At 40.6% G+C, this 278140-nt stretch overlaps 6 protein-coding genes and 3 long non-coding RNA genes across 13 annotated transcripts; 7 read left to right on the top strand and 2 right to left on the bottom strand.

Moving 5' to 3' along the window:
• Positions 1–24738: 24738 nt before the first annotated feature.
• Positions 24739–34323, top strand: crip1 (cysteine-rich protein 1). Its single transcript, XM_034159591.1, has 5 exons — positions 24739–24888; positions 30820–30914; positions 33258–33315; positions 34037–34087; positions 34231–34323. The coding sequence occupies exons 1-4, from the start codon at positions 24849–24851 to the stop codon at positions 34072–34074; spliced, it is 231 nt and encodes a 76-aa protein (XP_034015482.1). The 5' UTR covers positions 24739–24848; the 3' UTR covers positions 34075–34087; positions 34231–34323.
• Positions 34324–53206: 18883 nt separating this feature from the next.
• On the top strand, positions 53207–65100 carry LOC117500775. The gene is made up of 3 exons (XR_004557846.1): positions 53207–53382; positions 62875–62931; positions 64518–65100. It is a non-coding gene; the product is annotated as an uncharacterized LOC117500775 (long non-coding RNA).
• Positions 65101–69497: 4397 nt separating this feature from the next.
• Positions 69498–154135, bottom strand: mideasb (mitotic deacetylase associated SANT domain protein b). Its single transcript, XM_034195086.1, has 20 exons — positions 154009–154135; positions 138408–140233; positions 130572–130844; positions 129585–129933; positions 129193–129259; positions 126985–127127; positions 123146–123249; positions 109983–110058; positions 106596–106684; positions 105969–106114; positions 104823–104910; positions 103040–103168; positions 102191–102390; positions 98362–98619; positions 87772–87800; positions 78308–78396; positions 77680–77826; positions 74749–74877; positions 73895–74094; positions 69498–70323 (listed from the first exon to the last, which is right to left on the bottom strand). Exons 2-20 carry the CDS (start codon positions 139914–139916, stop codon positions 70062–70064), a joined length of 4287 nt encoding a protein of 1428 aa, XP_034050977.1. The 5' UTR covers positions 139917–140233; positions 154009–154135; the 3' UTR covers positions 69498–70061.
• Positions 81612–92833, top strand: LOC117501164. The gene is made up of 3 exons (XR_004557950.1): positions 81612–81785; positions 91163–91219; positions 92807–92833. It is a non-coding gene; the product is annotated as an uncharacterized LOC117501164 (long non-coding RNA).
• Positions 153992–176091, top strand: ptgr2 (prostaglandin reductase 2). 3 transcript variants are annotated; one of them, XM_034160001.1, is made up of 8 exons: positions 170024–170279; positions 170401–170519; positions 172749–172940; positions 173177–173347; positions 173810–174019; positions 175382–175591; positions 175668–175707; positions 175792–176091. In XM_034160001.1, exons 1-8 carry the CDS (start codon positions 170243–170245, stop codon positions 175854–175856), a joined length of 1044 nt encoding a protein of 347 aa, XP_034015892.1. In that variant the 5' UTR covers positions 170024–170242; the 3' UTR covers positions 175857–176091. The 3 variants fall into 3 exon arrangements, with proteins under 3 accessions (XP_034015893.1, XP_034015892.1, XP_034015894.1); XM_034160002.1 differs by lacking the exons at positions 170024–170279; positions 170401–170519 and adding an exon at positions 153992–154117; XM_034160003.1 differs by lacking the exon at positions 173177–173347.
• A 1583-nt stretch (positions 176092–177674) lies between these two features.
• Positions 177675–186336, top strand: LOC117501163. The gene is made up of 3 exons (XR_004557949.1): positions 177675–178573; positions 181523–181527; positions 186324–186336. It is a non-coding gene; the product is annotated as an uncharacterized LOC117501163 (long non-coding RNA).
• Positions 181582–196921, bottom strand: tmem62 (transmembrane protein 62). 2 transcript variants are annotated; one of them, XM_034159998.1, is made up of 14 exons: positions 196808–196921; positions 196488–196692; positions 196056–196167; positions 195021–195158; positions 194555–194600; positions 193909–194050; positions 192783–192907; positions 191720–191842; positions 191424–191579; positions 191043–191202; positions 190659–190857; positions 189795–189890; positions 185421–185539; positions 181582–182119 (listed from the first exon to the last, which is right to left on the bottom strand). In XM_034159998.1, the coding sequence occupies exons 1-14, from the start codon at positions 196843–196845 to the stop codon at positions 181805–181807; spliced, it is 1974 nt and encodes a 657-aa protein (XP_034015889.1). In that variant the 5' UTR covers positions 196846–196921; the 3' UTR covers positions 181582–181804. The 2 variants fall into 2 exon arrangements, with proteins under 2 accessions (XP_034015889.1, XP_034015891.1); XM_034160000.1 differs by lacking the exons at positions 181582–182119; positions 185421–185539 and adding an exon at positions 188451–188607.
• Positions 196922–198212: 1291 nt separating this feature from the next.
• Positions 198213–242722, top strand: ttbk2a (tau tubulin kinase 2a). 2 transcript variants are annotated; one of them, XM_034159996.1, is made up of 17 exons: positions 198213–198306; positions 198400–198537; positions 210140–210289; positions 213788–213935; positions 217918–217991; positions 227460–227600; positions 230324–230428; positions 230643–230708; positions 230832–230924; positions 231004–231129; positions 232215–232372; positions 232464–232671; positions 235271–235494; positions 235616–236165; positions 238843–239181; positions 239964–240901; positions 241021–242722. In XM_034159996.1, the coding sequence occupies exons 3-17, from the start codon at positions 210221–210223 to the stop codon at positions 241466–241468; spliced, it is 3687 nt and encodes a 1228-aa protein (XP_034015887.1). In that variant the 5' UTR covers positions 198213–198306; positions 198400–198537; positions 210140–210220; the 3' UTR covers positions 241469–242722. The 2 variants fall into 2 exon arrangements, with proteins under 2 accessions (XP_034015887.1, XP_034015888.1); XM_034159997.1 differs by lacking the exons at positions 198213–198306; positions 238843–239181 and having other exon boundaries at positions 198355–198537.
• A 10440-nt stretch (positions 242723–253162) lies between these two features.
• On the top strand, positions 253163–276525 carry cdan1 (codanin 1). Its single transcript, XM_034159995.1, has 28 exons — positions 253163–253292; positions 253608–254314; positions 254845–255048; positions 255932–256122; positions 256730–256843; positions 256960–257038; positions 257166–257286; positions 257926–258035; positions 259251–259340; positions 259453–259528; positions 259702–259907; positions 262393–262519; positions 262719–262862; positions 266241–266407; positions 266732–266813; positions 266967–267056; positions 267153–267207; positions 269623–269759; positions 269842–269945; positions 271690–271839; positions 272064–272127; positions 272254–272332; positions 273527–273753; positions 274042–274149; positions 275057–275120; positions 275230–275441; positions 275551–275656; positions 275784–276525. Exons 1-28 carry the CDS (start codon positions 253215–253217, stop codon positions 275840–275842), a joined length of 3951 nt encoding a protein of 1316 aa, XP_034015886.1. The 5' UTR covers positions 253163–253214; the 3' UTR covers positions 275843–276525.
• Positions 276526–278140: the final 1615 nt, after the last annotated feature.

A 278140-nucleotide genomic window follows, 5' to 3' on the forward strand; every position in this document is an offset into this window, starting at 1 on the left:
TTGCTGCTGAGAATGATGGGACGATGACTGAACAACAACCCAAAGGATTTGGACGAGAATGTAACAACAGGTTCTGTAATGACAGGAGACATGACAGACATAACTAATAATCAGAACATGTTATCAGCCACAGAACATCACATGTGACTCCGTCAAGGGTTCAAACTGTCTCTAAACTGAGACTGTTGCATGTTGGAAAGTCTGTCAGCTGCAATCCTTTGCCAGGCTCCACCTGTGTCTTATCTTCAAATGAGGTCATAAATTAAAAACAGTGATCTAACACATTGCCTGGGGACACTGTGGTGTTGCGTAGAAACACACGGTAGGGTTCAGCTCTTAATGAGTGGTGTGTGCTAATATGGACAGTAGGTCTTATATTTATAGACTTTTTGCACCACAGACAATGGGGCTATTTGCATCACAGACTTCACCCACTGATGTCACATCACATTTTTTCTTTGCCAAGTATCCCGAAAATGTAAAAGGCTCCTGTGTGTGCGTGTGTATACAATGGATGTACTGTGCACGCTGCCAACAGAAGAAGATGCGCTGAGCTAAAGCGCTGCAAGTGTTTTTGGGTTATTATGAGTGAGGGCTGGAATGTGAAGATGACAGGATGGGTGTGACAAGTAATGAAAAGCTCTCAAGACTGACATTTCTTATTGAACTCACATGTAGTGACACAGAACTGTGAATCCATATTTTAAAAAGGACTTTTTATGTTACAGTGCATCCAGAAAGTATCAAAGTACACTTCACTTTTTCCACATTTTATGTTGCAGCCTTTTTTCAAAATGGATGAAATAAAATTTTTTTCCTGCAAAATTCTACACACAACACCCCATAATGACAATATGAAAAAAGTTTTTTTTTTTTGTTTTTTTTTTAGATTTTTGCAATTTTTTTAAATACAAAAAAAAAAGAAATCACATGTACTTGATTGGACATGATTTGGAAAGACACACACCTGTCTACATATAAGGTCCCACTGTTGACAGTGCATGTCAGAGCACAAACCAAGCATGAAGTCAAAGGAATTGTCTGTAGACCTCTGAGACAGGATTGTCTCGAGGCACAAATCTGGGGAAGGGTACAGAAACATTTCTGCTACTTTGCAGGTCCCATAGGGCACAGTGACCTCCATCATCCGTAAATGGAAGAAGTTCAGATCCACCAGGACTCTTCCTAGACCTGGCTGCCATCTAAACGGAGCGATTGGGGGAGAAGGGCCTTAGTCAGGGAGGTGACTTTCCGGATGCGCTGTATGTCTGCAGTTTTACATTTCCTATCCAATGAAACATAAATCACACTAACATCCAAATGCTGGGACAAAGGAATGGTGCACTGGTGGGATCTTTTTTTGCGCACACTTTTCCTGCCACGACCTCGACCAATATTAAAGTATTTCACAAAATGCTTCAGTGGCTCAGACGTGTTCCCACGTTATGAAAACACACTGTAGGGACCGTCCAGGGCCTATCGCTTGGGAAAACAGCCGCCCTTTCTTTGCCCTGCAAGGAAATCAAATGTTTGTGTTATGGGGAAGCGGTTTCCATGGAGACCAGGGTTTCTCAGACAAGCAGCAGTTATTTGTAACGTCTCTCGCTATTAAAGTGAACAAAAAAAATCTTGTGTTGCTGGGAATCAAACCAACAATGCTTCTGTTAACCTAAGCCAGTTGTTCCCAAATGTTTTTCTTGCATGCATGCACATACACTCATTAAAACTTTTTAAAACAGTTTGTCACTCACAACTGAAACTAAGGTGTGCAGGATTTATTGCTATTCATTAGCAGAAATGGAATATGAGATTATACACGTTGCTTATCACGAGAAAAGGCAAGTGAGTACGAATACCCATCACCAAAGAAGCAAAAACATGAACTAAATCAAAATCATGACTGATGTCATACTGTAGTCCGCATGCTCACCACTAGATGGCGCCAAATCCTACACATAGTAGCTTTATTTTCTTTACAGTTTTTCTAGGTTTATATATATAATTTTTGCTTTAGTTCATCCAAAGGGGAAAAAAGACAGAAAAGACCTTGGACTTGTGCTTGAATCCCAACCTGGGAACCAGAGACCTAAGCAACACATCATCTAACACCATCTATGTGTCCATCTGAAATGTCAAGCTCTATGTGTTTAGAAATAATTGGTCCTGTGGATGTTGCCAGATCTGCAGCTGAAAAAAATCCACCCAGCCACAAATACGTTAATTTGATTTGGACCAAGTAGAAACTCATGAAAGAAAACCACAAAATCTTATGGTCCCCTTCAACAGGAAAGAATGTGGTTTACCCGCTAAGAATAAAAAAGTAAACTGTATCCAGTGGTGAAGAAAAAAAATGTATTTTGTCAATGTGGGTAATCAGTTCCTCATCATAAAATTGTCCTGTTACATACTGTTTTTGTGTGTTTTACAGGTTACTTTGCTGGGTTTAACTGTGAAGCAAAATGGCATTTACCAGCCTCAGTGGCTGTTGCCATGGAAACACATGATGGCAGCAAGTTGCCAGATTGCATTCAAAAGTTGGTTACAAACTCAAGACGTGGGGGTAAAATAAATAATCCATTCTCTCAAAAATATGCCTGGTACTGCACTTTATGTACTCCAGAATAGCAACTCAATAGTAAATACATATTACACTGAACAAAAATATAAATGCAACACTTTTGTTTTTACTCCCATTTTTCATGAGCTGAACTCAAAGATCGAAAACATTTTCTATATACACATAATACCTATTTCTCACAAATATTGTTCATAAATCTGTCTAAATCTGTATTAATGAGCACTTCCATCCCACCTCACAGGTGTGGCACATCAAGATGCTGATTAGACAGCATGATTATTGCACAGGTGTGCCTTAGGCTGGCCACAATAAAAGGCCACTCTAAAATGTGCAGTTTCTCTTTATTGGGGATGTCTGGGGGCTCAGAAATCCAGTCAGTCCCTGGTGTGACCACCATTGTTTTAGATCTTTGAGTTCAACTCATGAAAAATGGAAGCAAAAACAAAAGTGTTGCGTTTATATTTTTGGACAGTGTATATATATTTTTAAATATATGCAAATATATGTAAACAGGTTCCAGCATATACATACAGTAGTGTTCAGAATAATAGTAGTGCTATGTGACTAAAAAGATTAATCCAGGTTTTGAGTATATTTCTTATTGTTACATGGGAAACAAGGTACCAGTAGATTCTCACAAATCCAACAAGACCAAGCATTCATGATATGCACACTCTTAAGGCTACGAAATTGGGCTATTAGTAAAAAAAAAACTAGAAAAGGGGGTGTTCACAATAATAGTAGTGTGGCATTCAGTCAGTGAGCTTGTCAATTTTGTAGAACAAACAGGTGTGAATCAGGTGTCCCCTATGTAAGGATGAAGCCAGCACCTGTTGAACATGCTTTTCTCTTTGAAAGCCTGAGGAAAATGGGACGTTCAAGACATTGTTCAGAAGAACAACGTAGTTTGATTAAAAAGTTGATTGGAGAGGGGGAAACGTATACGCAGGTACAAAACATATAGGCTGTTCATCTACAATGATCTCCAATACTTTAAAATGGACAAAAAAAAAAAAAAAAAAAAACAGACGCGTGGAAGAAAACAGAAAACAACCATCAAAATGGATAGAAGAATAACCACAATGGCAAAGGCTCACCCACTGATCAGCTCCAGGATGATCAAAGACAGTCTGGAGTTACCTGTAAGTGCTGTGACAGTTAGAAGACGCCTGTGTGAAGCTAATTTATTTGCAAGAATCCGCCGCAAAGTCCCTCTGTTAAATAAAAGACGTGCAGAAGAGGTTACAATTTGCCAATGAACACATTGACTGGCCTAAAGAGAAATGGAGGAATATTTTGTGGACTGATGAGAGTAAAATTGTTCTTTTTGGGTCCAAGGGCCGCAGACAGTTTGTGAGACGACCCCCAAACTCTGAATTTAAGCCACAGTTCACATTGAAGACAGTGAAACATGGTGGTGCAAGCATCATGATATGGGCATGTTTCTCCTACTATGGTGTTGGGCCTATATATCGCATACCAGGTATCATGGATCAGTTTGGATATGTCAAAATACTTGAAGAGGTCATGTTGCCTTATGCTGAAGAGGACATGCCCTTGAAATGGGTGTTTCAACAAGACAATGACCCCAAGCACACTAGTAAATGAGCAAAATCTTGGTTCCAAACCAACAAAATTAATGCCTTGCAGATGTGAAGAAATCATGAAAAACTGTGATTATACAACTAAATACTAGTTTAGTGATTCACAGGATTGCTAAAAAAGCAGTTTGAACATAATAGTTTTGAGTTTGTAGCGTCAACAGCAGATGCTACTATCATTGTGAACACCCCCTTTTCTACTTTGTTTTACTAATAGCCCAATTTCATAGCTTTAAGAGTGTGCATATCATGAATGTTTGGTCTTGTTGGATTTGTGAGAATCTACTGAATCTACTGGTATCTTGTTTCCCATGTAACAATAAGAAATATACTCAAAACCTGGATTCATCTTTTTAGTCACATAGCAGTACTATTATTCTGAAAACTACTGTAAATGAAATACACAGAGTCAGCCGCTTCAGGGTGGGGTTGATTTGCATGCAAAGGTTTGTCGGAATATATTTGCATCTGCAGCTACCTCGAACGATGAGCAGCCAGAACGCAAACACATCACATGCTGCAACTACAAAATCTAATGCGCCCACTAGGGTGAACATCTGACCTTCAACCAGACCAAGCTGATAGAAGTACAGTTTGGGGTTTTTGAGGCACTTTGCTGTATATTATCATCTCTAAGCATTCGTGAAGGAAGTGAAGGCATTCTGGGATGCACATGTTTTTATTTTTACGTTGTATTTTGTTACAGGGGGAAAAGAATCTATGAAATTCCCATGTTAAGATTTTTTTAATGGATTTCATTTGATGCATTGACATAAGAGGGGGAGGAGGGAATAACTCCACATCATTAATTAATCTTTCCTCCATGTAAAATAAAGGAAAATCAGACTGAGAGAGCAGATGCACATATACAGGTCTCACTAGCTCCCTGAAGAAAAATATTCTTCAGCAGTGACCAAACGTCAGTGAGTTATTATGTTCTGCTTGCGGAAACCAGACACATGTTGGATGATTTATGGAGCTGTGGCCGCAAATTGACATCAACTGGCCTTCGCACACACACACACGGTTGATTGGTTTTCCGGCAGCACGGCATCATTCAGGAATATATATCATGTGATCTATTTTGGTTCTGCTTTTCTATTCAGTCAGTGAACGCTTCTGTTACACCGCTGCAGCCGTTATTTTCCCAAATACCAACATTCAGTCGGTTTCTTCCCCTACAATTCTAAATATGGCATGTGAGAAAGTAATAATAAGGCGAGTTGTAAAAACAGTCTGAGAGAGCAGGGAGAATTTTGAAAATTCAACATGTGACATTGCATCTTTTACTGCAATGGGATGTTTGTGCATCTATGGGTGTTTGTGGTGAGTCAGACAGATTGATGATCTCATGGTAGTAGAGGACCCTCCCATTGAACCCATGACCATTGTTTCCTGAGCAAGGTTGGAAGGTGGTTTGTAGATGACTGGATGATATTAAAGAACATAAGTCACGTTTAACTCCACCAGAAGGCTACATCCAAGCTGACTGCCATGAAATTGATATTTGGAATATTTTCTTCTATATAAATGTAGGGTTTTTTTGGGGGGGTCAATGAATTCCATCTATTTTCTACACCCGCTTACTCCAGTTAAGCATCATGGGCGGGTCTGCAGCCTATCACAGCAGTCATAGGGTGTGAGGCAGGGTACACCCTGGACAAGACGCCAGTCTGTTGCAGGGCCACATATAGTGTACAGTATCTGGAAAGTATTCACAGTACTTCACTTTTACCACATTTTGTTATGTTAGAGCCACATTAAAAAATGGAGTAAATTAATTTTTCCCCTCAAAATTCTACTCACAACACCCCATAATGACAACATGACAAAAATCACGTGTACATAAGTATTCACACTTTTCACACAATACTTTGTTGATGCACCTTTGGCAGCAATTACAGCTTCAAGTCTTCTTGAATATGATGCCACAATCTTGGCGTACCTATCTTTAGGCAGTTTTGCCCATTCCTCTTTGCATTTTCAGATCTCTCCAGAGATGTTCATTCCTATTGAGGTCTGGGCTCTGGCGGGGCCACTCAAGGACATTCACAGAGTTGTCCTGAAGCCACTCCTTTGATATCTTGGCTGTGTGCTTAGGGTCATTGTCCTGCTGAAAGATGAACTGTTGCCCCAGTCTGAGGTCAAGCGCGCTCTGGAGCAGGTTTTCATCCTGGATGTCTCTGTACATTGCTGCATTCATCTTTCCATAAATCCTGACGAGTCTCCCAGTTCCTGCCACTGAAAAACATCCCCACAGCATGATGCTGACACCATCATGCTTCACTGTAGGGATGGTGCCTGGTTTTCTCCAAACATGATGCTTGGCAGTCATGCCAATTAGTTCATTCTTTGTCTCATCAGACCAGAGAATTTTGTTTCTCATGGTCTAAGAGTCCTTCAGGTGCACTTTGGCAAACTCCAGCTGGGCTGCCATGTGTCTTTTACTAAGGAGTGGCTTCTGTCTGGCCACTCTACCTTACAGGCCTCATGTACAAAGGCTGTGTATGCACAAAAATGTGGAGTACACCCATCTCCACGCTAGCATTCAGATGTATCAAAAATGAAATGACCGTAGAAGTGTGTGGTGCACCACGCAGAAATCATGAATGGCATACGCACGTTTCTGCAGATATTGTTCCACTGTTGACACGTAGAGGTGATGCTGGGAATTTAATAGTGTGAAAACAAGAAGTCTTTATAGTGATGTGGACACCAGAGACACGCTTATGAATTTCAATTTATTTCATTTTATATAACGCCAAATCACAACAAAGTTGCCTCAAGGCACTTCACACAAGTAAGGTCTAACCTTACCAACTACTAGAACAAGCACACAGATGACAGTGATAAGGAAAAACTCCCTCTGATGATACTGAGGAAGAAACCTCCAGCAAACCAGACCCAATCCTTAGGCCATTCTAACAGTTAAAAGGTTTTGACAAAGTTTCACAAAGCTGAAGAAACAGAAAACAGGAAATCAAAGCAACATTTGCTGCATCAGCTTCAGGTATGTCATCTCGCGGTCAGTCTAGCATCCCACTGTTAACAGACACCACTCCCGTGCATTGCCCTCCACACCTCGGACAGAGAGAAAAAGAGCAGAATCAGTCAGCCGGAAAAAACACATCTAAGGTATAATTCATCAGCAGCAATTAATCGACAGGAAAGCAGAGGAAACACTAAGGTGATTGCTGACCACCAGCCCTAAGCTTCACTAACAATCCCAGAATTTAGATAAAGTTGAGGCCGAGCCCTGTTCCATTACTAATAAACTGAAATTAAAAGGATAGGAAGTATAGTTCCATACTATGCCAGTGTGCTAGCCATACGAGAGGGAAAATAAATATGTCTTAAGTCTGGACTTCAAAGTCTCTACAGAGTCTGACTGTTTTATCTCCATAGGGATGTCATTCTACAAAACAGATGCTCGATAAGAGAAAGCTCTGTGGTCCGCAGGATTTTTTATTCACCCTAGGGACACAACGCAGATGTGTCCCTAGGGTGAATAAATATAATAAATAATATGTGTGTGAGATTGCCAGCAGTTATCGGCATGTTTAAAGCAGGGGGCCTAAGACGGACCCCTGTGGAACCCCATATTTTATGTCACCAAGGTTAGAGGTAATGTTGTTGTACAAGACACAATGAGAACAACTGGTTAGGTATGATGTCAACCATGCAAGGACATTCCCAGTAATCCCAAAATGATTCTCCAGCCTATCAAGTAGAATATGGTGATCAGCCATATCAAATGCAGCATTATGAACAATTAACACCCCCACGTGTTTGCAATTATATGGGTGGATATAAAAGTGTGCATAAAGTGATGGGGAAAATTGTATAAACAATGGCTGCATTACCATTGTTAGAGGACCTTGCAAATAGTGCAGTCCAAGATGAGTGTGTATTCAGGGAAGGTGAGGATTTACTTGCAAGTGACAGTAATTGGCACATAAGCTGATTCTGTATACCAAGGCCACTGTTACTGGAGTTGTGTGCAGAACTGCACCCAGCCCAGAGCACAATACCGCAAGGAGCCAGGCAGTTGTCTGGAACAACACAGGTGCTGACCACGCTGGGGTTCCTGGGAACAGGAGCATTCCAGCGGGAACTAGCCGATCGGTCAGGAGTGCCAGTCAACCTTGAGCTGAGCCATGCCAGCTGTGTGGAACACAATCATCCGAATGTCATCCAGGTATATCACATTCAAACAGTAAAGTGCAATTTGCAGTGAGAGCCGGTTTCCCTAATGTAATTGGAGCAATTGACTACACACAAATGCATTGGGTTAAGTTGGGAACAGGCTAAAGGCTGGCACGATACGCGATGGGTGGCTGCATGGTTAAATAGTTTATTTGTGTAATTGTCCCGAACGAAAACCAGTGTGTGCACATTTGGGCATGTGCACATTTAAATATGTTTTTTATTATTATTATTATTATTATTATTATGTTTTCTTTTTCTTGATGGTGAAATTGGAGCTGCAGATTCTTAACAGGCCTCCGATTGTCTCCCTGCGTTCAGTATTTGTCAATAAATGTGTGTGTAAAGTTGCGAATGTCACACACTATCAGCCACAGCGCAACTAATTTCTTTGTTACTTCAGTGTGTGTGCACTGCTCTGAGCTGACTGCATTTACGGACTTACACATGCACACACTCCCACTAACATTTTTCCCGTTTCATGTTTATTCCAGTTGCAAGGGTACCAAATAAACTATCCCTGCATGTCTCCATGTCATTTCCATTCATCTGTAGCTCCCAAATAAACCTACATTTATACAGGCGAAAATATTCTAAATATTGATTTCCCGGTGCCCATCTTGAGGAACCTTGGGGTAATTTTTGATCCTACATTGTCCTTTGACCTCCACATTAGAAATATTACGAGGACTGCTTTCATCCACCTGCGAAATATAGCGAAGATTTGTCCCATCCTCTCTGTGGCTGATGCTGAGACCCTGATCCATGCATTTATCTCTTCTAGATTGGATAACTGCAATGTTCTATTTTCTGGTTTACCGCAGTCCAGCATTAGGGCTCTCCAATTGGTTCAAAATGCTGGAGCCAGACGTTTGACACGAAGAAGAAAGTTTGACCACATTACACCCATTTTGGCATCCCTTCACTGGCTTCCTGTCCCAGTGAGATCAGATTTTAAGGTTCTGCTACTAGTCTATAAAATTGTTCATGGACTGGCACCTCCCTACCCAGCTAACCTGATTAAACCTGGGACAGGGCTTTGCGCTCTAAGGGTGTAGGACTACTTTGTGTCCCTAGCGTGAATAAGAAGTCTGCAGATCATAGAACTTTCTCTTATCGTGCCCCTGTTCTGTGGAATGATCTCCCTACATCAATAAAAGGCAGATTCTGTGGAGACTTTCAAGTCCAGACTTAAGACGCCCTTATTTTCCCTTTCGTATGGCTAGCATACTGGCATAGTATAGTTCTACACCTTTTACTCTTTTAATTCATTTTATTAGGAAACGGAGCATGCTATGGCCTCAACTTTACCTAAATTCTGGGTCTTTTAGTGAAGCTTAGGGCTAGTGGCCGGCGATCACCTTAGTATGCTATTTTTCTTGTTGTTTAATTCTGTAATTAATTTAATTGTGTAATTCTTGTCTTTCTGGTGCCTGATTCTGTTTTTTCTCTCTGTTTAAGGTTCAGCTCCATCCATAGATGGGTGTGGTATTTGTCCCTCCTGTCCTGTGTGCCAACAGCATTTCCTGTGTATTTGTTCTGTAATTTATGTATCATGGCCCAAGCAGAGGGTCACCCCTTTGAGTCTGGTCTGCTTGAGGTTTCTTCCTCAGAGGGAGTTTTTCCTTACCACTGCTGCTCTGGGGGTTAGTAAGGTTAGACCTTACTTGTGTGAAGCGCCTTGAGGCAACTCTGTTGTGATTTGGTGCTATATAAATGAAAATAAATTGAAATTGAAATTGAAAAATTTGAATTTAGCCCTCTGGTGGAGTTTGACCAAACTTTTGAGAAGTATACAGGGCTTATTTCTTTTAATATCATCCAATCATCTAAAAACCACCTTCAAACTTTGCTCAGGAAACACTGGTGACATGCTCAATGGGAGGTTCCTCTACTATGGATTTATCCATTACATATCGAAACCTACCCTTTGAATTTTTGAAACAGATGATGTCTCAAAGTACCACGACTGACAGAGGCCTTGCCACTTTCAAATTAAGACAGCATGCATAAACATGTTTATTTCTGCTCTAAGGTTAAACATTTTAACATGGGCTTCTCTGGCAATCTACTCTCTTTTGGAGCCAACTTGCAACTTTTTCTTCTTCTGGGTGGGCCTCATTTTGGACAGCTGGAGGTTGCTACTTCCAGTGGACTCAACCATGTTTGTCCTTTTTTAGCATTTTATGACAAACATCTGACATAATATAGCTTGCCATACAGTTAGTTGTACTAATGGACCACTGAAGAAATCTTAGCTCCACTATTTCCACTGAGTGGAATTTTATCCTTATTTAATTTGTACATTAACACAATTAGCGCTAATTACCAGGAATCGATATCCTGGTCACATAAGCTCCAATGATAGTCTGTGAGGAAATACGCTGGGCATAGTTTTTAATACCTGCACCCAAGTCACCCGTTATGAAAATCGCCATCCTGTATGTTCTCAGCAGCATGCATGGCGTTTGGCACATTTGTATTCTGTCAGGATTGAGTGACCAGTATTGGGCCATGATCTTAGTTTGGCTAAAAGATCTACAGTCACTGCTTCTCCTTTACATGAGATCACAAACTTTAATTTCCTTCACTTTGTCAGTTGGTCTAGTGATTGATTGAAGCAGTATTTATGTGGCCTGCACAGGATAGAAATGTAACCATTCAAGCATTTTCCACTACTGCTTACTGACGGCGTTCAGGATTTCTGTGCATTTTTTATTTGAGACTGAAATCAACCACACAGCTTTAAAAAGAAATCAAAAGCAAAACCGCTGTGTGATGAAAATTGCCTGTTAGAAGTGCACGAGGTGGCACTCTGCAGCACTCTACAGCATTTGTGCGGGAGTCATTTAGAGCTGCTTTCTGAAGACTCCTCTTCACATTTCAATAACGCACTGATGAGAAATTTCCTCCAAACTCGACTAAAGTGTGGTGAAAAATAAACAAAGTGCTTGCAGCCGGCAGCCGTTCAGACAGACGTCTGATCGTTTTTTGTTTCGGGGGTCTTGAAATCCAGAATCGGAGACCAAACTGACAAGAAAGTGCATCATATCTTGTTTTGCACCAGAAGGATTATGAGTTATGTTTTGTCCAAATGCAAACCGTCGTTGTGGCAATCACTCTGTGACGAGGATGATTGTCTCTTGATTGACCTCTGGACAGAATGGTGGACGCCGAGATGACTGAAGAGGTCAAGTCTTAAAGTGCACTGTTTCTGTCAGATACTGCATATGGTTGCTGCGGGAAGCTTCTGCCGGTCAGGATCTTGCTCTCTCTTTCCTTCCTCTTTCTCCTCTTCTCCTGTGTGTTGTTTGTCAGCATTTTTCCCATGTGGATCTTTGTTCGCCAGCTGGCTTTGTCCCTTGCCTCTTCTTCCCAGACCTTCCAGTTAATGGACCAACTCTTCAGGTTGTGCTTCAGGAGGTCCTTGTAGCATTTTTTCTGCTCGCCACTGGACCAGCTGGGAGTAGACGATCTGCTGTCATCCATCCTAATTACGTGGTCCACCCACTGAAGTTGGTTCTTGATGATGACACGCTCTATGCTCTGGAGCTTGGCTTCAGCCAGGACACTGATGACCGTACGGTGGTCTTCCCACTGGATGTGGAGGATACTCCTCGGGCAGCATTGGTGGGTCTTGAGGGTCTTCAGGTGGCAGCTGGAATTGGTTCAGGTTTCAGATCTGTACATCAGGGTTGGCATGACAATTTTTGTCTCACGTCGAAGGTCTCTCTTGTTGAAAACACAGGTGTGATGCCGGCCAAAGGCAGGTCCGGCACACTTAAGTTGGGGTTGGATCTCGTCATCGATGTCGCCAGATATAGATTTGCAGAGGGGCCTTGCATTGCTCTGAGAGGAGCACTTTTTTAGGCCAGATGTGTAAAGTCGTATTTAATCAGGGTTTTCTTCCCCAGAAAATTTAAAAAATTTGAACTGTTGAATATGCAGTTATAACGTAGTTTGAGAAGCAAAGAGCATTCTTATGTCTGACTCATATGAACAAAGCACAAGGCTGTCGCACAAATGCAGACTAAATGCATGTGAGCACAGTTAAATGCACCTCTAATATTGGGCGACTGAATAGGATTTAAAAACTTCATGCACCTCCTTTATGCACCAAATGCAAGTACTGGCTAAATATTCTCTAGAGACTGTTTATTATTGTTGCCACTAGGACATGCAACTCATACACAACATGAGTTATCCATAACGGTAAAATTCACTGTTTCACTCTTTGCTAGGACGCTCCGTAGTCCTTTATTAAAGAAACGCCGTATATCCATCTTAGTTCAGCATACTGTAGGTTTTTTTCACTTCTCACTCTCTTTCACAGCTACATAGGTCCAGTATAGTCAATACTCTACACATCATTTCCATTTTATGTTTTCGTTTTACCCAGATCATTTCATGAACCAATCAAATCATTCACAATTATTTTAATAAAAATCACATAAATAAGTATATTGGAAATTTGTACAAATTGTAATCATGGTAGCCTGAATTTTTTTTTTTTTTACATGCTCCTCTGTCCAGGGCGGTCCCAACTGACTCCGAGGGCGGGCATGGCACCTTAAGGCCCGCCCATGACACTGGGTATCGATGTTGCCATTTGATGACACATGGCTGCCCAGGTATGGAAAGTAGGACAGGTTTTCCAGGTCGTGTCCATACAGTTTCACAGCAGAAAGCTTTGGATTGATGATGCTGGGTGAAGGCTTATACACGATCTGTGTGTTCTTCAGGTTGATGTGAAGGTCAAGTTTGGTGTAGGGTTCATCGAAGGTTTCAAGGATTTTCTGAAGACCTTCTTCCGCAAAGGACGACACACTGCTGTGATCGGCATACTGGAAGTTCAGGAGCAAAGTGCTCGTGATTTTCTTCTTGGCTCTTAGTCGGCTCAGGTTGAAAATTTTTCATCCACTCTGTACATGTTATCAATTAGTGGTAGCACCTTTCTGACCACCTCAGTTTTTGTTGTCTATCAGGGTTCGTAAGTGTCATATACGAAATTTCATCACGTGCTTTTGTTTTTCTGCTGCAGAGCTGGTGACCCTCTGGATGTGGTAATACAGACAGGTTAAGGTGGGGCAGACTGTTTAGGGTACCTGTTCTAGCCCCCTCCCTATTCAGGGTGAGCAGAGTGCATCCTAAACAGGGCTGCTCAGTTGCAGATACAGCTACCAAAAAACCCTCCTGCTTTTTCCAAGAGTCTGATGACTGAATCACACATCTTCCACTGCTGTAACCATTGAAGGCCCAACAGGAACCTTGAATTACGAATTCAAGGTTCCTGTTGGGCCACTGGGCACACAAAGATTCCCCCACCATACTTCACCCCAACAGGCAATCCCCTACTTGAGCCATTACCCATGTGCCATGTCGTGGACATGGGCTTGGAATTGGATAGCCCCTAGTGCACGCATGATGATGATGATGAAGAATCACCCCACTTCCTGAGTAGATGTTTTACTGGCTGTATATCAGCTTGACTTTGATGTCAAATTACTCCCAAGATACATTCCCAACATCCCAAAACACCCATGAGACATCGTTTTGTTTATGCTCTGCACGAGAATCTACCCAGGAATTCCAGCCAGTCCGCTCTGTGTAAACCTGATCCAGTCAAATCCCAGAGGCTATGCAGAGAGGTTCCTGCTTAGTACTTGAATGGGAGACCTCTTCAGAAGACCAGGGGCTGTGTATGTTTCTCCAGGTAAAACTGGGCATACGGCAAAAAACTTGTGCCAAATCCCCATATGGATCTCTGCTGGATTTGGTTTGGTGACTCCATACAAACAGGAGCAACCACAAGGCAAAAAACAACACGACTCTACCCAGGAAGTTTACACAAATCACATAACAGAAAGTGCATACCATATGTATTATTCAATTTATTTTGGTTGAGCAAAATAAACTGGTCCAAACCAAGACAAGAACTGTCCACCATTTTGAAAAAATGAAGGAGAGTAGCACCACCTAAAGGAGAACAACATCTATCCTCACGGTGTTTGTTGGTTGCTGTATAATTTTTGTCAATTTGCATTCGCGCGCTGTCAAAAATGTTACAATTCTTAATCAACCATCAGTCGAAATATTTGTTGTGTCTTGTACATGTGACTATATAATGTATTTGGCACTTGAAATTCACTTTAAAATGCATATTTTCCCATTTACTACAAATTTTGTCACACAACTGGCTTCCATCACCACCACCTTATAATCATAATCCTAATGTAGCCCCTCCAAAATAACTAAATAACTAAAAACTCTAGAGCTGCCACGTGGTTTCTCAAATGCAAATGCAAAAAAAGAATCATTCAAAGCTGTTATATTGTGTAATTGTTCTTTCTTTGCCAAACTGATCTCTGCTACATTTCTTGAAAATAATACCCACCTTCCCTGCCAGCCCTGTTTTATATCAAGCTATTGTTTGGTTGTGGAAAACCGGAGTTGTGCACTTTAGAACAAAATACATTTTAATTAGATCCTGCTGCTTACTGTTGTTCAACTAATAAACTTCCAGCAAGGCCGTATTGTTCAGAAAATAGCAGAAGGTGATGCTGCTACAGGCCAACAGCATAGTCGCTGGTGTGAGGAGCGGCGGATGTGAGTCATTCTACCATCACAACTTCATCATGTTTAACTCCAGAGTGTGGACAAGCGGCAGGAAGGCAACGAGCTCGGAGAGAAAAGAGAAACCTGAACACTGCTCCAGCACGCGCTGATGACTGAAATATGATGTTTAGTCAGACAGCAAATTATGTGCAGCAGACCACACAACTGAACATGAACACACACACACACAGATGTCCAACAAATCAAAAATGTGGCTCAGGGTTAAAACCAGGAGATTGAATCCAAGTCCAATCCAGATGTTGAAGATTCACTAACGTGCGGGTAAAGTATTGGATCCTTTGCTTCCAGGCAGCAGCTACTTGTTTAACAGAAACACAAATCTAATTTGAATGCTTATTTCATCTACAATACTCTGCAAAACTCTTTAGTATACTGCTGTTTCTGCATGGGGTTTTTTTTTCTGCGTGTTTTTCCATCATTGCCATGTTAAAAAGTGTGTAAATCCTTTAAATTTTTCTTCAAGGACTATTGCTTTTAAACATTTAAATAATTTTCCTGCACATTTAGTGACAAACTGGAGAACCTCCGTCCATCTGAAGTTATTGTACTTGGCCCCACAAATCTTAGAAGCATGGTGTCTAACCAGATCGTTACTCTGGATGGCATTTCCCTGATCTCTAGTAATACTGTGAGAAATCTTGGAGTTATTTTTGATCAGGATATGTCATTCAAAGCGCATATTAAACAAATATGTAGGACTGCCTTTTTGCATTTACGCAATATCTCTAAAATCAGAAAGGTCTTGTCTCAGAGTGATGCTGAAAAACTAATTCATGCATTTATTTCCTCTAGGCTGGACTATTGTAATTCATTATTATCAGGTTGTCCTAAAAGTTCCCTAAAAAGCCTTCAGTTGGTTCAGAATGCTGCAGCTAGAGTACTGACGGGGACTAGCAGGAGAGAGCATATCTCACCCGTGTTGGCCTCCCTTCATTGGCTTCCTGTTAATGCTAGAATAGAATTTAAAATTCTTCTTCTTACTTATAAGGTTTTGAATAATCAGGTCCCATCTTATCTTAGGGACCTCGTAGTACCATATTACCCCATTAGAGCGCTTCGCTCTCAGACTGCAGGCTTACTTGTAGTTCCTAGGGTTTGTAAGAGTAGAATGGGAGGCAGAGCCTTCAGCTTTCAGGCTCCTCTCCTGTGGAACCAGCTCCCAATTCAGATCAGGGAGACAGATACCCTCTCTACTTTTAAGATTAGGCTTAAAACTTTCCTTTTCGCTAAGGCTTATAGTTAGGGCTGGATCAGGTGACCCTGGACCATCCCTTGGTTATGTTGCTTTAGACGTAGACTGTGTTTCATAATTATTGTATGGCCTTGCCTTGCAATGTGGAGCGCCTTGGGGCAACTGTTTGTTGTGATTTGGCGCTATACAAGAAAAAAGTTGATTGATTGATTGATTGATCTTGACTCATCAAAGATTCAACCTTTTGTTGATGCTGCTTTTGTACCAAATCATGATTACAGTCACCTGTTGGTATCACCTGTTTGAAATCATATCAATTGATCCCGCCCCATCCCAACTTTTTTTTAATGTGTTGCAGGCATTAAATACAGGAATGGATTATATTAACATATGAAATGAATTCCAAGTAAATGTAAGAATCATTGCAGGGTTTTATTTTGTTTTTATTTGCATACTGTCCCAACTTTTTCTGATTTGGGTTTATAAACCCATGATGTAGCTTAACAACAGAATAGAAAAAAAAACCTGTGATTTTGGTTGTACTTACAGTATACACACGATTTCAGAGCAAACTTTTCTGTGGTTTTGTCTTGATTAAAGAGGTCATTTTTGGTCACGTCTTGCAGCTGGTTTTCCTGTTTGTTTGTTTGTAGAATCATTGTGAAGGAAGCTCTAATGAGATCTTTTTTGGTTTTACATGTTATTACCAAAGATATCTTGAATGCGTCGAGAGGAAATATTTCTTCATAAGGATATGATCTGATCACGTAAACATGCATTTCCTGTTATTGAGGAACTTACAGTTGCTCTGGCAACACAACTAACTCCCCTGATAAAATTTCCACTTATGCCGTGTTCATTTGTTTGACCTTTCGTTTCCTGATAAAAGGTCGTGCAGAAGGCTGCACAGCGACCAACATGAACTGAGCATTAATGATGAAAGTTTAATGTAACAGATGAGGTTAAAATCTGTTTGGAGTTCATTCACACTGAATTTTATGGGGCGTTTTATTGTTTCGTCACATTACCACAATATTTTCTTTTTGGCGATGAGCCATTAGACTTTCCTCCCCCATGATAACTGCAAACTGACAGCATGCAATCAGGAAAAGAAAGCAGAATGGCTGTGGCGTAGAGCTGAATTTAACGTGGCTACAGGGTTGGAGAAACAGAGTTGGATACTGTGGTTTCCAGCATGATGAAATTAAGTAGGAATGCTCAGAAAATTGCTCCTTATTTACTACAACTGCAGGTCAGGACGGACCAAGAATCTAAGATCTGTTTGCAGATTCTGCTGTCTCCTATTGCAGATTTTTGGCCCCAGTTTCCCTACAGATTTCAAAATTCACAAACTGGGGCCAAATGTTTTAAAAATACCAGGCAAAATTCACATTACCCACTATTATACAGTATATCCACTTACATATGAGTGTAACAGATTATTGGCAAATACACCTGAGTATGTGCAATTCCCATTATATGATTGTTACTTCTGCTACCCCCTCCCCCCAAAAACTTTTCCAAAAAGATAAAAAATGTCTCCATTAACATCTCAAAACTGTCTTCTGTTGAAGAGCAGCACAACATACTTTTTGTGGGTTTCTTGTTGCACAGGAAAATCAAAAGGAGGCTTCTGCTCAGATTACTGTCTTTTGTACGCAAGTGTACCCCCCCCCCAAACTGCACCAATTAAATCTGATTACCTACATTCTGGCTCATGATTCATCACAATGTCAAAAAATTTTAAAATAAGTTTCAAACCTTCCTGACTGCTCACATGGTTCTTCAATGCCACTTTTACCAATGGTTACCAATGATGAGGTGATGGACTAGTGGTTAAGCACTGGGTTTCAGAACAGAGGATCCTCAGTTCCATTCCCAGCCTTACCAGAAAATCACTAAGTGCCCTTGGGCAAGGTCTTTAATCCCCGCGTTGCTACCGGTGTGAAGGGAGCGCCTTGCATGGCAGCACCCTGACATTGGTGTGTCTGTGTGAATGGGTGAATGTGAGGCATAACAGTAAAGTGCTTTTCAGATGGAAAAGTTTCAGGCCCTGATTGGAATCCAAGTTTTTTGTTTGTTTGTTTGCGCCAAAAAAGTAGATAATCTGCCATCAAAATCAATAATGAGAGACCACCCTATCACATCAGAGGTCAAACAACTTGCTAAAAATTAAGTGAAGCCATTTTCCTGCAATTGCTCATGGATCTGCACCAAAATGTAACCCTGTGACCCATTAAAGTTATAAGATATCCATTTTTTTTTTGTAATTTTGTTGTCAAAGAAACAAAACAAGTGACAGCATAACCCATGGGAAAAGTTTTCCATGAATTCCTGGGCTTCCAGATGTGGATCATACCGCAATTATTATCAGACATTTGTTACACAGACTGGTGTAACATCTTTTTTAAAAATGATGGATGACTGTATATTCTAGTGCATTTTCTTCAGTATGTCCTGTAAGAAGTCAAATACCAACATACTAACAGATATGGACAGATATGTAGACATACATGTCTACATATCTGTCTGGTGAAACCAGTAGTATGCTCCACATATGGAATCTGGTAATTCCGGTAAAATATACACTATAAATTAACTACCTGTTTGACATAATTGTTTAATGTTTCAAAACTTTCAAAAAACTGAAGTTCTGTTACCACTTTCATGGATATGCATCCCACAAGGCCAAGATCTACAACCAAATGTGATGTAGTGCACGATTCATCAGAAAAAAAGTTTTCAGAAAATGTTGTTAAATGGTAAATGGATTGCATTTATATAGCGCTTTTCCATCTGCATCAGACGCTCAAAGCACTTTACAATTATGCCTCACATTCACCCCAATGTCAGGGTGCTGCCATACAAGGTGCTCACTACACACCGGGAGCAGTAGGGGATTAAAGGCCTTGCAGTCAGGTGGGGATTTGAACCCATGATCTTCTGGACTCAAGCCCAACACCTTAACCACTAGACCATTACCTCCCCTGTTCTCTGCATAACATCCTAGGCAAAGTTGAAAATGGTCAAAGGACTCATCCCTTAGTTTCTGGGGCGTTAAATAAAAAAAGGCATGACTTCAGTGAAAGGATCCTTTCAGTCGTCACTTCTGTAATGAGCAAATGTCTGATTTTGTGGTGACATCATGTTTGTCGCATTTGGTCATCGTCATGGCGAAGCTGAAGAAAAGATTCCAGAAAAGACTCTCCTTGTCCGACTGAGGATATGCGATATAATCCTGACTGACAACAGTTTCCCACAGACCAGGACCCATCAAGTCTCTGATGTGGGGATAACTAATTGCCCTAGCAACCAAAAAGTACCCAGGCAACCACACAAAAGCACAGGCAGTTTTGAATGTTTCCCAAACTTATGTGGAGCGTGAAGTAATGGGAGAATCAAAGGGTAACAGAGATAAGGACCCTGAAAGAACCTGGACTTTGTCTGAGGGCTCGAAGTGCACAAATCCATTATTCACATGAGAGCATCATAACATGCAACAGTAACTGCAGCTAAAAGTTCTCCATTCAGGTTCTCAGTCTTATAAAAGTAACAAAGTAAAACCCATATAATTGTATTTTACTAAGAAAGATAAGTAGCTCCTTCTGAACTGGTGCTGTGGTGTAGAGGAGCAGCTATTTCGACTTTCACTGACACTGGAATCTTCCCTGATTGAACCCAGAAAACGTATGTCAAGGAGGACGCCCTCTGAGGTCACATAGGAGCAGTCTGAGATAAACGTATGAGCACGTTTGTTCTGTGGTGATTTGGCCAAGTCAAGGTGCAGTGAAGGCCAAAACAAAGACAGCTAACAGATACCGCAACATGGCAGCAGAACCTACAGTATAAACGGAGAGCAGAGTGCATTTTAAGACTCATGACTGGAAATGTATTGCTGTAATTTGCAAAAATTCCAGCTTTGAGCTCCAATGTTAATGATTATAACAATTCCAGTGTCCATTTTTCAGGTTGTTTGCACATTTGGCAGTGACAGAGTGACTTTATCCCTGTGCATTCTGAGGTCCCTCAGGGATGTGTTCTGGTCCCGAGTCTGTTCAGCATTTGTGAAAAGGGGATGTAGTCCAGAGGAGTTACAGAGATGGATTGTGACAATATAAAAACAAAAGCCATAACAGCGGGAGTGAGATCCTACTTTTATCTACAAAATTAGAGCACCTTTGGCTTTTCAAAATTAAGCCTCTAAATACCTCTGTGTGTGTGTTTGCATTGGATGAGGTGAGCCCTCATATGCCATCCATTTTTATGTGTATGTGTATATATTTACAGTCCATGATTAGTGATATAGAACATAAAACATCAACATTAATGTCTTCTAGATGAAAAGAGGAGAGCTTCATCACCGTGAGGAGTAATTACAAGGCAGGACCAGACACATGTCAGTGACTGACCTCACCGACTGGACGGGAGCCCAGAGCAGAAAAACAGACCGCTGAGGCGTGACCCTCAGCTACTACCTGGGAGGGATTAGTCTTCTGATTAATCTGTTGGGTACAGATCTGCTTGGCTGCCATGATTTAATGGAAACTATCATCCCACAGTAGCAAAATTAGAAGGCAATCCAAAAAACACAAGCCGCAGGTAAACCTGCCGCTGTGGATAAAACTGAAGAGCTTCTGAAAATATATAATTACGCTGAGTCTTTATTACTTTAATCACTCATTAGTACATATTATGTTTCCCATGAGGGCTCAACCCAAAATGTTCAGCACTGAACATCACAGACCTGCTTAGAAACAAACTTTTAAGTGGTGTTTTTGCTTGGTTATAGCTGCATATTTTATTAATTTTTTTGTTGTTTTCATTCCAAAGTTAAGAAAATTAATTGCCCGATCAGAAGAATATTTGCATATCTACATACTGCATGGAGTATGTGGGTTGAACCATGTGTGGAATGTAATTAAACCTCTTTATAAAGCACTGTTTTGGACCTTTTCAACCAGTTTTATGGTAATTTTATCCCTTTTAACTTTTACAGTCAGTAGGGCAGGGGTTTGTGGATTAAGCGTTGTTAATGTAATAACCTAAATTACACAGATTTGGTGAGGTGTAAGCATTCTTATTATTCATAAACAGGGCACACAAGGGTTAGAGAAAAATCTAGAGTCTAAAAAATACACTATCAGTATTTGTTCAGATCAGTTTGACAAGAAAGCCAGGCAGAACACAACCACTGAATGTTTGAATAGTGGTATATATACTGAGTCTGATGGGGTGATTGAAGACAGGTATGTGGCCATATGTGCCAGATGGGGGGAGGAGAACATGTGGAAATGACAGTAGCCAGGAAAAGAAACAGAGAGAACAGATCATCACAAAACTGCAACACTCAGTTATAACACTTTCAATAAACCTCTAAATCATCAACAGTCCATCCTCTGTCAAATTGTTTTGGAATAGGATTACACAAAATCAAATGAAGCAGTTTATATTAATCTTGGCGGAGAACTGGGCAATGGGCCAAAGAAGAGACATTGATACAGGGTGAGATCAATGGGGGTACCCTGACTTTGATCCTTGTTGATGATCCTTCAACCTGATTCCTTTGAGCCTCTGATCTAAGATCAAAGGTCAACAATCATAATCAAAGGTCAGGATCAAAGGTTCATCAAATTTCAGCAACCCAAATCAAAGTTCATTATTAGGATCAATGCAAGTAATTAGGTCAGGATAAACCGTAGCAATTAGGATCATAGGTTATCAATCAGGATCATGGTTCAGCAATCAGCATGAAGAGCAGTAATCAAGATCAGGCTTTTGACTGATATGCCAACCACAGATCCTGTGCACTGTTGTTTTGCTCAGGCACTTCCTGTATATATAGCTTTATAGACTGGACAAAGAAGCAGAATTTGATTTGGAGCTTAATTCAAATTTAAGGTGACTGAGGGAACTTGGTGGAGATATTCGCTCTAATGAGTCCACTTCTAATTACATTTATCTATGTTCTTGTTTCCACACATTTGCCAAAGTTGAGCAAGTTGGCAAATATCAGGTCAGGGTTATTGAAGCAGGAATAATGAATATTTTAACTAATAACAAAAATATATACATCAACTAGCAACTGCAAGATGAGGCAATTTCTCAAAGCAATATAAAATGTATCAACTGTTACGTGTCCAAAAAACTAGAATGAAATGTGTCCAGAAGACTCTGAACATGAAGTTGGTGAAAGATAAAATTCGTAACTTTCCAACGTTGCTGGTCAGGTCAGAAGCTGCTTTGCACGTGTGTGTAAACTGCTTGTGTTGCAGTTATTATAATAACAGAATAGTAAAACAATATTTTTAGAACTGCATGAAAATGAACTTCCATTAAGACCTTTCAGGATAAATGCTCATGCCATCATGCTCTGTCACCTCCATCTGTCACCCTGACTTCCATTATTCATGAGGAGGGTTACATTACCATTCAGCAGGGGTCGCATCATGTTTCAAGTTGATGTTGACAAAGTGTGGGGAACTCCCTGCTCTCACGTCACACTCACACCACGATGAAGGCTCCCACCAATGAAAAGAAAGCAATTCAATTTATTTACATTATGCGTTTTTTGTGTTCAAGTCTAATGCTGCAATCAGCTCCTGTTTTTAATATGTGTTATTATACGATTATGCACAATGAAGATGGCAAATGAAATGAAACCTTTGATGGAAGCACAAAAAAAGCGTGGAAAGGAAAAAGATTTTAATAAGTAATTTAGTGTATTCTGCTGTTAATTAGTCTAATCAACTATAAAATGTGTCATATTTCCCTGATTAGGTATCTGTCCAAGGACAAAAAATGATACATTTGTGCAAATACCATTAAATGTTTTCAATATTTCTGGAAATGTTGAAGTTGTTGAAATTGAGCTGTTGTGAAAGAAAAAGACACAATTTCACATTTAAACAACACATTTGCATGCATATATATATATATATATATATTCTTTTTTAATATTTCACCTCTGTATGTTTATATTGACATAGCAGAATAAACTAAATCAATCAAACAATGATTCATAAACAATATTTTATTTATGTTTTAATGGTGTCTGTAGGAGGGCGTGCGTGTGTACATACATGAACTTTTGACAAGAGCGGAAGTTAGCTTAGAGTTAGCAGAAGTTAGCGTACATGAGATGTCTTGTAAATCACTCCAGAGGTGTTATCAGATTACAAAAACAGTGTTTACAGTTTTAGAAGTGTTTATTTGTCAGTAGCTTTTACATAATATATGAGCAAGATGTTATATTTACACACAAACGAAACAGAGTTTGATAATCAGAATCAGAATTGCCTTTATTGTCATTGTAATTTGCATTACAACGAGATTTGAGTGCAACTCCAAAAAGGTGCTTTCCGTGGTGGGAGTAATTTTTAGCCAAATAAAAGGTAGTGAAATTTAACAGTAAATTATTCAGAGTATATGTACAACTAATATAAACATAAGGTAAAATAAAATAAAATAAAATAAAATGAAATGTGGACCAAGCAGAATGTAAAATGAAAATTATATACAACTGTGGAATCATATTGCACAGGAATATTGCACATGGTTTACAGATATTGCACAAGAAAATATTGCAGCTCACTTAGACCAGCCAATGACGTCACCACGCTAACGTCAACAAAATGTCTTGTAAATCCCTTCAGGGGTGTTGTCAGGTTCCAAAAACAGCATTTTCAGTTTTAGATGTGTTTATTTCTAGCTAGCTTTTATGTAATATGTGAGAAACATGTTATTTTACACATAAACAAAGCGGTTTTGGAGCACCAGAGAGAGACCAGGCAGTGATGTCACAGTGCTGCTCTACTCTGATTGGCTGTCACGCCTGCCCCTAAAAAAAATAAAATAAAATAAACAGATTTGCATGATTCAAAGCATAAATATATGAAACAGAATGTGACTTTTTAATCTCTTAAAATAGGTCAAGGTTAGCCATCTTTGAATTTGTCCAAGGTCTGCATCCCAAGAATGTTTCCTGTAAATTTGAAAACTCTGGAAGGAATAGAACTGGGCTTATGCTGAGCACAGACAAACGGACAGGGAGATGGACAGATGGATGGATGGACTCAAAGCCTTCGCAACACCCAATGGCTATATTTTGATGACTTTGGGTAAAAACAGGAGGACAACTGATATTGTGCCCACAGTATATGCGTCACTAGGGGCAGGGCATATCATCTTGTTTTATTTATCCAATAAATAAACAAACTATAAGCGGCACAGTATTTCAAGTATGTTCACAAAATAAGAACTTTAGAAGGTTTTTTGTTTGTTTTTCACTGTCACTTTAATACACCATCAGCTGCATAGGACACCCTTCTCAGAAAAGTCTGGTTACGCCCCTGGTTTCTAACTTTCTATACTGTGAAGTTTAAAAAAAACAGTTTTCGGCTTTCGTTATAGCGTCTTAAACAGTTTGGTAAAGAAAGTTTAAGAACGGCAGTGTGCCAGTCTTCCCACGTACACACACAGTGAAAAGAAGCCTCTCCCACTGCTAAAAAAAAAAAAAAAAGAAAAGTTTCAGCTATAAAGGCAGAAAGTGGCGCAGATTGTGCGCTCAGAGCGACGTTACAGCTGACAGGTGGCTCACATTTTACACACTAAACCATCACTTCTGCCCGCAAACAACATGCCAAAGTGCCCGAAGTGCCAGAAGGAAGTTTACTTCGGTAAGACTGACCTCTTTGTTTGATATTATCTGTTTTTTATTTTTTGTTTGTTTGGTTTTTGCGTCACATTTCCGGTTTGATGCAGAAACTCGCGCCTTTTTCTGCACAAAAGGGAACCAGGAAATCAAAGACGTGTGTGTGTGTGTGTGTGTGTGTGTGTGTGTGTGTGTGTGTGTGTGTGTGTGTGTGTGTGTTTTACAGAAAATATTTTATATTAGTGTTCTATTATTCAAAATGAAAAGGGATTCAGTGTATTTGATTTAAGAAAGAAGTACACAAGTTGCTGTTAAATTCATTCATTCATTTTAGAAACCTGCTTATTCCGGTCAAGGGTCAGGGAGGGGGGCTGGAGCCTATATCCCAGCGGTTGTTGGGCGAGAGGTGGGGTAACATATAAGTACATTCATCGGTTTGGTTTCCAGTTGACCTAATTGGGAAGAAGCCAGAGGGCACACATGCAAAACATGCGGATGAACGTGGAAAGTCCACACAGAAAAGACCAGGTGAGATTGGAACCTGGGACCTTCTCATTGTGAGGTAACAATGCAAACCAATAAGCCAATATCAGATACTAACCTGATTATTTTTTAAGCTTTACACCCCAACATGTGATTCCACAACGACAACCAACAGGATGCTGATGAATAAATTACAAAGTGATGAATATGATGTTCTCGTAAACGTTTCACCTAAAATAATTCCAATTTAAAGGATGTTTATTATGTTTTTTTATGCTTTGCGCTATTTCTTATGAATTGTTTGATATTTGGCTACATTTTCTTTTTAAAAAAGTTAAACATTTTTGTGTTGTGCACAGTGTTAATAAAGTTGTTGTTATTTGTATGTAATTTTGCTCATTAATATGTAGATTCCAGAAGGTCAAAGGACTGTGGAAGTTGGTTGGTTGTTTTTCAAGCCATGAACACCTTTTGCAGGTTAAGCTCTGTGCTACTTTTTGTTGGGCCGTTATGTATCTATATATTAATAGACAAGTGGCGTGCGTGTGTGTGTGTGTGTGTGTGTGTGTGTGTGTGTGTGTGTGTGTGTGTGTGTGTGTGTGTGTGTGTGTGTGTGTGTGTGTGTGTGTGTATGGCTTTGATCATGGAGAAACCGAGGAGAGGTAATATTTGCCGTTTGGTATACTTATGTATTTTGGGTCAAAGATGAACGCCGTGAAAACATAAAGTTGATAGGACTAATATTTTTGGAGAAATTAGGGATATTAGCGAACAACTGTAAACAATGGATGTTAATAATTATATTCTGGACTCACACGCCATTCCAGCAGGGGGTGGTATATTATATATTACAAGCAAAGTGGCCTCTGTGTACGTGTATGCGTGCGTGCATGTACCTTCGAACATGGAGAAACTGAGGAGAGCTGATATTTGCCATTTGGTATGTTTATGTATTTTGGGTCAAAGATGAACGCCGTGAAAGTGGAAATTTGATAGGACTATTATCCTATACCTATAAATGATACGCCAGTATGATTGGATAAAACACTAAAGAATAAATAGCAATACACCCTTTTCGCGGACGGGTAATATTTTTCATACCATACCACCCAAGTAATCAGCCAATCCGGACGGCGGAGCGGCGCCACGACGAAGAGGCGCGGTCAGAGGAACTGTGACATACTGGTGAGTCACTATTAATAATTTCTTATGTGTCCAACCTCGTAGGTTGATCGTTAAAATTAAATCCGTTAGTTCTAAAAACCATCATAATTATTTATAGGAAAACGTTCTTTTTTTTCTACTAAGGTTTGAACTTTGAGTGTTTACACAGGAGAGAAAAGTGAGAAAATGTTAATGCCTGTTTGAGAAAAGTGTATAGTGAGGGGTTTTACAGCCTTAAAACATCTATAATAATTGTAAAAAATAATGCTGACTACTTCGCGGATTTCGCCTATCATGCGTTATTTTTAGAACGTAACTCCCGCGATAAATGAGGGACCACTGTATATGATAAAATCGTTATCAAGTTGTTCACCAATGAATATGGTTTTTTACACCCTTCAGAAAACCATACAACATGTACCATTTCTAGGTTATATGATAAAATCGTTATCAAGTTGTTTTACCAATAAATATCGCTTTTTACACCCTTCAGAAAACCATGCACCCTGAGGCCGAACTGATCATATTTTTGGAGACATTACGGCTATTACATAACAACAGTGAACAATGGACATTGATAATTACATTCTGGACTCACACGCCATTCTGAATCATTATAGAAACATTTGCATAATTTATTGAAAAATGTAAGATACCTATTTTATAAACACTACCCAATCTAGAGCCCATGGATCCTCACAGGCAACACGCTAATAATTGTTTATTTATTTATTTATTTCGTGCCTTCGTAGACAACTACAGCGGGGTTGTAATGAAACAATCAAGATGCACTTGTGGTTTGAAGTTTGAGTTTTAACTGAAGAAGTTAAACAGAAATATTGCATTAAAATTGTAGGAATTACAGCCATTTTTCAATGCAGTACCTACATGTTCAGAGCACATAAGTGATTGAACACATGAAGTAATGAATTACAGTTCATACAAAATTCTAATTTTTACAGCCAGGTGTTGTTTTTTTTGGGGAGGGGGGGGGGTAGGGTTGTTTGTTCTTGTGTTTTTCATTTTGTTTTTTTTTCTCAGACAAGTCAGGTGATACACACAAAAACATTTCCAAGTCACTGACTATGTCTTTGACTTCATTTAGTATGGTACTGTATGGTAAATCTGGAGTAGACAGTTTTGAAAAATTTACTGACTATGCAAGAAGAAGGCTAGTGAGGGAAGCCACCAAGACACCAATAACAATTCTGTTGGAGTCACAGGCTTCTGAGTTATAGGCTCTGTATCTTCTCTCAGTTGCATCGTCAGACCGGATCTAGACTTGAGTCTCCCATGTGTCTTCTGGCAAACTGTAGCTGAAATCTCATGTCTCCATTTTAACAAAATCCTTCTCTCTCCCACTTCACTATGAAGCTGTATGACAGAAGACTAAAGTTGCACTACGCCTGTTACTTATTATAGGCGTGTGTGTAAAAATGGTTCATCAATTTGGTTTGTTTGTTAAACAGTTTGAATTAAAGTGGAAAGTCAGCACTATAAGTGTATCTTGACAGCTTCATTTCAACAGTGTTCAGAGATATGGTTCTGAAATTGTCACTGTCCAAATACTTGGACCTGATTCTGGATGAATTGATATGTGAGACATGTTGATGTCTGAACTGTGAGAATGTGAAGATGAAGAAGAGACAGTAGGTTCCATTATTTCCTGCATCCTGGGATGAAAGAACGGTTCTATTCCACTCATGTCTTAATCCATTTACCACAGTGTCTCCAGAAAATTTTGTCAAAAAGAGACTAATTTTAAAACCGAGCCTTTTCTCTGCCAACTCTTTGGACTGTCAGTCTGATGGATTGGCTGTGCAGCCGGGGATCCATCCTGATTTTTTATGGATAAATGTTCCCCTTCTGGCCACAAAAGGCAAAGTACATGTTTTATTTTGTAAATGTGGATCCACAGTTCGTCAGTTTGCACAGAACTACTAAATTATGCAAAACCAGCTACTTTCCTACATTTTCACAAGTGTGTGCTTAGGCGTAGCTAGGAATCCAATTTCCGGGGGCGCGTGGGGGGGGGGGGGGTGGTTGGTGGTCATGTCATCATCATAGAATTGCTTCATTTAATGTTTTAATACTTTGAAACAAAGTATTTTCTAAAACAATTGGTTAATTCTATTGTTGTCATTGTGAATAAGAAACTGGAAACCTTTCTTATGCAAAAAAAAAAACATCTATGGTTCATTCAAGTCATGTACACATTGACAATTCAGCACAAATGAGTCAGATTTCTTTTTAATTTGCTTGATTTGTTATTGTCAGGGTTTTCTTTTGCCCTACTGATGGTGAGCAGTCAAGTCCCAAGCCATCGCACCAAGGGATGCAGCAATGTGCTGGGTAGCATTGTCATCTTTTAGCACAGTCTACCTTTTATAAGTTGGACCTGTGACAGACTGGCGTCCGGTCCAGGGTGTACCCCGCCTCACACCCTATGACTGCTGGGATAGGCTCCAGCCCCCCACTACCCAATCTTGGATAAGTGGTTGCAGATGAGTGTGTACCTTTTATGCTTCCCAGCACTGATACCGTAATGCTCAGGCAGTTTGGCTAAATGACGTATTTTGTCTTTGTTTAGCCACACGTGGGTCCGTAAATGACACCAACGGCATTCACAGCCAAATTCACAAACCAATGGTTTCCTCAAAGCTATCTGACTAAATAAATACCTCAATAACTGCACCTGGTGTGTAATTTGTATAAAGTACACATGACCAGGAAAAACGTTGTTAGCCATGATGACTGAAAGCAGCCACATGCTTTTAGCCACATGGCATTTCTCTTAGCGTTTGGCTATGTGGCTAATAGGTAGCGCTAGCCCAGCGATGAATTGCAAAGTTTATGTTTTGTGTTGGAGGAATTAATTAAAATGTGTCAAATGGATGCTGAAACCTGTGTCCAACATTAATTTGATGTGAGTATAATTTTTTAAAACTTTTTTTAATTGTTCAATAACTTTTATTTTATTAAACAGTCTGATTGTGAGAAATTACTTATTTAGCTTTTTTCTGAAGGTATTTTCAATTATGTGCTTCAAAATCACAGATGCAAATTATTGTGACCAGGACTGTACATGTGCAAGATTCTGAGTGGGGCATGAACTCGAAACCCACCCCCTAACACCGCCGATGGCTCCACTCCCTCGTGTGATCCTTTCTTCCCTCTGTGTGTTTCATTCTCATTTATCTTAGTATTGTTATTCTCTCACATGGAAGCAATCATTCTACTGCTGTTTGCTCCATGAATGATGGAAGGAGAACCTGGTTTGGTTCCAGAGAGAACGAGTGGAGGAGACAAAAGGACCCTTGACTGTACGGCTCTCACTGGAAACTGCAGACGGTGCCTTTAAAACCACCAGCTGAAAGGAAAAAGTGAGACTCTGAAGGGGATCTGTGCAAACACAGTGCATGGCAGCATGATGGGCAGCACAGTGTTCCAGTTTGAAGGCAGCATTTGGAATGTGAATTTCCACATTGGGAATTCAATGCCAGTCTGGGTATTAATTGTTCTCATCTGTCTCCAAACGTCTGTGTTTTCTCAGTTGATGGCTTTGTTATCTGAAGAAAACGTGAGTGTGGGTTGGACTTGAATTCCAAGTCCAACCACATTCTGCACAAATGGTTTGATGGAGATGGTTCAAGATGGCGACGCTGCCCTGGAGAATTTTCTCGAACCCACTGCCTGTTGTATAATCACATTCCACTTCAGTCTATTTTTAATCTATTTATCTTATGGCTTTCCTGGTTGCTGTGCTGCAGACGTTACTGCTCTTATGAACAGTAATTTTCCTGTGCATGTTCTCAGGTCGTTCACACTTTGGTCCTGTGATTTCTTCAAGGTCACGGAGAAAGACCAGGTGCATAATCCTGCAGGATTGCTCCTCATTTTTATGGTCATCCTGATGGGTGTGCGTGCAGATCAGCTCTCAGATAAAGGCAGACTTTATCAGGCCCTACGAGGTGCACACTTTCCTCAGGGAGTCTCGGTTCACATTTTCCTGAAGCACCACATCCAAAAAATGTTCTCCAGCATGTCTCTAAAGAGAGGAGCTTCCTGGTCTTATTAAATGATAATCTGCAGCTGATTTCAGACACAATTAACAACTCTGAGTACAACATTTTGTCCACACTCTCAGCATTCTGAGATTCACGAGACATCTGTCGTTGACCATTTTTTGACCTTTGGGGCAGGTTGGTCAGAGATGTTGTTCCTCACTCACTCTCACTCATCATCAACCACTTATTTGTCATACTTTGTTGATGTCTTTATTAATTGTGTTTCTTGTGTTGTTCGGCAGCTGAGAAGGTGACATCGCTGGGGAAGGACTGGCACAGACCCTGTCTGAAATGTGAGAAGTGCGGCAAAACACTGTCATCAGGCGGACACGCGGAGGTGAGAAATGTGTGCACCTGATTCTATAAGTTTATAAAATGTACACAAAATGATGTAACACTTTACAATGGGGCAGCACAGTGGCTTAGTGGTTAGCACTGTTGCCTCACAAGAAAAAGGTCATGGTTTCTATTCCCACCTGTGGCCTTTCTGTATGGAGTTTGCATGTTCTCCCCGTGTTTGTGTGGGTTTCCTCCCACATTTAAAGACATGCAGGTTAGGTGAACTGGAAACTTTATAATTGTCCAGCTCTCCATTGCAAAAGAAATCTTGAGCTCAATGGTACAAATCTGGTGAAATAAAAATTAAATAAGGGCACATTAGTTAATGCGGTAAGTATTTGTTAATATTTAAATGTAAATTAATGTTCTTAGTAATCATTTCTTGATGTTCATATTAGTTGATGCTACAATAAGTATTAACTAACAGTGAATTAAAAGTTAATGTGTTTATTAATAATTTATTAATGTGTTCAGGCTAGTAATAAGCATAAACTAATATTGAATGAAGCATTAACCATATTTAATAATGTTATAAATGGTGTTTATGTTAGTTAATGGAGTAAAAAGCATTAACTAAGCATTAATGAAGCATTAAGTGTGTTTAGTAATAGTTATTAATAGTGTTCATGTAAGTTAATGGAGTAATAAGCATAAACTAATAGTTAATGAAGGATTGAATGTATTTAGTGATGTTATTAATGGTATTCATGTTAGTTAATTGAGTAATAAGCATTAACTAAGAGTTAATGAAGCATTAACTGTGTTTAGTAGTCATTATTAATGTGTTCATGTTAGTTAATGCAGTAATAAGTATAAACTAATATTGAATGAATCATTAACTGTGTTTAGTAATAGTTATTAATGGTGTTCATGTGAGTTAATGGAGTAATAAGCATTAACTAAGAATTAATGAAGCATTAACTGTTTAGTAATGGTTATTAATGTGTTCATGTTAGTTGATGGGGTAATAAGCATTAACTAAGTGTTAATGAAGCATTAACTGTGTTTAATAATAGTTATTAATGGTGTTCATGTTAGTTAATGGAGTAATAAGCATTAACTAACAGTGATTTGAATTGTAACTGCATTTAATATTAATTTATTAATGGTGTACACATTAGTTAATGGAATGAGTATTCAAACAAAATTATAACTTACAGTGAATAAAAGCTAACTAATGTGTTTAGTAATAATTTATTAATGTGTTTATGTTAGTTAATGGAGTAATAAACATTAATTAACACTTAATGAAGCATTAACTGTGTTTAGTAAAAGTTATTAATTTATGTTCATGTTAGTTAATGGAGTAGTAAACATTAACGAACGGTGAATTAAAATGTAGCTTAGCATTTAATGCTAATTTATTAATGGTGTTCAGTATTTATTATAAAATGTTAAGTAATGTATGAATTAGTTAACATGAACAGCATTAATAAACAAGCGAATACTCTGCTGAGGTCCCCTGCCTATTATGCTGATATGGCGTGGTGACAAATTAAACAACTAATTGTGGACAGATGCATGGAGTATATTTCAGTGGTCCCCTTATTTCATGGTGGAGGACAGTGAAAAATGAGGCTAGATAATAATAGGAATAAGTAGTTTTTCCATTAGTTTTCATGGCCAAGCTTGACCCTAAGGTATAAGGTCAAATGCAGTTGGCTCAATGGAGCTGGGATGAATGATTTGCTGTTGGTGTTCAATTCAAATTTAGGCTTTAGAAGAGAAATTTGGTGCTGAGAAGGCAAAATATACTCAGAAAGTTCACATTTTTTATCCATTTGCATGTTTGACCCTGAGCCGGAGGTTCAAGGCCAAATGTAGTGTGCTGAAGGGAGTCAGGATACATGATTTGTTATTGGTCTTCAACACAAACGTAAGCTCTAGAACTGATATTTGGAGAGAAAAGGTGGTATTTTGGGGTGAGACGGTGAGTGTCTTTACTGGCTGTTATCTTAAATGACCTTGAAAATCTGGGTCAAGGTCATATGCATAGACATTGCATTTGTGCCTTTTACAATGATACAGGAAAGTAATGTCTCAGAAAGGGGCAACAGGGAAATCTAGGGTTCTCAAAATGTGACACATGCACGGGGTCCATTTCAGTGGTCCCCCTTATCTCATGGGGGACAATGAGTACTTAACAGTTACTCCAGTCAAGGGTCACAGTGGAGACTGGAGCCTATTCCACCAGACACAGCGCATGAGGCGGGGTACATCCTGGACAGGACACAAGTCTGTCAAAGGGCCACATACAGACAAACACATTCAGGAAAGGAGAAAGTAAAAGGACAGATTTCTACCTTTATTATAACCTGATGTTTATTTAACTCTCTCACAGCATGATGGCAAGCCGTACTGTCACAATCCTTGTTACGCTGCGCTCTATGGACCAGGAGGTGAGGACTTTTAAATCCAATGTTCTGCTATCTTAACTCTGTCAACATGAACTGAGCTCACTGTCGGGGAGGATTTAATACATCTCACATAGTCTAATTATTTATTTTGGGCAGATGTATTCATACAAAAATCATTGGGAACACGTTCAGCCGTTTCTCATCATTGTGATCCATTTGTAATTGCTTGAGTCAAAAATTTAACATGAAAATGATTCAAGAATAACAATCCTAGAATGAAGAAACACACAAACATCCTACTGACATCACTGCACACCTGGTCAGTCACTAGACAAAGACCCGCACAGCTGTCAGTGTGTCAGGGAGAGAGATGTAGAATCTTCCCCTGAATGAAGACCTGCTTCTTTTCATTTAAAATAACAGGGACAGAAACATGTTATGTACTTTTTACTGATGCATCACCTGTCTGTCTTTTTGGCTGTTTGTGGCTGAAAACTTTAATATGTTTTTAAGATGCCTGCTGACGAAAATGCATAATATGACCCTTAGGTCATATACATAATCACTTCCGATATAATTTTGCCACCTGTGGCAGAGCAAAGAGAAAAAAATAAAGTAGGTTATCACAAGGCGCACAAGTGTGTGTATGGTGTGTGTGTGTTTTGTCATCAGGAGAGTCAGCTAGTTTCAGTTCCTCCAATTCTTAACCGTAGAAAAACTATGCGAGTCTGAACCGTCCATTCTCTGCCTCTTTGTGTCTCAGGATTTGGACGCGGTGGAACAGAGAGCCACAAATATTAACACACCTGCACAGGTAGGATGTTTGCATGACTGGTTTTCTTAGTGTTCATCTTGTGTATTCTCAAACTGTTTGCCAAAGCCAATTTTGACTCTGTGCTTTCCATTAATTCACCCCATCCCCACCCTGTTTGTTTTTTCTTTCTTTTTCTTTTCCAGCTTCAGGTTCTGTGGTAGAACATTGCCTGGTAAATTGACTGAAGACGCCTGCATGCATAATAAAAAACAGCAAATAAAGTGCTTTTAAATGGAGGTGGAGGTTTGTGTATTTTTTATTGATTTGCTATTGTGTCTTAATTAAGTGTTTGTCTTCCGTTCTCTGTCTCCATAAGATGAACATTATAATTAAGCACATTAACATTTCATGACATTCTGAATTTTCTTCCATTTTTTTTCCCTGCATTTTGCCTGCATTTAAAAAAAATAGAATTATTAATTTATTTCAGTCCATGTTCATTTTATTCAAGTTTATGGAATAAGATCTTGTATGTCGGGACATCCCCGTCATTTTTATTTAGTTATTTGTTGCATTGATCAGATCCAAGCATCCATCCCATCCTTTAAGAAGACATGGAGATAACATATAGTTTTAGGGTTTAATTTGGAGTCTGTTTGCCTCATCTAACTGGGCTGCATGGAACAAAACCAAATGCATTGTGGGTAGCAGGAGCCCATGTTTTGGAGCAGTGGAACATTTGTTTTTTTATTTGTCTAATCAGAACCACCGCCTGCATCGTCTTGTGTTCTTGTGGCCACGTTTCCCTCATAGGCCATGAATCACCACGAGTGCAGGCCTACATACATGCCTCCACGGGTGCAAGTGGGTGGTTGTCATGGAAACAGACGTAAACAAGCTCCAACAGACACCCTGTGCACTTGTGTCTGTCTGTCGACCTTCTCCCTGCAACAAAGACGCTCATAGTCCCTGAAAAATGTGAACCGAGGCAGAAAACAGAGTCAACAGATGATGCAAAAGGACGTCCAGCAATGATGCATGTCAGATTGGACATGAATGAAAATTTTTCTACACATGTAGTTAAAAACACACACACGTATAGACCTCTCTGAAATGAATCCTGGGTGCAGAAGTCTCTTTGTAGTTATGAGCATGTGTTTCGATTCCCTCTGTGAAAATGTGCAATGAAAATAGCTCTTTTATTGCTGGAAATACTTTTTATGTGAAGCCTGCAGGATTTGCGTTGTTCGCAGTTAAAAATCTGCATGAAGTCTGATGACTCCAGAAGTCGCCAGCTGCTGGAGCTGTTGTACTATCGTAGGTGTATTTCACTGCAACATACAGTACAAAGTCTGGCGTTGGCTGTTTCAAACAGCATCAGTCTGCAGAAGTGACTCAGTGAGAATGTCAGCACTCTACTGAGTTCCACTACAGTCTGTTGGGTTAAAGGTACATTCATTTCAATTTATATACCCACTTGTTCCACTTAAGGGTCATGGGGAGCTGGATCCTATCCCAGCGGTCACTGTGCGAGAGGCGCCGTACACCAGGTCACCAGTCTGTCACAGAGCCACATATGGACAAATACATTCACACTCTCACCCTCGGCCAGTTTAATGTTACTTGAAAAATAAGTGCAACAATTTTATTTCAAAATTATTTTGATTCATTTTCTGCTTCTTATCTGGGTCCAGGTCCCAGCGGCAGCAGACAACCAGCTCATCCCACACTTCACTAAACTTGGCCCTGTCCTGTTACTCTTCTTGGGGAATCCCGAGGCATTCTCAAGCCAGCTGGGAAATTTAAACTCCCGTGTGTCCTGGGTCTTCCCTGTGGCCTCTTCCCAATTTGGACGTGCCTAGGAGACCTCCCTAGGTCCAAGGGGCATCTTCACCAATTGCCCAAACCACCTCAATTGGCTCTTTTTGATGCGAAGAAATAGCAGCTCAACTCTGGGTCCCTCCCGGATAGTCAAGCTTCTCACCCTGTCCAGGAGTGTTAGCGATACCTGATGGAGGCATCTTATTTCTTCTGATCTTATTCTTGCGATCATTACCCAAAATTCATGACCATAGGTGAGGATAGCAACATAAATCGACTGGTAAATTGAGACCACAATGGTCTGGTATAGCAGCTGTAAAACATCAGATGTTCCCCCAATCTGTCTATCAATCTCCTGCTCCAACTTACCCCCACTTGTGAAGACCCAGAGATACTTAAACTCCTCCACTTGGGCCAGTAACTCTCCCCCTGAGCCAGAGCCACTGTTTTCTGACAGAACCACTCAACCTCAAACCTGCTGAGTACACGTTGGAGGTCACTTCCTGATGAAGCCAACAGAACCACATCATCTGCAAAAAGCAGAGATGCAACTTTGAGGTCACCAAACTGGATTTCCGCTGGTCCCTGACTGTGAATTGAAATCCTGTCCATGAACATCACGAACAGCACTGGTGACAAGGGGCAGCCCAGGAGGGAGTCAAACATCCACCAGGAGCAGGTCCAATATAATGCCGAGAATGGGGACATAGCGCCTACTTTGGTCATATGGAGACTGGACTGCATGTTGCAACTAAGCCAGTACCCCCCCCCCCCCCCCCCCCCCCCCAAAGGGTACCTTGAGGGACACTGTCATACACCTTTTCCAAGTCCACAAAACATGTAGACTGGTTGGTCATACTTCCAAAACCCTACTAAGATCCTTGTGAGGGTAAAGACATGGTCCACCATTCCACGACAAGACAGAACCCATGTGAGATTCGACTAATGTTGAAGTCTCCTCTCTAGTACCTTGTCAAAGGCTTCCCAGGGAGGCTGAGTGATTCCTCTATAACTGGAACGCACTGTCCTTTTTTAAAGATAGAGACCGCCACCCCAGTTTGCCAATTCAGAGGTACTATCCCCAGCTTCCATGCAATACTGTACTGTATAAGCATATCTACCATGACAACTCAACGTGATCCAGAAATTTCAGCATGTCAGGGCCAATCTCATCTGACCCTGGTGATTTACCACCACCAAAGAGTTTTTTGACTACCCCAGTGACTTCAAAATACTTACATTTTCAAAAAAAAAAAAAAATTGGATTCAGGAAATGGCTCAGAATTTGGAAAATTAAAACACGAAACAGTTGAAACAAAACACTATATGAGCCACAGTGTCAAAATACTTGAAGCACTAAATAAAGCATTGTTTCCAATGCCAAATGGAAACAATTGCCGGTAACTGTTTCAAATGCTGGAACCATGACAGTAGTGACACCATGTGGACACAACACACAACAATTTAACTACATGGGAAAAAAAAAAAAACTTTGGAAAATGATCTGCTTTTTCAAATGATTTCGTAAAGTAAATGGAAAAACGTTACCTAAGTGACTTTTAATAAAATTGGATCACTTTGTTTTTGACTCATCCTCAACCCCAAGCTTTGCCCAAAAACAATACCTCACATGTGCTGCTGCACTCTAAATGATTTCCTGGCGACACACACTGTAACCTCAGTGTTCTGGCTGTTTGTGTTACTCTGTAAATGATTTACTGACATGGCCAAAATGAAAACATCCTGCAGAATACGCACTTTTATAAAGCATTTACGTTGACGTAAACTGCAATAAAGTGCGGTGATAGATTTTTCTTTGTCAGGAAAGAGAAGCCAGAGTAATTATCCTGCTGTGTCAGCATGAATCTCAGTCATGAAGCTTTAAAATTAGACTTGTAAACCTGTTAAGTGGAGGGAAATCGGTGCGCTGTCGTCACTTGTGCTCAGCGGGGATTATTCCTCAAATCAGCCTCAGTCGACCTCCAACACAGTAAACAGTGAAACAGTCCAGTGGACGGGTTTAACATGGAGGTTATTGTCTAAACTGTGTTTAATTTTGTTTAATCCTGTGTGTTTGACATGTGCAAGGGTTCGTACACATCATACAGTTTGACAAACATTTGTATGTGTGTGTCTTTGTCTTTGTTCCCCGACTCCCCCCCCCCCCATGACCTTTGACTGATTTCCCCTAAGATGGATATGTGGTAAAGGTTTGCTTTGGTGAAGGTTAAGGTCATTAGGGTCAAAGGTTAACAGGTTTTTTTCTCACTCTGATGTCTACCAAGCAGGGAACACGTATGGAGGTGAGTTCTGCAGTCGCCCATGCACAATCAAACTTAATCAAGGTCAGTCATTCAAGGTCACTGGAGTCAAAGACCAAAATTTAGATTTTTTTTTTTTTTTTTTTTTTACTCTGATGCCCAGCAAACTTGGAACACATATAGAGGCAGGTTCTGTAATTTTCTAGACAAGCTCAAGCTTACTGAAGGACAATAGTTGGGATAATGGTAATTGTGGTCAAAGATCAAAATTATTTTATTGTTCACTCCGATGTTATGGTGAATGGACTGCATTTATAAAGCACTTCCATCGGCATTAGATGCTCAAAGTGCTTTACAATGATGCCTCACATTCACCCATTCACACAAACACACTCACACACCAATGTCAGGGTGCTGCCATGCAAGGCCCTCACTACACACCAGGAGCAACTTGGGGATTAAGGACCTTGTCCAAGGGCCCTTAGTGATTTTCTGGTCAGGCTGGGGTTTGAACCGAGGATCCTGGTCTCAACCCCAACGCTTAACCACTAGACCATCATCTCCCCGATGTTCACCAAACGTGGCACACATATAGCGACACGTTCTGGAACTGCTGAGGTGGGATCAACTTTACCAAATGTCAGTTACTGAGGACAAGCTTGTTGGGGTCAAAGGTCAAAATTTAGGTGTTTTATTTTTTTAGTCCACTGTTTTCAATTTTCTGATTTCTACCAAACTTGGTGTATCAACGAAAGTTGGTTCCCAAAATGCCCTTAAGAATTCATCTTGGCAACAGTCAAGGGCAAGGAATATTATTCTGAACATGATTTTGACCAAATGTGGCTCACAGTTAATTACAGAAATGCCTTTGCCAATTCAGGCAGACTTCAATTATTTGGGTGAATGTCAAGGTCATTCGGGTCAAATGTCAGATTACCATCATCACCCTTACTGTCTTTATGGCCACAGATATTGCCACAGATGATGAGATTTTAAGCTTAGCAATAGGTGTGTGAAATGCTGTAGTGGAGAAGCAAAAGAAATGAAGCATAGCGTCAGTTCTACTGGAACAGTCACCATCCTGTGCATCTCACATTCAGCTAAATTATCTAGAGTCACGCACATAATCCTAAACAGATGCTATCATTAATTATCACCACAAACCAACAAGACGCAGGCAGGTCCTTTAAAAGCTTCAATGTCACACTCTTTTGCTGTTTTTCAGTTTTCCACTCAATGCTCCCTCCACCGCCCCACCACAAGTTGGTTCCTGTCAGACGCGTGGGATGGGCTCCGCCCCCTGCCTCCTCCATCGGCAGGATTCAAGATCCTCTCGGGTCATCCCCCTGCCACGATGGGGACTGAGGCCAAACCAGATTTACAACTTTGTATTCAGTTCTGTAATAAATTATTATCTTTAACCCATTGAGTCGTCTGGTAGAATTATGAACCTTTTTGAAAAAGGAGCTGCAGCAGTTTGAGACATCAATCAGGAATACGGTCACAGCCAGAATGGCCTGTTTTTGTTTGAGGAATTTTAATTTTCCACTCAGTAAAATACACAGTGAAAAGACGAAACAGGCTTGTAAAATAATGTCCACCTTAAACTGTGTCAGATGTACAAACGTAGTTGGGAAGTCGGGCCCGACAAAAACACACACACGCTTGCTCCGTACACATATTGTAGATCGATTAAGCAATGTTAAAAATATATCTCTTTACAGGTGTCAACAACTTTCCGCTGAGACTGCGGCTGACAAAGAATTTCTCACCAGAGTGTACAAATCCTCTATATACCTACAGGAACCTGTTATGCAATCTGCACGGGTTTATGAAAGTGCGATAACCAATTTACAAATGCTTCTCAGTTTAGATGCTGAGAAGCATTTGATAGGGTTGACTGGTTACATGTGGAAAGTACACTGGGGAAAATGGGATTTCATCCTGATTTTATTAACTGGATTTCTGGCAAATAATAAAGGAGAAAGCGGACAACCCTGCCTAGTTCCTCGTATCAATCAGATAGGTTCAGAACAATGTCCGTTTACTCATACGTTTGATGTGGGTCCTGCAGAGGTGGGGTGAAGTTACCATCTCTTCGACTTGAAGACAAATCGAAGAGGAAGCGAGGAGTGATGGGAGTTCTGGTGCTGGGTTTGATCCTGACTGCAAGAACATAAGTTCATCTGACCATCTTACAGCTGGAGAAAATTAGAAGTAAGTCTAAGCAGATTTCAATTGGAAATACTGAATCACAGAAATGCATGAACTCAGAAACGGCACCACTCTTTTATATTTAAAAACACACTTTTTGGTACCTTTCAAAACATCCACCTGCTGGCAAATCCTTGGACAACATGGCCAAGTTCCTTAAAGCGTAGAACCAGAGTGTTTGTAGGAGTTGACCTCACACTGTTCTTCCTCATCATGTGATATAATGTCTGGGTCTCGTCATCGAATCCACCAGGAGGTGCGATATGAGGACTCAGTGTGCCCAGGACTTCTGACTGCCAAAATCCACCGGATGTTTCCAAACACAGCCCACAAGTTTGAATTCAGATTCAGAAATGCTGCAATGACACAAAGATCCTTCAGACAGAAGACGGAGCTCTGGAGCTAAAAATGAGACTATTGTTATCAAAGCTGCTCGAAATAGTTATTTACAGATTCTTCTGGTGCATCACAACAAGTTTTTCCAACTTGTTTCCCGTTAACTACATCCGCCAAGGACGTAATAAAATCATTGGCATTTATTTATTTGTCTGTCTGTCTGTCTGTCTGTTAGCAGGATTACGTCAAAAAACTACTGCACGGATTTTGATGAAATTTTCACCACAGATAGATATTAGGCCATGGAAGACTCCATTAAATTTTGGAGGTGATCCGGATCTAGCTCCTGGATCAAGATTTCCCTTTATATAGGCTTTGAAGAATTACTTCAAAACAATTTCATGGATTCCTACCACATTTACCCCACAGATAGATAGTGGGCCATGGAAGACTCCACTGAATTTTGGAGGTGATTTGTATCTGGATCCGGATTCTGGATCAAGTTTTCACTTTATATAGCATTTGAAGGATTCCGTCAAAAAAACTACTGCACAGATTTTGACGAAATTTTCACCACAGATAGATATTAGGCCATGGAAGTCTCCACTGAATTTTGAAGGTGATCTGGATCTAGATCCTGGATCAAGATTTCACTTTATATAGGCTTTTAAGTATTACGTCAAAACTACTTCACAGATTCCCAGCAAATTTTCACCACAGATAGATTAGGTCATAGAAGACTCCATTAAATTTTGGAGGTGATCCGGATCTAGATCCTGGATCAAGATTTCCCTTTATATAGGCTTTGAAGGATTACTTCAAAACTATTTCATGGATTCCCACCAAACTTACCCCACAGATAGACAGGCCATGGAAGACTCCACTAAATTTTGGAGGTGATCCGGATCTAGCTCCTGGATCAAGATTTCCCTTTATATAGGCTTTGAAGGATTACTTCAAAACAATTTCATGGATTCCTACCACATTTACCCCACAGATAGATAGTGGGCCATGGAAGACTCTACTGAATTTTGGAGGTGATTTGTATCTGGATCCGGATTCTGGATCAAGTTTTCACTTTATATAGCGTTTGAAGGATTCCGTCAAAAAAAACTACTGCACAGATTTTGATGAACTTTTCACCACAGTTAGATATTAGGCCATGGAAGTCTCCACTGAATTTTGGAGGTGATCTGGATCTAGATCCTGGATCAAGATTTCACTTTATATAGGCTTTTAAGTATTACGTCAAAACTACTTCACAGATTCCCAGCAAATTTTCACCACAGATAGATTAGGTCAAAGAAGACTCCATTAAATTTTGGAGGTGATCCAGATCTAGATCCTGGATCAAGATTTCCCTTTATATAGGCTTTGAAGGATTACTTCAAAACTATTTCATGGATTCCTACCACATTTACCCCACAGATAGATAGTGGGCCATGGAAGCCTCCACTGAATTTTGGAGGTGATTTGTATCTGGATCCGGATTCTGGATCAAGTTTTCACTTTATATAGCGTTTGAAGGATTCCGTCAAAAAAACTACTGCACAGATTTTGACGAAATTTTCACCACAGATAGATATTAGGCCATGGAAGTCTCCACTGAATTTTGGAGGTGATCTGGATCTAGATCCTGGATCAAGATTTCACTTTATATAGGCTTTGAAGGATTACTTCAAAACTATTTCATGGATTCCTACCACATTTACCCCACAGATAGATAGTGGGCCATGGAAGCCTCCACTGAATTTTGGAGGTGATTTGTATCTGGATCCGGATTCTGGATCAAGTTTTCACTTTATATAGCGTTTGAAGGATTCCGTCAAAAAAACTACTGCACAGATTTTGACGAAATTTTCACCACAGATAGATATTAGGCCATGGAAGTCTCCACTGAATTTTGGAGGTGATCTGGATCTAGATCCTGGATCAAGATTTCACTTTATATAGGCTTTTAAGGATTACTTCAAAACTATTTCATGGATTCCCACCAAACTTACCCCACAGATAGACAGGTCATGGAAGACTCCACTAAATTTTGGAGGTGATCCGGATCTAGATCCTGGATCAAGATTTCCCTTTATATAGGCTTTGAAGGATTACTTCAAAACTTTTTCATGGATTCCCACCAAACTTACCCCACAGATAGACAGGCCATGGAAGACTCCACTAAATTTTGGAGGTGATCCGGATCTAGCTCCTGGATCAAGATTTCCCTTTATATAGGCTTTGAAGGATTACTTCAAAACAATTTCATGGATTCCTACCACATTTACCCCACAGATAGATAGTGGGCCATGGAAGACTCCACTGAATTTTGGAGGTGATTTGTATCTGGATCCGGATTCTGGATCAAGTTTTCACTTTATATAGCGTTTGAAGGATTCCGTCAAAAAAACTACTGCACAGATTTTGACGAAATTTTCACCACAGATAGATATTAGGCCATGGAAGTCTCCACTGAATTTTGAAGGTGATCTGGATCTAGATCCTGGATCAAGATTTCACTTTATATAGGCTTTTAAGTATTACGTCAAAACTACTTCACAGATTCCCAGCAAATTTTCACCACAGATAGATTAGGTCATAGAAGACTCCATTAAATTTTGGAGGTGATCCGGATCTAGATCCTGGATCAAGATTTCCCTTTATATAGGCTTTGAAGGATTACTTCAAAACTACTTCACAGATTCCCAGCAAATTTTCACCACAGATAGATTAGGTCATAGAAGACTCCATTAAATTTTGGAGGTGATCCGGATCTAGATCCTAGATCAAGATTTCCCTTTATATAGGCTTTGAAGGATTACTTCAAAACTATTTCATGGATTCCCACCAAACCTACCCCACAGATAGATAGGCCATGGAAGACTCCACTAAATTTTGGAGGTGATTTGTATCTGGATCCGGATTCTGGATCAAGATTTCCCTTTATATAGGGTTTGAAGGATTACGTACAAAAAAAAAAAAAAAAACTACTGCTCAGATTTTGACGAAATTTTCACCAAGATAGATATTAGGCCATGGAAGACTCCATTAAATTCTGGAGGTGATCCAGATCCTGGATCAAGATTTCCCTTTATATAGACTTTGAAGGATTACTTCAAAACTACTTGATGGATTCTCACCAAATTTGCACCACAGATAGATAGTGGGCCATGGGAGACTCCACTGAATTTTGGAGGTGATTCGTATCTGGATCCGTATTCTGGATCAAGATTTCGCTTTATATAGGCGTTGAAGGATTACGTCAAAAAAACTACTGCACAGATTTTGATGAAATTTTCACCACAAATAGATATTAGGCCATGGAAGTCTCCACTGAATTTTGGAGGTGATCCGGATCCAGATCCTGCTCACTCAAAGCTACTGTTACTGTTAAAGTTACTGAATACAGCAGCAAATGCTTGATCCATAGAATATATGAGTTTTAACATTTAAAACATTATTTATGACATATGTATAATATCAAATGGCATGAAACACAACACAAAATAATGAAGTTTGCTTCATATTTAACTTTAACTTAAATTGGCTCAAACTGTGGCTCTTACAACATTACAAATGTTGAATTACTTATTTGATTTTATTCTGCTTTGCATAGGCCCATTCTTGTCTGAGAAGGCCCCATCATATGGAGAAAATGGCCTATTAGTCCACACTTCCTTTTGGAATTTGAAACACTGATTTAGGACTTATTCCCCCTCATATTTCTATTCCAGTGTTGAATATTCTTGAGAATTAAAAGTTCATTGCTCTTAGATAGGATGTACTTACATTTTTTGGGGGGGTACTTTCAGAAGAAGTGTAGTGCATCCAGAAAGTAATCACAGCGTTTCACTTTTTCCACATTTTGTTATATTATAACCTTATTCAATAAAGGATTAAATAATTTTTTCCCCTCAAAATTCTACACACAATACCCCATACTGACAATGTGAAAAAAGGTTTTTGAGATTTTTGTGAATTTATTAACACACACACACACACACACACACACACACACACACACACACACACACACACACACACACACACACACACACGTACATAATGTAAGTATTCACAGCCTTTGCCATGAAGCTCAAAATTGAGCTCAGGTGCCTCCTGTTTCCACTGAGCGAGTGCTGAAATTGCAGAACTGTTTGTCCTGCATGAGCCACAGCCATCTTGAAGCATTCTCTGCAGCTTCTGAGGCCTTGCTGATGGCTTTCCTTTTGAGTGCATCCGTGAGGCCCAGGAAGCTGTAGACCTTACATGGCGTTCTTCCTGCAAAGTCCCTGCTCCCCACTTCAATGGGCAAATACTGTGCATACAACCCCCCAACTGTGGCAATCCTCCGCCAAGTCTGTATATTTCTCTGTCTTCCTTCTACGGGCCTCCTCCTTCCTGTCTTCCCAGGGCACTGTGAGCTCAAGCATGACCACCTATTTGGCTGAATGGTCCATGCGTTTTCCAAAAGAAAAAAATCAATATGGGTGATGGTGAGAAAAATTTTCTTGACTGAAACTTTTTTTGGCATTTGAGGGATTGTGCGGTGACGAGCACCAAAGGTGCAAAGTCCTCTTGGGAGATCCTCATCATCATCTTCAACCTGAGATTCGCCGGGGCAACAGCTCTACCAGGGGACTCCAGACTTCCCTTTCCCGTGCCACATTGACCACCTCTGACTGGGGGATCCCGAAGCATTTCCAGGCCAGTGTGGAGGTATAATCTCTGCACCTAGTCCTAGGTCTTCCCCGAGGTCTCCTCCCAGGTGGACGTGCCTGGAACAACTCTCTAGGAAGGTGCCCAGGAGGCATCCTTACCAGATGCCCGAACCACCTCAGCTGGCTCTTTTCAACACGAAGGAGCAGCAGCTCTACTCCGAGCTCCCCACGGATGACCGAACTTCTCACCCTATCTCTAAGGGAGACACCACCAGCCACACTTCTGAGGAAGCCCATTTCGGCCACTTGTACCCACGATCTAGTTCTTTCGGTCATGGCCCAACTCTTATGACCATAGGTTAGAGCAGGAATGAAGACTGACCAGTAGATCGAAAGCTTTGCCTTTTGACTCAGCTCCTTTTTCATCACAACAGTAAAGTAGAGCAAATGCAATACCGCCCCTGCAGTGCCAATCTCACGCTCCATTGTCCTCTCACTAATGAACAAGACCCTGAGGTACTTGAACTCCTTCACTTGAGGCAAGACCACATTCCCTACCCGGAGTAGGCAGTCCATCAGTTTCCTGCTGAGAACCATGGCCTCAGATTTAGAGGTACTGATCCTCATCCCAGCCGCTTCACACTCGGCTGCAAACCAATCCAGTGAGTGTTGGAGGTCACCCAGGGACATGGCCTCCAAAAAACCCAAATTTGTTTTTTTTAAATGGTGCATTTTGGTGCATTCTGGTAGATTCTTGACAAACAATTCTTACTTAAAAATAATCAGTGTTCTGAATTTTTTTCTGAACAAGGTATAACTCTAGAAAGTAATTTTTTTTTATCTTTGACTTCAGTTAGCATTATTGCAGATGATTCAGTGTGAATTTAACTGAAAAATAAATTAGCAAAATGGATACTACATGAAACTTATGAGATTATCTGACTTCATTTCGCTCTGACATCATATTCGATATCTACTCACAGTTTCCAGAATTTTTCTGTAAAGTCATATTTTAATCAGTAACAGTAAACTGAATCAAATATGTATGTAATTTTTTTCAGATTGTTATTATAACTTTTATTTTAGTTTGTAACTTCTCCTTATGCAGTGACTGGAAGGATTTATAATGTCAAAATTCAATTCAAATGTATGTATTTAGGACTCATTATTTAATCCTTTTTTCCCCAAACAAACTAGAAGCTGTTTTGGTGGCAATTATGTTTTTACATGGGGTTGTGCTGATTTTTCCCCTCTTAGTTTGGGCTTGGGAGACATGCTGTTATGTGTCGGACGCAGCCCGGAGAACCGACCAGCGTTTGAAGGACCCAGTATAAAATAAGCAGAGCACGGTACAAAGGATAACAAAATGTAATTACATAACAGTGATGTGAAAAATACAACAAATGAGTGCGCGGTCTGGCGTGGTGAAATTGCGGTGTGCTCCCAGCAGCACTAACAGTCTGGAGCCAGAAACAGTTCGGACCCAAGGACCCCGCCGACACCCCCAGGTGGCCGCGACAAACCGAGTCTGTGAAAGAAGAAACCATCATGTGAGTCCACACTCCACACGCAGAGAGACCACTCAAAGGTGTACATAAACAGCAAACACTTCCTGGCTTAATTACTAATCAGCTGCCCACCCTGCAGGCATGGAACACCCTGTTCACATACTCAAACTGCAGTGGAAGCTGATTAAACGACTAACATAACAGCTCAATATAATAAGGTGTGAGGGACACCACATTTACTGACTGTAATAATGTTAGTCACAAAACCTAACGTACCTCAGGAAGTGTGCTGACGAGCGTGAGACCTCACCCCCTCCTCTTTCACAGACCATGCATCAAACCTGGACGTTCTCTGCATCCACTGATGATGAGATGGCTCTCGAGACGACGATCTCACCCGTCTGGTCACAAGGTCGAGTCTCTGGCAAATACACACTGTGTACTCCAGACTTAAATGCCACCATGCTCCAATCCGTGTAGATGCACCACAGCTGTGAGTCCTGACGAGCTGCACATGATCAGCCTCAGGTAATCAGGGTGAGGTCCTGAAAACTCAGCCACACAGCCACTCAGTCCTAAACGCGTACCACCTGGAAGGAAAAACAAAAGACAGCACAGAAGACAGAAACAAAAGGCAGCCAGGCCCCCCCAGCCATACAACAGCACCCCACCCTCACGGGAAGCCTCCCGGCGACCACACAAACCTGGTCCAGGAGAAACACCCCCCTCCAGGGACCATGGCTGGAAACCGTATCTGCATTCATCTTCCACAGAATCTTCATCTAACAGAACGGTTGATGTCTTCTCCTCTGGCTGCATCTTTGCCTTTGTTTCTGTCAGTCAATTAGCACAGGTGTGGCCAGGAGTTCTTGAACCTGTGCGGTCAGCCTTTGTCCAACCATGTTTACAGTCTAATTAGTCATAAAACAAAAAAGACAAACACAAACAACCAACCCCCCCCCCCCCCCCCCCCTCCCCAGAGGACCGTTCCATCAAACCCCAGGAAGGGGAGAAAAGAAAAACAACCCAAACTTAAGCTTGCAAATAAAAATGCTAACACCCCCCCCCCCCCCCCCCCCCGACAACATGTAGGGACCAACACCCCCCAGAGGACATCCCGCCAGCTCCGGGAGTAATAACCACAGCCGAGGTCCCTCTGGGATCCAACGTCACCCACGGGGACTCCCAGCGCCTCCCAGAGGACCGTTCCATCAACCCCAGGAGAAGCCTCCCCTCATGACCAACGGACCCAGCCCCGGCCGTCCACGGCTAGATGGACCCACAGCCCTTTCCCCCCCAGAGGACACCACAGTCACACCCTGAGGGCGGAAACTGGGGGGAAAAACAAAAGGAAAGAAAAAAAACATACAAACAAAACAACCCCAACCCCACCCCCTCGGCGCAGTGGAAACTGGAAGCACGTCCAGTGTCATCAACCATGACTATACCCCAGAAGTCAACCGGGAGGAGTGGAACAGCGGTTAAGGCAGACGGCACAAAACGTCGCCACCCCTCCGACTTCCAAACCAGCCACCAGCTGCGGGTATATCCCACTGCCCCAAACCTCAGCCACGCCGATGGCAGACGGCTCAAAGGCGCGCTGAAGCCGGAGGTGGAACAGGGAATCAACAAACAAAAAAAAACAACAACACCCCAAACCCCCCCCCCTCCCAGGTGCAGAGGTTACCTGGGAAACACCCAGCATAACCAAACTGCACCACTCCAGCAACGCCGACACGTACGGCTCACACGGCTGGAGCCAGAGGAGAAGAGAGGGCAAAACAAAAAAAAAAAAAAAAGAAAAAGAAAAAACAACCCAATTACCCCCCCCCCCCCCCCCATCACCCCCCAGGGGACCGTCCCATCAAACCCTGGGAGGTGAAACCAAAAGAAATAAAAAGAAAGACTAACAGACAGTTATTTGGGTCCTTTTTATGCTCCAGATAGACTGCAGGGTCACGACCCCAGAACACTAAATAGTGTTAAAAAATCCCACACAAAAACCAACTCAAAAAACACCCACAAAAAATGAACCAACACAAAACTAATAAGTGATTTATACCGTCAAGCTCAAACAAATGGAACACACCTGTTCCAACTTAAGAGCTTAATGGTAATGTGACTCAGTCACCAACAGAGGGAGCCAGAGTGCTGAAAATAAAAACCCCCTTTGGTAACAGAGAAAATAATTCATGCTGCTTTTCCTGTGAGCAGCTGTGTGTAACACACAACCAAAAATGTGCTTCAACTAAATTACGCCGGAGCTGTCACAACAGACGCAGTAGCTATCTTTACCCGGGGAAACGGGGCTACAACTGTAACAACAGGAAGCACAGCGACCCGTGCCACAGAGCTCCGCCGTGCACGTTCACCCATTACAGACACACTCTTGCAGCTCCCGTTTAAGCCTCTTATCCGGTCGAAGTGTGATGCGAAGCCGTCGCCAGTCACACTCCACCACGACCCACGGATAAGGCACAACACAGGAACACGGCTGCAAGAGAGCTCAAATCAGTATTCGATAATGGGTTCTCAAACACGCACCATCCGGGCGGAGAGCACCCGCAACTGATCCGGATAACTTCTGAACGTCTGTTGCCGCCTTCCCGGCGCGGTACCGTTTCTGCTACCGCTGGGTCCGTGATGTTTGGCCAGAGACTACTGTTATGTGTCGGACGCAGCCCGGAGAACCGACCAGCGTTTGAAGGACCCAGTATAAAATAAGCAGAGCGTGGTACAAAGGATAACAAAATTTAATTACATAACAGTGATGTGAAAAATACAACAAATGAGTGCGCGGTCTGGCGTGGTGAAATTGCGGTGTGCTCCCAGCAGCACTAACGGTCCAGAGCCAGAAACAGTTCGGACCCAAGGACCCCGCCGACACCCCCCAGGTGGCCGCGACAAACCGAGTCTGTGAAAGAAGAAACCATCATGTGAGTCCACACTCCACACACAGAGAGACCACTCAAAGGTGTACATAAACAGCAAACACTTCCTGGCTTAATTACTAATCAGCTTCCCACCCTGCAGGCATGGAACACCCTGTTCACATACTCAAACTGCAGTGGAAGCTGATTAAACGACTAACATAACAGCTCAATATAATAAGGTGTGAGGGACACCACATTTACTGACTGTAATAATGTTAGTCACAAAACCTAACGTACCTCAGGAAGTGTGCTGACAAGCGTGAGACCTCATCCCCTCCTCTTTCACAGACCATGCATCAAACCTGGACGTTCTCTGCATCCACTGATGATGAGATGGCTCTCGAGACGACGATCTCACCCGTCTGGTCACAAGGTCGAGTCTCTGGCAAATACACACTGTGTACTCCAGACTTAAATGCCACCATGCTCCAATCCGTGTAGATGCACCACAGCTGTGAGTCCTGACGAGCTGCACATGATCAGCCTCAGGTAATCAGGGTGAGGTCCTGAAAACTCAGCCACACAGCCACTCAGTCCTAAACGCGTACCACCTGGAAGGAAAAACAAAAGACAGCACAGAAGATAGAAACAAAAGGCAGCCAGGCCCCCCCAGCCATACAACACATGCTTTGCTATTAATTCAGCTGGTATATTTTTGAACTTTTTCAATATTTAACATTTAACTAAAATTGTAACAGTTGTTATCATTTGAATGTGTTTCAGTGACTTTTTGGGCAGGACTGAAAGGCGCTGGTGGCTACGCTACTAGTGATGATTTCTAACGCAAAACTGTCTAAAGGGGGAATAAATATAAGTATAAATCTGATGTATATAATCAGAGCAGTATGATTACGCCGTGTGAACGCCACATTGACCACCCGCCAGCGTTGACTGACTGCAGATCCACATACGTTGTGGAACAGCAGCAGCGAATTCCATGACAATTCCAAAATAATTTTCAACCCTATGATATGAGCCTTAAAGACATGTTGCGAGTAACACACATACACTCATCTTCAACCGCTTACTCCAATTGGGGGTCACAGCGGGCTGAAGCCTATCCCAGCAATCATAGAGGGTAAGGCATGGTACCCCCTGGACAGGACGCCAGTCTGTCGCAGGGCCACATGTCGACCACACCGATTGACAATTTAAAGTTGTTTTTTTTTTTCAGAAATCCAAGTCGATACACACAGACCTCACCACATCATTAAACACACAACACAAACACACACATAACAACCCATGAATTATGTCCACAATGTCTACACATTGAATTTTCTCCGCCAGCGGGTTGGCTTGACGCGCTCCACCGAAATGTGTTCTGCTTCACATGTCGACCACAAAGTTTTTTTTAATGCCTCCATTATAATTTCATTATGAAACAATGTCTTATTCATTATTTGTAGTGTGCTTACCTTTGATTACAATGGAGAAAATAAATTCTCAATTCTGTACTGAAACACACACAGCACACAAAGCTGATGTCTCTCCACGAGCTTCGATTTCTGACCAATCACAGCTCGTGTAACGAGTTTGTCCGCTTCGGATTCATTCAAGGAATGGCATTCATCACTTTGACTTTTTCGGAAAATAGTCATAAAATGGAAGACTAGCACCCATGTATCAAGTCATATCAGTGGAGGTGATGGTCAGTGGTTAAGCGCTGGGCTTGAGACCAGAGGATCCTTGGTTCAAATCCCAGCCTGACTGGAAAATCGCTAAGGGCCCTTGGGCAAGGTCCTTAATCCCCTAGTTGCTCCCGGTGTGTAGTGAGCACCTTGCATAGCAGCAGCCTGACATCAGGGTGAATGTGAGGCATTGATGTGTAAAGCACTTTGAGCTAGAGGTGGGCAATACCGGGAATTTTGGTATTGATCCGATACCAAGTAAATACAGGCCCAGTATCACCGATATCGATACTGATACTTTTTCATATTTAAGCTTCATAGATCCAAAGGATCCAAAAGACCTAGGATAGAATTTCGTCAAACATTGTACGTGACAACAAAATACTTTATTATCACAATCAACATTTTTGTTTAAAAAATATCACTCAACACAGCTTAAAACAAAATCTCCTGAGGTAGAGGGCTGACAAACCACAACACAAGGGTACGCTGCTTCGTGTTGTGTGACACACCGCAGTGCTGCTCGTACAGACAGAGAGCAGACTTCAGTCAGTGCATGCAGGAGAGAAAAAAGCGTGAGTATCAATCTTTTTACACAAGGATCATTCAATATCAACACCAGCGTTGGTATCGATATTATCAATATTAGGATCGATCCGTCCACCTCTACTTTGAGCGTCTGATGCAGATGGAAAAGTGCTATATAATACAGTCAATTTACCAAATCAGTGGTGTGCAAAAGGAAAACTTCTGCTAAGGATAGCTTATACTGAAGTAAGGGCTTTGATTCTCTATCAGACATAGTGATCCTTTACATTACCCCTCCCTCCCCTTATAGTTGATTTTCTGTTGTTTCTCTTTTCTTTTCTTCCTTTGAAGAACAAAAGTGAAAATGGTATCTGCTTTGTTGTTGTAGTCTGTCAGATCCACATGGTTTCTGGGGAATCCCATGACAATAGAATGTAAACAAATCCATGGCTTTCATGTTATAACAATGAGGGGGTCCCATAATGGATGCCAGCGTTCTGAGCAGTTTGGGTTTAAATCTACTAGAAAAAAAGGCTCATCCTGCCAAAATTAGAGGGAATTATTTACTAGAATTTTGGTGAATGATACTGTAAGTATCATTTGGTCTGTTTGAAAACAAATTTGAGGAATTGTCACTCAGAATGGATCAAAATGGCAAAATTCTGTGAGGCTTGAAGTTTCTAACATTTTGTAGTCTAAGTATGTTAACTGGCAATGGGAGCAAATAAGCAGCCTGCATGCAAATTTTGACTTACGCAAAATCCTCATTTACATACGACTGGCTACGTCACGTGACCACCCACTGTCATGCATAGTTAATCTTACTAAGTCACCCGCAAAACGTTCACCAACCAAATGTGCAAAAGTTTGGAAAGCTCACACAGTTCAGCAAAGAAGCCAGACAGGAAGCACGAGCAGGCTTCAAACTCAAGCCAGCTCCTTATCCACTGTGCTACCTGCTCTACACAATGATGAACACAAACCCAGCGAGACGCCTGCTAAACCAGCCTTATCTTTAGAAGTAGTTCTTCAATCGGTGCAATTCAGTTTAGCAGCAAAACGTGTTTCTTTGCGTGACATGTAGGCGGCCGTGGTCCTGTTACGTCAAACACGTTTGGTATGCTGTTAAACAGGGTTACGGTGTGCAGCACAAGACAAAAACTAAAGACTACTTATGAATAAAAATTCATGGAGTGAAAAATAAACATGCATAAGAGCCAATCAGAAGTGCTCAGTGCAAAGAGCCCTCCAACCAGGGAAATGGAGTAAGTGCCACCATAGCGGAGGAGGCAGGAACCAGCCAACAAACCTTGCTAAATAATGTTCCACTGAGCTATAAATGCAGAAACTGGTGCACATTTTGCATTCAGAGCGAGGTGCTTTTTTCACTTTTTTTTTTACACGCAAAACCATCACCTGTGGACAAACAACATGCCATTGTGCCCAAAATGCAACAAGGAAGTTTACTTCGGTAAGACTAATGTCTTTGTTTGATATTTTCTTTGTTAAATTTGTGTTTATATATATATATATAGAGAGAGCGCCTTTTTCTGACTCTGTGTTGTAAAGTTGATCATATTTGTGGTCTTTTCTGCCAAACGTATTTCATCCATGATTGAAATGTAGTTGGTAGGCACACTTCAAAAACTATTAAAATATGACGGGAGAGGAAGGAGTGAAACTGGAAAAGTGGCCAAACACAATTCTTGCGGTCTCCGTCATTAAAGCAGGTGCATGTCAAGCTACAGGGAAGGGTTCGCAGTCACGCAGGGAGCTCTGTTGTTTTTCACCACACCCAGAGACACTATGTGTGAAACTTAACACCATATTACAGTGCAGGCAGCAAGCAGCATTATCTTAATAATCACCAGCCTTGAATAAAGGCCTGCCTCATTTAGGTGCTGGGTCTGAGCACGGTTTGAAAAAACATACGCCTGGGCTTTTAATACGGTGCCCACTTTCCTCAAATCAGTGAGTGTCAGTGCTGAACTTCATTTCGTAAATATGAAAATATCAAGCCAAGAAGCAACAGGTAATGACAGAAGATCAGAAATTACTCCCGAGACATACTCACGGGGGAACCAAATGAAGGAACTGACAACAAACAGAAAAGGTGAGGGCTTAAATACAAATGAACTAATGAGCAACAGGTGGTGAATAAGGGAGGCAAGGTAAAAGTTGATGTGACAACTAAAGGAACACCAAATGACTAAAGGTAAACAGACATCAGAAGGTGAGTGGAAAACTACATATAACAGTAACAAAACATAACGAATGAAGAGAATTCACAAAACTAAAATGCATAAAAATACATTATGCAAAAACAAACATAGAACTCAGAAGTGAACAAAGAGCAACAGTGTAGAAGCTAACATGAAAACTAAGAACAAAATAATGAGGTGATAAAAAACACAAATGACAATCAGAACTAAACAATGACCAAAAACTAAATCCAGAACTGAAGCAAAAAAAGCAAAGTGGAACTCAGATCGTGTAAACAGTGCGCAAAGACACCGAAACACAGACCGGGGACAGAACACAAGGACAGAGACAGATGACAGACACAGGCAGGGGATAATTACAACACACACACACCACACACACACACACACACACACACACACACACACACACACACACACACACACACACACACACACACACACACACACACACAGACAGAAAACCAACAGGGCGTGGCAACACATCACAACACATAACTAAAAACATACAGGGCTAAACGCAAACCATAGCCAAAAGGTACTACCTGGACAAAGACACACACACAAATGGACTTCTGGTTTATACAATAATGGTTTCGGCAGCTTTTACTGTGTGTATATATACAGCGAGGCAAATAACTATTTGAACCACTGTTTGCATGTTTTTCTCAACTTTATATAAATTATTTAAAAATCTAAAAGTCAAGAAGATGGGTTGCATAATTAATCCGCCCCTTTGGTATAATACCTGTAAATACTCAGATTTATCGCCATTTCTCTTCAGACAAGTGAGGGGATGGATACATGAACATTTCCAAGTCACTGAATACATCTTAGACTTTATTTACATCAGTTATGAAGAAATACATACAGTATAACACTCTATGGTAAATCTGTGTGGAGTAGACAGTTCTCAAAAACTGAGTGACTGTGCAACAAGGAGAAAAGTCAGGAAAGCCACCAAAACACCCAGACAACCCAGAAGAAGTTAGAGGCTTCTATGGCTGTGATTGGAGAAATTGTGCATAGTGTATCCACAAGCCTGAGCTTGTGCGGGAGGTTGAGAGATACCGACTAGAGATAGTCGGGCTCACCTCCACGCACAGCTTGGGCTCTGGTACCCAACTCCTGGAGAGGGGCTGGACGCTTCATTTTTCTGGCATCGCCCACGGGGAGAGGCGGAGAGCTGGGGTCGCATTGCTTATTGCTCCCCAGCTCAGTCGCCAAGTGTTGGAGTTCACTCCGGTGAACGAGAGGGTCGCGTCCCTACGCCTTCGGGTTGGGGACAGGTCTCTCACCGTTGTCACGGCCTATGGGCCGAGCAGCAGTGCAGAGTACCCGACCTTCCTGGAGTCCCTGGGAGGGGTACTAGATAGCGCTCCGACTGGGGACTCCATTGTTCTCCTGGGGGATTTCAACACCCACGTGGGCGGCGACAGTGAGACCTGGAGGGGGGTGATCGGGAAGCACGGCCTCCCCGATCTGAACCCGAGTGGTGTTCAGTTGTTGGACTTCTGTGCTAGTCACAGTTTGTCCATCATGAACACCATGTTCGAGCACAAGGGTGTCCATAAGTGCACGTGGCACCAGGACACCCTGAGCCGGAGGTCGATGATCGACTTTGTAGTCGTATCATCTGACCTTCGGCCACGTGTCTCAGACACTCGAGTGAAGAGAGGGGCAGAGCTGTCGACTGATCACCACCTGGTGGTGAGTTGGATCCGCTGGGAGGGTAGGAAGCCGGTAAGACGTGGCAGGCCCAAACGTATCATGAGGGTCTGCTGGGAACGACTGGTGGAACCCTCTGTCAGCGAGGTCTTCAACTCCCACCTCCGGGAGAGCTTCTCCCAGATCCCGGGGGAGGTTGGAGACATGGAGGTCGAGTGGACCATGTTCTCCACCTCCATTGTCGATGCGGCTGCTCGTAGCTGTGGTCGCAAGGTCTCTGGTGACTGTCGCGGCAGCAATCCCCGAACCCGGTGGTGGACACCGGAAGTAAGGGATGCCATCAAGCTGAAGAAGGAGTCCTACTTATCTTTGTTGGTAGGTGGGACCCCAGAGGCAGCTGACAGGTACCGGCAGGCCAAGCGTGCCGCAGCCCGTGCGGTTGCAGAGGCAAAAACTCGGGTCTGGGAGGAGTTCGGGGAGGCTATGGAGGAGGACTTTCGGTCGGACTCGAAGCGATTCTGGCAAACCGTCCGACGCCTCAGGAGGCGGAAGCAGCTCTCCACCAGCACTGTTTATGGTGCGGGTGGGGAGCTGTTGACCCTGACTGGGGATGTTGTCAGGCGGTGGAAGGAGTACTTCGAGGATCTCCTCAATCCCATCGTCACGTCTTCCGAAGAGGAAGCAAAGACTGGGGACTCGGAGGCGGACTCATCCATTACCCAGGCCGAAGTCACCGAGGTGGTTAGAAAGCTCCTCGGTGGCAAGGCTCCTGGGGTGGATGAAATCCGTCCTGAGTACCTTAAGTCTCTGGATGTTGTGGGGCTGTCTTGGCTGACACGCCTCTGCAACATCGCGTGGCGATCGGGGACAGTGCCTCTGGATTGGCAGACCGGGGTGGTGGTCCCTCTGTTTAAGAAGGGGGACCGGAGGGTGTGTTCCAACTATAGGGGGATCACACTCCTCAGCCTCCCCGGTAAGGTCTATTCCAGAGTACTGGAGAGGAGAATTCAACCGATGGTCGAACCTCGGATTCAGGAGGAGCAGTGTGGTTTTCGTCCTGGTCGCGGCACACTGGACCAGCTCTACATGCTCCATCGGGTGCTCGAGGGTTCATGGGAGTTTGCCCAATCAGTCCACATGTGTTTTGTGGATCTGGAGAAGGCATTCGACCGTGTCCCTCTGGGCACCCTGTGGGGAGTGCTCTGGGAGTACGGGGTGCTAAGTTGCTAAGGGCTATCCGGTCCCTGTACGACCGCAGCAGGAGCTTGGTTCGCATTGCCGGTAGTAAGTCAAACCTGTTTTCAGTGCACGTTGGCCTCCACCAGGGTAGAGATATCGAGATTGATAGAGATGGATGGAGATATAGGGATAGATAAATATAGATGGAAAGATCAATCGAGATATATAGAGATAGACAGAGACATGTAGCAATATATAGAGATATATAGGGATAGATAGGGATATACAGAGATAGATTAAGAATAGAGAGATAGAGTTATATAGAGATTGACATAGAGATAGACAGCTATATGGAGATAGCTAGAGATAGAGGTATACAGATAAATACATAGATAAAGATGAGGATAGATAGATACAGATAGAGATAAAGAGATAGAGATAGACAGGGATAGATAGAGATATACAGAGATAGATAGAGGCAAACAGAGATAGAGATTTATAGAGATTAATAGAAATATAGAGATAGATAGAGATATGGAGATAGTTAGAGAATAAGATCTAGAGGTAGAGATAAAGAGATAGATGGAGATATAGATAGAGATATAAATAGAGATTATATAGAGATGGGTAGAGATAGATAGCAATTTATAGAGATGGATAGGGACAAATAGGATAAATAGAGATAGATATATAGGGAGATAGATAGAGATATCGAGATAGATAGAGATATGGAGATATATCGAGATGTAGACATAGATAGATAGATAGATAGATAGATAGATAGATAGATAGATAGATAGATAGATAGATAGATAGATAGATAGATAGATAGATAGATAGATGAAAAAATCACGATAAAAATGCAGGTGATAAAAAAATCAAGATAAGCATATAAATTTATTATATCAATAACATCTTTCAAATTCAGCTTCTCACAGAAACTAAAAACATTTCTGACATCAATTACAGAATCCTAATTATTTCATAAAATATGCACATGATGTCTATTACAATTCCTGTTAAAATTAATAGTATTGGTTAAAATGTCACCAAATTTATGACTTAACATGACATAGTTCGACCCTTTAGCTGACCTTGGGTTTTATAAAGGGCATATCTCACTTCAATCAACATTAGTTTTTATTACCTTTATTTAAAAGTATCACTACCAATATTGGCGATACTGTATTTACTTGGTATCGCACACCACTGAGTGGTAGAGCAATTCTTCTTAAACCCAAGCTTTGAATTTACCAGTCAAACATTTTGCAGAAAATACTCCTGGGTGCTATCGATCTGTCGTTTTCTGACTTACACAATGTTTTCCACTTTTTTTTCTTTTTGGTATAAGGATCTCACTATACCCCATAAACGGGCTGAGGGGATCCATTATGAAAAATCTTGGCATTAAAGCTCATGGATAGCATGACAAAAAGTAAATGAGAACCATTTATACGTAATATGCTCAGAAAACATTCCCTCACTGTCATCTTATTTGCCACTTTTCAGTGTATTCACAGCTGAATAACATACTGCATCTGCATTGGCCCGTCTACTTGTACAATGTACAGTCTTTTAAATCCTCTGCATCTCCACATTATACAGCACACTATTGTATATAGATATTTCTTCACAAAAATATCACATATATCATCACTATGAGTAAAACCATCTACACATACTAGTACAGAATTGTTTGGGCCTGTAATTTTATGAATTTCAAACCACAAATTGCAATGCTTGTTTTAAGAGATTCCAGACTGCAGTTGCCGTATGCTCCACTCTCATTTTATCCCTGACTCTCTTCACATTTTTCACAGCTTTATAGTATCGGGTCCTACTAGGCAATACTACCATTACATGGACACCCACTGTCACACCAACATTTATGCCATGTTTTTGTTTTGAGTTTTTCTTCTGCAGATTACCTGCATTTATATCCATCTATGTTCATATTATTAAAGTTTATAGATAACATCTTGTAACTCAGAATGTTCCAATCAATTTTTTTTTTTTTTTTTACCAATCCCATCCAAGTCAAATAATATTGGGTGCAGTTGTGCAATGCATTAAGAAGACAACCATTTATACATCAACACACTCACGCAATGATCTAGAAATTGTTTTAAATATGGAACTGCACAATGTAGTTGACTGGGTAACATCTAACAAGCTAGTGTTAAATACAGAAAAGACTAATTGTATGATTATTGGCTCCAGTTGTGTTGTTATGAAAAACTCTGTATTAAATATTAAAATTAATAATATGATAATAAATCAAGTACATAAGACTAAGCTGCTGGGTGTAGTGGTAGATTCCAAATTATCATGGAAAAAACATATAAATAACATTTTTGTAAAAATGGGCAGGGGTATATTGATTATGAGAAGACATACAAGGCTTCTAAGTTGTACTACAACAAATTGTGCTATTAAAGCATGACTATTAGTATACCTGGACTATTGCCCAGCAGTTTGGTCAAATGCCTCTGGAGAAATGATAAATAAATTACAGATTATTCAAAATAGGGCTGCTCATATAGCACTTAAGTGCAGTTATAGGACAAATATCATTACAATGCATAAAAAATTAAACTGGCTGTTAGTCAAAGATAGACTTTTATATTCACTGATCATTTTTACTAGAAAGATTATTGTCACTAAGTTACCTTGTATTTTGTTTAGGAATTTTTCTTTTAGTTCAGAAAATCATAGATACATAACTAGACATGCTGTGGTGGGAAACTTTACGCTATCTGTAGCTAGAACTAATGCCATGAAGAACAATGCCATATTTAGGGGTATACAGACAAGTTTTTTTTTCATGTATAAAGACTGACTATGTGTGATGATTAATTTGATTGGAATTTTTTAATATTATATATATATATATATATATATATATATATATATATATATATATATATATATATATATATATATATATACACAAGGTCTGTTAGAAAAGTATCCGACCTTATTATTTTTTTCAAAAACCATATGGATTTGAATCACGTGTGATTGCGTCAGCCAAGCTTGAACCCTCGTGCGCATGCGTGATTTTTTTCATGCCTGTCGGTTGCTTCATTCGCCTGTGAGCAGGCTTTGAGTGAGGTGTGGTCTATCCCTCTCGTCTATTTTTTATTGCGAATAAATGCCTGAACGATTTGGATCTTTGCTGCATCAATTTTTTTCCAGAAACTGTAAGAGACCTCCAGGTGGACACCGTTCGGAAAATTAATATGGCTTTCAGGGAGATTTTATGGGGATTAAACAGATTAAGGAGTGTTACTGCCCCTTTAAGGACGGCCCACAACTGCTGAGAGCGCAGCGTGCTCCCAGCGCCGATGGACAGGCTGAAACCCCGCACACGTGATTCAAATCCATATGGTTTTTGAAAAAAATTATAAGGTCGGATACTTTTCTAACAGACCTCGTATATATATATAGTGTTATGATGAATGCATTTTTGATTTATGTGTATTGTGTTTGTGGACTTGTGTCGACCCCAGGAAAAATAGCTGCAGCTAATGGGGATCCAAATAAACAAATAAACATGGAGATAACATAGTTTTAGGGATTAATTTGGAGCCTGATTGAATCATCTTACATAATTGACAATACATATTGTTTGGCAAACATGCATTCAGCACCTAAATGCTGCTCATGCAGATGCCTCATCTCACTGGGCTGCATGGAGCCAAACTAAATGCATGGTGGGTAGTAGGAGGCCATGTTTTGGAGCAATAGAACCTTTTATTTGAGTTTAATCAGAACCATCACCTGCATCCTCTCATGTTCTTCTGGCCATGTTGCACTCTGAAACGGCCACCCTCATAGGCCACGAGTGCACGCTTACATCCATGCCTCTACTGGTGCAACTGGGTGGTTGTCATGGAAACAGATGCAAACAAGCTCCAACACACACCCTGTGCACTTGTGTCTGTCTGCAGACCTTCTCCCTGCAACAAGGACACTCATAGTCATTGAAAAATGTGAACTGAGGCTAAAAACAGAGTCAACAAATGATGCAAAAGGACGTCCAGCAGTGATGCATGTCAGATTGGAGACACACGCACACACACACACACACACACACACACACACACACACACACACACACACACACACACACACACACACACACACACACATAGACCTCTCTGAAATGAATCCTGGGTGCAGAAGTCTTTTTGTAGTTATGAGCACATATTTCGATTCCCTCTGTGAAAATGTGTAATGAAAATAGCTCTTTTATTGCTGGAAATACTTTTTTATGTGAAGCCTGCAGGATTTGCGTTGTTCACAGTTAAAAAGCTGCATGAAGTCTGATGGCTTCAGATGTCGCCAACTGCTGGAGCTGTTGTACTATTGTAGGTGTATTTCACTGCAACATACAGTACAAAGTCTGGCTCTACTGAATTCCATGAAAGTGACATTTGTTTAAAATTTCCGTACTCACTTATTCCAGTTAAGGGTCATGGGGGAGCTTGGCAGGGTACAACCTGGACATTTCACCAGTCTGTCACAAAGCCACATATGGACAAACACATTCACACTCTCACCTACAGTCAGTTTAAAGTTACTTGAAAAATAAGTGCAACAGTTATATTTCAAAATTATTTACTGTTTCAAAATGCTAGAAAAATTGGCTTCAAAAGACAATTGTTAATTTGAAAACTCATGAACCACTTTAAACAAAACACTAAATGAGCCGCAGTGTCAAAATACTTTAAACTATAAATGAAGCAATTGCATCAGAATGTGATTCACTGTTTTTAAGTGTTTTCAATGCCGGTAATTGTTTCAAAATTCTGGATCCATGACAATGGTGACACCAAGTGGCCACAACACAGAAAAATTAAACTAAATTAAAGAAAAGAAGAAGAAAAATTCTTAAAATTATTTGCATTTAAACTAAAATAAACAGTAAACTAAAATAAAAAATGCCCCCCCCCCAACAAAAAGAACTTGTGGCTAGTTCAGTGGGAAATGTGACCATTAACATCAACTAAGGTGATAATAAAATAGCAGAAATACAAGATGCACTCAGAGTGTAACACCTGCACCATACACGTACATTAATTCAATTATGTCCATAAGTGAACTACTTGCTTTATCCATAACTAGCACCTTAACTGCCGCTTCCTAAGAATTTTTAAACTGTTGAAAAATTTGAACGAATACTGACCATAACCTCAATTTATCCGTATTTCATTTTGCTTTGTTTCTTGGCGGTTTCTTATCGTTTATTTTTCATAATGCTGGTGCTTTATTTGACTTTAATTCCAATTTCGTTCAACCTCCCAATTCCGACATATTGAACGATGGTTGACGATATCTGATCAAATCAATAATTAAAGCTTTGACAAGCTGAACGTAACATCTTTGTAATGAATCGTCCATCTTTGGGAAGAATTAGCAACGTTTTCAATAGCATTAAGAACGTTTTATCAACTACTTTAACTATTTATGCAAATTCCAGCCATTTGTGGCTGACCTGCATGTGCACACGTTGTGAAGACGAACAAAATCTCTCACCTGTTGTCAAGACAAACAAAATCCTGCACCTTAAGTACTGTGGACATGAGAACAAGGCTGGCTGTGCTTGGTTTTATACCTACTTTCAGTCATGTCTTCGTGAATGTTTTTCGTTCTGATTTTGTTTAAAGAATCGAGGTTGACGCTCGCCTTGTTTTTGTTTTGTTCCTTTTTTCGCTCTTGATTCGCAGACTTTTGGGTGATGGGGAAAGTACAGGATCATTTGTCCACCTTTTGTCAATGATTTGTGACTTTTTGATTTCTTATTCTTCGTCCAGCTGTTGTTATGTACTGTGTGACCGGGCCTTTAGCTGCTGACCTTAACTTTTAATTGATTTTTTTTATTTTTGCAGATCCTCAACCAGGTCCCTACATTTTATCCAAATGACATCCATCACATGGACACACAGGTGTGAAATAATACCTCACGTGTACTGTTGCATGAATGTGTAAATGTTATTTCTGTTGTAAAGACACACACTGGCTGTTTGTGTTACTCTGTAAATGATTTACTGATGTGGCGAAACTGAAAACATCCTGCAGAATATGCACTTTTATAAAGCATTTACATTTACAATAAAGTGTGGTAATAGATTTTTCTTTGTCGGGAAAGAGAAGCCAGTAATTATCCTGCTGTGTCAGCGGGAATCTGTCATGAAGCTGTAAAATTAGACTTGTAAACCTCAAATCAGCCTCAGTCGACCTCCAACACAGTAAACAGTGAAACAATCCAATGGACGGATTTAACATGGAGGTTATTGTCTAAACTGTGCTTAATTTGGTTTAATCCTGTGTGTTTGACATGTGCAAACGTTTGTGTGTTTGTCTTTGTTCCCTGACTCCCCCCATGACCTTTGGCTGATTTCCCCTAAGCTGGATATTTGGTAAAGGTTTGCTGTGGTGAAGGTTAAGGTCATTGGGGTTGGGGTTTGAGGGTGCCATACTAGAAGTTGAATAACTTCACCTGGTTTGGGAGGTTAAAATTTAACATACAGTTTGACTATGGTTATAGTTATATTTCAAAAATTTTAATTGGTTTTAGTTCTGTTTAAAAAAATTATTAAGATGAAAACTTAATGTGAACTTTATTTAGCCAAGTATTTTGTATTTAAATGAGCTGTGTCAGTGCATTAGCACTGGAAACAGCCACTTTGTGTGTCATTGTGCCAGTTTATTGGCGACAAACTGACAAAAACATTTGGAATTTAGAAAGAAAACATCAAAAATCCATGTAAAGATATGTGTTCATCACAATCTAATGATGTCCTCTGTGGTCCATTGCATACCACAATGGACGTGTCCATTACAGAAGTCTGTTCAGCACGTGCCCATGAGGAATTTTGTTGTCACCAATCCAACAAAAAAAATTCCTGCCTCAGCATATCCACAGTAATTGTCCTTTGGTGCCTCCTTTGCTTCAAGCTCTATGGAGAAACTTTCCTTCTGAAATCTCTCCTCCTGGTCTTCCAACTCTTGTTGGAAATCCTCCATTGCAGCTTTTTGAAACCAGTCGTCCTTGACTGACAGCTCTTTTTGGATAAAGTCACCTTTAGCCTTCTGCTCTTTCTGGCAGTTCCACTCTTTCATTCATTCATCGTTGGCATCCAGCATTTTTTTGTATTCCACCTTTTTGTCTTCAAGCTCTCAGATGTACTGATTCTTCATGTCTTCTAGTTTGATTCTAAGTTCTTACATCTGCACTTTTTCTCTGCACAGACCATTTTTAAACTGATTTACTACAGGATTTGTTAAATGTGTGAGAATGAAGTCCAAGCTATTCTGCTCACTGCTCTGGATATAATGATTTGAACTGTGCTCATGCTTCTATTGAGGCTGTGTGTCCTTTGAGCTTTAATCTTAGTGATAACAAAGAGGCCTATATGATGTTTGAGTGCCTGTATGAATTTTATGGCTCAAAGCAGCTTCAGTGGAGGGATGCTTTCCTGTTTTTTTAAAAAACAATTTTAGGTTTACTCATGCAGTGATTTTCCTAAAGGTCTATCTGACATCAGAAAGCTGTGGTCCTTCAGTGTGGAGCAGTCTGTGGGTCTTGGATGCCAACTATACAGGCAAACAACCGGTCAATTCCCACATCTCTAAATAACCATCTATCTGCCACAGCCATGTGAAACGTGGGCATCCCCTTGACCTTCTCCAACCACTGGGGTCCTCAACACTCAACCTGCATGGTAGCTCATGCAGAGGAACACCCCGTCCATGCAAACATTGAACAGTGTAGGAACCAGAACAGATCCCTGATGAACACTCATTTCTCCTTGGAGAAAGAAAGAAAAAAAAGTAAGCTGACAATGATTAATAAATGGAATTGTTTTGACTGTGTTGTGCTTAGTCTGCAAAGTAAAGGTCAAATAATGTCAATGTCCATTTATTTTCTAACATAACTACGTAAGCATGACACATGGTGCAAACTATTTTTTTTTAATGTCCTTGTTTCCTGAAATTACCAATTGTTAACTAGCTGCTCCACTACTGCCATTCATTGTATCAATCACTTGGGCTTAACTCCCAAGTGATTGCTGCAATATTTTTGCTCTAAACCCCTTGAAATAAAGTTGAAAGTCTACACTCAAGCATATATTTTCATTTCAGTTGCACTGTGGAAAAATTATGTCCAAATACTTGGACCCGACTAGCATTTTCTGTAGCAAGCTAGCTAGCACAGGCAACACACTTGCTTCCACGCTAGCTTGGCTACTGAGCTTGTTTACCGGCGAATGTGTTGAAAAGTTAAAAACTGCTGATAACCAGCTAGTGACTTTACTCAATTTAAACTCACATTTACAACATTATTCAAGATGGTTTGTTCTACAGAAGATCCTAGTACGTTTCGCAGGAAGACAATAGAAAGTCTTTCAGGGTCCCATCATCTGCTGTGAGCTCGGAGTGGTTTTGGTTCGACTCGCTGATTGCAAACAACAAAAATGGTGTCACGGAAAAGTAACGCAAATGCAAGTTAATGTAATCATTTGTTTTAAAATTAAATTCCTGGACCAATCACACCCAGGTTGCGCGTCATCCATATAGCCATTTCAGAAGGTCCTTAATTTCTCAATAATCAACTACATAAATCTCGGTGCGATGCCATGTTACCACGAACTCCTCCATGAGTGCAAACAACGATGGGACATTGAAACAGATTGTAATATGCCACCAAGCTTGCAATCACATGTATTTAGGCTCTCTCATCTCAAAAAAGTTCATGAGTTACTTTGTACTACAAATTTACTTCTGAAAACTCAGTTGCCTTTAAATGAAATTGGGCAAATGCTGCCATAAATTCAGCGGAGGGGGTAGTGATCAAACTGTTTTCCAGGTAATCCTGTTTTAGGTAGTGAAAGGCATTGTGTTGTCAAGACTACAGTTGGTAGGATTATGGCAGGCAGGTAACAAGAGCCCCTTTATGGTTTTAATCAAGGCAAGCAGATGCTTGTGTTCTTTCAAATTGAAATGACTAAGTAGTGTTTTAAATATGTAACACCTGTATACATCTAATAGAATACAGGTGACACTTGAACACGTGCTGAACTTTAGTTCCAAATTAGCCTCATGAACATAAGGAACAGACACCTTTAAGATACTAGCTGATGAAAAAGCCCAAATTGGAGACAGTCCATTAAACCAAATCTGAGTGAGACCCCACAACATTTTACTGGTGTTATAGCGCCATCCTCTGCTCACTGTGGGTACTACAGAGCCCAAACAGTACCTTTCTTCTTGCAGTGGATGATTTCATGGATCATGCACATATTGACCTCCAACCCAATCTGACAGACATCAAAAATAAATAAAGTCACAAATACTTTAAAACTTTAATATACAGTGCTTCATAAATCATTACTAAAAACCAGAGACTGTATATATAAGCTAAAAACACAAGTGGTAAAAATCAAATTGGAACAAATAAATTACACTGTAGTAAAAAGCACTTGAAATTCCTCAACATTTTCCTTAGTGTGAACCCCATATTAAAATAGCATAGAAAGTATGCAAACATAGAATTTTCATATATTTTTGAAATCTTTAGCTAAATAAAACTTTCCCCATCACAAATTCCCATAATCGACTTGGATGAAACAAGGAAAATTTGCATCCTGGCCTCGATTTCATCTGTAATTCGTCTGAAAACTATTTTGTGGCAACTGCAACACAAGCCAAAATAAACAGCAAATATATAAATTAACATACCAAATGTGAACAGTCTTTTTTTTTTCTCCGTGCTGACTGGCGTACGGTTACACTTTTAAACTCAAAGCACTCTCACACACGCATGCACACTTACACACACACATTCTGTGCATAGACCTGGGTTAACGTGTGATGTAACTGGAGCCGTTTCACTTTGCCACAGACTCCCCGCTGTGGTTTGTCCTTTAAAACAAAATAACCCTTTAATACATTTGTTGCCATAGCAACATAAGCTGGTTGTGGGCTAAAGGTTTGAGAGAGAGCCGCAGAGATAAATGGATGAAAACATGCCGTTTTCCTCAGTCCAAAGTAAACTCAAGCAAAGCTTTTACATAAACACTTTACAATTTGTGTAATAACGGGCTGACAACAGCCAACAACACAACTGACATCATGACTTCCTTCCTGAACGTGGCGATTTACAGGCAGTGCTTCAGGTTTAACTTTCACTTTACAACTTGTATCACAGAGTCAACAGCTTTCCAAATACACGGAAACAAGTGAGCCCCGTCCTGTCACCTTTACGACTCGAACGACGTGGTCAGTTTCACTCGACAAACCAACGCAGCACCGGAGAGGAGACATTGAAAAAATGTTATGCATGGCAACAAAATACTTATTGCATGACCACAAGTTTGCAATGTGTTGGAACATGGTAACTGTTGAAGAAACACTATTACTTGGCACGTGTCTTCAAGACCTTTGCTGTCATGTGACTACAGATCAAGTTTCAACTCGGTTTCTAAGGTGTCACACTGGAGTCATCTGCTGCAATAAACGTTCTCTGGAAATGACCAGATTTTGGACCTTGGGGAGTACCTCAACTTATAAACAGACATTATTACACAAACATGTCACTTCTACCTACGGATTGGTCATAAAAGAAATCATTGACCATAGATAACGTTACCATACGCTGGTATGCCAAAAATTAGTAGGTACCAACTGTTGATTCTGTAAATGGTTGCCATTATTTGTAGGTAGCATTTTCGTACTATAGTCCGTCAAACATAGCACATCAATGTAACAATGTCTGGAACAAATAGTGCTACACTCCAGTAATTTCAGAGTTTATCCACTGTCATTACTCACGGTTCAATTATTTTGTTATTAACATTAATACTGTGTGGCCACCCAATTTTTTTTAACGTCACCTCTCAGGTACCACAAGTTTGTGTACTGCCGATAACACTGGTCTACAAATTTTAAGCAGTTATTTGCTTCAGAAATATAATGTGCTATTTACGATAGATTTGGGCATGCTGAATTCAAATATGACAATAAAAATGACTGGTTGGCTACTGTTTCTAAGATATTTAAGTTTTTACATTTTAAGTCTATATAATTATATTGTGTTGAGTTTTCATGATAAATCGTACACATAGGTCTTTTCATGTTTCTCTGACCATTTAATAATATTTCACCTGTTTTTGTAACACTTTAAAAAAACATCAAAGATAACCCTTTAGTAGCATAGTAGTAACATATTAAAACTAGAGCCTATCAACCAATTCAATCATCACTTTTATTCTCAGTGGGCCAAAATTAGTAAAGTTTGACTGCATTTATTTCAGAAGCATTTCAACTGTAGACCAGCGTAAAGAAAGAAACCGTTCATTTTATTTTTCCAGCATTAAATGTCAATCAAGACATTTAAAGTGTTGGGTAAAGATTACTTTAACTGTAAATGTTACTGTGCAAAAACTTTAAAAGCATGGAAAAATTTGAACTATATATATATATATATATAGCCCAAATTTAGGAGAAAAATCTGGTTGATCACAGTTCAGTTTCACAATTACAAATTATTTGTTCAGTCAGGCACACCCACAAATAAATAGCCAAAATTTTAATTATTTTAAACTCATGTTTGAACATTTTGCTTTTGAAAAAGTGTCACATCTGTCTAGAATATATGGGCTGCCTAAACGTTTTGCACAGTACTTTTAACGTTGTCAAAAATTCTAAATGTACTTGTTAGTTGAACCAGTAAAAAAAAAAAAAATCTGGTTATTTTTCAAATACTTGCGTTTGAAAGCCCGTGACCGACAGAGTAGTAGAGAACAAATACAATTATTTGTGCTGTTTGTCGCATTTTCTGCATTGCCATGTGCATCGCCAGCGGCACGGTGTTTTAACAGTCCAGGATGGTGCCTCCCGTCAGTTACTGGGCTGACAAACAAGGCATCCAGAACAGCTGGCCATGAGGACGACACATGCGGGAGGCGTGGAATTCTGGTAACAGGAGTCAACTTGTTCTATTGCACGTCTGTTTCTGCCTTCATTTCTAGTTTTGAAAAACCTCACAGTTACAACAACCAGGCAACAAGTATTTCTGCTGTTGTTGTTTAAATAAAATAATAATAATAATAATAAAAAGGAAAGCTATTAACAGTACGGCAAAAAGCGCTCAAATTGCAAGCCCAAAACCCAGTTACAACAACAACAATAATAATAATAAATCCTCAACAAGAATATTCACAAAACAACAACTATGTATAGCTACACAGGAGACGACGACATTTACCTGTATATATTATAGATTAAAAAACAAAGTGTAAAACTGATTGTCATTTCAAGGTTTTAAAAAAAACATCAAAAACATCCAAGGCATCAACAGTGAGGAGCAAACTGGGAACTATATATGTAAAAAAAAAAAAATAATGATGATAATAATAATGAGGACCATTGCAGTGGGGATTCACAGAACTAAAACCCAAACAAACGACGCTCAGAGACAGCGGGAACATCACGTGTATGAGAGCGCTTATGGCAGCCGGCAGCGGAGGAACACAGTGAAACAGAGGCAACATTCTGCACATGCCACCCAACTGTCCGTCTGTTGTGTGATCTACCCGTGTGGAGGAGAAACCAAACACCGGGGGGACTTGTTTGCCTCGCCACACTTCCCCAGCTGTCACATTTCAACACCGCGCCGTGTACTTCCATAAAACCTCACCTGACGCTGGACAGTCGGAATGCCGCCGTAGGTCCAAAGCATTCCGAGCCTGCCATTTGAAAAAGTGACATCCAAAACAAACAAACAAAAAAAAAAGTGCTGAGGAAGGCCTGGCACAGACCGTGCACAGGGAAGCGGCATGGCTTTGACATTACCGAGCCCTGTGACCAAGAGAGGTAAGTGGGAAAGCTTTTCAAGCAGAGTAAAGGGGTACTGGTTACTTTTTGGGCAGTGCACGCGCACACACTCCAGCACTTACATGGGAGTGACTTTGCCCCTGAAAAAGTTCCACAAAATATACAGAAAGTTTCGAAGGTTCCCCCCCGCTGAGCCAGGGAGCGCCACCGTGTGGAGACAATTAGCCAGATCTTCATCTTACTCCCAGTCTTCATCATCCTCAATGTCCCCATCTGACGAGTTATCATTGGTGCTGTCCCCTTCAACCTGCCGCATCCCGTTATGCTGCCGTGCAGCCAGGACGGCGGCGGCCTTGGCGGCGGCCTCGGCAGCAGCCTCGGCGGCTGCCTTTGCCGCTGCACGCTCCTCTGCCTCCTTCTGGCGTTGCGCTGCAGCTTTCTTCTCCTGCTCGGCGTGACTCTTCATGTGAGCGCTCCGACTCTTCACCTTGTAGAAAACCCTGTGGGGGTGGGGAAAACACACACACACACACACACACACACACACACACACACACACACACACACACACACACACACACACACACACACACAACACATAAAAGTCAGGCCATATGTGGTGCAGATTACAACAAGTAGCAAAGGTGTGTGGGCGCCAAAATGGACCAGGTCTAAGGATTTACCTGGCAAAGTTTTTGTCATCGCATTGAATTGTTCCCATTTATCGTGCTTGGAGCAGCTGCCATTTCTAAACAACTTCACGGCAAAATGTTCAAGTCTGTTTTTAAAGAAACCATAGTCAATGTTGGCTGAGTTCTGTTCATTTATAAACTATTGCATGCAACAACAATACCACAGTAAGCTGCTCTATGGCTGCTGCCTTTTTGTTGAAATGCTTTATTTTGAAACATTTTCAGCAAAAGGAGCCATCAGCTAAAGACATATTTAGGCTTACACACATGGCGCAACAGCTTACAGTCAACTCTGGTTAAACTGCACTGTTCAGCACTTTTTAAAGGCCTGATGGTCTTGGGGCACCAGGTGTCTACAGTACTTCCTGACTATAAGTAAACTTATTTGGTTGCTGTAATTTATAGGTCAAAAATATACAGAATTATCATCTATAAGATATGTGACCAGTTGCTCCTATATACTCATATGAATGAAGTCCTGTAATCCACACTCAAAAGGTGCAAAAGGTGGCACAATCAAAGCTGGATGCCAGCCCCTAAAAAAAAAAAAAAAGAAGAAGAAGAAAATATCTGTGGAGGGCGTGCTGGGCGTGATAGAATTTAAATCATGCTCTCAAACTGAAAGATCACATTGGTTGGGGAAAAAAGGGGGGGGGGGGATGACCTTCATGCTACTCTGAATGTGATTCGTCTGCACTTTGTGGGACAGCTGGAATGAGGAGGTCAGCTAGGCTAAGGTAAAGCTAACCTCTCAGCATTGATGGTGCCATCACAGATGTGTAAGTTGCCCATGCCATGGGCACTAACACACTCCCATACCATCACAGATGTTGGCTTTGAACTTTGTGCTTGGTAACAATCTGGATGGTCTTTTTCCTCTTTTGTCCGGAGGACACAACGTCCATGATTTCCAAAAACAATTTGAAATGTGGACTCATTAGACCACAGCACACTTTTCCACTTTGTGTCTGTCCATTTCAAATGAGCTCAGGCCCAGAGAAGGCGGCAGCGTTTCTGGATGTTGTTGATGTATGGCTTTTCGCTTTGCATGGTAGAGTTTTAACTTGCACTTGTAGATGTAGCGACGAACTGGTTAACTGACAATGCTTTTCTGAAGTGTCCTGAGCCCACGCGGTAAGATCCTTTAACACAATGATGTCGATTTTTAATGCAGTGCCGCCTGAGGGATCGAAGGTCACGGGCATTCAATGGTGGTTTTCGGCCTTGCCGTTTACGTGTAGAAAGTTCTCCAGATTCTCTGAATCTTCTGATTATATTATGGACTGTAAATGATGGAATCCCTAAATTCCTTTGCAACTGAACGTTGAGAAACATTGTTCTTAAACTGTTGGACTATTTTTTCACACAGTTGTTCACAAAGTGGTGATCCTTGCCCCAGCTTTGCTTGTGAATGGGCTGAGCCTTTTTGAGGATGCTCCTTTTATACCCAATCATGACACTCACCTGGTTCCAAACAGGTTTTCTTTGAGCATTCATCAACTTTCCCAGTCTTTTGTTGCTACGTCCCAACTTTTTTGAAATGTGTTACAGGCATCCATTTCAAAATGAGCAATATTTGCACAAAAACAATAAATTTTATCAGTTTGAACATTAAATATTTTGTCTTTGTGGTGTATTCAACTGAATATAGGTTGAAGAGGATTTGCAAATCATTGTATTCTGTTTTTATTTACATACAATAAGCTTTTTGTTTTAAGTGCTAAAATAAGCTTCACCGAGGATGCACATTTGCAGCGTTAAGAATTAAAAATAAAAAAGCAACTGAGGTTCAGACTACCATTGATAATCTACAAGCCATCAATCATCAAAAATACAAGGTGGTAAACTCCCATTCCATAAGGGCTGTGATGTGATTTAATGTTGCAATTTAAAAGTTGAATACATTCAATTCATGGCGACAGTTTGTTATATATAGTACAAATGTTCAAATGGAGAGGATGGAAAAACAGACACAAACATATGTTTTTCAAATCAAGAATGATTGTACCTTTTACACATTGTGGCATGTTGCATTGGCATCATACGGTGGCCAGTAGGGGCCACAACACCAGCAAAAGCAGAAAACGTACAAACGCTAAAAACATCTGCATCAATTTGACAATATGTAGTTGCTTGCAAAAACATTTTGCAAATTGAAGAAAAAGCAAAAACTAAAAGAAACTTTGCAGTCAGAGAACACAAACAAATGGAACCTGCAACACATACAATTTAATTTGATAACAGGTCTGCTGGAAAAGCACACAAACGCTTTGCAAAGCTTCACAACACAAAGGAAGAACTCGCAACACAAACCAGCGCTTTCTTCCAGAGGGACTTTAAGTGATGGATAAGAAAGTACATAAGTGAATAAAGTATGCAAGTGATGGACCGTTCAGTACTCAAGTATATATTTTATTCACAATTTTACTGTTATACTAGCTTATTGCTACGTTTACTTATTTGAAATGCACTGAATAGTAGAAGTCAGTTAAAGTTTTCTGTGCAGTAACTTCTACTTGTATTAAGAGTCCTTCTGTTGTGAAGCTTTGCAAAGCATTTCTGTGTTAGCAAGTTCCGTCTAAATTCAGAACAACAAAAATTATCCAATTAAATTGTTGCGTGTGCTCCAGGTTGTGTGCATTCTGTGTTTGCAAACGTTTTTCAACTTGCAAAACATTTTTCATGAGACTTCCTGTTCTTGAATTGATGCATGTGTCTTATTTGGAAGTGGTGGCCCCAACATCGCAACATCTTTCGTGACATTTCATACGAATGTTGTGATAATTTGTGGAGACTCTTGCTGATGTTTTGTCAGGTCCTCATCTTTAAAACCTTGACTGTGTTTGCCTTTAGCCAATACTATGTCAAACAAATGAATATGACCTGGTAGCTGCAGCTGCACGACTTGTGCAGAAATAGACAGACTGACCAAAAAAACCTTTTCTAAAAATCGTGCAATTTTCATAACGTAACTGACGCCAGACTTCCTCTCAGATATTTTATTGGAGGCTGACCTGTATCTAACAGGCGAGGGGAGCTCGTGTTTGGTCACTGGATAGCGTCGCTTTGAGAGTGGCACAATGTGCCATGTCTAGTCTGTGTTTCAGTTGCTAGGACACAGTTGGCAACAACAGGTCCTGTGTTGCCAGAGGAGCTGGTATTTAATCAAAACCTGACATGACGGTTTGCTTCTTTGCTGCCGCAACACTCCTGAGATGATTGAGTCTATTTACCAAAAATATAATGCATAATCCTAAAGGAGGTTTAAGTGGCCGCTTAAATACCAGAGTTCGCCGCTGTCAGAATGCAGCATCTTTGTAAACAGAGCCGTGTCGATGTGTCCCCGCCAAAGACCGGCATGACATTTCTGATGACTGACCTGCCACATTTTTTGCAAGGGAACGCTCCCTCCTGGTTAGTTCCACCTTTGTTGCCTGCCGGCGGACTGGGCTTGTGTGCGTTGCCGCCGTAGTGCGGTTTAGAGGTGGGAGGGGGTAGCTGAGGGGGTTGGATGACCCGAGACGTGGGCTGGTCCTTCCCCGCGTCCTCCTGGGCTTTCATGATCAGGACGGTCCCGGGCTACAGGGGCAGCAAAGAAGTGTGAAGTGCGTTCATCAATGCAAAAAGACATTTAACCCAGATATGAAAGGCAAGAGTGTGACAGAAAATTGGTGCTTCATAAGAAAACAAACAAAAAAAGAACAATCTGTATCGACACCAACTCAAAACCGCCTCGCAGTTTTTAAAATGAACTTATCAGTTGTACATTCACGAGGACAAAGGTGTCTTGCGGAGTCATTGTTTGCACTCATCTTCTTACACAATCCCCACAAACCAATTGCAGCCAAGATATTTACTTTAAAAATGAAATCCAGCAGGGGGCAGCAAAACCAACCCCTCTCCACTGGGAGAAGTGGGCCAGAGTTGAAAAGGACAAACACATCCAGACTGAATTGGGTTCATAACAACACATTTCAATAAGGTTTCATCTCTTTAGGTGGGGTGTGTGCAAAAAAAAAAGTCTGAAATATTCATGTTCCTAAATAAATGTAGAGGTTTTATTGTGCTAGCAGTGGGTGGAGCATTCAAATTGTTGACTTAAATGGCTTCATTAAAGTGGACAAATGTTGGTCTACCCATCTTCAACATAACCAAATCTAAATTTACACCAAACTGCTGAAGATCAAAGGGACATCTGGAGCAGCAAGTCTACCATTACAGGGTGATACTCACATTGTCAGTTGACTCCAGCGGCGGCGGCACCGCCGCTCTGGTGGGGCAGACATCCTGTTTCCTGTCAGCTGACCCTTCCCACTTGCTGCCGTCCTCCTCCCTCTGTGGCTCTAATCTCTGAGAGTTCTGCTGACCAAAGGAAGGACAATCCACATCAAATAAACATTTGCAATGTGTTCACAAGTGGAGGTTACTTTTGAAAGTGCCGTGATTTATACTAGTTTTATTCAACCATCACAGTTCCAGTTATTTGTTCTTGAAGTTTTGGCAAAATAGTATTGTGCCAAGTAGTATCAAAGTTGTCGATGTAGTCTTTCAGTTTGAGAGCATGATTTCTTAAATTTGCTTTATCATTCAGATCTCCTCATTTAAAGCAGTTGGCATCTAGTTTAATGCTACAATACAGCCACATTCAGTGTAACACAAAGTACGTCTTTCAGTATACAGGAGCAACTTGTGTAGACTGTGCCATCTTATAGACATAGATGATAATGCAGTATTTTTCCCCATACAAGTCACTTGAGAATATAAATTGCAGGACCTCTTAAATTAGTGAAAAAAAAAGAAAAGATAATGACAAAAAAAGTAACGCAACTTATAGTCTGGAAAGTATGGTAAAACAAAACATTCAAGTCACACTGCAAGGATTTTTGTTTTGTTGATATTGATCAACCATCTTATAACTTCCACAGGCAGACAAAAGATGAACAGCACCACAAATTTAAAAACTGCTACACTTGCGTAACTGCATGAATTCTCATTCCTGCTTTATTCTTTTAATCCTAACTGAACATTCATAAAGTTCATAAAGTTCTCTTTGTACACCTGGAGCTGTCAGGAAGGGCATTCAGTGTAAAACATGGAGGATCCACTGCAAGATGGAAGAAGTGTTAATTTTGTCAAATGAAATGAGACGAAATATGTTCGTCAACAACCCTTTTTCCCACGACTAAGACGATGACGACAAGACGGCACCGATGTTCTACAAACAATGACTAAAACTATGCAAATGTGCATTATTGTTGGCGAATAAAAACGAGATGAAAATGTTTTGCAAGAAATAAAAAAACAAAAATAAAAAACTCCCTCCTCATTTTCGTCTACTACACAAGAAGAAATGCAACATCCAGCAGTTCTACTGTGCTGTCAGCTACGTTACCTATCCTCTCGCTATGCGATTCTGCGAGAATCGTCCACCGCTTCACACAGACAGTGTTTGTTTGTCATTAACGTGCCTTTTTTTTTTAATGGGGCAGCCAACACGCGGTGCTCTGCGGTTCTCCTTTAATATTTTGGTAGCAGACACAGATGCATCTATATGTTTTGTATTTACTAATCAAGGTGGAAGTTGCACACGAATCCCACCATTACAAAATACTTCATCCAAAAGTTAGTTTTAACCATCAAAGCATGCAAACTTAAAATAAGCAGAAACAAAAATGCAGATTAACTATCTATGGGCACAGTACTAACTGTTACTATAAAAGTACCTTAAATTCAGTCAAACGTTTTGGGATAAACTTAAAAAAAGCAAATAAAATCTTGCCTTCGTGTATGACAGTGACTTGACGAGAGATAAGGAATATACTTCTTTCTCCACAAATGCCACTTCTTGTCCTTCTGGTCAGCTTTGTCTTTACTGGCGCTGAGAAAGAGTGTGTGGAGGCCAGCTGTCCCTGGCTGCACTCAAGGTGCCATTTACTCTGACTGATGACACTTGGCTCGAAGAATGCAAGATAGACACCTTGCTGCCTCAAGTGTTTGGTTAGATCTAATGTGCAACCTGACAGGCAACTCATTAACAGGCACTTGCCTCATCATTTAAAGTGAAGGTGAACTCTTGAGAGTTTACCACGGCACATCTTTCACACAACCTGGGTGCCCATTATGGATTTGCGCAAAAGATGAGTGATATTTTGAGAATGTTGACATAACACTATGACAGCATTTCCATAGAGTGATGGAATGCCACTGCAGGTTTTGACCTGTTGGAATAACTGTAGTTGTAGATATTTAGCCTCTGACAGCAATAATTTCTGTATTTTCTGGAGTATAAATCTGTTTTTTTTTACTACTTTGGGAAATCCTGGATACGACATATACAAAAGAGAACAAACAAAAATAAATTAAAAAAACATGTTATTAACAATAATTTTTATGACTATGCCAGACTTTTCCAGGAATTAAAGACCTAATACTATAGAAAAAAGGTGAACTGGTTAACGGGTGCAAAATACACTCCGATGTGACTTATACTCTAAAAAATACGGCATCCTGTTCTGAAACGCGTAAGGAGAACTCCACCCAAGGTATGCAGTAGTTGGCATTTTGAATTTGGATCTAATTTGGAACATTGTTACGAAGATCTTGAGGTAGATTCAACCTTTGCCCCATATTTATCACTATGACAACAAGTGAAACTGCACCTGAATGTTCTCATTTGTACAAATCTGCTCCTATAAGCTGAGGACACTGAATGCACCATTTGTGAGAGAGATGCCACTGCTTGTATTCCTCATGGCTGAATGATTGAATAGTAAATTTTCACTGATTGTTGGATTGTTTCTAAGCAGTGCACTCCTGTTTCAAGTCTATTCATTTCACCCAGTAATCAAGGAGTCATTTTTTCATTTCCAACTAGACTAAAATACCTGCTGCCAAACAGGTGTCACTCCAATGGTGATACCACTCCAAGATAACTCAAGGATTTTATGAACCAGTTTCTTGTAGAAACATTTTAAATCACAACTGCTTGTAGATATATGTAAGATGTTATGTCTTCTAATTCAAATCAGGACACTTAAGTCTCACAAAATAAGTCTTTATGAGGGACTAATTTAATAATACAGTTAGTACACAACCGTTCATATGTATGCATTAGCAACCCTACAATTAATTATACAGCAGATATTAACTCTGCTTTGGACTTACCTTATCCTTGTGGTCATCCTCGTCAGTCGTCCTGCTCTCAAAAAGATCTGCCTTGCCATAGATCGGTGTCCCACTGCGGCCGATCTTGACGTGTTTCTTGTAGGTATAGTAAAACTCCACACACTGCGCCACAGTCTTCGTGGTCACCTGTGGAACGTGACCAGACTGGCTGTTAAATCTATGTCAGCTCTCTCGCACTCAGAGTACTTCAAAGCTTCAAGTATTTCCAGTTATTAAGACTGGCTTTCATGCAAATCCATGACTCAGCACAGGGACAACTATGGTTAACAAGAGCAGGCAAGATGCCTTCATTTAGAGGCTGTTTGTTTAATCGGATGCTGCTTTGGTGAAAAGCACACAGATCGACAATCAGTAAAGTGGATGCAGAGGCGTAAGTGGATGGGAAGAAAAGTAGTTTCTTCTTCCATTTCTCTCCCTCTTATTTATTTTTAATGGATTAGAGCACATCAGCACCACTGGGTCTCAAGGGGTGAAGTGCAGTTTTTGTGTGTGATCGTCATAAAGGAAAGACGGATTCAATAATTTGGGCAAAGACAAAAAATCATGTGCACAATCATTTTAGCCATTTTTAAATGACAAGGTTGTTTTGCAGCACAAGTAGAAATACCTGTTTCTGCACCATGAGGAAGTCCTTCTTGTAGGCAGCAATACCTTTGTTGAAGTGACGTCTTTCAGTCGCTGTCCAGCTGTCTGATCCTAAGGGACAATTTGACAGACGTGATGCGTGATTAGAGACAAACGTCAAGAGCGATAACCCCCCGCCCCCGAAACCGTTAAAACGCATGATACAAAATGACTAGATGAACAACAGCTCTCTTGTCTTCCTTTTGGGATTAACCACATGTTGTAACCCACCCCCACCTCCCTTCCAGCCATTACATTGACCCTGACAATCCTCCAGTCATCCACAAATGTCCCTCACCACACTCTCAGGGCCAAAACTGCTTTGCTTAGATTTAAGCAGGGGGCTAAAGGCGTGTTCAGGCACTGAATGCCGCCGGTTGCTCCTCCAGCACCGTACAACCTGCAGAGGCTCCAATTGGAGCTTACATGTACCTGTAGGAAAATGCAACGACAGAATGTGATTCTGCTGAACCCACGAAAGATCTGTTTGTAGTTGTGCCCTCCCTCCTACTTGTTTCCTTTCCTGCAGTCTCAGTATGTTGAGTGGACTCTCAAACACATTTTCCACTGACAGTTATCTTCTTTGCAGTAAAGCCAGCAAATGCATCGACTCTTTTGGTCAGTATAGTACACAGTTAATTCCAGAGCAAAATCGATAAACAATAACTTTGAAAAAAATTGGCTATCAATGGACTCCCTTCAACTAGGACAATCTTTGACAATTTTTGCAGTATTCTGGTCGGGACCTGCCTCATTTATGATATCAATCCACTTTTTTTTTTGCTCAATCTATCATTTTTGCATCTCGCATCCTTTGTAATAAGATTTTCTGAAGGCCAGCGTGTTTTGATGTGACTCAAAAATAAATAAATAAAAGCAGCTAATCTAAATTCATTAAAATTTTTTGAAGTGATTGTAAGGTCGCAACCAGGGACCACTAAATACCAAATGCCATCATTTCAATTTGTTCCTAATAGAATTGCTGAAGAATCTAAGGTACATTTTGGAAAATTTCATCTCTCAGAAGGTTTTCTGGGAATTATCACATTTTTTACTATGTTGTATTACCGTATTCGGTCAAATATTAGCATTACCATATGACGGTTATCAGCTGGTATCGACCGTTTGGGATGTGCTTCCCATTTTCTTTAATCCCCCTAGGAATGGGTGTCAAGAACCGGTTCTTTTCGTGAATCGTTAAGAAATGATTCAATCCACCGACATCAATAGCGTTTTGCTTATGTAGTGTGCTTACCTTTGATTACAATGGAGAAAATAAATTCTCAATTCTGTACTGAAACACACACACACAAAGCTGATGTCTCTCCACGAGCTTCGATTTCTGACCAATCACAGCTCGTGTAACGAGTTTGTCCGCTTCGGATTCATTCAAGGAATGGCATTCATCACTTTGACTTTTTCGGAAAATAGTCATAAAATGGAAGACTAGCACCCATGTATCAAGTCATATCAGTGGAGGTGATGGTCAGTGGTTAAGCGCTGGGCTTGAGACCAGAGGATCCTTGGTTCAAATCCCAGCCTGACTGGAAAATCGCTAAGGGCCCTTGGGCAAGGTCCTTAATCCCCTAGTTGCTCCCGGTGTGTAGTGAGCACCTTGCATAGCAGCAGCCTGACATCAGGGTGAATGTGAGGCATTGATGTGTGCACTTTGAGCTAGAGGTGGGCAATACCGGGAATTTTGGTATTGATCCGATACCAAGTAAATACAGGCCCAGTATCACCGATATCGATACTGATACTTTTTCATATTTAAGCTTCATAGATCCAAAGGATCCAAAAGACCTAGGATAGAATTTCGTCAAACATTGTACGTGACAACAAAATACTTTATTATCACAATCAACATTTTTGTTTAAAAAATATCACTCAACACAGCTTAAAACAAAATCTCCTGAGGTAGAGGGCTGACAAACCACAATACAAGGGTACGCTGCTTCGTGTTGTGTGACACACCGCAGTGCTGCTCGTACAGACAGAGAGCAGACTTCAGTCAGTGCATGCAGGAGAGAAAAAAGCGTGAGTATCAATCTTTTTACACAAGGATCATTCAATATCAACACCAGCGTTGGTATCGATATTATCAATATTAGGATCGATCCGTCCACCTCTACTTTGAGCGTCTGATGCAGATGGAAAAGTGCTATATAAATACAGTCAATTTACCAAATCAGTGGTGTGCAAAAGGAAAACTTCTGCTAAGGATAGCTTATACTGAAGTAAGGGCTTTGATTCTCTATCAGACATAGTGATCCTTTACATTACCCCTCCCTCCCCTTATAGTTGATTTTCTGTTGTTTCTCTTTTCTTTTCTTCCTTTGAAGAACAAAAGTGAAAATGGTATCTGCTTTGTTGTTGTAGTCTGTCAGATCCACATGGTTTCTGGGGAATCCCATGACAATAGAATGTAAACAAATCCATGGCTTTCATGTTATAACAATGAGGGGGTCCCATAATGGATGCCAGCGTTCTGAGCAGTTTGGGTTTAAATCTACTAGAAAAAAAGGCTCATCCTGCCAAAATTAGAGGGAATTATTTACTAGAATTTTGGTGAATGATACTGTAAGTATCATTTGGTCTGTTTGAAAACAAATTTGAGGAATTGTCACTCAGAATGGATCAAAATGGCAAAATTCTGTGAGGCTTGAAGTTTCTAACATTTTGTAGTCTAAGTATGTTAACTGGCAATGGGAGCAAATAAGCAGCCTGCATGCAAATTTTGACTTACGCAAAATCCTCATTTACATACGACTGGCTACGTCACGTGACCACCCACTGTCATGCATAGTTAATCTTACTAAGTCACCCGCAAAACGTTCACCAACCAAATGTGCAAAAGTTTGGAAAGCTCACACAGTTCAGCAAAGAAGCCAGACAGGAAGCACGAGCAGGCTTCAAACTCAAGCCAGCTCCTTATCCACTGTGCTACCTGCTCTACACAATGATGAACACAAACCCAGCGAGACGCCTGCTAAACCAGCCTTATCTTTAGAAGTAGTTCTTCAATCGGTGCAATTCAGTTTAGCAGCAAAACGTGTTTCTTTGCGTGACATGTAGGCGGCCGTGGTCCTGTTACGTCAAACACGTTTGGTATGCTGTTAAACAGGGTTACGGTGTGCAGCACAAGACAAAAACTAAAGACTACTTATGAATAAAAATTCATGGAGTGAAAAATAAACATGCATAAGAGCCAATCAGAAGTGCTCAGTGCAAAGAGCCCTCCAACCAGGGAAATGGAGTAAGTGCCACCATAGCGGAGGAGGCAGGAACCAGCCAACAAACCTTGCTAAATAATGTTCCACTGAGCTATAAATGCAGAAACTGGTGCACATTTTGCATTCAGAGCGAGGTGCTTTTTTCACTTTTTTTTTACACGCAAAACCATCACCTGTGGACAAACAACATGCCATTGTGCCCAAAATGCAACAAGGAAGTTTACTTCGGTAAGACTAATGTCTTTGTTTGATATTTTCTTTGTTAAATTTGTGTTTATTATATATATAGAGAGAGCGCCTTTTTCTGACTCTGTGTTGTAAAGTTGATCATATTTGTGGTCTTTTCTGCCAAACGTATTTCATCCATGATTGAAATGTAGTTGGTAGGCACACTTCAAAAACTATTAAAATATGACGGGAGAGGAAGGAGTGAAACTGGAAAAGTGGCCAAACACAATTCTTGCGGTCTCCGTCATTAAAGCAGGTGCATGTCAAGCTACAGGGAAGGGTTCGCAGTCACGCAGGGAGCTCTGTTGTTTTTCACCACACCCAGAGACACTATGTGTGAAACTTAACACCATATTACAGTGCAGGCAGCAAGCAGCATTATCTTAATAATCACCAGCCTTGAATAAAGGCCTGCCTCATTTAGGTGCTGGGTCTGAGCACGGTTTGAAAAAACATACGCCTGGGCTTTTACGGTGCCCACTTTCCTCAAATCAGTGAGTGTCAGTGCTGAACTTCATTTCGTAAATATGAAAATATCAAGCCAAGAAGCAACAGGTAATGACAGAAGATCAGAAATTACTCCCGAGACATACTCACGGGGGAACCAAATGAAGGAACTGACAACAAACAGAAAAAGGTGAGGGCTTAAATACAAATGAACTAATGAGCAACAGGTGGTGAATAAGGGAGGCAAGGTAAAAGTTGATGTGACAACTAAAGGAACACCAAATGACTAAAGGTAAACAGACATCAGAAGGTGAGTGGAAAACTACATATAACAGTAACAAAACATAACGAATGAAGAGATTCACAAAACTAAAATGCATAAAAATACATTATGCAAAAACAAACATAGAACTCAGAAGTGAACAAAGAGCAACAGTGTAGAAGCTAACATGAAAACTAAGAACAAAATAATGAGTGATAAAAACACAAATGACAATCAGAACTAAACAATGACCAAAAACTAAATCCAGAACTGAAGCAAAAAAAGCAAAGTGGAACTCAGATCGTGTAAACAGTGCGCAAAGACACCGAACACAGACCGGGGACAGAACACAAGGACAGAGACAGATGACAGACACAGGCAGGGGATAATTACAACACACACACCACACACACACACACACACACACACACACCACACACACACACACACCACACACACACACACCAACACACACAGACAGAAAACCACAGGGCGTGGCAACACATCACAACACATAACTAAAAACATACAGGGCTAAACGCAAACCATAGCCAAAAGGTACTACCTGGACAAAGACACACACAAATGGACTTCTGGTTTATACAATAATGGTTTCGGCAGCTTTTACTGTGTGTATATACAGCGAGGCAAATAACTATTTGAACCACTGTTTGCATGTTTTTCTCAACTTTATATAAATTATTTAAAAATCTAAAAGTCAAGAAGATGGGTTGCATAATTAATCCGCCCCTTTGGTATAATACCTGTAAATACTCAGATTTATCGCCATTTCTCTTCAGACAAGTGAGGGGATGGATACATGAACATTTCCAAGTCACTGAATACATCTTAGACTTTATTTACATCAGTTATGAAGAAATACATACAGTATAACACTCTATGGTAAATCTGTGTGGAGTAGACAGTTCTCAAAAACTGAGTGACTGTGCAACAAGGAGAAAAGTCAGGAAAGCCACCAAAACACCCAGACAACCCAGAAGAAGTTAGAGGCTTCTATGGCTGTGATTGGAGAAATTGTGCATAGTGTATCCACAAGCCTGAGCTTGTGCGGGAGGTTGAGAGATACCGACTAGAGATAGTCGGGCTCACCTCCACGCACAGCTTGGGCTCTGGTACCCAACTCCTGGAGAGGGGCTGGACGCTTCATTTTTCTGGCATCGCCCACGGGGAGAGGCGGAGAGCTGGGGTCGCATTGCTTATTGCTCCCCAGCTCAGTCGCCAAGTGTTGGAGTTCACTCCGGTGAACGAGAGGGTCGCGTCCCTACGCCTTCGGGTTGGGGACAGGTCTCACCGTTGTCACGGCCTATGGGCCGAGCAGCAGTGCAGAGTACCCGACCTTCCTGGAGTCCCTGGGAGGGGTACTAGATAGCGCTCCGACTGGGGACTCCATTGTTCTCTGGGGGATTTCAACACCCACTGGGCGGCGACAGTGAGACCTGGAGGGGGTGATCGGGAAGCACGGCCTCCCGATCTGAACCCGAGTGGTGTTCAGTTGTTGGACTTCTGTGCTAGTCACAGTTTGTCCATCATGAACACCATGTTCGAGCACAAGGGTGTCCATAAGTGCACGTGGCACCAGGACACCCTGAGCCGGAGGTCGATGATCGACTTTGTAGTCGTATCATCTGACCTTCGGCCACGTGTCTCAGACACTCGAGTGAAGAGAGGGGCAGAGCTGTCGACTGATCACCACCTGGTGGTGAGTTGGATCCGCTGGGAGGGTAGGAAGCCGGTAAGACGTGGCAGGCCCAAACGTATCATGAGGGTCTGCTGGGAACGACTGGTGGAACCCTCTGTCAGCGAGGTCTTCAACTCCCACCTCCGGGAGAGCTTCTCCCAGATCCCGGGGGAGGTTGGAGACATGGAGGTCGAGTGGACCATGTTCTCCACCTCCATTGTCGATGCGGCTGCTCGTAGCTGTGGTCGCAAGGTCTCTGGTGACTGTCGCGGCAGCAATCCCCGAACCCGGTGGTGGACACCGGAAGTAAGGGATGCCATCAAGCTGAAGAAGGAGTCCTACTTATCTTGTTGGTAGGTGGGACCCCAGAGGCAGCTGACAGGTACCGGCAGGCCAAGCGTGCCGCAGCCCGTGCGGTTGCAGAGGCAAAAACTCGGGTCTGGGAGGAGTTCGGGGGCTATGGAGGAGGACTTTCGGTCGGACTCGAAGCGATTCTGGCAAACCGTCCGACGCCTCAGGAGGCGGAAGCAGCTCTCCACCAGCACTGTTTATGGTGCGGTGGGAGCTGTTGACCCTGACTGGGGATGTTGTCAGGCGGTGGAAGGAGTACTTCGAGGATCTCCTCAATCCCATCGTCACGTCTTCCGAAGAGGAAGCAAAGACTGGGGACTCGGAGGCGGACTCATCCATTACCCAGGCCGAAGTCACCGAGGTGGTTAGAAAGCTCCTCGGTGGCAAGGCTCCTGGGGTGGATGAAATCCGTCCTGAGTACCTTAAGTCTCTGGATGTTGTGGGGCTGTCTTGGCTGACACGCCTCTGCAACATCGCGTGGCGATCGGGGACAGTGCCTCTGGATTGGCAGACCGGGGTGGTGGTCCCTCTGTTTAAGAAGGGGACCGGAGGGTGTTCCAACTATAGGGGGATCACACTCCTCAGCCTCCCCGTAAGGTCTATTCCAGAGTACTGGAGAGGAGAATTCAACCGATGGTCGAACCTCGGATTCAGGAGGAGCAGTGTGGTTTTCGTCCTGGTCGCGGCACACTGGACCAGCTCTACATGCTCCATCGGGTGCTCGAGGGTTCATGGGAGTTTGCCCAATCAGTCCACATGTGTTTTGTGGATCTGGAGAAGGCATTCGACCGTGTCCCTCTGGGCACCCTGTGGGGAGTGCTCTGGGAGTACGGGGTGCTAAGTTGCTAAGGGCTATCCGGTCCCTGTACGACCGCAGCAGGAGCTTGGTTCGCATTGCCGGTAGTAAGTCAAACCTGTTTTCAGTGCACGTTGGCCTCCACCAGGGTAGAGATATCGAGATTGATAGAGATGGATGGAGATATAGGGATAGATAAATATAGATGGAAAGATCAATCGAGATATATAGAGATAGACAGAGACATGTAGCAATATAGAGATATATAGGGATAGATAGGGATATACAGAGATAGATTAAGAATAGAGAGATAGAGTTATATAGAGATTGACATAGAGATAGACAGCTATATGGAGATAGCTAGAGATAGAGGTATACAGATAATACATAGATAAAGATGAGGATAGATAGAGATAGAGAGAGATAGAGATAGACAGGGATAGATAGAGATATACAGAGATAGATAGAGGCAAACAGAGATAGAGATTTATAGAGATTAATAGAAATATAGAGATAGATAGAGATATGGAGATAGTTAGAGAATAAGATCTAGAGGTAGAGATAAAGATAGATGGAGATATAGATAGAGATATAAATAGAGATTATATAGAGATGGGTAGAGATAGATAGCAATTTATGAGATGGATAGGGACAATAGGATAAATAGAGATAGATATAGGGAGATAGATAGAGATATCGAGATAGATAGAGATATGGAGATATATCGAGATGTAGACATAGATAGATAGATAGATAGATAGATGAGAGATAGATAGATAGATAGATAGATAGATAGATAGATAGATAGATAGATAGATGAGATAGATGAAAAAATCACGATAAAAATGCAGGTGATAAAAAAATCAAGATAAGCATATAAATTTTATATATCAATAACATCTTTCAAATTCAGCTTCTCACAGAAACTAAAAACATTTCTGACATCAATTACAGAATCCTAATTATTTCATAAATATGCACATGATGTCTATTACAATTCCTGTTAAAATTAATAGTATTGGTTAAAATGTCACCAAATTTATGACTTAACATGACATAGTTCGACCCTTTAGCTGACCTTGGGTTTTATAAAGGGCATATCTCACTTCAATCAACATTAGTTTTTATTACCTTTATTTAAAAGTATCACTACCAATATTGGCGATACTGTATTTACTTGGTATCGCACACCACTGAGTGGTAGAGCAATTCTTCTTAAACCCAAGCTTTGAATTTACCAGTCAAACATTTTGCAGAAAATACTCCTGGGTGCTATCGATCTGTCGTTTTCTGACTTACACAATGTTTTCCACTTTTTTTTTTTTTTGGTATAAGGATCTCACTATACCCCATAAAACGGGCTGAGGGGATCCATTATGAAAAATCTTGGCATTAAAGCTCATGGATAGCATGACAAAAAGTAAATGAGAACCATTTATACGTAATATGCTCAGAAAACATTCCCTCACTGTCATCTTATTTGCCACTTTTCAGTGTATTCACAGCTGAATAACATACTGCATCTGCATTGGCCCGTCTACTTGTACAATGTACAGTCTTTTAAATCCTCTGCATCTCCACATTATACAGCACACTATTGTATATAGATATTTCTTCACAAAATATCACAATATCATCACTATGAGTAAAACCATCTACACATACTAGTACAGAATTGTTTGGGCCTGTAATTTTATGAATTTCAAACCACAAATTGCAATGCTTGTTTTAAGAGATTCCAGACTGCAGATGCCGTATGCTCCACTCTCATTTTATCCCTGACTCTCTTCACATTTTTCACAGCTTTATAGTATCGGGTCCTACTAGGCAATACTACCATTACATGGACACCCACTGTCACACCAACATTTATGCCATGTTTTTGTTTTGAGTTTTTCTTCTGCAGATTACCTGCATTTTATCCATCTATGTTCATATTATTAAAGTTTATAGATAACATCTTGTAACTCAGAATGTTCCAATCAATTTTTTTTTTTTTTTTACCAATCCCATCCAAGTCAAATAATATTGGGTGCAGTTGTGCAATGCATTAAGAAGACAACCATTTATACATCAACACACTCACGCAATGATCTAGAAATTGTTTTAAATATGGAACTGCACAATGTAGTTGACTGGGTAACATCTAACAAGCTAGTGTTAAATACAGAAAAGACTAATTGTATGATTATTGGCTCCAGTTGTGTTGTTATGAAAAACTCTGTATTAAATATTAAATAATTATGATAAAAATCAAGTACATAAGACTAAGCTGCTGGGTGTAGTGGTAGATTCCAAATTATCATGGAAAAAACATATAAATAACATTTTTGTAAAAATGGGCAGGGGTATATTGATTATGAGAAGACATACAAGGCTTCTAAGTTGTACTACAACAAATTGTGCTATTAAAGCATGACTATTAGTATACCTGGACTATTGCCCAGCAGTTTGGTGCCTCTGGAGAAATGATAAATAAATTACAGATTATTCAAAATAGGGCTGCTCATATAGCACTTAAGTGCAGTTATAGGACAAATATCATTACAATGCATAAAAAATTAAACTGGCTGTTAGTCAAAGATAGACTTTTATATTCACTGATCATTTTTACTAGAAAGATTATTGTCACTAAGTTACCTTGTATTTTGTTAGGAATTTTTCTTTTAGTTCAGAAAATCATAGATACATAACTAGACATGCTGTGGTGGGAAACTTTACGCTATCTGTAGCTAGAACTAATGCCATGAAGAACAATGCCATATTTAGGGGTATACAGACAAGTTTTTTTTTCATGTATAAAGACTGACTATGTGTGATGATTAATTTGATTGGAATTTTTTAATATATATATATATATATATATATATATATATATATATATATATATATATATATATACACAAGGTCTGTTAGAAAAGTATCCGACCTTATTATTTTTTCAAAAACCATATGGATTTGAATCACGTGTGATTGCGTCAGCCAAGCTTGAACCCTCGTGCGCATGCGTGACTTTTTCATGCCTGTCGGTTGCTTCATTCGCCTGTGAGCAGGCTTTGAGTGAGGTGTGGTCCATCCCTCTCGTCTATTTTTTATTGCGAATAAATGCCTGAACGATTTGGATCTTTGCTGCATCAATTTTTTTCCAGAAACTGTAAGAGACCTCCAGGTGGACACCGTTCGGAAAATTAATATGGCTTTCAGGGAGATTTTATGGGGATTAAACAGATTAAGGAGTGTTACTGCCCCTTTAAGGACGGCCCACAACTGCTGAGAGCGCAGCGTGCTCCCAGCGCCGATGGACAGGCTGAAACCCCGCACACGTGATTCAAATCCATATGGTTTTTGAAAAAAATTATAAGGTCGGATACTTTTCTAACAGACCTCGTATATATATATAGTGTTATGATGAATGCATTTTTGATTTATGTGTATTGTGTTTGTGGACTTGTGTCGACCCCAGGAAAAATAGCTGCAGCTAATGGGGATCCAAATAAACAAATAAACATGGAGATAACATAGTTTTAGGGATTAATTTGGAGCCTGATTGAATCATCTTACATAATTGACAATACATATTGTTTGGCAAACATGCATTCAGCACCTAAATGCTGCTCATGCAGATGCCTCATCTCACTGGGCTGCATGGAGCCAAACTAAATGCATGGTGGGTAGTAGGAGGCCATGTTTTGGAGCAATAGAACCTTTTATTTGAGTTTAATCAGAACCATCACCTGCATCCTCTCATGTTCTTCTGGCCATGTTGCACTCTGAAACGGCCACCCTCATAGGCCACGAGTGCACGCTTACATCCATGCCTCTACTGGTGCAACTGGGTGGTTGTCATGGAAACAGATGCAAACAAGCTCCAACACACACCCTGTGCACTTGTGTCTGTCTGCAGACCTTCTCCCTGCAACAAGGACACTCATAGTCATTGAAAAATGTGAACTGAGGCTAAAAACAGAGTCAACAAATGATGCAAAAGGACGTCCAGCAGTGATGCATGTCAGATTGGAGACACACGCACACACACACACACACACACACACACACACACACACACACACACACACACACACACACACACACACACATAGACCTCTCTGAAATGAATCCTGGGTGCAGAAGTCTTTTTGTAGTTATGAGCACATTTCGATTCCCTCTGTGAAAATGTGTAATGAAAATAGCTTTTATTGCTGGAAATACTTTTTTATGTGAAGCCTGCAGGATTTGCGTTGTTCACAGTTAAAAAGCTGCATGAAGTCTGATGGCTTCAGATGTCGCCAACTGCTGGAGCTGTTGTACTATTGTAGGTGTATTTCACTGCAACATACAGTACAAAGTCTGGCTCTACTGAATTCCATGAAAGTGACATTTGTTTAAAATTTCCGTACTCACTTATTCCAGTTAAGGGTCATGGGGGAGCTTGGCAGGGTACAACCTGGACATTTCACCAGTCTGTCACAAAGCCACATATGGACAAACACATTCACACTCTCACCTACAGTCAGTTTAAAGTTACTTGAAAAATAAGTGCAACAGTTATATTTCAAAATTATTTACTGTTTCAAAATGCTAGAAAAATTGGCTTCAAAAGACAATTGTTAATTTGAAAACTCATGAACCACTTTAAACAAAACACTAAATGAGCCGCAGTGTCAAAATACTTTAAACTATAAATGAAGCAATTGCATCAGAATGTGATTCACTGTTTTTAAGTGTTTTCAATGCCGGTAATTGTTTCAAAATTCTGGATCCATGACAATGGTGACACCAAGTGGCCACAACACAGAAAAATTAAACTAAATAAAGAGAAAGAAGAAGAAAAATTCTTAAAATTATTTGCATTTAAACTAAAATAAACAGTAAACTAAAATAAAAAATGCCCCCAACAAAAAGAACTTGTGGCTAGTTCAGTGGGAAATGTGACCATTAACATCAACTAAGGTGATAATAAAATAGCAGAAATACAAGATGCACTCAGAGTGTAACACCTGCACATACAGTACATTAATTCAATTATGTCCATAAGTGAACTACTTGCTTTATCCATAACTAGCACCTTAACTGCCGCTTCCTAAGAATTTTTAAACTGTTGAAAAATTTGAACGAATACTGACCATAACCTCAATTTATCCGTATTTCATTTTGCTTTGTTTCTTGGCGGTTTCTTATCGTTTATTTTTCATAATGCTGGTGCTTTATTTGACTTTAATTCCAATTCGTTCAACCTCCCAATTCCGACATATTGAACGATGGTTGACGATATCTGATCAAATCAATAATTAAAGCTTTGACAAGCTGAACGTAACATCTTTGTAATGAATCGTCCATCTTTGGGAAGAATTAGCAACGTTTTCAATAGCATTAAGAACGTTTTATCAACTACTTTAACTATTTATGCAAATTCCAGCCATTTGTGGCTGACCTGCATGTGCACACGTTGTGAAGACGAACAAAATCTCTCACCTGTTGTCAAGACAAACAAAATCCTGCACCTTAAGTACTGTGGACATGAGAACAAGGCTGGCTGTGCTTGGTTTTATACCTACTTTCAGTCATGTCTTCGTGAATGTTTTTCGTTCTGATTTTGTTTAAAGAATCGAGGTTGACGCTCGCCTTGTTTTGTTTTGTTCCTTTTTTCGCTCTTGATTCGCAGACTTTGGGTGATGGGGAAAGTACAGGATCATTTGTCCACCTTTTGTCAATGATTTGTGACTTTTTGATTTCTTATTCTTCGTCCAGCTGTTGTTATGTACTGTGTGACCGGGCCTTTAGCTGCTGACCTTAACTTTTAATTGATTTTTTTATTTTTGCAGATCCTCAACCAGGTCCCTACATTTTATCCAAATGACATCCATCACATGGACACACAGGTGTGAAATAATACCTCACGTGTACTGTTGCATGAATGTGTAAATGTTATTTCTGTTGTAAAGACACACACTGGCTGTTTGTGTTACTCTGTAAATGATTTACTGATGTGGCGAAACTGAAAACATCCTGCAGAATATGCACTTTTATAAAGCATTTACATTTACAATAAAGTGTGGTAATAGATTTTTCTTTGTCGGGAAAGAGAGCCCGTAATTATCCTGCTGTTGTCAGCGGGAATCTGTCATGAAGCTGCTAAAATTAGACTTGTAAACCTCAAATCAGCCTCAGTCGACCTCCAACACAGTAACAGTGAAACAATCCAATGGACGGATTTAACATGGAGGTTATTGTCTAAACTGTGCTTAATTGGTTTAATCCTGTGTGTTTGACATGTGCAACCGTTTGTGTGTTTGTCTTTGTTCCCTGACTCCCCCCATGACCTTTGGCTGATTTCCACCTAAGCTGGATATTTGGTAAAGGTTTGGCTGTGGTGAAGGTTAAGGTCATTGGGGTTGGGGTTTGAGGGTTGCCATACTAGAAGTTGAATAACTTCACCTGGTTTGGGAGGTTAAATTTAACATACAGTTTGACTATGGTTATAGTTATATTTCAAAAATTTTAATTGGTTTTAGTTCTGTTTAAAAAAATTATTAAGATGAAAACTTAATGTGAACTTTATTTAGCCAAGTATTTTGTATTTAAATGAGCTGTGTCAGTGCATTAGCACTGGAAACAGCCACTTTTTGTGTGTCATTGTGCCAGTTTATTGGCGACAAACTGACAAAAACATTTGGAATTTAGAAAGAAAACATCAAAAATCCATGTAAAGATATGTGTTCATCACAATCTAATGATGTCCTCTGTGGTCCATTGCATACCACAATGGACGTGTCCATTACAGAAGTCTGTTCAGCACGTGCCCATGAGGAATTTTGTTGTCACCAATCCAACAAAAAAAATTCCTGCCTCAGCATATCCACAGTAATTGTCCTTTGGTGCCTCCTTTGCTTCAAGCTCTATGGAGAAACTTTCCTTCTGAAATCTCTCCTCCTGGTCTTCCAACTCTTGTTGGAAATCCTCCATTGCAGCTTTTTGAAACCAGTCGTCCTTGACTGACAGCTCTTTTTGGATAAGTCAACCTTTAGCCTTCTGCTCTTTCTGGCAGTTCCACGCTTTCATTCATTCATCGTGGCATCCAGCATTTTTTGTATTCCACCTTTTTGTCTTCAAGCTCTCAGATGTACTGATTCTTCATGTCTTCTAGTTTGATTCTAAGTTTCTTACATCTGCACTTTTCTTTGCACAGACCATTTTTAAACTGATTTACTACAGGATTTTGTTAAATGTGAGAATGAAGTCCAAGCTATTCTGCTCACTGCTCTGGATATAATGATTTGAACTGTGCTCATGCTTCTATTGAGGCTGTGTGTCCTTTGAGCTTGAATCTTAGTGATAACAAAGAGGCCTATATGATGTTTGAGTGCCTGTATGAATTTTATGGCTCAAAGCAGCTTCAGTGGAGGGATGCTTTCCTGTTTTTTTAAAAAAACAATTTTAGGTTTACTCATGCAGTGATTTTCCTAAAGGTCTATCTGACATCAGAAAGCTGTGGTTCCTTCAGTGTGGAGCAGTCTGTGGGTCTGGATGCCAAACTATACAGGACAAACAACGGTCAATTCCCACATCTCTAAATAACCATCTATCTGCCACAGCCATGTGAAACCGTGGGCATCCCCTTGACTTCTCCAACCACTGGGGTCCTCAACACTCAACCTGCATGGTAGCTCATGCAGAGGAACACCCCGTCCATGCAAACATTGAACAGTGTAGGACCCAGAACAGATCCCTGATGAACACTCATTTCTCCTTGGAGAAAGAAAGAAAAAAAAGTAAGCTGACACTGATTAATAAATGGAATTGTTTTGACTGTGTGTGCTTAGTCTGACAAAGTAAAGGTCAAATAATGTCAATGTCCATTATTTTCTAACAGTAACTACGTAAGCATGACACATGGTGCAAAACTATTTTTTTTTAATGTCCTTGTTTCCTGAAATTACCAATTGTTAACTAGCTGCTCCACTACTGCCATTCATTGTATCAATCACTTGGGCTTAACTCCCAAGTGATTGCTGCAATATTTTTGCTCTAAACCCCTTGAAATAAAGTTGAAAGTCTACACTCAAGCATATATTTTCATTTCAGTTGCACTGTGGAAAAATTATGTCCAAATACTTGGACCCGACTAGCATTTTCTGTAGCAAGCTAGCTAGCACAGGCAACACACTTGCTTCCACGCTAGCTTGGCTACTGAGCTTGTTTACCGGCGAATGTGTTGAAAAGTTAAAACTGCTGATAACCAGCTAGTGACTTTACTCAATTTAAACTCACATTTACAACATTATTCAAGATGGTTTGTTCTACAGAAGATCCTAGTACGTTTTCGCAGGAAGACAATAGAAAGTCTTTCAGGGTCCCATCATCTGCTGTGAGCTCGGAGTGGTTTTGGTTCGACTCGCTGATTGCAAACAACAAAATGGTGTCACGGAAAAGTAACGCAAATGCAAGTTAATGTAATCATTTGTTTTAAAATTAAATTCCTGGACCAATCACACCCAGGTTGCGCGTCATCCATATAGCCATTTCAGAAGGTCCTTAATTTCTCAATAATCAACTACATAAATCTCGGTGCGATGCCATGTTACCACGAACTCCTCCATGAGTGCAAACAACGATGGGACATTGAAACAGATTGTAATATGCCACCAAGCTTGCAATCACATGTATTTAGGCTCTCTCATCTCAAAAAAGTTCATGAGTTACTTTGTACTACAAATTTACTTCTGAAAACTCAGTTGCCTTTAAATGAAATTGGGCAAATGCTGCCATAAATTCAGCGGAGGGGGTAGTGATCAAACTGTTTTCCAGGTAATCCTGTTTTAGGTAGTGAAAGGCATTGTGTTGTCAAGACTACAGTTGGTAGGATTATGGCAGGCAGGTAACAAGAGCCCCTTTATGGTTTTAATCAAGGCAAGCAGATGCTTGTGTTCTTTCAAATTGAAATGACTAAGTAGTGTTTTAAATATGTAACACCTGTATACATCTAATAGAATACAGGTGACACTTGAACACGTGCTGAACTTTAGTTCCAAATTAGCCTCATGAACATAAGGAACAGACACCTTTAAGATACTAGCTGATGAAAAAGCCCAAATTGGAGACAGTCCATTAAACCAAATCTGAGTGAGACCCCACAACATTTTACTGGTGTTATAGCGCCATCCTCTGCTCACTGTGGGTACTACAGAGCCCAAACAGTACCTTTCTTCTTGCAGTGGATGATTTCATGGATCATGCACATATTGACCTCCAACCCAATCTGACAGACATCAAAAATAAATAAAGTCACAAATACTTTAAAACTTTAATATACAGTGCTTCATAAATCATTACTAAAAACCAGAGACTGTATATATAAGCTAAAAACACAAGTGGTAAAAATCAAATTGGAACAAATAAATTACACTGTAGTAAAAAGCACTTGAAATTCCTCAACATTTTCCTTAGTGTGAACCCCATATTAAAATAGCATAGAAAGTATGCAAACATAGAATTTTCATATATTTTTGAAATCTTTAGCTAAATAAAACTTTCCCCATCACAAATTCCCATAATCGACTTGGATGAAACAAGGAAAGTTTGCATCCTGGCCTCGATTTCATCTGTAATTCGTCTGAAAACTATTTTGTGGCAACTGCAACACAAGCCAAAATAAACAGCAAATATATAAATTAACATACCAAATGTGAACAGTCTTTTTTTTTTTTCTCCGTGCTGACTGGCGTACGGTTACACTTTTAAACTCAAAGCACTCTCACACACGCATGCACACTTACACACACACATTCTGTGCATAGACCTGGGTTAACGTGTGATGTAACTGGAGCCGTTTCACTTTGCCACAGACTCCCCGCTGTGGTTTGTCCTTTAAAACAAAATAACCCTTTAATACATTTGTTGCCATAGCAACATAAGCTGGTTGTGGGCTAAAGGTTTGAGAGAGAGCCGCAGAGATAAATGGATGAAAACATGCCGTTTTCCTCAGTCCAAAGTAAACTCAAGCAAAGCTTTACATAAACACTTTACAATTTGTGTAATAACGGGCTGACAACAGCCAACAACACAACTGACATCATGACTTCCTTCCTGAACGTGGCGATTTACAGGCAGTGCTTCAGGTTTAACTTTCACTTTACAACTTGTATCACAGAGTCAACAGCTTTCCAAATACACGGAAACAAGTGAGCCCCGTCCTGTCACCTTTACGACTCGAACGACGTGGTCAGTTTCACTCGACAAACCAACGCAGCACCGGAGAGGAGACATTTGAAAAAATGTTATGCATGGCAACAAAATACTTATTGCATGACCACAAGTTTGCAATGTGTTGGAACATGGTAACTGTTGAAGAAACACTATTACTTGGCACGTGTCTTCAAGACCTTTGCTGTCATGTGACTACAGATCAAGTTTCAACTCGGTTTCTAAGGTGTCACACTGGAGTCATCTGCTGCAATAAACGTTCTCTGGAAATGACCAGATTTTGGACCTTGGGGAGTACCTCAACTTATAAACAGACATTATTACACAAACATGTCACTTCTACCTACGGATTGGTCATAAAAGAAATCATTGACCATAGATAACGTTACCATACGCTGGTATGCCAAAAATTAGTAGGTACCAACTGTTGATTCTGTAAATGGTTGCCATTATTTGTAGGTAGCATTTTCGTTACTATAGTCCGTCAAACATAGCACATCAATGTAACAATGTCTGGAACAAATAGTGCTACACTCCAGTAATTTCAGAGTTTATCCACTGTCATTACTCACGGTTCAATTATTTTGTTATTAACATTAATACTGTGTGGCCACCCAATTTTTTTTAACGTCACCTCTCAGGTACCACAAGTTTGTGTACTGCCGATAACACTGGTCTACAAATTTTAAGCAGTTATTTGCTTCAGAATATAATGTGCTATTACGATAGATTTGGGCATGCTGAATTCAAATATGACAATAAAAATGACTGGTTGGCTACTGTTTCTAAGATATTTAAGTTTTTACATTTTAAGTCTATATAATTATATTGTGTTGAGTTTTCATGATAAATCGTACACATAGGTCTTTTCATGTTTCTCTGACCATTTAATAATATTTCACCTGTTTTTGTAACACTTTAAAAAAACATCAAAGATAACCCTTTAGTAGCATAGTAGTAACATATTAAAACTAGAGCCTATCAACCAATTCAATCATCACTTTTATTCTCAGTGGGCCAAAATTAGTAAAGTTTGACTGCATTTATTTCAGAAGCATTTCAACTGTAGACCAGCGTAAAGAAAGAAACCGTTCATTTTATTTTTCCAGCATTAAATGTCAATCAAGACATTTAAAGTGTTGGGTAAAGATTACTTAACTGTAAATGTTACTGTGCAAAAACTTTAAAAGCATGGAAAAATTTGAACTATATATATATATATATATAGCCCAAATTTAGGAGAAAAATCTGGTTGATCACAGTTCAGTTTCACAATTACAAATTATTTGTTCAGTCAGGCACACCCACAAATAAATAGCCAAAATTTTAATTATTTTAAACTCATGTTTGAACATTTTGCTTTTGAAAAAGTGTCACATCTGTCTAGAATATATGGGCTGCCTAAACGTTTTGCACAGTACTTTTAACGTTGTCAAAAATTCTAAATGTACTTGTTAGTTGAACCAGTAAAAAAAAAAAAAAATCTGGTTATTTTTCAAATACTTGCGTTTGAAAGCCCGTGACCGACAGAGTAGTAGAGAACAAATACAATTATTTGTGCTGTTTGTCGCATTTTCTGCATTGCCATGTGCATCGCCAGCGGCACGGTGTTTTAACAGTCCAGGATGGTGCCTCCCGTCAGTTACTGGGCTGACAAACAAGGCATCCAGAACAGCTGGCCATGAGGACGACACATGCGGGAGGCGTGGAATTCTGGTAACAGGAGTCAACTTGTTCTATTGCACGTCTGTTTCTGCCTTCATTTCTAGTTTTGAAAAACCTCACAGTTACAACAACCAGGCAACAAGTATTTCTGCTGTTGTTGTTTAAATAAAAATAATAATAATAATAATAAAAAAGGAAAGCTATTAACAGTACGGCAAAAAGCGCTCAAATTGCAAGCCCAAAACCCAGTTACAACAACAACAATAATAATAATAAATCCTCAACAAGAATATTCACAAAAACAACAACTATGTATAGCTACACAGGAGACGACGACATTTACCTGTATATATTATAGATTAAAAAACAAAGTGTAAAACTGATTGTCATTTCAAGGTTTTAAAAAAAACATCAAAAACATCCAAGGCATCAACAGTGAGGAGCAAACTGGGAACTATATATGTAAAAAAAAAAAAAATAATGATGATAATAATAATGAGGACCATTGCAGTGGGGATTCACAGAACTAAAACCCAAACAAACGACGCTCAGAGACAGCGGGAACATCACGTGTATGAGAGCGCTTATGGCAGCCGGCAGCGGAGGAACACAGTGAAACAGAGGCAACATTCTGCACATGCCACCCAACTGTCCGTCTGTTGTGTGATCTACCCGTGTGGAGGAGAAACCAAACACCGGGGGGACTTGTTTGCCTCGCCACACTTCCCCAGCTGTCACATTTCAACACCGCGCCGTGTACTTCCATAAAACCTCACCTGACGCTGGACAGTCGGAATGCCGCCAGTAGGTCCAAAGCATTCCGAGCCTGCCATTTGAAAAAGTGACATCCAAAACAAACAAACAAAAAAAAAAGTGCTGAGGAAGGCCTGGCACAGACCGTGCACAGGGAAGCGGCATGGCTTTGACATTACCGAGCCCTGTGACCAAGAGAGGTAAGTGGGAAAGCTTTTCAAGCAGAGTAAAGGGGTACTGGTTACTTTTTGGGCAGTGCACGCGCACACACTCCAGCACTTACATGGGAGTGACTTTGCCCCTGAAAAAGTTCCACAAAATATACAGAAAGTTTCGAAGGTTCCCCCCCGCTGAGCCAGGGAGCGCCACCGTGTGGAGACAATTAGCCAGATCTTCATCTTACTCCCAGTCTTCATCATCCTCAATGTCCCCATCTGACGAGTTATCATTGGTGCTGTCCCCTTCAAACCTGCCGCATCCCGTTATGCTGCCGTGCAGCCAGGACGGCGGCGGCCTTGGCGGCGGCCTCGGCAGCAGCCTCGCGGCTGCCTTTGCCGCTGCACGCTCCTCTGCCTCCTTCTGGCGTTGCGCTGCAGCTTTCTTCTCCTGCTCGGCGTGACTCTTCATGTGAGCGCTCCGACTCTTCACCTTGTAGAAAACCCTGTGGGGGTGGGGAAAACACACACACACACACACACACACACACACACACACACACACACACACACACACACACACACACACACACACACACACACATAAAAGTCAGGCCATATGTGGTGCAGATTACAACAAGTAGCAAAGGTGTGTGGGCGCCAAAATGGACCAGGTCTAAGGATTTACCTGGCAAAGTTTTTGTCATCGCATTGAATTGTTCCCATTTATCGCGCTTGGAGCAGCTGCCATTTCTAAACAACTTCACGGCAAAATGTTCAAGTCTGTTTTTAAAGAAACCATAGTCAATGTTGGCTGAGTTCTGTTCATTTATAAACTATTGCATGCAACAACAATACCACAGTAAGCTGCTCTATGGCTGCTGCCTTTTTGTTGAAATGCTTTTATTTTGAAACATTTTCAGCAAAAGGAGCCATCAGCTAAAGACATATTTAGGCTTACACACATGGCGCAACAGCTTACAGTCAACTCTGGTTAAACTGCACTGTTCAGCACTTTTAAAGGCCTGATGGTCTTGGGGCACCAGGTGTCTACAGTACTTTCCTGACTATAAGTAAACTTATTTGGTTGCTGTAATTTATAGGTCAAAAATATACAGAATTATCATCTATAAGATATGTGACCAGTTGCTCCTATATACTCATATGAATGAAGTCCTGTAATCCACACTCAAAAGGTGCAAAAGGTGGCACAATCAAAGCTGGATGCCAGCCCCTAAAAAAAAAAAAAAGAAGAAGAAGAAAAATATCTGTGGAGGGCGTGCTGGGCGTGATAGAATTTAAATCATGCTCTCAAACTGAAAGATCACATTGTTGGGGGAAAAAAGGGGGGGGGGGATGACCTTCATGCTACTCTGAATGTGATTCGTCTGCACTTTGTGGGACAGCTGGAATGAGGAGGTCAGCTAGGCTAAGGTAAAGCTAACCTCTCAGCATTGATGGTGCCATCACAGATGTGTAAGTTGCCCATGCCATGGGCACTAACACACTCCCATACCATCACAGATGTTGGCTTTTGAACTTTGTGCTGGTAACAATCTGGATGGTCTTTTTCCTCTTTTGTCCGGAGGACACAACGTCCATGATTTCCAAAAACAATTTGAAATGTGGACTCATTAGACCACAGCACACTTTTCCACTTTGTGTCTGTCCATTTCAAATGAGCTCAGGCCCAGAGAAGGCGGCAGCGTTTCTGGATGTTGTTGATGTATGGCTTTTCGCTTTGCATGGTAGAGTTTTAACTTGCACTTGTAGATGTAGCGACGAACTGTGTTAACTGACAATGCTTTTCTGAAGTGTTCCTGAGCCCACGCGGTAAGATCCTTTAACACAATGATGTCGATTTTTAATGCAGTGCCGCCTGAGGGATCGAAGGTCACGGGCATTCAATGGTGGTTTTCGGCCTTGCCGTTTACGTGTAGAAAGTTCTCCAGATTCTCTGAATCTTCTGATTATATTATGGACTGTAAATGATGGAATCCCTAAATTCCTTTGCAACTGAACGTTGAGAAACATTGTTCTTAAACTGTTGGACTATTTTTTCACACAGTTGTTCACAAAGTGGTGATCCTTGCCCCAGCTTTGCTTGTGAATGGCTGAGCCTTTTTGAGGATGCTCCTTTTATACCCAATCATGACACTCACCTGGTTCCAAACAGGTTTTCTTTGAGCATTCATCAACTTTCCCAGTCTTTTGTTGCTACGTCCCAACTTTTTTGAAATGTGTTACAGGCATCCATTTCAAAATGAGCAAATATTTGCACAAAAACAATAAATTTTATCAGTTTGAACATTAAATATTTTGTCTTTGTGGTGTATTCAACTGAATATAGGTTGAAGAGGATTTGCAAATCATTGTATTCTGTTTTTATTTACATACAATAAGCTTTTTGTTTTAAGTGCTAAAATAAGCTTCACCGAGATGCACATTTGCAGCGTTAAGAATTAAAAATAAAAAAGCAACTGAGGTTCAGACTACCATTGATAATCTACAAGCCATCAATCATCAAAAATACAAGGTGGTAAACTCCCATTCCATAAGGGCTGTGATGTGATTTAATGTTGCAATTTAAAAGTTGAATACATTCAATTCATGGCGACAGTTTTTTATATATAGTACAAATGTTCAAATGGAGAGGATGGAAAAACAGACACAAACATATGTTTTTCAAATCAAGAATGATTGTACCTTTACACATTGTGGCATGTTGCATTGGCATCATACGGTGGCCAGTAGGGGCCACAACACCAGCAAAAGCAGAAAACGTACAAACGCTAAAAACATCTGCATCAATTTGACAATATGTAGTTGCTTGCAAAAACATTTTGCAAATTGAAGAAAAAAGCAAAAAACTAAAAGAAAACTTTGCAGTCAGAGAACACAAACAAATGGAACCTGCAACACATACAATTTAATTTGATAACATGTCTGCTGGAAAAGCACACAAACGCTTTGCAAAGCTTCACAACACAAAGGAAGAACTCGCAACACAAACAGCGCTTTCTTCCCAGAGGACTTTAAGTGATGGATAAGAAAGTACATAAGTGAATAAAGTATGCAAGTGATGGACCGTTCAGTACTCAAGTATATATTTTATTCACAATTTTACTGTTATACTAGCTATTGCTACGTTTACTTTATTTGAAATGCACTGAATAGTAGAAGTCAGTTAAAGTTTTCTGTGCAGTAACTTCTACTTGTATTAAGAGTCCTTCTGTTGTGAAGCTTTGCAAAGCATTTCTGTGTTAGCAAGTTCCGTCTAAATTCAGAACAACAAAATTATCCAATTAAATTGTTGCGTGTGCTCCAGGTTGTGTGCATTCTGTGTTTGCAAACGTTTTTCAACTTGCAAAACATTTTTCATGAGACTTCCTGTTCTTGAATTGATGCATGTGTCTTATTTGGAAGTGGTGGCCCCAACATCGCAACATCTTTCGTGACATTTCATACGAATGTTGTGATAATTTGTGGAGACTCTTGCTGATGTTTTGTCAGGTCCTCATCTTTAAAACCTTGACTGTGTTTGCCTTTAGCCAATACTATGTCAAACAAATGAATATGACCTGGTAGCTGCAGCTGCACGACTTGTGCAGAAATAGACAGACTGACCAAAAAAACCTTTTCTAAAAATCGTGCAATTTTCATAACGTAACTGACGCCAGACTTCCTCTCAGATATTTTATTGGAGGCTGACCTGTATCTAACAGGCGAGGGGAGCTCGTGTTTGGTCACTGGATAGCGTCGCTTTGAGAGTGGCACAATGTGCCATGTCTAGTCTGTGTTTCAGTTGCTAGGACACAGTTGGCAACAACAGGTCCTGTGTTGCCAGAGGAGCTGGTATTTAATCAAAACCTGACATGACGGTTTGCTTCTTTGCTGCCGCAACACTCCTGAGATGATTGAGTCTATTTACCAAAAATATAATGCATAATCCTAAAGGAGGTTTAAGTGGCCGCTTAAATACCAGAGTTCGCCGCTGTCAGAATGCAGCATCTTTGTAAACAGAGCCGTGTCGATGTGTCCCCGCCAAAGACCGGCATGACATTTCTGATGACTGACCTGCCACATTTTTTGCAAGGGAACGCTCCCTCCTGGTTAGTTCCACCTTTGTTGCCTGCCGGCGGACTGGGCTTGTGTGCGTTGCCGCCGTAGTGCGGTTTAGAGGTGGGAGGGGGTAGCTGAGGGGGTTGGATGACCCGAGACGTGGGCTGGTCCTTCCCCGCGTCCTCCTGGGCTTTCATGATCAGGACGGTCCCGGGCTACAGGGGCAGCAAAGAAGTGTGAAGTGCGTTCATCAATGCAAAAAGACATTAACCCAGATATGAAAGGCAAGAGTGTGACAGAAAATTGGTGCTTCATAAGAAAACAAACAAAAAAAGAACAATCTGTATCGACACCAACTCAAAACCGCCTCGCAGTTTTTAAAATGAACTTATCAGTTGTACATTCACGAGGACAAAGGTGTCTTGCGGAGTCATTGTTTGCACTCATCTTCTTACACAATCCCCACAAACCAATTGCAGCCAAGATATTTACTTTAAAAATGAAATCCAGCAGGGGGCAGCAAAACCAACCCCTCTCCACTGGGAGAAGTGGGCCAGAGTTGAAAAGGACAAACACATCCAGACTGAATTGGGTTCATAACAACACATTTCAATAAGGTTTCATCTCTTTATGTGGGGTGTGTGCAAAAAAAAAAGTCTGAATATTCATGTTCCTAAATAAATGTAGAGGTTTATTGTGCTAGCAGTGGGTGGAGCATTCAAATGTTGACTTAAATGGCTTCATTAAAGTGGACAAATGTTGGTTACCCATCTTCAACATAACCAAATCTAAATTTACACCAAACTGCTGAAGATCAAAGGGACATCTGGAGCAGCAAGTCTACCATTACAGGGTGATACTCACATTGTCAGTGGACTCCAGCGGCGGCGGCACCGCCGCTCTGGTGGGCAGACATCCTGTTTTCCTGTCAGCTGACCCTTCCCACTTGCTGCCGTCCTCCTCCCTCTGTGGCTCTAATCTCTGAGAGTTCTGCTGACCAAAGGACGGACAATCCACATCAAATAAACATTTGCAATGTGTTCACAAGTGGAGGTTACTTTTGGAAAGTGCCGTGATTTATACTAGTTTTATTCAACCATCACAGTTCCAGTTATTTGGTTCTTGAAGTTTTGGCAAAATAGTATTGTGCCAAGTAGTATCAAAGTTGTCGATGTAGTCTTTCCAGTTTGAGAGCATGATTTCTTAAATTTGCTTTATCATTCAGATCTCCTCATTTAAAGCAGTTGGCATCTAGTTTAATGCTACAATACAGCCACATTCAGTGTAACACAAGTACGTCTTTCAGTATACAGGAGCAACTTGTGTAGACTGTGCCATCTTATAGACCATAGATGATAATGCAGTATTTTTCCCCATACAAGTCACTTGAGAATATTAAATTGGCAGGACCTCTTAAATTAGTGAAAAAAAAAGAAAAGATAATGACAAAAAAGTAACGCAACTTATAGTCTGGAAAGTATGGTAAAACAAAACATTCAAGTCACACTGCAAGGATTTTGTTTTGTTGATATTGATCAACCATCTTATAACTTCCACAGGCAGACAAAAGATGAACAGCACCACAAATTTAAAAACTGCTACACTTGCGTAACTGCATGAATTCTCATTCCTGCTTTATTCTTTTAATCCTAACTGAACATTCATAAAGTTCATAAAGTTCTCTTTGTACACCTGGAGCTGTCAGAAGGGCATTCAGTGTAAAACATGGAGGATCCACTGCAAGATGGAAGAAGTGTTAATTTTGTCAAATGAAATGAGACGAAATATGTTCGTCAACAACCCTTTTTCCCACGACTAAGACGATGACGACAAGACGGCACCGATGTTCTACAAACAATGACTAAAACTATGCAAATGTGCATTATTGTTGGCGAATAAAAACGAGATGAAAATGTTTTGCAAGAAATAAAAAAACAAAAATAAAAAACTCCCTCCTCATTTTCGTCTACTACACAAGAAGAAATGCAACATCCAGCAGTTCTACTGTGCTGTCAGCTACGTTACCTATCCTCTCGCTATGCGATTCTGCGAGAATCGTCCACCGCTTCACACAGACAGTGTTTGTTTGTCATTAACGTGCCTTTTTTTTTTAATGGGGCAGCCAACACGCGGTGCTCTGCGTTTCTCCTTTAAATTTTGGTAGCAGACACAGAGCATCTATAGTTTTGTATTTACTAATCAAGGTGGAAGTTGCACACGAATCCCACCATTACAAAATACTTCATCCAAAAGTTAGTTTTAACCATCAAAGCATGCAAACTTAAAATAGCAGAAACAAAAATGCAGATTAACTATCTATGGGCACAGTACTAACTGTTACTATAAAAGTACCTTAAATTCGTCAAACGTTTGGGATAAACTTAAAAAAAGCAAATAAAATCTTGCCTTCGTGTATGACAGTGACTTGACGAGAGATAAGGAATATACTTCTTTCTCCACAAATGCCACTTCTGTCCTTCTTGGTCAGCTTTGTCTTTACTGGCGATGAGAAGAGTGTGTGGAGGCCAGCTGTCCCTGGCTGCACTCAAGGTGCCATTTACTCTGACTGATGACACTTGGCTCGAAGAATGCAAGATAGACACCTTGCTGCCTCAAGTGTTTGGTTAGATCTAATGTGCAACCTGACAGGCAACTCATTAACAGGGCACTTTGCCTCATCATTTAAAGTGAAGGTGAACTCTTGAGAGTTTACCACGGCACATCTTTCACACAACCTGGGTGCCCATTATGGATTTGCGCAAAAGATGAGTGATATTTTGAGAATGTTGACATAACACTATGACAGCATTTCCATAGAGTGATGGAATGCCACTGCAGGTTTTGACCTGTTGGAATAACTGTAGTTGTAGATATTTAGCCTCTGACAGCAATAATTTCTGTATTTTCTGGAGTATAAATCTGTTTTTTTTTACTACTTTGGGAAATCCTGGATACGACATATACAAAAGAGAACAAACAAAAATAAATTAAAAAAACATGTTATTAACAATAATTTTTATGACTATGCCAGACTTTTCCAGGAATTAAAGACCTAATACTATAGAAAAAAGGTGAACTGGTTAACGGGTGCAAAATACACTCCGATGTGACTTATACTCTAAAAAATACGGCATCCTGTTCTGAAACGCGTAAGGAGAACTCCACCCAAGGTATGCAGTAGTTGGCATTTTGAATTCGGATCTAATTTGGAACATTGTTACGAAGATCTTGAGGTAGATTCAACCTTTGCCCCATATTTATCACTATGACAACAAGTGAAACTGCACCTGAATGTTCTCATTTGTACAAATCTGCTCCTATAAGCTGAGGACACTGAATGCACCATTGTGGAGAGAGATGCCACTGCTTGTATTCCTCATGGCTGAATGATTGAATAGTAAATTTTCACTGATTGTTGGATTGTTTCTAAGCAGTGCACTCCTGTTTCAAGTCTATTCATTTCACCCAGTAATCAAGGAGTCATTTTTTCATTTCCAACTAGACTAAAATACCTGCTGCCAAACAGGTGGTCACTCCAATGGTGATACCACTCCAAGATAACTCAAGGATTTTATGAACCAGTTTCTTGTAGAAACATTTTAAATCAACAACTGCTTGTAGATATATGTAAGATGTATGTCTTCTAATTCAAATCAGGACACTTAAGTCTCACAAAATAAGTCTTTATGAGGGACTAATTTAATAATACAGTTAGTACACAACCGTTCATATGTATGCATTAGCAACCCTACAATTAATTATACAGCAGATATTAACTCTGCTTTGGACTTACCTTATCCTTGTGGTCATCCTCGTCAGTCGTCTGCTCTCAAAAAGATCTGCCTTGCCATAGATCGGTGTCCCACTGCGGCCGATCTTGACGTGTTTCTTGTAGGTATAGTAAAACTCCACACACTGCGCCACAGTCTTCGTGGTCACCTGTGGAACGTGACCAGACTGGCTGTTAAATCTATGTCAGCTCTCTCGCACTCAGAGTACTTCAAAGCTTCAAGTATTTCCAGTTATTAAGACTGGCTTTCATGCAAATCCATGACTCAGCACAGGGACAACTATGGTTAACAAGAGCAGGCAAGATGCCTTCATTTAGAGGCTGTTTGTTTAATCGGATGCTGCTTTGGTGAAAAGCACACAGATCGACAATCAGTAAAGTGGATGCAGAGGCGTAAGTGGATGGGAAGAAAAGTAGTTTCTTCTTCCATTTCTCTCCCTCTTATTTATTTTTAATGGATTAGAGCACATCAGCACCACTGGGTCTCAAGGGGTGAAGTGCAGTTTTTGTGTGTGATCGTCATAAAGGAAAGACGGATTCAATAATTTGGGCAAAGACAAAAAATCATGTGCACAATCATTTTAGCCATTTTTAAATGACAAGGTTGTTTTGCAGCACAAGTAGAAATACCTGTTTCTGCACCATGAGGAAGTCCTTCTTGTAGGCAGCAATACCTTTGTTGAAGTGACGTCTTTCAGTCGCTGTCCAGCTGTCTGATCCTAAGGGACAATTTTGACAGACGTGATGCGTGATTAGAGACAAACGTCAAGAGCGATAACCCCCCGCCCCCGAAACCGTTAAAACGCATGATACAAAAATGACTAGATGAACAACAGCTCTCTTGTCTTCCTTTTGGGATTAACCACATGTTGTAACCCACCCCCACCTCCCTTCCAGCCATTACATTGACCCTGACAATCCTCCAGTCATCCACAAATGTCCCTCACCACACTCTCAGGGCCAAAACTGCTTTGCTTAGATTTAAGCAGGGGGCTAAAGGCGTGTTCAGGCACTGAATGCCGCCGGTTGCTCCTCCAGCACCGTACAACCTGCAGAGGCTCCAATTGGAGCTTACATGTACCTGTAGGAAAATGCAACGACAGAATGTGATTCTGCTGAACCCACGAAAGATCTGTTTGTAGTTGTGCCCTCCCTCCTACTTGTTTCCTTTCCTGCAGTCTCAGTATGTTGAGTGGACTCTCAAACAACATTTTCCACTGACAGTTATCTTCTTTGCAGTAAAGCCAGCAAATGCATCGACTCTTTTGGTCAGTATAGTACACAGTTAATTCCAGAGCAAAATCGATAAACAATAACTTTGAAAAAATTGGCTATCAATGGACTCCCTTCAACTAGGACAATCTTTGACAATTTTTGCAGTATTCTGGTCGGGACCTGCCTCATTTATGATATCAATCCACTTTTTTTTTGCTCAATCTATCATTTTTGCATCTCGCATCCTTTGTAATAAGATTTTCTGAAGGCCAGCGTGTTTTGATGTGACTCAAAAATAAATAAATAAAAGCAGCTAATCTAAATTCATTAAAATTTTTTGAAGTGATTGTAAGGTCGCAACCAGGGACCACTAAATACCAAATGCCATCATTTCAATTTGTTCCTAATAGAATTGCTGAAGAATCTAAGGTACATTTTGGAAAATTTCATCTCTCAGAAGGTTTTCTGGGAATTATCACATTTTTTACTATGTTGTATTACCGTATTCGGTCAAATATTAGCATTACCATATGACGGTTATCAGCTGGTATCGACCGTTTGGGATGTGCTTCCCATTTTCTTTAATCCCCCTAGGAATGGGTGTCAAGAACCGGTTCTTTTCGTGAATCGTTAAGAAATGATTCGATCCACCGACATCAATAGCGTTTTTGCTTAACGATTCCCTTATTGGTCCTTCAGCGCGGCCGTTGTTTTATCGGGAAAATGATCATTTCTCTACGTTGATTATAGACCTGCTGCAGGGTCTGCAATCAACCGCTTCTGCAGCGGCAGTTCTTGAAGCTTGAACCAATGAAGCAGTGCTCCGACCCACTGCTTCGTTGGTTCTTTGCTTCGCTGCTTTTTATAAGCGGCAAGTCCACTTCTTAACCCCTCTCAAAGCCATTTAAAAATGTCAATCGTGAGTCACTTTTGTGTGGCTTAAAGTCACTAACTGGGACTCTTGTCTTGTTACGATCAAGAAACGAGAATCATCCTCTGTTCTGTTTGCACAGCTCAAAACGCTGCGCCGCTCTTTGCCGAGCCAAGTTACACCACAGCCGGAAGTAATAACTTCAAAGCTCTGCTCTTTATGAATGATACTGATGTTGATGTGCAGTGCAGCCGTTCGCAAGAGTTCAGATCAGAGGTATGGAGTTACATTTGTGCCATTAATGTCTAAAAGGAAATGCTCTAGAGAAAAACTACAGATTTTATTTCTACTTATGTCCAGAGATCAAGGATCCAGTGACCAAATTCATACTTACTTTAAGACTCAATAAAATGTTGACATAGAAAACAGAAAATTCACAAGAGGTATTGATAAGGGAATCGATAAGGCATCTGATCAATAAGCGGAAACGATAATGGCATCAATAGATAAAATCTTATCAATAACCATCCCTAACCCCCCCCAACCCCAAGTAGTTAAGCACCATGTAAACTGAACAACGGGCAGTAAAAATAGTGGTACCTGCTGGTCAAGCCCATTAATATCTGGGAAAATTTCTTCTCCGGAATCAAAATATTCAGAATAGAGGCTTTTCAAATGAAGCTTTTTAAAAATATTGGAATTATACTATTTAGTTGTGACTGTATGATTACACCCCTACATTAAACTTATAATCCAAACTCCCAAAACAACTTGCTTCACAATTAGCTTCACAACTACTTGCAAACTGGTCCAGAGTCATTAACCCCCAAGCAACCGAGTGGGGTCATTTACGAGCTCTGGCATATATGTTTGTGCACCATTCCTCCAATTCAAATGGGAAAAATGTTTCCTACCACGAATTTCTCAATCTATTTGTCCTGCATGTGCTCACAGAATTTGCAAGCATCGACCGATCCGTGTGGCAACTATAATCCAAACTTGTGCGGGGTCACTTATGACCCCCTAGGAAGATCTATCAGATTTTTGACATTATAGCTTCAAATGGTATTGCAACTTGCCAACTCTAATCATTAGGTTTTACTGTTTAGCAGGGAAGCATGACCAACAGATGTAGAATAACAAGATTTACAGCTGCACAACAATTGAGACTGATTCATAATGCCCAGAGTGAGGATGAAAATCGCTCCATTGATGGAGATGTGTCAGCATCAGACAGCGAAAATCTAATCTATGTTGGACCGCCCTGATATAGACTCCTTATAGAATAGTGTGATGCTATCCTACCACATTGTACTCAACGAAACGTTACTTTTTATGATGTATTGTTTTCATTTTTGATGCAAAGAAATAAAATGCAAGGAAATAAAGGTAATGTGCATTTTAAATGACATAACAGACAAGGTAATTGGTGTGTGTCATAAATGACCCCACTCAGTCATATTAGTTAGTCGCTAAAATAGCTTGGTCGCTTGAGGGTTAATGAGATATAAATACTCACAGACACAGGTTTCTATCACAAAGATAGAAGCAGCATTTGGTGCAGAAACACTTTTACCATAAAGTCCTTGACTACAGTCGATTATGAATCAAATCACAAATACCCAAACAATAAACAAACTTCGACCCACACACAGGTTACAAACCGTTCTCAACAATTGTTTTGAATGTTTATAAAATCAGCCATGTGCCATTTCTCATATAAGACTATATAATTCATGGATAACACAAAATTAAGAAATTGGAAGTATTTCAGAATCAATATTTATGTTTTAAAATTTTTTTTTTAAATCTATGATTATCTAAGAATCACCATAGATCAGAAAATCACACAATGAGCAATGAATATAAAACGTACAAGAAAAACAAATAAACATAAGAATACTAACAAATGATATTTTACAAAAACCAACCTGAGTAGTGATAGTTGGATAGATGATGTGATTTTGGGAAAACTGGATTTCTCAGCATCAGCAGAGACAGAGCCCCCTGAGAAACAAAGTTATAGCAATGTTTAAAACAACATACGGCCTATTTGTGAACATTTAACGTCCTGACTTTAATCTTCCAGTCTATTGAACAGTAGATGTATCCTACTATCAAAATTAACTGCAGTTTTATCTAAAAACAAAGGGTGGGTGAATGGCATTACTAGACAACAACCTCTGGCATCATCAAAGCAAGAGTTGACTTTGAGCTTTTGGAGAAGAGACTGTACATAAATGTTGAACAAGCAATGAACCAGACCGTTGCAGAGAGTAGGCGCTTTGATAACCCCACCACCACCTCTGTTAGTTTCCTTGACAACGAGCCAGCATTGCTCACTCAGCCATCAAATCTCTATCAGTACTGCCACACAGATCTCTGGCAGCTCTGCTGCTCATCTGAATGAAGGTCCTAATAGTACACGTTTATGGGTGATTCTTTAACTACGGGCACTATTGGCCTTGTAAATGTAATTTCCACCACACCATTGCCTTACAATATAAAGCGCCTTGGGGCAACTGTTTGTTGTGATTTGGCACTATATACATGTGCTCTGATGTCACTGTTTATCTCCATAGAAACTACCCAAACAATCTTTCATACAAACTACTAGACTACTAGAACAAATTTCTTAACACACTTTCATTGTAAAGATAACAATAAAAGTGTGAAATTTCCCCTTTTTTCTGTTTTTCATACAATATGATCAAAGGACATAATAAGTGCCCGTAGTCTAAGAATCACTCATATACTTGGAGGGAAGTCACCAGCACACCTTGACGATTTAGCCTGCATATACTGACCGTATTAAAAACACTGGCACACGCTGGTGTATGTCTAATAAGTTAATGCAGCTGTCACATTTTGGCGATTAACCAGCGTATGCTGACAGCCCTGTTTCCACAGAGTGGTTCGGGTCGGTACTGCACGGTGTGGTGCAGGTTAGAAACAGAGTAATTTAACATTATTTTGTTTTTTTTTATCTTGGTGGACCATTTTCATTGTGTACAGAATGCTGATGAGTTGACTGGCTGTGGGAAATGCTGCCATGAATGAATGAAGTGCTGTAGGTCTTTAAACTTTTAAAGTGCCAGCTGCTTTCTGGTCTGATCAGGTCATCACAAACCTGAATAATAAAACTCTGATGATTTCAATTTTAAAGCACCGTCAGCATTTCATTCGGATCACACCGGATTGATCGATTAGGTCGTCTGATGATCACAGCGACGGTGCTTTAAAAGTTTAAATCATCATAGCGCTTCTGTGTGATCAAAGTGCGACACGGGCATCGTCTGAGAAACGCACCTGCAGCAGAAAAAAACACAGAGGGACTTGTTTTTAAATGCTATGTTTCCAGCCAAGCCAAGGAACTAATGTATTTTTAGATGTTTTCCAAAATCAGGATACTTTATTATGTGGATACGTGACCGTCAGACTGTGATGGTCAATCGGACTGAAATGAACAGGTTAGATTTACTCTGTGTGCGAATGAAACAATCTGTCTGCTTGAGGACTGCAGGTTTCAGCCAATCAGTGGCCAGAATTAATGGACGGATTTAGACTTGTGAGTAAATTACAAGAAACGTCAATCAATTAATTTTTTTTATATAGCGCCAAATCACAACAAACAGTTGCCCCAAGGCGCTTTATATCGTAAGGCAAGGCCATACAATAATTATGTAAAACCCCAACGGTCAAAACGACCCCCTGTGAGCAAGCACTTGGCTACAGTGGGAAGGAAAAACTCCCTTTTAACAGGAAGAAACCTCCAGCAGAACCAGGCTCAGGGAGGGGGCAGTCTTCTGCTGGGACTGGTTGGGGCTGAGGGAGAGAACCAGGAAAAAGACATGCTGTGGAGGGGAGCAGAGATCGATCACTAATGAGTAAATGCAGAGTGGTGCATACAGAGCAAAAAGAGAAAGAAACAATGCATCATGGGAACCCCCCAGCAGTCTACGTCTATAGCAGCATAACTAAGGGATGGTTCAGGGTCACCTGATCCAGCCCTAACTATAAGCTTTAGCAAAAAGGAAAGTTTTAAGCCTAATCTTACAAGTAGAGAGGGTGTCTGTCTCCCTGATCTGAATTGGGAGCTGGTTCCACAGGAGAGGAGCCTGAAAGCTGAAGGCTCTGCCTCCCATTCTACTCTTACAAACCCTAGGAACTACAAGTAAGCCTGCAGTCTGAGAGCGAAGCGCTCTATTGGGGTGATATGGTACTACGAGGTCCCTAAGATAAGATGGGACCTGATTATTCAAAACCTTCTAAGTAAGAAGAAGAATTTTAAATTCTATTCTAGAATTAACAGGAAGCCAATGAAGAGAGGCCAATATGGGTGAGATATGCTCTCTCCTTCTAGTCCCCATCAGTACTCTAGCTGCAGCATTTTGAATTAACTGAAGGCTTTTTAGGGAACTTTTAGGACAACCTGATAATAATGAATTACAATAGTCCAGCCTAGAGGAAATAAATGCATGAATTAGTTTTTCAGCATCACTCTGAGACAAGACCTTTCTGATTTTAGAGATATTGCATAAATGCAAAAAAGCAGTCCTACATATGTTTAATATGCGCTTTGAATGACATATCCTGATCAAAAATGACTCCAAGATTTCTCACAGTATTACTAGAGCTCAGGGTAATGCCATCCAGAGTAAGGATCTGGTTAGACACCATGTTTCTAAGATTTGTGGGGCCAAGTACAATAACTTCAGTTTTATCTGAGTTTAAAAGCAGGAAATTAGAGGTCATCCATGTCTTTATGTCTGTAAGACAATCCTGCAGTTTAGCTAATTGGTGTGTGTCCTCTGGCTTCATGGATAGATAAAGCTGGGTATCATCTGCGTAACAATGAAAATTTAAGCAATACCATCTAATAATACTGCTTAAGGGAAGCATGTATAAAGTGAATAAAATTGGTCCTAGCACAGAACCTTGTGGAACTCCATAATTAACTTTAGTCTGTGAAGAAGATTCCCCATTTACATGAACAAATTGTAATCTATTAGACAAATATGATTCAAACCACCGCAGCGCAGTGCCTTTAATATCTATGGCATGCTCTAATCTCTGTAATAAAATTTTATGGTCAACAGTATCAAAAGCAGCACTGAGGTCTAACAGAACAAGCACAGAGATGAGTCCACTGTCCGAGGCCATAAGAAGATCATTTGTAACCTTCACTAATGCTGTTTCTGTACTATGATGAATTCTAAAACCTGACTGAAACTCTTCAAATAGACCATTCCTCTGCAAATGATCAGTTAGCTGTTTTACAACTACCCTTTCAAGAATTTTTGAGAGAAAAGGAAGGTTGGAGATTGGCCTATAATTAGCTAAGATAGCTGGGTCAAGTGATGGCTTTTTAAGTAATGGTTTAATTACTGCCACCTTAAAAGCCTGTGGTACATAGCCAACTAACAAAGATAGATTGATCATATTTAAGATCGAAGCATTAAATAATGGTAGGGCTTCCTTGAGCAGCCTGGTAGGAATGGGGTCTAATAAACATGTTGATGGTTTGGATGAAGTAACTAATGAAAATAACTCGGACAGAACAATCGGAGAGAAAGAGTCTAACCAAATACAGGCATCACTGAAAGCAGCCAAAGATAATGATGTGTCTTTGGGATGGTTATGAGTAATTTTTTCTCTAATAGTTAAAATTTGTTAGCAAAGAAAGTCATGAAGTCATTACTAGTTAAGGAATACTTGGCTCAATAGAGCTCTGACTCTGTCAGCCTGGCTACAGTGCTGAAAAGAAACCTGGGATTGTTCTTATTTTCTTCAATTAGTGATGAGTAGAAAGATGTCCTAGCTTTACGGAGGGCTTTTTATAGAGCAACAGACTCTTTTTCCAGGCTAAGTGAAGATCTTCTAAATTAGTGAGACGCCATTTCCTCTCCAACTTACGGGTTATCTGCTTTAAGCTACGAGTTTGTGAGTTATACCACGGAGTCAGGCACTTCTGATTTAAAGCTCTCTTTTCAGAGGAGCTACAGCATCCAAAGTTGTCTTCAATGAGGATGTAAAACTATTGACGAGATACTCTATCTCACTTACAGAGTTTAGGTAGCTACTCTGCACTGTGTTGGTATATGGCATTAGAGAACATAAAGAAGGAATCATATCCTTAAACCTAGTTACAGCGCTTTCTGAAAGACTTCTAGTGTAATGAAACTTATTCCCCACTGCTGGGTAGTCCATCAGAGTAAATGTAAATGTTATTAAGAAATGATCAGACAGAAGGGAGTTTTCAGGGAATACTGTTAAGTCTTCTATTTCCATACCATAAGTCAGAACAAGATGTAAGATATGATTAAAGTGGTGGGTGGACTCATTTACTTTTTGAGCAAAGCCAAGTGAGTCTAATAATAGATTAAATGCAGTGTTGAGGCTGTCATTCTCAGCATCTGTGTGGATGTTAAAATCGCCCACTATAATTATCTTATCTGAGCTAAGCACTAAGTCAGACAAAAGGTCTGAAAATTCACAGAGAAACTCACAGTAACGACCAGGTGGACGATAGATAATAACAAATAAAACTGGTTTTTGGGACTTCCAATTTGGATGGACAAGACTAAGAGTCAAGCTTTCAAATGATTAAAGCTCTGTCTGGGTTTTTGATTAATTAATAAGCTGGAATGGAAGATTGCTGCTAATCCTCCGCCTCGGCCCGTGCTACGAGCATTCTGACAGTTAGTGTGACTCGGGGGGTGTTGACTCATTTAAACTAACATATTCATCCTGCTGTAACCAGGTTTCTGTAAGGCAGAATAAATCAATATGTCGATCAATTATTATATCATTTACTAACAGGGACTTAGAAGAGAGAGACCTAATGTTTAATAGACCACATTTAACTGTTTAGTCTGTGGTGCAGTTGAAGGTGCTATATTATTTTTTCTTTTTGAATTTTTATGCTTAAATAGATTTTTGCTGGTTATTGGTGGTCTGGGAGCAGGCACCGTCTCTACGGGGATGGGGTAATGAGGGGATGGTAGGGGGAGAGAAGCTGCAGAGAGGTGTGTAAGACTACAACTCTGCTTCCTGGTCCCAACCCTGGATAGTCACGGTTTGGAGGATTTAAGAAAATTGGCCAGATTTCTAGAAATGAGAGCTGCTCCATCCAAAGTGGGATGGATGCCGTCTCTCCTAACAAGACCAGGTTTTCCCCAGAAGCTTTGCCAATTATCTATGAAGCCCACCTCATTTTTTGGACACCACTCAGACAGCCAGCAATTCAAGGAGAACATGCGGCTAAACATGTCACTCCCGGTCTGACTGGGGAGGGGCCCAGAGAAAACTACAGAGTCTGACATTGTTTTGTGCCAACAATCACAAAACTTACCTACAACTTATGTCCCGCATATGTGGGGCGCATGAGTCACACGCTGGCAATCGTTGAAAATTTTCAGAATGCCCAAAATTTTTCAAGGAGCTCTGCATATTAGGACGTATATCAGCGAGCTTCAATGTGCTCTTAACTTATATATATATATATATATATATATATATATAAAAAAAACTTGCCAGTAACTTATTACACTTATGCCAGCATTCTTTAATACGGTTGGCATACGCTGGCTAAATAGTCAAGGTGTGACAGGGCCTTAACCCCTTTTTTCAGTATTCTCTCATCCCCTGAGAGAGAATACTGAGGACACACTGTGGTTTCATGATTAACATATGCACAGATAAATAAATTAATATTAAAAAGGAGACTTAATTTGACACACTTTCATCAGATACAGAACAATGAGCTAAATGGTGATGTACAGTGATGTACCATGAGTTACCCTCAACAGGTAGATTTTTTTTCTGCATTATTATTTTAAAGCAAACACTTCCTTAATGGCAGGTTGCACTCATCTTATTTTTGTGTGACTGTCATTCATTTTCTATAACCGCTCGTTCCATTTAGTTAAGTAGTAGTCAGTGGATGAGAGGCGGGGTATATCCTGCACAGAGCACACAGGGGTACCCACACAAACACAGGGAGAACATGCAGACTTCACACCGAAAGGACCAGGTGGGAAATAACCCCAGGACTGTGTCGCTGTGAAGCAAAAGTGCTCTCAGCTAAATCTGTATGTGCTCCTTTGTGCACAGAAAGCAAGAAAAAATATCCACACAGATGAATTAACACCTTCATGCATGAGCATTTGTTCTTTCTCAACAATGCTTAGCATTGGGATGATTGCAAATTAGAAATCAATGCAAGTTTTGGATCTGTAGTGATAATTACTGTTGAACTGAGACACTGTGGTGTACGCGCAACACACAATGTACTGTTCAGAGATAATTCACCAAGTTAGATCACCACCTGTGGCTACATTGTGTCCTGCTCTACATGTTAACCTGCTTCGCATGTAAATGTGCCACCACTTGAGGATACATTGTGTTGCCTGCCTTAAGGTGCGCTGACATTTGCACGACTTAGATCCATGCACTTGCACAACCTGTGTCGTGCAGGAGAGTAAACTCATCTTTAACGGACTGAACGTGAGAGGGGCGCCGGCGCGTGCAATGAGAATTTTGAAATGTTCAAAAAATCTTTCACACATAAATGTCATGCAATGTGGCACGATCTGCTGGCCAACACTACGTGCAGCTTGTCAAGTGAAGTAAAGAAGTGAACAGAGCGAGTGGTTGCGTCAGCAGATTGCATAAGAGCGCAGCTCGTCTGAAGGATTATAACAAGATGTTAAATGTATCATAAACATACTTTTACAGCTGCACACAAGAAGGAAATAACATGCAACTGTTTTACCAAGCCATGACAATGTAAACATAACAAATACTTACCTTTTTAAACAGCTCCAAATGCTTTCTCCAGCTTGTTCGGAGCATGCGCGAACGGTTGCTACTGGAGCGGTTGCTGCTGGAGTGGTCCTCTGTGTTTCAGGAAGCGATTAGAGCTATTTTCAGCAGCCAACTTGTAGAGAAAATGATTAATCCGCTATGAAATAATATTTCATACATGCAACGTCTAGCGCACAGCACATGGCAGCCAGTGGAACAAAGCACCGCGTCCAACTGGGAACACGGCGGGTGGTATTGTCATGACGATGTGTGTGCAAGTGCATGCATCAAACTCATGAGTGCCAGGGCACCTTTACATATGTTAACAAGCTGAGACGTCACTGCTTTCCCGGCAGGACCCCTCCGTGGGTGATGTACGATTGTCTGTTCTCAAAGCTGTTTAAAGCCCCTTTCACACTGGGCCTGCTTCGAGTTGCATTATGACGATGCCGAGTTGATGCAGCCTAATGCCACACCGTGAGGGACGCAAAGGGCGAAGCGGAACGGACGCCAAAAATTAAACATTTAATTTTTTCTGTGTTGAGCACAGGGCACAGAAAGGAAGTAGTTTTCTTGCAAGTTGAGGCAACTTAACGGTACTTAACGTGACTGGATGCCACACCCATATAACATTTCCCGATGCCAATTTATAATTCCTGCTGTGCTCCATTGTTGTCGGGCTATAAATCACGCAGAATTGTTGAACTTTTTATGCCAATGCAGTTAAATTGTATCACTCAAACAGCACATGTAAACCATTAAAAGAAAAAAAAATGCTCATTACAGCCTGTGGCTGTAGGCAGCTCCTCACGATTATGTTAAATAAAGTCCATTCTGCTCACAGACAGATTGCAAGTGACAGGACATGTTCACATCCAGTATAACAAGATTGCTAGCGACAGGACATGTCCACATCCAGTATAACTCCTCATGGAGGAAATCTCGACATGCACTCACAGACGTAGCTCCTGTCAAAAAATATCTACTGCTGCCTTGAAAAAAATAAAATTGGTTCCTGTAGGAAAACATCTCCATGTGTTTTTACCACAATTTTTTTTTTTTTTTTTTTTTTTTGTCTCTAAGACTAAATAAAAGTCTTTTATTATTTACTATTTTATCTCCAGCTGGTTCAAAATGCTGCTGCCAGACGTTTGACAAGGCAGAAGGTTTGATCACATTACCCCCATTTTGGCATCTCTTCACTGGCTTCCTGTCTATGTGAGAGCAGACTTTAAGGTTTTATTGTTAACCTATAAAACTGTTCACAGACTGGCGACTTACTACCTGGCCAATTTGGTGAAACCCTACGTACCGGCCCGTGTTCTGCATTCACAGGATGTTGGACTGCTTTGTGTTCCTAGAGTGAAGAAAAAGTCAGCGGGTCAAAGAGCTTTCTCTTACCGTGCCCCTGCTCTGTGGAACAGTCTCCCTGTGTCAGTGAGGCAGTCAGATTCTGTGGACACTTAAGAGTAGACTCAAAATGCATTTCTTCTCCCATGCCTATGAACAGCATTTTATGTCATAATTGTTATTGTCTTAAATGGCTTTTTTTTTTCCTTTTTCTTTTTATTGTGTGTTTTAAATCTTTTAATTCATTTTAATTTCTTTTTGAATTGTTTTTGTGTGAGGTGCCATGAGACAACGTTGTTGTGAGTTGGTGCATTATAAATTGAATAAATAAAATTGAATACATTTTTTTCAATTTCAATTTATTAATTTATATAGCGCCAACTCACGACAAAGTCGCCCCAAGGCGCTTCACACAATTCATAACACCACAAAATAATTTAAAATCAAAATTAAAATCAAGAAAAGCACAATAAAAAGATAAAACACAATAGAATTAAAAAATTACAAAGCAAACATAAAAACAACTTGGATTAATGATAAGACAGTCTAAAAAAGTGGGTCTTCAGTCTTGATTTAAAAGTCTCCACCGTGTCAGACTGCCTAATAACAGCAGGTAGATCGTTCCAAAGAGTCGGACCACGGTAGAAGAAGGCTCTATACCCACAGACTTCTTGTTCTGTCAACTTCCCAAATTGACAGAAGCATTTTTCCCCATTTTCAAGGTTATGAGCCTTCACTGGTGTGTTTGAATGAGATCCGTCTCCTCCCTGCCTGTTGCAGCAAGCAACAGTCAAACATTGTCTAGAGGAGAGATGCATTTTACAGATAGGAATTTGTAGTTTCAGAAGTGGCTGAATGAAGATTCTGTGACAATGAAACTTTGATCTGTTGATACAAACCGACAAATTCCAATGTCTGAATATTTTAAGGATCAATTATCCCTGTTAAAATAACATTTAGATTTATAGAAAAAACACCCTCAATGATTAAGTCCATATAATGATCCCCTTTGACCTGTATCTACGGGGGTTTCATTTTTTAAAACTAAGTAGACACATTATGCCATTCGTATGGTGGCTTTCTTTCTGGCTGGATCTGCTCTGTGCAGTTTGATGAGCCCAAGTCCAATATGCTTTTCAAACCAAAGGATTCCACAAACATTTCTGCAGCTTCCAGCTCCTTCTTGAGCATATTTCTTTAAATTTTTTTTGTTGTTGTTATTGATAACATGTGTTGTTTTTGCTGCTTAGGTTTTCATGTCTACTACACATTGTGTTTTCGATAAATAAAAATGAATAAAAAAAGTTATATGATTGATCAATCACAACGCTCATTTGATTAGATTACTTATTTAATCAAGTGACAGCCATAGAATTAATACTTCACTGCTTTCTGAAAGGGTGTACCTGCATTATTGTTGGCATAAAATGGTCTTAAAATGACAATATTTATCTAAATTATTTCTGGGACAATATGTTGCCCAACAAAAATAGTTCTTGCAACTGGCCAAGCAATTTGAGACTGGTACTTGTCAACAAGCAGTGCATTACATCAGCATCTAGTTCTATTCTGGCCAAACACATTCCGAGTTCTCTCTACAGTCTATTGGGGGGTGGGGGGGGCAGAATGCATAGCTTCATTAAAATCTTTATTAAATTTTATTTTTTCTGCAGTTAGCCAAACTGGTCCCATTGTTTACAATGCTTCACATCTACGTTCTATTTTTATGTGCGCCTACAACAAAGTCCTGCAAGTGTGTGACCATGAAGGCTTGGAGAGGAAGTCACATCTGGTTATCGACCTCAACAGGACTTACCTGGAAGCGGTTAGCACTGCTAGCCATTAGTGAGGACTATGCTTATCGGCTCATTGACTTATTGGGTCAGAAGACGCAAAGGTGACAATGGCAATCAGACATTTCATGACAGTCATTGCAAATCTTTCAAAAGTTACGAAGTCCTCTGAAAGCTGAAGCAGCATCAGGCAGTAAAACGATATTCTCCATGACTGCTCTGTGCTGCTTAAGGGGAAGTAAAATCTGCGGAATGTGGTTGTGTAGCAAGGTACGTTTGCAATTGTCCAATCCAATTCACACTTACTGTACATATTTTTTAGGAAGTGGCTACTGCTACAGTACTGTGTCAGGAATGTAACCTTTTGTCTATTGACACAGAACCAATCTGATGCTGCCATTTCTTCTGTGCCAATGAGTGACTCTGTTACATAACTCCTTCTGGCCATTCTGTCTGTTATTGACTTCTTACCCAAGTAAAGTTTGAGAATAGGTTGAGAACGAAGACTAGGTTCCCATTTTTTTTTAACCTTCATTCATAAATCCATTTTGGGATTTGACACACTGTGGCATGCACTACTTATTGACAGTGCTGTGGCAGTGGAGTAACCGGATTGGTTACAGTCTACGCCTGACGTAATGTGGAATATGATTGGCTCTGTGTCAATAGACAAATGGAGCGCCCACTGACAGTACTGTGGCAGTATCCACTTCCTATTTTTTTTAATGCTGGCTGCACTAGTTATCATGCAACCAGAAGAACAGCTGGCTGTAAATCACATCAAAATAAGGCAAATAACACTGCGCCCCCAACGGTGGTCGAGATGTGATTATACGCGGTAGGGGGAATTTGTGAATTCTCTGCCCATTTGAAATGGAATTTTCTCTACTTTTGGACAAGGATTCTATTTTTAGACAATGTCTAGAATTCTGGGTCTGGATGGAATCTTTGGGGATTACTTCCATCTTTGTTTCAAACTTTGATTTATGCCTTTTGGTAGTCAGACATCACGGCACAGTGACAAGTTGAAACAGTGCTGCTTCATCACTGTGCAGTTTGTGGAAGACAGCGCACTTTAACAAGTACAGATAGCTGGAAATATAAAGAGCAGAGCACTAAGAGGAAGTAAAAAGAAAGAAAAAAAAAACCCCATCCCTTTATCCATATCAGCCCAGAAATGACGCAAGACGCTACTCCATGTAATTTGTAACCTTTTCACAAAGCTTACTAAAGAAAGAAAACAACCTTCATTTTTAGTAGCCCTACGAACAAAGCACTGAACAGAAATAAAATATAACCTCGTCAGAGGGAACAGAAGGCATCAAGGGTTCAAGATAAATCTGGCAATCACTTATTACACTTTCATTATGTGCATCTGTTCAGATCTGCCTGTGCAGATACAACCAAACCATTTTTGTTTTTCTATTTTAGTTTCAGTACACAAATGAATCACGACCATTATAACTGCTGGGAGGTCAGACAGAGTCAAGAAACCAGAAAACACACGTTCATAAATTAAAATTATAGTTCAGTCGATGGATTACAAATACGAAATGAGACAAATTGTGCCCATCTGTTATTGAGGAGAAATACTGCTGTTTGACTTATTTTGAATCGGAGCACGTGAAGACAGACAGAAGACATGAAACCAAGTAAATGACAAAGTCTTGAGGCCACACACCATATACTGTATATCATGGGTTTGACACGGTCATTGACAGATGTGCCAAACTCTACTGTCGGTTACAAGTGGGAGTGTGGTAGAAATGGTGACCAAATGCTGATTTGTGGATAACATCAGCTCCACTGCTTCCAGAATCACGCCACCTACTGGCATGGAGGGTTTACACACAGACACAACATACATGCTTTGATGGCCATCAGAGTGAGAAGTCCTCACTCTGCCCTGGTTCTCCAAAAAAAATTCCCTGCGCTGTGTTCAACTGGGTACTTGCATCCAGGTGTGGGTTCTCTGGGTCTCTGGAGACAGACGTGTACAGCTGAGAGCGCCACCTGTTGGGACGCTTTCTGCTCTATTGGGCTCTGACCATTTTGGCGGCACAGTGGCTTAGTGGCTTACACTGATGCCTCACAGCAAGAAGGTTGTGGGATCGCTTCCCACCCTTTCTGTGTGGAGTTTGCATGTTCTCTCTGTGTCCGTGTGGGTTTCCTCTGGCCACTCTGGTATTTTGGGTCTGCTCCTGTCTCTGCCCCTGACCAAGGCAGCCTCTATACATCTGGATTTGGTCCCCAGGCGCCAGGCTGTGGCTACCCACTGCTCCTAGTGGTTTGATTAAGTCCAACTGGAATTAGGATGGGTTAAATGCAGAAGACAAATTTTGTTGAATATATGTAAAACAACAAAAAAAGCCTATATTATAATTTATATCAGCTGTAGTCTTTCTAATGTGTTCTAATGCAAATTTTTCAGGTGATGGGGTGGACAGCTGCAAACACACAGCTGATGAGTGTCTCCGCTAGTTGACCCGAGTCTGCCCAGAGTGTTTCCTCCTTTACTCAGTTTACAGAGTCTGGTTTCTTACTTTCATGACACTTGGAAAATGTGGTTACCTCATGAACATCAGTATGGTTAAAAATGTGCATGCAAACACATTGCATTGTGATAATATAATTTAATAAACCAAAGGGGCCAGGAAAAAAAAAAAAAAAAATTCTAAACCAATGCCGCCATCAAAATAAATAATCATGTGTTCAGGCTTGAGTCCACTAGATTTAGCATAAAGCAGAGCTCATTCAACCCATTTACACCAAACCGTGGTCACTCTTAATAATTACTTTTGTAAATGAGGTTCTGATAATATCAGTATCCTGTCTTATATATGCTCTGAGGCACACTGGTGCCCGTACCTATCTCCGGATTTGGTATCATTACTCAGATGAACCCATGACTTCCTGGACGGGACCCCAGACTGACAAAGGTTACTTCCCCAGCCAAGGCTGGTACCCATTTACTGCTGGGTGGACTGAGACAATATAGATTATCTTGTCCCAAGGACACAGACAGGTAGCATGAGCAGGATTTGAACCCAGTTCCTCATACTGGCAAGTCAGCTCCTTATCCACTCAGCTACCTGCTTTACAGGTGTGTGTTTCTATAGAGTTCAAAATATTGTTGTGCTCACCATTATGTCTCCTTTGCACTCATGCAGACAATGTAGGGCTAACTCCTGGTTGGTGCCACCTCCACACAACACACTGGAGCAGGCCAGGTGCATGAGTCCTTCAACTAAGAGAAGTGTAAGACAGAGACGCGTGACATTAGATTACATTTAATCTTTACATTTAAAAAAAAAAAAAAGTGATGACAGTTTCTGAAGCAGTTTCCACCTTCAGCAATTTTCAAGCTGTATAACTCGGGCCATTTGGCTCCAACAAGTGCACCAACCCAGCATGTTGTCATGACACCACTGTAATGCTCTCATGCCACTACAAGAGTATTGCTAGGCACTGCCATAAACCCATATAGACTTGACAAATCATAAGCAAGAATCAACATGTAATATGTTACAATGCCAGTATGGCATCCTACATATATTTTCGTCATTTTGAAATACTGATAGTAATTGCAAATGACAGCTGACGCAGGCTGTAGCTGAAGAAGAGGTAATGTCTGGCATCACTTGATCCTGATTGGGTCTTGGCAGTTTCCTGGGCAGAGTCTAGTCTAATGAGCTTTGCGTTGGGCTTATGATGGCATATTATTGGTCAGTGGCTACTTTGTCCCAGTGATACACCAAGAATACTTGTGATTTAACAAGATACTGTCAGGAAACTGCCAACACACACAATACATTATCCTGAAATGGCTGCCAATTTTTAAACATTTAAAAATAAACAAATATGTAAATAATTACAGCATGTCATGGGACTCTTACAGTTGCACACTTACTATACGCACTGTATAGGTGGAAACTCTCCTTTGGCCCCAATTCCATATACATGATTTTGACTGTGACTGTCCACAAAGATACATGTCAAAATGATTGTGGTGACCACATCTTTTACCAAAGCAAAAACTCACCAAACACTATGACCTTAGTATGTTGAGGAACATGACTCATTATGACTAAATTTGCAACCATGACTTGGCATGACACCATCAAGACCTGAGTAAGACTAGATAAGTTGGAACCAATATAAGATGTCCCACGATACAGACAACTCGTCCAAAACATCAACCTGACATCAATATCGAAGGTGACTCAGGATTGCCGTCATGACAGCAAAGCAAAGTAACACTGTAGGATGGCCGCAAGAGGATTTATCATCATACCAGGACAGATTTAAACAGTTTACATCAATACTGTTTTCTTTTAGTCCATTATGATGGCACAACTATTTAGAATGAGGTGAAGAAAGACACCTGTCACGATGTCAGTGTCCTTGGAAACACCCGGTATTGCACTATGCAACACTGGTGTCCTATGTAGGACAATTCTGGCCAGAACTGCAAGTTTCGTGAAATGCTTTACAGCATAAGTCACATTGGACCAAAGATTTTACATAGGCAGACATCAGCTAAGAGAAGAAGTTGGCGAGACATTTTCATTATGGACATCCTGGCGAAGCCAACAAAGAAGCCAAAGAAGATACTGTCAAGGGAATGGAAAAAGCGAGAGTGACGAAACTGGACAAGTGTGACTAAAGCACCAACTTTTACTTGTTAGTGAGCGCCAAGAGGCAAAAAGATACAAGACAGATCTTAATCTGGGCATGTTGTAATTGGACTACTAATTCAAACTTTTGTTTACTTGCCATGTCTCGTGCTGTTGCACTTGCACGATTGTTATGTTGTGTTACTGAATATGTAGACTTTCTACTTTTTGATCCATGAGCCCATTTTTGACAGAGGTTTAGCCAGGAATTATTACTATTATAAAATCATCTGCGTTTATTTATTTGTCTGTCTGTTAGCAGGATTACATCAAAACTACTACACGGATTTTGACAAAATTTTTTCCACAGATAGATATTAGGCCATGGAAGAAACTATTACATTTTTGGAGGTGATCCGGATCTAGATTCTAGATCAAGATTTCACTTTATATAGGCTTTGAAGGATTACGTCAAAACTACCTAACGGATTCTCACCAAATTTGCACCACAGATAGATATTAGGGCATGGAAGACTCCACTGAATTTTGGAGGTGATCTGGGTTCTGGCTCAGGATTTCACTTTATGGACTTTTAAGGATTACGTCAAAACTACTGCACGGATTTTGACAAACTTTTCAAACAGATACATATTAGGCCACAGAAGACCCCGTTAAACTGCAGAGTGGATCAGGATCAAGATCTTGATTCTGGATCATTTCTTATATTTTCACCATTTCGAGGATCATCTCAAATCTGCTTGATTGATCTTGATAAAATTTCAATCACACGTGGCTATTGTACAAAGGAAGACCCTGTTGGTGTTGGATGTTGGGAGTGAAGCGAATCAATATACAAGTTCTGCAGCAGAAACATACGGCATCACGATGTTGTTAATTAAGTATCAGATTGCAACATCTTGATCAGTTGGACCATTCTGGATCAGTATGCAATTACTGCCATGGTGTTGTGGAATCCGGATCCAGATAAAGTCCGTGTCACAATGTGAATCACTTATCTTTTAATTTGCGTCCTCGTCAACCTTTGGTGGACATCGGAAATCTCAGATTGCTCTTGTTTGTGATGAATTTATCAAATTTGCTAGTTATCAGTGCATACAAGTGCTCGTGTCACAGTCTGTTAGTTTTCATTTAATGCTGTAACATTGTAACCTTGGCAGGCAGCTTGTCAACAATTGCACATGTACCTCTGTCTATGGGGAGCCCCAAAGCATGAACTGTATTTACAAAATACGATATTAGCCTGAAGGCCTTGGGCCCCTAGCTGCAGGAATGTGTGTAGTAGTCCCATGTGTATTTGTGAGTGGGCAATATTTCCATGTAGCCAGCCATGTCATAATGATTATGTAACAACGCAACTTCAAACTGCACTGTAATCATCACTGTGGAGACAAGTTTCTAAGTTTTCATTGGGGAGACTACATTCAGGAAAAAAGGCAACCAGGACCGATTTGTGTGCAAGTCATGATTTTATGTTTGGAAAAGATGTGGAAGCTTGACTGAAAAGGGAATGAAGGCTATAGTGAGGAAATAGGAACTTTGCCTAGATCTTCAAGGGATGCATCCTTGCTGCAAATGAAATCCATAGCGATCAGTGGTCATCATACACACATACAATTTTTGGCTTTGTGACCTTCAAAACTACGTGAAGGCCATTCATCATCAAACGTGACCTAGATCTTCAAGAGATGCATCCTTGCTTCCGGTTTGATAAACTTGTGTTATTTCTTTGAAACGTTATTAAGAGCACAGTGTGGCAGATATTTTTAGCCCTGCGACCTTAAAAGTTAGGTCAAGGTCAGTCATCATTTACACTGGCCTAGACCTTCAGGAGATGTATGTTTCCTGCAAATTTGAAGAACCTGTCTGACATCCTTAAAAAAATGATTGAGAGTACAGTCTTCAACATACGTAGACACTGGTTTTGGCCCTGTGACCTTGTATATTTAGTCAAGGTCAAAAATCATGTACATAGTATTGGAAGATGAGATTACGTATTTTTTTAACATTGCAAGAAGATGGCTGTATGGAGGAAAGGACAGCAGTCTAATGAGTATCCTATCTTTAAAAAAATACTCTAATGTGAAATACAGATAAACCAGTAAATAATGAATAGTAAGAAATACTGGGGGGGGAAAATTAGTGATCTCATGAGTTACTTTTTAATTTCACAAAAAAGGAATGAATTACCAGTGTCTGAGACATTTTCCCCCAATCTACTGAGAAATTTTAACGGGAGCCATATTAAGCCATCAAATCCCACACAAAGAAATGTGGTCCATGTGCAAAAACTGATTCCACAAGAAATTCTAAGTTTATGTTGCTATTACAGTAGCTCTTGATCTTACCTTTCTGTTGGAAGTCAGGTTTCTCCTCCAGTTCGTTCAGTGGAGCCCAGACCAGTTCAGCCTGGTGCCGATCCTGTTCAACGGCTGACCGCGGCCTCAGCTCGGGCACATCCGCCTGGTAACGCGACCCGATATTTATCCGTCTGCAGGTACAGACACCAATGTGACCACAAACGTGGAATGTGAATTTCGTCTACTTTAAGACTGCAGAATACTCCTGATCTTTAACTGCATAGAGTTATCAACTCCAGTTATCGACGAGTATATATTAAAAGCCAAGTGGCCTCTGTGTATGTGTCTGCATGTCCATGGCTTTCAACACAGAGAAACCAGGGAAAGCTGACATTTGCTGTTTGGTATGCTTATGTATTTTGGGTCGAGGATGAACGCCGCAAAAACGGAAAGTTGATGGGACTAATATTTTTGGAGAAACTACAGATATTAGCCAACAACAGTGAACAATGGATGTTAATTAAATTCTGGACTCACGCCATTCGAGCAGGGGGGTGGTAAAGTATCTATATATTAAAAGCCAAGTGGCCTCTCTGTACGTCTGTGCAACTTCGATCACAGAGAAACCGAGGAGAGCTGACATTTGCCGCTTGGTATGCTCATGTATTTTGGGTCAATCTAGAGCCTGTGGATCCCCCACAGTCAACACGCTAGTGAAGTTTATTACTCTGGTCGCAGTGTAACGAGATATATAAATGCATTTTAAAATGATGGATGAAAAGGGAAGTACACTAATGGCCAGATTTAAATGGAAGTACTTGGATCCTCATTCTGGCACATGACAAGTTCAACAGAAGAGAATAAAAGGGGAAAACTCTCTTAAACAAATCTATCCCTAACGTTTCAAACTCAACACATCACATTCGGCATAATTTCAAGAAAAATTCAGATGTTTCTGTGCTGCAGTCATGCTACTTCACAGTGAGCAAATTATTCCATGCCTCTGTCTGCAGTATTTTCCAAGTATGTGTGTATACTGGACACGGCTTACAGAGTAGCTGGGCTGCTAAAACCTGAGCTGTAAACGGCTCATGTGAGTTTGAGAGCGCAGCAGGATCAGCTGAAGCAGATTTATGCTTTGGCTCACTAACTCAGGAGCTAACAAACAGGGCGACCACGTAACCAACTACCCTCCTGGGTCATACCTTGGCCAAACCAAACAGTCGCTCAACCAGCGGGATACCCATCAATCTTTGTTATGCCATAGCCCGAGCTACTGCAACCTCCTTGATGGAGGTAGTAATAATTTCAACAGGTAGCCATATCAGAATATTATACAAATAATGAACGTTTATGAGTTCAGTGGTACGAATATTTCATGAGGTGAAAGATGGAATGTTCCAGGTCTACACTTAAATCCATATTTGCATAAAACAGACTTTATATCACAGCTGAGTGGAGCCTTGTCATTTGATTGGTGCTTTGTATGTCACATAACATGGATTGTTTGCCCCATTTGTGTTGCGTTGCATTTAGTGTGCAAATATGGTTCCATTTACTGTGCAAAATTGGTTCCATACATTTGGTACCATTGCACGCTGCGAAACCCGCCCAGGCAGACACTAGCGGGGGCGGCGTTTAGCTAAACATGGCAGAGTTTGTTTTGCTGACGGACTGTGATTTGAACGAGCTAATTGACGGTGCTAATTCTTCTAACACACCCACAAAAACAAATCCACAATGCTGTAAGCCATCTGGAGGCATGAAGAGCTGTTAGGATGAAAATCTGGACAAATTTCTGATTCAATTTTTCACTGGACTGAAGAAGTACACAAAGTCTTTTTTTTTTATGGACTACATCGTCAGAATTATTTTTTAACTACCTGTTTTTCCAAGGTGACTGAGAATAATTTTGGACTTTTATTTAATGTTCATGTTGGACTGTTGATGTCAAAGCACCAGTGACGCACACCAAAATGTAAGTCCCTTTCTGCTGTTAATTAATTAATAAAATATGAAATGACAAGGATCTATTTTAGTCGTTATATAAAAGAAATAATGAATGTTTTTACATTCTTTCAATGGAACAAATATTTCATGCAGGTGAAAGATGGAATGTTCCATTCAACAAGGCAAGTTGAATGGTGCGTTCCAGCTTTACTTTGTATGTACCGTTATATTATGCAGCCATACCATTTTTTTTTTTTTTTTTTGCTTAAAATGAGACTATAATAATGTGGTGTGAAAAATACTCACGGCTCTATGCTGACTGGAGTGGCTTCGCTCATAGCCGACAGGATTGGTGGCGTTACATCGCAGCTATCTAGAATAATAATAATAACGTAGCTAAAAATAAATCATGAAGTCTATTCAGTGAAACAACATCATTATTCCATAATCACAATACTTTTTTTTTTTCATCCCCAATAATCACATGCTATACATACAGCAAATTTAGGGCTTCATCTACAAGCAACAAACTAGACAATCATTCAGTAATGATCAAAATTAATTACTTCTGTCTCACACATGCACAAACAGATTTTTGTATTATATTACTCAGGGGAAGGTTTCACACTTAAGTGCAGGATTTTCCAGGAATAAAATCAGGAATGATCTGTTCACTTTTTTTTTCTGTTTTTACTTACTGGAGCGTAACAGACTGCGTGTGGCAGACTTGGGTGTTATGGGTGGCGGCAGGCCCTGGCTGCCGGCGGCAGCAGCAGCTGCGGCCGGAGGGAAAGTTGAGAAGTAGAGGCCCGAGCCCTCTCGAACAGGGCTGAGGATGGGTGGAGGAGTGTAGGGGGGCACGGTGAGAGGATTGTCTGCGAGGCGAACGGGGGAGCGCAGGTGGCTCTGGTACTGCGTGATGCTGGGGTACACCGGCGGGGCGACGAACAAGCCAGGTTTAGGCAACGGAATGAAGAGGGGCTCAGGCCGGGGTCGCCGCTTGGATTTCTTGCCGTCGTCATCTTTCTCGCCTTCTGTTCTGCCATTCTGGTGAGGAAAGAACGCATAAGAGAGCATGACAGCTGTAAATCTTGTCTGTGTGGCAAGTGTGGTGGATGCACATGCAATTATAATTGCAAGTTCTTATGCTTTCCAAAAAACCACATGCAGTATGCTGCCTTTGAAAAAGGTGAATCTGCAAAGGGAGGTCCAACGTCAAAAGTGCGTGGTGTGCAAAATATACAGCGTGGATAACTGATATGCAACAGAATAGATCTCATTTCAATCAGTCGATGCAGAGCAACTGCATAGTACCCTGTGGTATGTAATGTATAGTTTTGCAGTGATATAAAGTAGTGCAGCTAAACCTTTATAATCACCCTGCTTTGGGATAGGGCTGTTCACCAAAATCCCTATAAAGAAAAGAGGGGAAAGGAGGAAAATGTGGAGACTTGATATGGAGACAGAAGCGACAGTGTGGTGGAGGAAGGCAGAGCGTTAGTGTATTGGCACGGCAATATGGCATTATTGCAGGAATTTAACAGTAGCAATTTAAATAGACTGAAAACAGCAGTGGGACCTCGGCCTATGGAGCACCAATGTACACCAGGTCCTCTTGGTCCTACAGGGGAAAAAAAAGGGGGGGGGGCAGGGTGGAGAACAAACAAGGATGAGAATGTACCCACTTGATCAGAGCCTTCGGTCAAGGAGTTCCTGAGGGAGTGTCGCCGGGTGACAATAACTGAGGGTTTGTGGTCAGTACAACCAAGGTCTTCTGGATATGAGGATCTGGGAGGCCGGGCGGAGGCCAGGGCGGCTTCATCCCGGTTGGGGGAGGACGGCTCTTTCCTCCGCACTGGAACAGACACGGGGATAACAAGAGGAAGAAAGCTGTTGTCTTGAGGTCTGTTGGCGCTCACACCCTCTGATTCAGTGGGGCTCCACGGCCTGTGGGGCTCCTAAGAAAGACGGGGAACCAAGTGTTACGCTACGTTTTATTATCCACACCCAACATGTGGCTAAGGGAAATGGTGCTCTATGCATGTATGAGCTTTAGCCCAATCAAAGAATTTGGCCACCTAGCCACCGTGGGATGAACGACTTAAAATAGTTCAAAGGTGACAATCAGCTGTTTGCCGAGTGGTTCTTCTTATTCTTCTTAAAAAAAAAAAAAAAAAAAAAAAAATCAGAAAATACACGCAAATTATAATAGAACACATTTTAACTTAGTTTGCTGATGTTGCTGCTTATGCTTTATTGTGAATATATATACATATTATATATACAACCCCTGGCAAAAATGATGGAATCACCGGCCTCGGAGGATGCTCAGTCAGTTTAATTTTGTAGAAAAAAAGCAGATCACAGACATGACACAAAACTAAAGTCATTTCAAATGGCAACTTTCTGGCTTTAAGAAACACTATAAGAAATCAGGAAAAAAAAATTGTGGCAGTCAGTAACTGTTACTTTTTTAGACCAAGCAGAGGGAAAAAAATATGGAATCATGAAAAACAAAACAACGCTCCAACACATCACTAGTATTTTGTTGCACCACCTGTGGCTTTTATAACAGCTTGCAGTCTCTGAGGCATGGACTTAATGAGTGACAAACAGTACTCTTCATCAATCTGGCTCCAACTTTCTCTGATTGCTGTTGCCAGATCACCTTTGCAGGTTGGAGCCTTGTCATGGACCATTTTCTTCAACTTCCACCAAAGATTTTCAATTGGATTAAGATCCGGACTATTTGCAGGCCATGACATTGACCCTATGTGTCTTTTTGCAAGGAATGTTTTCACAGTTTCTGCTCTATGGCAAGATGCATTATCATCTTGAAAAATGATTTCATCATCCCCAAACATCCTTTCAATTGATGGGATAAGAAAAGTGTCCAAAATATCAACGTAAACTTGTGCATTTATTGATGATGTAATGACAGCCATCTCCCCAGTGCCTTTACCTGACATGCAGCCCCATATCATCAATGACTGTGGAAATTTACATGTTCTCTTCAGGCAGTCATCTTTATAAATCTCATTGGAACGGCACCAAACAAAAGTTCCAGCATCATAACCTTGCCCAATACAGATTTGAGATTCATCACTGAATATGACTTTCATCCAGTCATCCACAGTCCACGATTGCTTTTCCTTAGCCCATTGTAACCTTGTTTTTTTCTGTTTAGGTGTTAATGATGGCTTTCGTTTAGCTTTTCTGTATGTAAATCCCATTTCCTTTAGGCGGTTTCTTACAGTTCGGTCACAGATGTTGACTCCAGTTTCGTCCCATTCGTTCCTCATTTGTTTTGTTGTGCATTTTCGATTTTTGAGACATATTGCTTTAAGTTTTCTGTCTTGACGCTTTGATGTCTTCCTTGGTCTACCAGTATGTTTGCCTTTAACAACCTTCCCATGTTGTTTGTATTTGGTCCAGAGTTTAGACACAGCTGACTGTGAACAACCAACATCTTTTGCAACATTGCGTGATGATTTACCCTCTTTTAAGAGTTTGATAATCCTCTCCTTTGTTTCAATTGACATCTCTCGTGTTGGAGCCATGATTCATGTCAGTCCACTTGGTGCAACAGCTCTCCAAGGTGTGATCACTCCTTTTTAGATGCAGACTAACGAGCAGATCTGATTTGATGCAGGTGTTAGTTTTGGGGATGAAAATTTACAGGGTGATTCCATAATTTATTCCTCAGAATTGAGTGAGTCCATATTTTGTTCCCTCTGCTTGGTCTAAAAAAGTAACCGTTACTGACTGCCACAATTATTCTTCCTGATTTCTTATAGTGTTTCTTAAAGCCAGAAAGTTGCCATTTGAAATGACTTTAGTTGTGTGTCATGTCTGTGATCTGCTTTTTTTCTACAAAATTAAACAACTGAATGAACATCCTCCGAGGTCGGTGATTCCATAATTATTGCCAGGGGTTGTATATACAGATTTGGAAGATTTGCAAATACAGTCTCATGTAATATCCACTTGCCAAGACGTTGACTAACAAAAATGGCAAACAAACAAGACTAAGAAGAAGCTATATCATTTTGGAATTCATACAGAAAATTGAGAAGTGACAAATCCGAACAACGTAATTTTCAATCCCAGATGCATTCCAGTTGTTAATTAAGGAAGAAAGTAGAAGTTGTAACAGTTGCAAGCTTATTGCGACCATGTGTAGCTTCTAGTAACTAAAGATTGAATGTCATTACATTTCACTTAAACTGCAATCATGTTGTATTCCTATAGTTACAGTTTTACGCTTATTACTCTTAACACACAATTTCAATGCACCCCCCCCACCCCCCCCCATGTAAATTTTCTAGTCCCGGCCCTGGAAACGCGTAGTCACGGAATGGTTTTAAATATTTCTGACCAGTGTGAATATTAAACACTGAATTATGACCAAAACTGAAACATAGATTTATTAAAAGTTTTAACCCACTCAGAAAGGACACAAATTAAGTTGATATCAGCGCACTTTATTTCATCAATATGCAGGGTTCTCCCCAGACAATGAAATAACGGCAGTGCGCCATTATACTTCCATCCAGTGCTGCTATACTATGGCGTTATCTCACAATGTTTTAGCAAGAGACTTGGTGGGAATCTGACTGCATGCAAACCCATTTTTGCTGGGAAATTTCACATAAACAACTTCAGCTCTTTATTTTATTGTGTTTACATCCAGATGACACAAACCATGACAAAACGCAAGCGTTCCACGAAACCTGATGATCAGAGGACAATCTCTGCATTTTTTTTGTTTTGTCGTGGCGGTGATCGCAGCCCGTGCAGGGCACTGTGATCTCCGGTCTGTCTGGGGAGCGTCTGCAGCAAGCGTCACAGAGGCCGAGGCCGGTGCACAGCCGACTGGATCGACGCTGTATGCCGCGGGATCAACCAGATCAGAGGCAACCAACAATGCTGCAGCCCGTGTGACAGGGAACAGGGAGAAAACAGCAGAATGGAAATTCAAACTCTTCAGGTACGAAGACACACTTTCGTTCTTTGAGATTTTGGTGCTGGAATCCCAGTGCAACGTGTGTGTGTGTGTATATATATATATATATATATATACATATATATATATATATATATATACACACACACACACACACACACATGTATGTAGAATAAAAATATTTATATATATGTATATAAAATAAAATAACAGAATGAGACTTTTTAACCTCTTAAAAAAGGTCAAGGTTAGCCATCTCTAAACTTGTTCAAGGCCTGTGTCCCAAGAATACTCCCTCTGAATTTGAAGTCTCTGGCAGTAATAGGACTGGACTTATGCTGAGCACAGAGACTGACACAAAGTCTTCACAATACCCGATGACCACATTTGATGGCCTCGGGTAATAAAAAAAAAAAAAAAAAAAAAAACTGAACAGGGCACTCATCCACTTGTAGAATGATTTCCAAGATTAAATACATAAAGTCCACTCCACCAAAGAAGTTCCCACATACGTGATCGCCAGCCAGTGTAGTGGAGCTCCTCACAAAGTTATCTCACGATTCTGGCACATTAGATAGAAAGTCCATTATCTCTTGAAAATAACGTATTCCGACTTTTTCTAATCTAAGAAATCCATCTGCGTGTTCAGGCAACCTGTAAAAACAGCGTCGTTGAGACATTCCACATGCACGTTTATGGTGGGACTAAAACAGCGTCCTGAGACACAAACAGCAGCGTCAACTTTTATAGTCATGTTAGGATCCAGAATCCAACAGATTAACAGTTTCATGGTGAAGTGCGTCATCTGTTATCTGTACAACCTCTGCAAATCTGGACCTACACTTTTGAATGAAAGCAAAGGAGTTTCGTTATTGGACGCTTGTTTCATTCTGCCAGCCATCGGGATGTTTCTGCTTTTCAGTGACCACTAATTATTACTGCATATGCGTGTACGGACTAACAATCATGAATACTTTGATGTCGTATTGCTAAAGGGACGTTAAATAACATGCTACATGTCTTTGTTTCTGTACTTGTTTGTGGCTTATTTTTTAGATCAAAAGGATAATTTTGGGAGTTATTTTTCCATTCTTCTTGCAAGAAAGAAGGCATAAATGCTTTTTAGGCTACGTAAATTGGTTTCAGTAGCAAATTTTGTTATTTCTTACATTGCAAGTTTGTCATTAGCACGTGATTTTTAGACTTCGCTTCACCATAAAAATATCAATCTGGTGTCCACTGGTTTCCCCTTTATGTGCACTCCTGTAGACGTACTGTAGCAAGAGTAGTTACCACTGCATTTGGTAAACTAACCTGATAACTGAGATGGCCAATGGTAGGTATTAAAACCACTGCTCTGTACTCAAATGCACAAAATTTATTAAATATTACACAAAACCGTAGCTTTGTCCAGTAACTGAAAATGGCATTATTATTAAATTAATACAGCACAACTAACAAAGGTTTCTAATGATACAGTCACTAGCTTGTTAGCCAAGTAGATATGGGAGACAACTTACTGTATTCACATTTTTACCCTTTTAAAATGATCAATTGTAAAGTTATACGTTTCACCGCAAGTTGTAGCTATGTATTATTGGTTCACAGTGGGAAAATAATTTAAAAAGTAGAAGAGTTAAACGTGAACAGCTGTTATTTGCTCCACTGGCGCGCTAAATGTTATTTGACATTGTCAGCAAATAAAATGCCTTGTTTAAATGAGAATGAAACCACACTTTATATAGAAAATGAAGCAATTCATTTTGAGGATAACAATATGAATGTTCCAAACTAATGCCATGCTGAGCTTATGGTTTGGAAGCTGTGCATGAATTTCCAACTCAAAATCCCAACTTCAAAGGAGGTTTGACAATCTTATACAAAAGTCAGAAATTCTTATCTTCAACTTCAGGATGCAGGCAGTGTTACATCCCCAAAAAACAAACCAATGACAAGTCAATGCTCAAATGTAGTCTAGTGTTGAAAGATGGGTGGATACACCTGTTACGCAAGTTTAAGATGTACTCAGAATTAACATTGATGGGAAAAACTAAAGCATTAAGGCATTTTGGTATAAATCAGAACACAGAATTGGAGATCATCGCATTGGTCCATGTGGTTTTAAAAAAGGTGCTTTAAATGCAATTTTTAAAACAACGTGGTAACCAACAAGTATAACCCCAAATCCGATAAAGTTGGCATGGTAATGAAAAACGCAAATTTAAAAAAACCTGCAGTGATTACAACATTTACTTACTCCTGTTTAATTGCAGACTGTATGAACCCAATACATCTCATGTTTTGTGTTTTCAACATTTGTTGATTATATCCATTCCTGCATTTTAGGCCTGCAACCCCCCCCCCCCGCCCCCTTTCGAAAATGAATGAATTAATAATAATAATAAAAAAAAAATTGGACGGGCAATTTAGGGATACTAACAAAGGTAAAATAAATAAATACTTTAAAATAACACTTGAAACACTTCATCTCTTGGTATCCTCAATGCAAAAATGTCTTAAGGGTTGTGAGAAGGATTGGCAACATTACTAAGTGGTAAATTCTTTCACATTCCAACTTTTTTTGGAATGCACAAATGGGTGCATATTGACAAATGAACTGAAGTTGAACAGACAACACACAAAACACATTGAAAAGACAAGCCAAAGTAAATGTAATAATCAATGTCTATTTTTTATTATTTTGTTTTTCGATACCATCCCGTTGCTTTACGATTTGGTGTAGCATTTTCTATGTAAACATGTAGCAGTGTAAAGATGTTCTGCACTGGGAATGAAGCAACACTCCCACTGGACGTGTTGTAATCCAAGCTTTTCTGTTGCCCGTGTTCATAGCTGGATCAGCCAAGCATTTACTTTTAGAACACGCAACTCCCACTCTGTGAGCCTGCTTCCTCTCCTCTACAAGATGATGGACAATTGACTTTCCAAAAAGTCCTCCCCACAAGAAACCATGATGACAGACTAAAAAAAGCCTCCGACCAACAACATGGTCAGCCTAGAATTAACAAAGGTTTGGATGGGGGGCTGGAAGGAGTGCCCAAAGGGGAAGCCAGTGTTTTGATGTCATCTATCTATACTACACTGGCAACAATGAATTGTTAATGCGAATGTATCAAGATAGTATTTGGGACAAAGGTCTTGAAGACACACACTATTAAGATATTCAGCTTCTGAAATTTTCAGCTTAATTGGGCCAACAATTAACATTTCAAGAGCTGAAAAAAAAAAAAAAAGTTTTGTCCAAAAACAAAAAAGGCATGTTCAGGAGGAGTTATAGTTGTTTTTTCCTGTTGCGTTGGCGTGGCATAACCCATTTTTTAAACACTTGCATACACTTTGATACTGTATTGTGGTGTAGCACTAATGTGACTGAGCCAGCATGCACATTAAAGAGCAATAACATCTGCACATGCACTCGTCACACTTTTTTATTTCAAGAAGTCACCGTGGGCTATTCATGCCCACGGTGATTTTGCACAACTGTCAACTCTGGAGCAAATTTTAAGCCATCTAAAAGACCACATCACAGGCGAGATAAAGACAGGCGTGTGCACGCTGCAACATCACGGGCGTGGAGGCCTGCAGCAGCGTGGCTGTGCTGGAAATGTGGTCATTATTTCTGGTGGAAAACACCAGCCCCTCCACCAGAGCAGCAGAGAAAGACAGAGAGAGAGAGAGAGATTCTGCTGAGCACTGCAAGCAGGGCAACCCTGTACCCCTCTCTGGATAGTGAAAGGACGGGTTGGGCAGGCGAGGCCAGGCTGGAGTTTCTCTTCTTTGACGGGATGGGGGAGGTGTGTGTGCATGCATGTAACCAAACACACTGTCTGCATGATCAGCTAACTGTGAGGCAAAGCCAGGGTGCAGGCATGCAGACTTACAACTGGACTGACTCAGTGGTGTTTAGTAATCGGACTTGTTGCACAATCTGGACGTTTCACACAATCGCGTAACTGCACGTCTTACCGCGCTACTTTGGAATTATTTTCTGAAAACGTCTCAACAAAACAGAGTTTTCTTCCACAAAATCTTGTTCTCGTGTACGTAGGAGGTGGAGCCGAGCTGCCCGGCTGTATGGTGTATTGTTCGCTGGGTGTGGATTTTTATATCTAGCATCTTTTCCAGCAACAAATTCAACAAAACAACAGCTTTTGGCAACTTTCCTGGATACAACATCGGATCCCCCCCCCCCCTTCCTGCTCTTGTTCTGGCAGCTACATTCCCACTTGCTTTTATTCTTGAGATCAAACTTTAACATCTCCCAAATTAGTCAAAGTATCAGTTTGCAAGTATAGACATAAACTGCTAAAACAATCCAGATTCAGAACAAACTCCTTTTTAGTTGGGATTCAATTGCAGTCGTCTTTTGTGCAGCAAAAAAAGAGTAGTAAAAGAACAAATGAAAGAAAATCAGATGGAAACACACGCAATGATAAAAAGCACACAAATAGGAAGCAACGCCAAAAGAAAGATTAATCAAAAATTTTAAAAACCTTAACTAATTGAGAACCAGCAACACAAATGGATTCCTTACCTTTATGACATGTGATGGTAGAGACTCCATTTCAGAAGCCTTCTGGGCAAGGGTCTCCAGGTTGACCTCTTGGGAGACCCTGCGTTTCCCGCGTGTACTCTGGATGACGCCGGTTGGTGCTGCCTGGATGTCACGGACTCCGTTCTGGGAGCCCTGTAGACCCGGAGCTACTTGGTTTGAAGAGCTAACAGCCGTGTTCTCCGATGGCGCTCCACCTTCCTTGGAAAGCCGCCGGGATCTGCGAAGCGGCTGTTGGGAATCGGGCTGTGTGTGGGGCAGCGGCAGGAGCTCAGACTGGACACTGGGCTGCAACGGGTCCAACGGCTGCTGGGGTTCTGGAGTAATGTCCTGGATGATTGGTTCCTGGATCTTTGGGGGAAGTGGAGCAGAGGACTCCTCGGCGTGAATGACCACAGGCTGTGGATTTGGGTGTGCATTTTTGGCACTGGGGAAATAGTTAACCACATGAGGGTTTTGTTGTTGCAATTGCTGATGTTGCATTTGCTGAATTTGTAGCTGCTGCTGTTGTATTTGGTGCTGCTGCAGCTTTTGTTGGTGTTGCTGCTCATGCTGCATTTGCTGCTGCTGCTCATGTTGAATTTGCTGCTGCTGTTGCTGCAGCCGATGAGCCATTTGTTGTTGGTGCATCTGATGTTGCTGCTGCTGAATTTGCTGATGGATTATCTGATGGTGATGGTGGATTTGCTCTCGTTTCTGAAGCTGCTGCAACTGGTGCGTGGGTTTAGCCTGTGTCGAGTAGTTCAGGTTAGGTAGGGTTGCCCTGTTGCCATGAAAGGTCTGGTAATAGGCTGGCAGGTGCTGTCTGGGTTGACCAAATGCCAACTGAAAGGGTTGTAAGACCGAGCTTCCTCCTGGGTTGGAGGTGCCGTGTTGCTGGGTGTTCAGTGCTCCAGGCTTTAAGGTCTCCTGAAAGGCCTGAGGCGGTTGCTGCTGGTCCCACTCTAGTCCCCGAGCCTTAACTGCGTCACTGTAAGCTTGTACCACGAGGCTGACTCCCAACGATTGCTTGTCTCCAGCTCTGTTTGGGGGCTGCAGGACAGACGTGTCATGCATTGGCTTAACAAATTGAGTCCTTGAGTCTGTCTCATTAACTCCTCGAATATAATTCGGAAAGTTTTGCCCCCAGTTGCTCATGGTGGTCCAAGAGGCAGCTCGCTGCTGCTGAGACAGTGATGGCTGCTGTTGACTGGAGTCCTGCTGAGTCCACTTCATAGGCACAGTGTGCTGATAATGACTCCTGGTTTGGTCACCCTTTTCGGGGCTAAAGATGACAGAGTTGAGGTACATCTGAGTGCCCTCCGCATTAGAGGACGCGGTACTCACAGCATCCTCGCTCTGTCCGTGGTCTGAGGCAGCGCTGCCTTGGACGTAGTAAGATCCTTCCGGGTGCTCAGAAGTATCTTTCATTGGTGCACTTGGATCATTGAAGAATGTGATGCGTTTGCCTGTTCTCTTGTTGCTGGGTTTCTGCTGGGTTGGTACACTCATGGCGGGTATGAAAGGGGTGAGCCAAGTGTATATTTAAGGGGGTAGGCCAAAATTAAGGGGTGCAGCTAGTGGGTAAAACCCCAATGAATGTTCCTTGGCTACGTCATTCCAACAGTTAAGCAAAGTATAAATGCTTGAGTATACCTTTTTATAAAGGTATACACAGCAATAAAAAAAAAACTGAAAAACTACACTGAAGATATTAAGTAAGTCAGCCCAGAGAATATCCACTTCTCTTGTTTGTGACCCCTCCAGAGGTCAATAACCTGGAGTAAGATGACAAAAGGCTGTGGTTCTTCTCATTCACTGGCAATACCCTGTAAAAGAGAAAAATACATTTCAGGTAGAGCACAACAATTGGGGTCCACATGTGGGTGGCAACACCATCTCAAGACCGATGTAGATGACAGCAATGATGTTCACTGGCGCCGCTTTTGGCCAGTACAGTGTAAAGAATCGCGGGTAGTTAAACTCGGCAGATTCTGTTTTTTTCCCCTCTCTGAGGTGCGGCTCCATCCAGAGATGGGTGTGGCGTTTGTTTCTGAAACCCTCCTGTCCTGGGCACCGGCAACATTTCCTGTATATTCGTTTTGTGAACTGTTTTGTAATTTATGTCTGTAGCATGGACCAAGCAGAGGGTCACCCATTTGAGTCTGGTCTGCTTGAGGTTTCTTCCTCAGAGGGAGTTTTTCCTTATCACTGTCGCCTGTGTGCTTGCACTGGGGGTTGGTAAGGATAGACCTTACTTGTGTGAAGTGCCTTGAGGCAACTTTGTTGTGATTTTGCACTATATAAATTAAATAAGTTGAATTGACAAAGATGTGCCGTCCTAAATCTCTTAACATTTTGTTGTTGGTACTACATGGCGAAAGAAACTGGTTGTATTTCCCCACTTTCTCAATCGTGACTGGCCTGAAATGGACAAAAAGTGCACGAAAAACAATGGTGCCAATGGAGGAACCTCTCGCACATCAAGACTGTAATTACAACTTCGACAACCCCTCAAGTCATCCTCATAAAAAAATATCCACCATCTGTTTTCACATGTTTTGCCATCACAATGTTAAGATTTTTGTACTCGGGTAACAAGTGGTTTTGCTGCTGGGCTATGGTTTCAGGTACAAGCCACCAGTGACCCTGGTGGTGTGTACACGCCAACCACCAAAAATCCATTCATAATTAGAATGACTGAGAATATGAATGCAAACGATCCATATAAACTCTCCAATCAGAATGAAATGGGTGAATGTGGGGGGGTGATCAAGAGCGGCTCAATCCCTGTGTAAACCTTTAGCTTGCAACATATTAAAAACCGTTAGCCATGTAAGCAACTGATTCTTCTTTAGAGAACGTTCTGCATATGCTCATTGGTTGTGTAGCTATGTAGGATCAGCAATGTACTCTGAAACAACTGCAGATTACAGAATTAAAAAAATAAAGTTTCTAATGCTTGATGACCAGAAACAGTTTAATAGTTGTTCCACAAAGTACATGAACTAGCAGCCCCTGTTACAGAATCTGCTCCCACTGGGATAAAGAGAAAGTGGAAAACAATGTGGTGTGATTGTGTTGATCTCATTTATCATGATATAACCTCTCCATTGCTGAAATAAAATTGGAAGAGGAACCGCTTTGTGCGCATGTCAAAATAGCCAAACTGATTTTTTTGGACCAAAATACATAAAAGTGTGCCTCTATCAGATCACTTTTAATTCAATCACAAAAAGTGCCGTTTTTGTTGTTCCCAGTGGAGAAGGGAAGACAAGGCAAATGGGAGAGATCGTGTCGGTAAGTTTTAGCCTACACACCTAGTCAGAGTAGCTGCGTTCTCTCGCCTGCACAACTGCCTCGACATGTTTGAACTCCAGGTCTTAAACAAACCGCAAACATGTGCACTTTCCATCGTATCATCACTTTTTCCACTTTGCCATGTAATTTGCCCAAAATTCAGAGAAGTGCCATGTTTCTGATGGTGACATACAAGGGCTGTCCACGGATGTAGGATTATTGTGTCATATTTTAACCCTTTAGCGCTCGCCCTCAAATGAGACTGCACTGCACAATTATTCACCAAGCTTGCAAGTCATGACATATGGATAAAGGTGCCGTGACACTTGCACGACTTTGATCCGCACACTTGCACGCACGTTGTGACGATCCCACCTGTTGTGTTTCCAGCTGAATGCCATGCTTTGTTCCACTGGTTGCCACGTGTTGTGCGCTGGACGCTGTGTATATAAAATAATTATTTTGTAGCGGATTAATCATTTTCTCTTCAAGTTGGAGGATGAAAATGCTTGTAACTGCTTCCGGAATTACAGAGGAGCGCTCCATCTACTGCTTTTCTCACGCGCGTTTAATGATGTGGAGAACATATTTGGAGCCGTCTCAAAAGGTAATATTGTCATGTTTATATTGTAATAGCTTGGTAAAATAGTTGCATGTTCATCCCTTCTTGTGCGGAGCTGTAAAAGTATGTTCATGACAGATTTAACATCTCGTTATAATCAGACGAGCTGCGCTCTGATGCGGTGCACTGACGCTATCACTTGCACTCAGAAGAAGTGTTTTTGACTTGTTTGCATAATGTTCACATGAAGTTCATGCGTGATGGAGATTTGGAGCATTTCAAAATTTTCTTTGCGCACCTGCATGAAGCTGCGCACACTTCGAGTTTGAGACAAGTTTGCTCTCATGCACAGCAGAGTGCATGCAACTGCGTGGATCAATGTTGTGCAAGGTCAGGGGGCCTTAAGGTCCTCCATGAAGACAGACATATACACCTGAATGCATGTGCAGACTTCATTCGATCCTGAGGTACTGAATACAGTTTGAGAGCTCTACGTCAATTGTGCGAGGAAATTACATTCTGGGGTATTATTACTGCAACATAGTTTGCGAAAAACCATAATTCAGTACTACAACATATGCATGTGCAGTAGTAAGAATAATGAAGTAGTTAATTATGGGAAACTGAATTCTTTCTGCATACATGAAACCCCCATGACCTAGGTGACAAACACAAAAAATACCCACCAAACTACCTAAACAGATGGTTAATCAAATGTTTTTTTTTTTTGTTTTTTTTTGTTTTTTACAACAGAGTCTGACTCATCAGGAGTGGAGGAGCAGACCGGGGGTTGCATGCCCTTTGAACTGTGGTTGCAGTCTGAAAAAGGAAGGGCAAATGAAAGTGAGCAAGCTGAGTCATGATGAAACAATCTGTGCAAGGAAAGAGTGCAGGAAGAAAGAAAAAAAATGGCCTTGCTGGCTTTGATACTTACTGGATCTTTACAATTGCCATGGTAACCCATTATGCTTATCAAAAATATCTGATGGCCCACTTTCAGAACAGATTTTGACACAATGCAGTCTGCCAAATTTCAAGATGCACACAGAACTGGACTGTTTTGTTCCATCTCTATGAAGTATAGAAACTGTTAACTGCAGTCAACCACTCAAACTGAAAATATTTAAAATTTCGACACTGCGATAACCAGTCAAAGTGCTTCCTCAAATTATATACAATGTCGCCATGATGATATGAATTATACTACAATCTCTATCACCCGCACTTTGAACATGATATTGGAGGAAGTGACTGACAATTGGATGAGTAAAGTAGAAATGAACCTCAAATAGAAAGCCGCAGCTGTTCAGGTCCTGCTTGGGAGCATCGCTGACTGAGGAAACACCGCAATGTACAACCCCTGGCACAAATTATGGAATCACCGGCCTCGGAGGATGTTCGTTCAGTTGTTTAATTTTGTAGAAAAAAAGCAGATCACAGACATGACACAAAACTAAAGTCATTTCAAATGGCAACTTTCTGGCTTTAAGAAACACTGTAAGAAATCAGGAAAAACAATTGTGGCAGTCAGTAACGGTTACTTTTTTAGACCAAGCAGAGGGAAAAAAATATGGAATCACTCAATTCTGAGGAAAAAATTATGGAATCATGAAAAACAAAAGAACGCTCCAACACATCACTAGTATTTTGTTGCACCACCTCTGGCTTTTATAACAGCTTGCAGTCTCTGAGGCATGGACTTAATGAGTGACAAACAGTACTCTTCATCAATCTGGCTCCAACTTTCTCTGATTGCTGTTGCCAGATCAGCTTTGCAGGTTGGAGCCTTGTCATGGACCATTTTCTTCAACTTCCACCGAAGATTTTCAATTGGATTAAGATCCGGACTATTTGCAGGCCATGACATTGACCCTATGTGTCTTTTTGCAAGGAATGTTTTCACAGTTTTTGCTCTATGGCAAGATGCATTATCATCTTGAAAATGATTTCATCATCCCCAAACATCCTTCCAATTGATGGGATAAGAAAAGTGTCCAAAATATCAACGTAAACTTGTGCATTTATTGATGATGTAATGACAGCCATCTCCCCAGTAACTTTACCTGACATGCAGCCCCATATCATCAATGACTGGAAGTTTACATGTTCTCTTCAGGCAATCATCTTTATAAATCTCATTGGAACGGCACCAAACAAAAGTTCCAGCATCATCACCTTGCCCAATGCAGATTCGAGATTCATCACTGAATATGACTTTCATCCAGTCATCCACAGTCCACGAGAGGACTCCAGAGGTTATACATCACCCAGGCTGTTAAAAACCAATGAAACATCCCAAATGTTGCCGCAGAGAGCCAGCTATTACAACCCCTGGCAAAAATTATGGAATCACCGGCCTCGGAGGATGTTCTTTCAGTTGTAGAAAAAAAGCAGATCACAGACATGACACAAAACTAAAGTAATTTCAAATGGCAACTTTCTGGCTTTAAGAAACACTATAAGAAATCAAGAAAAAAAGATTGTGGCAGTCAGTAACGGTTACTTTTTTGGACCAAGCAGAGGAAAAAAAAAAATGGAATCACTCAATTCTGAGGAAAAAATTATGGAATCACCCTGTAAATTTTCATCCCCAAAACTAACACCTGCATCATATCAGATCTGCTCGTTAGTCTGCATCTAAAAAGGAGTGAACACACCTTGGAGAGCTGTTGCACCAAGTGGACTGACATGAATCATGGCTCCAACACGAGAGATGTCAATTGAAACAAAGGAGAGGATTATCAAACTCTTAAAAGAGAGTAAATCATCACGCAACGTTGCAAAAGATGTTGGTTGTTCACAGTCAGCTGTGTCTAAACTCTGGACCAAATACAAACAACATGGGACGGTTGTTAAAGGCAAACATACTGGTAGACCAAGGAAGACATCAAAGCATCAAGACAGAAAACTTAAAGCAATATGTCTCAAAAATCGAAAAATGTACAACAAAACAAATGAGGAACGAATGGGAGGAAACTGGAGTCAACGTCTGTCACCGAACTGTAAGAAACCGCCTAAAGGAAATGGGATTTACATACAGAAAAGCTAAACGAAAGGCATTAACACCTAAACAGAAAAAAACAAGATTACAATGGGCTAAGGAAAAGCAATTGTGGACTGTGGATGACTGGATGAAAGTCATATTCAGTGATGAATCTCGAATCTGCATTGGGCAAGGTGATGATGCTGGAACTTTTGTTTGGTGCCTTTCCAATGAGATTTATAAAGATGACTGCCTGAAGAGAACATGTAAATTTCCACAGTCATTGATGATATGGGGCTGCATGTCAGGTAAAGGCACTGGGGAGATGGCTGTCATTACATCATCAATAAATGCACAAGTTTATGTTGATATTTTGGACAATTGAAAGGATGTTTGGGGATGATGAAATCATTTTTCAAGATGATAATGCATCTTGCCATAGAGCAAAAAACTGCAAAAACATTCCTTGCAAAAGACACATAGGGTCAATGTCATGGCATAGGGTCAATGTCAATGAGCAGATCTGATTTGATGCAGGTGTTAATTTGGGGGATGAAAATTTACAGGGTGATTCCATAATTTTTTCCTCAGAATTGAGTGATTCCATATTTTTTTTCCTCTGCTTGGTCTAAAAAAGTAACCGTTACTGACTGCCACAATCATTTTTTCTTGATTTCTTAGTGTTTCTTAAAGCCAGAAAGTTGCCATTTGAAATGACTTTAGTTTTGTGTCATGTCTGTGATCTGCTTTTTTTCTACAAAATTAAACAACTGAATGAACATCCTCTGAGGCCGGTGATTCCATAATTTTTGCCAGGGGTTGTAAAAGTATGAACCGTAATTTCCAGACTATAGAGTGCACCTGAATATAAGCCGCAACCAACAATTTTAAAAAGAAAAAAAAAAATGCACATAAATAGGCCGCACAGGTCTCCACGTTGTAACATGAGATAGTTACACAGAAAGATTTTTTTTTAACTTTTAATTAAATACGTACCATAAATGCTTTTTTCCCCTGGAAGTGTTACATGTAAATTTTGACAATCACATTATCCAGCGTACACACTATGCCGCGCGGTGTCTCCACTCTACATGGAGGCAAAACTGAATAATTTCAGTATTTTTTTTTCTTTGTGGATCATGAGATTTCATCGCGTGCACCCAGGATCGCCTGGTGTCTGTGGTAAATGAGACGTTAATGAGGCGCTGTGACTTTTTCAACTTGTGGCGCAAAGTCAGAGACCCGGTGGGGGGGGGTGGCCTAGGGGAGAGAAGGCTCTGTTTACTGATCTGACGGAGCAACTCTGGCGTAAATTGCCCAAGTTCAGCCACGACAAGGAATTAAAGTATTTTCAGATGTTTTCAGAAATCAAGAGATTTTATGTGGATATTTTTTTCAGGGTTTGATGATGAATCCCACTAAAACTGATTAATATCACTTTGAGCAGATGGAATCAGTTAATCAGTGAAATCACCTGGTGGAGTCAGTGGCTGCAAAGAAAACCTACACCCTTTTGGTCTTTCTGGAACAAGTTGCCCACCCCTACGTTAGTAGATTTTGAGCAGTGTTTAGGGTCGTTGTCTTGTTGAAAGATCCAGCACCGGCACAACTTTGTCACTGACTCATGAACATTATTCTCAAGAATCTGCTGATATTGACTGGAATCCATGTGACCCTCAACTTTAACAAGATTCCCAGTACCTGCACTGGCCACACAGCATGATGGAACCACCTCCAAATTTTCTGTAGGTAGCAAGTGTTTTTCTTGGAATGCTGTGTTCTTTTTCAGCCATGCATACCGCCCCTTGTTATGTCCAAATAACTCCATTTTAGTTTCATCAGTCCACAGCACCTTATCCCAAAATGAAGCTGGCTTGTCCAAATCTGCTTTAGCATACAAGTGACTATGTCTGTGGTGTGTACGCAGAAAAGGCTTCCTCTGCATTACAGCATCTCTTTGTGCAAAGTGCGCTGTATAGTTGAACAATGCACAGGGACACTATCTGCAGCAAGATCATGTTGTAGGTCTTTGGAGCAGGTCTGTGGGTTGACTATGACTGCTCTCACCATCCTTCACTTCAGCTTATCTGAGATTTTTCTTGGCCTGCCACTTCAGGCCTTAACTAGTACTGTGCCTGTGGTCTTCCATTTCCTCACTATGTTCCTCACAGTGGAAACTGACAGCTGAAATCTCTGAGATAGCTTTCTGTATCCTTCCCCTAAACCATGATGTTGAACAATCTTCGTTTTCAGGTTATTTGAGAGTTGTTTAGAGGCTCCATGTTTCCACTCATTGCAAGAGATGTCAAGAGGGGAAACATTTGCAAATGGCCACCTTAAATAACTTTTCTCATGATTGGATTCACCTGTGTAAGGAGGTCAATGGTCAATGAGCTTACCAAACCAATTTTGTATTAAAAATGTATTCAAATCAATAAAATGACAAGGGTGCCCAAATTTATGCATTTACCCAATTTTGTTTAAATAATTATTGCACACTTTCTGTAAATACTAGAAACTTCATTTCATTTTCTCAAATATCAGTGTGTTCATGTGCTATATGATATATTTAACTGAAATTTCTGATCCAGACAACCAATGATTTTTAAAGGAAAATCATGAAAATTATCATGGATGCTGAAACTTTTGCATACAACTGTAGGTAAGCGTGTTAGGGAAGTTGCTTTATTTATTACAGTTCATATTTTACGTTAATTTCTAAACGTATATATTTTAATTATAGAAAATTGTAAATATAAATATTTAATGAGTTAATAATGAAGAAGTTAATTATATAATGATGGTGAACAGAGGGTCTCTTTTTGAACATTTACAGAAGAAGGCGTGGGACTCAAGCATTTCTGCTTCTTCCTGCTCCTTCTTGAGCATATTTCCTTTGTTTTTTTTTTGGTGCATTAGTTTTCATGTCTACTTCACACTGAGTGAGTCTGAGATAAATAAAAAATAAATATAAAATAATGTGAATGGCCTATGTGGGATAGCTGTAACCGTATTGGAGGATGACAGCGAGACTAAGGTAGCGATGACTGTATATTTGGCCAATTTAATGCCACCCCCCAAATATTTATAAATAAATAAATAAAGTGTCAACTAAGTTCATTGTGTTGCTTGTTGCATGAAGTGGAAGCATCACGTTTCAAATATCATGCAACCTGTTTTTTTTCCTGTTCATGAAGATTTTTTGGGCAGATACCACTACACTGCTGTGTGACAGAGTTCCAGAAAATATGATAGGTATGAAAGCGACCTGAACTTCATGAAGCAGGGTTCAGGTTGTACCCTGACTGGGCCACTGCCCTCTACAATTTGCACAGTCTCCCCATATCCACTTTGGTTTCCTCTAAGTATTTTGTTCCCTTTTCATATTTCAAAGATATTTATTTTACATTATGTGTTGCCCTTTTTCCCCCCCAGTCACCAGGAACCTTGTGCTCATGGTCATGTTGCAGCAATATGAAGTCTGAAAGAGGTTTTGCACAAACTGGTAGTTGGAAGACAATAACCTACTGTCGCTGACCTTTGTAAATATCCAAATTGTTTGTTGGAGCCTTCGTCTGTTCTGCTTTCAAATAGAGAGAACCAACAGTAACTTTTGGGAAGAAGAGATTGTAAATCTAATCTCTAGTTTATTAACATAGAAACAGCAATTACAACGAGATTAATGTGGGAGCTGGTGAGAGACAGCCAACCATTTAGGCATCATCCTTTACACTGGAAACCTTGTTGAACAGCCGGACCAATTAAAAATGGCACAAATATAACATTTATATAATATAATGTTTAAAATGTGTAGCATTTACATACACTGCCAGCATCAAACATTGACCGTCCTAAACAAAAGCAGTGTTACTGCTTGCACCATCAAATTCTACAGGATGGAGGATGTACGGTGCATCCACAAAGTATTCACAGCACTTCACTTTTTCCAGATTTTGTTGTGTTACAGCCTTATTCCAAAATGGAATGAATCCCCCCCCCAAAAAAAAAATCTCCTCACAACACCCCATAATGACAACATGAATTTTTAATTTATTTTTACAAATTAAAAAAAACTAAGAAATCACATACATAAGTATTCATAACCTTTACTCAATACTTTGATGATACACCTTTGGCAACAATTACAGCCTCAAGTCTTCTTGAATATGATGGGTAGTTTTGCCCAGTCCTCTTTGCAGCATCTTTCAAGCTCCATCAGGTTGGATGGGGAGCGTCGGTGCACAGCCATTTTCAGATCTCTCCAGAGATGTTCAATCAGATTTAGGTCTGGGCTCCGGCTGGACTACTCAAGGGCATTCACAGTCGTCCTGAAGACACTCCTTTGATATCTTGGCTGTGTGCTTAGGGTCACTGTCCTGCTGAAAGATGTACTGTCACCCCAGTTTGAGGTCAAGAGTGCTCTGGAACAGGTTTTCATCCGGGATGTCTCTGCACATTGCTGCATTCATCTTTCCCTCAATCCTGACTCGTCTCCCAGTTCCTGCTGCTGTAAAACATCCCCACAGAATGATGTTGCCACCACCATGCTTCACTGTAGGAATGGTGCATTCAGGCCAAAGAGCTCAATCTTTGTCTCATCAGACCAGAGAATTTTGTTTCTCATGATTAGGGTTAGGTGCCTTTTTGCAAACTCCAGGTGGGCTGCCATGTGCCTTTAACTAAGGAGTAGCTTCCATCTGGCCACTCTACCATACAGGCCTGATTGGTGGATTGCTGCAGAGATGGTTGTCCTTCTGGAAGGTTCTCTTCTCTCCACAGAGGAATGCTGGAGTTCTGACAGAGTGACCATCGGGTTCTTGGTCACCTCCCTGACTAAGGCCCTTCTCCCACAATCACTCAGTTTAGACGGGCGGCCAGCTCAAGGAAGAGTCCTGGTGGATCTGAGCTTCTTCCATTTATGGATAATGGAGGCCACTGTCCTCACTGGGACCTTCACAGCAGCAGAAATGTTTCTGTACCCTTCCCCAGATTTGTGCCTCGAGTCAATCCTGTTTCAGAGGTCTACAGACAATTCCTTTGACTTCATACTTGGTTTGTGTTCTGACACACTGTCAACTGTGGGACCTTATATGTACACAGGTGTGTGTCTTTCCAAATCATGTCCAAACAACTGAATTTACCCCAGGTGGACTCCAATTAAAGCTGTAGAAACATCAAGGATGATCAGTAGAAACAGGAAGCACCTGAGCTCAATTTTGAGCTTCATAACAAAGGCTGTTAATACTTACGTACACGTGATTTCTTAGGGTTTGTTTGTTTTTTTGTTTTTTTTAAATAAATTTGCAAAAATCTCAAGAAAACTTTTTTCACATTGTCATTATGGGGTATTGTGTAGAATTTTGAGGGGGGAAAAATGAATTTCATCCATTTTGTAATAAGAACTGTAACATAACAAAATGTTGAGACAGTGAAGTGCCATGAATACTTTCTAGATGTACTGTAGTTGCAGCCATTTGCATTCCAGAGATTTCAAATGACATTTCTGAAACTTTAATAAAGCTTCACCACCTACACCAACACAACTCACCATCTTCTTATCTATAGAAGCTGAAGAAACACTAAAAGCTCAGTTGAGTAAGCAACTACCACTTTGAGCACATTTTGATAGAAACCATAAACAGTCCACCTACACAATTAATTAATCATGGGGTATATGTCATTTTCTGTTGATCATATGCTATGTATTTTCAGCAGATATAACCACAACACACACTGCCATTTTGCACGCAAGAATGAAAAAAAGGTGAATGTTACAGGGGAAAATATCCAATGTGTATAAACATGATTAATCATGAATCTAGGGATGTCCCAGTTCAGCTGCTTTCTCTCTAACTTCAATCTGACTCATTTAACAGCGCATCTGCCAATACAGAGACCTCAACATGATACTTGCACAGAGCAAACTGCAAGTTCATTAAAGTCGAGCCAATATACATGTATGACAACTGAACATTTCTGAAATGCATTATGGGTGGGTGGGGGAACTACCATCAATCTAGATTGTGCCTTCATATTTTTATTTCCTATTTTTTTCAAAAATAATGCAAGCAATTTTTTTTTTTAATATGGCTCATCAATTCCACTTAGTGCAATATTGTAGTAGTAAAACTATAACAGGAGCCCAATACTGTATAAATCAAACAACAAGTATGAAAGAGGAGTGGTTGTGTTATAGTTGTGAAAAATACATCATTATTATTTGCAAAAATGTCTTAAAATTGCCTTTGAATGTGTTCCCGGTGGAGAGTTGGGGGGGGGGGGGGGTCTGACCCCAGACTTAAGGCCCCCTGACACTTGCACGCACGTCGTCGTGGCAATCCCACCCGCTGCGTTCCCAGCTGGACGCCATGTTTTGTTCCAATGGCTGCCACGTGATGTGTGTTGCATAAATATATAAAATAATTATTTTATGGCGGATTAATCATTTTCTCTGCGAGTTAGCTGTTGAAAATGGCTCTAATTGCTTCAAGAATCACAGAGGACCGCTCCAGCAGCAGCTGCGCGCGCGCTGACGAGACAGCAAAAGCCTTTGGAGCCATCTAATAAGGTAATTATTTGTCATGTTTACATTGTCATGGCTTGGTAAAACAGTTGCATGTTCTCTCCTTCTTGTGAGCAGCTGTAAAAGTACATTTACGACAGATTTAACATCTCGTTATAATCGTTCAGACAAGCTATGCTCTGATGCAGTGCGCTGACTCAGTCGCTTGCGCTTCACATCATCTTTACTCGACTTGACGAGCTGCACGTAGTGTTGGCAAGTAGATCGCGCAACTCTGCATGACATTTATGCATGAAAGATTTTTTTGAACATTTCAAAATTCCCTTTGCGCAATTGCATACACCGACGCCCCTCTCACATTCAGTCTACACCCGTTAAAGACGAGTTTACTCTCCTTCATGACAGTGTGTGCATCAATGTCGTGTGTCAGGGGGCCTTTACACATTGTCTGTTAGCAGGAGGCAAGCAATCAAAATGACTAGAAAAACTTGTGCATTTATATGGAAAGCGCTACCCGATTTAAAACGTGTACGTCATACACCAGCCATCAGAAACAGACTATGTCTGAAGCAAAACAGAGCATAAATAGGCAGCACAGCATTGCTGATGACCTAGCAGCAAGAACAGTGGCTGACAGCTCTGTGCTTATGAAGCAAAGCAAGACAGAACACATGTCCTTGTGACTCATGTTTAATATATCCAATACAAATAATTTTTTAATGCCTCGATCAGGCCAGATACTGATTGGAGTGAGACATACCTATTAGAAACTGCATCATATATGTTGCACTGAAAGAAAGTGAGTCGCACTGAGGACCTGTGAATGTTCCTGTCCAGCTTCATTCACCTACCTAGCATCAACATTGTACAGGCAGTCATCTAGCTGTGGGTTGCAGTTGTGACTCAGTGGGTAGTTTTCTTCCAACCAAAGCAATAAGAGTTCAGATACAGGTTACCATTTAGGAACCCTTTGATTTCCTAACCTGTGAGGTGTTTTGGATTAAAGTATCCGTCAGACACAAAAATTTAATAATGGGTTGACAAAACAGCCGGTGCACATTATTTGACCCATTGTGCATGTCCAACCAGAAGTGGCATTCTCTGTGCCACCTTGCCATCGTTGTTGTTGGCACTGTTGCCAAGTGATTTTGATGCGAGGGAAATTTCCCTCCTAGTTTACCATGTTCGCATTTGGAAAACATTTTACCTGTTTCAGGTGACAAGCTGAAATATCAAAGGGCTGTTGTGTGACCGACTGTACAACCAACAATACAATGAAACCTTGCCTTATTTCCAGTCTTTCTTGCACAGGAAAAGAGATGGAAAAAGGGATTTGATGGCCCAATATCAAAAGAGCTAACTGTAATAAAAAAAATACCCTTACTGCTTCTTATGGTACAACTGCATCTTCCAGGACCACAATGGAAACTTTATGCTATCCGTGTGGTTTAATGGGCAATTACGTATGTATTTTGTGCATTATTTTACTAAATAAATTCAATCAATCATGAATAGAGGTCAGATATGGAAATGGGGAAAAAATAAACTGATCTGAGTTTGTCCCTGTTTGTAAACTGCAAGAAACATACCTACTTATATCCATTATGGTCAGAAGAGATCCACCCCCCTTATAAAACTCTGGACCCGCCCCTGACAGCATCCTGTTTTGGAACAAAAACACAACACGAGTGATTTAGGCGCACAAAGTGGCGCACAGACTGCGGGTCACTGGCATCGATCTCTATCCAAATCAGCTGGTTAAATCGTTTCAGAACGACCTGACGTGCGACACATCGCGCATTTCTGTCACGTGAACCCACGGGCAGCGTGCAGCCGACACGCACGCCACACCAAACTAAATTTATTTAAAAAGAAGAAAAGAAAGGTGTCCAGGACGGGACTCGACTCTTCCTGGACCACCATCACTTTCCGCGGCAGCCTCAGCGCCGTTTACGAGAAAGCCTTTGTTGCACAAAACGGATTATCCACGCAGTAAAGCCTGGTCCCGCTGCAGCGACACAACGGATCCGACAGCGCAGCCGGTGGTGACACAAAGCGTGGCCCCATTCGACCTGTCAAACGACTTGAACCCGTCACATGTGACCCGTCGGCTCAAGAAGACCCGACACGAAAACACGCTGCGGCGCGTTAACGACGGATAAAGAAGTTTGTCAACAGGCTGCACCCTCGATCGCAACAACAACAACACCGAGGCCACGGCGGTGCAGATACTCACCGAGCTCGGGATGAACGTTGCTCGGGTTCCGTGCGCGCAGCGGCGGCGCGGGCCTGCACGGTGCAAACCTGCAGCGGTGACTGCACACATCCCCGGGGGTTGACTCACGGTGCTGACCTCACCGCGAAAGGACGAGGGGAGGACTCGACGTCTGGGCGTAAACTGCGTCCTGCGCTAATCTGCACACGTGCGTGCGTAACGCCGCTGCGGTCTGTTGCACATTATTGCGCTGGATTTTGCACAAAAACCGCTGGGCTGCAAGTCCAACCTTCTGCTCGAATCGCCCGTCTTGTGATTCCTCCCCGCCCCCCTCCTCCGACAACACGCTGGCCACACCCACTTCCATGCCCATATAAGGCTTTCCACCCCCACACGCAAGGCGCCGTAATTTACTGAGCAAGATCCCCCTCAGTCCGTGCGGGAAATTCCAACGCACGCGGGATGTCGAAGGAAAGACGCATGCGCTTTCCTTCTCGCTCTGCTCTTTCTAGAATGACTAACTCTTGCTGAACGTGCATGTGTTTGAAATGTTGAGGGTTTGTCAGGAAATGCAGTTAGGAATCCACTTCTACAGTGGAGCAGATAAGCATGACTTTTGGTCAGAATTGTTCACATGGTTATGCAAGCATCAGATTTGGCATGAATTTTCTACATAAATCAGTGTTTGAGAAAAAAAAAAGTGCAGGCCACTTGAAAATCCAATATGACAGCCAGGTAGGGGTCAATGAAGAATTACACAGGGGTCAAAATTTAAAAATGCTCCAATCATATTGAAAGCTATACCACATTATGTGTCTGATCACAAGGATTCCAAAAAGGTATAGTTTGGACTATCTATGACTGAATGTTCTGGAGTTATGGGGTAAAAACAGCAAGAATGGTAAGAAAGGTCAGTTTCAGTTTGTACAGGGGTCAAAAGTTAAAGTTCCTCTAATTTTTGTCAAATGTGACGCAAATTATTGGTTGAGTTAATAGGGTTTTAAAAAGGAATAGTTTGCACTGTGTCATGCTCAGTTGTCACATTACATCACATGCCATAGAATACAATGTACATCGACACTGTTTGACATTTACTTTGCAAACCAAGCATTCAACACAGTCAAAACTATTCCATTTATTAATCCTATTATTTCAACCAATACTTTGCACCACTTCTTATCAAAATTGGTGCAACTTTAACTTTTGACCCCTGTATAAACTGAAACTGACCTTTGTCACCATTCTGCTGTTTTTAGCCCATAACTCCAGAACATTCAGTCATAGTCCAAACTATACCTTTTTGGAATCTTTGTGATCAGACACATAATGTGGTATGGCTTTCAATATGATTGGAGCATTTTTAAATTTTGACCCCTACCTGGCTGTCATATTGGATTTTCAAGTGGCCTGCACTTTTTTCTCAAACACTGATTTCTGAAGAACATTCATGCCAAATCTGATGCTTGTATCATCATGTGAAGGATTGTTTCAGTTATCTGCGGCACTAACACGTGGTGTTTATTATGTCATTTACATTTTCACATCATTAAGTTATCTGTTTAAATAAATATCATGCTGTCTCCATGATCTGACGATCATGTTCCACCACCTATGTTCAAAAGTAACTCATGCAGACAACAGCTTTGCACATTTCCAGAAGTCTTGCGATGCAGCAGAATTCCACTAGGATCCAGATGTAATTCTGGAATTTTCCAGTGTTGAATATGGTGCAGAACAAGAATATCTGGCAACCATTGTGGATTACAAACAAACATTAGTAGTATGTAATTTGTAAATATTCCGGATTTGGAGCTGAAACACATTGGAATTCGGCTACTATGAAAGACTAACAGAAATGCACACAGTTGTTGTCTGGAAGAGGAAACATTTCTCAAATTTCATTTATGCATTTCAGAAAAATTAAACCCTAATCCTAAAGTACTTAAAGCAAAAATTATTTTCAAGGTTACCCCTCAGTGTCTAGGAATTTCAGTTGGATTTGGGAAAGGGGAGGGGAAAAAAAAAAAAAAAATCCAAGATTGTCACTGTGCGAAACATAAATATAGTGTAGTGTGTCAACAGAGCAAAGGGTGTCTATTTTCAGCTCTTGCTCACTGCAGATTGCAAAAGATATCGGCGTAAAAAAATAAGCTCTACAGATGTATTCAGAGTTGTGCTCAAAAGTTTACATACCCTGCCAGAATATTTGATATTTTGGCCATTTTTCAGAGAACATGAATAAAAACACAAAAACTTTTTTTTTTTTTCTCCATTCATGGTTAGTGGTTGGTTGAAGCCAGTTATTGTCAAACAACGGTGTTTTTAAATCATAATGACAACAGAAACTACCCAAATGAGCCTGGTCAAAAGTTTAAATACCCCTATTCTTAATACCGTCTGAGCTTGGAGTCTTTTGTGGTAGTTTGTGGACGAGGCTCTCTGATGGTAAAACTGCCACTTGGATTTTATTTACATCAATAAGGCAGCGCAGTCTCGTTTGAACACTGCGTTTCTCTCACCTGCACAACCGCCTCGACGCGTTTGACCTCCAGGTCATAAACACACTGCAACACATGTCCACTTTCCACTGCATCTTCACTTTTTACCCCCACTTTGTTTGCATGTAATTTGCCCAAAACTCAGAGAAAGTACCGTGTTTCTGTCCCCGGAAGTACAAAATTACATCATATGCGTCATATTTTAACCCTTTAGCGCCTACCCTCAAACGAGACTGCGCTGCCAAATTACGAAGAAGTACAATCAGTATGGCACTCTATGGTAAATCTGCGTGGAGCAGACAGTTCTCAAAAACTGAGTGACTGTGCAAGAAGGAGAAGAGTGAGGAAAGCCACCAAGACACCCAGACAACCCAGAAGATACATTAATCAGCTTCTGAGCTAACGGTATGGTACGTACAATTTCCCTCGATGAATTGCATATTTGATCTATGATCGAAATGTAATCACTGCACAAATCCTGTCCTGTCCATTCTCTTCCCTCCCAAAGACAATTGCAACATCTTCAGCTCTGCCTCCTGTCTTTTTGTTAGTGCCACCATCAAGCCGTACAACATAACTGGTCTCACTACTGTCTTGTAAACTTTCCTCTTCATTCTTGCAGATATTCTTTGGTTCTTCACCTCTCTACCACACTCTCCATTCCTTTGGACAGTTGACCCCAAGTATTTAAACTCATCTACTTTCACCACTTCTACTCCTTGTAACTTTCATTCCCCTGCTCTCCAGAGCATATCTCTATCTTTCCAGGCTAGACTCAACCTGCTCTCCACTCACACTACCGATCACAATGTCATCTGCAAACATCATAATCCATGGAGACTCCTGTCTGAGCTCATCCATCAACCTGCCCATCACCACTGTGAACAAGAAAGGACTCAGAGCTGATCCTTGGTGTAATCCTACCTCCACCTTGAATGAGTCAGTCATTCCTACTGCACATCTCACTACTGTCACACTATCCTTGTACAGATCCTGCACTACCCTCATACTTCTCTTCCACTCTAGACTTGCTCATACAATACCACAACTCTTCTCTTGGCACCCTATCATAAGCTTTCTCTAAATCCACAAACACAACGTAACTCCTTTTGTCCTTCTATACTTCTTCATTAGTATTCTCAGAGCAAACACTGCATAGTAGTGCTCTTTCTCAGCATGAAACCATATTGCTGCTCACAGATCTTCACCTGTTTTCTAAGCCTAGCTTCTACTACTCTTTCCCATAATTTCATGCTGTGGCTGATTAACTTTATGCCTCTAGTTACTGCAGCACTGCACATCACCCTTGTTCTTAAAAATAGGAACTAGCACACTACCTCTCCACTCCTCAGGCATCATCTCACTTTCCAAGATTTTATTAAACAATCTTGTTAGAAACTCCACTGCCATCTTTCCTAGACATTTCCATGCCTCCACTGGAATGTCATCTGGACCAACTGCCTTTCCACTCTTCAGCCTCTTCATAGCTGCCTTCACTTCATTCTTGCTAATCTCTTGCACTTCCTGATTTACTCTCTCTACATAATCCAGCCTCGTCTCTCTCTCATTTTCTTCAGTCATCAGCTCCTCAAAATATTCCCTCCACCTTCTCAACACACTCTCCTCACTTGTTAGCACATCCCATTTTATCAATTCAATTTCATTTCAAGTTATTTCATTTTATATAGTCACAAAATCATAAGAAAGCTGCCTCAAAGCACTTCACACAAGTAAGGTCTAACCTTACCAACCCCTAGAGCAAGCACACAGGCAACAGTGGTAAGAAAAAAACTCCCTCTGATGATACTGAGAATGAAGCCTCAAGCAGGCCAGACTCAGAAGGGCAACCCGCTGTTTTGGTAATTCCAACAGTTACAAGGTTTTAACAAAGTTTTGCAAAGATGAAGAAACAGAAAACAGGAAATCAAAACAACATCTGCTAAATCAGCTACAGACATCACATCTCGCGGTCAGTCCAGCATCCGTTGTCCACAGACACCAATTCCGTGCAATGCCATCCGCACCTTGGACAGAGAGAAAAACAGCAGAATCAAAGCAGAGAAAATACTAAGGTGATCGCCGGCTGTTAGCCCTAAGCTTCATTAACAGACCCAGAATTCAGATAAAGTTGAGGTTGAGACCTGTTCCATTACTAATAAAATGAATTTAAAAGGATAGGAAGCATAGTTCCATACTATGCCAGTATACTAGCCATACAAGAGGTAGAATAAATGTCTTAAGTCTGGACTTGAACGTCTCTAGAATCTGACTGTTTTATCTCCATAGTAAACCACTGGCCAAGCAGGATTTCGGTACCACTTAAGGTGACAAAACAACACTCAGAATCCAGCCTCATTGTACCATGGCGTACACAAAAATGTATTGCAGCCATCCCAGGGTGACAGGTGTAGCCAGGTAGGGGTCAGTGAAGAATTACACAGAGGTCAAAACGTAAAAATGCTCCAATGATGTTGAAAACAATAATACATTATTTGTTTGATCATAACAATTCCAAAAAGGTATTTTTGTACTATCTATGATATGAATGTTATGGGGTAAAAACAGCAAAATGGTCAGGTTCAGTTTGTACAAGGTCAAAAGTTAAAGTAGCTCCAATTTCAGAAAAAATATTGCAAATTATTGTTTTGGTTTATAGGGTTCTAAAAAGGAATAGTTTGCACCATCTGTTATGCTTAGTTATCATGTTACAGGTTAACATATGCCACATGTCATAGAATCCAATGGATGTTTGACCTTTACTTTGGAGACCAAACATTCAACTCAGTCAAAACTATTCCATTTATTAATCCTTTTATTTCAACCAATAATTTGTTCTGTCCCTCTGTCTGGCCAATCGGTACAAGTCCTTTTCTCCTTCCTTACTATTCAACTTCTTGTACAGCTTGCTATATGCCTTTTGCCACTTCTCTTTTCACCTTAAGGCCGCATCTCCTTGTACTCCCATCTACTTTCTTCATCTCTCTGACTATCCAGATTCTTTTTCTACAACCCCTTTCTTCCTATGCTTTCCTGGACATCTTAGTTCCACCACCAAGTCTCCTTTTCTTCCTTCCACTGTCCACATGTCACACCCAGTACCATCCTAGCTGTCTTCCTCACCACATCTGCAGTACTTTTCCAGTTGTCCAAAACTGCTTCCCCTCCATCCAGTGCCTCTCACCTGCTCAATGAATGTCAGATAAGTCTTCCTCTTTCAGCTTCTACCATCTGATCCTTTGTTGAGTTCTCACTCATTATCTCCTCTAAAGTCATCGTACAAACCACCATCCTATGCTATCTAGCTACACTGTCTCCTGCCACCACCTTAGAATCTACAATTTCTTTTAACTTGAATCTCCTACAAAGAATGTAGTCCACCTGTGTGCAACCTCCTCCACTCATATGTCACAACTCCTCCCTTTTCTTAAAGAAGGCATTCACCACAGCCATTTCCATCCTTTTGCAAACTGTCATCTGCCTTTCCATATTCCTATCCTTGATACCATATCTACCCATTACTTCCTCATCACCTCTGTTCCCTTTGCTAAAATGCCCACTGAAGTCCACTCCATTCACCACCCTTTTTTGCTTGGGCACACTCTTCAACACCTCATCTAACTCACTCCAGAAATCTTTTTTCTTCTTCTCGCAACCTACCCGTGGGGCATATGCACTGATGATATTCATCATCACCCCTTCAATTTACAACTTCACACTCATTACCCTGTCAGACACTCGCTTAACATCCAACACACACTTAGCATACTCTTCCTTTAAAATGACCCCAACACCATTTCTCTTCCTAGCCACACTATGATACAATGCTGATGATACTTCCTTCCACTTGGTCTCTTGCACACACAATATGTCTGCCTCTCTCCTCTCCATCGTATCAGCCAGCTCTCTCCCTTGACCAGTTATACTGCCAACATTCAAAGTCCCAACTCTCACTTCCACCCTTCTAGTTTTCCTCTTCTCCCACTGTCTGTGGACACATTTTATCCCTCTTCTTTACCCAGCAGTAGCCCAATTTCTGCAGGCACCATGTTGGGCAACGGCACCGATGGTGGTCATTGTTAACCCGGTCCTCAACCAATCCAGTACGGAAATTTGATTTGTACTCTGCACTCTACACTATGGTAGTTATTTCAGGTAAATTCCACTGGCTATATATATATATATATATATATATATATATATATATATATATATATATACCACCATCCATGGTGTTGCTCATAGGTTTTGAAGCTCAAAAAGTGCTGTCCTGGATGTTGTCATGTTAGCGGTGCTTACTCCACCTACATCCTGGCAAACCCATGAATGGATAAAGAGGTGGCACATGGGCAAAACCTTGTATGACGTGGGTGGGACGACTGAAGCCGGAACACCCCCCCATCTCTGAGTTACTGAACAAGCTAAAGCTAATAGGCTAACCTTGGGTCGGGTGTTTATTAAAATCATATTTTCGGGGACTGAGCAGTGGTTCTCCTAACAGCTTGTTTTGGTGTGGGCATTAAAAATTCTAAACTGTTCATTGCCTCAGTAACTGTGGCGTAACCGTGGAGATAGCATCACCAATCTATCAATACATGCTAACAGTAGAAGTTATGCTAACATACAAATTAAATAACTCAATGAAAATACTGAAGGAAGGTTGCTAGTTGGACAGTATAATACAGGGTTGCACGGGGAACGACTTACTTTTGGAGTCAGCTTCAAGTAGCAATTCAAGGAACTGCAAAATTTTCCACTTCTGGGTTGGCTTCATTTCAGATGGACGGAGGATTGGGCTTGGTCAATTTTTTACAGCGGTGGTTCACCAGGTGGCACCAACATATGCCAGTCATGCAGTTTGGTCAGCTCTGGCACCCTCTAGTGACTATAGCCTTGAACCCTGTGCTGGGTCATGTAGGACAAGACAATCCAGTGAGCCTGTGTGGCGATAGAGATAAAATATGTTTATGATGTCATTAGGCTACAATGGTAGAAAGGAAAGGCTCACATACCTCACAGAAACCAATAAACAGAAAACACCATGAGGCAGAGCTGAATTTACTCAACGCTCATTGGAGCCAAAAGCCATCTGCCCGCCACATTTTGTCAAAATCCTCATGTGTGTGCACACGTGCGTGACCACATAGCCTCCTCCCCTCCACAGGAGGTTACACCTCAAGAATAAGTGATAACATAAAACGGAAGTATCAAGTGCAATGTGAGAAAGTGGAACTATGAGTGTTTTGTATTTTCATGTGACGGATTACTCCTGAATTACCTTTGTGTTAAGTAACATTAATTAAACTAATCAGTTTGGTTCTACCAAAATATTTAGTAAAACCTAGTTTTTTTGTGTGTGCTGGGTAGAGGCGGGAGATACCGGGAATTTTGGTGTTGATCCGATACCAAGTAAATACAGGCCCAGTATCGCCAATATCGATACTTTTTCATATTTAAGCTTCATAGATCCAAAGGATCCAAAAGACCTAGGACAGAATTTCGCCAAACGTTGTACGTGACAACAAAATACTTTATCACAATCAACATTTTTGTTAAAAAAAAAAAAATCACAACACAACTTAAAACAAAATCTCCTGAGGTCGAGAGCTGACAAACCACAATACAAGGGTGAGCTGCTCCATGTTGTGTGGCACAGCGCAGCGCTGCTCTTACAGACAGAGAGTAGACTTTGATGAATCTGTGTGTGGAAGAGAAAAAATCTTGAATATCTATCTTTTTTCATGAGAATCGTTCAATAGCAATACCAGCATTGGTATCGATATTAGGATCGATCCGCTTACCTCTAGTGCTCAAGTGGTCAGTTATTATGATAATGCATTTAATAAAATGGAAAAAAAAATTTCATCCACTGTGTGGGGAAAAATATATATAATATTATAGAATCAAATTTACAGATTAGTTTTATGTTGGTCAACTAAACAACTTAATCATTTTTGGGAGTTTTTTCCCGCTATCTTGTTTCCTACTAGTATGGGATCGGGATAATCAGGGTCACTTTGTCTCCTCGTCATTCATTTAACATTACAAAAAAAAAAAACAACTATGCAGCGTTTGAGCCTTGTTAAAGATTAACTCTGTTTAATTTAGTTTGTCAGATCATATGAAAGCAAGTAAAAACCATTAGCAGTATTTTTTAAAATTCATCACTACCTTGACAGGCATTGCACAATTACCATGGAACACAATTGGACTTGTTATAGCAGGAAATACACAGGAAAAAACAACAATACAATTAACTACACCAAGTAAATCACTGGAAGACAACACACACGGTGATGTACTGTCCGGCTTTATCAGCGTTGGAAATATTGCAATATCATAAGAGTGGGCATGTTGAAACACGCCAGACCAGCTGTCCCAGGCTGAACTCTGTCTCTCCTGCCAGCTGTTAAAGGGGTCATATTATCTTCCTTATCAACAAACTAATATAGGTCATCAGACATCTTAAAAACAGTTGGCTGAAAAACATTTATGAAACAGGGAGGTGATGTATCTATATCTGTGAGTAACTTTCACATTGTACGTCACAGGCCAACAAAAGGAGCATCATAACATTCATTTCATCTTCCAGAATATGTGGAATGCCTTCAATATGTACATTAGTTGAGAATAATTTAAGAGAAACACTGAAGTCATATACTTATGTATCCGATTGTGTCCACTTTTGCACGACATGAATGCCCCCTGGTGGTGATTGTATGAATTAATATATGTACATTAATTAGTTCACACAATTGCCACCAGGGGGCATTTCAAGGCTGTAGATTAGAATCTACTTATAGGGTTTCACTCTAATGTTGCCTAGTTTTTCAGAATCTTTATCATTTATTAGGTCTATTGTTCAGTATCAAGTAGCTCCTGATATCATCTGCTACCTGGAAGCACTGGATACCATAAATAAGTTATAGGTAATCATTACATTAACTTATCTTCACCCTGACACTTTTTATTATTATTTTAATCATCGGAAGACAAGGGATACCTTCTTCATGTACTACAGCCCGACCGATATAGCAATTACCCAATAATATCAGCCAATATGAGCCTTTTGTGAACATATCAGCATCAGTTTGTGGATATAAAAAAAAAAAAAAAAAAAGCTTTTATTTTACAGAATAAACAATGCAGAAGAACACTTTGGCTGATGAAAATGGCATCATTGTGTAGTTTGTCCAGCAGAGGGAGTGCCAATGGCATTGTTTACATTGCCGTCAAGCATGGCTGGGACCCCCATCATCAGTTGGTCACTTTCGCAATGACAGACAGAAACAAAGTGACCAGCTGCCATTCATTTTCAATCAAAGTGGCTGATTTGCAGCAACAAGGGGCAAGTGGTCACTATGCCGCCTGCTAGGCGGGGCCAAAACAAATGACAAGTCTATTTTACGGAAATGCTGAGCGATGTGACATGGCAACTGCCAAGCTGAGTGAAGGTAGCACAACGTAAGTTGGTTGTACATATAGTCATTTCTAATAAAGTTCATGTTTAAACTGTAAAACATTAAGTCTCACATTTCTTTGTCGTAAGGGTTTGATAACGAAATGTTAGGAATCACTGCAATTTTTTATGTATAGTATATATTAGCAGACATTTTGGCATCATAAAGCCCTTAGGCCGGGGGTCTGGGGGTCGCTTTAGGCCCCCAGAACCCAACAGTTTCTAGATAAGCTCAGATGCATTCTGAGCATCCAGAACAGTAATTTTAATGTTTTGAGAAGACCGTAAAGTGGACACCATTTGACTTATGAAATTTGAAACTGTGGATATACGAGGGCTGTCAATAAAGTAACGGTCCTTTTTATTTTTTTCAAAAACTATATGGATTTCATTCATATGTTTTTACGTCAGACATGCTTGAACCCTCGTGCGCATGCGTGAGTTTTTCCACGCCTGTCGGTGACGTCATTCGCCTGTGAGCACTCCTTGTGGGAGGAGTCATCCAGCCCCTCGTCGGAATTCCTTTGTCTGAGAAGTTGCTGAGAGACTGGCGCGTTGTTTTGATCAAAATTTTTTCTAAACCTGTGAGACACATCGAAGTGGACACGGTTCGAAAAATTAAGCTGGTTTTCAGTGAAAATTTTAACGGCTGATGAGAGATTTTGAGGTGATACTGTCGCTTTAAGGACTTTTCACGGTGCGAGACGTCGCTCAGCGCTCTCAGCCGCCGTCGTCAGCCTGTTCAAGCTGAAAACCTCCACATTTCAGGCTCTATTGATCCAGGACGTCATGAGAGAACAGAGAAGTTTCAGAAGAAGTCGGTTTCAGCATTTTATCCGGATATTCCACTGTTAAAGGAGATTTTTTTTTAATGAAAGACGTGCAGACGGATCCGCGCGTCGGGACGCAGCCGACGCGGTGCAGCGGCACAGGAAAAACACCTCCGTGTTGATAACCATTTGTAAAATCCAGGCGGCTTTTGATGGCTTTCAGTGGAGTGAGTATATGAGAAATTGTTTAACAGGCAGGACATGTTCCAACTTGTCCTTAAGGCTTTCAACAGAGGTGTTTTTCCTGTGGCAGAGCGTCGCGGCGCCTGCGTCCCGACGCGCGGACCCGTCCGCACGTCTTTCGTTAAAAAAATCTCCTTTAACAGTGGAATATCCGGATAAAATGCTGAAACCGACTTCTTCTGAAACGTCTCTGTTCTCTCACGACGTCCTGGATCAATAGAGCCTGAAATGTGGAGGTTTTCAGCTTGAACAGGCTGACGACGGCGCCTGAGAGCGCTGTGCGACGTCTCGCACCGTGAAAAGTCCTTAAAGCGACAGTCTCACCTCAAAATCTCTCATCAGCTGTTAAAATTTTCACTGAAAACCAGCTTAATTTTTCGAACCGTGTCCACTTCGATGTGTCTCACAGGTTTAGAAAAAATTTTGATCAAACAACGCGCCAGTCTCTCAGCAACTTCTCAGACAAAGGAATTCCGACGAGGGGCTGGACGACTCCTCCCACAAGGAGTGCTCACAGGCGAATGACGTCACCGACAGGCATGGAAAAACTCACGCATGCGCACGAGGGTTCAAGCATGTCTGACGTAAAAACATATGAATGAAATCCATATAGTTTTTGAAAAAAATAAAAAGGACCGTTACTTTATTGACAGCCCTCGTAAGTACTTTATTCTGAGAATAGCCAGCATTGATTTTATTAACATCCTGGTGTAAATAAGGTATCACCGCATGTGTAGAACTCAAAGAGAATGATAGGTTGAGTTTTCATTAAAAAAACAACTGCAATGTGGTAAAATGTATTCATAAATATGAAAGAACAGGCTCTTAATAATTAACTATCGCATACTGTATTTTTTTTCTCAAGATTTGTTTTTGCATAAGTTTGAAAAAACAACAGATCATAAGTTTAGGATAAATTATTTATCATGAATTTAATTTTTGAAGTGGCACTAACACTCATACTGAACATAATTTCGCTTGCATAGACTGATTTTGGAGATCAAGAAATAATTGCAGATGGGCTTTCTGAGGGCCCAGATAGCTTTTCTGATTTCCTTTTCTAACTTTCAGAATTTAGTAAATTAGCATATGGTCCATTGAGGCACAGTAAGCCCACAATTTATTTTTCTTTCTGAAAATATATGCTGTGAAAATCTTAATGCCAGCTTCCCTGCAGCTTCTTAATGGCATGTTTACGCTTGAAACATGGAAAACCAGACAGAAATACAGCAGCCTCAAATCGGTATCTGCTCAAATCTGTGTTAGTGAACACTTCATTTTTGCCAAGATAATCCATCCAGCTGGCTGGTGGGGTGGGTCAGGATGCCAATTAAACAGCATGATTATTGCACAGCTGTGCACTGGACTTGTCACAAGACAATCTGGATTTGAAGTGGGGCTGATTCACTAAAAGGCAAACTTTTTGCAAATCAGACTGCCCTAAGAGTTGGTAGGGATGGAAACCAGGGCACTTGGAGTGGTGCAGACTCAACCACCTGCAGCTTAACGTATCTAAGACGAAGGAGCGACTTCAAAAGATGGAAGACCCGTCCGAGCGCAGTTACCATCAATGGAACAGAGGTGGACATTGTGGGCTACTACAAGTACCTGGGTATCATCCACATTGACAACAAACTGGACTTGACTATAAACACCGATGCTGTGTATAAGAAAGGGTGAGAGCCGACTGTACTTCCTCAGGAGGCTCAGATCTTTCAGTCTGCAGAAATATGTTGCAGATGGTTTATAACTCAGTGGTCTCCAGTGTCATCTTCTATGCTATAGTGTGCTGAGGCAGCAGGCTGAAGGCAGCTGACACAAACGGACTCAACAAGCTCATCAGGAGAACTGGCTCTATCCTGGGGGTTGAGCTGGAGTCTGTGATGGAGGTGTCAGAGAGGAGGATGCCGAGGAAACTGCTCAGCATCCTGGACAACACCTCCCACCCGCTGCATGCCACACTGACGCCCTGACAAAGCACCTTCAGCCATAGACTGAGACCACCGAGGTGCACCACAGAAGACCACAGGAGGTCTTTCCTAATTATGGCAATCAGACTGTATAATTCCTCCCCCTTCTGCAGGACGAATACATAACAAACAGAGTTATTCAGAATTATGTGCAATATTGTCATTAACATCTTGTGAAATATATCTTCCAGTCATTTCACATAAATTTGCTGTTCTTATTGTAAATAAATAATGACTGACTGATTTTTATTTAATACTAGCACCTTCTGTAATTGCGTATTTAACTAACCATTGTTTACTGTTTACAGTGCCTGTACTCTTGCAAAATAATTTCCTTCTGGATAAATCAAGTTGATCTTTACCTATGTGGCATTTGATTTCCCACAATTCTGTACTTTTTAATCAGCCGGAGACGCTGCAAAGAAAGCAGCAGCAGCACATAAGTAAAACTCGGCCTCAAGGGGGACACCACTCCACAGCTTGGGAACCACTGGCAGAAAAACAATGTGGGACAGAAACTGATGTTTTCACAAGCATAATGATGCAACTGTATTCTGATATACTTATGCATTCTACATTAAAACTGATGGTAAAGTAAAATTTAGTACAGTACTTTGTATCGAATTGATCATAAGACTCTTTTTTTTTCTTTTCTTTTTTTTGCAGGGGATTTACAGAAGACAATCAAATGGCTCGCATGGGTATTTCACGTGGGAAATTCTTGCATTTTCTCGTGTTGTCATTTCGTGTGTGTGTGACAGCAGAGGACAACAGATAGCAACACTGAACACTCTCATTCCAGCAGTTTGCAAACAACTCATCCACTCAAACTAAACGCAAATCACGATCGAGTGCAACAGCGAACCTTTGGAAAACTTACTTTAAAAAATTCCGTCCCTCCACGAGGCACAAAGCTTCATTTCCCTCCTGTGACGATGTCCTGCTGCAGTTCAAGATGAAAGTGTGCTAATGACACCGAAGCGGTTTGACGTTAGCCGCTAATCGAAACCCCGTGAAACTTTCTCCGCAGATTCCACCACACAGGGCGTCACGTCACACTTTAAAACACTTCGAGCTGCAAATCGATTCCTTAACCTGCAACTCGGAGAGAAAAGTGAGATCATCTAAGATGAAAGCTACAACGCCTGACTGCAATGACAAATGTCAACGTACCGCTGAATCTGTTCAATAGCGCCGTTTATTAGCAGGCTGCTGGGCCGCGTCCCATTTCGGACATGATGGTGCCTTCACGGGCACGAGCAAGAAGACAAGATAACTACTATGATACGGTAATGAGTGCTCCAAACACGTAAATACTAAAATAAAAATAATTTTAGGTATATATAAGTTCAAAATCAGTTGTAAAATATCCTAAACAAGGTCTTTGAAGTAATTAGCCAATATTATGAGTTTTTATTAACTTTGCAATGAGTCAAAAGTTTGAGAACCAGCTTGTGAATACTAATCATTATCACATTGTGACTTACACTAATAACTCACAAGACTAATTAATGAAATCTGAATTCTTACTTTGATTTGACTTAAACTAGAGGTTTAGGATTTTCCAGATTTCTCTCTCACAGTTTTTACTTTAGCCCAAATATTTTCTGACACAAAATTTCATAATTATAAAATAAATAAATAAATACAATAAAAAATGTTTTTAATGTTAGCAAGACATTTTTAAGGGGGGGGGGGGGGTGAACACATTTTAAAGAAATTTGATGGAAGTGTTGTCATAGAAACGTGAACTGGATTGGTTATTTTAATTTTTTTTATTTTTTTATTTTATATGAGCAGTATCACCTTTTGACATCATAAAGATCTAATGGGAGGAAAAGAACCTCACTGTCCTCTGCAGCAGTAATAATGGTTGGTGTTATTTGCACCATGGAATAGTCAGAGAGGTTAGACAGAGCTGGATTGGGCATGTGCACAGCAAAAAGGGTATATCAGGAGAAGGATGCTGAGGATGGAGTCACTGAGCAGGAAGAGAAAAGGGAGGCTAAAGACAAACATTAACAAATAATATTGCTACATTAATGGACCCATAACAGAGGTGGTTTATTGGTATGGATGTATACATGCAGGTGGTCCCTGATGGGTTATATGCTGTGGCAACCTCTAACACTCGCCCATGTGGACATTTGCCCCTGTTGGTGGTCCACAGAGGAGCACACCAGACCGTTCCTCTCTTTTTTGCAGGTGGTAAGTCCACATGAAGGTGACACCATGTTTTTTTTCAGGCTGAGCCCGATCGAGTTCCACCGTTATTGTAGACCCGGCAAGGTGACACCCCCCTCCCCCCCCCCCCCCCCCCCCCCCCCCCCCCAACCCCCAACCCCCCCCCCCCCCCCCCCCCCCCCCCCCCCCCCCCCCCCCCCCACCCCCCCCCCCCCCCCCCCCCCTCCCCCCCCACCCCCCCCCCACATCAAGCCTGGTTTACCTAATCCAGGCGAGGGACTTCCATCCTATGACATCATAGAGGGTCTTTCTGCATCACCCTTTCTTTGTTCCTCACTGGAACCAATTGCCAAGGGTGCCCTACTAGGAGCTAATGCTCTAGACAACACAGCTTCCAGGATGACTGGAGCACACAAACCCCTCCATCATGATAAGATGGAGATCCGGGAGGGACAGATCCAAGACACGCTGGAGGGATTATATCTCCCATCTGGAGTGGGAGCAGTTTGGGATTCCCCAGAAAGAGTTAGACAACTTGACCTAGGATAGGAAAGCATGGGATGAGCTGCTTGGTCTAATACCGCTATGACCCTGACCTGTATAAGCAGCAGAAAATGAATGAATGGCACCTAATTAAACAGCCAAAAGAAGATTTGTGTGACTTGAGGTCACAGTTTTGATTAGATATGTTTTATTTCTATTTACAAAGCTATAATTGTGTATTATTATTATTTCCGTTTTTTTTTTTTACTTTATAATTCTTAACTTTTGGACCATTTTTGTGTCATCTTGAGCGTTTTATTTATTTATTTACTAACTTAGTTTGCTTATTTATTTAATTTGGTAGGTGACGGCAAAAGCGGAAGTTGGCAGCAGGTAGTCCTCTTGTTCTGTGCTGAAGAAGCCATTTTCCTGGTCTTTTTCCACACAGAGATTAGTTGTCTGCTCTTTTCTTAGCTTGTTTGCTTACTTCTATGCAGTCAAGTAGTTATTTGGGCTTTTATTGACGTGCAGCTCGACAAAAAAAAAAAAAAAATTAACGCGATAGTTGAACTGCACGTAACATACTGGCGTGTTGCCAGATTTTTGTCACAAACCAAGCAACATTTTGGAAAGCAAGATTAATCATCAACAATGGAGGTGCAAAGAATCGTTCTTAATTCCCGACCCGGTAAGAAATGTCATTAATTGGTCATTTCACTGTCACACTTTTTGTTGTTGTTGTTGTTGTTGTTGAGTGTTGTAACATTACTGCACCTGTGTGGCTAACGGGATAACTTATCTGTGCCAAGGCGCTAACAGGGTGCCAGTTCCTGAAAATTTCCGCCTGGAGAGGGCGACTTTACCTCTTGACCTGAAAGAGGGAGAGGTTCTGTTCCGGACGGTTTTCCTGTCAGTGGACCCTTACATGGTATCCATATGTCTCAAATGAATATAATTTTAAAAAAATTAGGAAATGCTAATGTACAGTATTCCTAAATGTTCCAAGTTTAACCATGCACTATGTAGTAGTGTTTGTCTTTATAAAGAGGTCATATTGAGCAAAATTTGTTTTCAAACTACCTCTTACAGTTACATCTGGTTGTTAAATGTTCTCACAGTTCCACAACCTTGTCTGTGCAGGCAGAAACGCTCCTGCAGTGCACAAAATTTAGGACAAGAAAGGCTCGTTTCCGATTTCTGTGACATATGTCACGGACGTCTGCGTTTGAACTTGTGCTTGCTTCATGAGACATGCCCACCAAGTCTGTCTGGGGCCTGTGTGGGACTTCTTCCAAAGTAAAAAACAGACAAAACCGTTTACTTACATTCTGATTGTAAACACCAGAGGGCACTGTGATCAACTGGAAATGCTGATCCATTTGCATGATGGTTATTTCTCTTTTTTGATAAAAAAAAAAAATAACTGTCCACATTCAAGTTGTTTTTTTAATTATATGGTTGAATTCTAATTTTTATTTATTCATTTCTTTGCAATGATGTTCTCAGCCAATCAGCGCATGATATTCAGATTCAGAAATTCACTGGTTGGTCACCAACATAGAGTTGCATATAGCAAAGCTAGAGAGCGGAGTCACGCCTGGCCGTGTGCGTCAAAAAGCATGCTCTGCCATTACCAAAGAGGGCAAAAAATAATCATATTAATCTTGCTTAATTAAAGATATTTTAATTAAAAAGCAATCCAAAAACAGGTAGGTATGGCATTTACGGTAAAGCCCCTTTCACACCAGGCCAACGTAGAATTGTGTAATGCAGTGTACCGACTACGCCGAGCTTATGCAGCTCTGCATGGCAGGGGCTGAGGGACGCAAAGGTGTCTGCGAAATGGACACAAAAAATTAGACATGTTTAATTTTTTTCGTGGCCATTCGGTGTAGAGCACTGGACACAGTGCAGTCTGTGCAACACTCCGCTACTGTATGCAAGTCTAAAAAACACAGCGCTACTGTACACCATGCCCTCACAATTGTACACTACCCTATGCCAGTCTGGTGAAAAATCCTTTTAGGTTTTTTTTAATCAGTAAATACTCGATTTTATTAATCTCGCTGGACTCTGCTGAACTTTGCTGGCAGTGAAGCTTCAAAACCACAGAAGAAGAAGAGGCAGGCCAAAACGACAAAAGAAAAAGGTGGCCCAAAGCTTACCTCCCTGCGCGCAACATATGCAGCCATTCCTGCGTAATAGACATGCAGCAATGCAACTCTATGCAGGTCCAGTGTGAAAGGGGCTTAAGCCCATTTTAGTGTTTGCCCTCGGTACTTCCGCATTCACGCAACACGCATGCTGTGTTGCACATCTGGGTACTTCTTGCCCTATTCGGTAATGGCGGCTGTGCCCCCATGTAGGCACGGCAGCATTGCGTTAGCACAGTCTAGCTTTGCTATATCCAACTCTGTGGTCACCACGTCCTCACAGTCGAAAAATATGTTTAGTTGGACATCCTTGTGTAAAAGGGCAGAGCAGATGGTCGGAACTGGATTATTAACAATACAGTACAATGAGAACTCTCACAACTTGTTTGGTGCCATAATTAAGTATGTTACAACTTGGTAACTCTGATTCCTCCAAGCACTTGTGAGTTGGCCCCATTGGGCACGGAGTCCTCCTGAGCAAGCATACCATTTGATGCAGCTGTGCACAATTTGGAAAAAGCAATTTTTTTGAAATTATTACTATTATTATTATTCTAGAACTCGCTCAAACATCCAGTCACCCCAATCCAAACTCACACTCAACACAGGACAGCCTGGGGCGAGTCCTGTGTAACTCTGGGCGAACTCAACGTAACTTTGGGCAAACTTGGTGTACGCTGGCTGAACTCGTACCCAGTTCGGGAAAACTGTTTCTGTGCTTGTGGTGACAAATTGATGCCAAGTTGGGTTGAGCCTCTACTGAGTCAGCAGGAACAGACACAGGTTGTTTATTACAAACCTTTTTTTTTTTAAGGAATACATCACCTACATGTATTTTACCCAAAAGCTTTAATAACTTGTATGACACCTGAGGATCTATATATCATTTTGCCGTATGACCTCTTTTGATCCGTGTTGTCTTGTTAGTTTCCTGAAGAGGTATCAAAAATATTCTTTTACATGCGTGGTTCATTCCTTCATGTGCCTGTTTATCTTCCACTCAGCGCTGCAGAATGAATGAAGATACCGGAGTTGACTACCTGACTCCCTGGCAGGTGTTTGAGTGTTTGGACGGTGGTGGCGTGGGCGTGGTCGAGTCCAGCCGCTGCAGTGAATATGCTGTGGGAGACGTGGGATATTCTTTTAACTGGCCCTGGCAGACCCATGCTGTTTTAAAGGGAAGCATTTTGCAGAAGGTGTGACATGTAGCTTTATATCAGTACGACATGCTGTCCACTGTAATGGTTTACGAGAAAGATGTACCTCAACAACTAAAAAGTAGTATATAATGTCAGTAGACCAAAGTGGATAAATCTGTGATGCTTGATTTCACTGGGAAAAAAGAAAATCTGAAATAAATGGATCTGACTGTATGAGGCAAAAATCAAATATGAATTTTGACATTATTTGAAAATGATCGTATTTTCTGCAGCTGGATCCACAGATGGTTGATGGACGCCTGTCCTACGCTTTGGGTGCAGTTGGCTTAACAGGCCTCAGTGCATTTCTGGGTATCAGGGAGAAGGGTCATATTACCAAAGGGGCCAATCAGACCATGGTCGTAAGCGGTGCAGCCGGTGCATGTGGTTCCATAGCTGGACAGGTAAATACAAGGAATTTGGGTATTGTGTCAGACACTGGGATGTTATTGGAAAGGTTGAGTCAGAGTGGTGGTGGTGCAGGGAAAGTGAGGTTGAACATGTGTTTTTGAATAGTTTTCTGCTGGGTTTATGATGGGGCTATTGAAATTCCTGCTGGAGGTTGGGGTCCTACCAAAACCTACCCTGGAACTGCCTGTGGTAGGTGTCCAAGAATGGTTCCCTGTGGTACTCCATATTTCTAAGAATGCCAATTTGGACACACACGGCTTTCAAGAAAGGTGAAACTAAAAGTCTTGAACCTATATTTGAAATCCTTGTTAAGCAGCTCAAATGCAGAGGGTGCATTTTCAAAATCAAAACAGTACATCTAATTTAGCTAATCAGATGTTGAAGCATGGGAAAATGTTTTACAGAAAACAAGTGAGACTCTAATTGGGCTTGTGTTTTCTTTCTTGTCTTCTTAGATTGGTCGGTTGGATGGTTGCGTGAGGGTGGTTGGGATCTGTGGTTCTGAGGAGAAGTGTAAAGTTTTAGTGGATGATTTGGGCCTCTCTGCAGCCATCAACTATCGGCAAGATGACATCCCCACGAGACTGAAGGAGTGCTGCCCTGATGGCATCGATGTTTACTTTGACAATGTGGGAGGACCCATCAGTGATACTGTAATAAAACAGGTAACCATCACGTTGTGTTACTGCAAAATCTGTTGGGTGTTATTCTTACATTGACTGCTTACAAGGCAGACATGTAACACATTTTTGTGCCCATAGTAACTATATATATATATATATATATATATATATATATAGTTACTATGGGCACAAAAATGTGTTACGAAGTGCAGTTCTCCATAATTTATTTATATATATATATATTTGACAAAATTAATCAGATTTTCACGTAATTTGAGTAAATGGTAAATGGACTGCCTCAAACGCACAAAGCGCTTCACAATTATGCCTCACATTCACCCCAGTGTCAGGGTGCTGCCATACAAAGTGCTCACTACACACTGGGAGCAATAGGGGATTAAAGGCCTTGCCCAAGGGCCCTTAGTGATTTTCCAGTCAGGCGGGGATTTGAACCCATGATCTTCTGGACTCAAGCCCAACACCTTAACCACTATCACATGGTATCACATTCAAACCTGAATCTAGTGGTAATTTGAACTGGACATTTTCATGAGTGTACAAAATCTTGTATCTCAGACATGCTTGGACTTGCGCTGATCTGGTAGAAAACAAACAAAAACTCCTTTACTGATGTAGAAAGTGCTACGGTAAGTAATTTACACCACATGTGCCGTCCATCAGAAACACACCTGGTGCATATACTGTATGAAGGAATGGTAAATGGACTGCATTTATATAGCGCTTTTCCATCTGTATCAGACGCTCAAAGCGCTTTACGATAATGCCTCACATTCACCCCGATGTCAGGGTGCTGCCATACAAGGCGCTCACTACACACCGGGAGCAATAGGGGATTAAAGGCCTTGCCCAAGAGCCCTTAGTGATTTTCCAGTCAGGCGGGGATTTGAACCCATCATCTTCTGGACTCAAGCCCAACACCTTAACCACTAGACCATCACATGAAGGAAAGGAGTGTGAAATATTTTTAGAGCTTTCATTGCAGGTGCGCTGCTTGTTATTACTGATACTTCAGCACAGCGCTATCAAACAGTGAGACTGATGTGCACTGTTGATGATTTGTGAATGAAACAGACTTATTGCATATTTCATGCGAAAGTGTTATAATCTAACCTGCCCTGAAGTCTGCTGAATGCTGCCGCAGTGAATATGAAACGAACGGAGAAAATAAGCACGGATTTAGTGAAGGGTGTTTTGTTTATCTTATCATATCATGAGGCCCTACGCACAGCGTGCGTTCTGCGTTCACAGAGGAGCGGTGTTGTTAATTATGCTGTCGTAGAGTTGGATAACTGTGGATTCAAGAGTATTTCCATGATTGTTGGCTGTGTTTGGTCTCTTGTTATAAATATATTGATCAGATGGCCGCACCCCCTTTATTTCCAGATGAACAACGGGAGTCACGTGATTCTGTTCGGGCAGATCTCTCAGAGCAACAAGGATTTGCCGTACCCTCCGCCACTGAGTGATGAGACACAGGAAACTCTGCAACGTAAGAACATCACTCGGGAACGTTTCACGGTGATTAACTACATGGACAAAGCCGAGGCAGCTCTCCTTCAGCTCAGCCACTGGGTTAAATCAGGTGAACTCAAGGTAAGACGGACACGGCGGTTGGCTGCAAGGGTGTCCTGATGCGCTTCTAATGTCAAATTTTCTTGTGTTATTGCAGGTGTTAGAAAGTGTCATAAACGGCATTGAAAATATGGGAGGTATGTGTGTCCAATATAAGCACTTTTTTCTTTAATCCGTTATTTATGTCTTTTGCTTAACAGTGGCTGTTTTTTTTCTTGCAGTGGCGTTTTGCTCAATGATGAAAGGGGGAAACATTGGCAAGCAAATTGTAAAGATCTCAGATTGAAGAAAATCGTAGCTAGGTAACAGCAAATTAATCAACTGTTCTCCTTTTTAACACACACTCAATGAAAATTAGCACGGCGCATGTGTTTGATGGCACTTATCAATCATCAACTGCAATTTAGGAGCGAAATTTTCATATTAATCCTTTTGTGCTCTTGAGAAAACAAAAACATAAGGTGCATTTAACATGAAGAAATTGCTGCTGCAGCTCAATAAAACTGAGTTGGAATGTTTCATTGCTCAGTCTAGAAAACAGTTATCATGATGTGAATTCCCGCAGTGCTGAAAAATACAAGCATAATCATATATAATCATGTTGAATGTGATTATTGAATAACCTCGGCAGCATCGTAATCTGTTATTTGAGAGCATGCATACATTCACCAAAAATGTAAACATAGAAACAAAATTTGGGGGGAAGAAATTCATGGTCTGACTGGGCTCAAATTTAATAAGTAGCTTCTCTTACTAGATTAATACACTTTTAATACTCCAAATCATACCCAGCCAAAATTCTTGATCAGTTTCAATTTTCATTATATAGCACCAAATCACAACAAGATTGCCTATATATACTCAACAAAAATATAAACGCAACACTTTTGGTTTTGCTCGCATTTTGTATGAGATGAACTCAAAGATCTAAAACTTTTTCCACATACACAATATCACCATTTCCCTCAAATATTGTTCACAAACCAGTCTAAATCTGTGATAGTGAGCACTTCTCCTTTGCTGAGATAATCCATCCCACCTCACAGGTGTGCCATACCAAGATGCTGATTAGACACCATGATTAGTGCACAGGTGTGCCTTAGACTGCCCACAATAAAAGGCCACTCTGAAAGGTGCAGTTTTATCACACAGCACAATGCCACAGATGTCGCAAGATTTGAGGGAGCGTGCAATTGGCATGCTGACAGCAGGAATGTCAACCAGAGCTGTTGCTCATGTATTGAATGTTCATTTCTCTACCATAAGCCGTCTCCAAAGGCGTTTCAGAGAATTTGGCAGTACATCCAACCAGCCTCACAACCGCAGACCACGTGTAATCACACCAGCCCAGGACCTCCACATCCAGCATGTTCACCTCCAAGATCATCTGAGACCAGCCACTCGGACAGCTGCTGAAACAATCGGTTTGCATAACCAAAGAATTTCTGCACAAACTGTCAGAAACCGTCTCAGGGAAGCTCATCTGCATGCTCGTCGTCCTCATCGGGGTCTCGACCTGACTCCAGTTCGTCGTCGCAACTTCGCACAGCCATTGAAGAGGAGTGGACCAACATTCCACAGGCCACAATTGACAACTTGATCAACTCTATGCGAAGGAGATGTGTTGCACTGCATGAGGCAGATGGTGGTCACACCAGATACTGACTGGTATCCCCCCCCAATAAACAAAACTGCACCTTTCAGAGTGGCCTTTTATTGTGGGCAGTCTAAGGCACACCTGTGCACTAATCATGGTGTCTAATCAACATCTTGGTATGGCACACCTGTAAGGTGGGATGGATTATCTCAGCAAAGGAGAAGTGCTCACTATCACAGATTTAGACTGGTTTGTGACCAATATTTGAGGGAAATGGTGATATTGTGTATGTGGAAAAAGTTTTAGATCTTTGAGTTCATCTCATACAAAATGGGAGCAAAACCAAAAGTGTTGCGTTTATATTTTTGTTGAGTGTATATATATATATATATATATATATATATATATATATATATATATATATATATATATATATATATATATATATTTTTTTTTTTTTTTAGTAAATCTGTTTAGTGTATTTTAAAAGGAGGCGGTGGGGCAGATGTTGGGAGGAAAGCAAAAAAAACAAATCAAATTCTGATCATTTCTCATCTAAAACATGGGGGCATTTTTGACCAAAAAAATAATTAAATGTCATTAAAATGTGAAATAAATAATGCAGTAATATGATTATTTGGTTGGTTTTCCTTTGCTGAATTTATTTGTATTTAAACATTTCAGGATGCGCTGCAATAAGGTAATCATGAAATAATTAACTCTTTATTTAGTTAAGTGATTTACCATTTCCAACCACTTACACATTCATGCATGTAATAAATGTATTTAATTTCTTGATCACAAAAACCATCCAGGCTACAGTGCAACACTTTGCAAATCAAATCAGCAAACTGTCATTGAAGGAAAAGAACCATTAAAAAGTAATAATAATAATAAAAAAAAATCACCATTTGTAGTTGAGGTCAACTCCAGCCCTCTTACACAGTTTGGTGAAAAATCAGTTTATTTTTGTTTATTCCAGCCAAAAATCTAACAAAAACACACACATAGGCAACAACATAACCTCTGTGGAGGAGGTTAAACAACAACAGTGACTGGCTCCAATCTCATTTGTCACACGAAAAGTGGTGTAAAATAATGTGTTCAACGTGAGGCGTTCACCAGTACAGTATGTCACCAGCAGTATACAGCGTTCCCTCTGTGGACGGGGAGTTTTTAAATCAGTCTACAGGACATTCACAACAGGACATAAATAATTAGCCATCAGTTTAATTTTTTTTATGATATTGATAAAATCTCTTCTTCACACAATGCTGTGGAGCATTTATGGGAAAAAAAAATGCATTAAAAAGTTCATAAAACCTATCGGCTCATTACTGCCATCTTACCGTCAAGTTAGTCTGAGCACTGCTCATCTAAAAACAGTTCATAAATTCTAAATATCAGTCTACATGTAAAAAAATGAAGAAAAAAAAATACACATCAAAACCCTCATACAAAAGAAAAACACATTAAGGAAATCAGTGGTATGTAAACCTTTAGTCAGCAAGAGGACAAACCATTTCTTTAACTATTAAATACTTTTATGGACCGCAGCACGGCAACACAGTTGTGCTGCATATACTTTACAAAATACTAGGATCTATAACTTATTTAGAGCATTGCGACTGTGAGTCAGATGGCTGAGTGAAATTACTGCTACTCGTTGGATAAAAACACTAATTTGTCTCTTTCAGCTCCAGCGCCATTAATGGGAGAATTATTGGAACAGATCACTAAGCCACCTGACTAAAGACTAGCATCACATGGTTTCTGTTCAAAAGATTCAGTTTGTCCTTGTAGAATCCTTTTTTATTATTATTATTATTATTATTATTATTATTTGGCTCCATCACAGTCACAAAAAGAGATTTTACACAGAAAAATGTGGCCTCTCTTGAGGTGAAAAATGCCCATTTCCATTGTACAAAACATAAATTACTAAAAGGAAGGAGAAAAAAAAAAAAAAGCCACACACAAAATACAACTGAGAAAAAATATATACAGTGCATCTGGAAAGTATTCATGACACTTCACTTTTTCCACATTTTGTTGTGTTACACCTTATTCCAAAATGGAGTAAATTATTTTTTTCCCTTCAAACTTCCACTCACAACACCCCTTAATGACAACATGAAAAAACATTTTCTGAAATTTCTACAAATTTATAAAAAAAATGAATAAATCACATACATACGTATTCATGCACTACTGGCTACACGGTAGACTTATTACTCTGATTTGATTAACAAAAACGAGCATAACAAAGTTTTTGTTCAACACGGTGGTAACACTTATTTATGGCCAACCACCTGTAAGTCGCTCTCCTTTTACAGTAGAAGATTTCTTTGATTACTTTGAGAAGAAAACAGAAGACATGAAGGTTAAACATATCCCAGCATGCCTTAACCCAGCCTGCTTTTGAGGTGGGTGCCATTACTGAGATATTACCTGGATTTACTGAATTTGATAGTATCTCATTAGGTGTGCTGACAAAACTCTTAATGTGTACAAAAAGTACAACCTGTTTATTTGATCCTATACCAACTAATCTTTTTAAGGACCAGTGGCCCAAGAGTGGGCCACTGGTCACTGGCTTCCTGTTCCTGTAAGATCAGCTTTTAAGGTTCTGCTACTAACCTATAAAATTGTTCACAGACTGGCACCTCCCTACTTAGCTAGCCTAGTTGAACCCTACATACCAGCCCGGGCTCTGTGTTGTCAGGGTGCCTCATGTGCCTTTTACCAAGGAGTGTCTTCCATCTGGCCACTCTACCATAAAGGCCTGATTGGTGGATTGCTGCAGAGATGATTGTCCTTCTGGAAGGTTCTCTCTCGATAGAAAGTGAGAAATGTTTCTGTACCTCATCCCACATTTTTGCCTTGAGACAATCCTGTCTCTGAGATTTCCAGACAATTCCTTTGACTACATTCTTGGTTTGTGCTCTGACATGCATTGTCAACTGTGGGACCTTATGTGTAGACAGGTGTGTGCTTTTCCAAATCATGTCCAGTCAACTGAATGCACCTCAGGTGGACTCCAATTAAGCTGTAGAAACATTTCAAGGATGGTCAGTGGAAACAAGATACACTTGAGCTCAATTTTGAGCTTCATGACAAAGGCTGTGAATACTTATGTACATGTGGTTTCTTAGTTTTTTTTATATAAATTGACAAATATCTCAAAACTACTTTTTTCACAGTCATTATGGGGTATTGTGTGTAGAACTTGGGGGAAAAAAAAGAATTTCTTCCACCTTGGAATAAGGCTATAAGAACAAAATGTGGAAAAAGTGAAGTGCTGTGAATACTTTCCAGATGCACGGTAAATTCCATTTTCTGTTGGCCATAACACATTCAGTTTGTTTATCCCACTACATATATTAACTTCTTTAAACACAAATTTCAACTCAAGCTCCTGCAGAATACAAAATAAAAAACATTTTGCTGGTCCTAAAATATTTTTGGGACCGGCCTGGTGTTCAAGTGTTCACATTCCTGAGAATCGTGCAGCTGCTTTCTGTCGTAGCATTAAAACTCAAGCCAGCTTCTCTGGGTTTGGCATTGACATTCTAATATGAACTATTCCATTGAGTATTGAGAACCGTGTTTAATGGCAGTTATGTGCAATGGACTTTATCTTCACTTTTCACTTTCACTTTATTTGTGTCCCCCATGGGGCAACCAGTTCTGCAGCCTGAGAATACATCAAAAGCACATGACACACAGAACACACACCAGTACCATTACCATGGTGCAGCATCACAAACAATTACAGTCCAAACATTAAAATACAGTCCATTAAAATGATTCCAGTTTTAACTCCTTCCTTGGCCTGCGTTCAGAATAGCAATGGCTGCAGGAACAAAAGAGAACTTAAATCTGTTACCCTTCACAGAGGGAAACCTGAGCCGTGAGCCAGAAGGTAAATATTGAAAATCACTAAAAAGAGGATGAGCAGAGTTCGACAATCTGGAAAGATACCTTCATTAAGTTTGACCCTGGGTCAGCTACGCTACTTGTTGTTGGGATTTCCTGTAGTCATAGGTAGAATCCTAAAACATTAACACTCAGGCTGTGTTAGCTGTGCCGCCTTACGGTCAAGTAACTAGCACACCATCACCAAGGATAAACTAGGAAAAGTTTGTGTGAAATGCTGTGCACGGTTTTCTCATCCACAGGACGTCTGTATAAGAATCAACGTGAGGATAAGTCTGGCACGTCCAGCCTTCAATAATGAATGAATATGGTTTCCAGAGCAAAGGGGAGAATAAAAGCTGTGATCTTTTATGTTCGTCCTTTAGCAGTAGTGAAGCGGCACTTGGCCAATTCAACCCTTTCAAAAGGTGATAAAGCTGAAGTGGTGGTAGCTTAAACCACAGCGGTAAACTACGCTAGTCTGTTCGGAGTCAAAATGGTCGATACAACCGTCACTGTGCCCACTTACACTGTACATGTTGCTACCAGCACGAACAGATGTGCTCACCAATAACATGCATATTAAACCATACTATGTTGAAGCCGTACAGCGAGTGGAATGCGCTTGGAGAAGAGGAGAGAGGCTGCTGTGAGGGGAGATAAAGACGGCAAAATCTATCAGTCACAAAGAACCTGGTGGTGGCGCCATTCAGTTACTGTCAAGAGGTGTTCTTGCCGTTGTCATGTACGAAGTAGGCGGGGCCTGTCCAGGCGTGGTAAGCCAATAGCAGGCTGAGCCCCAGTGCCCATGTGCGAACAGGAGACAGGAGAAAGGACACGCAGCCGTAGGTCTCCAGGAGAAAGTAGCAGGAGTGGGCCTGCCAGAAGAGCAGCATCAGCATGAGGAGGTGAATCAACAGAGTCCACCAGCGGCAGCTCGACCGCACGAAGTGGGAGCGGAAGGTGTTGCCACAGCAACGATGGTGAAAGCTCCAGCAGAGGTAACAGGTTAGGGGCATGTTGAAGAACACCATCTGGGAAAGAGCCAAATAAGAGTTAACCTGTTTCTTCTGCATCATCTTTTTGTTACTGAAGCAGCAGGACCTTCGTGGCCGGGACGACGGTGGGGATCGAACCCACGCGGCTCGCACAAAAGACCGTTCCTCTACCAGGTCAGCCAAAGGGGAACTCCCCGTTAGCCAAGCTAGCGGGAACGTCTTTTCAATTGGGACCCGGGACTTTCATCCCGCTACACATCTCCCCACCATTTTTGATTTCGTCCCGAAGTCACAGGTGCATGTTAGCATACTCTGTGATCCACATCCTGTTCGTGATGCCAGACTGAAGCAGCAGGACCTTCGTGGCCGGGACGACGGTGGGGGATCGAACCCACGCGGCTCGCACCAAAAGACGTTCCCGCTAGCTTGGCTAACGGGGAGTTCCCCTTTGGCTGACCTGGTAGAGGAACGGTCTTTTGGTGCGAGCCACGTGGGTTCAATCCCCCACCGTCGTCCCGGCCACGAAGGTCCTGCTGCTTCATTACGAAGGTAAATCCTCAACCTGCAAAATACATCTGCTTGGTATAAAAAAAAAAACTTTGTGAGTGTATAAATACTGTTTAAAGACATAATGACAGGTGGAGCAAAAATAAGTATTGCTTTGATACATACACTCAACAAAAATATAAATGCAACACTTTTGTGTGCCATACCAAGATGCTGATTAGACACCATGATTAGTGCACAGGTGTGCCTTAGACTGTCCACAATAAAAGGCCACTCTGAAAGGTGCAGTTTTGTTTATTTGGGGGGGGGGGGGGGATGACTCATGCAGTGCAACACATCTCCTTCGCATAGAGTTGATCAGGTTGTCAATTGTGGCCTGTGGAATGTTGGTCCACTCCTCTTCAATAGCTGTGCGAAGTTGCTGGATATTGGCAGGAACTGGTACGGGTGATTCTTTAACTACGGGCACTATTGGCCTTGTAAATGTAATTTCCACCACACCATTGCCTTACAATATAAAGCGCCTTGGGGCAACTGTTTGTTGTGATTTGGCGCTATATACATGTGCTCTGATGTCACTGTTTATCTCCATAGAAACTACCCAAACAATCTTTCATACAAACTGTTTAGGGACATTACAGTGTTGTGGTGGAAATTACGGCAATAGTGTGGAACAACTACATTTTGTTTAAAAAAAAATCACGTATGACATTGAATACCCCAATTATGTTTTGATTATTTTACTGATATTTTATTCAGAGATATTTTAAAACATTAGAAAAAAACGTTTCTTTACCATTCATTTTTATCATTGAAGATCAAATGTCTGGGTGTGGGACAAGCACAAAACGGCAATATTTGCATATAATGATGCTGAAAAAAGGTGAAAAAGTCATCATAGACTACTAGAACAAATTTCTTAACACACTTTCATTGTAAAGATAACTCTAAAAGTGTGAAATTTCCCCTTTTCTGTTTTTCATACAATATGATCAAAGGACATAAGTGCCCGTAGTCTAAGAATCACCCATACGCCGGTCCAGAGCATCCCAAACATGCTCAATGGGTGACATGTCCGGTGAGTATGCCGGCCATGCAAGAACTGGGACATTTTCAGCTTCCAAGAATTGTGTACAGATCCTTGCAACATGGGGCCATGCATTATCCTGCTGCAACATGAGGTGATGTTCTTGGATGTATGGCACAACAATGGGCCTCAGGATCTCGTCACGGTATCTCTGTGTATTCAAAATACCATCAATAAAATGCACCTGTGTTCTTCGTCCATAACAGCATATTGATATGGCACACCTGTGAGGTGGGATGGATTATCTCAGCAAAGGAGAAGTGCTCACTATCACAGATTTAGACTGGTTTGTGAACAATATTTGAGGGAAATGGTGATATTGTGTATGTGTAAAAAGTTTTAGATCTTTGAGTTCATCTCATACAAAATGGGAGCAAAACTAAAAGTGTTGCGTTTATATTTTTGTTGAGTGTAAGTTATGATAAGAGATTTAGTTGAGGGCAGTTGGCGGGATTAGACTAAGGGTCAAAGTGATTGATGCACACAGACGACAAAAGTTGATTCATTCATTAACTGTGGATATAAGATGCCCAGGTGATGTAACAATACACCACAGCTGGTGTGATTCACCCTGAAGAAGCTGTGCAATACCACGGGCCGATCTGACTGTAGCTGAGAAGCAATGAGGCCCCGGGTTCATGCTTGCAGATATCTTCTAAAACTGCAACACTTGCCTTTTTTGGCTTTCTTCTGTATTATTTTTGGACAGTGCAGTAAAAACTGGAGACTAGTATCCACAAAGAAGCCTGAACAAGGATAATTATCATGTACAGGCCTGTTGACTCACCTGTCTGGGGAGGTAAACAACCTACTGACAGATGGGACGCTGGGAGATCAATATCAGGAACCGGGGCGCTGCTGAGGACTTTGTCAGATTGCACTTGTGGTGTTTTGTGTGTCAGCATCCTTATATTCCACTGGCAGAGATTTCTCATGTAATGTAGTTCCGATGGGCAAAATATGAAAATATCACATCAATTTGCATACTTAGTGGGTCAGACCCAATGTTACAAGCACATCAGGCAGAATCGAAGGACTTGCAAAGCAAAATCCAAAGTAGGTTAGTCCATCCTAGTCAGTTTGTTTAGACAATAACTCAAAAACCAAAAATTATATCATTAAGTACTTGACAAAAGTAAAAAAGCACAATTAAAATAACTTTGAAACCAACTCTGTTTTGCCTGTGTAACATCTGATAAATGCGTCTGCCACCCGAAGGATGGTTACTGGATGCACAATGGAAAATACAAACCGCCGTGGTTGACCATAGATATACTTTGGCACCTTCTGAACACTAGGCACAATATCTGCTTGTCAGTGCGCACCACCTACTGCCACCTGTTAACGTGCTAAGCTAGCAACCACGGGGAAAAGCGTGATGCCCACTAAGTGTGCAAATACGTCATGGAATATAAGTGATAGAATGTGTGGCTGGGGACTGTACCAAAACTTGTGTATACTGCAATTAAGTGATGGAAAAGTTTACAATGGATTGCATTTACATAGAGAGTTTGCATCTCATGCACACACAATTACAGTTGGACCAACTGAAGGCTGAAGGTTCATGCTCGATGGTACCTTAATGATTTTACAAGCACTAGTATGTACATTAGTTGTTAACTCACACTTGCACAACTACTTGATTTACCTGTTAAAATAAACACGGATGAAGTATCTCCAAAGTCTTACAAATGTCAACAGCAAACATGATGATGATGTGTAGAAAGGAAGTTATTTTCTTACCTGAATGACTCCCACCGCATAAGTGAGGCTCCCCTCCAATAAATGTCCATCGATGAGGACTCCAAAGGCAAAACAGGCACCGATATGGCCATCGATCAGCTCCCCAATGAACCAGGGCCCTGTATAGAGCATACAGAGTGTTTTGACCATGGAGGATTTCAACTGCACAGTAATGTACACAAATAGATGGAGAATTAAAGGGAAGATCATTTCTGGTAAGCATTTTTACTGAGGTTTGTCACTGCTTCAAACACTCCACCAGCATCCCAGTTCCCAAAAAACTACCCATTCAAGGTTTAAATGCCTAGAGGCCCGTCGCCCTGATGTCTGTGGTCATGAAATTCTTGGAAAGACAGGTGTTAAACCACCTGATGACCATCACAGGAACCCTGCTGGATCCCCTGCAGTTTGCATACAGGGCAGTTTATGATGCAGTCAACACGGGGCTCTACTACATACTCCGTACAATCTGTTGAAGCAAACTGGTGGCCATCTTGCCACTCCCAACTTATGCAGACCGCACATACATGGCTTATTAGAACATCAACCATTTCAAGTAATAACTGAGCTGATTCTCTCATTTACTTATTTTTGTTCTTCGGTTAATGTAAGATTGATCCCTTCTAATTAGCTATTCAATTTATTTTCTTTCTTTTATTACTTTGACACTTTCTTCTCTTCTATTCTCACTCATATCTCACTGGGACAAATACTCAATTCTAAAAATCATTCTTTAATCAAAGTTTATACAAGTGTTGTGGAATCATCAGCAAGCTTATACACACACACACACATATATGTATGTATGTATTGGTACCATATCATGAACAAAAGCTGATGGATAACAAACGTTATGATAGATAACACAGAAATAGTAGAGTTTTTAAATAGTTGCACTTAAAGAATAAAACATCACTTAACTGGTTACAGGAGAGTTAGTTTACCCTGCAGTGACAAAGTTTATTACATACAGCTCTATGAGCTTCAGCCTAACGTAAGTAATAAAGCTCATAGCAACAATGTCTTAAAGCTCCAAAACTATGCACAAGTAGACCTAATAAATGTCTTAAAATAGTTTGTCCAACACAAAACACGTGGCTACACATGTTGAGTTAATAAACCACTTATTATTATCTTTGCCTATATGCTGGAATAAGGGAGAGAACTCATCAAATTATTGCTCATTATATCCCGTTTCAATCATACTCAGGTGAAATGTTCGTCCACAGCCTTTAATCTGGCAATTTGCGCAGTTTGTAGCTGCACATGAAGGTATTTTTTTAACAAAATTACAAAGAATAAAGTTGTGTGCGCCTCATTAAAGATCAATAGAAAAGAGTGTTCAGGAGCAGGACGTCAGAGTGGTAATATGGTGGCCGGTTTGCTTAAAAAATATGGGCCAATGAGCGATCCATTGTTATATAGAGATCAGTGGTTCCAGCCTCCAGCTGTCAGTGGATCACAAACTTTTTGACAGACAGGAGGCAGCAGGTGAGGATGGGAAAAATAACATCCAGCACCTTGACCCTCAGCACCGGAGCCATTGGCACAGTAAACTCCTCGTAAATGGTACGAGGCTGTGTGCCAGTGTGCAAAGCAATTTTGAAATGTTCAAAATTTCTGGCACGCATAAATTTCATGCGACTTGCCTTGGCATAAACAGTGTGCAACCTATTCGCAAACGCTGCGTGTCATTGTGTGCTGGGCATGTGGACTTAAACCTGACTATGAAGAGATGTTATAACTATAAGGGGAGGTGATTGTCTAATGGTTAAGTGTTGGGTTTGAGACCAGAGGATCCTTGGTTCAAATCCCACCCTGACCAGAAAATCACTAAGGGCCCTTGGGCGAGGTCCTAGTTGCTCCCGGTGTGCATTAAGTGCCTTGCATGGCTGCAGCCTGACATCGGGGTGAATGTGAGGCATTGACGTGTAAAGCGCTTTGAGCGTCTGATGAAGATGGAGATTTTATATACAGTATATATATTATAATTACCTTTGAGACAAGATTCCAAATGTGTTCTCCACCACACGATGAGCACGAGACAATAATAAACAGATAAAGGCCTTTTCTTGTTAGTAAGAGCTTCTTTGGCATTCATCATTTTGTAGGGTCAACAACGAATCGAAGAATGAACGTAACAATGTAATGACTACTATTTTATATAGCGTGACATCAAGCGGGACCAAATTATACAACTGCTTCATACATGCACAAAGTGGTTAGGGCAATGCATGCCTTTGTGGGAACAATGTGCGTTGTGCATACCATGTCATACACTGTACGTAAACTTTGCGCCAACACTTGAATGGCATGTAAATCAGTAATGTAGTACAATAGCATGCCATTGCATGTCGATGCGCACCATTTTCGGTCATGCATGGCATGAAAATTGCGTAACTTATTGCGTAAACATGACGTGAACAGTGTGCAAACTAGGCTTCATGCTTTCAAGCGTCCCACCCAAATAACACGTATCGGCATGACGAATTGCACGGCCGTGTGGGGATCGAATTTATGCAAGTGTCAAGGTAGCTTAAGGCAACCATAGCTTCTTATTGTGTCAGTCGTGTTCTTGCAAAAGGAAATAAATCTTTCAAGGATGGTGAGATTGTGAAAGAAGCATTCATGGAAGCCACAGATGTGCTCTTTACTGATTTTAGCATTTTAAAAGTGATTGTATCTGCTATTCAGGATGTGCAGCTATCAAGAAATTCTGTTACACAGCGATGCAAGGGAATGGTGAAGGATGCTGAACAGCAATTGAGGAATGACGTGAGTGTTTTTCTCTCCAATTCGATGGCTCAGCTATGTGTTTTTGTGAAAATGGTTTTTGACAACATGAGTGTAAAATAAGAGCTGCTGACCATTTTGCCTTTGAAAGGGAACACAAGAGGCACAGATATTTTTCATGTTTTTATGGAATTTGTTAATAAGAGCAAGTTGCCCCTCTTCAAAGTCATCTCCATTACAACAGATGGGGCTCCAGCGATGGTTGGACATACTGCTGGGTTCATCGGATTGTGCAAACTGTGAATCTTTCCCAGTTGTCCTGAATTCCCATTGTATAATTCACCAGCAAGGGTTGTGCAGGAAGATCTTAAATATGGAAGATGAGATGATGTGGCTAACAGGATTGCGTGTTCTGTTCAGGCCAGGAGTCTGCAGAGGCGATTACCCTGTGCAGCTGGAGGAGACAGGTGCAGAACACACAGATCTGCTGCTGTACACAGACGTTAGGTGGCTCAACAGAGGTAAATGTCTGAACAGTTTTCTGAATTGTTGCCTGAAATTAATGAATTTCTGAAATGTTCATGCTTAATATGCACAGCTGGAAGACAGTCAGTGGCTCTTAGATTTAGCCTTTCTTACAGATCTGACTGACAAGCTCAATAACATGAATTTAGAGCTGCAGGGTAAAGACAAACACATCATCAACATGATAAGCTAAATGAACACATTTAAACGCAAGTTACAACAGCTATCAAGCAAGGTGCAACAGTGCGATCTGTGGAACTTTCCACACATGGACACAGAGCTTAAGCATCAGGGCAAAGACTGTGCGGAGCTTGAGAGTGCACGTTATGATGATCAAGTGCGGAGCATCTTGTCAGAATTTGACAGTCGCTTTACTGACTTTGCGTCCACTGAGCCTGTTGTCACTTTTCTCTGTTTTCCATTTGGGGAAAATGTACATGTGGATTGTATAACATCCAAAGTGGCATCACTGTTCAATGACATCCTCACAGTGAAAAATAACACTGAGCTCAAGTCCAGAGCAACACCTGATATGAATGTCCAATTCTGGAATTTAATGCAGAAAGAGAAGTACTCCAACCTAAGACAAACTGCACAAAATTTGACTGCACTTTCTGGATCAACATATTTGTGTGAGTCTGCCTTTTCACATATGAAAATCATCTAATCAAAATACAGATCCACTATGACTGATGATCACCTTGTGGCCTGCTTACGACTGGAACTCAGCTCCTATTGTCCGTACTATGAGAGACTAGCTTCCTCCTCTCAGTGCCAGAGATCCCACTAAGGTAGAGAACACATTTTCTGACTTGAATTCGGCATTTTATTATTTGGGTTGTCTGTTGTTGTGTTATTATGGGCCAGTTCTAGCCCTACTTCTGCTTATTCTTTACACCACACACATTTACTTGAATAATGTATTATTATTGTTAAAACTTTATCTTTGTGCCAGAAAATTGTGTCATTATATTGGTGAACAATAAGTTGTGACTACACAATGGTTTTCAATATTCCTTGGTAGATATTGATACACTAGCAACTTTAAAGTAGTTCTTGGTTCAAAACAAGTTGGGCACCGCTGTTTCATTGGTTTGGCCTCAAGAATTCACTCACCTAAGGCTGTGTACAGGTTGAACATCAGCAGAGAGTAGTAGAACATGTCTACTTTACTGACGCGGTGAAGTGACTGACATGCTTGGGAGACCAATCCTGCACATGTTGAGACAAGGAGAAAATCTGAGCATCACTTAAAAACACAATTACTGAAATGATCCCTTGAACCTATATGTCCTCCACATTATACAACATAATGCCACGTAAGTACATTCATTCATTCATATTGTAAACCTGCTTATTCCAGTTAAGGGGGGGGGGGGGAGATTTGGGAGCCTGTCCCAGCAGTCACTGGGTGAGGTGGGTACACCCTGGACAGGACACCAGTCTGTTGCAGAATCACATATAGACAAACAAACACATTTACACCCACACGCACACCTATGGACAATTTAAAAGTTTCCAATTTGCCTAGCCTGCATGTTTTTGGATGTGGGAGGAAGCCGGAGCACCCGGAGGAAACCCACGCAAACACAGGGACAACATGCAAAGTCCACACAGAAAGGCCACAGGTGGGAATTGATCCCACGACCTTCTTGCTGTGAGGCAACAGTGCTAACCACTAATCCACCGTGCTGCCCATCTGATAGTTACAGTACCACAAAATTTTATAAACGTACTGAATCGTGAAGCCTCCACTGGGATACACACTGTCATAATTCTTAAGTATTGCCTCATGATTACTGTATACCAAATTAAAATTATGTACTGACATTTTTCCAGACTGGTTGAGAAAGCTGCTCCAGTCCATAATCCAGCTGTGCATGTCAGGAGTGTAATAACTTTGGAACTGCACAGCAATTACACTATTGTAAATAGCATTTCAGAGAATGTTTCTTGAAAGAGGGTCAAGTGGCAGCTCACCTCTGCTGGAGGGAATGCTCAAAAATCTGAAGGCCAGCAGCATGCCAACATTCAGCAGGATCAGACATATAAAGGCCAGTCGGGCCAGCACGTAGTGGTCTGTCAGGAGGATGAAGGACTGCACAAAACCAAAGCTGGGAGTGGCAGTTTCCTCCAGAGTAAAGTGCTGCTCGCGTACAGTTGACCGGCCTGTCGAGTCCTGAGCCAAACATACACAAAAGGATAACAAAGCAAAATGAAAGGGTGTTATTGTCAACGAAACTACTACTCAACCCATATAGTGTGCTGGAAACAATGTCCAAAGAGTAACCACTGGATCATAATGATAGTCAAGCAACTAACTCTTCCAAACTTGAATCAGCACTTATGAAACGTTGCACCAACCTCCACTTTAACTCTGATTGTGTGCAGTCCAGTGAGGTAGAGTGATGGGTCCCACAGCAGCACAAAAAGCGGGCCACCAGCAGGACGACCGTTCCCCAAAAGTTCCCCATCTATGCTCACGTGCACCACTGTGATTGGGCCCTCTGAGAAAGCCAAGATCCTATTGAAAACCAGGAAAAATGTCAAGTTGTACAAAGTTGGTGCATTCAATGTTTTGTTGCCCATTGTGATAAATACAAGGGCACATTGTTTACCAAGGCTGTACAACCAGAATGGGATATCTGTAGGTTAAGTGGTACTTAAGGATGGCTTTGAGAACCACTGAACTAGGATAAGAATGTAAAGTGAAACTATACATGCATGAAGCCGATTCAAACAAACCTAATGTGTGTTGATCTTCGTATTCGACCCAGAGGTTCCACTCCGGGGTGCAGGTACAGTGCATCCTTGGGGTTGGTGATGAGCACTGCAGGCCACTGCTCGAGCCTCAGGTCAGAAAAACTCAAGAGGTCGTGATCAATGGCCAGAACTCTGTACCTGGATACAGACATAACGACAATGTCCTGAATGTGTCTATATATGTTTGCAAGTGTAAAAAACCAAGTTAAGCAATATCAAGAGAACAGCAAAACCCAGTGAGGTGCATAATATAGAATTCTGTATTGATGGCATCTTACCTACGGTTCTCCATCCAGTCACCCAGCTCCAGCTCCAGGGTGCCTCGGGGATGTCGGCTGTGGAGGATGGGCATCAGACCACCCAGTGTGTGTAAGTGTCCACATAAATACACAACTGCAGGGCTAAAACAGGAAAGGTACAAATACTGAAGATGTTCACCAAGAAACGCAGAAAGCTGTCTGTTAATATTCCTGAAAACCCTGATGGAGCTACTTTGCTGGCTTGATATATATATCTTCTGACTTTAAATCTGTTCTCATTTTATTTAGAGTCTTCAATATTTTAACTGTGATTTGATGGTTGATTTTTTTTTTTTACTTTTTGAAATATTTTTGCTGAAAATGCTATATCATCATCAATTTCTTAAAATAAAATCACTATATTGGAAAAAGGTTAAATTTTACAAAGTCCAGGCTATAACACTGGTGTTTTCAACAATCATTTTACAGTGCATGCAGAAAGTATTCAGAGCACTTCAGTTTTTCTACATTTTGTTATGTTACACCCTTATTCAAAAATGGATGAAATTCACTTTTTTCCCTTCAAAATTCTACACACAATACCCCATAATGACAATGTGAAAAGAGTTCTTTTTTTGAGAATTTTGCAAATTTGTTAAAAAAAAAAAACAAAAAAAAAAAAACTAAGAAATCACGTGTACATAAGTATTCACAGCCTGGTGGGCATTCCTGCATTCAGAATGCCAACTGCACGCTCCCTCAAAACTTGCAACATCTGTAGCATTGTGCTGTGTGATAAAACTGAACATTTTAGAGTGGCCTTTTATTGTGGCCAGCCTAAGGCACACCTGTGCAATAATCATGCTGTCTAATCAGCATTTTGATATGCCACACCTGTGAGGTGGGATGGATTATCTCAGCAAAGGAGAAGTGCTCACTAACACAGATTTAGACAGATTTGTGAACAATATTTGAGAGAAGTAGGTCTTTTGTGTATACAGAAAATGTTTTAGATCTTTGAGTTCAGCTCATAAAAAATGGGAGCAAAAACAAAAGTGTTGCATTTATATTTTTGTTCAGTATATATATATACATGGTTTACCTTATTAGCTGCCGAATTCCTGGAGGGGGCGAGACGACAGTGGAAGTGGTGTAGTGGCCAAACCAAATCGAGTGGTTGCTGGTCAGACTTTCAGCTCTAAATCTGGCCAACAAGTCCATTTCAGTCTGTAAAACACACCACACGTATCATGTACAGTGCCACACACAGGGGATGAGACAGCAAGTCAGCACTGTGGACAGCTCCAGCTACAAATAAAATGCGCTCAAATCTATCAGGTTCTCATTCTATGTCATGTCTTCTCCAGTTATGTGAACATGAAGAGACTATATTATCACTGGAGTCAGTACCTGTGCTGTGAACTGCACCTCTCTAGGAATGCACATTTGAAAGCAACAGTTTAACGTGACGGGGAGTGGCATTTCCAAAGCAGCAGTGTTGAATCCGGGCTTGTGCCACACACCTCGCGTACAATAGCATACAAACTATTTTCAAGGCACAGATGTTTTTAATTTGCTAAATCTTCAATAAGTAACATTTTCAGTTAAAAAGTGTGTCTTATTTTGTACACAACTGCAAGTGGCTAACAGAATTTCATTTTGTGCATCGTCATTAACACATGCAAAATCCTCATTTACATACTGTCTACATCATGTTACCACCCGCTGTTATTTGCGCACTTATTCTGAGTATGTCACTGGAAAAACGTTCAACCCAACGTGCAAAATTTAGTACTCATTATACGGGATCTTAGTAAATCAGGCCCTGTGTGTGTAAAATCAGTAAGAATGCCTCCTTTATTTTCATGTAGTTAAAAAAAATTGTTACAAAATAAGTGATATAAAATTAAATAAAATCTGCCAGATTTTCAGTAGGTCAATAGGTTACACACACCAAGATTAATGCCTCTTTAAAAAGCATGGAAGGCACCAGATGATTCAAGAAATTGATGGAATTACTTGTAAATGCTTCTAAGTGACTGCCATAATTCAGGGTTAACTTGAGAACCCTTTGCTGTATTTAAAGGCCTAGCTGAAGGACAAGGACATTCTTGTATGTTTTGCAGTTGTGACAGTATTATGTCATTATTTTAGTCTAATCTTTAGCAAATCCATCTGAATACACGAGACAAAAAGGTCTGTCGCAAACTCCTGGCAGACAGTCATACCTGATTCAAAATTCCAAAGAAATTGTAGGGCCTCTTGGGTCCAGGTGTCAGAGTGGCATCTGCACAAATGAAGGAGTAGTTGCCAAAGGGAGTTTTGTGAACATAGTGAAAAGAGCCTATTTTCTGATGGGCAGAATACTTCCTGGAGATAATTGAGAGAACATAATGGGAGTTAACAGTGGTTATACCAATAGAGCCCAGAGATCACATAATGCATTTGAAAATTAAAAAATAAAGCTGCATAAGAAAGGATTCATCTAATGAACTGAAACTTCAACATTAAGGTGATAAATGATTCATCAGCATTGGCAGTATCTCATAAAATACAATTTGTGTCAAAACACAACGATCACTCTTCTTGTTAGCACGGTACTGCGTGAGACAATGGCCTTTAAAAGAAGGCGTCTTACATCAAGATCAATAAATACATCTGGAACTATTAATGTTTCACAAGCAGAAACTTGATATTCGACTTGGTGTATAACTGTGGAATTCCACAGGCTGAGATGTATCTCAGTAGCTTCTATAGGGACACCAAACATTTGAGGAGCAGAATAGCTCAGCTAACTTCACAAATAAACCAGACGCATTGGACATAAAAGAGTATAATCAGAGGAAACATAAATCTGCTGTGTCATATACTGACCGGAAATAATTGTTGACACTATCCAGTGAAATTATGTTGAATGCATCTGCCAGAAGAAATGAAACAAAGATTATTTTTGAGCAACATAAGAGTTATGAGGTAAGAATATAAAGGGAGAAAGCACGGGGAGGACATTTATTTTTAATGCCTGTACAATTTTCTTGTTAACACAGAATCCAAAAACTGCAATTATATTATAATAGCTGTCAGAGGCATTAGTGAAAACTGTTTTTTTTTTCTTTACAGTTTCAAAGTAAGGCTATTTTGTTTCACATCCAATAGCTGCAACTCATTAACAAAGGTTGAAAGCAGTGAATAGGAGGAGCAAGACTTCCTGTGCGATGCCACAACAAACCACAGTCAATGAGCTCTTTGAAATCTTTCTTGCACTGTGGGGTTTTTCAAGGAAACTAGTCAGATTAGGAAGCCAAAAATAAATAAATAAATAAATTGCTGCATTATTTACCATGATTTCCACGGATGTCAATCCACTTAGTTCGCTCCATCACACGTGACCTCTTCAAGACATTGTAGTAGGCCTGCCACTCCACCTCGTACTGGAGAGAACCCACCTTGTTCTCCGTTTTGGCATCTGTAAGATCTCCTGTAGTGCACCAAAGAAAGGCCTCAGAAATTATAATTAGAACACAAAATTGGAAACATTGGCATCCTTGGGTAGATGTTGGACTGCATTCAGGTGAGGGTGACATGCAAATTTTTTTTAAAGCAATTTCAACCAGTTAGTAAGAAGGGCACTCAAAGGAGGCATACCTCACCAAAGGGGAAGAATACTGGAATTTTGTCACTGTACGTTTGAAGCCTGATTTCTTAAATATAGTAACATCGTCCCCAGTAGGAATGCAGAGTTTCCACTAAGATTACATTGTAGGCTCAGTGGGCACACCCACCATCAACACGTCAAACAGGATCTTTCTACTTTGGAGCGACGCCAGCAAAGGATTTTAACTATCAGCCAAACAATGTCAAATTACAAACAGTTGAATGGAATAATGATACCATGAGTTTCCCAGTAAAAGACTGTTGTGTTGCTGTTACATTACGTTTAATGTTTTTATTGCAAAATGCATTTAGGAAGCTGACTTTTCTAACATATTACTGAAACTTGCTACCTGCAGCAACAGAGACAGGGAGACCTTTCACTTGGCTGAGGCCTGGGGGTGCCACTTGGCCAATATAATGGCAGGTGAAACCCTGGAATACATATTTCAGTGTAACAAATCCTGATCTACAAGAAAATTTCACATTATCTCTCATGTGATACGCATGACTGACACGCTTTATTAAATATAATGCACTCACTTTTGAATACACGAGTAAAGGACACAGGCCCCAACTCATTACTCAAAAAAAAAAAAAAAGATACAGGGATGTCACAGAGACATAAAAGCTTTGAAATAGTTTGTGGACACTGTAAAACCAATACTGCCAATAGGCACATGGTGGTGATCACATGGTGTAAATGTGGGATAAAAGGCTGTACCTGTTGCAAGCACTAGAACTGGTCTGATCACTTCAATGGTGTTAGTGCAGAACTTCTCAAAATCTGGAACCCGTCTTGGGTCATGAAATCGACTAATGTGGAGGTCAGTCACCTTGAAAGACCAAAATCAGGGTTACACAACCATACATAAATCAGCAAGTCAGGCAGAATGTTTTTTTTTTGTTTTTTTTTAAAGGCCATAACATGAGATTTATTTTACAACATAGACCATAACATGAGATTTATTTTATTTTTTACATCAGAAGAGTGCAAAGTCCAAGTGAGCTCTCTGTAACCCATTTCAGTCAATCATTCAGACGGTCTTTATCTACAGTAACACAGACACATAGTCAATAACAAAACAGACAATCGTGACTGTATTTAGACCCGATTGTGGTTCACAAGCAGGTAGCACACATTATTAAATCTCACCTGGATAAACCAGAATAAATTGTCCATCTGGTCGCCGGGAAACGGCGGAGTGTTCCCCTTCGATCCGCCTCCACCAGCGGCACTGAGGCGCTGAACACTTCGCTTCGGATGCCAAGCCGTGTTATAGGTGTCCAGCAGCCAGGAGTTGAAAAGGGCCAGGACCAGACCGAGGACAACCAGGGCACCGAACAGCTTCAGCATCCTCCTGTAGCGGCGAGAGAGTAGGCTAGCTGCCCCAAACACGAAAGCTAACAGCTAAGGGCACCAATCACACTGACATTAACTACTGACACAGTTAGCCGCATGGCTAAGACTCAGACCGTAGCTGTCGCCTCCATCTCGGCCGGAGGAGATGCATGGAGACGCGATGAGCTTCTTTCGTGGCTCAGCTGGCTGCTTCAGGGGAAGAGGAGGCGGGGAGGAGGAGGAGGTAGCTCAGCTGTTTTAGCTTAGCCAAGCGAAGCTAGCTGCTAGCTTCCTGACCGGTTGGAATGGGTGACGTCATCATTTTGGTGAATGGTGACAGGATCAGGAAGCGAAGATAATAATAATAATTTTTTATATATTTTAGATGGGCATTGTTATTTTGCAGTTTTATTTTTAGAGTTCATCTTGCTCACTTTTTTTTCCTCCGCCCACTAAATATGTGCGCGCAACCAGTGTGTGTGTGTGCGTGCGTGCGTCTGTTAATCTTGCCAAGCAATCTGATTTCAACTATAGTAGCTCCAGTATCATACATACATACATACTCAACATATAACATATATAACATATGTTATATGTTGAGTATGTATTGTGTTGGGGCAGCACGGTGGCTTAGTGGTTAGCACTGTTGCCTCACAGCGAGAAGGTCGTGGGTTCAATCCTCGTGGCCTTTCTGTGTGAAGTTTACATGTTCTCCCTGTGTTTGCGTGGGTTTCCTCCGGGTGCTCCGGTTTCCTCCCACCACCTGTGTGTCTGTGCTTCTTTGTCTGTTTGTGGCCCTGTGACAGACTGGCGTTATTTGCACAAAACCAATAAAGTTTATCAGTTTGAACATTAAATATCTTGTCTTTGTGGTGTATTCAATTGAATACAGGTTGAAGAGGATTTGCAAATCATTGTATTCTGTTTTTATTTACATTTTACACAACGTCCCAACTTCATTGGAATTGGGGTTGTGTGTTGTGTATGTTATGTTATATGTTGTTACGTTGTGTATGTTATGTCATGTCATGTCTATATTGGAACACTAAAAATTTGTGAATCTGAACCCGTGATTTGAACATTTTTGTTGTTAATAAACAAAATTCTGAATAAATATTTAAAAAATATCTATATTGATTCATTCAAAAATGTAATAAATATCTGAATAAATATATTAATATTTTTTTCTTGTTCTGTTCTACACAGGTCAGTTTGGTAGAAGCATTAATGACAACAGAACAAACTTTCATAAATGCACTTTCCTTCTGTCTTTACCATCAGCTACATGTTTGGCTGAATGCTGCCCCCTAGTGGTGTTTTACGGTATCTTCTGTGGCTGCATTCCAAATTGTAGCTGACAGCCTCCTAAACACGAGCTGTGACTAGTGCGCCTGAGTTTTCATTTCACAATGTGCGTATCATCATCATCATCATCATAATAACATAAAGACGAGTTGCCGCTGATTCGATCACAGACTGGGCCTGATCTGCAGACGAGCGTCAAAGCTCCGGGAGCGCGCAGCCGGCGCTGTTGCGAGGGGCGATCGAATCGGGTACGCGCACGCAGAAAAAGCTGGCTATCAGAGTCGTTACGTCACGTCACGGAGCCGCAGCAGCCGACAGAGATGCTGAGGTGACGGAGAAAAGGGACGCGCGTACACGTTTTTTTTTTTTTTTTTTTCTCCAGCCGCTCGCTCGCTCGTTTCTAATCCCTCTGACGCGTCAGATCTGCGGCAGACCGCGTTCGGATCACGCGCGATGGGATTCCGCTCCGCGTCAGCGCCGTCGCCTCCAAATGTAGAGGATTTTTTCTAACCACACCCGGCTCCTCTTTGGCTCAAGAACTGAGCAGCAGGAACCCGAGGTAAGGATCCGGAATGCGGACGCCTGCACGCTCCGATGGCCCCGATGTGTCTCTTTGTCGTAGCTGCGTGATTCAGTTTGTCCTGCGTGTTGCCAGACATCATACCCACCACCACCACCACTTCAACGCCATGCAGGATGAGCTTGCGTGGCCTGTGGACGGCCACTGTGCGTGGACGCGCCTGAGTAAATCTGCTGTAGCAACCAAGTGTCCAAGAAAACAGAGACAGTCCTCTGCAGGACAGTTGTGGACGTGTTTAAATGTATTCTCTCTGTCTTCTGGTGACAGTAAAACTAATTATAAGACGTTTTTGCGCTTTTACGTTTGTCATATTAGATTTGCAACATGAAAACTGATGTGTTAAGTGAATCATACTGTGAAAAATCAGGTTTTTGTCTGTAAGTGGCCCCTTAGACTCTCACATACATTTTTCCTTATCCCACATGTACTGTATGGATATACAAATTTAACCATGTGGGAGAAAATATATGTATGTGTGACTGAGAGTATATGTATGGAAAGGGGAAGAATATATGAGTGTGATGATATGTGTATGTGGGAGAGAAACTATACTGTATGTGTGATTGAGAATATATGGTAAAGGGAAAGAATACGAGTGGTGTATGTGTGCAGGCGGAAATCATGTGATGTGTGGGATATAAAAAAAAATGTATGTTTTAGTATTTGCATGTGAGATGAAAATGTATATGTATGTGGGAGAGAAGAGTATATGTGTGATTGAGACAATATGGTAAAGAGAAAGAGTATGAGTGGTGTATGTGTGCAGGAGGTGAGGCAGAAATCATGTGACTGACGTGTGGGATAGAAAAAAATGTATGTTTTAGTATTTGTATGTGAGATGAAAACATGTATATGTATGTGGGAGAAAAGAGTATATGTATGTGTGAGTGAGAATATATGTATGGGAAAGGGAAAGAATGTGAGTGGTGTATGTGTGCAGGAAAGTATTTGTATATGTATGTGAGGTGGAAATCATGCATATGTAACTGATAATATATGTGTGGGATAGACAAAGTATATATTTTTTTATGTATGAGAATGTTTGTATGTGAGATGAAAACATGTATATGAGAGGGAAAGTATATGTATGTGGGAGAGAAAAGTACATGTATGTGTGATTGCAAATATGTATGGGAAAGGGAAAGAATGTGAGTGGTGTATGTGTGCAGGAAATTATATGTATATGTATGTGAGGGGGAAATCATATGTATATGTAACTGATAATATATGTGTGGGATAGAGAAAGTATATGTTTTTGTGTATGAAAACATTTATATGTGAGATTAAAAACATGTATATGTATGTGTGGGAAAACGTGTGAACGCCTGAGAATATACAGTGCATCTGGAAGGTATTCACAGCACTTCACTTTTTCCACATTTTGTTGTGTTGCAGCCTTATTAACAAAATGTAAGAAATTCATTTATTTCTTCAAAATTCTACACACAATACCCCATAATGACAATATGATTTTATTTTTTTTTTAGATTTATGCAAATGTATTAAAAAAAACTAAGTAATCATATGTATAGGAAGTATTCACAGCCTCTGCCATGAAACTCAAAATTGAGCTCAGGTGCCTCCTGTTTCCACTGTTCATCCTTGAGATGTTTCTACAGCTTAAATGGAGTCATACCTGGGGTAAATTTGGAAAGGCACACACCTGTCTACATATAAGGTCCCACAGTTGACAGTGCATGTCAGAGCACAAACCAAGCATGAAGTCAAAGGAACTGTCTGTAGACCTCTGAGACAGGATTGTCTCGAGGTACAAATCTGGGGAAGGGTACAGAAACATTTCTCCTGCTTTGAAGGTCCCAATGAGCACAGTGGCCTCCATCATCCATAAATGGAAGAAGTTTGGATCCACCAGGACTCTTCCTAGAGCTGGCTGCCTGTCTAAACTAAGAGATCCAGGGAAAAGGCTGTAGTCAGGGAGGTGACCAAGAACCTGATGGTCACTCTGTCAGAGCTCCAGCATTCCTATGTGGAAAGAGGAGAACCTTCCAGAAGGACAACCATCTCTGCAGCAATCTACCAATCAGGTCTGTATGGTAGAGTGACCAGACTGAAGCTACTCCTTAGTAAAAGGCACATGACAGTCCACCTGAAGTTTGCCAAAAGACACCTGAAGGACTCTCAGACCATGAGAAACAAAATTCTGTGGTCTGATGAGACAAAGATTGGACTCTTTGGCGTGAATACCAGGCACCATACATACATGGGCGGCAATAGCTCAGTTGGTAGAGCGGTCCGAATCTGGCTCCCATTCAGTCAAATAAATAAATAAATCTGCATATTGCCGTTGTGGCCTTGGGCAAGACACTGGTTGGAGGAGCTGCGAGCGCAGAATGGCAGCCACACTTCCATCAGTCTGTCCCAGGGCAGCTGTGGCTACACTAGTAGCTTACCACCACTAATGTGTGTGAATGTGTGACTGAATAAATAATGCAACTTGTAAAGTGCTTTGGATGTCTTGAAAAGCGCTCTATAACTCCAAGGCATTATTGCCATCCCTACAGTGAAGCATGATGGTGGCAGCATCATGCTGTGGGGATGTTTTTCCGCAGCAGAAATTGAGAGTCTAGTCAGGATTGAGGGAAACATAAATGCAACAATTTACAGACACATCCTGGATGAAAACCTGCTCCAGAGTGCTCTTGACCTCAGACTGGGGTGACGGTTCATCTTTCAGCAGGACAGTGACCCTAAACACACATCCAAGATATCAAAGGAGTGGCTTCTGCACAACTCTGTGAATGTCCTTGAGTGGCCCAGCCAGAGTCCAGACCTGAATCCGATTGAACATCTCTGGAGAGATCTACAAATGGCTGTGCACTAACGCTCCCCATCCAACCTGATGGAGCTTGAGAGGTGCTGCAAAGAGGAATGGACAAAACTGCCCAAAGATAGGTGCACCAAGCTTGTGGCATCATATTAGCACCTTGGGGCAACTGTTTGTTGTGCTTTGGCGCTATATAAATAAAATTGATTGATTGATATTCAAGAAAATGTGAGGCTGTAATTGCTGCCAAAGGTGCATCAACAAAGTGTTAAGCACAGGCTGTGAATACCTATGTACATGTGATTTCGTAGATTTTTTTGTTTTGTTTTGTTTGTTTGTTTTTTGTTCATTTTTTCAATAGATTTGCAAAAATAAAAAAAAAACTTTTTTCATGTTGTCGTTATGGGGTGTTGTGAGTAGAATTTTGAGGGGAAAAATTATTTTATTTTTGAATAAGGCTATAACATAACAAAATGTGGAAAAAGTGAAGTGCTGTGAATACTTTCTGGATGCACTGCATGCGTGTGAGATGATATTTGTATGTGTGATTCAGAATATATGTCTGTGAGAAGAAAATGTATATATGTGTGAGGGAAAATATGTCTGAGTCCGAATATACAAGATGGAAAATGTGTATGTGTGCATGAAAAGCTGCAAATATGTGCATGTGAGAGGGGAAAATATATGTATGTGTGAGTGAGAATATGTGTCTGTATGTGTGTGTTAGAATATATGTATGTGAGAGGGAACGTATATATGCCTGAGAGGGAAAGTATATGTATATGTGAAATAAAATATGTGTGTGACACACATATGTCTCTGTAGGTAACAAGGTCATACACAGTCCACAGCGCCATGACATTAGCATATGTGCGTACGTGGTCTCCCGCCTGCTCTGTGAGACACGCCCACATAGCCAGTCAAAGCTCCAAGCAACACACCAATAACACATGTGAAGAGCAGCAACTTTCCATTTAAAGAATCCAAAATAGACTTCTAAGATGATAGCTTAGCAACTAATCAATAAAATCTCTAGTTATTTACGCCACTGAATCTTCATGCAGTATGTTGTTTGCATGTCATTATGCTTATCTTATGCTAACATACATGTTGGCATTTATTGTTTTTGAGTCATTGTGTTAATAAGGCCCTCAACCCGATCCCGGATAAGTGGTTGAAGATGAGTGTTAATAAGGGGATGGAATTATTAATTCATTTATATGTCATTCACTTCATTTTAGAGGGTACATGCCAAGACTTTAACAAAGCTTTGGATCATGCTTGGAAAAATAAGGTTGTAAAATAGCATATATGATTTAAGTCAATTTAAAGGTGATATGATTGATTTTTCTGCCACTAAACATCTCACTCATACTAGTTTTCAGGACATAAACAAAGCTTCCCTCCTCGGCCGCTCCTCCTCAACCACCCCACACTGAGCTGAAGGAATAGGAGTTGGAGACTTTTAAAGGTCTACCTGCTCTCCATGTGGGGAAACGTTAGAGTCTGACTGTATGTGTGTGTGTGTGTGTATATATACCACCACTTTATATAAATACCGGCCACTTTATTAGGTGCACCTTGCTAGTTGAACCCCCTTTTGTCTTCAGAACTGCCTTAATTGTTTGTGACATAGATTCAACAAGGTGTTGGAAACATTCCTCAGAGATGTTGGTCCTTATTGATATCATGGCATCACACAGTCACCCATTCAACCAGTCTGCCCATTCTCCTCTGACCTCTGACATCAAGAAAGCATTTTTGTCCACACAACTGACACTCACTGGATATCTTCTCTTTTTGGGACCATTCGCTGTAAACTGTAGAGATGGTTGTGCGTGAAAATCCCAGTTTTTCAGCAGTTTCTGCAATACTTAGACCAGCCTGTCTGGCACCAACAACCATGTCATGTTCAAAATCACTTAAATCCTCTTTCTTCCCCATTCTGATGCCTAGTTTGAACTTCAGCAAATCGTCACCACGTCTAGATGTCTGAATGCACTGTTACTGCCATTTGATTGGCTGATTAGCTGTTTGTGTGAACAAGCAATTGAACAGGTGTACCTAATAAAGTGGCTGGTGAGTGTGCATGTGTTTGTATATGTGCTGCTGTCGCTTTATAAATGTGAGGACGAGTAACGTTCTTTTCAGAGGGCGGGACTTGCATGCACTTAATGCGCATACCTGGTAATCGCAAGCTGTAAATGTGCATTCGTGGCCAGACCAAGAATGTAAATGGGGGATGTGAAAGCTGTGAGCACAGAGGGAGTGTTGCTTCATACTCTGCACAGGACACCATTAAGCTACTTTATTTGGAAAATATTTGTTGGCTGTGATATTAATGTGCAAAATCTGACTTAGAGCAAATTTTAAATAATTTCAATTTAATTTCAATTTATTTTCATTTATATAGCGCCAAATCACAACAGAGTTGCCTCAAAGCGCTTCACACAGGTAAGGTCTAACCTTACCAACCCCCAGAGCAACAGTGGTAAGGAAAAACTCCCTCTGAGGAAGAAACCTCAAGCAGACCAGACTCAAAGGGGTGACCCTCTGCGTGGGCCATGCTACAAACATAAATTACAGAACAGGAAGCCATTGAAGGGATGCCAAAATAGGTATAATGTGGTTGTAATTTCTGCTTCGTGTCAAAAGTCTGGCTGCAGCATTTTGAACCAATTGGAGACCCCTAATGCTAGACTGTGGTAAACCAGAAAATAGAACATTGCAGTAGTCCAGTCTAGAAGAGATAAATGCATGGATCAGGGTCTCAGCGTCAGCCATAGACAGGATGGAACGAATCTTCGCTATATTTCGCAGGTGGAAGAAAGCAGTCCTAGTGGTATTTCTAATGTGGAGGCCAAAGGACAACGAAGGATCAAAAATTACCCCAAGGGTCCTCACATTTTCAATGTGATGTATGACACACGACTGGTCAAATTGATGCCGATGTCTCACTGGACCAAGAACCATCATTTCAGTCTTATCAGTGTTTAAAAGTAGGAAGTTTCTAGACATCCAACTTCTCACTGCTGCAAGGCAATCTTCTAAGGATTTTATGTGAATGAGATTACCCTCAGTTATCGGCATGTATAATTGAGTATCATCTGCATAACAGTGAAAGGTAATCCCAAAATGCCGCAATATGTGCCCAAGGTGTGCTATATAAAGGGAGAGAAGCAGGAGGCCTAAGACAGACCCCTGTGGAACCCCAAATTTCATGTCACTAAGGTTAGAGGTAGTGTTACTCTACGAAACACAGTGAGAACGACTGGTCAAGTATGACGTCAGCCATGCAAGGGCACTCCCAGTAATCCCAAAATGTTTTTCTAGCCTATCAAGTAGAATATGATGATCCACTGTATCAAATGCAGCACTGAGATCTAACAGCAACAGAACCGTAGTGGTGTCCATATCCATTGTGAGCAGAAGATCATTCACCACTTTAGTGAGAGCCGTCTCTGTGGAATGATATTTTCTAAAAGCAGACTGCAGTGGCTCAAAGAGATTATTCTCAGTAAGATAGCCTACAAGCTGCCGTGACACCACTTTTTCCAGAATTGTAGAGAAAAATGATAGATTTGATATCGGACGATAGTTTTTCAATACACTAGGGTCAAGATTAGGTTTCTTAAGTAATGGTTTAATCACTGCAGATTTAAAACCTTTAGGAACAGATCCAGAAGTTAAAGATTAATCATTTCCAGCACAGTCGGCCCAAGAGTGGGCCACAGGTCCTTAAACAGTTTTGTTGGTATAGGATCAAATAAATAGGTTGTGCTTTTTGTTGACATTACGAGTTTTGTCAGCATGCCTAGTGAGATACCATCAAATTCTTTAAATCTAGGTAATACCTCAGTAGTGGCGCCCACCTCAATAGCAGGGTGTAGTGGCTGGATTAAGGCATGCCGGGATATGTTTAACCTGATGTCTTCTATTTTCTTCCCAAAGTAATCCAGGAAATCTTGTACTGTGAAAGGAGAGCAAACTACAGGTGGTGTCCATGCATAAGTGTTGCCACCGTGTCGAACAAGAACTTTGAGTTATGCTTGTTTTTGTTGATCAAATCAGAGTAGTAGGTCCGCTTTGTAGCCAATAGTGCATGCTTATAGTCTAAGATAGCATCACGCCACGCAAGGTGAAATACTTCTAATTTTGAACAACGCCATTTCCGTTCTAGACCCCTTGCTTTATGCTTGAGGTCACGCAGATAATCACTGAACCAAGGTGACTGTGATTTGGGGGAGCGCGGTTTTAACACAGGTGGTGCAATCATGTTGAGTGTAGTTTTGAGCCTAGGAGCAGCAGCACTGGACGGCCTTCTCTTTAGTCTCCATCTCCAGCAGAAGAGATGACAAATTGCAGTCATCATGGAGACGCCGGGTCGCAGTTCTTGACGAGGCAGGCGATGGATAAATTGGTCCACGTTTTGGCCGCAAGTTTGTTTCTGGTGGATGTTTATGGTAATTGACCTGGAGGAGGAGGCGAACTGTCATATTAGTCGCCTGCCTGCCTCATGCACAGATATGTGCACTTATTCAACAAAGCATCCACATATTTTGTGGCAGTGGGTTGTGTGAAGATTGGCTCATCAGTTTATAATTGAGTGTATCCAAACGCCAAAGGCATCCCACGAACCTCTCAGAGGAAGACTGGAATGTGAATTGAACTTATTTGTGCAGCAGATAACAGAATATTTCCAGAGGAATCTTTCAAATGGTGAAACAAGCACCAAATTAGGCACAAATACTCCTTAGATATTACTTAAAAAAAAGATTGGCCACTTGAATTTTCAGTAGGCGGCCATGTAGGGGTCAACTGAAGAATTAAAAGATGCTCCAGTCATATTGAAAACTGTACCATAGTATTTGTCTGATCATAAATATGTCAAAAAGGTACAGTTTGGACTATCTATGACTGAATTCTATGGAGTTATAGGGTAACTAGCACATTGCCCTTGGGGATCCACGGGATCTAGATTGGGTAGTGTTTATAAAATAGGTAGCTGACATTTTTCAAGGGTGGTAGTAAATTATGCAAAGTTTCTATAAGTTGGAATGGGGTGGCCTATAATTTTTTGCACCTGCGTATAAGTTTTCCCCTCTCCAATCAACTTTTCAATCAAACTACGCTGTTCTTCTGAACAATGTCTTGAATGTTCCATTTTCCTCAGGCTTTCAAAGAGAAAAGCATGTTCAACAGGTGCTGGCTTCACCCTTAAATAGGGACACCTGATTCACACCTGTTTGTTCCATAAAAATGACGAACTCACTGACTGAATGCCACACTACTATCATTGTGAACACCCGCTTTTCTACTTTTTTTACTAATAGCCCAATTTCATAGCCTTAAGAGTGTGCATATCATGAATGCTTGGTCTTGCTGGATTTGTGAGAATGTACTGAATCTACTGGTACCTTGTTTCCCATGTAACAATAAGAAATATACTCAAAACCTGGATTAATCTTTTTAGTCACATAGCACTACTATTATTCTGAACACTACTGTATCACCTTGCTGTATCAGATCGATGGCTACTTTCAGGAGGTGTCTATCAACATGTGGTTGCCAGTCAAGACCCAGACTTGTGCCACTGTAAATTTGAATCCGAATGGAAATTTTTTGTTTTTTGTGTTTTTGTCAAAGACCTTCCTGTGTAACTGTCATGCTCGAAAGGTTAACAAATGAAAAAATGGTACTAAAGTGAAGCCTTCTGTAATTTTAGATGTAATACTTTCGCCTTCAAGCTGCTGAGGCGAGTTTGTCTGAAAAGACAGCTGGAGGCAGCAGGTGCAGCCGTGGTCAAGTGTCAGAAATCACCAGCTGGTAAATCAAGGAACACAAGAAGTAGTAAATCCTGTACAGGCCCTGAGGCCCATTGGTGCCAGTGCTTTGGATAGGACGCCAGTCCGACTCATGTTACTTGCACAGCTGAGGCCAGTTTCCATTTACAGATGTACTGAGACAATGCAGATGAAGTGTGTTGTCGAATGACACAGACAGGTAGCGTGACTGCGAATCAAACCCAGGTCTGCATAATGGTAACCCAGCTCCTGATTCCTCTGAGCTACCTGGTGTCAACACAAACACACACATAATTCAGATGTTAGTGTAATTCACACTATCATCGTATAACTTAAGAAATGACTGACTGACTGACTGCTTGTGCCCCCATGCCTCCAAGGTCCTTTGGCCAAATTACACCAGTCTTGATATGTGGATGACAGTCAACACCAGAAGATATTGTTTTGGCAAAGATCAAGAGCACTGCGGTCTGAGGTCAAAATTTTTTATTTTTATCACTCTGATGTCCACCAGTATGTAGGTCGGTTCTGGAATTGCCTTGGTGAGATGTGATTTACTGTCCATCATTGCGGTCGAGTCCATTGGAGTCAAACATCAAAAATTTTACTTTTTCACTCAGGTTTACGCCAAACCTGGCACACATGGGTTATGAATTGCCCAGCAAAGTCAAATTTGCCAAAGGTCAATTATTGTGGCCAAGATCATGTCTGACTGTTTGTTGGCCTTCTCCTCACAGGTTCTTCTGCTGATTTCTACCAAAATTGCCCTTGAAGAATTCATTTTGTCAAAGGTCAAGGATTTTTTTATTCATGATTTTATTTTTATTTCAATCTGATTTGAAGAAAACATTGCACACAATTTGGTGGATTTCAGAATTACCCTGGCAAAGTCAGCCAGAGCTCAAACATTTTGACAAAGGTCAAATGTTACTGTTGTCAGATGTTACATTGTTACGTCAGAAGTTACAATGCTATTGCCTCTTGACTAGTGTCTTCCATTCTTCTCTCTTTTGTGCCATGGTCTTGGCCAATGGCCAAGGTCTTCTCCCTTTGAAGTATTTCGTTACCGTTTTCTAGGGCAGCCAGGTGGTCTTTTCTTCTGTGGCTTTCAGTTACACGTTCATTTTGTGTATGGCATTCTAGGTACATACACATACCATCTCAGCAGCTTTTTCTCAGTGATTCACAGACTCTACAGAGAGTGACTTTCTGATTTTTTTTTTTTTTTTTTTTTTTTTTTTTTGTTCCTTATCCTGTCTCTCCAGGTCACACCGTAGATCAACTGTAGTATCCTTATTTGTGTGGCTTGGGCTTTGCTTGGGTTCTGTGACAGGGTCCAGGTTTCACTACCATACAGTATAACAGTATGGTTGTATATATGGCAACTCCAACTCCTTTGGAATTTTCCTTTCTTTGAGTTGGGGTATAATGCATTCAAATTATTTATAAATTTGGCAATTCTGTTATGTACTTCCTCTTTCATTAAGGTGTTGAATGAGAGCTTTCTGCCTAAACAGGTGAAGCTAGCAGTTTGTTTGAAGACAGATGGGGTACAGACTTGATCGCTCATGATATTAATATGGAATATTTAGCATTAGTGGTACTTGCACTGTAAACTCCTGCTGAAGATTAAACAGTTGCCTTTATTGGTCATTGTTCAGTAAAGTTTAAAAAGATAAGAAAAAAAAAACAAAACAAGCGCTGCTTGTTAACTGGTTTTTGCTAATCGTAAGGTAGTGTTGCTTCCGCCTGGGATAGCTTACCAGAGAAGCTAACAGCATATTGTACATGTGCTATTTGTATTTTTTGATTTTGGTTTTACTTTATTGTTTCCTGTATTGCATGCTCGGTATGTAAAACTAATTTAGAGATACTGGGGGGAAAGTAAACCGGCGGCGACATTTCTTCACCTTTGATGTACCATTAATGTACAAAGGAGGCTGCTAACATTGTTTTGTTGCTATTTTGAGCATACGGTGGATTTTTGTTAACACTGGCTGCCTCATTTATTTCTTGCTAAACTAACTGTTCAAAAAGGATTTCTCACAAATGAAGTAATCATTAAAGGTGAGCTCAGAGGCTTGACTGCTATCAAATTTTTTATGACCAGGATACTAAAAAATAACTGAACTTGTCCTTTAGCAGTAATTAAACAGTGTAGTATCATTTGTAATGTAATTTTTTTTGTAAAACCATGAATTACTTGATTTTGAAAGAAGATATAAGCTTTAAAAAAAATTAGGGTGCCATTTTATTCTTCACATTCCAAGTCTCAGAAATTCAAGATGGTGTCCAAAATAGCCTACGTTTAGCAATAATGCAATATCTTTGCTAATACACAAGATATTATAATAATATAACAAAGTATCTAAATATAGGTTTTCGGACACAAGAAAACCAGTGGAGTAATCAAATTATGTAATTACAGGATATAAAAGGGCTAAGTTCTTCTTCTAGAAACTGTTGAGGTCTAAGGTTCTAAAAACATTCTGGACTCACACGTCATTCCAACTCATGATAGAAACTTTGCATAATTTATTGCCAACCTTGAAAAATGACAGCTACCTATTTTATGAACAATACCCAATGTAGAGCCTGTGGATCCCCACAGGCAATGCACTAGTAGTTAAGTTTGTATAATCTGTTTGTTTGCTGCTCAGCTGACAAAGAAAGCAAAGTCCGAAATCCACAGTTCTTGACATCTTGTTGGATGAAGAGTGCCATATTTGTTAATACACAATGAGGCAAATATGTATTTGATCCTCTGTTTTGCAAGTTTTCACACCTACAAAGAATGGAGATTTCTGTCATTTTTGTCATAGGTACACTTCAACTGTGAGAGACAGAATCTAAATAATTTTTTCAGAAAATCACATTGATTTTTAAATAATTAATTTGCATTTTATTGCAAACAAAATTGGCACCCTATTTGTTAATGCTTAAATCATATTGAGTTTCTGACCGTTTTTGTGACTTTCTTGGGGTTGTCTAGCGGGATCCAAATGCCCAGCTCGGTGTGAGGCAGTTCTTTGAGGGGGAATAGAGAGGACAGCAGTCCTGGTCCACAGACGGAATGAGTGGAGGGGCAGAGCAAACTGACATCCTGAGCGTGCTGTCCCTGGTCAAGGACCGATGGAAAGTGGTAAGTGATGTTTTGTTTGGTGATAAGAGACACCATTTTTCTGTCCAGCTCCATCACTGCCTGTCCCCAGTTCACCCTCTCATCACAACACTGGCTTTGTTCCATGCTGCTGTTCTTCCAGGACAATTTGGAGTCATGTCTCTGTGTCCAGTCATATTTGTGTCCTGTAGGCACTTCCAGTGTTCTCTGATGCTGTGCTCATCTGGGTGCCACGTGCAGTTCTTCCTAACTGGTGCCCCTTCCTGTCTTCTAAGGAGAAGAGTTACATAACATAAATGCTGCAGCTAATCCCAAGACTTCTTCTCCCAGTGCAACGCTAGAGACTGTGCACGCATGCTTTGAAGACAGTGAAACCCAAATGTGAGCTTAGAGGAAATTGAAGCTCTACTTATGATAAGCAGTGAGGATGAACATGGTCCACTGGGAACATTTTATAGAAGCATAACAAAGAAGTTGTGAAATTCATATTATAAGTGATTGTACATCATCAAGTGCAAAAAATTGTTCTTGATGATTACAACCCCTGGCAAAAATTATGGAATCACCGGCCTCGGAGGATGTTCATTCAGTTGTTTAATTTTGTAGAAAAAAAGCAGATCACAGACATGACACAAAACTAAAGTCATTTCAAATGGCAACTTTCTGGCTTTAAGAAACACTATAAGAAATCAGGAAAAAAATTGTGGCAGTCAGTAACGGTTACTTTTTTAGACCAAGCAGAGGGAAAAAAATATGGAATCACTCAATTCTGAGGAAAAAATTATGGAATCATGAAAAACAAAAGAACGCTCCAACACATCACTAGTATTTTGTTGCTCCACCTTTGGCTTTTATAACAGCTTGCAGTCTCTGAGGCATGGACTTAATGAGTGACAAACAGTACTCTTCATCAATCTGGCTCCAACTTTCTCTGATTGCTGTTGCCAGATCAGCTTTGCAGGTTGGAGCCTTGTCATGGACCATTTTCTTCAACTTCCACCAAAGATTTTCAATTGGATTAAGATCCGGACTATTTGCAGGCCATGACATTGACCCTATGTGTCTTTTTGCAAGGAATGTTTTCACAGTTTTTGCTCTATGGCAAGATGCATTATCATCTTGAAAAATGATTTCATCATCCCCAAACATCCTTTCAATTGATGAGATAAGAAAAGTGTCCAAAATATCAACGTAAACTTGTGCATTTATTGATGATGTAATGACAGCCATCTCCCCAGTGCCTTTACCTGACACGCAGCCCCATATCATCAGTGACTGTGGAAATTTACATGTTCTCTTCAGGCAGTCATCTTTATAAACCTCATTGGAACAGCACCAAACAAAAGTTCCAGCATCATCACCTTGCCCAATGCAGATTCGAGATTCATCACTGAATATGACTTTCATCCAGTCATCCACAGTCCACGATTGCTTTTCCTTAGCCCATTATAACCTTGTTTTTTTCTGTTTAGATGTTAATGATGGCTTTCATTTAGCTTTTCTGTATGTAAATCCCATTTCCTTTAGGCGGTTTCTTACAGTTCGGTCACAGACGTTGACTCCAGTTTCCTCCCATTCGTTCCTCATTTGTTTTGTTGTGCATTTTCGATTTTTGAGACATATTGCTTTAAGTTTTCTGTCTTGACGCTTTGATGTCTTCCTTGGCCTACCAGTATGTTTGCCTTTAACAACCTTCCCACGTTGTTTGTATTTGGTCCAGAGTTTAGACACAGCTGACTGTGAACAACCAACATCTTTTGCAACATTGCATGATGATTTACCCTCTTAAGAGATTGATAATCCTCTCCTTTGTTTCAATTGACATCTCTCCTGTTGGAGCCATGATTCATGTCAGTCCACTTGGTGCAACAGCTCTCCAAGGTGTGATCACTCCTTTTTAGATGCAGACTAACGAGCAGATCTGATTTGATGCAGGTGATAGTTTTGGGGATGAAAATTTACAGGGTGATTCCATAATTTATTCCTCAGAATTGAGTGAGTCCATATTTTTTTTCCCTCTGCTTGGTCTAAAAAAGTAACCATTACTGACTGCCACAATTATTTTTCCTGATTTCTTATAGTGTTTCTTAAAGCCAGAAAGTTGCCATTTGAAATGACTTTAGTTTTGTGTCATGTCTGTGATCTGCTTTTTTTCTACAAAATTAAACAACTGAATGAACATCCTCCGAGGCTGGTGATTCCATAATTATTGCCAGGGGTTGTAAATGACGAAATTACAAGAATTGATGCTATGACTCACCCTATAGCTTAAAATTACACCCCAACGGATATGTCCATCCTAAACTCTGAGGAGGATCAGCACCTCTAAATCTGGAGGTGCTGGAACCATGGAGCTCAGCAGGAATCAAATGGACTGCCTACTCCAGGTAGGGAATGAGGTCGTGCCCCAAGTGAAGAAGTTCAGGTGCCTCAGGGTCACACAAGAGAAAGCGAGACCGGCTGGAGAATTGGCACAGCAGGGACGGTATTGCATTCACTCTACCATACTGTCATGACGAAAATGGAGTTGAGCCAAACAGTGAAGCTCTCGACCTACCGGTCAGTCTTCGTTCCTACTCTCACTTATAGTCATGAGAGTTGGGTCATGACCGAAAGAACTAGATCGCGGGTACAAGCAGCCGAAATGGGCTTCCTCAGGAGGGTGGCTGGTGTCTCCCTTAGATATAAGGTGAGAAGCTCAGTAATTGGTGAATAGCTTGGAGTACAGTCCCTGCTCCTTCGCCTTGAGAGGAGCCAGCTGAGGTGGTTTGGGCATCTAGTAAGGATGCCTCCTAACTGTCTACCTAGGGAGGTGTTCCAGGCACATCCAGCTGGGAGAAGACCCCAGGGAAGACCCAGGACTAAGTGAAGAGATTATATCTCCACATTGTCCTGGGAATGCCTCGGGATCCCCCAGTCAGAGGTGGTAAATGTGGAAGTTTGGGGTCCCCTACTGGAGCTCTTGACCCTGCAACCCTGCCCGGATAAGTGGTTGAAGATGAATGAGTGAAATTCTGGGGAATGTGAAAATGGAGAAACAAAGAATTTGAAGCTGGAAGCTTTTGTCCTGGAGATTATAGACTTGAAATGTGTACATTGGAGAAATAGAAACTTGCCAATAGTTTATGTTGATTGTGAGTTTGAAAGTTTCTGCAGTTATATGAACACACCTTAGATGTCCCATTTCCTAAACCAAACAAGTAAAAAGGAGAATTAAAAACCTTTTTACCTGTATTTCTTGGGTTTTGTTAGCATGAGTTCATTCAGGTCCACTATTAAAATGAAGTTAACCCTGAATCGAAACAGTTTTGATAATCCATCATCGTGAGGAAGTTATTTCATAATGCAGTCATTACCCCAACGTAGCCATGGTGGCAGGGATGGTGCCAACAATGCCGTCAGTGACCTGAGGTCAAAAGATCTACCTCATGGGTTACCTAGATCTCACTGGTTAACTACATCATATCAACAAAATATTTAACAATGTCAACTTTTTCTGCAATTTTCATAATCTTTCAGGTGAAGAAGATTGGAGGTGGTGGGTTTGGGGAGATCTACGAGGCACTGGACCTGTTGACACGGGTCAGCGTGGCGCTGAAAGTGGAGTCGGCTCAGCAGTCGAAGCAGGTGCTGAAGATGGAGGTCGCCGTGCTGAAGAAGCTCCAGGGTGAGCCGAAATGGTTGCACTGGGTTTGCTTACATTTCTGGAATTGATTTATCCTCCCTAAGCTATTGAGTCATCCCAAATGTGATATCATTTGTATCATTACAGTTCTTTACTGGGGTGAAATGGATTCTTTCTCAAGGACTGAAATATCAGGAATGCGCACAGTCAATAGTGGATCCACATTGCTAAATCCAAGATGACTGTATTGTCAAAATAAAAAAGAATGTCACAATGAGAGCACAAGAGATTAAATTACGAGGGATGGCTGGCCACATTTGTAACGTGAAAAGAGGAGAAATATGAAGCGAGTCATGAAATGTCTTATAGCAAATTCAGAGATTGCTGAGAAGATTTTGATGACAGTGGATACATATCGCCAGACCCATGTGAAAAGGCACATTTGAAAATTCGGCTTAGTTTGCACCAGTGTTTGAGAATGTAAAACATACTGACTTTCAGCAGCGATAGTATATTAATTTTTTCAATGCCAGAGTGGGTAAATCAACTGAAACATTTTGAAGCATTTGTTTCAAGTCAGTTGGTGATGTATTGACACCTCACTGAGTCAACCCAGTCTCACTGGGTTGTTTTTGTGTGTGTGTGTGTGTGTGTGTGTGTGTGTGTGTGTGTGTGTGTGTGTGTGTGTGTGTGTGTGTGTGTGTGTGTGTGTGTGTTACCGTCATGAAATGTAGTAGATTTTCATGACAGTCACATATTGCTAATTTGACAGTCTAACCATAACCATAATGCCCCCCCCCCCCCCCCCCCCCCAAGTCTCATGTCTTTTTTGTGATGCCATCACAAAGCATTTTTGTGATGGTATCATGAAAATATGCTACATTTTGTAACGGTATCACAAACTAACAGATTAAATCACTTTTCGTGACGCCATCATCAACTGCCGTGAGATTGCGTTGCATGTAGTATGGCTTATTGTTTCTTCCTTTTGATATGGAGTCTGGAACAATTCTAGAAACAAGTTCTAATGCTTTCTGTTGCAGTCTTTCAGGTTAGCCATCACTAATTTGCAGTAGTGACGAAACATTTTGGCAGCATCCCCAGCCAAGAGTTCTATCTACCGTTTAATTTTGGTTTTGCTTTCTTGTTCTGTTATATATTATATCCAATATTTGCCCACATGGTGGGTGTCATGGTTCTCCCTGTAGCTAATAGCTTGCTAGCTGAGTGGAGCACATAATGGCTGTATCTCAGTTCTCAGGATTCAGGTTGTCAGTGACAGCAGAGGCCATAACAAACTGTTCTGAAATGAGACAGTCTAGTCCATGGAGCATTTTGCTATTGCGTCATTAGCTTTCCCCACCCATACCCCCTGTCACTTAGCAAGCTTCACAGCTGCACACAACACTCTAGCACTTCTCTACATTGTTGCTGCCCAAGCCCTACACTGTTAACAGTACAGTGAATAAATTCTATGCAGTATTTCACATCTTGGTGGTTTAGACGCTATGTTGGTTGGGTTGTTTGTTGTTATTCATAAATGTCTAAATTGATTTTCAAAGAATCCAGTACATTTGGTGCCAGTCAGCATCCGAAGGTAATTCCAGGACTTTGTTTCTTTTGGGATCAGGATTATCCAAAATATTACAGATGAATTTTCATGAAACATAGTGGAAGAGTGAGTCATGGTCCAAGATGGAATCGTGAAGATTTGGGTGATTCGGTGATCGATACAGGAGTTTATTTTGATTATTATTATTATTACCAGTATTACTTGTCACCAGGATTGCTCCAAAATTTGTTGAGCCATTTTCATTTTTATTTTTATTTTTTAACTGTTATTTAACCAAGTTAGTCCCATTGATCGAGACCTCTTTTGCAAGGGAGACTTGGACAATTATAAAGTTTCCAATTCACCTAACCTGCATGTCTTTAAATGTGCGAGGAAACCGGAGCACCCGGAGGAAACCCACACAAACACGGGGAGAACATGCAACCTCCACACAGAAAGGCCACCGGTGGGAATCGAACTCATGTCCTTCTTGCTGTGAGGCAACAGTGATAACCATTAAACCACCGTGCTGCCCTGCTCATTAAACTTGGTGGAAAAACAATGTATTAAATCATTATGCAGATTCAGTTTGATGTGGTGTATTTTTTGTTTTATTAACACCAGAGAGCAGTTTTATGATTTTGTAATGAAATAATGCAGGGATGTCAGGTTAAAAACAAACAAACCAACATGAGTTGATATCAATAAAGGGCTTTATTTTGCCTTTGTAGGGGTCTACACTTTTTTGAGTGCCCCTTTAGTTGTAAAACCTCCTTTGAATAACAGTGATTGAACTGATGCAGGAAGAGTAATAGAGTATATGTGTGGACATTTCCACCCTCATTCAGTAAAGACAGGATAAAAGCAAAGCAGCATTTCCCCATTTTTCTATCTATTCCCTCTCCTTTTCCTTCCTGTCTTCTCACTACTGTGACTTTTTTCTTTTACTTTTTACCCTCTGAGAGAAAAATCAATGGGTTGGGATCATATTTGCTGTCTAATGGCTGCAGCTTGAGGCACCACGGTTCTGTTGAGGGAGCAGTGTGTAACTTGAGAAGGGTGCCCCACCACCACCCCAAGCCCAACAAAAACTGCTCAGCCTCCCGACTGTAACGACTAAACATGCACCCGCAGCAATCAGAGGGCACTATCATACTAATAATACCACATTTTGTTGTATTTGTCAGACTGATCGTGTCATTATGTTTGAATTGTCCTGGTTGGTATTTGTTGAGTTGTGCCTTTGTGTTGTGTCTCTAGTTGCTTGGAGGTCTTTGGGGTGTGGCTGCAGTTAGCTTCCAGTGCAGCAGTGTCCTGCCCTGTCCTTTGAGACCAGCGCACACGCCGTCACACACGTGCACATGTGTAGACTCAGTGGCGTGTATTACAGGACAGCCTATAAATCATCAGAGCGCTTGTAGAGGGGAAGTTGTGACTGGAGGTCAGAAGGCTGCGATGTGAAGAGCGTCACGTTACGTGCAGCACGATGGATCCCAGCAAGGTCACCTTATGCTGCATTTACACATAGGCAGGACGCGTTACGAATGTCATATTTGCGTCATTCTTGGCACATTCCTGACATTCTTAATGTGACTTAACGCATCTGAATAGGTTTCTTAATAGTGCGTGTTGGTGCGTGATATTTGTGATTTTCGTGAAGCATGTTTTTGGCTGTCAAAAAATCTTCCACGAATGTCACGCACCACCGTCAATTAGCCTCATGTCGTGGAGGTCACAACTGAGCGTGTTGATCCGTCTTGATTAGTGATGATCCTTAATAGAGTGTGACAGCGTTCTTCTCTGACATGCGCACAATTAAACCCTGCTGCACTGCATTCAGTTTCATTGGTGCAGTATGCTGAAGAAGGACAGTGACGCCAAGTCGGCTAAAAGTCTCATTCCAATGCTCATCAGTGCGCTTCTGTAGGTGTTCCACCTGCTGCTGTGCATGATGTTTGGGAAAACGCGCAAGACGAGAGCCACGTGGAGCCACACATCTGGTTCTCTCCGTCTCCTCCTCCTCTCTACACCACTCCATGGCACAGAGCCCAACTAAGCATGCAGTCACCAAGTTCTTCTGCTGTGGATTTTGAGGAGCAAACTGGAGCGAACTGAATTGTTCAGCAGCTGATGTATGAATATGGGTGTGTGTGGAGACAATTCGCCTCATTCACAACGTGACAGAAGGTAATGATGCGCTGTTATGCGCAATATCGCGGAACAGCACAGAACATTATTCTTGACCATGCGTAATGGTTCCTGATAATTCGCCAGCAACACGTGCCATTAATCATAACGCGTGGTAACAGGTTGCAGCAGTTCCTGAGGACACCTGACGCCTCTGCCTCAAATCATCACATTCATGATCAGCGACCAAGAATGTGTACTTAGTGGTATTCGTGACTTGCCGTCGTTATATGTAAACGCAGCATTAGGTACACATCTCTCTTCAGATTTGTCTTCTTATTGTAGGTAAGGACCACGTGTGCCGTTTTGTGGGATGTGGACGCAACGACCGATTTAACTACGTGGTGATGGAGCTTCAGGTGAATCAACATGTTACAAACACTCACTTATGATTCTTCACACTTCTTCAGGCTTTATGACAGCATCAAATGTAAAAAGGAGAAGTACAGGAATGGAAATAATTTCAGTGTTGAGTTTCAAGTCCTGTATTTTCCAGAGTATAAGTTGCACCGGAGTATAAATCACACCCTTTTCTGTATTATAAACTAGTTCTGAGTTGAAAAATCGATTTGCCGATTTTAAATCAGTTCTCATTTTAATTCCCACAGATCGATTCATACATCCAATGATTGATTTTATATATATATATATATATATATATATATATATATATATATATATATATATATATATATATATATATAATATGCACTTCTTGCCAACATTATAACAGCATGCCTGAAAAAAATTATGTTGCAGTTGGGCCGTTACGCTGTTTCAGAGGGTGTGTAACTGGAAAAATTAAATGATCATTTCCCTACATTGATTATGGATGTGCTGCTTCTGATTTAGAAGCAGTTAAAGATGTCAATCAGTACTACCAGGACTGTTGTTGCGGGTAAGACAAGAGCATCGTCCGCTGTTAAATTCACACAGTAGTTTTTTTTCCGTTCCTCATAGCGTGCCGTTTCTGTGGGACAGCTGGTGAAAGTTCTCTGGCATCGACTGTCTGAGAATTTTTCCCATAGCTGCATTCTCCTGCTACAGGAGAAAAGTTCTCCGTCAGCATGCCTCGCAGGCGTGGGTTTTGTAGGGGAGACTGGGGCCATTATCCCTCTAATAATTCTTAAATTAATAACTCTCTGAAACACTATTGCCTGAATTTTGAGGGCCAAATTTTGTGAAGTACAACCCCTGGCAAAAATTATGGAATCACCAGCTTCGGAGGATGTTCATTCAGTTGTTTAATTTTGTAGAAAAAAAGCAGATCACAGACATGACACAAAACTAAAGTCATTTCAAATGGCAACTTTCTGGCTTTAAGAAACACTATAAGAAATCAGGAAAACAAATTGTGGCAGTCAGTAACGGTTACTTTTTTAGACCAAGCAGAGGGAAAAAAATATGGAATCACTCAATTCTGAGGAAAAAATTATGGAATCATGAAAAACAAAATAACGTTCCAACACATCACTAGTATTTTGTTGCACCACCTCTGGCTTTTATAACAGCTTGCAGTCTCTGAGGCATGGACTTAATGAGTGACAAACAGTACTATTCATCAATCTGGCTCCAACTTTCCTGATTGCTGTTGCCAGATCAGCTTTGCAGGTTGGAGCCTTGTCATGGACCATTTTCTTCAACTTCCACCAAAGATTTTCAATTGGATTAAGATCCGGACTATTTGCAGGCCATGACATTGACCCTATGTGTCCTTTTGCAAGGAATGTTTTCAGTTTTTGCTCTATGGCAAGATGCATTATCATCTTGAAAAATGATTTCATCATCCCCAAACATCCTTTCAGTTGATGGGATAAGAAAAGTGTCCAAAATATCAACGTAAACTTGTGCATTTATTGATGATGTAATGACAGCCATCTCCCCAGTGCCTTTACCTGACATGCAGCCCCATATCATCAATGACTGTGGAAATTTACATGTTCTCTTCAGGCAGTCATCTTTATAAATCTCATTGGAACGGCACCAAACAAAAGTTCCAGCATCATCACCTTGCCCAATGCAGATTCGAGATTCATCACTGAATATGACTTTCATCCAGTCATTCACAGTCCACAATTGCTTTTCCTTAGCCCATTGTAACCTTGTTTTTTTCTGTTTAGGTGTTAATGATGGCTTTCGTTTAGCTTTTCTGTATGTAAATCCCCTTTAGGCGGTTTCTTACAGCCAGGCCCCTGTAGTCGGTGCGGACCAAGGTAGCTTAGCCGCCGTTAGTTCCCCCCTGGCAGACCCCGTGCAGTCGGGAAGGCAGGCTGACTGGGTGACTGTGAGGAGGAAGCGTAGCCCTAAACAAAAGCCCCGTGTACACCGTCAACCCGTTCACATCTCTAACCGTTTTTCCCCACTCGACGATACACTCGCCGAGGATCAAACTCTGGTTATTGGCGACTCTGTTTTGAGAAATGTGAAGTTAGCGACACCAGCAACCATTGTCAATTGTCTTCCGGGGGCCAGAGCAGGCGACATCGAAGGACATTTGAAATTGCTGGCTAAGGCTAAGCGTAAGTTTGGTAAGATTGTAATTCACGTCGGCAGTAATGACACTCGGTTACGCCAATCGGAGGTCACTAAAATTAACATTGAATCGGTGTGTAACTTTGCAAAAACAATGTCGGACTCTGTTGTTTTCTCTGGGCCCCTCCCCAATCAGACCGGGAGTGACATGTTTAGCCGCATGTTCTCCTTGAATTGCTGGCTGTCTGAGTGGTGTCCAAAAAATGAGGTGGGCTTCATTGATAATTGGCAAAGCTTCTGGGGAAAACCTGGTCTTGTTAGGAGAGACGGCATCCATCCCACTTTAGAGGGAGCAGCTCTCATTTCTAGAAATCTGGCCAATTTTTTGGGATCCTCCAAACTGTGACTGTCTAGCGTTGGGACCAGGAGGCAGAGCTGTGGTCTTATACACCTCTCTGCAGCTTCTCTCCTCCTGCCATCCCCCTATTACCCCATCCCCGTAGAGACGGTGCCTGCTCCCAGACCACCAATAACTAGCAAAAATCTATTTAAGCATAAAAATTCAAAAAGAAAAAATAATATAGCACCTTCAACTGCACCACAGACTAAAACAGTTAAATGTGGTCTATTAAACATTAGGTCTCTTTCTTCTAAGTCCCTGTTGGTAAATGATATAATAATTGATCAACGTATTGATTTATTCTGCCTAACAGAAACTTGGTTACAGCAGGATGAATATGTTAGTTTAAATGAGTCAACACCCCCGAGTCACACTAACTGTCAGAATGCTCGTAGCACGGGCCGGGGCGGAGGATTAGCAGCAATCTTCCATTCCAGCTTATTAATTAATCAAAAACCTAGACAGAGCTTTAATTCATTTGAAAGCTTGTCTCTTAGTCTTGTCCATCCAAATTGGAAGTCCCAAAAACCAGTTTTATTTGTTATTATCTATCGTCCACCTGGTCGTTACTGTGAGTTTCTCTGTGAATTTTCAGACCTTTTGTCTGACTTAGTGCTTAGCTCAGATAAGATAATTATAGTGGGCGATTTTAACATCCACACAGATGCTGAGAATGACAGCCTCAACACTGCATTTAATCTATTATTAGACTCTATCGGCTTTGCTCAAAAAGTAAATGAGTCCACCCACCACTTTAATCATATTTTAGATCTTGTTCTGACTTATGGTATGGAAATAGAAGACTTAACAGTATTCCCTGAAAACTCCCTTTTGTCTGATCATTTTTTAATAACATTTACATTTACCCTGATGGACTACCCTGCAGTGGGGAATAAGTTTCATTACACTAGAAGTCTTTCAGAAAGCGCTGTAACTAGGTTTAAGGATATGATTCCTTCTTTATGTTCTCTAATGTCATATACCAACACAGAGCAGAGTAGCTACCTAAACTCTGTAAGGGAGTTAGAGTATCTTGTCAATAGTTTTACATCCTCATTGAAGACAACTTTGGATGCTGTAGCTCCTCTGAAAAAGAGAGCTTTAAATCAGAAGTGTCTGACTCTGTGGTATAACTCACAAACTCGTAGCTTAAAGCAGATATCCCGTAAGTTGGAGAGGAAATGGCGTCTCACTAATTTAGAAGATCTTCACTTAGCCTGGAAAAAGAGTTTGTTGCTCTATAAGAAAGCCCTTCGTGAAGCTAGGACATCTTTCTACTCATCACTAATTGAAGAAAATAAGAACAACCCCAGGTTTCTTTTCAGCACTGTAGCCAGGCTGACAAAGAGTCAGAGCTCTATTGAGCTGAGTATTCCATTAACTTTAACTAGTAATGACTTCATGACTTTTTTTGCTAACAAAATTTTGACTATTAGAAAAAAAATTACTCATAACCATCCCAAAGATGTATCGTTATCTTTGGCTGCTTTCAGTGATGCCGGTATTTGGTTAGACTCTTTCTCTCCGATTGTTCTGTCTGAGTTATTTTCATTAGTTACTTCATCCAAACCATCAACATGCTTATTAGACCCCATTCCTGCCAGGCTGCTCAAGGAAGTCCTACCATTATTTAATGCTTCAATCTTAAATATGATCAATCTATCTTTGTTAGTTGGTTATGTACCACAGGCCTTTAAGGTGGCAGTAATTAAACCATTACTTAAAAAGCCATCACTTGACCCAGCTATCTTAGCTAATTATAGGCCAATCTCCAACCTTCCTTTTCTCTCAAAGATTCTTGAGAGGGTAGTTGTAAAACAGCTAACTGATCACCTGCAGAGGAATGGTCTATTTGAAGAGTTTCAGTCAGGTTTTAGAATTCATCATAGTACAGAAACAGCATTAGTGAAGGTTACAAATGATCTTCTTATGGCTTCGGACAGTGGACTTATCTCTGTGCTTGTTCTGTTGGACCTCAGTGCTGCTTTTGATACTGTTGACCATAAAATTTTATTACAGAGATTAGAGCATGTCATAGGTATTAAAGGCATTGCGCTGCGGTGGTTTGAATCATATTTGTCTAATAGATTACAGTTTGTTCATGTAAATGGGGAATCTTCTTCACAGACTAAAGTTAATTATGGAGTTCCACAAGGTTCTGTGCTAGGACCAATTTTATTCACTTTATACATGCTTCCCTTGGGCAGTATTATTAGACGGTATTGCTTAAATTTTCATTGTTACGCAGATGATACCCAGCTTTATCTATCCATGAAGCCAGAGGATACGCACCAATTAGCTAAACTGCAGGATTGTCTTACAGACATAAAGACATGGATGACCTCTAATTTCCTGCTTTTAAACTCAGATAAAACTGAAGTTATTGTACTTGGCCCCACAAATCTTAGAAGCATGGTGTCTAACCAGATCGTTACTCTGGATGGCATTTCCCTGATCTCTAGTAATACTGTGAGAAATCTTGGAGTTATTTTGATCAGGATATGTCATTCAAAGCGCATATTAAACAAATATGTAGGACTGCCTTTTTGCATTTACGCAATATCTCTAAAATCAGAAAGGTCTTGTCTCAGAGTGATGCTGAAAAACTAATTCATGCATTTGTTTCCTCTAGGCTGGACTATTGTAATTCATTATTATCAGGTTGTCCTAAAAGTTCCCTAAAAAGCCTTCAGTTGGTTCAGAATGCTGCAGCTAGAGTACTGACGGGGACTAGCAGGAGAGAGCATATCTCACCCGTGTTGGCCTCCCTTCATTGGCTTCCTGTTAATGCTAGAATAGAATTTAAAATTCTTCTTCTTACTTATAAGGTTTTGAATAATCAGGTCCCATCTTATCTTAGGGACCTCGTAGTACCATATTACCCCATTAGAGCGCTTCGCTCTCAGACTGCGGGCTTACTTGTAGTTCCTAGGGTTTGTAAGAGTAGAATGGGAGGCAGAGCCTTCAGCTTTCAGGCTCCTCTCCTGTGGAACCAGCTGCCAATTCAGATCAGGGAGACAGATACCCTCTCTACTTTTAAGATTAGGCTTAAAACTTTCCTTTTCGCTAAGGCTTATAGTTAGGGCTGGATCGGGTGACCCTGGACCATCCCTTGGTTATGTTGCTTTAGACGTAGACTGTGTTTCATAATTATTGTATGGCCTTGCCTTGCAATGTGGAGCGCCTTGGGGCAACTGTTTGTTGTGATTTGGCGCTATACAAGAAAAAAGTTGATTGAAGTTGATTGAGTTGATTCGGTCACATACGTTGACTCCAGTTTCCTCCCATTCGTTCCTCATTTGTTTTGTTGTGCATTTTCGATTTTTGAAACATATTGCTTTAAGTTTTCTGTCTTGACGCTTTGATGTCTTCTTTGGTCTACCAGTATGTTTGCCTTTAACAACCTTCCCATGTTGTTTGTATTTGGTCCAGAGTTTAGACACAGCTGACTGTGAACAACCAACATCTTTTGCAACATTGCGTGATGATTTACCCTCTTTTAAGAGTTTGATAATCCTCTCCTTTGTTTCAGTTGACATCTCTCGTGTTGGAGCCATGATTCATGTCAGTCCAATTGGTGCAACAGTTCTCCAAGGTGTGATCACTGCTTTTTAGATGCAGACTAACGAGCAGATCTGATTTGATGCAGGTGTTAGTTTTGGGGATGAAAATTTACAGGGTGATTCCATGATTTATTCCTCAGAATTGAGTGAGTCCATATTTTTTTCCCTCTGCTTGGTCTAAAAAAAGTAACTGTTACTGACTGCCACAATTATTTTTCCTGATTTCTTAGTGTTTCTTAAAGCCAGAAAGCTACCATTTGAAATGACTTTAGTTTTGTGTCATGTCTGTGATCTGATTTTTTTCTACAGAATTAAACAACTGAATGAACATCCTCCGAGGCCGGTGATTCCATAATTATTGCCAGGGGTTGTAGTATTAATATGTTGCATAACTAGACAATCAGGTAACAGCACAAAAAAAAGTTTCAATAACACTAACCCAAATCGATATCAAATCGAAATAATCGATTCTGAATCTTAAGAATTGGAATCAAATCGATTATTGAAATTTGAATCGATACTCAGCCCTATTATAAACTGTTTAATTTGGGATTGTTATGCATTATATAGTGTACTTTTTATAATTTGTGTTTATTCTTTTATCATTAAAGTTTATTTTGATTAGTGCTTTGATTCCTGAAAAAAGCCTTATATAAAATGCCCTTCAAAAGTATTGGAATACTTCTTAAAAAGAAGACCTGAAAGTTTAGCTACAATTTGCCAGAAGGTACATCTGAGATACAAGCCTAGCTTTGATGCTTTAGTGAAACAAATTCCTCCTCTGTACCACTTTATCATGAAGCTGTATAACTGGGGACACAAAACGCAAAACATGCACTATGCACAATTTCTCCAATCACAGCCACAGAAGCCTATCGCCTCTTCTGGGTTGTCTGGGTGTCTTGGTGTCTTTCCTCACTCTTTTTCTTCTTGCACAGTCACTCAGTTTTCTTCATAATCGATGTAAATAAAGTCCAAGACATATTCACTGTCTTGGAAATGTTCATGTGTCCATCCCCTGACTTGTCTGAAGAAAACTGTCAATAAAACTGATGATTTACAGGTATCATACCAAAGCGTTCCATGACTTATGCAACCTATCATCTTGACGTTTATATTTTTAATTCATTTATATCAAGTTGTATAGATTTGCTTTCAGTTTGAGTTTAGGGAAGATAGTTATAGTTAGTTAATTTTTTATATATATATATAATTATATATATATAATTATATATATTATATATATATATATATATATATATATATATATTATAATTATATATATATATATATATATATATATATATATATATATATATATATATATATATATATATATATATTGTATTTAAAATGGCATAAACAAATTAAAATGTGTGAAATACCAAGTGTTCCAATACTTTGGAGGGCACTGTAAATACTTATTGTAATTCTTCTTATTATTATTATTATTTTTTTTTTTGCACTGGAGTATAAATTGCAGTACATCCCAGACTGGTAAAAAACAAGCAAAAAAAAAAAGAAAAACAACAACAACAACAAAACGCTACTTATGTTCCAGAAAATACGGTACATCAACTGCAGTTTTTTTTAACTATACAGTGGGCCTCATACAAGAACCCATACCCACAGATTTATTTGTAATTGGTGTGTATGGGGTGTTGTCCCATATTGATACACCCCAGTTAGACACATCCAGAATTGTGGACCCATTAACAGAAACAAGCAAGTAATTGCATGTGCACATATATTTTACATGTATAAACTACCAGAACCAAAAATATACTCTTTTTTTAGTTTTTAAGGGAAATTATCTTTTGCTAAAAAATTGAAAAGCTGTTTCTGTGAAATTCAGTCAGAATTGTTGCCATAAATATGTCATCCTCGAAAAAAAAAATATGTTTAGAAATATTTCACTGGACAAAATTGTTTGAAAGAAGATTAAAATGTACGCTTGTAAAATATGAAACATTCACAAAATTCTTTAATAAAACTACACAAATAATTTCTCAGCTACAAGCTGGTGCACTGGTCAAATTTTACAGTTATTTTATTGTATATACTTTTCATATTGTTTTTAATGGACTCTTATTCATGGATGTGTAATTTTTAATTATAAAAGCACTTTGAAATGTATAATCTGTACCAGAAAGTTCTATACAAGTGAAGTTTTATTGTTATTACAAATCTTTACAAAAACAAAATACAAACATTAGTACACCAAATGCCAACTGGGACGCCTCCAACAGTATTGCGTCTACCTGGACCTAAACTGTATGGGAGTGATTTGATTTGATATGATTTAAGAGAACTTCCCATATTCATAATTTTGTTGTATTTTGAATTTTTTTCATAGGTATGAACAAAATATTAAGGGGTCCAGATCCATAGTCTGAGTCATAGTTTGCTGTCATCCAAACCTACATTTCAGTCATTTATTATATATTTCATTGCTTTAAAGCAGCTCTATTTGTAAATTTCACATCATAATAAATCTGAAGTTGTCCTATTTAATTCTACAACATCATTTGTGATATTTTAAAATAATTATTCATTTAAGACAAAATATTCATTAATTAGTACCACAATGGGGAAACTCAAAACTCACTCAAGGTTAAGACAACCTGATTGTGAGGTGTAACGTTCCTTGTGACAGATTTTCTATTACAAATTCTTTTAAGTGTCACAGAGCACGGTGTCCTGAGTGGACATCTCTGATATGTATGGGTGGGGCATGTAGCTTTATTCTGCCATTTTGGCACAATACTTGTGGTAATTCACTCATCTTTTGATTACACGCTGATTTACAAAGAAGCAGGATTCAGGCGGTTTCTCTGGATTTGCAAACATTTGCTCAAGCTGACGTGTGCACGTTCGTGTGAGCCCATTGTACTAAAACCGTATGAGAAATTAAACAGACAAAAATGTTAATGCGTGAGGCCCGTTGTCACATGATGCATATAAGAGATGTATGAAAATAGTTTGAATTATTGTGTCATGCATTTGAGGTTCTAATACCAAAATACAACTTCATGTTGAAAGAGTTTTAAATGTTTTCAGTGTTGTTTAATTTGGATTTGTCCAATAGTACAAAAGTAGTATTGTGTTGACATCCAACTACATCATATTTCATTGGAGCAGATAAATTTATATTTGTCCACACGTTTTTGCCATTTTTGTAATAAAGAATGCTTTAGAAATGTTTTTGTGTTGCTGCCATTAAAGAACCACACCAGATAAACGACCCTAGTACTTGTGCATTTTCATTAACTCTGTGAACCAGTGAGGTCCGGCTCTGTGTGGAACTCTATGTGGTAACACATTTGACTGTTTGATTGAATTGATCAGATGCTGTTAGCTTTGCTAGCTTTTGTATATTTTTTGGCTCTCAGGGTCGTAACCTGGCGGACCTGAGGAGAAGTATGGCCCGGGGAACCTTCAGCATCAGCACCACATTGCGTCTCGGCCGCCAAATCCTAGAAGCCATCGAGAGCATACACTCTGTTGGCTTTTTGCATCGCGACATCAAACCAGTAAGTTTGGAAACGTGGTGGTGCTGCACGCTGTCACTTTTAACACTTCGGGTCCCCACTTTCTATAGCCACCTTGAGATTTCATGAATTTGATCCCTGCTTTGGCGCGCAATTCGCTGTGCCAATGCGTGTCATTAGATGGTACGCTTGAAAAGCCACCTTGACACCTGCACAAATTTGATCCCTGCACTGGCATGCAGTCTTGCATGCCGATGAGTAAAGTTGTAAACTGTGCACGGCCCTGCGTGCAATAACACACATCGACCCATAGTGACACGCAGTGTTTGCGAATAGGTTGCACAATATTCACAACTAGTTCACACAGGTTGTACGAAATTTATGCCTGTCAGAAATGTTCAAGATTTAAAAATTTTCTTTGCGCACTGCCACGCAGCTTCGCACAGTTTACAACATTTTACCATGACTTTACTCATTGGCACACAAGAATGCATGCCAGTGCGTGGATCAAATTTGTGCAAGTGTCAGGGTGGCTTAATAGTTACCTACAAGTTGTGTTTGTCCAAATGTACAAATATTTTTGTTCCTATGGCGTTTGCTGTAAGTCAGTAAACAGATAACGCTGGCCACCAAAAATTATTGTTGAAGTATATTCATCTATCATTAAACAGTTGTGACCTTGACTTTAACCTTTCAAAATCACCTGTGGTCAAAGGCCATATGACCAACAGCAAAGTAATATATAACTTCATATTCATGTTCAGGGTTCTAGCTAGCGCAAACTTGCATTACGGCCCATTATGCTATAATTTTGGACCGTTATGCTTATTTTGGACCGTTGTCATTTTCAATACAGCGTCTGTAATCAACCGTTTCTGCAGCGCGATTCCAGTTTGAAGCGTGGCTCTTTGATTTGCTGCTCTTCAGAAGCGGTAAGTCTGCTTCTTAACCCCTCTGAAAGCCATTAAAATATCATGAGTCGCTTTTGTGTGGATTAAAGTCACTAACTGAGACTCTTGTCTTGTTGCAGTCGAGAAACGAGAATCATCCTCTGTTCCATTGGCACAGCTTTAAACGCTGCGCGGCTCTCTGCCGAGACAGAGTCTGCTCGGAAAGTAATAACTTCAAAACGAATCGCTGCTTTAAATAAAATGACACCTCTTGCAAACGTTGCAATACAGACAATAAACTACAATCGACTAAAACATTTTTTCCTCCCAAAATGAGACGTCTTGCATTCTTTATCAACCTGACCTGCAGCACATCTGCAAGAGCTGCAGCTCATAGGTATGGAACTACATTAATTCCAATAATAATGTCTGAAAGGAAATGCTTTTGACAAAAACTAACAGATTTTATTTCTGTTTATGTCCAGAGATCAAGGATACACCATGTAGAGTTTAAGAGAGTTAAGGATCCAGTAACCAATTTCATATTTATTTACTTAAAGACTCAATAAAATGTTGTTCAATTTCAATTTAATCAGCTTATAAAGCGCCAAATTACAACAAAAGCCGTCTCAAGGTGCCTCACACAGAACAGTTCAACATAAAAAAATTAAAATAAATAAATAAATAAAAAAAAATTCAAATACCTAATTAAAAACAGAAGTAAAAAAATAAAACATAACAAAATAAAAACTACTTATAAGAAAGAGAATAAAAATAGGTTTTAAGTCTTGACTTAAAAATGTCCATGGACTCCGACTGCCTCACTGAGGGCCATGTACTGGCTAACCCAGAATGAGATTGCCCACTCAACAAACTTCCCCAGCCTTCTGGACATGATGAAGGGACTTGGGCTGTTGTACCTGGCTTTTCCCCTTTGGGTATCCAGAGAATGGCCAATTTTTACCTTGAATTTTCAAAAGATTCTCCCCTTCTGCACCATACCCCCCCCCAACGTGGTCGCTTCGCTCCCTCGACATTACCACTACGCTAATATTTTATCCTGGGTAGAACCCTGCATGTTTAATAGTCACTATAAGTGTATCTTTAACCAGTTCTCAAAATATCCATTCTCAATACTATGCATAACCATTGGGGCAAAACATTTAACTGTGGCCTGAGACCTCATTTTATAAACAATTGTTCTTGTTCTTAAAATGATGCAACTTTGTCCTTGGCTTACCCTTAACCATTCCACCAAGTTTGACCCAAATCAGATCAAAACTCTTTGAGCTGGCTTTTTCACTCACAGATGGACAAACACATATGATCAAAAACATGACAACTTGTGCATGGGTGTAATCAAAGATGCTACTTGGAAATGATTCTGACATCAAACGATTTATGATAAATTGGCAAGGACCTACGATCAAACAAAATAAATCTGGTCTAAATATATTTTATGCTTACAATTGAATTATTATATGTGAACTGTCTTTTGGTTTGACAAGAACCTCATGTAAATCAGTTCATTTTTCATTGATTATTATCTCGTGTTTGTTGTCTTTGTGAAATTGTGCACTAGGTTTTACAATCAGGTTTTTATTAATCTGCAAAGGCCTGTTATTTTCTTTAATATAACAACTTTCTTCAATAAAACAGTCTACCTTTCTGTAATATTTTATTGCTTTTAAATGAACATTTGGAGAATTCATATTTGGTCTTCCTCGATATACTAATGAAGAAAAATATTAACCTCTACATTTGTACAGTAGTGTGTTAAGAGTTTTACGCAGTACAGTAACTAGACATGAAATTCCATTTTGGTCTTGCTGTATCTGTTGTGTCCCCTCATCTACTCCTTTTTCATGATTTCAGTCAAATTTTGCCATGGGTCGCTTCCCCAGTACTTGTCGAACCTGTTACATGTTGGATTTTGGTTTGGCTCGTCAGTTCACCAATTCCTGCCAGGAGGTTCGACCTGTGAGTGCCCACCTCTCGTACTGAGTGCATTTCATTAAAGGATAATTTTGAAAGTATCCTCAAAAAACTTTTAGGATGTGAGGACATTAGCTCAAAATTTGTCTCAACAAAGGTTCAGTTTAAATAAAGGTTTTATATATATATATATGTTTTGAAACCTGAAGCTCTGGTTTGGTCTTTTTTTTTTGTATTTAACCGTGTCTATGTTCATTAGCCTCGTCCAGTAGCAGGGTTCAGGGGAACAGTTCGCTACGCTTCTGTCAATGCCCACAAAAATAAGGTCAGTATCCGCCTGGACTGTACTATGGTGATTGACACCTGTGATGCTGTCTGTGCATGTAACAGCATTCACAAACGTTCTCATTTTTGCATTATTTGAATTCACCCTGATGTGTTTCTATAGGAGATGGGTCGTCATGATGACCTATGGTCCCTCTTCTACATGCTAGTGGAGTTTCTTGTCGGCCAGTTGCCATGGAGGAAAATCAAGGACAAAGTAAGTCCTAAACTAAAGATCCGTGTCACAGCAGCCATAAGTGATGATTGATGACACGTGTGTACATGTTCGTCTACAGGAACATGTGGGGAAGCTGAAAGAGACCTATGACCATCGTCTGATGCTCAAACACCTGCCTACAGAGTTCAGCATCTTCTTGGACCACATCTCCAATCTTGACTACTTCACCAAGCCTGACTACCAGGTGACAATATGAGGGGTTTGGTCCAGCCTTGATAATGGTGCAACTTAGCTAAAAATTTCCATAACAATTATGCATGTTGTGTTAAAAGCATAGAATTTGGCACACATATTCTAAATTAACTGTTTATTTTCAGATATTGAGACATCCTGGAGCTGACCTCTAATAAGCTACAGGGGTCAATAAAGAATTACACAGGGGTCAAAATGTATAAATTGTATTGAAAGGTATACCATATTATTTGTTTGATCATAAAGATTTCAAAAAGATATAGTTTGGACTAATTTTGCCTGAATGTTATGATGTTATTGGCTAAAAACAACAAAAATGGTGACAAAGGTAAATTTCAGTTTGTACAGGGGTCAAAAGTTGCTCCATTTTTTGTAAAACTTTATGCAAATTATTAATTGTGTTAACAGCATTTTAAAAAGGAATAGTTTGCACCATCTATCATGCTTAGTTATCATGTTACAGGGTAACTAACATATGTCGCATGTCATAGAATCCAATGGATGTCAACCTTGTTGGACCTTTACTTTAGAGACCAAGCATTCGACACAGTCAAAACTATTCCATTTATTAATCTTATTAGCTCAACCAATAATTTGCATCACTTTTTACCAAAATTGAAGTAACTTTAACTTTTGACCCCTGTACAAACTGAAATTAACCTTTGCCACCATTTTGGTTGTTTTTACCACATAACTCCATAACATTCAGTCATAATTAGTCCAAACTATATCTTTTTGGAATGTTTATGATCAGACAAATAATGCGGTATACTTTCAATACAAATGGACCATTTTTTAAATTTTGACACCTGTGTAATTCTTTATTGACCCCTGTAGATCATTAGAGGTCAGCTCCAGGATGTCTCCATATCTTAAAATAAGCATTAGTTAATTTAGAATATGTGTGCCAAATTTCATGCTTTTATCACAAAATGCACAATTATTTTGCTATGGTGCCCCACTATGAAGGCAGCACTCGGCTCATGTTGCCCATCTGCAGATAATTGGAAACAGAACATATCTGGTTATCAGTGCACTGTCTGCACTAATCACATATTTGTTCATGTTGTTTTCCAGCTGCTGATGTCAGTGTTTGACAATAGCATGAAAACGTACAATGTCATGGAGAATGACCCTTATGACTGGGAGCGGACCAGTACTGATGGCACCTTGACTATCAGCGCCAGTGCTACAACACCGCAGCATCACACCCGCCTCACTCCAGCACACATGGGGTACATTTCCTTTAAGGGACCTTTAATAATGGCAGTATGAATCAACTGGTTTTACGTTGGTTGTGATTCTTAATGTATTGTGTCATCCTAGTATGGCAAATGCCTCTGTGATCCCTGGAGACCTGCTTAAGGAGAACACAGATGAGGTTCTGCAGGATGACCAGCTCAGTGACGTGGAGAACAACCCCGTTCCTGAGCGCCTACCAGGGTCTCCCATCCACCCTCTCCGCTATCAGGAGGCAGATGTTTGGGAAGAGCTGGACCGCAACCGCAACCGTATCAGGACGGCAGCCTGGAAGGTAGATGACACTGTGTTAAAAACTCAAAATTAGTTTCTCTATATTCCCACATTGGCTGTTATGTGTCGACGCGGGTTGAGGAGCGGACCTGTGTCAGACGGAACCCAGCGCTGAAAATAACCAGAAAAGCGGTTCCAAAAACAATATATTTATTACCCCCACTGTGCATAAAAGGTGTAAAAGCAAAAACAGCGTCCCTCTGGTGGAGTGACTGTTGGCACGCTCTCCAGCGCCCGCAAGGATCAAAGCCCGGCGCTCCTGGACTCACTACCACCGCCAAACACCCCCCAGGTGGACACAACAAACTGACTCTGTGTGAAGCAAAGAAGAGGTGAGGTAAGTCAGCAGTTACAACAATATCTTTCAAAAGACACACGCTATCAGCAACACATTCAGGTCTGTATCTTTTTTAATTTTATGCAAATGAGCAGCTTCTCACAACAGGTGGAGGATCACTTACGCCACAGCAGTGAGAAGCAAACTGCACAATTCTCATCACAATTCCAGTATACTGTGTAACAAAACACCAAGTTACTATCAACAATTAGTCGAACACTTAATCACCTTTAATGTGTGCTGACAGCATGTGTCCTCACCCTTCCTTGCTTCACGGGCTCGATGTGTCAAACCCAGACGCGGTCCTCAGCGTCTCACAAACGGACATCACAAGGTCGAGTTCCCGGCAGTTCTGCTTGAATCACACATGCCTTAAAAGCAGAACGCCATCCAATTATCTGATTCAGCTGAAAGTCTTTAAGGTTGCATGTGAGCACCAGTCACAGGTGCTTCACACGATGTTGATGAGGGCGAGGACTCTTCAGCCAGCACCCTCTCCACAGACAAATCAGTTTCCATGCCACCTGAAGAGCAAAGAAAAGAAAAGAACACCAAAACATCCAGCCACACCCCCAAACACACAACATTGGCTATTTAATAATGTTTAAAAGTTTAAAATTCAGCAAATTTCTATCGGTCACCATGTGTGAAGAACACACGTTAAAGTTTGAAGCCAAAAATTCTCCTGACTACATTAACATGAGATTATTCTGAGTACGAAATCTGAAAATGTCTTCTACACGTCCACTACAAAAACAAAACACCACAAACAAACAAAAAAAGATCTTATAACCACATTTCTAATCCAATTAAATTTTTTCTGCAAATCCGATTGGTTATCGTGTGAGATTTCAGGTCATATAATATCGGGTGTACGGTGAAAAAATATTCGACCACTTCACATTTGATGTATTACTCCGCGTCCTAAGCGCAAGCGCTGCTACGCAGATGTCAATAATGGCGCGGTCAGCTGAGAGCGAGAGATGTGGCGTAGCAACAACGATGCCGAAATGGGCGAATTTAAGATACATACGAAAGTATTGATGTGGATTCTGTTACAGAATTACCATTTCACATTTAAGGAATTACTCCGTGCCCTGGCCACTGCTGGAGTGACGGTGAAGATGCTGTTGCTAACGTTAAGCCTCACCAACCGAATTACCTACAGAAAAATAGAATGAATTTTAACGAAAAATTGGATTATAATGGGAATAACCCCCTTGTATCTGATGATTTGCAGACGTTCATGCTAGATTACGGTTTTACCACCTCCGCTAATGCGTCACCAGTAAAACTCAAATTGTGACTGTAAAACCAGCATGAACGTCCGCAAATCATCAGACACAACGGGGTTATTCCCTAATTAGCACATATTGCAACAAAAAAATGCCCTACACTTGTAAACCAGCCCTCATGAGATACAAGAAAAATAGGGCTGATAAATCATACACATTTCTATCTATTTTATTGCCCTGGAAACTGGCAATAAAATCAGGGTGATACAAATTTTACGTTGGAAAACAGGGTCATACAAAAAAAGACACTGAGAATTTCTCGGCCCCACCAATGACACAACCCCATTTTGTGTTACCCTGGTGACAAGTGCAGGATCCTGATACAGGATCCAGATCATTTCATTCAACCAAGATGTCCGATCAAGGTGAAAGAGTTTTAGCCTCCCTAGCAGGGAGAATTCTACAACTTGAGTCTCATACTGAAGTTGTGAGACACCAAGAAGTTAGTGAAGAGGACACTCATGCCATAATAGAGCCATGCCATAAGAACAAGAACATCATCAGGAAAACAGAGTGATGTGAATTTGTTCACTGAATAGCTGAGTGGAACCAAGAAAGAGAAGAGAGAGCTCCTTGTTCTTTCTCCGGTGGAACTTGACAAATGGAATTGATGATAATTATATGGTTCATGTTCTTTATTTTTGTTGTAATATGTGATAAATATCTTATTACATGACTGTTTATGTATCACATCCTGCATCATGCCTCGATGTATCTGTATCAGCCTGAGTCTTAAGGATGAGCGCTCATACAGGTATATATACTTACATGGCTCGATTAGGTAAAGTCTAGGAGCATGCACTGTCGCCACTCCTCACCTACATCTAGATGGTCTACAAGTGTCACACAGAGTGGAGACCACCTCAGTAGATGTGGACTTTGACCACATATATATCATAGAAGTGTAATTTTTTTTAGCAATTTTTGTGGTTTAAATTTACCCATTTCTTTAACAAATCTTGCTGTTCCCAAAGGCAGAGGAAGATCACTGCAAAAACCAGAGCAACCAAGGACACCAAAGCCCCTATGCTGGGCCAAGCCTGGGGTCCCCGGTCAAAGTGCAGTCTGATGTGGTGGCTCCAGACCGTGAAGGGCTGCTGCTGAGGAAGCTACGCAACATTCACAGCTTTGAGCTGGAGAGAAGACTTGGTCTAGAATCCAAGCCAAGTCCGGAGCGCTTCTTGGAGGCCTGGTAGGTCTATCCAAGATGCTTCACAACAGGGCAACACAATTAACAATATTCATTTAATAGCTTAGTTACTTGTTAGTCTGTTTTTCAATCAGTTAGTTGCATGTTTTTTGGGTGTTTTCAGTTCAGCAAAGCAGCTTGGCTCCCAGCAGCAGAAGGAGGCTGAAGGTGCTGCAGTCATCTCAGTGACTCAGGGCCAAGCTGTTCCTGGTGTTGAGCGGCCTGATCGGGTGTGGCAATATGACGAGGAGTTTCTGTCAGGTGGCGGCTCCCCAAAGCCAGCATCCCCTGGATCTGTGGATCAGGGAGAGGGGGCAGCTAGCAGTGGGGGTTTTGTGGCCCTCAAGTTGAGCTCTGGACGTCAGGACTTTGACTCAAGGGAATGGGTGATGGTGGAGCGACCCAGTGGCTCCCCAGGACCCAAGGTTACCACCAGCCCTTCAGAGGAGGATGACGAGGAGCCAGAGGTGCTCCAGCCAGGGGAACGATCTCCTGGATGGGAAAAGGGCAGCCAAAGCCCTGGCTCTGGCAAAGGTAAACCAGAAAGCCCAGCTTCCTCCACTGGAGGTGCAAAAGTGGACAAGTTGGAGATTAGTGTTGGTCCTGCAGGGGTTTTCCCCCCTGTTACTCCAACCAGTCCTGCTGAAGCTATGGCTGAGGGAGTTCTCACTCAGGTAAGCTGTTTGATTTCAATGCCACCTCAACCCGTGACCTACATGTTACTGTCTGAACTCGGCCATGGACAAAGTTAAGAAGCTGCACAGAGTCAGAGTTGTAGCTGTAGAATATTAATGTTAAGATCATATTAAAGGACCACTAGCTGCATGTTGTTGTAGTGTGAAGCTACATGTTACTGCTTTATGTGTGTGCTTGCTTCTTTGCTTGCATATATTCTTTGGAAAAAGATATTTCTGTCTTAATGGAAGTACTTTGATCAGATCACAGCATGAAGAAAAGGAGAGCCTAGAGCTTTGAAATGCACTTTGATTTGCATTAATGCCATGCATAAGCTTATTTGCAGACTTTTGCAGCATTTGGTTGATTTTATTTACGAGAACAAGTAAATCATTTGCAAAAAAAGTTTTTAATTTGCTTAGTTTTAATGAGTTCTTTGCTCGTTTGCTATTCGTGTTCTAAAAACAGTGCATTTGATTAACCCTAACCCTAACCACTCAACCTGGAAGTCCAACAGAGATGGTGTTAAAACTTTACCGGTAATTGTTGTAAACCAATGCCCCCTACAACCACATGACTTAAGATATAGCAGACCCCATCTTCTACCTAGAGACCAAATAGTGCATAGTCCAATGCAAGAGTCGTTACGTGCGTACAACCAACACATTAGTCATTTTCCTACGTGGCATCCAAATTGTGTAAATAACTAGTAGAACTGCAGTCATTTTTGCCTCCACATAAAATGGACACTGCACCCTAGGTTTGTGAGCACTAATTTAAGGCAAATGCAAATATCGGCATCGCTTCTTTGCAGCCTTTTTTGATTTTCACAAAGCGTTTCATTCGGTTGGCCCAGCTGCTCTCTTGGACATCCTAATAATTTGCCACATTCCCATCAAGTTCCTGGATATCATAACCAGTCTATACGCAGATACTGTACAGAGTGGAAGCAGAATGCCGTTTGCCAGGAATGCGTTTAGGCTCCTGTACTGTTCAGTATGTATGTTGGGAAGCTTTGTGGAAACCTGTGGTTTACTTGCCTTTGTCAGTGAGAACAGGTTTACTGAAGTTCACTTCATGGGCGATGTTATGATCTTTGTGTAGTCAAGGAATGCCCTGATTGCAGCACTCGAGAAGCCAAGGAATTGGAGTGTCTGGATTTGTGATTGACCTGAACGAAGACTAAGAACCAAACTTTCATCGACTTCCTGGACTCGGCCATCGGAAGTGCATCTGTATGCGGTGAAAGTTTTGAATTTGTAGAGACATTCACTTATCAGAACAGTGACATTCAAGTCTTTGTGTCCTCAACTTTTGAGATTGAGAGACACCTGGGAAGCAGTTATGGAGTAATAACATCATTGGACAGAGGCATTTGGCAATGCCGATTCCTTTGCAGGAGAACAAAGGTTCAACTCTTGAGGGTACTGGTGCTTCCTGTCTTACTTTATAGTTGTGAGCCTTGGATGTAACCAGTGACCGAAGGTGATGACTGGGTGTCTGTGGAAATAGGTCATTTGGAAGATCCTTGGCTACAACCAGAATGACTTTGTCTCATACTAACTTTTTACTTTTTGAGGCGTAGATGAGGAGCATCACTTCCATTGTGAGGGAACATCAGCTGTGATATTTTGGCCATGTAGTGCATTTCTCTGGGCATGATCCAGCACATGGGTGTCTCCGTGTTGAGGACCCCAGAACATGGAGAAGGCCTCTGGGAAGCCCACCTGATTGAAGCAGAGAGATGGGCTACTTTTGAGAGATAGGGATGGAGTGGTTGTCTGCTGGGTTCTTCCTATCCTAGAGCCAGTGCAGTTCCGTGGTGTGGAAGGACATGGCAGCACATGGTACCAGCACAAGCTACCTGACTTGATCTGTGCACCCATGGGCCTGTTGGTCTCAGAATGAGGTGAGATCAAGCACTGTGCTGGTGGATTTCTACCGTGTGGCAGCAGAAATTGATGGTGCTACACACCCACAAAAACCTGGTCTAAAATCCAGAGCAGAGCTGCTGTGTATTTATACAGTGCAGCATTCAGATGCACCTTACATAAGCTGGTTCACAGTGTATGTACTTTCTGCTTGTATACGCAATAAAACTGAATTGAATATCATTAACCGAAAAGAAGTGAACAACTACAAAAATACAAAACTTTGCTCTGATGTGTTGGTGTAGATCTGTTACCTTGCCAGAAAACCTCTCATTTAACTGGCACAGTTTGCCTCTTGAAGGATTTGACTCTCTGACGGGTTTATTTCATATTATGCCCAAAACATATCCATGACTAATTATGAGAATAAATGCAGCTTCTTTGGGTCCTGCAACCTATTTTGCTCTGCGATTATGCACGGTGTATATTGCAAAAAATAAGTTGGACATGTCCGTTTGTGGTATATGCTGTAAAGATCTTCAAGATTAGGCCCTCCAAGTTTGAAATTTTAATTGTCTTCACCAAAAAGTAAAACCTTGCCTTTTACTTCTCTCATTAGCCTAGAAATGTCTTTTTGATCTTTTATCACTTTCCTTCTTCATAGCAAACCGTCATTTTCCTTACCCGTGCAGCCTACTTGTCATCCCTCAATATTTCCACCATACTTCCTCAATGCTCTCACTCCCCCATCAATCTCACACCCCACCTCTCTCCACCTCACACTTCTTCCCTTCCCCTCTCTTAGCTCCCCACCTCTCCTCCATCCTTGCCCGAGGAGGTTGCGATCCGGACGTCTAGTCCCATCCCTTTGCGCTCTCCCAGTCCACGCACCCTCCCGACCACATTGTCAGACCCGCTACACCACCGCCAACTGCCGGGCATGAGGCGCAGCCAATCTGCCGACCAACAGCAGCAGGAACACCCCTCCTTTTCCTCCTCCTGCCATGCCTCTCTACCACTCTCGCCAAACCCTGGGCCTGGCACCTGCTCACCCAGTCGTAGGAAACTTCCCACCATCCCGGCAGGCGCTGCCAACACTAAGTTTCCCTCTGTCATACGTATCACCCGCGCCCAGCTGCAGCAGGTGATGAATCCTGTAATTCCGTAACGTAGGATTGCCGTGCATTCCGCTTTCTGTCTGTGCTGTTGCAGTTAGATCAGTATCAAGTGACCGGCTGTCAGCTGCTGCATTTTTCTTTCTTTTTGTTCAGTTGCTTGTTTTGGCTTCTTTCCATCGTTGGCTTGAGTTTTTGTCAGGCAACTCTCTCCAGAAACCATGAAGGGCATTGTGCAGGCCAGACAGAGCATGGTCAGATGTGTCCTTGTGTCCAGACACGTGTTCTTGTGATCTGAAATAGGGTGTGTGTTTGTCTGTGGCATGTCTGTTTGGAATGTTGTCATGACTACAGGTTGCATGATCTCTTTTGTTTCAGATCGTCTTTGTCTTCTCTATCTTCCTCTTCCTCTCGCTCTCCCTGTATTTGTTCCTCACCCTCTCTTCGCTGAAGCCCCCTGCGAAGTTGCGTGAACGTTTCCTGTCCTACTTGCTGGTTTAGTACTCACAGCTTGACTGACACTGCCATAGCACTCGTGTGTTTCGGTCTGATACTGGTAGCTATGGTACTGCATGCTGTTGCCAAACTAATCACCACCTTATTACCCCATATTATAAATTTGTTGTTGACACATCCGTATCAGGCTCTTGCTACAGATCTACAGCACAACTCGACATGCTGTAGTCTATCAGCAACATGCCTTTAACAATTATATTATTCCCATAATATGATGGCGTACTCTGTCCGTAACACCTGTGTGTTGTTCTCTACCCTCCTATGCTCCCATGTTTCCACCTCTCCCCACCTTCAGCTGACAGCTCAGCGCCCATCTGGCCTGTCCTCCCAGTCTGGATCAGACAGTGCGCCACAGTGCCTCCTGCTCAAGAAGCGTGTTGAATCGGAGCAGATTCGGGAGAACACTGCAAAAACCAGCTGCCTCCAGGAATGTGTGCCCTCCCATCTAGGGACACCCACAGACCCCCTGATAGTTAACGGAGAAAGCCACACCAAAGCCCAAAGCCCCGTGCCAAGCCGTGTGACATCACCGCACTCTCCCAGTTCCCCATGTTTGCCACCTCCTCCTCACTCACCTTGCTCGCCTCGCTCCCCGCACTTAGCTCACAGTCCCGTGCTTGCCAATGGCCATCTGTCTCCACTCGCTAACAGTCAAAGAGACCAGCTCAAAGACCCTGAGAAAGATCCCAGCCTCAGTCCCCATGCCACAGACCAGAATCTCATATTGATAGAGGTGAATAAAAGTGCCGATCAGGTTGCAGACCAGACCAGTGGACTAGCCTCTTCCTCCCCTGCTGCCCTCCAGAAGGACCCCAGCCGAAGACAAAGTCGCATCCCTGTGCTGGAGCCCTCTAGTCTGCTGGATCCTCCTCCCCCAGGATCTGCCAAAGAGAAGCTCCTGCAGAAAAAAGCTAACCACCAGGGCTCAGTCCCTTCTCCCACAGCCTCACCGTCTCTCTCTGACAGACGCGGGCCCATGGTTGCCTCGCTTGCTAGGGACCCGTTGTCTTCAACCTCTGACCGCTCTCAAGAGGAGGATTCACTTATGGGATCTCATTCCGACCGTCAGGGTGATGACGCGCCTTCTCTCTCATCCTCCTCCAGCCCCCTGTCACGCAAAAGCAGGATCCCTCGTCCCATTTATCCATCTTCTTCTCCTGAGATGCTAGCTGCCCAGTTTCTGCCACGCCCACCTCCTGGAAAGCCACCTTGCCGCCCTACAGTGGATGGCAGGTAACTTATCATCTTTGCTTTCATGGGGATATTGTGAAGTAATCAATCACTACACAAAGTATTGTTTGGAATGCTTTTATGATGACTTGTGCACTTGTGTACTTTTTGCACGCTTGCAGGCTTCGTCGTTACCGCATCCATACTGGCAGCACCAGTGACTCCGACCTCTTGACATGCCTTGCGCAGCTGATGCACGGTTCCCGTGGGTCCCCTCTTCACCACCGCAGCCCTGCACCGCACGGCAGTTCCAGAATGGGAATCTGCAGCTTGACAAGCTCTCCGCACCACCACCGCAGCTCCAGTGCATCCCCGCGCAGCTCATCCTCTCTGCAGCGATCCGTCAGTTCCTCACCCTCCCGCCACGAATACCGTGGCGGTGGGGTAGGAGGCTGCCTAGGCCGGAGCCACTCCCCTCCCAGCTTCTCTGGCTCGCCACCTCCTCGCCTCTTCTACCCACACCACCAGGACACATGCTGCAGCCGCCAGGTCCGCGCAGGCCTTTATCACTTGTCGAAGGGAAAGGGATGCAGCCGAGAGAGCAAGTGCTCTAGCAAGCTGAGCAGATAGTCACCCCCCGCTCCCCCAACCCCAAGGAAAACTCCAATCAGGAGTGGGAAGTCTTCCTGCCTGAGTTTAATTAAGCAGAAATATTCATACTGGCGTCTCTCCTCATGCACCGCTCTCTGCATCCCTTCATTTTGCACATTAGGTTGGTTTTTTTGTTTTTATTCAAAGAACATATTATAAGAACATATTTATCCACACTATTAATGCACTTGGATTATAATGATGGAATATGAGTATTGTTGATCATAACTTATATTGTTCAGCGTCATCTCCTGTGCATTTGGAGATTGCAGGCAGGGTATAATACTAACTTATGCTGTATGTGAATGCATAAAGCTAGCGTTTGTGTACAGTGGTATTATTGAGATATTTATTTTAATGTTGAGCAGTGCTGACAGCTTCCTCCCTCTGTTTGATTTTATGATTCTGTACATTTATTTTAAATATTTAATCAAAATGTGTCTTTATACAATCGTATAATGTGTGTACTAACACACCTTACTGTGCCTACTGTGTTAAGAGGGAACTTAAACATCACACTGAATGAATTTCAAGACAAAATTGTGAAGCTCTTTATCAAATTTGTTTCAAACTACTGGCATTAATGGCACCACAAGTTTCCTGTAATAATAGTAGTAGTAGTCGTATTTGTAGTAGTAGTATTCATACCAATAGAGTTATAAAAATTACACCCATTACTGATTAATATAGATATATTCAGATATTGTCGTCGCCTGTGCCTTGGCACTTTGGGCAGCTTGACGATTCACTTGGTTGCTTTTGTAGAAATAATTTTTAAAAAAGAAGAAAAAAGACAGCAAGGACCCTTTCAACTTGTTTTCTTTTACATAGAAAACTTAAGCACTGCTAATACTATTATAGTGTAATTTCAACACAATTTGAGGTAAAGGTAGCTCAAGGTTAGAGTAGCTCCTGTAAAAAAGAAATATTTTAACTTTTTTTCAGCTTTCTGGAGGTACAAAGTCTGTGTTTAGACTAAAACCTTGAGAAATGTGAAATGCCCATTTAAAAAAAACATTTTGTGAAAAGTTATTGGAAATGGAGGCCATACTTGATATACATATATTTCTCGCAGTAAAATGATGTTTGATGACTCCATGGGCAAGATTTTTGTAAAATCCCTTCTTTTTCTGCCAGAGAATGTCTTTTATAGAACAACATACAGTATTTCTTGTGAACACAAATGTATGGTTGTTGCCAGCCACAGTTTAAATTACACTGGGGAAAAAAGAAAAGTCGAGGAAACGTAAAATTTTAAGGCAACCGTCTGCACAGACCTTTGGAGTTCTCTCAACTTAATATCAATAGTTGGGTCAACTCAGTTTAACAGATTTACACAAGTTGGTACTTTCTGTATGACCAACTTAAATGTATCAATCAAATACACTCACCATCTCAGCTTCAGTGTACATAAAATAGCACACTTGTTGAATCTCTGTTAATATTTGTTGCAGTTTATGTTGATTTTTGCAAACATTAGAGAATATACGGGATTGTGTAAGGGTACACACCCCTGACAGTTTGGTATGAATCACAGTTTCCAGGTCACTGTGTAGTTCAGATCACAGTACTTTCTTCTCAGGTTTCCCCATACAGCTATAGAACAAATGACTTGCACAAAATAAAAAAGAATAAGATCACTTGAAGTATACAGCAGTTGATTTGAGTATCTACAGTTTCCACATCTTGAACATTCTGCCTGATATTTGACATTTAGCACAATCACATACAACAGTATAATTTATAGTATCACAGAGCTCAGTTTTTTTTTTACAGTATACACTTATGGTTTCGTACATATAAAATGTTACTTTTTTCAGTTTTCACAGTTTATTGTTGCCCTATTTTCTCTCCACTAAGTCTCTGGGTATTATCTTTGGTTGTGCACCGGTACAGTACCAGTCAGACCTTTGGACACACACTCCAAACCTTTAATTGGTACTGTACAATTAGTGTGTGGATAGTGGAGGTAAATTCTGACTTCTTCTCAGTGAATTTGGGCGTTTATAAATTGTGTTCTGCCTTCCCAACTCACAATGTCTAGGTTTGTAACTGTTCTGGATTAAGACTCAGATCCAAGATTTGGATGACTTCTTGGACTCAACCCTCAGTGGTGTATCTGAATGTGTCAAACTTTTAGAGAGTTTCACTTATCTCCATAATGACATTCATGTGTCTGGGAGCTCAACCTTTGATGTCAACAGATATCTGGAAAGAGCTTATGGAGTCTTCGAGACACTGCACAGTGATTTCTGTATCTTTGTAGGTGGACAAAGGTCCAAGTCTTTGGAGTCCAGATGTTTCCTGTCTTACTGTATGGTTGTGAGACCTTAAACTCAAACCAATTGCCTAAGATGACAAATAGATCTCTTTGTACAAGATCTGTACATAGAATTGGATGGAATGACTTTGTGTCAAAGGAGTGGTAACTTGGGAAGACAAAGAGGGGGCACACCATTTGTATTGTGAGAGAATGTCAGTTACAACACGACAGCTTTGGGGTACATTTTCCTGAACATGATCTGGCACATAGTGCTAAGGATCCCAGCAACTGATTGAGACTTGCAAGTGTTGGATGGCTACCATCTGGGCATAGTAATGGACCACTGGCCCGCCTGGATGGTTACCAATCAGGACCTGTAGCAATTCTGTAGGGCGGTGGATAATGCACAGCTACTGCCCAGGACATACTTTAGGGTTTATTAAATTTACAATTTCAACCACATTCAACTTTAGATTGTGTACTGATTTGAATTGACAGTTTGTGTGGGCTTTTGCCCTTGTCCACTGCCTGCAGAAGATCATGAGATTAACAGATTGGGGCTGTGACTGAGGTCCTGTGGACACTCTACCTAACTGTCATAGTGAGGAAAGAACTGAGCCAGAAAGTGAGAATTTTGATTTACAGGTCAATTTATGCTCGTGTCCACACCTATGGTCATAAGCGACCGAATGGTAATGGTATGGTAATTACCGAAAGAACAAGGTCACAGGTACAAGTGGTCGAAAGGACATTCCTCCATCAGGTATCTGGACTTACACTCAGGGATAAGATGAGGAGTTCAAATGGCTGGGAGGAGCTGCTGCTTCATTGCAACTAAATTAAATCTTCTTGCATGGATGCCTTTTATTTGAGTTGGGGCTGCATATATTTATTAGATGGAAATCCTGCCCATAATTGAATTGAGTTCATCCAATGAGTCTTTTGTTTGAGTGACACACTAAAAAAAAAACTGACTCATTGGATTGGATTCCATCTAATAAATAGATGTAGTCCCAACTAAATTAAATTACATTATCTTGCATGGATGTGTATTATTTGGTTTGGGGCTACATCTATTTATTAGATGGAAATCCTGCCCATAATTGAATTGAGTTCATCCAATGGGTCTTTTGTTTGAGTGACACACTCAAAAAACTGACTCATTGGATTGGATTCCATCTAATAAATATATGTAGTCCCAACTAAATTAAATTACATTCTCTTGCATGGATGTGTTTTATTTGAGTTGGGGCTACACATATTTATTAGATGGAAATCCTGCCCATAATTGAATTAAGTTCATCCAATGAGTCTTTTGTTTGAGTGACACACTCAAAAAACTGATTCATTGGATTGGATTCCATCTAATAAATATATGTAGCCCCAACCCAAATAAAACACATCCATGCAAGATAATGTAATTTAATTTAGTTGGGACTACATATATTTATTAGATAGAAATCCTGCCCATAATTGAATTGAGTTCATCCAATGAGTCTTTTGTTTGAGTGACACACTCAAAAAACTGACTCATTGAATTGGATTCCATCTCATAAATATGTGTAGTCCCAACTAAATTAAATTACATTCTCTTGCATGGATGTGTTTTATTTGAGTTGGGGCTACACATATTTATTAGATGGAAATCCTGCCCATAATTGAATTAAGTTCATCCAATGAGTCTTTTGTTTGAGTGACACACTCAAAAATCTGACTCATTGGATTGGATTCCATCTAATAAATATGTGTAGTCCCAACTAAATTAAATTACATTCTCTTGCATGGATGTGTTTTATTTGGTTTGGAGATACATATATTTATTAGATGGAAATCCTGCCCATAATTGAATTGAATTCATCCAATGAGTCTTTTGTTTGAGTGACACACTCAAAAAACTGACTCATTGGATTGGATTCCATCTAATAAATATATGTAGCCCCAACCCAAATAAAACACATCCATGCAAGATAATGTAATTTAATTTAGTTGGGACTACATATATTTATTAGATAGAAATCCTGCCCATAATTGAATTGAGTTCATCCAATGAGTCTTTTGTTTGAGTGACACACTCAAAAAACTGACTCAATGGATTGGATTCCATCTAATAAATATATGTAGTCCCAACTAAATTAAATTACATTATCTTGCATGGATGTGTTTTATTTGAGTTGGGGCTTCATATATTTATTAGATGGAAATCTTGCTTGTAATTGAATTGAGTTCATCCAAAGAGCCTTTTTTTTTTTTTTTTTAGTATATCCTGGACCTGGCGCAGTTCCATAGTGTAGTGGTTGATGTTGCCGCATGCCACCAGAACTGACCTGATTGAAACCTAACTTAATTCTTAAGCTAAATTGACCCAACTAGTGCCCTTATGTTATTAAACTCAAACTTCTGCATGCAGTTGCCTTAAAATTTTTTTTTTTTTTTACATTTTTTTAGCTTTAATTTTTTTCTCTTTTTTTGCAGTGTAGTTATGATCCCTCCTTGAAACAGTGCTCCGCTGTAAAATATTGTATAATAATGCCAGCATCCACTGCTACGCTGCATGCTAAAAAAAAAAAAAATCATAACCCACTGTTGAGTAAAAAGCTGCTTATCTCTCTTTTGTCTCTGTTGCAATTGTAACCCACAGGGATTAAAAATTTTAATTTCTACCAACATGCACATATTTCCCATCCCGGTATTCTTTCACATTCCTCTTCCCACTTGATGTATAACAAAAAATTTTGTGCACCGAGCTGCTCGGGATGAGCTGCTGCTGTAACACTCATCAAACTCATCAGTGCTGTTGGCTGAATTCCACCTTCAATAAATAATTCAATAAATAAAAGAATAGAACCAACTCAAACACTTTAAATATATGTAGAAATAAAATGACATTGCCAGATATTTTGTTGAAATGCTGCAAGTGCGATAAATATCAGAGCGTGCAGTATGTTTCAGTGGGCTCTGTAAAATCTGTTCTTGGATGTTCCAAGTTGCCTCTGCTGTAGCCGCACTCAGCAGCTATGATGACTCATCCTGACGGCAGACAGCGTTCAGTCAATCAGCCGCCTTAATGTCTCTTTTCTCTTCCTCTGTGCACCGCGAGGGATGACGACTGAGCCTCGTTTGTGTGTCAGAGAGCATTCCTGCATCAGGATCACAAGCCTGTTATCTGTGTAAAATGACACGTTGGACCTAAGCTGTGCATGTGTTGATGGACTGATGGAATTTGAAAAGTGCAGTCTCAGAGGTCAGTTTTGTGAGTGATCCCTGTTTCTCCATTTCCACACATTCAGCCTCGCAGGTTTTCCTTTGTGATCAGTTTTTTTAAGCTTTCCGTAAGCTGTTTTGCAGATTTTTTTTCCCCAATATATACCTGTTAAATAGAGTAATTATTTAAATGAAATTAGTATAACTTGCACCCGTGGGCATTGTTAAAAAGGAGGAGGACATGTTAGAAGTGCTGCTGATTTAAAAAGATAAGATTTTTCACAGTTTCTTTATATGTTGTTATTGCACAAAAGTGGTGTGTAGTTGTCATACTTGAATTATTGTCCAGTTGAGGGTTTTTTTTAAATATGTATTATTTTGCCATTTTTCTGAGTGTCAAATTTGTAGTTGTTTGCTGGTATTTGTGATATAAATACCATAAACCAACAGAACAAAAAAAATGTTTTTTTCCTGCTGACTTGAAATTAAAACTAACAAAAGCTCCTCGTGGCATAACATTGGATTACTTGTTAATAAATTATAAAAAATGACAAATTATTGATTGTGAATTTTTTTAAGTTGGCCATTCATTGTTTTGACTGTGTGTACATTTTTAAGTACATATTTGTGTTGTATTAATGTGTCTGAAATGTGACTGTACAGCCTTCAAGGAAGAATGTAACAAGTGGGCCTTTTTGCATTGTATATAAATATGTAATTATTTAAGTTTATTCTGTCACTTGTATCATACCAATGCCTTGTACAGTGTTTTTTTCTGTTTGTTTTAAAATTATTTTGTATTTTATTTTTATAAACTGGTTATGAATAAAATACTCATCCAGCATGCTGAAGATATTTTGTGACAGGCTTTTTTTTTTCTTGATGCTTCCTTTGTTCTAACAAGCAAATTAGGTGCATTGTTCTGTCATCTTATTTTGAATCAGATTATGTGTAACATGGTAAATCATATAAAGAGGTTACAAAGAGTATATAACCCTAACATTTAATTTTGGAATGAAAAGAAATATATATATACAAAACCCCTGGCAAAAATTATGGAATCACCGGCCTCGGAGGATGTTCATTCAGTTGTTTCATTTTGTAGAAAAAAAGCAGATCACAGACATGACACAAAACTAAAGTCATTTCAAATGGCAACTTTCTGGCTTTAAGAAACACTAAGAAATCAGGAAAAATAATTGTGGCAGTAACGGTTACTTTTTTAGACCAAGCAGAGGGAAAAAAAATATGGACTCACTCAATTCTGAGGAAAAAATTATGGAATCATAAAAACAAAAGAACGCTCCAACACATCACTAGTTTTTTGTTGCACCACCTCTGGCTTTTATAACAGCTTGCAGTCTCTGAGGCATGGACTTAATGAGTGACAAACAGTACTCTTCATCAATCTGGCTCCAACTTTCTCTGATTGCTGTTGCCAGATCAGCTTTGCAGGTTGGAGCCTTGTCATGGACCATTTTCTTCAACTTCCACCAAAGATTTTCAATTGGATTAAGATCCAGACTATTTGCAGGCCATGACATTGACCCTATGTGTCTTTTTGCAAGGAATGTTTTCACAGTTTTTGCTCTATGGCAAGATGCATTATCATCTTGAGAAATGATTTCATCATCCCCAAACGTCCTTTCAATTGATGGGATAAGAAAAGTGTCCAAAATATCAACGTAAACTTGTGCATTTATTGATGATGTAATGACAGCCATCTCCCCAATGCCTTTACCTGACATGCAGCCCCATATCATCAATGACTGTGGAAATTTACGGGTGATAGAATTTGTGCACTTTTAGAGTCTCTGGTCATATTTTTAAAAATAATTGCAATTTTGGACAAATACCTCTTTCTGTGTGAAAATGGTGATAAAATACTCTTGTAAAAAATTTACCACCTTTTTAATATAATTTTTTAATACTTTTCATCCATCTGGAAGATGCAAAATCACTGTTTTCTCCTTGTCACACCCCCAGAGTTTCAAACTTCAACAATGGAAAAAAGGATAAAAGTATCACTTATATGAGAATTGTCGATGCCGTGGAGTTAAGGAATACTAAAATAAATAAAATATAATATTTGATTTAAGTCCACTGTCACACAGCACTGGCGTTATTTCCACCACAATGCCTACTTTCCCTTTTAAAAAGTTCTGGTGAAAGATTCTTTAGGTAGTTTCCATGGAAATGTAAAGTGACATCAGAGCACATGTTGGACATGGAGGCCAGTAAAATTTCCACCCACAACTGTTGAAGAAAAAACAAGGTAAATATTGCTTGATCAGCAAATATATTTATTGTATGTCATTTCCAAACATGCTGTAGTTCCATTGTTGTTTTGAAAAAGATTACAAATTTAACATGAAAAGCATTATTTTGCATACATGAAATGCTAACTATCAATTCAAAGCTAATCAATGAAGCCATCATCCATTTTTATAAAAAAAATGTAGAAATGTCATTTCCACCACACTTCCCTCTGTTCTTGTTCGAAGATCGAAGCATTAATTAATGGTAGGGCTTCCTTGAGCAGCCTGGTAGGAATGGGGTCTAATAGACATGTTGATGGTTTGGAGGAAGTAACTAATGAAAATAACTCAGAACAATCAGAGAGAAAGAGTCTAACCAAATACCAGCATTACTGAAAGCAGCCAAAGATAACAATATGTCTTTGGGATGGTTATGAGTAATTTTTTCTCTAATAGTTAAAATTTTATTAGCAAAGAAAGTCATGAAGTCATTACTAGTTAAGGAATACTCGGCTCAATAGAGCTCTGACTCTGTCAGCCTGGCTACAGTGCTGAAAAGAAACCTGGGGTTGTTCTTATTTTCTTCAATTAGTGATGAGTAGTAAGATGTCCTAGCTTTACGGAGGGCTTTTTTATAGAGCAACAGACTCTTTTTCCAGGCTAAGTGAAGATCTTCTAAATTAGTGAGATGCCATTTCCTCTCCAGCTTACGGGTTATCTGCTTTAAGCTGCGAGTTTGTGAATTATACCATGGAGTCAGGCACTTCTGATTTAAGGGTCTCTTTTTCAGAGGAGCTACAGCATCCAAAGTTCATATAGATTGTGAAAGTAAATATATTCCTTTAATAGGCCCTATACTTATACTATATACTATATATACTATATACTTTTACAATATACTTTAGTAATTTTATTTTATCTGTTTTTAAGATGCCACCAAAGACAACGAAAGAAAGATCACAAGCCTATAGGGACAAAATAAAAGCTGACCCCATAAAATATGAGGAGAAACTTAAACGAGACAGAGAGAGATATTTGAGGAAAAAGGAAAAAGGTGTTGTAAAGCCAATCACAGACATGACAAAGCGGGAGCAATGCAAACAGCAGAGACAATGGAGAACAAATCAAAGAAACAGAAGAGAGAAGACTTGAAGTCATTGTCATTTCCACAACACCTTGTCATTTCCATCACAGCTTGTCATTTCCACCACCGCACATATTTTTCACAAAATTTCTAAAAATTAGTCAGCTCATATTAAAATCATATTTACATTTATTGATGATTTGCCTTACTTTATGTAACAAACCAGATTATTTATTATTTACAAAGACCTACCCAAAGTAATATTGCATTTCACGCTGTGAAAAATATACAGTTCAGCATTTGATCCTTAGTACAGTTAATTTAGGTCATTCAGAAATTAATTATTGTTGTAAATAGTGGAAACTGGTACAACTAGTTAAGCTAATGGTCCTAGAAAATTCTAGGATGTTTACATTATTACACTGTTTATTTATATGTGTTAAATGAAATGTGGTGGAAATGACATTTGTTTATTCCGGGTCAGATAAAATGTGAAAAATAACAATTAGTCTTGTAAATTTAGTTTGAAATCTTATGGATCTCAATACTACAATGGTTATTTAAACATATGAAGTTATAGTAGAGAAGCTTGAATCTTCGACTGGACTGGGTTGCTTGACGCGAGGACGTTTCGCTTCAAATCGCAGAAGCTTCCTCAGCTAAAATTCTTGCTCTGGTGGTCTGACTTCTGTCTTGACTCTTGTAGAGAAGAATCATTCATCATCAATCATCATCAATCATTCATTCTTCTTCTTCATCAATCAGTCATCTTTATAAATCTCATTGGAACGGCACCAAACAAAAGTTCCAGCATCATCACCTTGCCCAATGCAGATTCGAGATTCATCACTGAATATGACTTTCATCCAGTCATCCACAGTCCACAATTGCTTTTCCTTAGCCCATTGTAACCTTGTTTTTTTCTGTTTAGGTGTTAATGATGGCTCTCGTTTAGCTTTTCTGTATGTAAATCCCATTTCCTTTAGGCGGTTTCTTACAGTTTGGTCACAGACGTTGACTCCAGTTTCCCCCCATTCGTTCCTCATTTGTTTTGTTGTGCATTTTCGATTTTTGAGACATATTGCTTTAAGTTTTCTGTGTTGACGTTTTGATGTCTTCCTTGGTCTACCAGTATGTTTGCCTTTAACAACCTTCCCATGTTGTTTGTATTTGGTCCAGAGTTTAGACACAGCTGACTGTGAACAACCAACATCTTTTGCAACATTGCGTGATGATTTACCCTCTTTTAAGAGTTTGATAATCCTCTCCTTTGTTTCAATTGACATCTCTCTTGTTGGAGCCATGATTCATGTCAGTCCACTTGGTGCAACAGCTCTCCAAGGTGTGATCACTCCTTTTTAGATGCAGACTAACCAACAGATCTGATGAGGTGTTAGTTTTGGGGATGAAAATTTACAGGGTGATTCCATAATTGATTCCTCTGCTTGGTTTCTTAAAGCCAGAAAGTTGCCATTTGAAATGACTTTAGTTTTGTGTCATGTCTGTGATCTGCTTTTTTTCTACAAAATTAAACAACTGAATGAACATCCTCCCAGGCCGGTGATTCCATAATTATTGCCAGGGGTTGTGTATATATATATATATATATATATATATATATATATATATATATATATATATATATATATATATATATATATATATATATATATATATATATATACACACACACACACACACATATATTGGAGTGGAACGCACAGTTGCATTAAACTATTCTTCAGTTTTAAAGAAATTATGGATTTTAATGTGAGGACTTTTATCTATCATATATATAGTTTGATTTCTAATCAAATCAGGTGCATTGTTCTGTCATCTTATTTTACTCGTAAGTCTGATTATTATGTGTAAAATGGCAAATCATATAAAAATGTTACAAAGAGTATATAATCCTAACATTTAATTTTGGAATATATATATATATATATATATATATATATATATATATATATATATATATATATATATATATATATATATATATATATATATATATATATATATATATATATACACACACACACACTGTATAATATAAGCAGCTGGATAGTGTAGTGGACAGTCTTTGAGTCTCTCTGCCAAAGTTGAATGAAAAAGCTCTTGGCGTTTTGAATATATCGCAGCTGAAAAAAAAAAAAAAATCTCGGCGGTTCCTCACTAGGATACAGTAGGTGGCGGTATGCATCAATACACTCTGATTTGCGATCTGCCCTTTAAAAATCAGTGAAGAAGAACTTGCGTCAGCAGACACGAGGTGCATACGTCATTGGAAAACCGCGCCAGGCTGACTCCGCCTGCTTCCTCTCCGTTCTGTACTGCCTGCTCAGAGTGCCGCGCTCATTGGACCCACATCTCCGCTATTTTGGCATTGTGGGATAGCTCACCCACAGGTTGAGCTCGCCGGACTACTTTCACCACCCTGCTCAGCGTGCCGCTCTCAGACAGATCTCTTTCAGTGCAGCTTCTTGTTCTGATTTTAACACGATGTTAACACCCAAGTCTTTCATCGCCAACTGTAAATGGTAATCAAATCATTCCAATCGTATCTTTCTGAACTCTTCCGCATCAAACTCTATCGTGAAGCTGCTCATAAACTTTAAGTTTCTTAAATATTTATTACGGCCACTCTTAAAACTTGTTATTTTTATAATTTTGTTACTGTAAATTTTAGAATAGATTTAGATGAGATATACTCATTATCTCACAGGAGTATATCACAATTATCTGGGAACTAGTTTTTGCGCAGGAATTCATCAAGCACATCGTCCGCGGGCGCGTACTAACACAGTATACCTAGAAACTGGACAGTTGTTTGGCCATAACGAGAGTCCACTTTTAGCTTGCCATAAACTAAGCTAGTGGCGCTCGTCAGAGTGTGCGTTCTGCACTTTGGCCACAATGGCGGCTCTTTTGGAATGCTTTCTGCAGAAGAAAGTAGACATTCAGGCAGGCTTGAAGTGGTTAAAAAACGCAGAGGTATGTTGAAAAATTATTCCCAGTCACACGAACGAAGTCTGTGTTATACTTCTCCTTTTCCTTGACGTGGAATACGCGATGTCATAGCTAAAAAGTCATTGTAAACAAAACTTTTTAGCTTGTAAGCTCCAACCTTCAGTTCATGTAAGTGTAGTTTTTATGTTAGTGGTAGTTTAAAGAGTCGGAATTCAGCTGTTTGTTCCTGTGTGGCTCTGCAGGTGTTAGCCAGAGCATTGTTAGCTTGTTGGAACAGCTGCTGACAGGCTGAATGCAGCATCCCACACTTCTGTGTCTGTCTGTCTTTTCTGTCCACAGGACCATGAAAGCCCATCATTTGGTGAACCTGAGGTAACAGTACACAGACAAGAGTTTGTCCCCTTTCTCTTAAATTTCCTGAGAGACCAGAGCAGTCAGGCTCTCACTCACGGTCCGACTACACCTGCCAAGACCCCCAGCCGACCCAAACCCGCAGCACAGACCCAGCGCTTCGGTGAGCGCCGAGGGTACCGCTCTGCAGAAGGGGGGACGGGTTCCCGTAGTGGCAGCAGGGTCCAGCTGTTTTCTCCTGTCCAATCGGTGTCCCCGGGAAGTGAGTCGGACGCTGCCAGTCAGTCTGGATCTGACAGTCTGAGTGGTGTCAGTTCCTTCAGTAGCCCCTCAGGGTGGAGCCCCGCCTGGTCCTCCAGGCCCTTAGGTTTCGAGCGCAGGCTCGGCCAGAAGATCATTTTGGGGGACTACCTGGTTTCCCCTCCAGAAACTCAACACAGCCTGACCTCTGTGTCACAGAAAGGCCGCAGGAAGGGTGGAGCTATGGTGGCTGGTGCACAAGGGAGATATGGAGGTGGACGTGGAGGACAACACAGTGAGGAGAACGTGCGGATGGAGAGCGGAGGAAGGCGAGCTGGTAGAGGAGCAGGGTACAGCAGGATGAACGAGCAGGTTTCTCCTCCATCTGCGACTCCACTTAATTTGAATAACTTAGAGGACTTCCCCCCTGTTGGGTCTTCACTCATCACACCAGTGTGAGTCCCCTCAAATCAGAATTAAATGCTAATTTGATTACACTGGTCGTCACGATTTTTCTTGCATTGAGTTCTTCAACGGATTGGGTAATTTGGGGGCACTGAATCCGAAGCTGGTCTTAGTCTTTGCCAATCACATCACATTTTTGAGATATGAAAACCTATTTCTTGTATCAAGCATTGAAGTAAAACTTACAGTCTCGCACACCTCTTCGGCGGCATAAACGGTATTATGGCTCTTGTTCACATTTTGCGAACCTGGTTTAAAAACTATGCTTTTGAAGCTGCTTTTGCATGATTAGTGTTGTCAAACTTGTGAGTGCATGAGCAATTTTAATGTAATCCATCAATACGGAACATGCAGACTGCAAAAAAGTGTGATGTGATAGAGGAAGTCTGAGCTCCTGTTCGGATTCAGCACCCCAAAATTACCCTAAATCAGTTCTCAAAGTCCATGCAAGAAAAACAAAATTACTAGTTTACCTGTGTTGTCATTACAGCTTTTCCTGAATGCTTCAATTTTATTTTAGGGCAGTCAAACCGTCAAGAAGAATAAACCCAACACCAGTCAGCTCAGAGCGGCCACATTGCAAACCAAAGACCTGCTTCACGTCCACGCCTTTCAGTAAGATGTCTAGCCGCCCGTTACTGGTTGATAAATTGGAAGCGTTCCAAACAATGGTCAGTTTTCTAAGCCTGCAGGAGGAGGAGGATCAAAAACTACAGATGAAAAAGTGAGTGGTCAAACAATTCTACTTACCATAAACCATTTTCACCTTTTGATTCGCCAGAGAAAAAGTTGCAGTGGAAGAAAGTCTGATTATGCATTTTACCAACCCAATGCTACATATTTTCTACTGTTAATCAGATTTTACTTCAACCTGGAAACCTTGAATTGGTTCAAACAAAAACAAAGTAAGCTCCCATAGCCTAATGGCTGCAGTGGCGATGGATGTTAGAGTCCCACCATTTCTAGGGCACGACTGAAGGGTGGTGCCCATCAGACAAAGTTTGACTGCCATTGGGCCAAGTGAGATTCACACCAGATTCTGCACTATAGTCAAATGCTCTGACCGCTTTGACATGCACCCCACTGGAAAATATTCGCTGGACATATAAATCATTGCAATATCTGCACAGTCTCACTGAAATAAGTTTGAGATTTTTACTGCATCATGTAAGCACAAATTCTCCTAAGCCAGTTGGTGGTTTTTATTGAAAGTTCGAACAGTGGTAGGCCACCATTATGAAGATGTGCATGAAATAAAATAATTGCAGTGGGATGCTCTAAAGGGAGATGGTTGGACTTCTGTTTTTGATGGTTCCAATGATACTGATTTTTGGAAGTGCAACTCCTCTGGATTGATTGATGGAGTTTATTGTTGTCCCCTTCTGCAACAGGAAACTATATTTTTGGTCATAGAACTTCACCTCTGTTCTCAGCCTGAGTTCCACTGCTCTTTTACATAAATTCATGCTGTGGCCTGTATTGTTGTTATTATTACAGTTCTGCTCACCACCCTTATTCTTAAAAATGAATACTAGATATCTTTGCTCACAGATCAACATTTCTGTTTGTATCTGCTGTGTCATAATCAGGACTTTTCCTGTCTTTAGGACTAAGCATGCCCAACAGGTCTCCTCTACGCCATCGTCATGTCTGGAACCTTGCACCCCAACGAAGTCAGGATCCACAACAGGATCAAAGGTTACCCCAGACATGCAGCCAATCTGTCCAGAGCCTTCCAAAGTCACTTTCACCTTTGAACTCGATGTCTTGGCAAAGCTCTATTGTACTTGCATTGTTGGTAAATATCCACAAGGTGGAAATATTGTTCCATTTCAAGAACCTTGAATATGAAACTGTATATTTAACCAGTGTTGCCAAAATAACTTTGAAAAGTTACTTTTTTAGTTGCTTTATACAGTTACTTTATACAGTTACTTCATTAGCAGCTTTATGCAATTACTTTATTAGAAGCTGCAGATAACTTGCAACTAATAAGGTAACTAGTAATCTAACTTGGTTACTCTTAAGATTGAGTAATCAGCAAAGTAACTCAGCACAGTAACTAATAGTTACTTTTCCGAGTACTCAGTCTGAAAAATAACCAAGTTAGATTACAAGTTACTTTATTAGTTACATTCAGCTGCTGCCGACAAGTTGTCTGCAGCTGCTAATGAAGTAACTGTAAAATATAACTGTATAAAGTAACAAAGTAACTTTTCAAAGTTACTTTGGTAGCACTGTATTTAACCCAACTAGCAGCTGTTATTCTTTTTTTTTTAATGCACAAATAAGTTAATAAGCTTTTCACAAAGTGTTTTTAATAAAGTAAGGAACATTTGTTTGTTTATTTTGAAGGCTTTCAGAGATAATAAAATTAATTTTCTGTGTGTTTTCCTATCTTGTAGAAAACCTGGTGCCAAACATTTTTCTGGAGCTTTTTTTTGTGATGCAGTTGTTAACATCTTGGTCCCCTCACATTCACGGCATTGATGAAGAAACCTTGTGCGCTGTGAATTCAGGTTGATTATTACTTTCTGCTATGGCTTTGTAATGTATGTTGTCCGATTTTCAAGTTTTGTGTTATTTTCAATTTCAGTTTGACTTGAAAGTGAGACAGCAACCTGCTCTGTTTCAGATGTTCTAGAGAGAGGTTACCTGAGACATGTACACAACTGTGTGTATTTTGCAGTGAAGGTTTTGGAGGATCAGTTTCAGTGAGTATCTTTCTTCGTTGTGTGATAATTCTGCTTCATGTCTGTCATGCATAACTTAAGTTTTCCTTGATGAAATGACACCAGCGGCATCTGTGAGATGATTAACAACCATGTCTTCATGTGTCAGCTTGCTGGCTCATTTGGACAAGTGCACCTTGCGTCTGCTATCGGAGAATGAAAGAGTGGCAGCTTTCTCTCCGTGGCTTCGAGACCGCCTGACTGAAGCCCAGGAAAGGAGCACAGCCAAGGTGGCACACATTGTCATGCTGTAGGAGTTATGGAAATATTGACATTCTCATACAGGTCCCAAATCATAAAAATTAAAGACAGCTTTTACAACTGTTGTTATTCTTACATTTCCAGGACCTATAAAAATATTCTCCATACCCACTTCTACAACTTTGACCCCATTGTTATTTTATGATGGCATAAAACATTTCAGGTATATGTATTTGTATGATACCGTATAGTCCTGACTCTGTGTCATACCAGAGTATTAGTCGCGTCTGTCTGGGTCCTTAAATCGCCTCTGCTTGAAAATTTAATGAGGTTTTTTTTTACTTATTTATTTTGACAGATGGACAAAACAACAAATGGTAATGAAAAGATAACCTCATTGGGAGACATAATAATTGATAGTTTTTCCTCAAGGTCAATACTGACCATAACCAGTGTCGGTGTGACCAATGTCAAACTTGTGCAAGATCTTAGTGAGGTGACCTTGTGTACCAAGTTTTATTTTGATACAGAAATTCTTTGAGTATCTTGTACACAGTGACCACACGTAGTTCTAGGCCTTCTGCAACACAAGTAATAAAAATGTTACAATTGATTTAAGAAGTGTTTAAGTGGGTAGCTGATGGTTTTATGTTCTTTGTCTGTTCCAGGTTTCTCTATCAGGTTCCACTTTTATCCACTCGGTACCCTTCCAACCTGATACAGACAATAGGTCCAACTTCAGCAGCGACAAGGCTTTCCACACGTTTAAGAAACAGAGGTATACCATTTTAATTTATGTATTTGGTTATGTCTGTGAATTACACATTCTCTTGGGGTCAGTATAGATGAATATCCCATTTGAATTGAATCCTATTGAAATGGCAGTAGGATTAAACTACAGGGATTAAAGTCCTCAGTCACTACGATGGGTTCCATCAATTGGGCTGGCAAAAGGCAGGTTTCACGCCGACGCCGGCCTGATGAAAAATCAAGGCTGGATGCAAGATATAAAATTTACCACGTTCAAAAATTGATTATTAGAATGTCTGTTGTTTTTGTTGTTGTTGTTGTTGTTTTTTTGGGGGGGGGGGGGGGGGGGGGGGCTGTTTTTTTTTTTTTCCTCCTTACCCTCCTGCCAGCGAGTCCCTGCATCTGTTCCTCTGTGTCCTGTTTGTACTCTGGAGGGGGGAGGGTGGTGGTATGTTTGAGTGTCTCACACCGAGGCGATGACCAACACGGTGAGCAGAGTGCAGAGTTTTACAAACATATTTTTAAACTTTTCTTTCAAAGTCTGCTCAGAGTGTCTCTGTGAGTGTCCTTGCTGTGGTTAAACTAAAACCACAGCTGCAGATCTGTGGCGCATAACAACAAACACTAGCCCCCCCACCCCCCCAAAAAATACATCTAAAATCTCATTCTGAGGACGACATAACGTAAAATGTGCTCATAAAACCTTACCTCTCAATCAGGTCATGCTTTCTACATGAATACACAAATTCAGGAGAGCATCTATACAGGAAGAGAGTGTTGTGGGATGATGTGCCCTCCACAATACCGCTTGATCAAAGATCCACTTTTGAAGACATTTATCATACTACTACTTAATAATAAGAACTTTAACAGCTAAAATGTATGCATTAGAAAAGAGCAGCAATGATTATTGAGTGAAATATAATCTTGTTCAGCAGGAGAACAATTTGCTGTTTTCTTAGCTGTCTCCAACTTGTTTTACATTAACTCCTCAGATGTGATCGCAAAAGGGTTTATAAAAAGGTAAATGGTGAACAGTTAATGATTTGGCTGTGAAAAAAATTGTCTTTTTTTTTTTAATGCTTTAATCACTGAAACTAACTGGCAGGTAGAGTTAAACTAAGTTAACTAAAGATGCTTCATGTCTCTGTTGCACATTTCTAGTGAGTGGAGTGAACATAGGCCAAAATAGGTCTGATCATTCTTTTCTCTCTTGCATTTGAGTTTCCTTTTATTTTCTCAGAGATGTTTTTTATGAGCTTCTACGAGAGTGGGAGGACTGTCACAAGGAACCAGGATGGGTCTTTGAGATTGCTTTGGGGAACAGGATCAGGCAAGTTTCAACATTTTAACTTCTTTTCCCTCATAAGGATAATGCGTCTGCTCTATGCACATTCTTTGTGAGTGCCCTCCACTATTTTAATTTTCATTTGGTTTATTTTCAGAATAATGATGAGTCAGCTAACCTCTGCAGGAAACCATTCACATTTTGCCCGCCTCTTCCTGAAGCAGCTTGTTCAGGTAACCTGGAGCGCTTCGTCCACACTTGGACAGTGAGGACTTTACTCTCTGATACGAGAGGTTTGCTCCCTTGACTTCCCTTCAACAAGGACAGATTTGTGTTTATGTAATTTACCAGACCTGTGACTCCAGCAGCTGGCACCAAAATAATTAAAATGTGTTATTATTATTAGATGTGTAAAGACCCCCGTGGCAACAGCTATCCCAGGGAGACCCATGATGCTGACCTGCTGGGCATGTTGGGAGCTGAAAGCCTGGGGCGCCTAAAGCGTCTTGAAGAGCGTCTCATTCAGCCTCAAAGAGTGGGTGGTCCCTGCCCTCCCCCATCATTTCCAGGCCACCAAGAGTTCTTCAGGGACTTCCTGCAGGCAGCAAGCTGGTGAGATTTTAAACTCAGACAAGTACCACGGAAGGAAAATCTCAGCTGCCGGTGAGGTTTGTTGGTTGGGATGTTAAGCCCCGGTCACATGGCACTAATGAAGGACACTGAAGCCGAAACAAAACAAGAAATCTGGACTTATGTTGACTTTCAGAGACATTGTTTAACCGCCGTCCAGCTTCATTTCTGTAGGTGGCGCTTCACCAGAATTTTCAAAGATGTGAATGAATCCTGATGACAACTTCAATTCGTCCATATTCCGTTTTGCTTTCTGTCTTGACAGTTCCTCATCGTTTGTGTAGTTCTCATACCATCACCGTTCCTTTTGATTGTCGTCCAACTTCCCAAGTCCAATGTCTTGCATGAACATTGACAATATCTAAACGGATTAATAACTAAAGATCCAACAAGCTGAACGTGACTCGTCCATGTATGGGATGAAAAGCAACGTTTTCATACAGAAACGATAGCAGCAAGAACGTTTGATCAACTACTTCAACTATTTATGCACGTTGCAGCTGTCTCTGGCCGCAACGTGCATGTGTGCGCACATTGTTGTAGTGAAGACAGATCTGTTGTCAAGACAACTGGCTCGCAGCTGCAAAGTGTGAAGGTTGCCGTTCGCTTCGTTTTTCTTTTGTTAGTTTTGGTTTTGTTTCTGTCTTTTATGCGCTCTGCACTCGCAGGCTTTTTGGTGATAGAAGTGCCGGCTCATTCGTCCACAATTTGTGGCTCATTCGTCCACAATTTGTGGCTTTGTGACTTTTCCTTCGGTCAGCTAACGCCGTGTGACCGGGCCTTTAGCAAAAACTAATGAACTGAATTCTACAACTTTGGTGAAAAGGTTACAATGTTTCACCATTGTATACTCCCTGAGAGGTGCTAATGGTACTCGACTAGTCAATAAATGATTTTCATTCATTGGCAATTAGCATTTTTATAGAAAAAGAGGGAAAATCCACACACTGGTTTAATGCTCCCAAAATCTTTTTATTGACTGATAAAGCAACATTTCAACTTCAAGGTCTTCTTCAGGCAACTGTACAAAGGACATGGCAGGAACAGTGTATTCGTAGACTGAATAATCAAATGTGGTAACACCTACACCAGCTGTGTCTAATTGGCATCAGCCGTCTATTAATCTTATTTATTAATCGTTTTTCTGATTAGCATTTTTAAGCCTTTATTACAATGACCGTGCAGAGAGAGATGTGGGAAAGGTCACCCAGGCTGGGATTCAAACCTGGGGGTAATACAAATCTCATTTTGCGGCAGTTGGTGCACACTTTCACCATTCAACCACAAGTATTCCCCCAACACTAATTTTTAGTCTTACTAAGTAAAATGCAGTGAAAAAAAAACTTGAGGCAGATGTTCAGGATGTGGAAACTGTAGATTCTTCAGCTAGTTGTTGAACATTTCGAGTGATATTTTTCCATCTTTTTAATTGTAAGTCTTTTGTTCTATACCTGTATAAGGAACACTGAAGGAAACCTACCAAGAGTTAAACCATATCATGGCTTTGAAACCGTGATTCATCCTGAACCTTGAGGGAGGTGTACTGTTGTGCCCCGAGTGGGCATCATGTTTCTTCACACAGATGCTACCTTAAAGCTGTGGTCACACTAGCTACATGCTACAGATGAAAAGTGGCAACTTGTCATTCATTTTCTGTGAGAGTAGGAGTTTTGTAGCGGCAAGAGACAACTGTTGCTCTGCCACCAGCTAGGTGGAGCCAGAATAGACCAAAACTGTATTTTATGCAAATTCTGAGTGGCACGACACAGCAACTACCAATTCAAGCAAAGAGATGGCGGAAAATACCCCAAATCAGCTGTTTCTGTATGAATCGAATGTGTTTCTCATATATTTTGTAAAAGTTTGCGAGAAAAAAAAGTACTTCTAAAACTAAAAACTCTATTTTTGTAACCAGATAAAATTTACCTAGCCATGTAGCCGGTACGCCCGGCAACATCCATCAAGCGACAAAGCCAGCTGCGTGTCGCCGTCATTTGTAGCGGCTGTAGTGACATAATGTATTAGGCAAAACAAAGTTGCCTTTTTTTTTTTTGATCTGGTGCATCAGTTATTCACCATCTAATCTGGTGTTACAAAATGATAACATTTTTAAGTTTTTGCTGACACAGTGTTTGCTATGATTGAGTAATCCTCCTACTCAAGTACATTTTTCCTGTACAAACCCAACACTTATCCGTGCAGGAAAATGTGTGTTGGTGGAGGTCTGCACTCTGAATGAATGTCTGCCTATTATGCATTTATTCTGACTGGCCGTTTAAGTTATATGTAATCTTAATGGTGTATGTTGCTATGCTGTAAGATATTTTTGCCAAAAACTTATCATAAAATATTTAAAGCTGCATGCAGGTGGCCAAAAACTGATTTAAGATGTATCTTTATGTACAAAAAAATCATCTTGAGGTTCTTGGAGCACTCATTCAGTGATTATTTACCTTCTGTGTACCAGCTGCCAGCTGAACCAGCACCTGCAGGATAGTCTGTGTCAGCAACTCCTCCAGCTTGATGATGTTTCCATCCAGAGCCCAGTGGCTTCTATTGGGGAAGAGGAGGGAGATGGAGACATGGAGCAGCAGGTATGTTCGAGTCAGACATGCAAATAATATTCAGAGTTTATGATTTGGTCTTGATGTAACATTTTTAATTTAGGGTTAGATTATGACACTTAATCATCCGAGAAGAATGTTTCCTTCTGGAAACCTAATTCTTACTATCATCAATCCACCTTAATTTCATGTCTGCTGTTTGTTTCTAAATTGCATCTGTGGTGATCAGGATGAGAAGCAGCGGTTCTCCTCAGTGCTGCTTCTGGCTCGACTTCTGGCCAAATTTGTGGGATTTATTTCCTTTCTGCCTTACCAAACATCTGACAAACCATCAAAGGAGGTGCAGGAGACGGCTATAACCCTTCGCAGCAAGGTGAGAAATAGAACTTAAGTTTTTGTCCTCATGCTAAGGGACAAAGCATGTACAAGAGTCAGCTGAAAAATTCTGCTTCTGATGCCATTATTTTATTAACAAGCAAGATATTGAAGAGAAACAAGAATAATCTACTTCATGATTATGGCTACACCAAACAGTTTTTGTCCTCATGCTAAGGGACAAAGCATGTACAAGAGTCAGCTGAAAAATTCTGCTTCTGATGCCATTATTTTATTAACAAGCAAGATATTGAAGAGAAACAAGAATAATCCTCTACTTCATGATTATCGCTTCACCAAACAGTTTTTGCCTGCAATTTCAGAAATGCGAAGAATCGCCTTCAAACTAGCACATGCACACAGTAGTTGGTAATAAATGGCAAGTACACAAATGTGCATTTAAAATAAAATGCTGCTGTTGAACTCCTCACGGCGGAGGGTTGTGCACTCATGGGCATTCTTTGATGAATGAGTGTTGTCTGACATAAAAATCCAGCCATGGGACTTTTGCATGACCTCCAGCTGAAAAGTACTGATGACCATTTTTGGAGACTGCAGTGTCATCATCCTCACAGAAATGTCGCAACAATGCCATCTCCAACCGCTATGTCGGCATGGCGAAAGGTGCCAACACCCTCGAAGAGGGTTTGTCCCGGGAAAGACACAGTTCCCTGGCATGACACCCAAGTCAACAAACACAGGATGCATTGCAGTGGCTCAAATTCTACCAGATCTTACCACACCGCCGTACAGTCTGGATCTCATGCCCTTCACTTTTTCCTTTTACCCTAAGCTGAAAGAACACCTGAAGGACACTGTTTGATGATGCGAAGGTGCAACTATCTGTGCATTGCTAATTTAGAGAGAAGACACCTGATTTCTTCACCGACAGGATGCATAAACTTGTCTGGCGTTGGCGTAAGTGTGTGGAAAATGAAGGTGACTACGTGGAAAAGTCATGACACTGCCTGATAGAGAACATGCCAAGCTTTAAGCAAATACAGTTGTCTGTAAAAGTTTTGGCACCCCTGATGATTTCCATGATTTTCTTTTATAAATCATTGGTTGTTCGGATCAGCAATTTCAGTTAAATATATCATATAGCAGACAAACAGTGATATTTGAAAAGTGAAATGAAGTTTATAGGATTTACAGAAAGTGTGCAATAATTCTTTAAACAAAATTAGGCAGGTGCGTAGATTTGGGCACCCCAACAGAAAAAATATATCAATATTTAGTAGATCCTCCTTTTGCAGAAATAACAGCCTCTCAACGTTTCGTATAGCTTCCAATGAGAGTCTGGATTCTGGTTGAGGGTCTTTTGGACCATTCCTCTTTACAAAACATCTCAGGTTTGTTGGTTTCTGAGCATGGACAGCCCACTTAAAATCACACCACAGATTTTCAATAATATTCAGGTCTGGAGACTGAGATTGCCATTCCAGAACGTTGTACTTGTTCCTCTGCATGAATGCCTTAGTAGATTTAGGGTCATTGTCTTGTTGAAAGATCCAGCCCCGGCACAACTTTAACTTTGTCACTGATTCATGAACCTTGTTCTCAAGAATCTGCTGATGGGTGATTCTTAGACTACGGGCACTTATTATGTCCTTTGATCATATTGTATGAAAAACAGAAAAAAGGGGAAATTTCACACTTTTATAAGTTATCTTTACAATGAAAGTGTGTTAAGAAATTTGTTCTAGTAGTCTATGATGACTTTTTCACCTTTTTTCAGCATCATTATATGCAAATATTGCCGTTTTGTGCTTGTCCCACACCCAGACTTTTGATCTTCAGTGATTAAAAATGAATGGTAAAGAAATGTTTTTTCTAATGTTTTAAAATATCTCTGAATAAAATATCAGTAAAATAATCAAAACATAATTGGGGTATTCAATGTCATACAACTGTTGTGATTTTTTTTTAAACAAAATGTAGTTGTCCCACACTAGTGCTGTAATTTCCATCCACAACACTGTAATGTCCCTTTAAACAGTTTGTATGAAAGATTGTTTGGGTAGTTTCTATGGAGATAAACAGTGACATCAGAGCACATGTATATAGCGCCAAATCACAACAAACAGTTGCCCCAAGGCGCTTTATATTGTAAGGCAATGGTGTGGTGGAAATTACATTTACAAGGCCAATAGTGCCCGTAGTTAAAGAATCACCCTGATACTGACTGGAATCCATGTGACCCTAAACTTTAACAAGATTCCCAGTACCTGTACTGGCCACACAGCCACACAGCATGATGGACCCACCTCCAAATTTTACCATAGTAGCAAGTGTTTTTCTTGGAATGCTGTTCTTTTTCAGCCATGTATACCACCCCTTGTTATGTCCAAATAACTCAATTTTAGTCCATAGCACCTTATTCCAAATTGAAGCTGGCCTGTCCAAATGTGCTTTAGCATACCTCAAGCGACTCTGTTTGTGGCGTGTATGCAGAAAAGGCTTCCTCTGCATTACAGCATCTCTTTGTGCAAAATGCGCTGTATAGCTGAACGATGCACAGAGACACTATCTTCAGCAAGATCATGTTGTAGGTCTTTGGAGCAGGTCTGTGGGTTGACTATGACTGTTCTCACCATCCTTCAGCTTATCTAAGATTTTTCTTGGCCTGCCACTTCAGGCCTTAACTAGTACTGTGCCTGCGGTCTTCCATTTCCTCACTATGTTCCTCACAGTGGAAACTAACAACTGAAATCTCTGAGATAGCTTTTTGTATCCTTCCCCTAAACCATGATGTTGAACAATCTTTATTTTCAGGTCATTTCAGAGGTGTTTAGAGGATCCCATGTTGACACTCATTAGAGGAGATGCAAAGAGGGGAAACATTTGCAAATGGCCACCTTAAATACCCTTTTTCATGATTGGAGTCAGCTGTGTAAGGTCAGTGGTCAATGAGTTTACCAAACCAATTTTGTGTTCCAATAATTAGTGCTAAATGTATTCAAATCAATAAAATGACAAGAGTGCCCAAATTTACACACCTGCCTAATTTTGTTTAAATAATTATTGCACACTTTCTGTAAATACTAGAAACTTCATTTCACTTCTCAAATATCAGTGTGTTCGTCTGCTATATGATATATTTAACTGAAGTTACTGATCCAGACAACCAATGATTTATAAAGGAAAATCATGAAAATTATCAGGTGTGGCCAAACTTTTGCATACAACTGTATGTGATGTTTATGGGTATATTGCCCTTATTGACATAATCACGTAGGAGGCAGAACTTTTGAGCTGACCCTTGTTAAAGTCATTCTTTAACTTCTACATGCAAGTTATTGTCATACTAATATGAATGCATATGCTCCTATGTATTTAAGTTAATGCAAAATCTCTTTGGCTGTTGGCCTTTCAGAGTGTTCCAGTGCTTGATGTGTGTGCTGTGCTAAATGACAGTATCAGGAGGAGACGTACCATCCTTACTGTGCCATGGTTGGTGGAGTTCCTCTCCATGTTGGACTTTGTTGGTCCTGTGTTGCTCTGCTACAGGACTGCATTAGGCACACTGCTTCTCCTGTACAGGTTGTATGCTATATTTATTTATAAGTAAATTCATAGTGACTATGTAGGTCAACAAATGTTTTATCAGGTACCCAAATTAATATTGATGATGAGCTTGTGCAAACCAACCTGATTTGCAGTTTATCATCTTCCGCTTGCTGCTTTGTGCTATTGCAAACATCTGTGATGCTCTTTGGAATCAAAGTATGGTTCTCAAGTATGTTTTTCAGTGTTCTGCCCTCATTGCTTCATATCTTAAAAATAACATTAGCCTCAGAGAAGCAAGTATATTTTCAAAGATGTTTGTCATGTTGTTTTGCTATGAAAAGTTTCATTGTGTTGTAGGAAAATGTTGCTGGGCAGATCTGGAGAGATGAGTTACCTAAACAAATTGCTGATCATGGCTGTGTTGGGTTGGCTTTTCCAGGTGAGATGAAATCTAGATATTATTTACTGTATTTCTTTTTATATACACAGATGTTACTTTTTAATTCTGTTAGTCATTAAATTTTCTTAGTTCTTTAAATTTTAACGGCTTTTCTTTCTATTTTTTTTTTTTTTTTTTTGGTATCTTGTGTAGATCCCAGTAATTCCTGAGGACATTTTCTTCACTAATGAGTTTACTGAGGTGGCTAAACTGGATGACAGACACACAGCTGCTGTTGGACTTGTATGTGAAATATGCTTTCTAGTATCCCCAAATTCTCACTGCTTTTTATTTTATTTATTTCCAATCCAGCCGATGTTTTTCTTTTACCTTTTCTAGGACTGTATTCCCCTGGTGGATCAGCAGCTTCTCTATGTGTGCTGTCCATTTCTTGGTGAGTGTATTTATGCAGTGAGGACATTCACTAAGGTATGATGAACTGCTTCTTCCCCAGAGCTGTGACCTCCATCACCCCCTCTGCGCACACACACACTCCCTAGCTAAGACACCCATGCGCTCACATCCTGCAGAATTGCACTTTACTGCTGTTTGCACCTTTTAGCTTCTATGTTTTATGCTGCCCTTTTTGTCTGGCTGTTAAAGCCTGTTTACTGAGAAGCACTAAACGGAATTTCATTATACAATGTATAATGACAATAATGTCTAATTTAACATTTGTCAAACTTTACTGTAATCAGATATCAACCTTGGATTTGCTTTGGTGACCCCGAGTGCAAACAAGGGAGCAGCTGAAGGGACTTACTTTATATATATTTTATATTATATTTTTAAACTTCACTCATTTGCTTTAGGGCTCTGTCACACCTTGAAGATTTAGCCAGCGTATGTGAACATATGAAAAATATGCTGGATACATTGAATACTTTATGCAGTTGTCACACCATGATGATTTAGCCAACATATGCTGACAGCCCCATTTCCACCCAGTGGTCCGGGTCGATACTGCATGGTATGGTGCGGAATAGAACAGTTAAGTCTGTCTTGGTTTGCGTTTCCAATGCCGGCAGGACCCTTTCATTTGGCAGGCGAAACACGTAAATATTGACGAGCACATCATCGAGCACATATACGCTGTTGCGTGGCCTCTCCATTCCACATGGAGACCAGAGTAATTTAACACTTTTTAAATTTAATTGAATTTTTGTCTTGGTGGGTTTCGTTTTCATCACGTGTAGACTACTTAAGAATCAACTGGTGTCCGTGGTAAACGCTGAATGTGAATGAATGAGGCGCTGTGACTCTTTCAACTTTTAAAATAAGTTAATTGTCTTGTGGCACAAAGCACCGGTATTCGCTGGTTCAGGCTGAAAAACACACAAAGAACAGACAAAACAGAGGAACTTCTTTTAAAATGCTGTTTTAAAAGAAGTGTTTTCAGACACTTTTCCAAAATCAGGACACTTTGTGTGAAGATGTTTTCATCAGGCTGTGATTTTGAATCCGACTGAAACGATGTAACTGGTCATATTAAGACTTTATTTTTACTTAGTGTGTGAATGTTTTAATATTTGTAACAGTCTGAACTGTTCTCATAAGGGCTGCAGCTTTCAGTTGTTGAGCCAATCAATGGACAGCATCAATGGACGTATTTCAACTTATGAGTAACTTACAAGAAACGTGTGTTAACAATCACATAATTTACCTACAACTTATGGCCCGCGCATGCAGGACGTATGACTCATACGCTGGCATATGTTGAAAATATTGTGCATGCCCAAAATTTTTCCGACATACTCACTGTATTATGATGTATATCAGCATGCTTCAATGTGCTCTTAACTTATACAAAACTTATCCTTAACTTATTAGATGTACGCCAGCGTATGCCAGCATTTTTAATACGGTCGGCATAAATGGCTAAATTGTCGAGGTGTCACAGGGTTGTTACTTGATCACATTATTTTATAACAAAGCAGAAAGTTTGTGGAATGCTTGCATCATGTGGGTCCTCGCTGTCATTGCAAATAATGAGCTATGAAACAATATGCAAATAATGAATGTTTGCGAGTTCAGTGGTACGAATATTTAATTTGGTGAAAGCTGGAACATTCAACTTGTGTTTGCCTCTTTGAATGGTATGTTCCAGCTTTCACCGAATTAAATATTCGTACCATTCAAAGAATGTAAAAACATTCATTATTTGTTTTATATAACAGCTAAAACAGATCCTTGTCATTTGATATTATGTTAATGTATAAACAACAGAAAAGGAACTTATATTTTGGTGAGTCACTGCTGCTTTGACATCAACAATCCAACAAGAACTTTAAATAGGAGTCCAAAAATAATTGACGATGTAGTCCGTGATGCAGTGCACAAACTTTGTGTACTAAAAGACTGTGTACTTCCTCAGTGCAGCGAAAAAAATCATGTCAGAAATTTGTCCAGCTTTTCATTCTAACTTCCTCCTAACAGCTCTTCATGCCTTCAGACAGCTTACCACGTAGTGGATTTGTTGTTTGTTTTTTGTGTGTGTTTGAGGAATTAGCACCGTCAGTTAGCTGCTTTTAAATTGTCGTCCGTCAGCAAAACAAACCACTATGTTTAGCTAAACGCCGCCCCCACTAGTGGCTGGAGTTCACAGCGTGCAATGGTACAGAATGTATGGAACCAAATTTGCACTGTAAATGGAACCAAATTGCACACTACATGCAATGCAACACAAATGGGAAGAATAATTCATGTCATGTGACATACAAAGCACCAATCAAATGACAAGGATCCACTCAGCCGTTATATACTAGTAATTGATGTGGCTCAATGTTCTGCCTTGTTCTTATTGGTCCAGATGAGTTTCGTAAGCTCCTAGCAGCTTTTGTGTCTGGAAGCACAGCTAAGAGTGGAGGAATTATTCGCAAGATCACTCCCACTTCTGCTGAACTCAAAGATGTGTCAAGGTCCAACAGGTTACAGCAGAAATTACAGGTTAGTCAACAGAAGGTGCAACAAAGGGATGCATATAAATGTTTATTTAATAAACCAATCAGAAAATTTTCCCTTCATGAAGGTGGACCTTGAGCAAGCCTTCTTTCATAACCAGCCCCCATCCTTGCGCCGCACAGTGGAGTTTGTTGCAGAGAGGATTGGATCCAACTCCGTCAAACATATGAAGTTAGTGACTTTCCAGCTGACTGACATTCATGCTTTTTATTGTTCTTTATGTTCATCAGCATTTCAGCAAACACCTTTTTAGAATTAAAAGTCCTGGTATATGCTGTAAAAAAAAAAATTTTTTAAACATTTTGTCTTCTTGTTGTTGCTGCAACAACAACAGAGTTTGGCTTCATCTTAAAAGATAGACAGATTCTGTTAATGCAGAGACAGAGCAGTTTTGTATCATATGAACAGGAAAGACTGCCATGTGCAAAACACTGGCAAATGTAGCTGGAGTAGAACTTTATCAAAAACTGAGTGACCGTGCATGCACGCAACCTGGGAGAAGTCACAGAAATGTCTGTGACAGCTCTGAATGTTATAGTCTTCATTGTTTAGTTTGTACAGCCTGTGTATGAAACAACACTCTCCTACTGCGTAGTCAGTCACAACTTAAGGCTAGAGTGGCACAGAGAAAGACATTGTGAAAAAGAAGACCTGAAGTGTAGGTTAGTCTCCCAAATGGCACCTAGCCAGCTCAATTATGACAAAGCACAAAAACCAATTGTCCTGTTATTTTTTGTCGCTTTTAAAAATGGAGGATTACAAATAAAAAATGCTTCTTTTTTTTTTGGCACTGTTCTCCGAGCTTATGTGCAAATTAGTGGTGTAACTGATCATAAAACCCACAGTTCGCATCATTTTTCAGTTCAGAAATAAAGAGAGAAACATCACTTTGCCTAATATTGCGTTTAGACATAGGCACTATGCGTTACGAATGTCATATTTCCGTCATTCATGGCAAATTCGTGGCATTCATAATGTGACTAGGGTTCTTAACAGTGCGTGTTAGTTTGTTACATTCATGATTTTTGGCTGCCAAAAAATCTACCACGAATGTCACGAATCACCCTCAATTCATGGAGTTTGCAACTGAGCGTGACGATGCATGGTGATTAGTGGTGATTCGTAATAGAGCGTGACAGCATTCGTAGTGTGTTCTTGATGGTTCTTTGAGCCCAAACTGTCACGAATTGACACGAAAGCTGTGAAGAACTGACACAAATTGTCACGTGATGATTCGCAATGGTGCGCAACAGCGCGGGACAATATTCGTGACCGTGCGTCATGATTTCTGACGATTCACCAGCAATTCGTGCCATTAATCGTAACGTGGTAACAGGTTGCAATAGTTCGTGACAGCACGTGATGCCTCTGCCTCTCGTGCCTCAGTCTCATGATCTCTGCCTCATGATCCTCTGTCATGAATTTAGATTTGTGGCATTTGTGACTTGTCATTGTGTGTAAATGCAGCATTACCATTTCTAAAATGACTTGAAAAACAATAAAAACAAAGAAATGTCGCCCATGGTTTTGAAGGAAAACAAGTTGTTTGATATTTGAATCATATTTTGAAATACAACACATAATTGTTGTTAAATGTCAATATGAACAGTACAGTGAAGAAGCAATAGCCTTTATCAGAATCAAGAAAAACTAATGAAGAAAGAAAGCAAAATGTATAGCTTCCAAAATCTTTTTCAAAAAGTTGAGTCTCTAGATTGTCTGGTGAGCGGTATCAGTAACTTTACATATCCTCTTTCTGGATAAATACATTAGTGCTCACCACACCGCTCGGCAAACATCAGGAAAAGTCATGCGTGTGTAAGTTATGGAGGTTTGGTGTTCAACATCACCAAACCTGTGGAGTATGTGAACTTACGTGTTTGTATTTTGTGTCTCTGTTGGGGATCTTTGACAGGGCTACATTCGTGAATGAGTTGGTGGACAGAGGTGAGAAGATGCTGAGAGAAGGACTGGAGTCTCCACATGCCAATCCTTCAAACCTCTGTGAGTCCATCTGTGCTCAGCTGTGTGTCACGGGCATGGAAGCCCTGAGTAGAGCTACCAGGTACAGCAGCATATTTTACAAATAACTACATGGATATCTTTGTTCCAGAGGTCCTTGAATATGGATTGTCAAATGTCTTCTAAGAATAATTGGTCTGTAGGAGAGGGGTTATTTTTTTTAAAGCCTGGCTACAAAAAAAATGGCTTTTCTCATCTTGCACTATTGACATGTCACTTTTTTATGATCATTACTTTTCTACTCATCTCCTCCATGTAATTCTACAGATTTTGCAGTGAGAAGAGTCCTGAAGCTATACAAGTTTTGCTGCCTCATGAGACATCTCCTGCTGTATGTCCATTTCAGTAACATGTATTACAGTGCAAACCAATGTATCGAAGAGGAAACTTTGTCTTTGAGAGATGAGTGTTTCACATACAGTGTATGACTCACCAACTTCATTTGACCTTTTTGCAGGTCCTGACTACATCTGAAAACATTGCAACACGTCTCGCAACAGAAAAGGCCTGCAGCTGGCTCTCTGCAAATATTACAGGTGAGTCAGTTGGCACACGTAACTCACTTGATGCAGATATTCCAGTGAAATGCTTTTCATGTTTGTTTATTGTTAGTACTTTGGGCCAAGGTCTATAGCTGTGTGCTGTTTTTTATTTTTATTTATTTTTTCTGAAATTTGGCACAGACAGTCCTTGAGGGACTTTATGGTCCATGGTAATTTGGTAATTTTCTCCAAAAAGGGCAAAAAATGCCATTGATTACGGAATAACAGTTAACTGTTTCTCTAATTTAGTGTAAATATTCTTTGGGAGGCTGCCTACAGGCAAGAAAAATGTCATTGTCCTTGAACTGTGTAAGGGCCCCCTACAAAGGCACAAAAGTGTAATTTTGCACTTTTCTTAATTTAAAAACTGCTCAGTAAGGTTTTGTCCATGGTTTTCATTGACCTTGAATTATTAATGTGACTTTTTCTGTATTTGAACAAAATTACTCATCTTTTTGTCTTTTGACCTTATTTTTGTGTACTCCATTTTGACTTTCCAAAAAATATATCCCATAGGTTGTAATTATACCATTTTAATTACTTTTAATGTAATAATAATTTAAAAATAAATAAAACTTCCCCTTTATTATTGAGTGCGAGTGCTTTTTGACACTAATGGGTCGCCATAGATGAAGAAGCGAACAAGGAAAAACTCATCTCGCAATCGTTGTACTTGGCGTCCAAGCTACCTTGGTTGTCCAGCATTCCACATGCATACTGGCTGTAAATATTGCTCGTGGTCGCCTCGGGGGGGAACGCTCACTTCATACCATGGCTTCAGCTTCTTGTTGGCAATCTGTACCACCGCGCATCTGTGGTTATCAGTAACAAGTGGTAAGTTACGGGTCCAGCTCGGTAAACTTCGGCCAAAGCACACTCTCAACCTAGCGGATGTGCCGCTTCTTGCACCAGCTGTACCACTGTTAATAAAATTTGGCAAAATAGAAAATAAATAAATAAATTGATGCGGGCCGATTTCAGCATGCAGGCAGGGTTGACAAACTGTTTTTTCTTTTTTTTTACAGGGCCAAATATGACAAAGCTAACATGCAAACGGTTATTCAAACTTGCATAAAAGGTCATCTGAACTGAAGAGGGGAGCAAACGGAACCGCTGATGTGATGAAGGGCTGCAGTCAGTCGTGTTGCTGACATTTTTTTGTTCCTTTTGTCCTTATCTCACTATCAGCACTAATACGGCGAGAGTGGAAAAGCAGGTTTGACCGTGTGACGAAGACTTTGTCTTGTCTGGTTGCACCAGACTCTAGAGATGTAGAGGGAACTGAAGAGGAGCTGATCAACCAGGAACCATCCACGATCCCCAAAAGAAAACATGGAAGCAAAAGAGTGACATCTTGCCCTCCACACTGCAGCCACAGTGCTTCTCTCCCCTCTGACGTCCTCAATGCAATGAAGGTACATGCATAGCTACTGAAGGGGTGACGTTAATGGTTTGTTAAGTGTGGCTGTAGATCCTTAATTAGTGGGGAATTTTATTTAAGTTTTTACCAAGTAAATGAAGACATTTTGGTAAGATTTCCTTCATTTCTTGTTTTCATTTTCTTTTGTCTTGACTTCGCAGCATTGTGTAATCATTGAAATTCAAAGCTAATTTAGGATCTGCATGCAGAAATATTAATTAACTCTGAAGCTGAAGAAACTTCCTTGATTTTTTTTTTCTTATTTCTTTTTTTTTAAATGTAGGAGGTGTTGAGCATTGCAGTCGGCCCCAGAACCGAAGACGAGCTGCCAACTGTCACTCAGCTCAAAACGCTGCTGCACAGAGTGGGTGACACACTGACCTGCAGAAAGGTACATGTGAGGCACCATGGCAGTAGAATCCCTATGAAAAGTGAATTGTTTGTTCGGTCATGGTCCATTTATTCTTGGTAATTGTCATGATTTTACCTGCACACCACAATAGAAATGACACATTCAAGATGTGATTGAAGTATGGACTTTATATTTGAATTCAAACAGTACAATTGTTGAGGAATTATCGCCATTTTATCCCACCCCCCCCAAAAAAAATTCAGTTGCCAAAAGTATTTGGACACTTCAACCTTGAGAACGCCGACATTCAGGTTAGCATGCTGCTACATGCATGCAGGTTCAAAAAGCCTTGACGCGTTGACTCGCAGCGACACATTGGTTTCGCATAGGTTGCGCAATGTTCACGTCTAGTTCACAAATTTAATGCGTGCCAGAAGTTTTGAACATTTCAAAGTTTTCTTTGCACACTGGCTCACATGTGCGCACAATTCACGCACAGTTTGAGTTTACTCATTGGCACGCCAGATTGTGTGCCAGTGCAGGAATCGTGGAAGTGTCAAGGTGCCTTTACACTCAGGGACAGGGTGAGAAACTCGAATGTCCAGGAGGGACTTGGAGTGGAGTCGCTGGTTATTTTCATTGAAAGGAGTCAGTTGAGGTGGTTCAGGCATCTGGTGAGGACACCTCCTGGACATCTCCCTAGAGAGGTTTGCCAGGCACGTCCAACGGGAAGGACAAGCTTTATTAATAGGTTTTGGTTGAGTTTATGGTTTCAGTAAATGTGATCCATGCGTATTGTTTAATGTCTGTGACCTTGTGTAATTTGCACTATTTCCCTCAGCGTCCACACATTTATTAAAAGGTAATGATAAAATATTGTCAAACAAGCAGTAAAGTCTGATTTACTGAGTGACGATCAAACCGTCCCTCTTATCTCTTCACTCAGTTCTTAACTGTGACGTCAGAGCAGATGCTACAGACCTCCACCGTGCTCCTGGCCTGTAAGCTGGGTAAGTGTGTCTGACTGTCAGTGATACTGTTGTAGATATTCAGATGGAAAGTTGTGCTCAGAACAGTTTTATTTCCTGTTGGATGATGAACATCGGTGTTTGCACTCAGTGTCTGCAGAGCTGCCAGTGCGCTCTATGTCGGCGTGCGGTGGAGCTGGTGCACTGAGCCCAACTCCTGGGTCGGTGTCCGAGGATCCTGTCCGAGCGGTGCTGGAGCAGCTTACTGAGCTGTGGCAGATGAGCTGCTGTTCTCCTGCACCTCTCCACCTGCTCTTCAGCCCACTCACAGTCACCGCCGTGCTGAGGGCCACAGACATGGAGGTACGACCACATGCAAATTTCTAGTTGGTTTTTGTTGACACTTGTTTTTGTACTCTCACCTGTCATTGTTCCCATGTGTGATCCATTTTTCCCCCCTCCCTCTTTGAAGTCAAGCAACTACCTGTTCCTCATCAGAAATCTGGTTCATAAAGGAGTCCTGGGTGAAGAAATAGCGATGTTAATGGAAGAAACTCTCAAACCTGGATTTGCCACTGGTGAGGGTTCATCCGCTTCATTTTCACGTGTTCTGTGCAATATCCATTCGAATTTTAAAATACTTTTTGCATTTTTAAAGCTTTGTCCTGTATTTATTGGTGCCGTTGTCATTTTCTCACATTTCAGAAGTTCTCAAAGCTGCAAGTGCAGCCACACTGATGTGCAGGTTTTACTCCAAGCAGTAGGGGGCGCTACATGACAAGCATAAGGATACACTTGAAGCCTGTTTTGTGGGAGGTCTGTGCTTCATGTCAGTGTGTTGCTGATTGAAGAAATTGATTTTTTTTTTTTTTAATGTAAAAACAGGCCTTCTCAGAGTCCTCTCCTTTTTCCTTTGCAAATGTGCTGATGATGTCACAAAGCCCTGCCAGACAGGATTAAAGGCTAACAGTCTCACTTATGAGACCTGTGAAAACTTCTGAAAGCAAACACTGAACAAAAGGAATGAACAAAATACTGCAAATTTCTAATGCTGTCAAGTTATTAGAAAACACACAATCAGAAAATCCGGAGCATTTTTGCAAAAAAAAAAAAAAAAAAGTTTCACCATTTCTTAACTGTCCATTTTACCCTCAGAAGTTCGAAAACAGTCACTGTTGTTAAAAACACATTTTTGTAAATTGTATCAAAGCATTTGATGCCATCAGAGAATACATATAAGTATTTTTAGTGTAGCAGCACCTTTCACACTGAGCCTTTGACCGCCATCACTAGTGACTGCATGACTATTTCATGAATGCAAAAAGTGCATTTGTGATTGTTTTTGTTCATGTTGAACGAGCATTCTTTTCTGTGCTGCTTTTTAAATCAAACTTTTTTATGTTGCCACAAAGCAAAATATAGTAATAAAGATATATTCTTAAGTGATCACTGTGCACTGTGGTTGTAATTTTCTATAAAGATTGTACAGTTTGACATGGTCCTGTTTATTTGTTTTATATATATATATATATATATATATATATATATATATACAGATTGAACTACAGTTTTTAGATTTGTGGATTATATTCCAACCCAAGTCCAGCCCACTCATTTTTTCCTTAGTAACATCTCAAACTCTAATGCATAAATGTCAAACTGATTCCAGAAAGGTCCAAGAGGGTGAAGGTTTTCTTTGTAGCCACGAACTCCATCAGGTGATTTCATTGATGAATTCCTCTCTGCTCAAAGTGATGTTAATCAATGAACTCACCTGATGGAGTTGGTGGCTACAAAGAAAACCTTCACCCTCTTGGACCTTTCTGGAACACCTGAATGTACACTGGAAGGTCCCACTGCCTTCTGGGTTGTAGCTGCAGTGTTTTATTGTACTATAGTAGTGTTGCCCCCTGGTGGTAAGTTGTACAGGTTTGCATGCACAGCTCAAAAGTAAAAATCTGGTTTAAAATTAATATTTTTGAGGGCTCTTTTTACCCCACAGCTGACAGCCAAAAAGCTGCTGTCATCACTCAACCCCTCATCCACATAGTGACACCTGGGTAACGGATCAAGTAGGGGAATGCCTGTTGGGGTGAAATACGGTGGGGACCTTGTGTGGTCACTACAATAACCAGGATGTTTCCAGGAAGCCTGAACATGAGATGGCGAACAGGGCTCTGGTGAAACAAGAACTCAACAGCAGAGGAGGTGATAGCTTGTAACCCAACGGCTGTGAAGGCGGATGAAGGTTGCAGCAGGTCCTCAGACCCTGTTCATCTGGGATTTCCCAGCCATTGGATCAGGCTAAGGATCTGTTAAGGACTATGCTGGTGTGCAACAACATTCCCACATTAAACAAACCCAAGCACAGGCATCTCTAGCTCAACCCTGGATCTAGATGTTCTCTGTGTCCACGATCCGGTCTGGGAATCACTCGAGAGAGTCTTCCTCGCCACTGAGGGATTGCCATGACATTCCTCCTGTCCTTTGTGTCCATATGATGACATAAATGCATTAGCCTTTGAATTGGTGAAGGGATGTTCATCATTTTACTGTCAGTGATGCATATTAGGAAGAACTGGAGGCTTTTTGAAGATTGGTCACACTGACCTACATTTGCTGGGAAAATTAGTCCATTTGCTCAGTAATGAGGAAAACACTTACCTACACAGGTCAAGAGATGCTCGTTTGCTATCGTTGATACACCTTGGAATGGAACGGACACCTGTTAAAGATTAGTGGCCTTCACCTATTCACTTTGGAAAAACAGGTCAGGTGGTTAGTGACTACATAAATGTGAATATGTGAACAAGCTAATAGATGGTCATTATAATAATGTTAGTGAAGCATGTTTAGGTGGAGAAGGTTAGTTTGCCTTGATCTAATTTTTGGGGGGGAATATATGCATTTTTAGTGGTTCACTAATGATGTACAATCATCTAATTTTTGGGGGGGAATATATGCATTTTTAGTGGTTCACTAATGATGTACAATCATCTAATTTTTGGGGGGGAATATATGCATTTTTAGTGGTTCACTAATGATGTACAATCAAAGGTTTT

Source organism: Thalassophryne amazonica, chromosome 19 (genome assembly GCF_902500255.1).
Source record: "Thalassophryne amazonica chromosome 19, fThaAma1.1, whole genome shotgun sequence".
In the NCBI taxonomy this organism is placed as follows: domain Eukaryota; kingdom Metazoa; phylum Chordata; class Actinopteri; order Batrachoidiformes; family Batrachoididae; genus Thalassophryne; species Thalassophryne amazonica.

What these genes read in the sequence shown, in the direction of transcription:
- crip1 (XM_034159591.1), top strand. Translation starts at nt 24,849, where the DNA reads ATGCCAAAGTGCCCGAAGTGCCAGAAGGAAGTTTACTTCG. An exon ending in CCAGAAGGAAGTTTACTTCG is followed by an intron (nt 24,889 to 30,819) that starts GTAAGACTGACC and finishes GTTGTTCGGCAG; the next exon opens with CTGAGAAGGTGACATCGCTG. An exon ending in TGCGCTCTATGGACCAGGAG is followed by an intron (nt 33,316 to 34,036) that starts GTGAGGACTTTT and finishes TTTGTGTCTCAG; the next exon opens with GATTTGGACGCGGTGGAACA.
- mideasb (XM_034195086.1), bottom strand. Translation starts at nt 139,916, where the DNA reads ATGAGTGTACCAACCCAGCAGAAACCCAGCAACAAGAGAACAGGCAAA. An exon ending in ATCCAACTATCACTACTCAG is followed by an intron (nt 106,685 to 109,982) that starts GTTGGTTTTTGT and finishes ATTGTCCCTTAG; the next exon opens with GATCAGACAGCTGGACAGCG. An exon ending in ACTGCTGGGCAATAGTCCAG is followed by an intron (nt 78,397 to 87,771) that starts GTATACTAATAG and finishes ATTGTCCCTTAG; the next exon opens with GATCAGACAGCTGGACAGCG.
- ptgr2 (XM_034160001.1), top strand. Translation starts at nt 170,243, where the DNA reads ATGGAGGTGCAAAGAATCGTTCTTAATTCCCGACCCG. An exon ending in CGTTCTTAATTCCCGACCCG is followed by an intron (nt 170,280 to 170,400) that starts GTAAGAAATGTC and finishes ATCTGTGCCAAG; the next exon opens with GCGCTAACAGGGTGCCAGTT. An exon ending in GTGATACTGTAATAAAACAG is followed by an intron (nt 174,020 to 175,381) that starts GTAACCATCACG and finishes CTTTATTTCCAG; the next exon opens with ATGAACAACGGGAGTCACGT.
- tmem62 (XM_034159998.1), bottom strand. Translation starts at nt 196,845, where the DNA reads ATGCATCTCCTCCGGCCGAGATGGAGGCGACAGCTACG. An exon ending in AGTTCTAGTGCTTGCAACAG is followed by an intron (nt 195,159 to 196,055) that starts GTACAGCCTTTT and finishes GGTGCACTACAG; the next exon opens with GAGATCTTACAGATGCCAAA. An exon ending in GACTGGATGGAGAACCGTAG is followed by an intron (nt 191,580 to 191,719) that starts GTAAGATGCCAT and finishes GTCTGTATCCAG; the next exon opens with GTACAGAGTTCTGGCCATTG.
- ttbk2a (XM_034159996.1), top strand. Translation starts at nt 210,221, where the DNA reads ATGAGTGGAGGGGCAGAGCAAACTGACATCCTGAGCGTGCTGTCCCTG. An exon ending in TCACCAAGCCTGACTACCAG is followed by an intron (nt 231,130 to 232,214) that starts GTGACAATATGA and finishes GTTGTTTTCCAG; the next exon opens with CTGCTGATGTCAGTGTTTGA. An exon ending in CGCCCTACAGTGGATGGCAG is followed by an intron (nt 240,902 to 241,020) that starts GTAACTTATCAT and finishes GCACGCTTGCAG; the next exon opens with GCTTCGTCGTTACCGCATCC.
- cdan1 (XM_034159995.1), top strand. Translation starts at nt 253,215, where the DNA reads ATGGCGGCTCTTTTGGAATGCTTTCTGCAGAAGAAAGTAGACATTCAG. An exon ending in AGTGGTTAAAAAACGCAGAG is followed by an intron (nt 253,293 to 253,607) that starts GTATGTTGAAAA and finishes TTCTGTCCACAG; the next exon opens with GACCATGAAAGCCCATCATT. An exon ending in TTCCTGCAGGCAGCAAGCTG is followed by an intron (nt 259,908 to 262,392) that starts GTGAGATTTTAA and finishes TCTGTGTACCAG; the next exon opens with CTGCCAGCTGAACCAGCACC.